At 40.7% G+C, this 261,131-nt stretch overlaps 5 protein-coding genes and 3 non-coding genes across 9 annotated transcripts in view; 1 reads left to right on the top strand and 7 right to left on the bottom strand.

The window, feature by feature from the left end:
- The window catches only part of TOGARAM2 (TOG array regulator of axonemal microtubules 2), a 59,177-nt gene extending 38,972 nt beyond the window's left edge, over positions 1 to 20,205 (bottom strand). Inside the window, exons 1-3 of the mRNA XM_032391678.1 lie at positions 20,008 to 20,205; positions 4,474 to 4,623; positions 1,104 to 1,242 (exon numbers count right to left, since the gene is read on the bottom strand). Of these exons, the coding sequence (XP_032247569.1) occupies positions 1,104 to 1,131 (28 nt within the window). The 5' untranslated portion in view covers positions 1,132 to 1,242; positions 4,474 to 4,623; positions 20,008 to 20,205. The remainder of the gene's footprint in view (positions 1 to 1,103; positions 1,243 to 4,473; positions 4,624 to 20,007) is intronic.
- A 17,854-nt stretch (positions 20,206 to 38,059) lies between these two features.
- Positions 38,060 to 85,117, bottom strand: WDR43 (WD repeat domain 43). The gene is made up of 18 exons (XM_032391530.1): positions 84,870 to 85,117; positions 76,981 to 77,118; positions 72,816 to 72,937; positions 67,566 to 67,686; positions 66,650 to 66,789; positions 60,759 to 60,861; positions 60,163 to 60,227; positions 58,042 to 58,213; positions 56,470 to 56,556; positions 55,449 to 55,580; positions 53,730 to 53,861; positions 46,740 to 46,826; positions 45,924 to 45,955; positions 44,436 to 44,499; positions 41,488 to 41,601; positions 40,892 to 40,961; positions 38,585 to 38,634; positions 38,060 to 38,480 (listed from the first exon to the last, which is right to left on the bottom strand). Exons 1-18 carry the CDS (start codon positions 85,092 to 85,094, stop codon positions 38,289 to 38,291), a joined length of 2,046 nt encoding a protein of 681 aa, XP_032247421.1. The 5' UTR covers positions 85,095 to 85,117; the 3' UTR covers positions 38,060 to 38,288.
- LOC116624063 lies at positions 55,082 to 55,157 on the bottom strand. Its single transcript, XR_004297818.1, has one exon. It is a non-coding gene; the product is annotated as a small nucleolar RNA SNORD53/SNORD92 (small nucleolar RNA).
- Positions 55,915 to 55,994, bottom strand: LOC116624061. Its single transcript, XR_004297817.1, has one exon. It is a non-coding gene; the product is annotated as a small nucleolar RNA SNORD53/SNORD92 (small nucleolar RNA).
- On the bottom strand, positions 67,106 to 67,190 carry LOC116624064. Its single transcript, XR_004297819.1, has one exon. It is a non-coding gene; the product is annotated as a small nucleolar RNA SNORD53/SNORD92 (small nucleolar RNA).
- An 11,488-nt stretch (positions 85,118 to 96,605) lies between the features above and the next one.
- TRMT61B (tRNA methyltransferase 61B) lies at positions 96,606 to 112,070 on the top strand. The gene is made up of 7 exons (XM_032391568.1): positions 96,606 to 97,330; positions 102,013 to 102,115; positions 105,307 to 105,497; positions 109,869 to 109,960; positions 110,424 to 110,650; positions 111,352 to 111,429; positions 111,511 to 112,070. The coding sequence occupies exons 1-7, from the start codon at positions 96,617 to 96,619 to the stop codon at positions 111,552 to 111,554; spliced, it is 1,449 nt and encodes a 482-aa protein (XP_032247459.1). The 5' UTR covers positions 96,606 to 96,616; the 3' UTR covers positions 111,555 to 112,070.
- Positions 112,071 to 119,627: 7,557 nt separating this feature from the next.
- On the bottom strand, positions 119,628 to 141,008 carry SPDYA (speedy/RINGO cell cycle regulator family member A). The gene is made up of 6 exons (XM_032391569.1): positions 140,803 to 141,008; positions 139,676 to 139,928; positions 137,282 to 137,340; positions 135,029 to 135,114; positions 129,824 to 129,995; positions 119,628 to 119,933 (listed from the first exon to the last, which is right to left on the bottom strand). Exons 1-6 carry the CDS (start codon positions 140,818 to 140,820, stop codon positions 119,628 to 119,630), a joined length of 894 nt encoding a protein of 297 aa, XP_032247460.1. The 5' UTR covers positions 140,821 to 141,008.
- Positions 141,009 to 151,730: 10,722 nt separating this feature from the next.
- PPP1CB (protein phosphatase 1 catalytic subunit beta) lies at positions 151,731 to 192,502 on the bottom strand. Of its 2 annotated transcripts, none has more exons than XM_032391487.1 (9): positions 192,415 to 192,502; positions 192,059 to 192,198; positions 171,818 to 171,949; positions 169,400 to 169,630; positions 167,210 to 167,314; positions 164,942 to 165,013; positions 159,823 to 159,974; positions 156,861 to 156,995; positions 151,731 to 153,601 (listed from the first exon to the last, which is right to left on the bottom strand). In XM_032391487.1, exons 2-9 carry the CDS (start codon positions 192,108 to 192,110, stop codon positions 153,497 to 153,499), a joined length of 984 nt encoding a protein of 327 aa, XP_032247378.1. In that variant the 5' UTR covers positions 192,111 to 192,198; positions 192,415 to 192,502; the 3' UTR covers positions 151,731 to 153,496. The 2 variants fall into 2 exon arrangements, with proteins under 2 accessions (XP_032247378.1, XP_032247379.1); XM_032391488.1 differs by having other exon boundaries at positions 192,350 to 192,448.
- Positions 192,503 to 261,131: the final 68,629 nt, after the last annotated feature.

Genomic DNA, 261,131 nt, shown 5'->3' with positions numbered 1-261,131 from the left:
CTTGCCTCTCCCCACCCGCCCCTGCAGCAGCCCAGGCATACCCCATCCTACCCTCCCCTCTCCTTGCCTCTCCCCACCCGCCCTGTCACATCCTGGCACAGGGACCTTATCCTATTTGTCTTTGCAGGACCCAGCTCAGGAGGCACTTGAATGTTAGCAAGCTGAATCGTTGGTCCGACACCCCCGTGGCTCCCCATCCGAGGCCACCTCACGACTATCCATGGGGTCCTAACCCACCACCTGGAGAAGGCTCCACCAAGGGGCAACCCAGCATACCCACTCCCAGGGTGGAAGGCCTCCAGACCAGGAGTCAGGAGTCTATTCTCCTCCTGTTTCTGTCAGCTGTGTGACCTTGGGGAAATAAGTTAGCCTCTCTGAGTCTCGGTCCCCAGATCAGTAAAACAAAGGAGTTGGACAGGATTAGGGGTTCATATGGTCACACCTTCATTCTATTTCTAGATTTCTAGGTTTTTCTTAAGCTTTCAGTACTTCCCACTTCCCTATTAGAATCTAATGTCCAGCAGGATCTGATGTGGCATTAAATTATGCAGTTGTCCTCACATTAATATATCAAAGCCCCAGGGTGCTCTGCCCCTAGGTAATGACCTGTGTCCTGAGCTACTCTGTCATCCCAGGGCCTCGGCTCCAACCCCACCAGGGAAAAGCAGCTCTCCACCATTCAGCACCCCTTCCATCTGTGGCAGGACCTGTGGATCCCCTCACTCTCCAGAGGAAACGGAGGTTCACACAGCTGTCTCCCAGAGGAAGAGCATCAGGCCTGGAAGCCCATCTCCTGACCCTGAGCTGGCCACACTGTTCCCCCCTTCTCCTGCTCTGTCCACTGAAGAGACGGAGACACCCAGCTGTCCCTGAGGGCCAAGCCCCATGTCCTCTGACCACAAAACAGGCCAGCTCCTCAGCCGGCCTAGAGATAAAGCTCAGCCGACTTTCTAGAACACTCTGAGCCTTTCCCTGGGCCCGGGAGCCACCAGACAGCAAGCTGAGCATGGAGGGCCAGCGTCAGCCAGCAGGGAACTGGGCCAGGGCGGAAAGGCATGGCCACCTGCCTGTCTCCATCTCCCAGGCCGAGTGCAGCCCCTTACCTGGGGGGATAGCATCACGGGTGCTCATGCCCTGGGTGGAGAAGGTGCCTGGGAGGTTGTCCAGAGGCAGCAGCTACTTCCGGGCCGTGAGCACAGTCCTTGGGGATCCAGAAGGCGGCAGCCTGTAACATCCAGGGTCCTACGGTAGGGAGCGGCAGAGCGATGTCAGTACAACTAACAAACACTTTTTATTTATTTTTTTTATTTTTTATTTTTTTTAAAGATTTTATTTATTTGACAGAGAGAGAGAGAGAGAGAGACAGCGAGAGGGAACACAAGCAGGGGGAGTGGGAGAGGGAGAAGCAGGCTTCCCGCCGAGCAGGGAGCCCGATGTGGGACTCGATCCCAGGACCCTGAGATCATGACCTGAGCTGAAGGTAGACGCTTAACGACTGAGCCACCCAGGCGCCCTAACAAACACTTTTTAAATGACTTTGCAGGAAGCCCTTCAGGAGCCCAAGTATTCTTGGAGTGAGGAAATCTGCTGCTGGATCAAAGGACACCTCTTTTCTGACACCCTGCCTCTCCGAGACGCTACAAGTTTTGCAGGTGCCAAGGCTGTACCACGTGAGCAGACCTATAGATGAAGAGTGTCACCAAGCCCACTAAGCTGGCTTCACCTGTGGCTTTGACAAGGACACCTTAGGGTCTCCAGGGAAGGTGGAACTGATCAAGGCGGAGTCTGACACCTTCTTTCTCCTTTAGTTTCTATTTTCTTCAAAATCCCATTTCCTCTGCCTGCTGCCCCGGAAGCTCCTGACGAATGTCGAGCTTTGTGACTCTGCTTATCACTCGGGTATGTGGCAGGGTCTCTCCCCAGAAACCAGCTCTCTAGTTTTCTCTCGGATGTGCCAAGCTCTATCTGCATGAAGTTCTTGGCCCACATGCCAACCAAGCCATACACTTCTGACCCTGTCAGAGAGTCATTTCATCATCCTGTGGCCAACTGCTTGATCACGTCAAGCCTCTTCTTGATCCCCCTTAAACCTCTGGAGTCAGTCATCTGCTCTTGCTCGGGACCTAACTTCATTCTCTTTCCATGTGACAAGGGTCTCACCACAGACTCTACAACTTCACACAGTTTTATAGTCTTTGTTGAGACAAAGGTGACCCATTTTCACCCTGACAGATGGGAGGTGGATGGCCAGAGCCAATCAGTGACAAAATCAGGGGTAAAGGCCACATCTCCCAATCTCTACTCTGGAGTAGCTCCCTTGAGATATCATCTGGGGACAGGGCAAGATGCAGTGCCAACTTCCTTTTGCTGAGCAGCAAATCCCAACTCAGAAACTGAGAAAACCTGCCTTCTGTCTGGAAGCCAGCCTGCCACCATCCCCACCCCAGCCCCAGAAGGCAGAGCAGCTCCTAGCAACACTTCTAGCCCCAACAGAGGTTCCAGCACAGCCTTTCCCCGGTCTCTCTACTTATGTCCTCAAGCACTCAGGTTCTCTGTCCGAGGAGAATTTTCCTCACAACTCCCTATGTGCTGACTCCTAGGATAAGTATTTGGCCACAAGGGAATGTCGGTGAGACACAGTACTTCTACCAAGCAAGGTGGAGGAAGACTACTCCCCAGGTCTCAACACCCCGCCCCTCACCCCAGTGAGCTGGCAAAGAGACTCAAGAGATTGGCAAGGCAGCTGCCAGCAAAGCCCAGCAGGAATGTTCCAGGCAGGGACACACCATCCACAGCTGAATTAAAGCAAACAAGCTAGAGTCCAGGCTTTGTGGATAGTGAGAGCTGCAGGCCCCATAGACTCCTGCTACCATATCTAACCAGAGCATTGGCTTTCTATGCGAATTATATGCAGAGAAGTGATACTTAGCTACAGCTCTTGTTCTCAACTGTGGCTGCTGATCAGAATCACCTGGGAACTGATAAAAATGACAGATTCCAAGGCCCCACCTCCGGCCCCTACTGAATCAGAGTCTTCTAGAGAGCAAGCCACGGGGATCTGTTTGGTTTCTTTTTCTTAGCTTGCCAGGGCAACCCAGCAGGCAGACCCCCTCTTGGGCCTGCTCCTGACTGTGTCAACACGTTTGACCCCTCAGGCAGGCCCTCAGGGTCTGTGTGCAGGACCTCCCAGGCACTTGCCCAAGGGGAGGTGGCCACAGCTGCAAATGGACGAACAACCACGTCTTATGTCCTATGTGAGAACAACGGGCGGCACCTCCCCAGGGATATCATGGAGGCCCACGACCTGGTAGGAACTTAAAAATCCATGTACAAACTCTAAAAACCAAGATCAGAAATTCCAGCCCCAGTGTGGATAGAACTTTGGGGTTTAGAATCAGCCGGACTTAGCACCTGACCCCCAAGACACAATCCACTGAGCCCCCATTTGCACCTGGCACTGTTCTGTTCTGGGCACCGAGGAGTGACTGTTCCCTATTGGAACAGCCGACCCCTGACCTAAAGGGCTAATAGCCAGTGGGTTCTGGAGACCAGGATTCTGTCCTCAGTCCCTGAGGCTCTGCCCAAGGTAGCTGGCTCCTCCACCCTTGGCCTCGGTTTTCCAGCTTCGGGAGTGGAGTGGCCCAAGGTAACTGACCGCCGTCCAGTCCTTCCACTAAAGCTGACATGGCGACTGGCACCACGGGAATGAAAAAGGTGACGGAAGGGACTCAGGTTTCAAGTGGAAAGGAAATAAAGCTAGAACTGGCCCAGTAAAGAACGTCAGCCCCAGGGACAAGATCCCAGTCACCCCTGTGGCCGCAGAGAGGTCCTGGAGGGGATGGGCCCCCGATCCCGAGATGCAGCCCCACCTGCCCCCCCTCCCAGGGGCTGCCACACATGTAGCGTCCCTCGTGGGGCCATGACACTACCCACTCCTCCTTTTAGAGGCCTCCGAGGACATGGGTTCCAAAAAGTCAGAGTTTGCGCCTCCTCAGACGAGCTGGGTGGGAACAGTGGTGCCATGTCAAGATGGGTAGAGAAGGGGAATGGGGCAAAGATGGCAGAGTGAACAAACCTAGGTTTTGAGCCCAAAAATGTCCCCCACCAAAACATTCTCTCTCTGAAGAGAGGCCTCAGATGGGCACCCTTCCCACTTGCCCCACTCATATTAACTCTAATTCCTCTGAGCTTTGGTTTCTTCATCTGAAAAAAATGTCCTATCCAAGGGTTTGGTCGGGATTAAGTGAAGTGTGAAAAGAATTCAGCACCTTTGCTGGTAGATAGTAAGATCAGGTGCAGACTCTTCCTCTCCCTGCGCCCGCCCACACGCCATCTTTAAAGTTATGATGGGCCAGCCCTCCGTCCCTATAAGACAGACCGGGTGACATGGGTGCCCCTTATGTAGAGGAGACAGACATGTCCATAGAGTCAGAGGCTCAAACCGGCCGGGCCGGGCCCTCCTGCAGTTCTCACCTGGGATGCTGTGCTGTGAAGTGAACGCCCACTGTGACACCAGGCAGAGCGCAGGGGGTCCTGGGCGGAGACGGGCACAGGGGAGACCCGCAGAGCTGTCTGACTAGGCGGCTGGAGACCCACCACAGGAGAGCATCATCCTCGCTGGGCCTGGAAGGAAGCAGAGTCTAGATGGCGAGGGAAACAGGAAAGGCCTCACAGGCTGAGAAAACAGTCTGAGTAGAGGCATGGAGGAACAAACAGGCTGTGAGGTTGGGGTTTGGCAGAAGGACCTGAGGCTGAGAAGGCGGAGAGCCGGTGTGGGGAGGGAAGGGAACTCTAAAGAGCTTTTGAAGAGAGGAAATGACATTATCTGACTCCTGAGGCTGGTAGTCCCAGGAGCCATCTCCACCAAAACCAGGAGACTGATCCCCACACCCACCAGGCCCCCCAGGAGAGGCACCCAAGGCCCCCTACTCAGGCTCCTGGCTCCAAACAGAGCTTAAATAAAACTTTTTCTCAACCAGAGGCCTTCCCATGTCTTCTAGACCAATGATTCTCATATCAGAATTCCTGGGAGGTGGGGGGCTATTTTGAATGTCACAGCCCTAGACATAGAGGCAGCTCTCTCCTTCCTCCCTCAACACACACACACTGAACTATTGCAAATGGAAGGCCACCTTCCTCAGCTGTGATGGGAATAAAAATGGTCGAGAAGTTTTGCTTTGGGCTTCAAGTGGGGCACACGGGCCGGCAGTGCCAACTTCCTTTTGCTGAGCAGTGACTGGCACACGGGCCGGCAGGAAGACAGTTCACAGATGACATGCCCCCCCCAACCATAAGTGCCCCCTTCCGGAGCCCCTTCACCAGCTCTGGAGCTACACCCACTGACTGCAGATGCCACCTCCCTGCCACAATAGGATCAGGTGGGGTCAATGCTCCTGGAAACTTCTGTGCTCCAGACAGCAGGATGTGCTTCAGCTAGCAGGGCTATGGGACTGTAAAGAAATACAAAGTGCCAAACACAGTACCTGGCACACAGTAAGAGCTCCATGACTGCTTGCAGCACGCATGAATGAAGAAATCAAAATTATAACCCCAAATGTCAAAATTATAGACAGTCTTGTTGAGAAGAAACAAGGGATGGGAACTAACATTTCTTAGTTCCATGCTGCTTTGCACCAGGCATGGTGCTAGGTGCGGCCACATATCATGCCGTTTAGCTTTTGAAATAGAGCAACAAGGCAGATGTTATTGTCCTCATTTTATGCCTAAGAAGACTGGGGCTTAGGGAGGTTAAGTAGCTGGATGGAGGCCACCGAGCTGGCCAGTGGAGGCATCGGGGCTGACGTTCTCTGCTGCTAGAAGCAGAAGAACACAGTACTGCACAGTGGACAACAGCCCTGCATTAAATTCCACCGCCTACCGGCTGCGAGACTTCACACACAACACGTTACTAGACCTGAGCTTCCGTTTAACTGCAAAAGGGAAATAATAATGCCTTTCTCACAAGGTTACTGAGCATATTCAACAAAATACGAAAAGCATCTCAAATCATCTGGTCCCTAAGCAAGAACTCAACAAATGGGGGCTATTAATATTATTAATAACGATCTTAGTGTATGTGTTAAGATGTGCGAGAAGAGGGAAAATATCCTTTTTGAAAGCTTTTGGGGCAAGAAGCTCCAGAGGCCTGGTTGAGGCTGGGTGGCAGAATGAGGTGCCACCTGGCAGATGACCTTCATTGCGGAAGTTTTCCGGGGCAAGCAGGAGGCAGCCGACAGGCTGGGGCAGGACCCTTAGAAGAGCAGCTCAAGTATCACCTTGCTGGGAAATGCTCCAAGAGAGCCCTTCTTACCAGAACAGAGTCTGTTAAGGAGGCAGTTAGCACCTGCATCTTAATGACTTTCCGGGACAGGGTGGATCTCATGGTCAAGAGCCCAAAGCAAAACTTCTCGACCATTTTTATTCCCATCACAGCTGAGGAAGGTGGCCTTCCATTTGCAATAGTTCAGTGTGTGTGTGTTGAGGGAGGAAGGAGAGAGCTGCCTCTATGTCTAGGGCTGTGACATTCAAAATAGCCCCCCACCTCCCAGGAATTCTGATATGAGAATCATTGGTCTAGAAGACATGGGAAGGCCTCTGGTTGAGAAAAAGTTTTATTTAAGCTCTGTTTGGAAAACAATGACAGTAAGTGACCAGCACAGCTGCCTTGTGTGATTGTTCAGGTTGGGCACTGCACAAGGCATCATAATTAAAGAGACATCATTCACACTGCAGACACTACAGATTTTCACATTTACTGCCCTTCTCTGACGAATAGAAGTAAAGTGCCTTGATAAAGAGGTGTCTTTTTCTAACTCACACCAAGGCACTGGATGAGCAGTGGTGGCCATACTGAAAAGGGTATGTGACATATCCATAAATTTCCAAAATTCAAAATCTTCTGAGCCTGCCCCGCTTTTGTGTATCATCTTGATGCAAATATAAATTAGAAATCAGAACATGTGCTAGTAATTCAACAAAGCTTCACATGGTGGGGATAAGAGGAGCCTTCAACTGCTTCCTCTGTCTCTGACTTTTCAGCTGTAAGAGACCCTGAAGGTTAGCTAGTCTTCTGGCTGGTAACTGAGGGGTTAATGTGGGGCCTGGAGAGGCTACAGGACATACCCAGGGCCTTCAAGAGCCAAAGTGTACCGTGGGGGCCATACCCCTGGCCACCGGCTGGCAGGGTCCTCAGCTCCCTCCTCCTCCCCTCCCACCCAGGCCTCCCCCAAATGGGCACCTCAGCAGTGGGCCTGGCAGTGCCTCAGACTGCAGGGCCTGGTCAAAGCCATGACAGTGCGTTCCCGGGGACCACGTTTCCTGGTGGGGCTAGGTGCCATTGTGTCAATCCTGCCTGAAATCACACAGCCACTGGCCGGCCCTTGGAAGTCTTCTGCTGCATCCACCCTGACATTTACACCATCAAGGGCTCAGTTGTCCAAGAGCTTGATCCTAGTCCTGGAGTCTGAGACACAGAGAGGCCCGGTCCACTGTCCCAGGAAGGCTTTCTGCATGGTTTCCCTGCTTGGGGACCCCTGCCCAGGAGCTGGAGCTCTGGTCGTCAAACTGCACTCTGTGAGCACTCTACAGGTGCGAGAGGACCAGAGGGGCTGAGAAGAAAGAAACACCTCTTCCAATCAGCATTTCAGCAAACTTGTGCTGGCCGTGCCTAGCATCTACATGCCTGTCCCATTCCAGGCCAGGAAATGGCTCTTGACAAAGGTCTCCCTGTAAGAAGCTCAGCAGGCTTCAGACCACCAGCTCTGTCCTTTCCCAATGGCCCCAGGAGAAAGCTGACTCTGCCTGACCAAAAGCTAGAATCTTCCATGTGCCTCCCCAGGACATATGCCGGGTTTTGCCTGGAAAACAGAAGGGCTTCTGTGGAGGGCCATTTCTTCTGTCCTTATTTTATTGAAGGGAAAGCCAAGGCCCAGGAAGGGATGCAAGGAGGGCCAAAATCCAGAGGTTCTGAAGCATAGACCCAGTGGAAATCTCAGACCTCCAGACGGGAGCCCGGGACTGCTGCTCCAAGATCAATGGAAAAGGAATAACATAGATGAGTGACTGTCCCCTAAGAAAGAAAATGGGGCCTAGGGACAGAGAGGCCTGGAGGGCAGAGAGGAAAATGGAGGTCGGAAAACAGCACGATGAGGGGGCTGAGCAGGGAGACCAAGGGGAAAAGGGGCCTCCCCAAGAAGGAGGAAAGTCAGGAGGAAGGAAGGCAAGACAGACCCTGACCCCCTGCTGATCAAGGAAATGCAAATTAGTCAGACCGCTGTCGCTGTCGCCAGTCAGCAAAGGAGGAGTCTGCCCTCCTTTGCTGACTGGCGAAGTCTGCAAAGATTGCCAAAAATGAGGACTCTGGACGACACCAAGTGTTGGTGAGACGCAGAGCAGCCGGGCCTTCGACACAGGGCTGGCGAGGGGAACGTGGGCACGGCCACAGGGGAAAGTGGTCTGGCTCATCTACTAAAGTTAAAGACATGCAAGCCCTATGCCCAGCAAGACCGCTCCTAGGCGTCTACCCTCGAGAAAACCTTGCATGCTGTGAACCAAGACAAAAGTACAAGAATGTTCACAGCAGCTCTGTTGGCAATGGCCCAAATCCGGAAATAATCCCAATGCCCAACAGGAAACTGGAGAAAAAGTTATGGGTATTCATGCCATGGAATATTCCACAGCAATGAAAATGAACAAAACCACTCAACACCACTGCACTCAGCACCATGGGTGACTTGGCAGTGCAATGTTTACTGAGAGAAGCCAGGCACAGAAGACTCCAAAGGCCGCCATTCTGTTTGTATGAATTTCAAAGACAAAATTCAACAGCTTAGACATGCACACAAAGATGGTAAAACTTTACGGAAAAGCCAGGGGAAATGAGGAGTGTGGTCAGCCCTGGGGGGCAGGGAGGCGGCTGTGACAAGAAGGGTCCGGGGAGGGAGGCACCTGGGGGCTGCCCTAGAGGGCATCTCTTTCCTGCCCTGGGCAGTGGGGGCTACACATTGACTTTAAAATTCTACTTTGAACAGTTGGTAAGTTTTATACATCTTTCTGTCGGCAAGAGGTTGAGTATAAAACAAGTAATAAACTTCTCATCATGCCGGTGAGCTGAGTCAGGTTCCTTTGAGGTGGCGCTGGGGGCAATGCGTGACCTTGAAGTAGGTCCCTCCTGAGCTCAGCGTGACACCTCCCCATCACTTGCTCCCACAACATTCCCTTTCCTTCAAGTCCACTAGGCCAAGGCTACAGGGGCTGAGCTGGCCAGCCTGGGGTTAGAAAGGACCTGCCCGGCTACACCCCTGCACGGCCCGCCTGGGTGGGGCTGGGCACCACTGTGCTCCAGGACTCTCCGCAGCGATGCCCCCACCCAGCACAGGCCCTAGAGTCCCTTCCAGGGCTCTGGAGGAAACATCAGCCCTTCGAGGTCCCCAACCAATGTGAGCCCTTGTCCTGGAGAGGTGGTTCACAAAACCCTTGTCTCAGGAGGTCAAAATCTGCTCTGGAAAGGAACACGATCATCTCCGCTATAATAATAATGGCACCACCAAAAGTAACTTCCGTTGAGCTCAGGGACCAACACACTCCTCTCTCTCCTTACCATCTCTACCCTTCACGAGCAGCCCCAAGGGAAACGTCACTTAACCCCCACTTCACAGGCAAGGAAACCGAGGCTCAGAATGAAAAGAGACTAAGTCCACACAGCCAGGAAGAGGTGGAGGCTGAATTCAAACCCAGACGCAGGAGTGCAGGGGGTGGGAGCACCCAGGCCTCGCAGCAGGCGGAGCGGCCTTTGAATCCTGCTTCTTCCAGCCTGTCCGAGGCCTGCGCCCCAGCGCCCCTAACACAGAGCCTTCCTCATCCCTCGGCACCCCCAGGGAGTGGAGCTTAGCCCCAAACAGGGAGCTCCGCCGGAGGCCATGGCCAGGAGGAGAGGGCAACCCCCCTCCTCAGCTCGCAGCCTCAGAGAGCAGCAGGCTCCAGAGAGAGGAAGGGGACCGCCCCACAGTCCCACAGCCTCCATCCCTCGGAGCCCTTTGTCCTTGCTTCAGATCAGCTCCTCCATACCCCTCCGAGGACTCCAGGCAGGCTGGCCCTCCTCCCATTCCCTTCCCCCCTGCACATCCCCCTCACCTCTCTGTCCAGAGGCCAACCCCTGTCACTGGAGGAATCCAGGCTCTGGCGTCTCTCTGCGGACCATGCGGCCCATGGGCCCGGATGGGCAAGGACGAGGCGGCCCCGGGCCTGACCAGCCCCAGGCTGTTGAACAGGCCCCTGGCCCTGCTGCGAGTGTGCTGCTGGCCTCTGCCAGGCTCTCCTTGCATAAACAAGGCTGCATAGCAACCACTGCTCGGAAGGAGCCCATAGCTCCTGCAGGAGGGACAGAGGGAGCCAGGAGACATTTCCCCTTGGCCTCACTTCCTCTGGGGCCCCGCCAGGCGCGGGGCACTCCCAAGTGGCCAACCGGTCCTGTGCGGCTGCCGGTGAGAGCCAGCTGGGCCCCACTGCGTGGTGCCCACAGCAAGGGAGTGCGTGGCGAGCTTGGGGCAGGCATGCCGTTGGCCCTGAACCCCTGGCTTTGCTGCAGGGGCCTGTGAGCCCAATTCTGCTTTAGCTCTCCAGCTGTTTCTAGATGCAGAGGGGCAGGGAGTGTGAGCACCCAGGCCTTGGCACTAGGCAGAGCTGGCTTTGAATCCTGATCGAGCTTCTTCCAGCTGTGACCTCTGGCCAGTCCTTAACCTTTCCCAACTTCTGTTTCCTCATCTATAAAATGGGGATAACAACACTGACTTGATAGGGTAGCTGTAAGGATTAAATAGGGCAGGTAATGGGCTTGTGATTACATCCAGCCTGTCATTAGGCCCCGCATCTCTGGTAGTACACATCCCCAGCAGAAACACATGCATAGCGAGAAGCCTGGGGCCTTCTCCCCAGCCCGATTTCACCATCCCAGCTTTTGGAAAATGTGAACACTAATAGCCCACATGTGCTTCCTCGCTGAGCCCAGGCCCTTGGCAGAAACACCAGGCTGACATTGTGATAACTGCTCCCAATCCTCACACCACCCCCTTCTAACCCTTGCCATCCAAGGGGCACAAGGTGGGGGCAGTGGGAGCCAGGGGCCTCACTGATTTTACACAGCCTTGCAAAGAGCCATTCACCCAAAGACACTACGAAGTTTTCTAGGCAGATGCCCCAAGCTGGTTACAGGGGAACAGGCAGGCATACATAATACAGAGCAGGGAAAGCCAGTGGGAGGCTGGCCACACATCCAGGAGGCCTGGCCAACTGAATCACACGTGCCCAGGACTTACTGATTGAACCCTCTCTGGGCCTTTCTAGCACCTTCCTGGGTTCTCTCCTCTTCTCTGAGACATCACTGAGAGCAGGCCCGTGGAGCCTCTCCTGTGGAAGGAGCAGCAACCACGCTCCACGAGGGGACCAGGAGGGCCAGCCCATAAGCACTGAGAAGATCCCCCCCATGGCAGGCACCGGCCCCGGGACCAGAACCCCACAAGCCCACTGGGCTCCACAGGGAGGCTGCCACCCTCCATCGCTCCTCAGGTCGCAAGCCGGCAAGGTGAACTGAGCTCCTGAGCTCCCTTTAACAGAGGCCCCAGGAAGGAGGCACTTCCTCCAAGCCAGGACCAGTGGCAGTAGGAGCAGGAAGAGGCTTCCATGCGTTTTGCACTGGCCTCCCCCAGCGAGGTCGGCACGAAGAAACCTGAGGTTACAAATGGGGAAACTGAGGCCCAGCAAGGTGAGCCCTTGCCCAAGTCTCATAGCTTATCAGTGAGAGTGAATCATCAGTGGCAACGCCAGACAGCGCGGGGACAGGATGAGGCCAGCCTTCGTGTCCCTGAGCTCTGCTGGGAGAGGGCATGCGTGCACCGCCCACCAACCCCATCCTTCCATCACAGCCCGAGTCAGAGCTTCGAAAATACAGATCCGATGATCGCTCCCCAGCCGGACACCCCTCGTGGCTCCCAGTGTCTTCGGGTAAAGGCCACACTTGGCACCACATCCGACAAGTCCCTCCAGCCCGCCCCCCCCCCACCCCACCCCCGTCCTCCTTCAGCCCCATCTCTCCCTGTGCCTCCCTGCTCATGCCCTGACCCTGCTGGACGGTGGAGCGTAATGCATCTCCAGAGGGCCTCCTGCGCCACAGTCTCTGCCAGATGCTAGAAACACAGGAAAGACGACCGTTTGCCCTTAGGAGCCGAGTAATGGAGAGAGACCCCCCCAAACTCCCTGTGCATTCCTGCATTACCTACAATAAGGCAGGGACATTTCGTGCAGCCCTTGAGAGGCGGGGCTCTGGGGGCAGACTGGATCTGATCCCAGCCACTGCACGACCTCGGGCAAGACACAAGCTGTTGGAGGCCTGGTTCCCCCACGTGCCAAGCAGGGAGAAGCTCAGCTCTCCCCACCTCCCCGGGTGTTTGACCCTCGGAAAGCACTCGGAGCTCTGCTGGGCGGGGTAGGGCAGGCATTCGGTGAGTCACATGCTCCCTGCTTGGGGACCACATGACCAGAGTGAGCTTGGGGCCATGAGGTGTGGTATCAGCCTGAAGCCTGAAGGCTAAAGAGCTGGCCAGGTGCCAGCATGGGTGGAAGCCCCGGAAGCTGAAGCTGCTGAACTCCAGCCCGGGGCCCCAGGAGCCGGGAGAGTTGCCCAGATAGGAGAGCGGGGAGCCTAGGGGCAGGCTGCCATCTGGAAGCTTTCTGGTCACTCATCTGAAGAGATCCCAGAAGGGAGGGACTTGAATCTCCTGCCTCACCAATTTGTTGATTTCTTTTGTCATCCTAAATATTTTCAGATCGAATTTTGTCTTCTTTCTTAAAGAAGCCCCCACGTTGTTTAAGCTTCAAGCCCTACAAAGCCTGGATCAGCCCCTGACAGAAGGGTGCCCAGGGCACAGGCAGAGGAATTCCTGGGGATGGCAGCCTGCGGGGCACAGGCGAAGGCAGTGAGGGAGAAGAGACCAGGTTCAACGTCATCCAAGCCACCTGAAAGACCCCAAACATGTGGCTCTCAGGCCCCTGGGTGTCTGCCTAATAGCTCCCCCTGCATAGCACCACACACATGCATGAGCCCACATGCCCACACATGCATGCACCCACACATACACACTTGCATATACACACACGCACTCATACACACGTGCATATACACATGCATAGACCCACACATGCAGACACACGTGCATATACACATGCACTCATACACACATGCATATACACATGCATAGACCCACACATGCAGACACACGTGCATATACACACGCACTCATACACACGTGCATATACACATGCATAGACCCACACATGCAGACACGCGTGCATATACACACGCACTCATACACACATGCATATACACATGTGCACGCACACGCCCCCACACACGTACATGTACACACACATGCATATACACACTCATACACACATTCACATGCACATATACACACATGCACATGCACGCACACACACACATTCACACACCCATGCTTGTGTGCCTGGTGAATCCCTACACATCTTTCAAGACACAGTTTGTTAGGGGCTGAACTGTGTTTCCTAAAAATTCATATGTTGAAGTTTCAGGTCCCGATAACCCAGAATGGGACCTTATTTGGAAATAAGTTCTTGCAGATGTAACTGGCTCCGTTAAGAGGAGGTCCTGCTGGAGTCGGGTGGGCCCCTAATCCAATATGACTGGTGCCCTTATCAAAAGGGGAAATTTTTTTTATTTAAATTTAATTAACATAAAGTGTATTATTAGTTTCAGAGGTAGGGTTCAGTGATTCATCAATCTTATATAACACCCAGTGCTCATTACATCACATACCCTCCTCAATGCCCATCATCCAGTTAGCCCATCCCCCTACCCCTCTCCCCTCCAGCAACCCTCAGTTTGTTTCCTATGATTAAGAGTCTCTTATGGTTTGTTTCCCTCTCTGGTTTCATCTAAACAGGGGAAATTTGAACATGTGAGCGCACACGCACACACATGGAGAATGCTGTGGGAAGACTGGAGTTAGGCTGCCACAGCCAAGCTACCAAAGCTGGGAGCAAGGCCTGGATCATCCTTCCCTAGCACCTTCAGAGGGAGCGTGGCCCTGCCAACAGGGTTGACTTTGGACTTGTGGGCTTCAGCACTATAAGCCAATAAATTTCTGTGGTCCTAAGCCACCCAGTGTGTGGTACATTTTACAGCAGACCTAGGAAACTGATACAGAACTCAAGCATCCTCTCCTGGAGAAGCTCCCTGCTCCTTCCAGTAGGAGTCTGAGTGCAGGCTATTTCCCACTCCCCCCACAACCCAGCCTCTCTCCCTCCCCTTCACTCTGCTCTGTGCCCACCTCTCCAGGCTACATTAACAGGCCCCCTGCCTTCTGGCTCCCTTGGGTTTGGCCAGTGGAAGACAGAGGAGAGAGGCCAGGATTCTATTCCCCTGTGCAGTCCTGCTGGGCTGGCTGCACCCCTCACCTGAAGGTCATGGCTTGTCACACAAAGGTCAAGGTCACGGCTCCTGACAGGCAGCCCTCTGTGTTTCCGAGGTCCTATAACTACTCCCCTTCAAGCCTAGGAGGGATGGTGGGGGTGCCCAGCATGACCAGCCAGCCTCAGTGCTTCCCCCATGATTTCTCCACATCCTGCCCACACCTGGATAAACCCCTCCCATGAAATTTGCCTCCAATCACCCAATGTGAGTATGAGGCTGTCTCCGCCAGTCCCTAAGTTCCCTGTCATCTCACTAATTCTCAGGTGAGCCTGATGACTCCGTGTCTGTGTCCCCCACCGTTCTGTGAATCCCTGAACACAAGGACCATGAGTGATTATTTCTATACACCTGACACAGGGCACGAGGCTCAGCCTGCCCTAGAAGGCACTGAGTAAATACTTGAAATGATGAATTAAATGGACTGACCGTGCAGAATCACAAGCTGGTAGAAGGACTCTTGTACACACCAGGTAAGTAGTCCCCATCACATCCACAGAGGACAGCCCTTGAGCAAGCAGCTCAAGATCTCAAAAACTGATATCCTGAAACTTGAAACGCGTGATCCAGTGAATGGATGATGATTACATTTTGACTCTATTCCCTCAATGAAAATGTCCCTGAGGGTCCTCTTGGCCCTTATTGATTTGTAAAATGAATTAAACTGCTCTATTTCTAGCAATGGAAAAGACTGGATATCCTGAACACACTTCCCATTGCAAAATATCCAGATGTCTAGTTAAAATATGCAAATAAACCTCTAAATACATAACTGAGAAAAAGCCTTTCTCGAACCTCTTCCTCCCCCTATACATATACATATTGCCCCTGGCCAAGTCCCGCTCTCCTCTGGGGAGTCCTTCTTGATTCCACAGGATCTCCTCGGCTTCCCTAGCCCCACATGTCCCCGTCATAACTCCATTCAGCACAGCTGTGAGCTGTGATCGTCCACCTGGGCCACCCCTGCCCCAGCCAGCTGCATACACACACTAGGCCATGAGCTCCCTAGATCCTAGCACCAGCCAGAGTGCACAGTAGACACTCAGTTCATGTGATGGGAGTACCACAAACTCTGATGACATAGAGGACAGGGGACCGTTCCCTGCAACATTCACTGCTTTTCCCAGGAGCGGATATTGGAAATGTTATCTCCAGGCCACAGACCAGAGTCTGAGCACCACGCATTGTATGGAAGATGGGAAGGGGCGTCTGGGGTGACCTCTTGGCCGGCATTGCCCCATTAAAAACCAGCACTGTCTTAGCCACAAAGAGAGGTTAGCTCACATGTAGCAGGTGTGGCAAGGCCCTCCTGGGGGAGGCCCCAGGGAGGCGAATGCCCAGGCTGGGCCTTGGGTTCCCCCCTCTCAGGATAAAGCAAGTCCAGTCTACTGATGATTAGCATATGAACAAACCAAGGGTTTAAGACAAGGAGACAAGGGGGTTGGTCCCAGACCTGACACTGTCATCAACTTTACTGTGTGGCTTCTGGCAAGTCCCCATCCTCCCTGGGCTTCCAAACTGTCATTTGTGAAACAAGGGGATCAGGCACTGGATGACCTCCAGGTCCCTTCACACTGGATTCTATGTATCCTGGGTCCTCCCCCAGGTAGAGGAGAAGAGCTGGAAGTCTCCCCACCTCGCACATGACACACACACCCACACAAGGAAATAGAACAATGGAGGCAAGCTGGTACTGTTTCTGGACTGACACTTGGACTGACTCATCCTCCCAAAATATCACTCATGTTCCTTCTTACCCCAGCCCACCCCTCAGAGCCCAGATCGTGAGAGCCTGGGAGAGGCTGACTGCAGTGCAGGCTGGGTGCAGGTGCTCAGACACTGCCAAGGGCATTGAGAATGCGCCCCACTCAATCCGTATCTCCCTGTGGGCTGGCTCATCCCCTGGGAAGTTCCAGGGAAACTCCAAAATCATATAGGCAACCTGAATCACAGGGTCAAAGAGAGGACCAAGCCAAACCCTTCATATTACAGATGAGGGAAACTGAGGCCCAGAGGGTCTCAAAGGAAATCAGTGGTAGTGACAGGGCATGGACTGAAGCTTTCTGATTATGCTGCTTCTGGCCTAGCTGCCCCTCAGGGACTTCTCCAAGAAAAGCCAGCCCCTTACCCCACATGGGGTGTGCCTCTCCTTCCTTACCCCACAGAAGAGTGTTAGAGAAGTTCGCTGCCCCACAGCCATGGAAGGAACATGAAGGAGGACACATGTTCCTTCAATAATGGATGGATGGGTGGGTGGATGGATGGTTGGATGGATGGATGGGAAGGAGGAGGGAAGGGAGGGAGAAAAACTAGTATGTGAATAAATAAATGAAATGGAAGAATGAATATAAAGAAAGCGAGATGAGGGGTAGAAGGAAAGAAGGAATCAGTAAGTGAATGAATAATTCTGGAGCTAATAGAGAAAATGATTTGATACATTTTTATAAGAACATACAAACAAATCAGAAAATTTTTAAAATGGCCCCATGTTTCCAGTTTGTGAAAATTCATCACACGATATGTGTACATTTCTGTATGTTTGTTTTTCTTTTTAAGGCTCCACCCAGCAGGGTCCAGTGGGGAATGGAATTCCACGCCCCCCCCCCCCCCCGCCGCCTTGCCAATGATGCAAGGCATGGCAGTGTGAGGCAGGGCTCTGCTTTTGCTAGGATGGTGCCATGGGGCTCAGTAGGAAAAATTCATCCCCACCTAGATCTGTGGGCTACACCTAGATAGCCGAAAAGAAGGAGACTAAGTAGGATCTAGAGTCTCACCACCTAACACCCAAACGTCCAAGATACAACTGAAAATTACTCATCATACCAAGAACAAGGAAAATATCAACTTAAATGAGAAAAGCCAATCAGGGATGCAACACCAAAATGATACAGATGTTAGGACTATCTAACAAGGATTTGAGAGCAGCCATCATAAAATGCTTTGATGAACATGCTTGAAACACATGAAAAAGTAGAATGTCTCAGCAAGGAAATAGAAGATATAAAGAAGAACCAACTGGAAATTTTAGAATTGAAAAATACAACTGAAATAAACAACTCAATGTGACTATGACTATGACAGAGGACAGAATCAGTAAACTTGAAGAGAGAACAATAGAAACTACCCAATACATATAGCAGAGAGAAAACAGACTGACAAGAAAGGAACAGAACCTCAGGGACTTGCGAGACTATAACCAAATCTCTAACACTTGTACTATTGGAGTGGAGAGGAGAAAGAGTGTGGGGCTAAAAAAGTATTCAAAGAAATAATGCCTGAAAGCTTTCCAAATATAGTGAAAGACTTTAATCTACAGATTCAAGAATTGAGCAAATTCCAAATGGAATAAACCTAAAGAAATCCACTCCAGGACATATCACTATCAAAGTTCAAAAAACTAAAAACAAAGAAAAAAAAAAAAATCTTGAAAGAAAAAAGCTGTCAGCCCAAAATTCTATACCCAGCAAAAGTATCCTTCAGGAATGACACTGAAATCAAGACATCCTCAGACAAAAGAAACTAAGAGAATTTGTCACCATCAAGCCTACCCTAAAAGAATGGCTAAGGGAAGTTCTTCAAAAAGAATGGAAATAACAAAAGAAAGAAACTGGAGACATCAGGAACTAGGAAAGAACAAGGAAAAATATGGGTAAATGGCTATTCTCCCTGGAGCAGGGCAAACACACAGGGTTCAACAGAGTGTCCCAAAGCCTTAAAAATCCTCACACACAGCTCACACAATTGGACACCATCAAGGGACAAAGTGAAAGGGTATGTTTGAGGCACCTTAAGCCACTGGGTCAAGAAAACCACAAGCCTTACTACCAAATGCCAACTAATGTGTGTGTAAAGTTCTTTCGTTAAGACATTTTGAGGAGGGTTTTCTATTACTTGAAGCTGACAGATTCCTAAATAACAAGGCAACTTGCTTGCTGAGACTTTATATCCAAAGACTCTTGTGCTGAGAACAGAATGACTAAAATGGAAAGCCTTGACAAATCCTCCTCACCTAGGGTGACACCTAATTCAACCCATGTGAATACAAATCACATCTCTGGTGTGGACCTGTGTGGCATGGACAGTCTAATCAAAGAACCTACACCTAAAAGTTGCTGCCCTAGGAGAAAGGCAAGCAGGTGAGAGCTTGATCCCTTCTAGGGGCAGGCGCTGCTCCAGATTCTGAAGGGAAATGTTCAGTCTGCTTTCAGATCTGCTTCTCCTTATACACTGTGGGAAGGATATCAGCAAAACACACTCCATCCACAGGAATGAGAACATGACAGTGAGGCCATGACATCATATAAGGAACTGTGAAGACATAGAAAAAATGAACTCAGGGGGGGAATGTGAGGGCTCCATTGAGCCACTGAGGGGATAACAAGCTACAATAAATTGGGCTCAGCTGCACAGCTCCAGAGGTCAGGGTGCTACTTAACCGGATGTGCAGGAGGTTGCTCTTCCTGATACTCTAACAAATGGCTTCCCAGGAAGCAGTGAACTCTCTATCCTTAGGTATGTGTGAGGAGAAGTGAGACAGCATCCTTCCAGGATGCGTAATAGGGATCCAGCTTCCCCCTATCTGGTCTCCCATTCCCCAACCCCACTAAGAACATTTATAGCTCCGTGACTCCGAATGCAGGGGAAATGGGAGATGCAGCCCCCTGGATTTTGGATGAATTCTGTGTTTCGTTCCAGCTACATTCTGGAATGTAGAATGAATTTGAAATGTATAAGGAATTCCAGCCCAGCCATCCCCCAGTTGTGTTTTGTGGAACAAAGGTGAATACAAAAAAAAGAAAAAAAATTCCAGTAAAGGAAGTTTGGGAAACATGAACTCAAATAATGTTGAACTAGTTTCTTAACTAGACCATGTCTCAGGACCTTTCATATGTTCTATGTATTGTAATGCTCCAATAAGGGTTAGAGTATGAAGTGATTTCCAAATATATATGACCATAGACCCGTATGAAGCAATTTCTATATCTATGTGAACTTATACCTATTTGTTCATGAAATATTTCTTAGGACCAGAGTTTTGAAGAACACATGTTACAAAACAATGTTCTGATCTGTCTCAAAGTTTCCAGGGCAACTAGCCCAGAACTTGAGCCCAACTGAATAACAAATTTATAATTCAATACAAATCATATTTTACCTCTTGGGACCATCAAGACAAACAAGATCTCAAGAAAGTTGTTCAGATCAGTCAAGGTGTGTATCTCCCTTGCCAGCTGGTACCAGAACACCAATACATCCCTCCAGAAAACTCATCAGAAGCAGAAGAGGAGGAAAAACCCTTCAGAGAAAAAATACCTCAGAGCAGATATAAAAGAGAGACAGGACGTGTCTTCCTATCATCATAAAGTTGATCGAGGACCTCCCCCACAAACATCACCACCAATCTTTTCCCTAAAAACTCTAAACTACCACAAATGCAAGCTTTTTTGAGTAATCTCGGCCCCCTCCAGACCACGACTGACAGACACTTCCCCAAGCCTCCCACCCATTACCTGAGGTGCCAGGCTTCGGGGGCATTTTCAAAGGCGAGAAGCCCCAGGCCCTGTTCTGCAGTGTCCAGGCCTTGAGCAGTCAGCCAGGGCGCCCTGGGAGGGACAGAGGAGGAGGAGACACCCACATCCTCTCCGAAGAGACGAGCTCAGCGCCGGCCGGAGGGGGAGTCAGGCCTGCTGGTCTCTGGGCACCGGCTCTGTTTGATGAGGTTGGAAAGAAAAGACTCTTGTTTCTCACTGTTCCCCTGGGTGACAGTTACCATGGATATGAATCAATTTAGGGTGTCTGTCAGTTGCCAGTTGAATATAAAGAGCAAGCTCGCCCTGAACCACAGTCACGCAGGGACATATCCGGTGGACAGCCTGACGCAAGCTCAGGTCCGCTGATGGAGTGGAGGTCAGTGGGCAACTGCTCGGGGACAGCACCCCAGGTCCTGACAGGGCGCCCACACGTGCACACGGGCCCTCACGGAGAAGCACTGTGACATAGATGGGTACTGACTCCTTTTACCCCTCCTTAATAGGCAGGACACCCAGAATTCTAAAGGACACCCTCCCAGAATGCCGAAAGAAAATATCTAAAAACAAGCCCCTGGGAGTAGGCCCTGTAATGAGGCATTTAATAATCAGAGCCACCCTTTAGTTGCCAGTCCAAGCACTTTATAGACACTAGCTCATTTATCCCCACAATAAACCTTGGGGGTAAATACTCTAACCACCTCCACTTTACAGACAAGGAAACTGAGGCACAGAGGCATCACCCAGTGAGCAGCAGTAGGGCCAGGATCAAAAACCAGCTTACCCAGTTCCCTCGCAGTTCCCCTGTACTGTCCAGGACCTCGGTGACTCAGACCCAGCTTGTCCCTGTGGCCTCGTGCAGATCAGTGCATCAGTCTCCGTATCCCATTTTCTCATCTCTAAAATGGGAATAAAGATATTTTCCCTACTTATGTCAAAGCTAATCCAAATTTAGGGAAGAGAAAAAGGAAGGAAATTAGCATTCACTAATCACCTACTATGTGTCAGAGCAGTTACATTGGTTTTCACATAATGGCTTCTCTCTAATTCTGCAAGAAAGATAAGGAACCTAAGCGGAAAGCCATGTGTCGAAGACCTGGTTGCCAGGAAGCCCAAGAGTCTGGATTCAAAAGAGGTCTATCTGGTTCCAAAACTTTTGGTTTTTATGTTTTCTGTTCATTTGTTTTTATATACCAAAATGTTATGGATACAAAAAGAACCCACTAGCATTAATAATCCAAGTCCCCTTGGGACTCTAGTCTTCTAGAATCCTCATCTGCCCCACCAGTGTGAGTATGTCCTGCCTCACTGGCCACAGAAAGGCTGCAGCTTCCAAATTCTGCAGTTGGGAAAGGTGCCCACCCTTGCCCAAGACCCTCTGCCTCTGAGTCATCCGTAGCACCCACTGCTCTGTCCTACATCCTGCCAGGCAATCAGACCCAATCTACTCACCTTTCAATGGGGCTAAGACCAGAATTGAAGGGTACATGGCAAATCTCAAGCCCCGGAGGTAGCACGCCGTGCATTGCAAACCTCCTCAAGCCCGGCTAGAATCCTCCTGAGGCCTCTCTGCGCAAAGAGTATCCCAATGCTTCATAAAACCCAGATGGACACTTGTCATTCTTGCTGCATACAGGAACGGCACATTCCTCTGCTGAGATCAAAGAGCAAGGAGCCTGCGTTTCTCTCGTGCTGGTCTTCTCGGAGCTCACACGACCACTGGGAGATGGCCCCATCCACCCCAGGGGGAGGGTGAGCCTCTGAAATGCTGCCTATGATCACTGCTGAAGCAATAACTCTCCAAGGACCCTGCGGGTCACGGAGCGGGGCGGCTCCCTGGAAACACATCCAGCGTGCACGCTTTCCTTGGGACGTGTGCCAGTTAGAGGAGGGGGCAAAGGTATAAAGGACAAAAATGGCCTCGTCTTCACCAAATAGACACACTAAGAAAAAGGGAAGACTCCCAGAGGGTGGGAGTGGGGGACACAGAGTCAGAGAGCGACAGAGAGAGCCAGAGAGAACGTATGGCAGCACAGTGCACCTCGGAGTATAGATGCCAAGGTGACCGCATAGAGCATTTGCAGCGTTATGGGCAAAAATAACAATTGAACTGTTTAAAAAGAGAGGCCCTAACTGGAAAATAGAGGAAGATGGGGGAACGAATGTACTCCGGGTCGGAAGAAGGGATTTGGTACTTGATGCCCTGCCAGCACTATGGTCTGAAGCTGGTTTTTTCAGCTCTCTGAGGTTTTTACTGAACACGTGGCCACGGGACACATTAGAAACTTAATTTTACTGCATCTTCACTACCACCTTCAGAGCTTCCCTTCCCTTTGTGGATGAGGACACTCATACTCGGGGAAGGTAAGGGCTTGCCAGAGGCCTGGGTCCTCCACACTATTGCAAAGCTTTTGCCGTACTCGATTTCTTTATAGGAAAAGGCACGTCAGGCCAGCCAGTGGCCACCTGGGAGAGGGCCAGCACTGGCCGTGTCACGAGAAGAGCTGCAGAGGTTTAATGTGTACAGTTCTTAAGCAGCGTGGCCTTTTTGCTTTTTTCTTTTTAACTTTAAAAGATTCACATTGAGGGCGCCTGGGTGGCTCAGTTGGTTGGGCGACTGCCTTCGGCTCAGGTCATGGTCCTGGAGTCCCGGGATCGGGTCCCGCATCGGGCTCCCTGCTCGGCGGGGAGTCTGCTTCTCCCTCTGACCTTCCTCCCTCTCATGCTGTCTCTCATTCTCTCTCTCTGAAAAAAAAAAAAAAAAATCTTTAAAAAAAAAAAAAAAAGATTCACATTGAGAAAGGAGCGGAGATGCCCCTCAACAGGCGAATGGATAAAGAAGATGTGGTCCATATATAAAATGGAACATTACTCAGCCATCAGAAAGGATGAATACCCACCATTTGCATCGACATGGATGGAACCGGAGGGGATTATGCTAAGTGAAATAAGTCAAGCAGTGAAAGACAATTATCATATGGTTTCACCCATGTGAAACATAAGGAATAGCACGGAGGACCACAGGGGAAGGGAGGGAAAACCAAATGGGAAGAAATCAGAGAGGGAGACAAACCATGAGAGACTCTAGACTCTGGGAAACAAACTGAGGGTTACAGAAGGGGGGGGATGGGGTAACCAGGTGATAGGTATTAAGAAGGGCACATGTGGTAATGAGCACTGGGTATTATACACAACTAATGAATCGTTGAACACTACATCAAAAACTAATGATGTACTATAATAAATAAATAAGTAAAATAATAGATCCACATTGATAAACAGTCCAGACTTGGACAAATTTCTTGAAATCTGACAATCCCTAAAAAAATGTTCTCTGTCTTTGCCCACTCAAATAATACATTTGAGGACAAGCCCCTTGGGGGCCTAACAATGTAACGTCAAACCTACTGCTTCTCTCCCCCCACCCATTAAATACAATCTTCCTCTTGTAAAATTTTACATTTGCAAACTTGCAGGCTTTAAAAAACAAAAAACAAAGATGGTTTTCTTTTACACATGAAATTTCTCAAGTCCAGAGTCTTGCAAATGCCTCTGAAATGCATTAGGGCTCTCCTGTGAAACTCATGAGCTGACATAACACGGACGAAAAATGGACACCATTTCTCTCGCATTCTTGGGGAGTAGGCAGCCGTTATAAACCATCATTGTGGTGGGGAGAGTATGGTCTTATTTTTATATTTATAAATACATATGCACATAGAAAAGTCTGGAAGGATATATGCTAAAACATTATTTCTGCTTACTCCATGATGGAGGGGATTATGGATGATTTTTACTTCAATTGGTATTTCAAGGTTTTCTACTACGAACATAGATTATTTATATGCATTTTTAAATTACTATAATAAAGACTATGTAGCCACATAAAAAAGATCAATAATCAAAAGTTAAATGAGACTTCTCCTTCTGACATGATGGAATAACATAGACCAGGTTTACCCTTCCACAATAAACAATTAGAAAAACAGACAAATATATGAAACAATTATTTTCAGACACTGGACAACAGGCAGCACTGTGATTTCTTAGGGAAAGGAAACGGAAGTAGTGAGGCCTGAAGGAATCCTAGCTTTCTGCTTGGAAGCACCTTCCAGACCACAGAGCAGGAAGGGGAACCCCAATCCGGCTATGTCGCAGTTATGGAGATGAGGGTTCAGAGAAGCTGAGGCAGCTGGAAGTTGCAAGACAGAGTTCTGGTGGAGAGAGAGGTAGGTAGAAAAGCAGCTCCAAAACTCTCTGCCCAGGCATGCCCTTAAGTCTTTCCTGAATACCAAGAGGCTCATGTGTAGAGTGCAATCCCAGGAGGTCAGACAAAGAGCTACCAACAAACAATGAGCAGAGCTGGTCCCAGAACTTACATAGCATTTAAGCTCCACCTCGCCAGAAAGGAGAGTCCTTGCTGATAACTCGGAGCATTCACTTATAAAGTAATGCATATTGTGATGCATATGGAAACCTAGAGCCATCAGTAAAGAAAACAAAGAAGTAGAGCAGAGAAAGTGGAATTTTTAAAACTATTCAACCAAAAGTCACAAAAAGAGGGGGAAAGAGGGAACAAAGAGCAAAGGAAACAAATAGAAAACTAATAGAAATGGTACACTTAATCCCAGTCATACTGGTTACTATAGTAAATGGGCATAGTCTAAACTATTCAAATCAAAAGGAAGAGAGAGACTGGGCAAAAACAAGACCCAACTACATGCTACTTACAAGATGTACACTTTCAAATTTAAAACACAGATAGGCGCGGGGCACCTGGTTGACTCAGTCAGTTAAGTGGCCAGCTCTCGGTTTCAGCTCAGGTCATGATCTCAGTGTCCTGACATGGAGCACCACGTTGGGCTCCGCACTCAGCAGGGAGTCTGCTTCAGGTGTCTCTCTCTCCCTCTCCCTTTGCCCCTCCCCCTCCTTGCTCTGTCTAAAATAAATAAATAAATCTTTTAGAAAAATACTTTAAAACATAGATAGGTGAAAAGTAAAAGGATGAAAATAGATTTATATCATGCAAATAACAAGCATAAGGAAACTGGAGTGGCTATGTTAATATCAGACGAAGTAGACATTAGGACAAGAAATGTCACCAGGTGTAAAGAGAGACATTTCACAATGACAAAGCGGTCCATTCATCCAGAAGATACAACAATCTTAAATGTGTATGTACCCAATAACAAAGCTTAATATACATGAAGCAAAAACTGGGAGAACAAACTCACATTTATAGTTAAATACTTAGTTGAAAAGACTTCTTTCATAATTGATAGGGTAAGTAGACACAAAAAGTAGAAACCCTGAATACCATCAAACAACTTGACCTAATTGATATATTTTTTAAAGATTTATTTATTTATTTGAGAGAGAGAGAGCATGAGTGGGAGGGGCAGAGGGAGAGGGAGAGAGAGAATCTCAAGCAGACTCTGTGCTGAGTGGGGAGCTTGATGCAGGGTTCAATCTCATGACCTTGAGATCATGACCTGAGCTGAAACCAAGAGTTGGGCGCTTAACCAACTGCACCACTGAGGTGCCCCAGCCTAACTGATATTTATAGAACACTCTACCCAACAATAGCAAACACCCATTCTTTTCGAATGCATAAGAAACATTCACTGAGATAGATAGATTATGTACAGGCCATAAAACAAGCCTCAATAAGTGTTCTCTTACCACAACAAGTTAGAAAGTAAGAGTAGAAAGATCCTCAGGAAATCCCCATATATATGGAAATTAAAAATCACACTTCTAAATAATCCATGAGTCAAAGGAGAATTTACAAGAGAAAAGAAAAATTAGAGAATGTTTTGTGCTGAATAAAAATGAAAACACAGCCTTTCAAAATTTGTGGGTTGCGGCAAAGGGAAAGTTTGGCTTTTAATGCTAAACCAGAAACAACCCAAATCTCTATTAACAGAAGGGATAAACAAATTGTGGCATATCCATGCAATGGAACACCACTCAGCAATAAAGGAAACAAACTATAGATTCATGCAACATCAATGAATCTCAAAAACACTATGTTGAGTATCCTTCATTGGAAACTCAGAACCAAAAGAGTACATTTACATGATTTTATTCACATGAAGCTCTTGGAAAGGTATCTATTCCATAGTGACAGAGAGCCTATCAGTGGTGGCCTCAGACTTACGGGGAGGGAGACATTTGGGATTAACTAGGAAGATGCACCAGGGAAACTTTTGGGTTGATGGAAATTTCCTGTATCTGGATCGTGCCACGGTTACAGAGTTGTAAACATTTGTTGAAACCCATTGACCTATACACTTAAAATGTATGCTTTTATTGATTGTAAATTATACCTCAATAAAAGTTTGGTTTTTCTCTTTTTAGCTAGCATAACTACAAGTGAGACAATGTGTCCTTCATTCTCTCACCTCCTGATGTGTTACAATATGAAGTATAGTGTCATCTTTGATGTCTTATCAAAACTATTAAACCCAAATCTGATTAAGTCTTAAGATCTGTGCTATTCCATACCATAGCCACTAGCCACATGTAGCTATTTTAATGTAAATTAATTAATGAAAATTAAATAAAATTTAAAATTCAGTTACTCAGCCATGCTGGCTACATTCTAAGTGTTCGATGACCATCTGCCTAGTGACTACCATATTGGACATCGCAGAGAACATTTCCATCATCACAGAAAATTCTATTGGATAGTACTGAGATGTAATGTCCAGATTATAGAAAACACAGGGGTTAGAAGAATGAGTTATACCCACAACAGAGAAACGATCAAATCCAGCATGTGGCTCATTCTACAAGACAACTGGCCTGGTCTCTTCAATGTGTTGATGTCATAGAAAAAACTAAAGAGGGAAAGAGGAAGAGACTGTTTTAGAGCAAGAGTAACCAAAGAAGACTTAACCAGATCCAATGAGCTAAACTTGACTAGATCCTGGCTTGAGAAAAGACAGCTATAAAAAAATAAAAGAAAAATAAATAAATAAAAGACACTGGTGGGACAGCTGGAACAAATTGAATATGAACCAGACATCAGACAACATTAGGGAATTACTGTTTGATTTTTTGGGTATAATATTGGTATTGTGATTATGTTGGAGGTCACAATTTTTAGGAACTTCACAATGAAGTATTTAGAAGTGTCGTGACATCTCCAATTTACTTTCTAAAAGATCAGCAAAAATAAACATGCCCAAAATATAGATGACACAAAATATAATAAAATATTAACAATGGTTTAACATAACCGGTGTGCATATAGATAATTACACTATCCTTTTAGCTTTTCTGTATATTTGAAATTTTTATAAGTTGGGAGAAGAAGTGGAAAAAAATTCTACCCCCCTCCCATTACTGCCATAGTGTAAAATCATGGCTTCCATCGGCAAGGTTCTACAGGAGAGACTAATGCCGTTGGTGTATGGTATGTGTGATTTTTCTGATTGTGGCTTTATCATTATTACTTCACTTTTGAGGGAAATGCAGAAAGGGAAACATCCGTTCAAACTTCCTATGCTGAGCAACTCCTACAGACTGCTCCTTCTCCTGTCAGCTGGGCATTTTGTCAGGCAGGTGCTTGTGGTCCAGTGGGGGATGGGGGGGCAGGCAGGTCTGAGAAGAATTGTAGACAGACCAGCTGCGTACTCCATGGCCACTGTCCGAACGGACCAACCACCTGGAGACTCAACCTCCTCTAAATAGGGGTTCACTTCTGGGTCCCTCTCGCAATGCGTGTTGCTGGGCTTGAGACACCTAGGCTCTGTTTCAGGACCTGGACCCCAGAAGAGAGTTGGGAAATTTGCACAAAGCAAGGATGGCACCTAGTGGTTGTTTTTATATTGATGTTGTCCTTCTAAGCTAGAAAGTAACCAGGGCAACTGGACTAGGCCTGGTGAGGATGGGAGAAAATGCAATGCCCTGGTTGTAAGATGTACCCACTAGATTCAGCAAACTCGAGCAAGGGCAATAAACAACACACATGTGCACTCTAAACTGGACCCTGAATGTTGGGTGAGGGAGAAAGGACCATGTGGGACTACCGAGAAAATTTTGCCATAGGCTCTCTGTTCATCAAAACTCATTTTGGTTTCTTAAAAGTAGATAGTCTCCCACACTTCACTGATTAAGGATCTCAGTTCTAAGGTGTTCATGTTGGAAGTTTCTAGAACGCACCTATTAAGCATCTATTTGCTGCTCACTTTCGTTGTTGTTGCTTCCTAAAAGATGCTCCCTCAGGCCTGGGTCAGTGTAGTAAAGTCATTCTGATCCCTGGTTGGGAGAAGTTTGTCTCCCCTTTCTCATGACTTCCACAGTACCTCTCTTGTAAAAGTAAATGACATTTACTTCATTCCACTTGTTTTCTAATTAGTTGTTCCACTGTATCTCCCCACTCATCCCCACCCCTAAATTATAAGTGTGGGAAGTAGCAATCGCAGGGGCCTTCAATGCTGCGTGTCAAATGTAATCAACTGTGTGCAAAGCACTAAGCACCCAGCTGTGGAAGAAGAAAGGCAAAAAAACCCTTCTGTTAAAGATTCTCACCTATGCAGAACCCCAGTCCTCCCCTAGCCTACTGGAGTCCTAAACAAACACACAAAGTCATTCAATCCTGAGGTAACGGCCTGGTAAATATTTTGTGCAAGACTCTATTTACTTTGCCCAAATTGGGATGTTCAGCCACACATACTCCTTAAGGAGCAATTAGATCATTTCTTCCAATGCAATGACCCCAGCCTGAGGAGGGAGAAACAAGAGTGACCACTTCCCAATTTTTAAAAAATAACAATCATCATATGATGTTCCTATCAAACGGGAAAAATAAATTTTAATGTTAGAATATTTCATGATGAAATCAATTCTCTTAACCTATTGGTCCATCCCAAGCCCCACCAGCTGGTCCTGAGGCAGTTTGAAGGAATGAGGTAGTCCTATCTTACTAACTTGGAAAGTCCTCCAAGATATGCTGGGTAATAAAAGTGAGTTCAAGTTGCAGAATACAGTATGATACCATTTATGTGAGAAAAGAAGAAACTACTTATTTTCTAAGAGCACATCTGTATGTACCCAAACGCATAGGAAAAGACTTGAGGTGGGGGACGCCTGGGTGGCTCAGTGGGTTAAACGATGGACTCTTGGTTTCGGCTCAGGTCATGATCACAGGGTCATGTGATCAAGCCCCGTGTGGGGCTCTGTGCTCATTGGGGAGCCTGTTTGAGATTCTCTCCCTCTGCCCCTCCTCCCACTTGTGTGCCCCTCCCCCCCACTTGTGCAAGCTCAGGCTCTCACTTTCTCACTCTAAAATAAATTGTTAAAAAGAAAAAAAAGACTTGGAGGAACCCAGACTCTAAAATAACCATGCTCACCTCTGCACGTAACCATTGCAAGTGGCGAGAAAGGGGATCCAAGGTGGTGGGCAAATTTAGTTTAGCCTTAAACATAATGTTTTCCTCTTTCTTACAAGAATGTATTTGTGTTGTCTAATTAAGATTTCTTTTTTAATGAGGTACCTAGAGTAATCAAATTCAAAGGCAGAAGGGAGAACAGTGGTTGCCAGGGGCTATGGGGAAGGAGAGATGAGGAGTTCATGTTTAATGAGTAAAGAGTGTCAATTTGAGAAGATGAAAAGTTCTGGAGGCGGATGGTGGTGATGGTTGCACAGGTGAATGTACTTAACGCCACTGTACTGTGTACTTAAATGGTTAAAGGGGTAAATTTTATACTATGTATATTTTACCACAACTTTTTAAAAACTTGTTAAATGTATTTTTTAAATGTTTAAACTCTCGTGAGCTAGCCAACGGCTCAGTTCACAACGAGCCTGGCTTTGGGCAGAAGACTGCCCCCTTGACCGAGGTGGGCTCCTGGGAGTCACCACTGCGGTGCTGGGTGGTTGGACGTGGTGGACACCTGAACAAAACGAAGCCAGTCTCTCCCAGGAATTGGCAGTTTGGACCGGCTCAGGCTCCCAGCGGAAAACAGGGGATACACTCTGAGGGTGCCAGACGAGTTTCATCAAGGGGCTACTTACAAAGGCGTGGCCCGAGTTAGGGGAAATTGGCCGGGGAGGGTGAGGCATTCTAAGACAAAGGCAAAGAAGGCAAAGCCAACCAACACTGCAGCCACGGGAGGAGCAAAGAGGGGACTGTGACCAGCCTCCAGCTAGAGCTAAGCCCCTGCCTCCGCAGCCCCAGGCAAATCATCACCGCCCTCCCGGCCTCCCAGCCTCCAGGCCCCGCCAGGGCCGCCCACTGGCTGATCCCAACCCGCGGCCAGCCCAGGAGCCGGTCTGAGGCAGTACAGGAAACTCAGCCTCCTAGCACGCGCAGAGCAGATGGAGAAAGCCGGAGAGTGGATGTGGGGAGGCAGAGAACACGCAGCTCTCCCGAGAGGCAGCACTGGCTGGATTATAAGCTCATAAACGTGGGCACTGCGGAGCAGCCAAGTGACAGGGAGACTTTGGGGCAGCAGAGAGCAGCAGATAAGGGACCTCTTCCTCCTGCCGCCTGCAATCCCTTCCCGAGGCCCAGCTGGCCTGTGTGTGGAGATGCTTGGGAATTAAAATACGTCTGTTTTGCTTAAGCTGCCTCCGGTTAAGTTTTTGTTTCTTACAACCAAAGAATCTTTCCTTAATAATATGGAAGAATGAAAAGGCAAACAGAGATTTAGGAAAATATAGGTATAAAGATACAAAAAATAAAATGGAATTAATTACAAAGCTACAACAGTTCAAACTAATGTAGTACCGGCCCAAGAGAGAGGAGTGGGACAGAATGGACCGCACTGAGACAGACGGACCGTGGGAGCACGGGTCTGCAGGACAGAGAAAGAGTGTTAGTGCGTTCGGGCTGCTGTAGCAAACTACCAGACAAACAGTACTCACAGTTCTGAAGGCTGAGAAGTCCATGATGAAGGTGCTGGCAGACCTGATGCCTGCTGAGGACCTGTTTCCTGGCCTGCAGATGGCCGTCCTCAGTGTACCCTCACATGGCAAGAGCAGAGAAAGCAAGCAAGCTCTCTCAGGTCTTCTCTATAAAGGCACTAATCCCACCACAAAGGCTCCACTCTCCTGACTTGATTACCTCCCAAAAGCCCCATCTCCAAATACCATCACATCGGGGATTAGGGTTTCGACATAGGAATTTCGGGAGGACACAAATTCGGTCCATAGGCGACAGTATTAAACAGTGTACAGAAAACTGATGTGTGCAGGGAGAAAACTAAGAGTCTCATCTCACAGATACCCAGAAAAGAATTCCAAATGGATTACCCACAGAAACACATTTTACATTACAACCTAACATATAGATGCCCCTCAACAATTACTCTCAACTACATGCAACATACTGATAGGTTTTACAGTAATTATTTTTTCTACTTTGAAAAATGGTGGTTACAACCAACTTTATTTCCATATGCATTGATAAATCACAACCAGTGACTAGAGAGGTAAATGTGAAAAAAAAAAAAGATAAAGATATAAAAGGACTAAAACAAAATACGAGGAATATCTTCCTAGGGGAAAGGTTTTTTTAAACTTAAAAATAAGAAAACTATAGGGGCGCCTGGGTGGCTCAGTCGGTTAAGCGGCTGCCTTTGGCTCAGGTCATGATCCCAGGGTCCTGGGATCGAGCCCCACGTCAGGCTCCCTGCTCGGTGGAGAGCCTGCTTCTTCCTCTCCCTCTCCCTGCTGTTCTGCCTACTTGTGCTCTCTCTCTCTGTCAAGTAAATAAAATCTTTAAAAAAAAAAAAATAAGAAAACTATAAAGGAAAATAGTATTGCACAAAAAATGAAAAAGCAAACTGGGGAAAATATTTGTGGCATATGTTTGGCAAGGGTTGAGTATCTTTGATATATAAAAAGGCTTTACGGGTAAATAAGACAAATCTTTTGAGGCAAAGACAAGGACCTGAACTCACAATACTCTATAGAAATACAAGCAGCAATGAACAAAGCAAGTGAACATAGGTTCATAATGAAACAGAAACATTAGCATTGCGTGTGGGGCTAAAAAAAATCAATACAACCTTTCTGGAAAATGATTTAGCAAATTTCTTAAGTCTGAAGAGAATATTCATGTAGTAAGTAACACTACTCCTAAGAATCTCATAAGGATACATTTAAAAAGAAATATAAAATGTGAATAAAAATGTTCACTATAGCATTACTTAAAACAGATTTAGTTCAAGTATAACGGAATATGAAGAACCACAGACAGCATTATTTCAAAGGATAAGTAATGATATTATGTAACAAAGGGTAAAATGAACAGATATTAGGATTCCAATTTCATAAGAAAACTGTGTGTGCACTCAGGCAAAGAGAAAAAGATTAAAAGGAGATAACCAAAACAGTATAAAATGGTTATCTGTTAATATAACTTTATTTTCCTTCTTCATGCTTTTTGGTATTTTCCAAATCTTACTGAATGGATTCATTAGTTTTAAAACAATAGATTTTAAAAATATATTAAAGGAAAGGAAAACGATTTGATTCATTTCACTTTTCACCTGTGGAAGTGGGGGAGGAGTGTCTGTGCTTACCCGTAAGGCTGTGTGGATTTCTTAAAAATGCCAGAGACAAAAAGGGGTTTGCCTGAGAACTTGCACCCCATCCTCCCTTCTCATGTTGGAAAAATGTCTGACCAGTGTTCTGAAAACAGGCTCCTCACCAAGTACTGTGCCTTGGTGTTTGGTGTTCAGTGTCCCAGACACTGTTCCATTTGGTTCTCACGGCATTCTTGTAACAGACAGCACTGTTGTTACTCTCCTGCACAGACCAAAAAAAGAAGAAATTAAGTAGATTTATCATTGCCATGCTGCAGTGTGAGCCCAGAACTGAAGCTTCTGGCCCTAAATTGGGTCCCTCCACAGCACACCAACTGTATTTGTGTTTGCCCTCTTTCATTTCCTGGACCTGATCCTATGATGAATTTCACCAATTGACTTTGCCAGTTGCACAACAATGTAATGTAATGAATGCCACAGAACCGTACACTTAAAAATTGGTTAAAATGGTGCATTTTATGTATATTTTACCACAATCAAAGAAAAGGGGAGGAGCCAGATTTTGCTAGCTTAAATATAATAAACAAGGTCAAAGTTGGGCTGAAAATAGCAAGTTTATTTCTTAGGTGTAACCGTATGGTGACAGTACCCATGGTCAGGAGAAAGCTGTCCCCTCAAATGATTAGAATACCCTAACCAGCTGCCCTAAGTGGGTGTCTGAGGAGACCCCAAACACCAGCATTCCAACCACAGTGACTGTGCTGTTAAAAGGAGAAGGATCAGTATGAAGCGAGAGGACCCAGAGCAACATACAGGGAAGCCAAGATCCCAACCCCTTCGATGCTAGACTACTCACGGCCCATAACACCAGCTAGTAAGACCATCCAATTCATCTCTCTTATTCCAATTCCACACTCTGGTTCAAAGACAGTCTTGCAGCTATAAAGCCAGTTTACTCTGTCGCCTCCCTGTGCAGAAAGAAGACATGTCACCACCCAACATGAACACTCTGCTCCACTTGAGAGGTAGACTTCTCACTGTAAATACCAACCAAATACCAATTTTTCTTAGAAGCCTGCTTAATGATTTCACTCTGTGAAAATGCAGCGACTCTAAGGACAAAGATAGAACTAGGTTTCTGAACCTGCGAAGCTTTGGCCCAGTTTCGGAGCATTGTGACCACACCAGGCCAGCTAAGGCAGTAGCCAAATGGCCTCAGACTTCAGGGATTGCACTGCCAGGCCATCATGCCCCTTCCCCTCTTTCTAACTAGAAAACACACTGTGGTGGGGCCGAGGGTAGAACCGAATGCTTTCATACCTACTTACTTCTTCAGGAAATCCTTTATTTAACTTCAGCAGCCAGTAAGTAGAGTTCTTTCCTCCCCCTTTGAGCCATTATTACCTGCAAACAATATGCCAGGCAATTTTTAAAGTGGTGATTTTCAACTTTTGGGTTTCTTTTTTTTTTTTAAGATTTTGTCAGAGAGAGAGCACAAGCAGGGAGAGGTACGGGCCGAGGGAGGAGCAGACTCCCTGCTGAGCAAGGAGCCCGATGTGGGACTCAATCCCAGGACCCTGGGATCATGACCTGTGCCGAAGGCAGACGCTTAACCGACTGAGCCACCCGGGTACTTCAACTTTTGGGTTTTTCATTTGACATTCCTCACCACCTCAAGTGCATTTATAATTGCCCTGTTCCTCTCAGAATGACCTTCCTATTAAAAATCATCCACATATTTATGACAATCCATCAGAGTACTGCCAAGTACAGCCCATCTGGTTTTCTCACGGCAAGTCAGCCAGCACTGTGCATGAGTGAACCCTACCTATCCGGTGCCTCTGCCAGACTGCATTTCCTGTCTGAATGATGCCTGCTCATCTGTCCACATTCCTGTGACCTCTCGTTCTGCATCTTCCGATCCAGTATACAATTTGGACACATAATGGGTCAGCACAAGGGACAGTGCTGAGGGGCCATAAAGGTGAAGACCACAACATTGGATTAAAAAAACAAATTGTATGCCCGAGTTGCCTTCAAAGAAGGGATCCACAAACGGTCATACAAAGGGCGGACATCATAACCACTGCGGCCTGGGAGGACTCACCAAGAACATCACTTAAGAGTTGAAAGAAATCAGGGCTAAAGGTTGTCATGAATTCAGATTTGAAGAGAATGAAGAGTTAAATAAACGTTAACCCTTCCTACGTTACGGACGCTCTCTTGGATGGGTCCCTTGGGGTTTCTCTTCTCTTACTCTGATGTTGGAGCACCAGGCCTGGGTGCTCTTCCTACGTACCTTCACTCCATGGGAAGCTCATCCAGTCTGTGGCTTTACTGTCACATACATGTCAATACCAAATCTCCGCCTCCCTTTCGACCTTTCCCCAAGTCAGCTGGGTATGTATTCACATTCCTAATTAGGTATCTGTAACTCAACATGTCTAAAACTCAATTCCTGATCTACTTTTCTAAAACCTGCTCCACCCACAGCATCATCCAGGTGCTCTACGGAAAAAACACCTGGGAGTCTTCCCTGACTCCTCTGCCTCCCTCATAAGAAATCCCATTAGCTCTAACTTTAAAACAATCCAGAAACCAACCAAACTCCATGACCACCACCCTAGCCTAAGTCACCATCATCTCTCATTTGGATTACTGCAAAAGTTTCCTACTGGCTTCTGCTAGGATGCAGTCCTTCAATTTCTCAACATAGCACCAGGGTGATACAAAATCCTCAACACAGAAGCCAGAGCAGAGCACCCCTCTGCTCAAACACTGCAAGTGTTTCACTGAGAGCATGACCAGTCCCTACAGTGGCCTGAAAGGCCTTATGCAACCTGACTGCTCATTCTCTCTCCACTAACCTCTTGATGCACTCTCCCTTTCTCCCTCCATTCCAGTCTCACTGACATCTCTCTGTAACACAATCACAAGCATGTGCTAGCCACAGGGCCTTTGCTGTTTCCTCACTCAGAACACTCTTCCCCAGATACCCACTTGCTAACTCCCTCACCCCTCCTAGTCTGCTAAGTCTCGCCTTCTCAATAAACCCTAACCTGGTCGTGTATTTAATTCTGCAACCTACACCCCCCCTGCACCCAGACTCCCCATTTCCTTACTCCACTTTTTCTCCCCAGAAGTTACCACCCTCTAACATACTACATTGAATTTACTTACTCTTGATACAGTATTTTTTGCCTAGATCTCTCTGGTAGAATGTCAGCTCCTCAGGACAGAATCAGTGATGCATACCAAGCAACCACATAATCCCTGGCACAGAGTTGGCAATCAATAAATATTTGTTAAATGAACGAAGGTACAATGCTAAGAGTTAACTTCCACAGGAAACAGCCTTATATAGCATCAATATACCCAGTGTTCTCACTACCAAGATCCTGTTTCTGACCCTCAAACATCCCTCTGCACTAAAACTTCAGAAGTCCCAAACCTAAAAGCTGGACATCTACTTATGTCAAAACATACTTATACTCTATATTCATCTATACCCAAAGAACTACTTTTTACAAATTAATCTCAAATATCAGTTACCTATTTAGTATTCTTGCCAAAAAACATTTAAGCCAGAATCTAAGCATAAGGAAACAGACAAATCCAGGTTATAAAACATTCTCTAACACAGCTTAATTTATGTGGAATCATTTGAGCATCAAAATCATTAAACACACACACACAAGGGAGAATTCTGGATTAATAGAGCAATCACACACACACACACACACACACACACACACAAATAGAGCAATAACAACCAAATACAATGTGTAATCCTTGGTGATGATGGAAGGTTAACTTTTCAAAATCAAAGGTTGGGAAAATTATCTCAGAAAAGATGACCCTACCCACAGAAAATGTTGCCTGGATTAGGAATGGAACAACATAGTGAAAAATACCCTGAAACCAGAAATGTCTTTGGGACAAGCCTAATTAAGCCCTGGATTTGTCTAACCCCCAAAATAATGAGTAAGCAATCACTACACACCGTACTCGACTCCTTCAGGGAGAGTCACGTGCAGGGAAAGGAGACTCATAGACCACAAAGCAGGACCCAGTGGATGAGCACCTCCATCCTGGCGATGCTGCTGCAGCCTCAGGCTATGGAAGCATCACCCAGCCAAGCGGGGCTGCATCTAAATTCAAAGTTCTTGGTTCTTTCATTTCATTACAAATTCTAGGTTTTCCAACAAACCCAGAGAGCGTGCTTACCTTTTAATGCTAGTGGAGTAAGATCACTTTCTTGAAACCTGCACACAAGCCAAACGTGGCTGTGTTCCTCTACATATACCACAAGACAAGCACCGGGTAAAGATGAATATTTATTCACTTTACAAAGAGAATGGTATTAAATTGCCATAAACAGTTCCATTTATAGACAAATATAACTGTACATTACACCAGTAGCGGCTCAAACTTGTTTTCCCAAGATGCTTGTGTGGCTCCAGCTCTATGAGTTGAGCACAGAAATCTCTGTTCTGCCATTAAAGTTAAAAAGTCCCTCAGAGATAATGGTTTTGTGTTCTACATATTCACAGGTGGTAAAAATAAACCCATCTCCCCAGCCCTCCCTTAGAGTTGAGCTTCCATCTGCATTGTTCCCTAGAGAGCACTACACAAATACTGGCTCATTCTTTTAATTTAAAAAAAAAAAATTACTGGTAATTTGAAAAGGCTTTTGTAGCACACCAAAATACTTATTTATACATACATAAAAAATCTTGAGTCAGATTTATTATTTTAAAGGTAAACAGATACCCTAACACTGCCAAGAGTGGGTAATGAAAAGGAAGGAAAACATTAAATTACTGAATTATAAAAATATTTTCTTTGGAAAAAAATTCCAACAAGGTTATCATTAATATCTAAAACCAAAGAGAAAAAATAAACAGTTGTTCTTTGATCCATTAGTAATTTAAATAAAAATGAAAACCTCTTCAAAAGCAGCTATAACTGAATTTTTTAAAAAGTTGCAGATAATGAGTACTTCTAAATCTATACACTGATGATTCTTTATAGGCAACTTGCAGTCAAGAAAAATCCTTAATATGGCTAATTCTTTAGTTTTTTAATTACCATAATTTTTTGTGTTTTAAAAAAATATTCCACATGACAGCTTAAAAAATAAGTGGCTGTTTGGGGGAAGCACTCCAAATACTCAACCTGACTCAAATCAGATCACCACCATTAATAGACAAGCTAGGGATACTGATACTTAAAAGTTTTTAAATCCCAACTGTTTTTGCTCCGAATCTTTAGTTATCCCTTCATATTTTATGAAAATGTACCAAATTAAAAATTGTTTTCACTAGTGCCGCTTTGTATCTGGATCTGATGAAAGATACCAACCTGAGATAAGAGCTGACTCCTTCACAAAAGTCCAGTTTTTAAAACCCTACATGGGAAATGTCTGTGTCTTCACTTATGTCAATTCTTGCTATAACCAACCATACTGGGATATTATATTATAAAAATATACCATATATTGGACACTCATGTCAGTACATTGCAGAAAAGGTGTCTATTTGCTGTGTAAAGTTTATTAACATTTGAAGGAAACACTCTTATATACACAGTGAAGTCTGGGGTGCTCAGGACAGCGAAACGGCATGGGAACCACCATGAGGAATCTGGAAATGTGCAACGGTCCTTGGCGCCTGTCCCAGAGACAACCCTTCCCAGGAGAACTCGGCAGCATTGGGGAAGGTGCACCGGAGGTGACAGCTCCATCGGCTTGTTCTCCATCCTCATTCTTCTTCACTTTCATTTTCAGGATCTAAGTCAGAATCTCCATTTAATTCTTTCTCACTGGCTACATCCCTGTCCTCCTCCCCATTCTCTTCATCTTTTTCTTCAGCATCTTCCTCCTCCTCATCGTTCTCATCAACATCCTCATCTTTTTCACTTTCTTTCTCTTCCTCATCTTCATCCCAGTTATCCTGGTGGAAATAGATGAAGCACAGAAAGCATTCATGAAGGCCTTGTTCATACAGAGCGCAAGGGTGTAAAGGCAGATTTATGCACCAGGAAACAAGGTACTCACATCAGAGTCCTTCTCTGCAATTTCGTCATCTGACTCCTCTTCAGAAGATTCTGCAAGGGGAAAAACGCAGCCTTAAGTTGGTGATCAACAAGCAGAGGGCAGAGCCCTATCAACTAAACAGAGTCCGATTCCTGAATTTACTTTTAGAAATACTACATTCAGCTACCATCCATCTAAGCAGTAACATTAATATTCTTATCTGCATAAAAGTCCATTTATCAAGATCTCACTGAGTAGGACAAGTACCAAAACCCTAACAAAATCCATCTTAAAAAACTAAGCCGTGGATGTGGAGAAAAGGAAACCCTCATGGTACTGTTGGTAGAAATGTAAATTGGTGCCGTCATTATTCAAAACAGTATGGAGGCTCCCTAAGAAATTAAAAACTAAAAATAAAGCTACCAGATGATCCACCAATTCCACTGCTGGGTGTATGTCAAAGGAAACGAAATCAGGATCTAAGAGATACCTGCACCCCCATGTTCACTGCAGCATTATTTACAACAGCCAAGACATGGGAACAACCTGAGAGTCCATCGATGGACTGGATGGATGGTTAAAGAAAATGTGATATACATTCAGCCATTAAATTCCATTTAGCTATTAAAAAAAAGGAAACCCTCCCATTTGTGACAAATGGATGGGCCTGGAGGGCACTGTACCAGGTGCAGTAAGTCTGACAGAGAACGGTAAATACTGTATGATCTTACTTAGATGTGCAATCTAAAACACCAAACCAATAGACACAGAGAAAGACTGGTGGCTGCCAGAGGTGTGGAGGATGGGGGGAATGAGTGAAAATCAAAAGGTACAAACTTCCAATTATAAGAGAAGTCAGTCCTGGGAATATAACGTACAGCATGGTGACCACACTTAACAATATCGTACTGTGTATCTGAAAGCTGTTAAGAGAGTAAAAAGTTCTCAGCATAAGAAAATAAAAACTCCAACTATGTGTGGTGATAGATGTAAATTAAACATATAATGGTGATCATTTCACAATACATACATAGATTATCAAATCATTATGTTGTACACCTAAAAAAAATGTTATATGTAACTGTATCTCAGTAAAACTGGAAAAAAAAAAAAGTCTAAGTAATTAATTCAGGTATGCTTTTATGTCCTTCAGCTATGTTTTATTATTTTCTCTATAAAGGTTTTATTATCTAGGTACTTCATAATTTTGACTGCTGCTGTGAATGCAATCTTTTTTCCTAATACATTTTCTGACTGGGAAATACATTAATAGACATACAATACATTGCTGAGACCATCATGCAATTGATTCCTTTCTGCTGATCTTGGGTGTCCAATAAACTTGCTTACTTCCCTATCTCATTAATGATGGTATAACTGTAAATTCTGCTGCATTTTCTAAGTTGAGAAGGATAACAACTGCCAGCCAAGTCCAATGCTCTAGAATTCACTTCTTTCATACAATACTAGGCAAGATATCCAGAAGAAATAAAAGGTACATTATTGTCTAGTTCCTGACTTTATGGGAATGCTTCTCAACTTTGTCTGATAGAGATTAGGGAAATTCCTTTAAATTCGTAGATTGCTCAGATTATCACTGAGATGAAGACTGAATTTTACTGAATTCTTTTTCTCCATCATTAATACATGTTGTTCCCTGTTATTCTGTTAATGTGGTAACTACGTTAAATAGATCTCGATGCTAAATGGCCTTACAATCTTTAAATAAATTCTACTTGGTAATGACATACTATCTTAAGTACTTCTGTAATCAATTTGCTACTCAAGATATTTAAAGACATTCTAAAATGTTTTAACTCTCCTTACCTGGTTTTGACTCACAAAATGCCTAAATTGTTATATATGACAAAAATGACTTGTTCCTTGGAAAGATTGATAAAATTCACCTATAAAAACTCTGTGCCTGGCATCTTTGAGCAAAAGTTTTGATTAAATCAATTCAAGGCCACTGGCTTAGTCAAGGTCTCTATTTCTATTTTTAAGTCACTTTTGTCATTAATGTTTCCTAAGAAATTACCTCTTATCATCTAGGGTTTTAATGTGCTGGCATAAGTTTATTCAGTGTTCTCCTACACTTAAATTTATCTTCCATACCCAGTGCCCTTTCTCGTTTTACTATACAGTATTTGCACCTTTTCTTTTCTTATTGCATGGTATTTTTGCCACAGGCTTGCCCATTTTATTAGAAAATCTGGTGTGCCATAGTATGATCTTACTCACAGTCATGTTCTACAAAATAAGGTAACAGAACTCAATGTTAAAAAACGAATGTTCCAATTCTAGATCTACAGTACCCTCAAGCCTTACCTTCCTCATACACCAATTTTGCCTTTTGTGCAGGACAAGTCATTCCCTTTGTTTTTTCTGACGCTGTAACCTGAAAGATAATCAAGTACTATTATGAAGTAGAGTACAAGGTTATCACAAGCATAGCAGTCACCACCACACCCCACCTTCCCCAACAGTAAACTTGCCCTCAACCAGTATGACGATGACCTTAATAAATGCAGATCAATACAGGGCAAAAAACAAACTTGTTAAATACAAGAATAAAGAATTACTCTGTAAAAGTTGAATACCTTTTAGGGTGATCAGAACTTACTTCTGTGCCAAAACTGTAACTGTATATAAATACCCTGTAACTTGCTGTTCATAGTAGCATAACCATCCTAACTATATTAACAACTGACATAGGACAGTGAGAACCTTTGAGGAAAAGCTGATTCCAGCACAAGTAAGTTTACCAACTGTCAAATACGTAACATTTCCAAAGTTAAAGACTGGATCCTGATTTATCAATTTCTTGCTGAAACATGGGGCTTTCGATGTTCAGGTAAACGATCCTTTTCCTCTCTATTCCTATCACATCTAAAGTTTAGCACAAAACAATCTGATTTACTCACTTGAGTGATTAGAAGAATAAGCTTTCCATGAAGGTGGGAGAGTTTCTGAAAAGTTTTTACTCTGCTTTCCATTAACTGGTATAGTGTTCCCAGCTGGGGTACCAGATCAGGCAACTAGGGGGAAAAAGACGATCATATTCATACTATCATGACAAAGTATAGATAACAAACATACAGATCATGCTCAGAAACACCCAGTATTCAGCCACTGCACCAGAAGCATCTGCTTACACCTCCTGCGGCAGTGGCTGCTTGGGACACAGCCTGGCAACGTCGCAAATTTTCACAGGCCGGCCTTTAATGTCCTAATGGCAAAACAATAGTGTGTTTTTTAAAATAGTAATACAGGGGGATGCCTGGGTGGCTCAGTCGGTTAAGTGTCTGACTCTTGATCTCAGGTCATGTCTTGATCTCAGGGTGGTGAGTTCAAGGCCCAAGATGGGCTCCACGCTGAGTGTGGAGCCTACTAAAAAAATAAATTAAAAAGTAATTTAAAAAATTGAAAAATAAAATAGAGAGGTCAATATAACTGAAACATTAAATAAAAAATACCCCCACCACGTATCTCCACGCTAAAGAGGGCTTTCCTCTGAAACTTACTCTCTGATTATATCACATTATCTACCTATACCGTAAGCAAGCTAAAGGAAGCTTTTCACAGCTTCCAGAGACAGCACAACAGAGCGATAGAGTACAAAGCTGACCTTACAGTATTTCAAACATACTCCCCGTTAAAGAATCCTCTGAACCATGCTTAAGGAATTAAAGCATGACATCTGTCCCTCCAGGGGAACAAAAAAAAAAGAACCCCACTCTTTGCCATTTAATTAGCCTTTACTTGCCCTCCTCTCACTGACGATTTAGCATAAGAGTTTCATTCAAATGTTAAACTTTATTTTTTTTTTTTTTTTAAAGATTTTATTTATTTATTTGAGAGAGAGAGAATGAGAGAGAGCACATGAGAAGGGGGAGGGTCAGAGGGAGAAGCAGACTCCCTGCCGAGCAGGGAGCCCGATGCGGGACTCGATCCAGGGACTCCAGGATCATGACCTGAGCCGAAGGCAGTCGCTCAACCAACTGAGCCACCCAGGCGCCCTCAAATGTTAAACTTTAAACAGCAAACAGACACAAAAATGAATAAAACAAAGTTTAACGTGATCACATTCCAGTGGCCATCATCTCTTTTTTATCTGTCCCTATGCCCACAACAAGCTCCAGAACAGGGAGATCAGGGTATCTTGTCCATTCCTTAAGCTGCATGCCTAGCACAGTCCCTCAGCTTAGAGAAGATAAGGACATCTGGTAAGGAGGAGGAAGCGAAGGAAAGGTGGAAGGAAAAGCACTGTTCTGTGAGAACAGAATTCCCATAGGCAGGGGAGCCCTCTCCACACCATGCTTCTCTGGTCTGTTTTGCCACGACTGTGACCGTCACAAGACTACTACTCCAGCAGTTCACCCTTGACTCCAGAAGGGATTTCTCTACAAGGCCTCCTAGGGCTCTTCTCACTTCTAAGCAAATGAATGAGGTTATAAAATAAGTGCTGTCCTGTTCACCCCAAGTCCGGATGCTTGTGGGAATCTTCCCGTGCCCATCACCCGCCACTCCACCACTCCACTCACCACTGCCCTCAACTCATCCCAAGATTCCGCAAGCTGGGAAACCCCAAAGCCATTCTCACTGTTCTTATACCTCCCCCCATTCTAACATCCTGGCAGAATTCTCCCCAGACACATAAAGAACAAACTCCTGGCTTCAAAGCAGGTTATCCACTTGTTTTCCCTATTTCAAACTACTGAAGGCAAAAGAGCCTGAGACAGAACAAGGACAGTGACCAGGCGGAGTTGGGTGAAACTGTGTTAAGAAAGAAGAGCAGGGGGTGGGAGGATGGGTTAGCCTGGTGATGGGTATTGAGGAGGGCACGTTCTGCATGGAGCACTGGGTGTTATGCACAAACAATGAATCATGGAACACTATATCTAAAACTAATGATGTAATGTATGGGGATTAACATAACAATAAAAAGATTAAAAAAAAAAGAAAGAAGAGCAATTAAGAACTTTCTTCAACTATCCACTATAACCTATTAAGAAAATCTATTATAAGGTGCTAGATATTAAAATTAAAGAAAAAAGTGAATTGTATAATTTTATTTCCAGAAACTTAAAATATAACTGATTTGGGGCGCCTAGATGGCTTGGTCGGTTAAGCAGCTGCCTTCAGCTCAGGCCATGATCCCAGGGTCCTGGGATCTAGCCCCACATCAGAGCCTGCTTCTCCCTCTCCCTCTGACTGCCGCACTGCCTACTTGTGCTAGCAATCTGTCAAATAAATAAATAAAACCTTGAAAAATATATATACACACACACATATATATAACTGATTTAATAAGCAAAGAACCCAATTCATATTATGAAATGTATGTAAATATGTGTATTATAAAACTGTGTTTTCTGGTATTGATTAAAACTTGTTGTTTCCTCCCTTCCATTTGTGATAGATAACCAAGACCTGACAGCAGCCCCACAAAATGACAGCTATTAAATATTCAACTTCATTTTTACCACAAGCTATCTTCTATTGTCCTGGGACAAGGTAGAACAACGGAGAGATACATATATTGTAAAAATAATTTTGCTAAACAGGTTATATATATACATAAAAAAAACATCTAAAGGCTAATTTATCAGTATGTTACTTTTCTCCTTTCTGTATTTCTCAAAGTTCTCTATAGAATATATATTACTTTTAAAAATCCAGGGCAAAGAAAAGGCCAATTTACAAAAGCCAACAACGATGACATTATTACAATTCACCTGGGGTAAAATAAAATCTTTAAAAGCAGCAGCTGATGGTTGAAGGGCAGGTGGAGGGAGGATGTTTCATTAACATTATCAGTTTATATCCTTATCAAAGCCAAACTATGCAGCAACTATAGCTGAAGACTTACTGTGGATAGGTAAGATGCATGGACCGTTAACACACATTTTAGCCACTGAACCATTAAAACAGCACTGAAAAAAAGAAGAAAAATCCAAGTAAACGAATATTCACGAATTCAAAATTAAATACAATGGAGTTATAATATTAGAAAAACTCAGGCCAAGTAAAGATCTATAAATTGTGCCCTGTGAAAAACAACACTACTAAATAAACCACTGACTTTGATGATGTTCTCATCCCTTCACGAGTCTGAGATCTGTGAAACAGACTTATCTCTTGGGAAGGAGAGGAGAATAACATGGACTGAACAGGACAAAACTCTCTTCCTCTAAAACAATTCAAGAATAAAACCCATGCTTTACTTCGTAATTAACTGATCCCAAGGCAGTAAACTGGGCTCAACTGACTTCGCATTTTTACACCCACCATCTACTCATCATCAGGTACAAACAGCATAAGATTTCTATGCCACATTAAAAGGCAAATATAGACCAAAAATGTGTAAAAGCTGGGCCTAATCAATGAATTATTTTTTCTTTGTGAGCTCCAAACACAAATGGAGTCTATCAGGGGAAAAAACTTAAAAGAAAAAGGGCGCCTGGGTGGCTCACAGTTGGTTAAGCGTCTGCCTTCGGCTCAGGTCATGATCTCAGGGTCCTGGGTTTGAGTCCCACATCGGGCTCCTTGATCAACGGGGAGCCTGCTTCTCCCTCTTCCCCTCCCCACCACTCGTGCTCTCTCTCTCTCAAATGCATAAATAAAATGTTTTAATTTTTTTTTCTTTTTTTTAAGAAAAGACAAATTACAGGGGCGCCTGGGTGGCTCAGTTGGTTAAGCATCTGCCTTTGGCTCAGGTCATGATCCCAGCGTCCTGGGATCGCCCCCACGCTGGGCTCCCTGCTCAGCAGGGGGTCTGCTTCTCCCTCTCCCTGACACCACCCTGCCCTGCTCATGCTCTCTCGCTATCCTCTCAAATAAATAACATCTTTCAAAAAAAACCAAAACTATATACTGTAGCGCTGGTAATACTATACTGTCAGCTTAGGATCTTTGCAATACCAACTCCCTATCTGAATACTTTAATCATCAAATTACTAACAAAAAAGACCCACAAAATTCAGTCCTACAAAATACTTCCTTACAGTGTCTTAGCGACTACCAGAGGTTGGGGGAGTTCTACAAAAGGCAATTTTACATCTGATTAGGACTAAATCGTTACTAATTCATTACATGACCTGATAATGAAGCTGGAAAAACTACACAGGAGTTTCCTAAAAGAAAGGAAAAAACTGTACTAAAATCTTAGGAATCTAAGAGTCACTCAACTTACAGTAAGTGGGAAGAGCAGTATCTGACCCTTACAGACACAGTCTTACCACTTAGAGCGTGGAGCTGCCGACTATGTAATTTCATGCTGTCAGAAACTGCTGTTTTTAAGAATCACCTCTAAAATATTGATAAAATCAAAGCAATTTAAGTCGCCTAAATATCTTACCTATTAGGATGTCCCTGCAATCTCTTTGTAAGCTGAGGGAGAGAAAAACAGTATTAGCAACCACACTTCAGAGGCAGCCCATGTGCACCAATTCCCACGATACAAAGAAAATATAGAAAAGACTATTAAGGGGGCACCTGGGGGGGCTCAGGTGGTTAAGCACCCAACTCTTGATTTCAGCGCAGGTCATAATCTCAGGGTCGTCAAATCAAGCCCCAAATTAGGGCTCCGCGCTGGGTAGGGAAACCTGCTTAAGATTCTCTCTCTGTCCCTCTGCCCCATCCCCAAAAAAGACTTAGGAAATCACTACTCCTAAAGGATTCCTAAATTTCCTAATTCCTGAATGTTCAACCAGTATAACATAATCTAGGAACACACTCCCACAGTAAGAGTAATTACCTGATAAAAATCTAGGCCACAATTTATATGAATGAAAATTCAGAAGAGACAAATCCAGGGACAGAATATAATCTGTGGTTGCCAGAATCTGGGGGTAAGGGAGAATGGGGAATGGCTCAGTGGTACATGATTTATTTACTTATTTATTTTTTTGGCGTGACAACTGCACAGCCTGTGAATATACGAAAAAATACTTAATTATACGTATTAAATAAGAGTGTATTTTATGGTACGTGAATTATCTCAATAAAAAAATACATTAAAAAATGTGGACTAGGTAAATTTTGTTTGAGTAGATCTATTATCTACTCTAAATACCCTGCTTGCTTACATACTGTAATTCCATTTCTCTAAACACTAGATTTTCTCTTTAACTCACAGTGTTAGGACCTTAAAATGAAAAAAATACTCAGTTACCTCTTGCAACAATGGAATAACAGCATGCAGGGGCATCCTTAACACAGTCCTCTTAATTAGGTTTAAATTCCTAGTTTGAAGTACTTTCTGTGAGAAAATAAAAGAAACATGAAGATAAGCATATGCAGAAGCTAAGGACACTACAGGAAAAACAGTAAAAATGATTTTTTTCTTTTTTCTTTAAAATCAATTCAGTCAACATAATACTGTATTAGTTTCAGGGGGAGAATTCAGCGATTCAGCAGCTGCATATAACACCCAGTGCTCATTCCATCAAGTGCCCTCCTTAATGCCCATCACCCGATTACCTCATCCCCCCAACCCACCTCCCCTCCAGAAACCCCAATTTGTTTCCTATAGTTAAGAGTGTCTTATGGTTTGCCTCCCTCTGTTTTTATCTTATTTTATTATCTTTCCCTCCCCCTTAAGTTTTGTTTCTTAAATTCCACATAGGTATTAGTGAAATCATTTGGTATTTGTCTTTCTCTGATTTATTTCACTTAGCATAATACCCTCTAGCTCCATCCACGTCACTGCAAATGGCAAGATTTCATTCTTTTTAACAGTTGAGTAATAGTCCCGTGTGTGTGTGTGTGTGTGTGTGCGCGCGCATCACATCTTCTTTATCCATTCATGTATCAATGGACATTTGGACTCTTTTATATTTTGGCTATTGTGGATATTGCTGCTAAAAACATTGGGGTGCCCCTTCAAATCACTATGTTTGTATCCTCTGGACAAATACCTAGTAGTGCAATTGCTGGGTCATAGGATGGTTCTATTTTTAACCTTTTGAGGAACCTCCATACTGTTTTCCAGAGTGGCTGCACCAGCTTGCATTCCCACCAACAATGTAAGAGGGTTCCCCTTTCTCTGCATCCTCGCCAACATCTGTTGTCTCCTGACTTAATTTTAGCCATTCTGACAGGTGTGAGGTGGTATCTCATTGTGGTTTTGATTTGTATTTCCCTGACGCTGAGTGATGGTGAGCATTTTTTCATGTGTCCGTTTTAAAAACCAAACAATAAACTACCAACTGAATTTTAGTGAATGAAGGTTGGAGGGACTGACTGGAGAATGTTAATGTCTTTGGCTATCAGGAAAGTATAATCTTCACAGGAATTAGGACATTTACTTTGATATATGGGTTTCTTACCTACAGATTCTAAAATTTATGAACAAATTTTTATATAAAGCAGAACACCTCTTACTCACTTAAATGGACATATGCCACTTTAGAGAAGCTGTCAAACCATCATTTTATGAAATCAGAGATATATATACACATAAGGAGCAATACACACTAAAACCACACTAAGCAACAAACCTTTTAAAGTTGTCAACTTTTTGATAAAATTTTAAACCAATCAAAAGATCATATATAATGAGTGCCTGAGTCAAAATCCTGGGAGGGTACATCAACTGGAGAAACCCAGTCTCCACCGCAGGGTACAGAAAAGGAGAGAGAGATTAGTCCTAATCTGGCAGGCCTTTCAATGTCTCCAAATCCCAGAGGCTTCATCCATAGGAAAGGATGGGAAATACAAGGCTTTTCTCCCCTTCCTCTTGAATACTTCTATATATTTATTCTTTCCAAAGGGCTTAACTCCCAGAGGAACTTCCCTGATGACGGGTGCATGCTGTTTTGGTGGTGGTTGGTACTATAAAGGTCATGCTTAAGATATAAAGAGCAGAAGTACCAAAGGGGAAAATATAGAAAATTGGTTTACAACCTATTTTAACAGTATCCTTTCAGAATGCCCTATGAATTTTATTTGCTTATAAAAGTATCTTTACACCAAGCCCTTCTAAAAAAATCCATCAAGAACTGTATAAAAACTACCACGGGCATAACTGCATAGTTTCTCATGCAAAAGAAAACTTTTTATACACTATCACTGAAAAAGTGAGGGGTGGACTGTCCTTATTTAATAGTCCAAATTAACCTAAATTTATATTTTCAAATAATCAGAATATAAGTTTCAAAGCAAAATATGTTGATTAGAACTTCCACAGTAATTCAGAAGGTGTGTGATGATACTGAACATTCCTCAAATCACATTTATTATAACTATCAGTTATCACAAAGTTCCAACAATGTACAGGTTAGAGGGAACAATCTGCCTGAACTAGTCTATAAATTACTGTTTGAGTTAAGACATGCTCTTGTTAAGGTCCTCAATTTTCAAAGGATGTCCACCAAACCATCAGGTTTCACTGTCTTAACTGGCCAAGTACGGTAGTAGCCCCTCAGGTCAAGGAATACTAACTTGAACCTGCTGTTGCACATTATTTATACCAAGCTTAGGAATGAGGGTTTGAAATGCCCCGGTGCTCTAAATGTAAAGTGATCATATAATTTGTTGTCTAAACTGGGACACTTGTAACAACGACAGAGGTCACTATTATTTATTATACAGAGATAAGAGGTATAAACCAGAACTGTCAAAGGCAAACAAGAGTATCTGTGGCCTAGGGCACTTGGGTGGAGTTGGTTAAGGGTCCAACTCTGGATTTTGGCTCAGGTCATGGTCTCACAGGGTTGTGAGATCGAGCCCGGCCAGCGTTGGCTCCGCACTTGATGGGGAGCCTCCTTAAGAAAGTTCTCTCTCTCTCCCTTTCCCTCTGCCCCTCCCCATCTTCCCTCCCTCTCTCTTAAAAAAAAAAGAGAGAGAGAGAGAACCTATGGCCTAGCTATTTAGAAGTTAAATCAAACTGTAGGGCAGAAGAGTTTTTTAACAAGCTCTCAAGTAATTCTTATGCCAACTAACAACAGGCTCTATGGTAATTTTCAAATTTAAAATAAGTAAAAGTAAGTTATCCCAAAACAAAGTGAAGTGTTAATGGATACAGAAGTTAGCATTAACTTCCACTGAAAATATATTTAAAGAAACAACCCTATAAACCACAGTTGTAATTAGCAAGAAGATACTGAAGGTTTTTCTTTTACAAGTCTACTACACTATAAATGAAGCATAATAAACAGTGCACACTTAAAATATACTATTTAATCAGTCTGACATAAACATTTATCCATGAAACAAACACTGTGATAAACACTCCATCACCCTCAAGTCTCCTTGGGTCCCTTAACATTCTATCCCTCCACCCCCATCCTCAGGCAACCATTGAACTACATATTGGTCTGCGTTTCCTAGAATTTTTATGTAAGTAGAATCATATAGAGCATGTACTCTTTGGCTTCTTTCTCACAGCGTTAAGTTTGAGATTCAGCCATGTTGTTGATGTATCAATAATATACTCCTTATACTGATGGATAAAGAATTTGTTTATCCATTCATATGATGAGGAACATATGGGTTCTCTCCAGGGTCCGGCTATTAAAAAAATAAAGTTGCTATGACCATTCATGTACTGGTCTTTTTATGAACATGTTTTTGACTCTCCAGGTAAATACCTAGCAGTAGAATGGCTGGGTCTTCAAGTAGATGAATCCTTAACTTTTAAGAAATTGCCAAGTTGTTTTCCCTTGTACCATTTTATATTCCCACCAGCAAGATACAAGATTCTAACTGCACCCCATTCTCACCAACAGATGGAACTGTCTTTTAAATTTTAATCAATCCATAATGGGTATGTAGTGTTAGCTCACTGTCATTTTAATTTGCATTTGTGATGATCAATGATGTATAATCCCTTACATGCACTTATTGGCCTTTGAATTCTTTTGTGATGTATCTGTTCCCACCTTTACCAATTGCTTTCTGAGTTTCATTCTTAAGAGTTTTTTATATTTTCTGGATACGAATCCTTTGTCTGATGTAGGAATTGCAAATATTCTCCCCCCCTGCAGCTTGCCTTTCCACTCTCTTAACAGTGTCATTTCTTTCTCTTTTTTTTTTAAGTAATAAAAATGTATTGAGAATTCCTGGGACGGTGGTTATCACCTCCCAACCTGGAAGAGGAACCAACACTGTAATAATCACTCAGAAGTCACAAACCCTGTCATTTCAGAAAGAAAAGATTTCAACTTTCATTAAGTCCAAATGACCACTTTTTTCCTGTAGTGTGTAATGCTTTTTGTGATGCCATCTAAGAAGATTTCATCCGCTAACGTTTGCATAGACTTTATCCTGTTTTCTTCTAGAAGTTTTGTAGGTTTGGGTTTTACATTTTTCTATTTTGGGTCAACTTTTGTGAAGTAAGAGTTGAGATGCATTTTTTTCCATATGGATATGTGGTTGGTTCACGACCAACTGCTGGAAAGATTTTACTTTCTCCATTAACTCAACTAAGTACCTTTACTAAAAACCAATTGTGTGTGATCTATTAGTGGACTCTCTATTTTGATTCCTTAATCTATATTTATTTTTCACTAATATCAAACTACTTTGATTACTGTAACTTTACCTTGAAATTGAGTAGGCTAAGTCCTCCAATTTTACCTGGAGATACTACTGAAATTTAATTGGGAATGCGCTGAATACACAGATAAATACGGGGGGAATTCCTCATTTTAACAGTATTGAATCTTTCAACCCATAAAGGTGGTTTACATCACTTTATACTAAGATCTTTGTTAATTTCTCTCAATTTTGGTAATTTTCGATATAGAGGGAGAGACATCTTTTATAAATTTATCCTAACTTTCGGGTACCACTGTCAACGGCACATACAAAAATTATTTAAATAAATATTTAAAAATCTTAAAAATATCCATCTTCTGTGGGTGCCATGAATTACATACATGACTAGGCTTCTCTTCTCTCGTAAGCTGTTTTCTCTAGAGTCAAATTTCCACCTTCCTAAAGCCACAAATTTAATGTCAAGTTTTCTATGGTAGGGATTCTTATCCTCACTTCTAGTTGTATGATGTATCTCTGACACTGCTTCCTTCCTTCCTTCTTTCTTATTGTCCTCCTACTATATTTCATATATCCTCATAAGGTAATTTTTGGGAATGGGGGAGACTATTTTTCGGAGAAAAAAAAATTTTTTTTGTCTCTTTTTTTTTTTGTAAGAGAGTACAGAATGTGAGTGCATCATCTCCCAAGTAATATACTATGGGGAAATCTCCATACTTTTTCTCTTTTTTAGGTTATTTTAAGCCCTTCACTATAACTTTTACAGGTCTTTTCCAGCATACAATTTTCCAGGATTCTAGTTTCCAATTACTTCTACTGAAATAAATGTATCACCTAAAGAACCTTAATAACAAAAAAGTCTTATGTGTACAATCCTTTACAATTTAAGAAGTGCTTCCATAAGGATCATTTCATTTGTTTTTCCAACAACTCTGTGACACCTGATAAAAGAACACACTGTCACCTTTGAAGTGCGAAAAGATTTTAACCTGAAGCTTCTAGATCCAATTACCAGTGTACAGGAAATATGTTAGAGGACCATGTTAAATGATACCATTTTTAGATTAAATGACCCAACAAAATGGGAGTTTTGCGGGAGGCAAAATCCAGAATGTGAGAATCTTTATAGGGCAAATAACTTAGCTTCTCCAAAACATTAACTGCAAGAGACAGAAGATACATCTCTCCCCAGTACTGTGTGGACTTTATGGGGATTCTGTTTTGAAGAAAGCAAACATAAAAACTTAAGTTTATGAAACAATCAGGGAAATGTAAACATGGTAATAGATATTTGATGATTTTGAGGAATTACTCTTTACTTTTTTTAGGTGTGATAATGGATTGTGGTTGTTTTCAAAAGGAGTTGTTATTGTCAGGGTTGAAGAGGGATGTATTTAAGAATAAAATGATGTCTCTATGCTTCACTATAACCCGGGGAGGCATGTGGGCAGACAGATGACACAAGGACAGATAGATCTGGCTAGTGTAGGTAATTTCTGAAACTGAGTGATGAGTTCATGGGGGGGCCACTGTAATAATTTTAAAGGTTTTGAAATGTTTCTTTAAAAAAAAAATGGTAGCTGATTTAGTTGTACTGAGAAAGGTTAAAATGGACAGTTAAGGAGATAATAATGGCAAATAAGTTATATTACATTTTAAAAACATTGTCTATTGTTTTCTATAGCTTATTTTTCACCTAGGTTTCTATGCCATGTTAACTAAAAACTACCTCCCAAATTACATACATTCACAAACTATTTTACAACTAATGTTAAAAGTAATTTTAGGATGTGCTGGTTTCTCCTCTCATTTTGCAAAATCACCTTAGACAAAAATGATATTTCCATTTAGATCAAAATATAAATCAGAAAGACACTATTCATAGGTTACCCAAATAAAGTTAACATATGAATAAAGTCACATCAATACTAAGTGGCACCATATATCATTGAATCACTAAGAATAAATGGACTTAAGAAAATGTAAACTGCTTTAATCTAATCAGACAGTACTTAAAACCAATTTTTACACTTAATTTTTTTCTACAGACCAGTATTAAATTCTGAAATCTAAGAAGACCTAATTAAGTAACTTCATACAAGCAGTCACCAACTTACAAACACAGAAATAATAAATGCCTCCCTTATACAAATTTCTAGTATTTTTACCTCTAAATACTTCACAACATAACCCCCAACCCTCCTGAATTTTTCCCCCAAACCTCCTACCCATTGCCAAGGTTCCACCTCACCGCCCCCTCTCACGGCCAGGGGGACATAAGTTTCTGGAATCCAGAGTAAAAACTCAGGAACGCATTTTCCTACAGAAAAAAATATAAATTGTGATCTAGAATGCTGAGTATTATAGTTCAGCTACACTATGTTTATAAAGGCTTTTGTGAACTAAAGCCTAAGACCTAATAACAATTCAAAACAGTATTTCTATGAGAAAATGCATTCCAGGTTCAAAATAATTTAATACAATGCCTTTGTAGGTTGGTGACTGTCTGTATAGTGCCACCAAGTGATAAATGTTTGACTAGACTCACAAAATATTAAATTCAAAACAGCTACATCACATGACTATCACTGAGTGTGCTATGTCAATCACTTTCTAAGAAAAATTAACTGTGTTAATTCATTTTAAAAACTGCCAGAATACTTACATTTAGCATTTCAAAATCATTACTTTCTAAACCCTGTGTGAGAAGAACTGGAAAGCTATTTGTCTGTGGAAGGTCATCCTTTTCTTTCTTTGTATCTATATCCAGTGCTCCCAGGCGCTCTTCAATGCTAATCTGCAGAACAGAAACGATCATTAACGTTAAACCAGACAAGGCTTAAAGTAGTTTGGTCAAGGGGTGACTGGGTGGTTCCCAGATTGATGATTCCCAATCAAAGTTTCCAGATCCCAGTGAAAAAAAAACAACTGCCCAACAAATCATGATTTAAAAATGTAATTCATAAACACATCTATATAAGTTTCAAAAAAGGCAAGCACCTGGCATCTATTACTAAAACAGAAGAAAAGACCTATTATGGAAGAAGCTTTGTCATCAGCCTCAGATCTGCAAAAAGGAAACAAGTATTATCAAAAAAAATTAAAAATAAAGACAGCTATTTTGTCAAAACAATTTATAAAATGCCTATTTTTGTCTTTATTAGTCAGTTCCAAATGGTGATTTATTTTCTAGAAGATGCTCTACTACAACTAAGTTTCCTTCATAAATATCTAAAATTTAAGCGTAAATAAACATGATTCAATTTGCTACACAAAAACTCAATTCTAGGGGCGCCAGGGTGGCACAGTCCGTTAAGCATCAGACGTTTGGTTTCAGCTCAGGTTGTGATCTCAGGGTATTGAGACTGAGCCCGGCATCAGACTCTGCACTAAGCGCAGTCTGCTTAAGACTCTCCCTCTCTCTCTGCACCGCCCCCTCCCGCCTCCCCATGCGCTCATGCAAGCGCGCACTCTCTAATAAATATTTAAAAAAAAAACAAACCCTCAATTGTAGAGAACTGATCTCTTATTAAAACAAGACAACCATGTTCTGCCAGCCTTTTAGTAACTAAATCAAAATACAAATGTTCTACAACTACCAAAGCAGATAGGCTTTGGCAAAGCCTCCTATTTGGGTTATCTTATCAAAAACAAAAACGGCAGGAGGAAATTAAAGAAATGGATCTAGGCCAAGATAAAGAAAGTTGGCACATTATTTTTAAATACAGATACCATGTTTTTGAGAAATAATTTTTATGAATAGCTTTTTAGCCCCAACCCCCCCACCCAATAAAGACATTTAAAATCAGATAAAGAAACATGACATCTTTTCTCTAAAGATAAAAGTTCGAGCTCTAGATCATTTACAGTGACACACATGAAGAAGGGCTGCAGACAGTAGTACAGTAACCACAGGAAGGAAGGTCTACGGAGTTGAGAAAAAAATCAAATTTCTAAGTACTTTAAGAGGTTATAATGACCACTTCTAAAAACCAACTATCACTAAACTAGCCAGGATTGCTCAGACAGCCAAGAGAAGAGGCATCACTGATAGTCAGCAACAAGCGAAACCCAGTGGAAATCATCACAGCAAGTCCTGGCTTCATGTATTCAATTACGTGATCCAGCTGACCACTAACAATGGCCAAAACAGCACCCTCTATGGTTAGTGCAAGTCTGTCTTCTCCATTAACAGTGGCCAAGTAAATGTCTCACAGACTACAGTCTGGAATTTCGGATCCTATGCTGCTGGGGACGAGGGAGAGGTTAACAGCAGCAATTTCAGTAAGTTCCTGAAGTTCCAAGTTTGGCTCTATCCCAATGTATTCGTTAGAGTCTCACAAGTAATCTTAAATTTCAAACTCAAAAATTGTGAGTGTATTACCTCATTTTCCCCCAGTTTCCTCTTGCTCTCTACTTCCTCAGTTTGTGGAGGAGCAGGCTTGATAGCTGCATGATGACCAGGTACCCCTGGCACCAGAACTTTTGCTTCAGAATTCATCACCGGTGTTCTCACCTGTTGAACGGGAATAGCGGGAACGTGACAAAGGAAATGATGCCTTAGTCCTGGCAAAACTGAGCCCCAGTGAGGAAACTAACAACATCTAAAAGGTTTTTCTACTAGAAAATCTAATATAACTAACTTAATATGACATGAATTAAAGATAAATTTTAAGTGAATGTTGGCAAGTAAGTTTTTAAATTATAATCTGAAAGTTCATAGTTTTAAAGCTTTCAATACCACATAAGAGTAAAAACCAGGAACATTTACAGATTATCAATTACTTAAAAATGTTAGAGTGAAGTTGGTACGCTTTATGACCACCTCCAGGAATCCAGCTTTGCCAGAAACGCTCAGACAGCCAAGAGAAAGGTGTCATCTCTGGAACTCAGCCAGAAGCGAAACCATATATGGATGTCATCATAGCATGTCTTGGCTTTCCTTTACTCATTAAACTGCCAAACATATGAGATCTACATGTAGATGCCATGTTAAATTCAAAATAAAGCATCAAGATGATCATCTTATACAATGTTCAATTCCAGACCCATAATTTTAAGCTTTATTCCACCCTTAAATATAGGATTCCTCAAAGTTATGCTCCTTCAAATACTGACATCAGTAAAATAATTTAATGATAAATGTGATATTTAATGATCATACATGGGGGGAGGGGCTAACTCCCAAGTCTTCAACTTCTAGTTGTCTGTTCACTCATGCATTCAACAAACGAAGAGCATAGAAACAAAAGTGGTTTTATAATCTCGTTACCTGAAACCTAATCCCACAAATTTGTTAGACAAGATCATAAAGAGGATATTAAAGAGTCTAAACATAATAATATATTACAATTAGATTTACCCAAATCTCTTTTTTCTCAACTTCTAATATGAAATGCACTCACCTTTGTTATAGCCGTTTCTACTTTGGGGGCCCAGCAGTTTGAAATATCTCTTACTAAACACACATGAGGTTCTTTGGAATTTAAAGCCTGGGAATATAATTTTAAAGGGGACGGAGTGTGACGGGGGGGGAAAAAAAAAGAGTGTCAAACAAAGCAATTGGGAATAAGAATAACATGAAAAGCAAATTCCTACTTGTGCATTTCTATAAAAATACAAAAAAGTACAGAAAGCTTCCCCACAAAACTGAGCCACTCAGACTGATCACCATTCAGACTGATGGAAGCAGAGAAAAGTGGGTCAACTCTGAAGATATTAAGCATAATGTGTACTTTCTTCAGTTATGAACTGCTCAAATTTTTCACATGTATAGCTTTAAGAGATCAACAGGCTTTTTAAATGTAACACATTTTAAAGAAAACATTCTAGTCTGTCACCCTTGTAAATAGAATAGTCTAGGCTAAAAAAGAATGGTCCTACCCTAAAACTTCCTACTGCTCTACTTTCCACAAGCAGGTCAAAGACAGCACTGCTGATGAACAATAATGCTCTTGGGTGGACCTCTACACCCTGATGTGGTACTAAATAGGGGGGACAATCAGATGTAGCAAAGTACATGTTACCCATAACCATAAGGCTTTAAGGTTATATGTAATTCTCTATAACCATATAATGAATCAATACCCGGAAGGACATAAAACAAGCAGGAAACAATGGCTTTATGGGCAGAGGAGGGTTGGGGGTGGGGGGTCGTCCACTTATGGCAAGAAGACTTAGGTTTACAGCTTAACGCCTTTCTCCTTTTTTTATTAAACCATATCCATGTGTTAAATTTTTAGAAAAAGCAAAGAGTTTAATAAACTCAAGAGCTTAAACTTAAGTTTTAATTAAATGTGAGTTTAAATTAAAATAAACTCAACAGGAATTTGCTTGGGCATGTAATATTCCACTCATCATCTCCCAGAGGGCCTTACTGAATAAAAGCAGTATAAATACAAGCTGAAGAAATCACCTATTGGACATGCTTATAACTCTCCAAAAGTCTCCAAAGAAACTTCTGCCATCAAAAAAGTTAAGTGACTGAACCACCCATTACATTTCCACTGAGAAAATTCAATGGATAATGTTACTAAGGGCTCTTTTATTAAGATTCAGCTTTTGAGTAATTGGGTAAAATTCACTCATACATGTGCTGACCAGAACATTAGCCACTAGGGATGTGGGGCTACTGAGCACTTGAAATGTGGCTATTCCAAACTGAGATGTGCTTGTAAGTGAAAATATAATCAAATATCAAAGACATAATACCAAATAAAGGAGGGGAATAAAATATCTCAAATAATTTTTCATACCAAGGATTAAAATATTCTGGATATGCTGGGTTAAGTAAAATTAAATACATAGCTCTCACAAACTAAAATAAACCACCGAGTGAAAGGTCCTTCAGTTAAGGGAAAATACATGACTTCTTTCTAAGTATTCCAATAAGCAGACCAATGAGTCATTTCGAAATCATTTTTTTCCATGGCCTTGTTGATGATGTATTGTTCTACTCCAGAGTAGCATCTACGTACCACTCGCTCAATGATGGGCTGAAACCAATTGCCATATACAAGCAATAATGACATTTTGTCTGAGCAAAAACCAGCTGCTAGAATAGGGATGGGTTTTGGTGTTGATTTCTTGCCTTTCCCAGGTGTCGCTATCTGAATTGTGCAGTTTGAAGTCAAAGGCTTTTTGCAGTATCTAGAAGTGAAAAAAAATTAATTAGAAAATTCAAAGTAACATCTCATAGGAATGCTTGAAAGTTGGCCTCGAGTCAGGAAATGCAACCCCCCTGTGGCCTCCACACTACGTCCACAGTGACCAGGGTCCCCACAGCACCAGTGCTCATGTCAAGACCTCATCTAGCAAGACCTCACCATCAAAATCTGCCTGGAGACCATGTGCCCTTCTAACCCACTGTCAAGCCCCACAAGAGGCCCACGCTCCAAGTGCTCTCTTGCTGCCTTGAGCTTCAACCCCAGATGACTCTCTACATCTGTTCCAATCAGCACTATCCCCAATTGTTTCCAACCCCCAAAAGCCTCACTATGATCTCTGCAACACAGTTCCAGGAGCAAAATTATTAGCAAAATGTAATCAACAGAATCCCATCCTCAATTTCTCCTCTAAGGGTTTTCTTCACCTTCTTGCTCTACACTGGCTCATCAGGGCAGATCTCCCAAGTTGTAGCTGTTTTCTCTCCACACTCTTTGTGTCAGAAGCCTTGGACATCATTTAAGTGTGCTCTCTGTTCTTCACGAACATTTCAAGACAAGTGTCTCTCCCTCTTTCATCTCTGTAACCTTGGGAAATGCTGTCACCCAATACCAGCTACCTCCCTCTCCTGCTGCCATCCAATGATTTCTGGGTCACTCCCCCTTATTTCTTCAAGATTCTAGTGGCTCCACTGTCATTCTGGCCAACACTGTCTCAAGTGGTCTCTGTATTCACCACACAGGCTGATGATCTTTCTGACACACTGTCCTCCCAGGTCCGAACCCTTCCCACCTCCAACAACCCTGGCCTTTACCGTGTCTCAGCCACTCACACCACAGACATCTTATCACCAAAAAGTGCACCCCACTATCCCTATCTTTCCAGCTCATTCCCCTTAGTTATCTGGACTCCACAACCATCTCTATCCAGGACTTCTGGCCTCTGCTTTGGCCTCTGACCCCTCTGTAATCTATTGTCAACACATCAGACAAAACGACTTAAAGCTTAATGCCTTAACACTTAGGTCAAACCTCATCAGTCTTCTGCAAAAAAGCAAAGGCTTACTACTGACCAAGGAGAGGGGACCAAGTCCTCACTCCAGCCCACTACTTCTGGGCCCTCAAGTTATATATTCCACGTACACATATGACTATGTAAATAAAAGCCTCAAGTGTTACACACAAAATGTTAACAGTAACCTCTAGGGAGTAGAACTCAATGGAGGGAGAATTAGGCTTTATAATCAACTGTCTATGCTTCCTAAATGTTTTAAAATAATGTTTTATACTTTCATAACTATTTTATATTTAAATAAGTTGCTACACTACGATTGTAAAAGGAAGGATACCAACTGACAAAAAGTTGAAACCATTTTAAAGTTTACATGACTTAGTCTTAGACCATGTTTATAGAGTATGACAGAGATTGGCAAACTTTTCTATAAAGAGCAGACAGTATTTTAGTTTTGGGGGACCACATATTGATTTGACCAACAGATCATAATTTAGTGACCCTTAGTCTAGGACTACTACACATCACAACAGCAATACTCCCCTCTATTCACCAAAACACTAGCATTGCCATGCTGCACTGATCCACCACATATGTATTGTCAAAGTTAGAAATTAAGGTTTTACCAAGCTCACAAGCAAAGTTTTCCAACTGAACCACTTTCTTTTAAAATGTATTATTAGAACTGCCAACATTTACTAAGCACATATTGTAAAACTACTTTACTAATAAGCACAAATATGAAAAAATGGTCCATGACTCCAGAAACTTGAGTTCTTACTGGGAATGTATGTAGTCATGTGGATAAAGAATAATGCTTTCAAAATAATCTAACTGAAAAGGAATATAATGCAAAGAATATTGAGGTGGGAATAAAAAAGAGTAACAAATCAGGGAAAGAAAATAAACGAGAAATTTCTTACCCATTTAATATGTGTTCAAAAAGATGAACTTGACCATCTCTGCAAACAACAGCTAACTTGACAGGCTAAGAGAAAAATTTAACTGATTACTCTAATGAGTCAATACCAAACCAACTATTCTCCCCCCTCCCCTGCCCTTGAAATAACCAGAGAAAAAGTTAGAACACCAAGGTTACAAAACTCCTGCATTTAAAAATCCTTACTGTCATCAAAATGACAACTGTAGTGTTTGTTGTGAAGCTTAGAAATAAAAGTGTAGGGGAAGAAGAGAACAGTAAGGAAAATGCAGCCTGCAAGTTAGAGAAGCAAAGTCACTACTACCAAGTGCAGAGACTGACAAAAGGGACCTGGCAGGCCCCGCACGGCAGAGCAGTTGGTTGGGATCGCTGCAAATGCCTCTGCACGCTGACCCCTCCCCTCGAAAGTGCATCACAGTGACTGAACGCTCATCCCGGAGAGCCTAAGATTTTTGTTATATTTTGTTCTCCCTCCCTGGTGTCCCCTTCTTTCCCAAATCATTAAATCATCAAAACACTAATTTTAAAAATACAATTTGTGAAATCCAAAAACAAATTCTCAAAAATCAAGCCATTTACCTCTTCCTTATTTTCTGACAAAGTCAAATCAATATAGACAGGTTCATCTGTGACTGTAAAAGACATCACTGCATTCTTTTCTTTGTTTTCTGACCGGACCTGCCTAGATAACAAAACCAATGATTAGATAAAAAGAAATTAAAAAAAAGAAAAAAAAAGATGAGCACCTATGGGGAGTCACGGCATTAGATTCGCCATAGCTTTTGCATCCTGAAAGCTAAATAAGGGGACTACAGATCAATCTCAGTATTTGTGGAACTTCCATGGTCTTTAACAGCTATGCTCAGAGCAGTGAAATTTAAGAGTTGCCAACAATGTTAAACAAGGCTATATGCTCGGACTTATTTCAGCTCTCATACTATATACTAATAAGTATTATTAGTATTATTTAGAATACTAAAAAGATCTTTGTAGTGCCACTTTTTTTGCTTTTATGCTTTTTGTTGATTTCACTGTTTAAAATGTCCCCTAAGTATAGTGCTGAAGTGCTGTCTAGTGTACCTAAGAGGAAAAAGCTGCTATTCCTTATGGAAAACAAATATTTGTGCTAAGTAAACTCTGTTCTGACATGAATTAATCAACTATATTATACAGCTGATTAATTAATGTCAGAGTGTGTATATAGTTACACACAACTTGATATATATACGTGTGTGTGTGTGTGTATATATATAAAACAAAGTATTTTTAAACAGAAACACATAGGGGCGCCTGGGTGGCTCAGTCGTTAAGCGTCTGCCTTCGGCTCAGGTCATGATCCCGGGGTCCTGGGATCGAGCCCCGCATCAGGCTCCCTAGCTCCGCGGGAAGCCTGCTTCTCCCTCTCCTGCTCCCCCTGCTGTGCTCTCTCTCTCACTGTCAAATAAATGAATAAAATCTTAAAAAAAAAAAAAAAAAACAGAAACACATAAAACAAGTTTATGTATTGATTAGATGACAAAGATGTGACCAACGAGGCTTACAGAAATCTAACCCTGTATTTCCCAGAGGAATAATAGCTCAGTATCACCAACTCAGTGCTCATGAGGACTTTATACAACTATACAACTGCAAATATCGAGAACTGACTGTATGTATATACCCATGTATATATGCAAAACCAGTTCATTGTAAATAGTCTTTTCAACAAACGGTACTGGGACCAGTGGATATTCCCAATACCAAAATATACATTTCCATCCATTCTTTGGGAATGCAAACTTTTGTGCGGCCATCCTGGAAAAAAGCATGCAGGTTCCTCAAAAAGTGATCCAGGAATCGCATACTAGGTATTTACCCAAAGAATACAAAAATACTAATTCAAAGGGATACATGCACCCTGATGTTTCTACAATAATATCTCCAGTAGCCAAATTACAGAAACAGCCCAAGTGTCCACTGATTGATGAATGGATAAAGATGTGACACACACATACACACACAAACACACACACACACACACACACACACACACACACACACTATGGAGTATTACTCAAGCCATAAAAAAGAATGAAATCTTGCCATTTGCAATGACATGGGTAGAGCCTGCTTAAGATTCTCTCTGCCCCGTGCCCCCCCCCCCCCGCCCCCACCACACCCTGCTCTCTCTCAGGAAAAAAAAAAAAAGAGTACACTTGTGATGAGCACCAGGTGCTATATGGAAGTGTGAGTCAGTATATTGTACACCAGAAACTAGTATTACACTTTATATTAACTGGAATTTAAATAAAAACTTAAAAAAAAAAAAATGCCATGCATCTTTGCACCATATACAGAAATTAACTCAAACAGACCACAGAATCAAATGTAAGACTTAAAACTAAAACTTCCAGGAGAAAATCTTTGTGACCTTGGATTAAGCAAAGATCTCTAAACATGATCTGGACTTCATCAAAATTAAAAACATCTCTTCAAAAAGACAAGGCACATAGTAGGAGAAAATATTTGCAAAGCATATACCTGATTAATGGGTTTATATTCAGAATATATACAGAATTCTCAAAACTCAGTAACAAAACAAACCCAATAAAAAATAGGCCAAAATATTTGAATAGACACTCATGAAGAAACATATCCAGATAGCAAACAGGCACATAAAAGATTCTCAACATCAGTGGCGATTAGGGAAATGTAAATTAAAACCACAGTGGGGTACCACTACATACCTATTAAAATGGCTAAAATTAAATGATATATCAAGCACTGGTGAAAATATGAATTCACACTCTTTATACACAGCTAGTTAGAATGTAAAATGGTACAACCACTTTGAAAAAACTTGACAATTTCTTTTTTTTTCTCTTTTCCTCATAGGCTCTAAGCCCAAAGTGGGACTTGAAGTCACAACCCTGAAATCAAGAGTCACATGTTCTGACTGAGCCAGCCAGGCGCCCAAATTTGGCAATTTCTTAAAAAGTTAAATATACACCTATCATTATGATCCCCCCACTACACTCCTAGGTATTTATTTACCCAAGAGAAATGAATCATATGTCCGTAGAAAGATTATACCCAAATGTCCATAATAGCTTTATTTGTAATGTCCCAAATATGTCAACAAGCCTGGTGACTATAGAGTGAGGATGCGGATTATAAAGGGATATGAAGAAACTCTTAGGAGCAATGCACATGGTCACTGTCAATTGTGGTAATTGATTTCATGGATGTATACATATGTTAAAACTTTATCAAATTGTATACTTCGAATATGTGCAATTTATTCATAATATATAAAAACAGGAGAATGGTGGTCCCCAGGTCCTGGAGAGCAGGAGAAATGGAGAGAGGATGTTGGTGAAACGGTACAAACTTTCAACTATAAGATGAATAAGGTCTGGAGATCTAATGTACAACCTGGTGGTTATAGTTAACAATACTGTATTATATACTTCAAACTTACTAAGAAAATAGATCTTAAAACATTCTTGCCACAAAAAAGAAATGGTAATTAGTGAGGTGATGGAGATAGTAACTAACCCTGGTAATCACTTTGCAATATACATGTGTATCAAATCATCACACTGTACACCTGAAACTTACACAATGTTTTATGTCAATTATATCTCAATAAAGCTGGAAAAAAATTAGGATAATACTGTTAAAAAAGAGGAAGAAAACATGCAATTATACATCAATTATACCTCAATAAAGGCATTTTAAAAATTTAAGGCACAGTAACTAAAAAATGACTGAGTAGCAGTAACAAAAATGATTTGCAAACCCAATTCAAAATCAGTTTTTTTATCAACTAGTGAGACTTTATGCATTCACCAGTAAACAATCTTTCAATATTTTTGTGTCTAGAAGAAAATTAAGAGTTTATCTGATCAATTCTAAGTATTTCCATTTATAAATTCTTCATAAAACACTAATTCTAACTCGAAGCCTTTTATACATGTTCAAAATCACTGCCAACAGACTACTTTATACAGAAGAAATTGTTATCTTAGTTCCTCAGTAGGAGATAGTACTGTCCTTACAGTAATATCAAAGTCTTTTTTTGTTGAATTTTTTCATTCAGCAGCAAGAAACCTTAAATGTTATTTCCTAAAAGAAATATGTCTTTCAAAGGTAATTATCAGGCAACCTTAGGCTTGTTCTACCTACCAAAACACAAAGTTTTCCATAAATGGCCCTCTGGGGCAGCCTTTTAATACGGTTTTGTAATTTTTCAAGTTTACTCCTCTGTAACTAGGAAGCCCTCAGGCATACACATACTATTTGAGGGATGTTAAGACAACAGAAATCAACTTTTCTTTTATAGAAAAAATTTTGTAGTTGGAGACCCCTAGGTCTAGGGAGCCAAAGAGTTGAAGCATTTTTAAGACCGAAACACCTGTGGGTGCCTGGGTGGCTCAGTCCGTTAAGTGTCTGCCTTCGGCTCAGGTCATGATCTCAAGGTCCAGGGATCGAGCCCCACAATGCTGCTCACCGGGGAGTTTGCTTCTCCCTCTCCCTTTGCCCCCCCCCCCACTTGTGCACATGCACACACGCACTCTAATAAATGAAAAATAAAATTTAAAAGAAAAACAGAAAAGATTGAAACATCTGAGTAATATCAGGAGGCTCTGGTGGTATATTTTAACTTTCTAGCTTTACTAATACATAGAACTAAAAGGAATTATCCCAATAGGCACACCTCAAAAACCAAACACAGGACAGAAAACCAACACGATGTGATTAGCAGAGGCATAATTAGGAACTATGACTCAGCTGCTAGTTTGAAGGTGAACAGAGGTCCACACTAGGCCTCATGAACCTGTCCCCACCCAACTATGTCAAGATTATGTATTTGATGAGGCCTACTTCTATATGAGTATTATTTGGTGTAAATTCATAATAACCTTATATGGTCAAGAACAAGCTCAACTAATTGATTACTAGGATGGGAAACTACTTGTTTTTTATTTATTTATTTATTTTTTAAAAGATTTTATTTATTTATTTGACAGAGAGAGAGACAGCGAGAGAGGGAACACAAGCAGGGAGAGTGGGAGAGGGAGAAGCCGGCTTCCTGCTGAGCAAGGAGCCATATGTGGGACTCGATCCCAGGACCCCGGGATCATGACCTGAGCCGAAGGCAGACACTTAACCATCTGAGCCACCCAGGCGCCCCACTACTTGTTTTTTAAATCTCCATTTATTCTGTCCATTAATAGCACGTTTAAAAAAAAAAAAAGCTTCACCATCAGATCTCATAAAATCTAAGAAAACTCTTGTTTTCTAAAAATTAAAAACTTTCCAACAGCCATTTAATACCAAATTAATTTTTACTTTTAAAAGTAGGGCCGGGGGCGCCTGGGTGGCTCAGCCGTTAAGTGTCTGCCTTCGGCTCAGGTCATGATCCCAGGGTCCTGGGATAGAGCCCCGTGTCTCGGGGCTCCCTGCTCCAAGGTGAGCGTGCTTCTCCCTCTCCCACTCCCCCTGCTTGTGTTCCCTCTCTCACTGTCTCTTTATCAAATAAATAAAATCTTTAAAAATGATTAATAAATAAATAAATAAATAAATGTAGTGCCAGGTTTCACTCATATGTGGAATATAAGGAATAGTGCAGAGGACATAGGGGAAGGGAGGGAAAACTGAATGGGAAGAAATCAGAGAGGGAGAAAAAACATAAGAGACTCTTGACACCGGGAAACAAACGTTGTGGGGGGGGGGGCCGACTGGGTGATGTGATGAGCACTGGGTGTTAATATGCAACTAATGAATCACTGAACATTACATCAAAACTAATGACGTACTATAGTTGGCTAACTGAATTTAAATAAATAAATAAATAAATAAATGAATAAAGCTAGCAAGCCGGGGCGCCTGGCTGACTCAGTCAACAGAGCATGTGACTCTTGATTTTGGGGTTGTTAAGTTCAAGCCCCACACTGGTTGTCAACTACTTAAAATCTTGGGGGGAAAAAAAAGGGAGTTCCAAGGAAAATTAGTAACAGCAACTATTGCAAAAAGCAGAAGAAAAACAAAACAAAACAAAACAAAAAAATGGGGGGAGTGGGGGTGCCTAATTGGGAATTTTCATACAAAGCCAAGGAATTAAATGTCTTCAGTAAAAGATCGGTAAATAGACATTACTGCACTAACCCAGAAGTCCTATCTATTTCAATAAAATCAGAGATTATTCCAATATTTTTAAGAAGGTTATTTATCATTTGCCCAATCACAAAAATACTCAGACTGCTCTACCTCTGAACAAGCAAAAAGGAGGTTCTATTATATAATGCTCTTAAATTTTTCTCATAAAGATCTGTTTTTTAGGCAGGCTCAATTCTTCATTACAAGTCAAGGTAAATCTAATACTAAATACAATAGTTAAGTCTCACATTCACCATCTATATTAACCATACAAGTTGTGACACATTCTTTCAAGGCAATGCTACCTCCAGATCCAAAAGACTACATACCAGACATTGAGTAACCGGTCATGTACTGCTCCAGACAAGAAATAAAGACCAGTGATTCCATCAAAGGGTTGGCTCTCATTAGGAGGTCTGATAGTAGTGAAGATGAGTGACGAAACTGGCGTTGCATGGCCTGTGAAGTGCTAGAGAAAGTTAAATCTCATTTAGGAGAGGGAACAGAGCAGTAACAAAAATTAAAGAGTCCATCTGGACCATAAGCAATACATATGAGCCACATCTGAAATCAGAACTCCAGACTAAAGGTAACAGCTAAATTTAATTCTAAGCAACTGAGGCTATTTGTGCTATATATATTCCTCTCACTAAAACTCCCATCTGAAAATACTGAAAAATCAGGACGTCCTTCTAACTCCCAGGGCCCTACCCACAATCTTTCTTTCTTCCATTTTTTGCATTAAAGATCCACTTAATTCTATCCGTGTTTAAAGGGGTGCCTGGGTGCTCAGACACAGCCAAGGAATTGTAGGTCCTCATTTTACTCTCAGTGAGTCGAAACCACAATTTTAGGGCATCATCACAGCACCAAAAGTACACCCCTGAGCACACTCAAAACGTAATACTACGTCTCCATAGTCAAATACTGTAAATGTACTAAATGCTGGATATAAGCTAGAAATCAAAACTACTATCATTCCACAGCAGAAAAGATTTTTAATTCAAATTCTACTTATTTGTTCTATTCGTTTTTCAAATGCATGTGAAATGAACACATCTAACCTATTTAATATCAACAAACCAGGTTTGGAGGCTAACTTTTGTCTACTGATTCCACTATTTGATATGCCTGAAAATAACAAATCTGTATTCTTAAAATAATATGCTACAGCTCAGACTTTCTGCCCTTCTCCATACTTACTCTAGATGACTGTTAGGCTTACAACTAATTTGATTCACTCACTCTGTAGATTTCTTTGGTCTCCAAAACCCACAGTTTGATTGTTCGACCAGCTGAAAGCAACATCTTTCCATCTGGGCTGATACACAGGGAGCTGACACTGCTATTGTCGCCTTTCCATTTGCTGTATTGTGAAGAGAAACAAAAATGCCTCAATGAATAGGGAGAAAACTTTACTCAGAGCAAAAAGATAGCAAAAAGCAAATCAGGCATTAAAAATATCACTTAAGGTTCTATGCCACATTACATTCCTTAAAAGCCTGTATCAGGTGACTAACCTTGGACACTAAGGTAAAGCCTGCCTGCCCAATAAAACATTCTCAAGAGGTTCCAGAAAATGGAAGAGTAAGAGTTTTAAGAATGTAAAATGGGGGCGCCTGGGTGGCTCAGTTGGTTAAGCAACTGCCTTCGGCTCAGGTCATGATTCTGGAGTCCCGGGATCGAGTCCCACATCGGGCTCCCTGCTCAGCAGGGGGTCTGCTTCTCCCTCTGACCCTTCCCCTCTCATGCTCTCTGTCTCCCATTCTCTCTCTCAGGTAAATAAATAAAATCTTTAAAAAAAAAAAAAAAAAGAATGTAAAATGGGTAGTTGTGTATCTTGTGATCTATGAAGTAGATTTTGTTAATGCCCAGGAAACTACCAGACTGGATACCAAGACCACCACAAGTCCATTCTATCCCTTTGGAAAGGCCTTCCAAAGCAGTTACAAACCAGAAATCATAACAGCAAAATAACCTGATTTAAATAAATAAAACTTCTGTACCACAAAATAAGTCACAAACTTAAAGGCAAAAGGCTAAGGGCACCTGGGTGGCTCAGTCAGTTAAGCATCTGCCTTCGGCTCAGGTCACGATCTCAGGGTCCTAGGATCAAGCCCCGCATCAGGTTCCCTGCTCAGCGGGGAATATGCTTCTCTCTCTCCCTCTCCCCCTCCTCCTCCACCCCTTCGAGCTCTCTATCTCAAATAAATAAATAAAATCTTTAAAAATAAATAAATAAAAACAAAAAATAAACGCAAAAGGCTAGAAAATACCAAAAATATGTAAGAAAAGGATTAATATTCAGAATACATAAACACTCTATATTCAAGAAATAGCTCAAGTTCAAAAAAAAAATGAACTCTAAATAAAAATACACAAAAGATATAAACAGGCAATTCATACAAGAAATTCAAATTGTCAATAAACATGAAAACGATTACTTGATTCAAGTAATCAAGGAGATGCAACAATAATGTAGGAGACGACCTTTTCCTTTACCCTTTTCAGCTCCTAATACTTCTGACAATTTTTCAAATTGTCCAAGAGCTTTGACATTTTATATTCCTTATTCCACACCTATTCACTTAACATATATAAAAAAGACAGCATCACCACCTGACAAGCTTCCCTGCATCCACCTCGCCACTCAGCAATAACACGCCAGCAGAGAACTAACACCACTACCACAGCTCCCTCCCACCCCCCAGTAAGAGCTGTGCAACTCACACTGTAACCTCCTACACCGGAATCACCTGGAGACTGATTAGACTTTGATTCCCAAACTCCAGCTGGACCTATTAAAACAGCTCTGTCTGCACAAGTAATTCACATGCACATCAGAGCTTGAAAAGCACTAGATTAAAAGATTCCTCTCTAGGAAATGTGACTGGTGCCAAAGTAGTAACCCACACATACTGACATTTGAAGGCTTCCCCATCACTCTACAAATGAAACCCAGCAACTGAGCCACCCACCCACACCGGCCTTCCAATCAGCTTTTTAATGTTTCATTTTCAAATAGTGACAGGCACCCAAGGATCCTCAGTCATTCGAAGAATGCCTTTAACATAAAAGAGGCTAAAATCAAACAAAAATCAAAACACATCCTCAAGAGGGAGATGATGTAAGAAATAAAAGAAAAATACTTTAAATCCTTTAATTATCTTCAGAGAGTTAGAAAATATTATATCCATGAAAGAAACATGGTGCAACAAAAAGAAAATTAAGAGAAAAACAAAGCTCCCAGAAGTTAAAAAAATGGTTAGAGAAATTTAAAAATTCACTAGACGATGTGGAAGATGAAACTGAGACAATCTCCCCAGTAACAAAAGAAAAGGACAAAAGGGAAAATAAGAGAGAATAAATTTAAGGGATTAGTCCACGAGATACAACATCTAAGTAATAATAGGTTGTCCTTAGAGAAAGGTCAAAGACAACAGAGGGATGAAATTGTCAAATACACACTAAAAGAAAAATGAAGAACACAGAACTCCCGGGCTAAATGGTCCCCTGTGCGCCAATGTAATTCACTGACTCAATAAAAAATGCACTGGATATTTTAGAACATAAGGTTAATTAGTACTGAAAGCTAAGAACCAATGAAACAAAAACAAATAAATAAATAAACTAATAAACCAATGCTTCAAAATCTGAGGGAGAATTATTTCCAACCTAAAATTATCTTCAAACTATAAATCAACTGTGAGGATACAATAAAGGTGCTAATAGACAAGCAAAATCTCACTAAATTTACCATCCTCATACTTTTCTTAGGAAGCTACCAATTGGTGTGTTTCACAAAAAAGAAGAGAGTAACCCAACAAAGAGAAAAATGGGATCCAAGACACAGAGGCTCCATCTGACAAGAGAATTTTCAAAATGATAATGAAAGAAAATCCCAGGATCATTGCTGTTCAGCAGATCCTGGAGGAAAGCTCAGAAATCCTCCAATAAATAGACGAAATTGGAGGAAAGCCTTCAAGAAATAAATACAACTGATTAACTGATGTGCCCCAAAATAACATGCTACCATGAGGGTGAAAATGAGCTAATGATAGGTATATACAAAACTAAGCAAATGAACAAAAAGGCAATTACACACCCCAAGAAAATCAGTTTTATGCCAAGAAATAATAAAAACCTGGTAGAGTACAAGGCTCATCTGTAATAATATTTAATGCAAACAATGAATAGTCCTTCATCAAAAACTGTGATGTACCAATATTGGGAGAATGGAGAAGGGAGAGGCTAGAGGCTGAGAGCTAAATCCTCATCTTCCATAGTAGGAAGTCAACACATAGTACCTAAAATGGAGAGGAATGTAGATACTAGACTTTTCAAGGAATTTTTAATCAAATCAGGCATGCAAGATTTTAATACATAAACATTAAATAATGATACAAGAGTAAAATAATTGCACAAGAGATACCATAAGATACCATGCAATTACTGGTCAAATGAGTTGGATAGTGTTGGCAAGGCCTGGCGGAAGAGAAGATTTCAGTTGGGCCTTCTAGGAAAGGTTAGATTTGGACAGAAGAGGGTGGGGGAAGGGAGGTGGGCAGATGACAAGACCAAAGGCTAGGAGAAAGGGCAGTGAAAGATTTAGAGGATTTAACATGCAAGGGAATAATGGCTGATAGAGGATATGGGCCAAAGTATCTTAACAGCAGCATAAGGATGCCAAGAATGAAGTTGGGAACAATATCCTATGGGACTATAGTGTGGATGAGCTCAGGCTCGGATCCAACCTATTTCTCAACTGTAGAGCCTAATTCACATTGTTAAAAAAAAAAAATCCAACACTGTGTAGAATGTGAACAGAGCCTTAAACATTAGTAGCCCCTACATGAAGTACTTGACATTATGAACTCTCATCCAGACAGTATTTTAAAAATAGACTGGCATGGTCCCCACCCCAGACCTAGTGGGTGAGAATCTCCACAGGTGTTTCTGACAGTCATCAGTGGAGAAAACTACTGCCACATGTAAATGAAGACACCTACCGAACCTCTAGCCAGATGACCTATTCATCTATACTTGGTGCCCCAAACCCTCCTTCAAATTCTAAGCCTCTATCACCACCTCATCTGCTGAGTCTTGCCTTTCATGTATTATTTCAAATTCAACTTGTCTGAAAACGCAAAACCATTTCCCTCTTCTGGCCATAATTCCTACGAACTGTACCTCACCTCTACTCACCAGTAAGTTCACAAAGCTGAAAACTGAAGAGTTAACATTTAACTTATTGCTGTTACTTAATACCCCCTTCCATGCTACCCAAATGTTCTTAGTTGGTATCTTTTCCATTCTCACTTCCCACTCTTACCATCCCACACTTGATCTACTACAACCACCTGGAATCTAGCTTCTCTGCCTTGTTCTGTTTTGTTTTGTTTTTTAATGGCTTCTCTGCCTTTGAACCAGCTCCTTTCCATTTACTCTACACAATGCTGGCAGATGACCTTTTCCTAAAGCATTATCTTGGTGACTTTATTCCCAAGACATTACCTTTAGTGGCGCTCTCCTGCTTACGACATAGAATCTAAAACTCCAAGAAAATAGTTTTAATACCGTAGAAAAACACTGTACCAGAGGGCGCCTGGATGGCTCATTTCGTTAAGCGACTGCCTTCAGCTCAGGTCATGATCCTGGAGTCCCAGGATCGAGTCCCGCATCGGGCTCCCTGTTCAGCAGGGAGTCTGCTTCTCCCTCTGACCCTCCCCCCTCTCATGTGCTCTCTCTCTCTCTCATTCTCTCTCAAATAAATAAATCTTAAAAAAAAAAAAAAAAAAACACTGTACCAGAATTCACAACAGTATAAGAACTTCCCTGCCACTCATTAGCTGTAAGACCATGAGCATCATCATCCTTCCTAGGGTCCTCATCTGCCTAAGTTGAATCAATTCAACATTTACTGAACATCTACTACAAAGCTTATCATAGGATTAGGCACTTGAACTAGTAGAGTTGTCTGAGATTTTTATGTATGACAGTTAAGGCCAGACTCTTAAGATACTTTGGCCCATATCCTCTATCAGCCATTATTCCCTAGTATGTAAATCCTCTAAATCTTTCACTGCCCTTTCTCCTAGCCTTTGGTCTTGTCATCTGCCCACCTCCCTTCCCCCACCCTCTTCTGTCCAAATCTAACCTTTCCTAGAAGGCCCAACTGAAATCTCTTCTCTTCCGCCAGGCCTTGCCAACACTATCCAACTCATTTGACCAGTAATTGCATGGTATCTTATGGTATCTCTTGTGCAATTATTTTACTCTTGTATCATTATTTAACGTTTATGTATTAAAATCTTGCATGCCTGATTTGATTAAAAATTCCTTGAAAAGTCTAGTTTAGTATCTACATTCCTCTCTGTGTCCAGTATGAAACTTGACCTACAGCCAAGAACACAGTCTTGATTTGTCCAACTCTAATGCGTTTCCAACAATAACAAGTTACCCCTCCAGTACTATGGAACCATCAACATTACTCACCACTTTACTTTGCATGTCTGTGTATTCCATTCCACAATATGTTTATCATCTGAACAACTATACAAACAGCCATTGTCTTGATGCCACTGTATGCAATTAACCTTGTTGTCATGTCCACCACTCTACAGATTAAAAAAAAAAAAAAGATTAAAAGAAAAAAAACCACGCCTGATATAACATAATTACGCATCCTAGAATCATTACTAACAGTTAACAAAAAAGATAGGCTTTAACCTAACTTAAAACACCCTAACCTATAGCTATCTATTTCCAACATCAAAAATGAGATAAATCATCTATAAACTCATCAAATGTTAACTTTCCCTTCTCTGTTGAAAAAATATACTTCCACATCGTAAGTCAAAGGATGCTAGTTCTAAATGCCACTTGCTTTTGACAGGAATGCCAGCACTGGGGCGCCTGGGTGGCTCAGTCGTTAAGCGTCTGCCTTCCGCTCAGGTCATGGTCCCAGGGTCCTGGGATGGAGCCCCTGCATCGGGCTCCCTGCTCCACGGGAAGCCTGCTTCTCCCTCTCCCACTCCCCCTGCTTGTGTTCCCTCTCTCACTGTGTCTCTCTCTCTGTCAAATAAATAAATAAATAAATAAATAAATAAGGAATGCCAGCACTAAGACAAGACAGAATACTTCATGTACAGTGGCAAAAGCTTATGACACTTGAGTGAACTAATAAAGTCAAATCTTGGAGTTTAAAGTATTAAGATAAAAATCATGTCTAGTCAAAACTATCTTTGAAAATCACAGTCACTTTAAAAAAAAACTACCAAAACTGGGGCACCTGGGTGGCTCAGTCGGTTAAGCATCTGCCTTCGGCTCAGGCCATGATCTCAGGGTCCTGGGATGGAGCCCTGAATCAGGCTCCCTGCTCAGCAGGGAGTCTGCTTTGCCCTCTGCCTCTGCCCCTCCCCCCGTGCATACTCTCTCTCTGTCTCTCTCAAATAAATAAATAAAACCTTTAAAAAACAAACTACCAAAACTATCTCTCAATAAAGAAACCACTGTTTCAGGGTGCCTGGGTGGCTCAGTCGTTAAGCGTCTGCCTTCGGCTCAGGTCATGATCCCAGGGTCCTGGGATCAAGCCCCGCGTCTGGCTCCCTGCTCAGCAGAGAGCCTGCTTCTCCCTCTCCCTCTGCCTGCTGCTTTGCCTGCTTGTGCTCTCTGTCAAATAAATAAATAAAATCTTAAAAAGAAAAAAAAAAAGAAAGAAACCACTATTTCTTCAGGTAAACACTAAGTATTTCCTTGTGTTATGGAAGATACCATATGAACAATACTTTAAACATATTCAACATAGCAAGATGCTTGCTCACTCAGCAGCAAACAGGAATGGAGACATCAACTGGGAAAGGGCAAGTTCAACTCTCCCACCCACCACACACACATTCCGGGACAAACTCATTCAGCAGAATAAGGTCCTAAAATAATTTACACTGTGAGCAATTATGATTTTCACTCTCTCTACTTGAATTCACAGTACAATTAAATGAATACATGAATCACCATCATGTATATATGTAAACTAAGGATAAAACTCAAAATCACTACTCTATTATATAGATTGCTCACTTTTTTTTTAAGATTTTATTTGTCAGAGAGACAGAGAGCGCACAAGCAGGGGGAGTGGCAAAGGGAGAAGCAGGCTTCCCAATGAGCAAGGAGCCCAATGCAGGACTCGATCCCAGGACACTGGGATCATGACCTGAGCCGAAGGAAGACGCTTAACCAACTGAGCCCCCGAGGCATCCCAAGAAAAATACTTCTAAATATTAAGTTCAGCTACTTCCTTTCACTAGTATGAGCTATCCATTCAAAGAACTAAGTCCTATATCATTGACACATACACAAGAACTGAATAAAGGATATAAACATAAATTCCATAGAAAAAATTCAGTAAGAAAATAAAATTTTCAAAGTTAGTAATCCAAGAGATTAAAGCAAAACAAAGTAACATTTTCAGTCTATCCATCTAGCATTTTGCTTATCAGCATTATAATACCCACACTGGGAAGGTTACAGAAAAAAATGGCACTATCATACATTGCTAGGAGCTATTATACCCATTTGAAAAACAATCTACCAACTGTCCATTCACTCATTCACTTACTCAACAAACATCTGCACAATACCAATTACATGTCAGGTACTGCACTAGGCACTTACAATATACTATTACATCTAAATCCCAAAAAAGCATGCAAGGTAGGTTACAGAATACCCATTTAAGAAATGAGAAGTTCAACTACTTACCCATGACCACATAACTAAAAGGACTCAACCTCAGGACAGAATAGTTCCAAAGCCTGATCCCTTTCTACTTCACCAATCATCCCAACACTCCTTACTCTGACCTTCTTAGTTATTCTTTTAATACATTCATTCCCTGTTAAAGATTAATGTATAATCCCATGAAGTACCAAAATTATCTAAAAAGGAGTTCTAGGTTTCATTAGCATTATGTCCACTGCCACAGTAGCTGAATAAAGCAGCTATCACACTGCTTGGATTGTAGGTACTTGCTCATCACAAAAGACTGATCAAATCAAAGGATGGGCTCCCAACCACAGTAGGGTAAAAGCCTACATGAGGACAATACTCGACTTGGAGAGGAGGGAGGAAGTAAGAGAAATTCCCTTCTTACTATCTATACATCTAAATGCTTTAATTTGTTTTACAGTTGTATTTTTATACTCTTTAACAGGAAAATAAGTAACATACTTTGAAATGCAGATTTAAAATCAGAATTTTTCATCTATCAAATCAGCTGAGCTTTTGTTAATGTTTTTGCTGTTTTAATGGGCATATCCAATGGTGGAAATAATGCTATTGGAATACAGGTACTCTTTCCATTGCTGATACAGAAAATCAAGAAAACTCTTCCAGAAACTATTTGTATACTATACATAAAAAGCCTTAACATTAAAACCCTTTCACTCATTAATTACAGGTCAGTAATTCTGGGAATCCATGTAAACAGCAAACAAAATGTGTAACAACAAAAAATTAGAAAGCACCTTAATGGTCAGTAATAGTTAAATCACCAAGGGACTATCCAATTTAGTGGGATTTTAGGGAGTCATTGAAAATGTAACTAGTTCCTGACAAACATGAAAATTGCTCATGTTGTAATGTAATGGAAAATATCAGGATACAAAATAGATGGACAGAACTCAACTGTATTTCTTAAACATGTACATAAAGAAATACACAATCTTATTAAACAGCTCTTGGTGATAGATGTAAGAATAATTTTTTTCCCTTTTCAACATTATGTAGTTCCAAATTATCTATGGAGAATGTTACTTAAAATAGAAAACACTGTTTGATTCATATATACAGAAAGCATTCCTATATAAAGACAGACGTTCAGTGAACACCAAACACATAATGTAATAAACAGTGTCCTAAACAAACTATGCTAAGTTAAATCACTGCCCTGTAGTGCCAAACTCTCACTTTGCTCTGTGATGCCAGGGCTGGGACTCCACAGACCACATCCCTGCTTTGCCAGCCAGATGGCCAGTAGGCTCCACCAAAAAGGGCTGCTAGAGAGAGACAAGGCTGGAAGAGGAATTTGTTCTAGCCTGGCTCCTACTGTGCTCCTTTTGGTAGCAGCTGAACCCAATACGCAATTGTTCCAACACCTGAGGAACTAGGCTCCTCCCCTCCCTTCAAGGACACCAGCAGTCAGTTACGAGCTCTGTCCTCAGAGGTCTGGACCGCAAAGCCCATGGGGCCACTCTTCCACCAGAGACAGCAGCAAAGAGAGCAACACCAGCTCCTCAAAGGTTTGAGTTTCAGCAGTTATCCCAACTGCCTCCTTTGTTCCCTAGCCCTAAAGGTGGTGAGCTCTTTCCTGCAGTCACAATTTGAGGTACCTAGAACTCTTTCTACCTTTTATTTTAAATCTAGTCAACAGTTCTTCATATTCTAACCTACAACAAAGATTACATTACCTATTATAGCTATTAACAATATTACTGTTCCCAATTTTAAATGTGGGGGCAGAAAAATGCCCCTATAATACAGATCCTATAGCATTATTCGGTTTTGTTTTTAATAAATCTCTAATAATCAGTTTCCCATTTCTTTTATATACAATATACATCCATACACACACACACACACACACACACTTATCTGTACTTACTATCAATTTACTGTGTAATTCTCCTTTTACTGTACTGTATAATAAAATACTACCAACTGCTGTACCAAGAGCCAACAAGTCAATCTGGTTACTCGTTCCTATAGCTTCTGATTTCCTTTTTTTCCTCTGGGGACTTTCCTGGGGGGGGAAAAAGAAAAGGTTCATTTTGTATTTCAAACACAAGACATCATTAATGCATAAATGCAAATGCCCACTAACCCACAAATGAAATGTGACCGCTACCAAAAGACACTTAAAGATTGGGGGAGGGAGGGCAGATGACTCACTCTCAAATGCTTTCTTTCTCACTATTTGGGGAAAAAAAAAATCACTCCAATGGAAAGAAGAGCTTATAATTCTCCGTCCCTGTCCCCTACCTCTCTGGAAGGAAGGCGACAAATAGGACATGCTCCCAGTATTCTCTTAAAAGGTCCAAGCAGCCTCACTGCTGCTTCCACTTCTCAGAAATGAACCACTCGTGAAAGGTCCAAGTGAAGCCTCCACTCCCAAGCAGAGACTACAGATCCACAGCCAAGCAACCAACACTTCCCCTTTTTCCCTCTTCATCTTCCCTTGTGCTCTAGCTTCATTCTCAGGAAAGGGGACTCACATGTTTTTATAAACACACATTTATTTCAGTCTCAGTCAAAACATAGTTGTAACTAGTAGAGCATACTAGAAGCTGCTCTAGTGTGTGAGAATTAAGGGTTAGTCTGAAAGTTCCATGCAGTCTTGGTGATCCTCATGACAAGAGGCACAAGTTCCAACCCAGTGTCAAATGCCACAAGACTGCTTTGATTTACTTCAAAAACAGAACTAACAGCTGTTAGTCCAAAGACAATCAATGATGACGACTTCAGAGTATTTCATCAAAGTTTACAATACTGAAAATGTGTAATTTCAGAACTTCTCTTCCATATGATGTTTTTTTTTTTAATTAAAGCGTGCCAGCCTGTGCTTTAGCAGAAAGCTGAGATACCCATTCTTTTAACATAAAACAGACCACTCACTACCACAGGAAAAAGAACAGCTTCCCAATAGTGCAAGACCTTTGCTCTACAGCACAAAGCAGCAGGCCAAGATACATAAAAATGTGCCCAACCCGAAAACCACCAATGAAAACTATGATGTTACAAGTGTATAAAGAATATCAAGGAGTAGGGGCGCCTGGGTGGCTCAGTCGGTTAAGCGTCTGCCTTCGGCTCCGTTCGTGATCCCAGGGTCCTGGGATTAAGCCCCCCACTGGCTGGGCTCCCTGCTCAGTGGGGAGCCTGCTTCTCCCTCTGCCGGCCGCTCCCCCTGCTTGTGCTGTCTCTCTCTGACAAATAAATAAAATCTTAAAAAAAAAAAAAAAACCTATTAAAAAAAAAGAGTATCAAGGAGTAGATTTATAAAGCATTTTCCGTTTTGTTTTCGTTTAGTTAATCTTATGGAGATGTTACATTTGAAGAATTTTATTCACTTGACACACTTAGTTCAACAAAAACTAAAAAGATTTAACAAAAAATAGTATCTTTTTATATAGAGAAAAAAATACACATTTTGTAAGTTCTAAGAAATATATCTACATTAATAAACCCCAAAGAGAAGTTACAATTAAAAGCCAAAGTATAAAAAAATATGATGGTCTTATCAGTAACATTTAATTTGCTTGAAACACTGAAACCTTAGCACAAGCAATGTCCTAGATCCCACCTTCAGTTCAGTGACTATCTAAAGCCACCTCTAAATGATCCCACAAGGCAGATGTGGCTTCAGCACAAGGTTATGAACACAAACACCTATTTCAGGCAAGAGCAGTTGGGGAAAGTATACCAACCCCCTACTACACCTCATCAGAAAACTCTTCTCTCAAAGATCCTAGAAATTATTTCTCCAACTCTTGGTTTTCCCAAATCAAGTTAAAATCATCTCACACTGAGGTTTCTAATGTGTGAAACATAGGCTGGTCCAAATATGTGTATGTTTTTCTGCAGATATGAATTTGCATTAAAAAGCACAAAAAGGGGTGCTTGGCTGGCTGAGTCAGGAAAGCATGCAACTCTTGATCTTGGGTTATGAGTCCAAGACCCACACTGGGTGTAGAAATTTCTTAACAAAATTTAAAAAAATTAAAAAATAAAAAGCACCAAGAAATTTTAGATATTAATCCTTAACATATTCAAACCCTAATTTCCCTATCAACAAAATCTGTGTATTTCGGGAGAAGCAAGCAGAGGCAAGTGGAGGAGCATCCACAGAACTTATGCCCAATTTTGAGGATCAGTGGTCTAAGCCTAAATAATAACACAATTAATGCATCTCAAAGAACTACTGACTCATGCATATTTTCTCAGAGCTGGACGACCTTTTTTAAAAATCACTTCCCAGTTAGCAGGATGAGCATGTCTGAACAGGTCAACCAGATAAGTTTATATAAGCAATGTGCATTTTAGTAAAATCTATTTTAAATATTACCCCGTCACCAAATAGTTCTGAAACCAAGAATTTAGTGCTGATGATTATAGATTTTGACAGACCTTTGTCAGCATTTTCTTTCTGAACCTGTTGCTCCTGTGATCAGAAACTTCAATGACTCCCCAGAGAAGACTAAATCAATACAAGCAACTCTCTGGTATTCAAAAGCATCTGCAATTTGCGTCCAGACCACCCTTTTCCAACCTTATTTCCAATTCCATCTTTATATTACACTCCCTAATCACTAACACTTTCCCATTTTGCTTCTGCTTTTCCCTCAACTTGGAGGGGTCTTTTCCTGCTCACCTCAATTTTCTTTTGGTTAAAAATCTATCCATGCTTCAGGGTCCACCCCAACTCTCATCTCCCAACAAAAACCTCTTCTCTTTTTATTTAAAGACTTTATTTATTTATTTGAGAGACAGCGCATTGGGCGGGGGGGCCGTGTTGGCACAGGGAGAAGCAGACCCCCACTTAGCAGGGAGCCCAGTGCAGGGCTCTATCCCAGGACACTGGGATCATGACCTGAGCTGAAGGCAGACGCTCAACCGACTGAGCCACCCAGGCGCCCCCTCTTCTTTCTCTTAAGGCACACATCATACTGCACTCTGCATTACAGACACGGTATATCTGAATTATCCACTTCTTTTTTTTTATTTATTTATTCATGAGAGTCAGAGAGAGAGAGAGAGAGGCAGAGGCAGAGGGAGAAGCAGGCTCCCCGCCTAGCAGGGAGCCCGATGCGGGACTCGATCCCAGGGCCCTGGGATCATGACCTGAGCTGAAGGCAGACGTTTAACCATCTGAGCCACCCAGGCGCCCCCTGAATTATCCACTTCTTCCTTGATGTGTCTCAGTCATACTCAGTTTTACTTCCTCTGAAGTACCTAGCACAAGATCAAGTGCATACTCACTATACACATAAGTACATAAAATAATGAAAAGGGTAGGCTAAAACTTGAGTTCGTATCTGTGACTGAAAAACTGGAGTTTCTAGAGGTACCAGGAGTGAAGACACAAAAAAAATGTGATTTCTTAAAGAGTCTTTTTCAGTGTGAAAGTCTGACTAGGCTAAGCAATAAAGAGTAGCACCAGTCTGAAAAAGTTTATCAGCATTTGATCCAGAAGGCAATCAGAAGGCTGATTGACAGTCTCAAGGGGCTAAGTGCATGATTTACAAAAGCAAGACACAGGGCAGATGTGGTGAAGAGAGAGAGGAAAAAAAGGGCATCCAAGTGATGAGAAGTCTGAATTTGATCAATTAAGCAATGACTTTTTAGACTGAGATCCCAGAGTAAGGAAAGTTTACATGGAGAGCTAGTACACACAATCATAAAAATATATGTATATGTAATTGAAACAAGCTCCACAAAAAACTTATCCTTTCCCATGCAAAATACACTCATTTTTTTAACTCTATCACAACCCACTAAAGCGGTTTCATAATCCACTAATGGATCAAAACCTACTTTTGAAAAATCCTGACCTCTAGACACTGAAAATTATGCCAAAGTTTCAAGTTTCATTCTGCAATTAGTCTCATATGCCTTTTCTTCGCCTACCTTACTGTCACCTCTTTGGCAAACGTTTAAGTTTCACGGATAACAATGAACAAAATGTGTGCATTTTACATGTCATTTACATATTTATATCAAAAACAATCAAATTTTAATAACCAGGAACTTCTATTCCTGCCAGCAGGATCTAATCTGCAAACTTTTCCTTGTTTTGAAGTTTAAATACTGGAGAGACCCTAAGATACAGCATCATACATTCAGGAACACAACCAGACTGTACCACATCTCCAAGGGATGGGAATGGGGAACTCCACTCAGATTCTTCCTAGAAACATTTTTTTTTTTTTTTTTTTGAGTAAAGTGATAGCAGTTTATTAAGTGAAGACACAGAAAAAGCTCTCAAGAATGAGAGGGGTCCCGACAGGGTCGCCCCTTCCTAGAAACATTCTTAATGCTACTGTGCTTGCCCTGTCTTATGGCTGAAGCACCATGTGCTTCGTTTAACAAGAACTAAGCTGTGTGGTCAGTTTAACTGCAGTAACAGCAAAGCAGCATAAATACATGAACTGTGGTAGCTGATGGTAGACAAGGTCTGTTTCTTCAGGGCTGTACACCAGCTAGGGAAGGAAAAATAGAAAAGTTGGGAGAGATTTTAGGGGGCAATGAAATAGCAGGGTCAGTTACAAGGTGGGGCTCAGGTACTTACTTTGCAGTTTTGGCATATCATTTAACAGCTCAGCCTCAGTTTACACACACAAACATGATGAGCTTTAAAAACAGCATCCACCTATAGTCCATCAATGTGTCTCCTTGCACTTTTCTTATCATTACAGGTCCTCTTGCCCCAGGTTCCATTAACCAACTGAAATGCTCGCTATATAATATATACAAAAACCTTTCAAAAACTACTGTGGCATAAATGTGAAATATTATAATCGTTCTTGACCAAGAACAACAAACAGCAATATGATTTTTCTAAACATTTAGGAACTACTATTTTAACGCTTATTACCCAAGTAACCCAGCACCAACTCATTTTTCTCCACTCACAGGAGTAATATCACCAAACTTTGTCCTTGGGTGGCAAATTGCCAATTACTGAACCAGATACAGGATACTCTTACAAAATGATTTACACTGAGGAATGTAGCAGTAAATGATAAAATGAGCCCACAGAGAATGCTCACTGAATCACTCAATAATAACAACTAATATTTACTGAGCACTTACTACACCAGTCACATACACTGCCTCATTTAATTCTCTGAGGACCCTGAAAGGTGGGTAGCATAAGCTCTACTTCATGTTTGAGTAACAAAAATCTTAAGGTGTTGGGAACACACGCTTCATAATAATATCCTTTCTAAGACTCATACTCTAATCCTCAAAGATGTAAAATAAAAAGGTTTAATAAAATCAGAGCATCTTAAAACTTCAGTGGCAAGGATCCTAACCCAGGGACCTGGGAGCAGAGACTGAGCAGCTACTACATATCACTCTTCATCTTCTAGCTTTAAAAAAATAACATGACTTTATAATTTTATCCCGTAATATATGTGCACATTTAAGAGAACCACTTCTCCCTCTAATCTTCAAGTAAAATTGATGCTCTAGGTGGACACATCGCCAGTATGAGGACCGAATGTCCTCCTTACATTCCTCCCGGCTCTCAATTCTGTGACTCAAGATCTAGGGTTACAGTGTAAGAACAGCGGACCAGGAGTCAGAGGACCTCGATTCTAATGGTCACAGTCTCTTTATTGGTTACTAAAGCTTTGGTGAAGTCACTTGGAACTTCCTTAGTTCTGATTCTCAGTTTTTAAAAAAATTTTATTTCAGGACACTTCATAGAGCTGTGTGGCTAAAATGAAAACACACAGATAAAAAGATACTGAAACCTATACAAACTTTTTTTAAGTAGCCAAACTCTCACTTTTCAATGAGGCCCTCCAAATTAGTGACTTGCTCAATGTGACAAAAGCAATTTGAGTTGAGTCCTGGATATGAAACCAAATCTAGATATTTTTCTACTATTTCAGACTGGTATACATAATCCAAAACTATGATTTTCAACAGGAAATTTAAGATCAGGCCAAAGTTTTATTCTTGAGGCATATAATGTGACTTAAGTCAACAGAAAAGCAAAGGGGGGGGGCAACAAATTTTTGCTAGCCTATTATTAACTATTATTTGTGGTAGATAATGGACAACAAAGCTCTAAATACCTGAGTTCTAGTCCTGGTTCTATTTTTGGTTTTTATGCAAGCTGCCTAATTTTCCAGAGTCTTAGTTTCTTTTTCACAAACAAGGCAAAAAGTTAGTCTTTATCTACCTTCCAGGACTAACCATACAAATCCAAGATATTAATAACAATACTTGCAGCACTTACATACACTAATCTAAATGTTTCTGCATTACTAAACATGTTCACCTTCACAACCACTCTGAGGTGGGTACTATTACCCCTGTTTTACAAACGAGGAACGAGAAGCACAATCACCACTATGAAGCCAAACCTAGATTCAAACGTAAGCAGGAGAGCTTGGATCCATGCATCTAATCATTGCTCCACGTTTTCCCTCAGCATCACTATTATCATCTCTTTACACAACTGTTAAATAGAAACAGAGAACAACTTTAAAAAGGGAAAATATGCAGACTGCTGTAACTTTAACAATGACAACTATGATTTTTTTTAAAGTCCAAGTTCGCCTTGACTTAAGAGCCCGGATAAAGGTTTCTTTTATTTATCAACTAAAGTCACTTCATCTAGAAACTAAGAGACTCTATTTTAAGATCTGAAAAATACCTAAACATACTCCCCCAAAGCATAGTTAGATGTACCCCTACTTTCAACTTAAAAATTTAGCAGAGAGTCCCCCCACGGTAGTCATGATGGAGTTAAAAATCTGTCTTAAATACTAGCTTTTGAAGTTTTACACACAGTGTCATCTAAACACTCACGATACCTGACGCTTCCAAATCCCATTAGACTGATTCGATTTGACTACCGTATACCTGCAGTACCCACACATGCACGTGAGTTGGGGCAGACGTGGTGGGAAGACTCAACAGTGAATGACATCTTACCTGAGATGAGGCCCTAACAGAAAAGCCTTCCCTAACTCGGCAATGTCCCCTCTAAGAAATACTTCACCTGGATTCACATTCATTACATTAAACCGGCTACTTCACTTTACCTCCACAACCTAATGCAGACTTCAGACTTGGTTAAAAGAGGGTGTATAAACGGGAACTGAGCAGATGTTTTAAAAAAGAAAAAAAAAAAAAGGCATGAAGTTTCAAATGACTGAGAATGGAAACGAGCCTGGGAAAGTTAAGAGTTTGAAGAGTGAGAGTACCACACACTGGACGTGGAAGAGAACACGTGGTGAGCCTGCTGCACCCAAGGGTTCGGGGGTGGGGGGGTTGTCCGGAAGCAAGGAAATAGACTTACTCATTCCAATCTCCTAAGGCAAAGCCGATGAGCTAGAGAAATCGGAAAAGAGTACTACAGCCCCAAGGAGGGGCTCTGTCAAAATCCAGGACGTTGAAGAGCACATGTTGCTGCGCGAGGCTTGGCAGAAGGAAGCCGCCCCGGGGAACTGGGGGCCTACGCGAACATGGCGGCCCCGGCGACAGCCGGGCGCGGGGCGCAGACCGCATGGAGCCAGTCGGTAGCGCTCCAGTCTACGGCCCGTCCAATCGGGCCGCGCCCTCTTTCGCTACTCTGCGGGCAGGCCGCACGCGGAACTGGCGAAGTGGACCGAGTCCGCGCCGCCGCCGCACTCCGTGCCTCCTCACCCCGGGCCTCGGAGGGCCGCGCGAGATGCCCGGCCACGCGCCGTCGGACTGCGGGTGCGCTAAGGCCGAGCCCGGGCGGACGCCCGCCCCCCGCCGTCCCGCCTGCTTTACCTTGGCCTGCAGCCGCGCTGGCGCCCAGGCCAGGCAGGTGCAGGTACCGCTGAGGTGCGCGGAAGGCACGTACTCTTGGTGCAGCCTATTGTTGGCTGTCTCCCACACTCGCAACTGACCGTCGGCAGACGCCAAAGCGAAGTATGCCTGGTTCAGCGGAGAGAAGGCGCAAGGAACCCCTGCCGGGGACAGGGGGTCCGCAACACCACCGCCACCCGCCGCCATTGCTGCCCTGGCTCCGCGGCAGCCACGTGTTCGCCTGTGCGCATGCGCACCGGCGTGGGGCGGGGCCTGGAGGGAGGAAGTGGGGCGGAGGGAGAGCAGAGAGCCGAGGGAGTGGCTCGTCGCGTCTCTAGCAAGCGTTGGGCGGGCCCAGCCTGTGGACGGTGGCCCGGAGGGCCCAATGCTAATTTGTACTGGTTGGGGGAGGGGACATGTGGAGTGATGTGACTGCCTACTGGAGAGGAGGCCCGTTCCTTTAAAAAAAAAAAAAAAGGAAGAAAAAGGTTTGGGTTTGTTTTTTTGTTTTTTTTTAATAACATGATTGAACTGAATGTTTAAAAGACATAATCACTTATAACTCCATGACTGTAGTAACTGTTTTCATTTTTTCTTATCCACTTGCAGGCTATAATCACGTATACATATAACAATTTATTCAGTCATAGTGTGAAAGTAACGGTGGGATCTGCTATCCGCTCCCTTATTTCGTCAGGATTAATCCCATGTTACTACATCAAATAGACAATTCGTAATGACGGCATAGTATTTCACCAAATCTATGCATTGTGATTCAAGAAATGCCAGATTAATATTATTCAGCCCACAGTTTATTGCCCAGCAGGAAAGACAAAAAACACCCTCGGGGATATGGGGAGACTGAAGCTTTTACAGCAAGGGGGTGCCACGGTAACATTTGCGTTTTAAATTATTTGTAATGACAACCATCTACATTTTTTAAAGGCCTCCTGGACTCCATGGAGATGGTGGTAAAGGGGCAAGAAGGAAAACCGACACAATATAGGACAGTGCTGGGTCAGACTCAGATGAAAACAGTAAAGGTGGGGAGAAGTGCCCAGATTTCGGATAGAATCTGAAGTTAGAGTCAACAGGGCTTGCTAAATGATTGCAAAGGGTGAGAAAAAAACAAGTGAAGGACCTCCAGGGTCTGAGCAAACTAGTGAATGGTAATTCCATCAACTAGATTGGGTAAATGGGTTTGGTTGGAGTGGAAATCAAGAATTCTGTTTTGGACAGTTAAGTATGATATGTCTACTGTACTTCCAAATAGAGTTGTTCACTGGGAGTTGGCTACAGGAGAAGATCACAGAGATATAAGTTTGGATGCACTAGCATACAGATGCTATTTGAAACTGCGGGACTAGTCAGATCATGTTGGGTGCAAGTATGGATAGAAAAGAAAACTTAGCCCCAAACTGTGCAATCTTTAGAGGTCAGGAGGAGGAGGAAGATCCAGCAAAGAAGATTAAGAATGGGTAAGATGAAAGCCCAGGAGACTGAGATGTCCTTGAAACCAAATCTTTATAAGGATTTAGGAAGCAAGACTTGATCAAAGCCATGTCAAATGCTGGAAGATGAAGACTGAGCATGAACCAGGATTTGGCAAGATCAAGGTCATAGGTGACTCTTGAAAAGCATTTCAGGGGCACCTGACTGGCTCAGAAGATAGAGCATGCAACTCTTGATCCCAGGGTTATGAGTTCAAGTCCCACGCTGGGTATGGAGATTATTTAAAAATAAAATCTTAAAAACACACACGCACACAAAAAGCAAAACAAAAGCATTTGGGGTGGGGGACCTACTATAGAGAGCGAAAGAGAAAAAGGGATGTGAGAAAGTACAGAAAAGGGATTTTCAGAAAAGTTTTCAAGGATTTTTGTTATAAAGGAGCATATATGAGTCTGAAGAAAAGTCTGAGCTAGAGTTATAAATTAGTCATAAATATACAAATAATACAAGCTTATTGTGCACTCACTGTATGTCTGGTACTGTTCTCAGTGTTTTATGTACATTAATCCATTTAGTCCTGTGAAAAGTCACAGCTACCTATTATGACTCTTATCCACTTTAAATTCATGGTCGCAAACTTCACGTGGGAAGTCAATGCTGCCAAGTTATCGGTTGTTCCCTGGTCCATTCATACTTCCATTCTTCTCCTAGATACTGATTCATCTCTTTCTTTTCCTACCACTTCAAACCTATCCCTCCCTACCTGCTCTCAGTGAATGACTTTGCTTCCTATTTCTTGAGAAAATAGAAGGAATCATAAGAGAAGTTCCACAAGCTTCCAGTACCATGAACTCTAACCAACCTGTGCTCCATCACTCCTGGCACTACGGATGGATTGCCCATGCTCCTAGAAGAGGCCACCCCTCCACATAAGTTCTAGATCCCATTATTCAAAAAAGTCTTTCCTCTCTCTACTAGCATCAATTTTACTTCTCAGCTTAATCCTTCTCATCAACACATAAACATACTGTTATTTCTTTCTTCCTAAAAAATAAAATTTCCCTTACCTTACTTCCCCCTACAGTCACTGTCCCAATCTTTTCTTTCCTTAAAAAAAAAAAAGGTAGTCTAATTTTCTTAATCTCTCTCCTCTAATTTCTCTCCTCCAATGGGACTTTCATCCCAATCCACCACTACACCAAAATTCTCAGTAAGGCCACCAGTTACCTCCATATTGCTAAATATGTGTCCATTCTAAATCTGCATCTCATGTGACCTGTCATTAGCATGCTTGTCTTCCATGCCATCACACCCTCCTGGCTTCCCTCTTACTTCTCTGCCTCCTCTTCTCAGTCTTCTCTCTTGGATCTTATCTCTCACTCTCTAACATCAGGGTGCCTTAGGGCACTTCTTTACCTGGGCATGTGACTTTCCAGAATAAAGATTACATTTTCCAGCTTTCTTTGCAAACTGTGAGGCCATATGACTACGAGCCAGTACAAAAATGTCCTTAAAGTGACAGGGTATGCTATTCGTCATTGCTTTTTTCTTCTTAATTCCTGGAACTCAAATGTGATGGCCAAAAGCTAGAACATCCATGACGGACCTTGAGGAGAAAACATGCTGAGAATAGCAGAGCAGCAAGATAGAAGGAACTAGAGACTCTGAAGCATCATATACGTCCTGGACCAACGCCTTGGACCTCTTTTATACAAGAGAAAATAAACTTCCCTCTTGTTTAAACTACAGTATTTTGGGTTATGTTACATGCAGCTAAACCAAACTGTGCTCATTTTTTTATATCCTTTGCCTCAGTTGGTGATACCACCAGCCATCCAGTTAGCCCCTGGAGAAAGCCAGAAATCAGGCCTGTTTATTAACCAATCCCACATCTCACTTCTGCCCAAACATATAGGCACACCTGATCAATCATCAGATTCTGTTTTATCTCTTAAATAATTCTCTATTCAATTTCCTCACCTCCATCCAATTTTACCACCTCTGTTCTTTTTTCTTTGGGGGGGGGTTCCTTTTTTATTTAAATTCAATTAATTAACATATAGTGTATTATTAGTTTCAGAGGTAGAGTTCAGTGATTCATCAGTTGCATACAACACCCAGTGCTCATTCCATCACGTGCCCTCCTTCATGCCCATCACCCAGTTATCCCAGCCCCCACAACTCCCCTCCAACAACCCTCAGTTTCTTTCCTATGCTTAAGAGTCTCTTATTGTTTTTCTCCCTCTCTGATTTCATCTTGTTTTATTCTTCCCAGGTTTGTTTTTTTTTACTAACCAGAATCATGCTGTATGTATTGTTCTTTGATGTGCTTGTTGGAGATGTTCTCAGACTAGCACACTCCTTTTATCCATTCTAAATTCCACAGAAATAGTGTCACTGTTTGGGTTGCTTCGTTCTGCTGTTATAATTATGCCCACTTTTGTGCACAAACTTGAGCACAGGGGCTGGAATTTGAGGGGAAGAGTGCCAGTTTGAGCCCTTGGCAATCTGAGGTGAAGGCATGTTGACTTGGCATTGAGCAGGTGGCAGGCCATGCATGCTGACTCGGGCAGAAGGGTGGCTGGACTGTGAATTTGGGACCCACAGGCTGATGGCATTGTGTGTGATGGGGACGTGGCTGGTTTTGCTTTTAAATTTTGTTTTTCTGGGAAACTCGATCTCTCCTTCTATTCTAAATGAAAGCCTTGCTGGATATTCTTGGCTGTAGATTTTTTTTCCTTTTAGCAGTTGGAATTGATCATGCCAGTTCCTTCTGGCCTGCAGAGTTTCTACTGAAAAACCCACTGATAGCTGTATGGGGTTTCCCTTGTATGTCACTGCTTTCCTTTCTCTTACTGCTTTTAAAAGTCTCTCTTTATCACTACTTTTGGCCATCTTATTTACTTTGTGTCTTGGTGCAGAACTCTTTGGGTTGGTTTTGTTGGGGGCTCTCTGTGCCTCCTGGATCTAGATTTCTCTTTCCTTCCCCAGATTCAGGAAGTTTTTAGCTATTATTTCTTCAGACAAATCTTCAGCCCTCTTTTCTCGCTCTTCTCCTTCTGGGATCCCTGTCGTGCGACTGTTATGCTTGACAATGTTGCTGAGTTCCCTGGGTCTATTCTCATTTTGCGTATTTTTTCCCCTTCTCAACTGCTCAGCTTGATTACTTTCCATGACTCTGTCCTCCAGACAGCAGATCCATTCAACTTCCTCTTGTTTGCTATTTAATCGAGGTGGTCTATTTTTATTTCCATTTAGTGAGTCCAATAGCTCTAGTTGGTTCTTTTTTATGTCTCCTATCTCTTGGTAGAGGGTCTCATGGAGGGCCTGCACTCCTTTCTCAATTCTAGCAAGTCTCTTTATGAGCATTACTTTAAATTCGCTATCAGACATATTACTTATCTCCATTTCGCTTAGGTCTCCTGCTCTGGTTTTGTTCTTTCATTTGGGACATATTCCTCTGTCTCTTCATTCTGTCTACCACCTCTGTTCTTATTTGAGCCTTATCTCTCTCACTGGAACTGCCACCAATACTTGTATTGGATTCCCTTTCTCCATGCTGGTCTGGTGGTATGATCTTTGTAAATTATTAATCTGACCACGCCACTTCTCTACTTAAAATCCTTCACAGGGGCGCCTGGGTGGCACAGTCGGTTAAGTGTATGACTCTTGGCTTTAGCTCAGGTCCTGATTTCAGGGTCCTGAGATCATGTCCCACATTGGACTCCACGCTCAGCGAGGAGTCTGCTTAAGACTCTCTCTCCCTCTGCCCCTCCCCACCATGCTCTCAGTCTCTCTCTAAAATAAATAAAGAAATCTTAAAAAAAAAAAAAAAACAGGGGCGCCTGGGTGGCTCAGTCATTAAGCGTCTGCCTTCGGCTCAGGTCATGATCCCAGGGTCCTGGGATCGAGCCCCGCATCGGGCTCCCTGCTCGGCAGGAAGCCTGCTTCTCCCTCTCCCACTCCCCCTGCTTGTGTTCCCTCTCTCACTATGTCTCTTGCTGTCAAATAAATAAAATCTTTAAAAAAATAAAATAAAATAAAATAAACACCTTCACAAAGCCTGCTAGCACCTATAGAAGAAATGCTATGCTGTTTAATATATTACAAAACAATCTGTAATCTGGTCCCTGTCAGCCTCCCCAGCAACATCACTCATTAGACCCTCATCTGCTTCTGGTTTCCTGCCCTTATCATCCTTGTTATGGGTCCTGCTCTTTTGCTCTGCCTATAATTTAGGCTCATCCAGTCCTCTCTCTGCCCCAATTCCAGCTCTTCATCAAACTTACCAACAATTCGGGGCACCTGGGTGGCTCAGTCGGTTAAGCGGCTGACTTCGGCTCAGGTCATGATCCCAGGGTCCAGGGATCAAGCTCTGCATCGGGCTCCCTGCTCAGTGGAGAGCCTGCTTCTTCCTCTCCCTTTGCCTGCTGCTCTACCTACTTGTGCTCTCTATCTCTCTGTCAAATAAATAAATAAAATCTTTAAAAAAAAAAAAACCTTACTAACAATTCAACTTTTTTTAAAAATTTTATTATGTTATGTTAGTCACCATACAATACATCATTGGTTTTTGATGTGGTGATCCACGATCCATTGTTTTCGTATAACACCCAGTGCTCCATGCAGTACGTGCCCTCCTTAATACCCATCACCGGGCTAACGAATCCCCCCTACTCCCTCCCCTCTAAAACCCTGTTTGTTTCTCAGAGTCCATAGTCTCTCATGGTTCATCTCTCCCTCCAATTCCGCCCCCCATTTTTCCCTTCCTTCTCCTAATGTCCTCCATGCTATTCCTTATGTTCCACAAATAAGTGAAACCATATGATAATTGACTTTCTCTGCTTGACTCATTTCACTTAGCATAATCTCCTCCAGTCCCATTCATGTTGATGTAAAAGTTGGGTAACAATTCAACTTTTAACTAATTCTTTTTATCCTAAAAAGTGATAGATCCTACAATCTTTAATCCTTAACAAAACATTTGCAAATCAAATCAGCAATATATAAAAAAAGATTCAATACCATGATCAAATGGGATTTATCCCAGGAATGCAAGTTTGGTTTAACATTCAAAATTCAAAAATTGTAACATACCATGTTAATGGAATAAAGGACTAAAAATGCATGATAATCTTGAAAGATAAAGAAAAAGATTTTAACAAAATCCAACACCCATTCATAATTAAAAACAAACAAACAAACAAACTTTTGGGGCACCCGGGTGCCTCAGGTCATGATCTCAGTGTCTGAGCTCAAGCCCCATGCCAGGTTCCAGGCTCAGCACAGAGTATGCTTGAGATTCTTTCCCCCCACTCCTCCTCTCCTTCTGCTCCTCCCCCACTCCCACTCTCTCTCTCTCTCAGATAAATAAAACAAACAAACAAACAAACAAACAAACAAACTTTTAACAAAGTAGGGACAGAAGGGAATATCCTCAACCTGATAAAGGGAATCTACAAAAACCCAGAGCTCACTTCATACTTCATGGTGAAAGATTGATGCCTTCCTCCTAAGATTGAAAATAAATTAATGCTGTCCACTCTCATCAATTCTATTCAATATTTTACTGAAGTTTCCAGCTAGTGCAATAAAGTAAATAATGATAATAATAATTATAATAATAGCATCCAAATTGGAGAGAAAGGAATAAAAGTATTTTTATTCACAGATGACTTATAGAAAATTTCAAGAAATTCACAAAAAATTCTAAAACTAATAAATTAATGTACCAAGGTCTCAAGATACAAGATTAATATATAAAACCAACAGTATTTCTTCATTCTATTGGTGGACAATCAAAATTAAATTGAGAATGACTCCATTTACAACAGCACCAGAAAGAATAAAATACTTGGGAAAAAAAATTAACAAATGTTCAAGACTTGTATTCTAAAAAGTATAAAACACTGCTGAGAGAACTTAAAGGAGACCTAAATAAATGAAATGACATTGCATGTTCATGAACTGATAAACTCAATATTGTCAAGACAGCAATTCTACTCAATTTGTTCTATAAATTCAATACAATCCCTATCAGAATCTTAGCAGGACTTTTTGTAGAAATTGGTAAATTAATCCTTATGTGAAGTGAAACAATCATCTAAAAGAAGAACAAAGTTGGTGTCATCATATTACCTGATTTCAAAACTAACAATAAAGCTACAGTATCAAGGCAGTGTAAGAACTTTTAAGATGCACTCTCCTAGCAACTTTCAAATATGCAACACAATATTAATAACTATTGAGGTGCTTGGGTGATTTAGTTGGTTAAGCATCTGCCTTCAGCTCAGGTCATGATCCCCGAGTCCTGGGAATGAGCCGCTTGTCAGGCTCCCTGCTCAGCAGGGAGTCTGCTTCTTCCTCTCCCTCTGCCCCCCCCACCCCTCTCATTCTCTCTCTCTCTCAAATAAATAATCTTTAAAAAAATACTATTAACTAGTGTCACCAGAAATTTGTACCTTTTGACCACCTTCAATAGACTCCTTCAATTTCTAATACATAACAGTAAATCCTGGAGGAATTCTACAGAATCCAGATTCAAGCTCAGCAGCAACTGGGGAAACAAATGACAAAGCAAGAGAAAAGCAATTACATTCTCAGATTTAAATACTTTTTCTTTCACTAAAAGTTTAAAAAAATTATGAACTTCAACAGTTCTATTAAAATCTAAATACATGGGGCACCTGGGTAGCTCAGTTGGTTAAGCATCTGCCTTCGGCTCAGGTCATGATCTCAGGGTCCTGGAACGGAGCCCCGCATCTCATTGGGCTCCCTGCTCATCAGGGAGTCTGCTTCTTCCTCTTTCCTCTGCCCCTCCACCCTGCTTGTGTGTGCTCACTCTCTCTCTCTTTCAAATAAATAAAATCTTTAAAAAAATAAAATAAAGGGCGCCTGGGTGGCTCAGTCATTAAGCATCTGCCTTCGGCTCAGGTCATGGTCCCAGGGTCCTGGGATAGAGCCCTGCATCGGGCTCCCTGCTTGGCGGGGATCCTGCTTCTCCCTCTCCCACTCCCCCTGTTTGTGTTCCCTCTCTCACTGTCTCTCTCTGTCAAATAAATAAATAAAATCTTTAAAAAAGTGAAAAAATAAAATAAAATCTAGATACATGTAAAGATACACAATAAAATACACAAGTATTAAATGTATTTGGACCATATTTGCATGCTGTATCATTTAGTAGTCACCTAGGTATCAGGACTACTGGTTTTCTCATTTCCTACTTTATTCATTCATTTATTAAGCAAATATTTATTGAGGGCACATTTTGTTCCAGGCACTATGACAGGCAATGGAATTATAATGATGAATTAGACACAGCCCTTGGCACAATCTTATCCTCCAAACTGGGAAATGGTAAATAAACTGTGATTTCATTTAACCTGACATGCACTGTGGAGGGTTGGTCTGAAGACAGGATATACAGGAACACAAAGGAGAGGCACTTCTCCCAGTGTTTTGGACTTATTATAAGCCACCATTCTGGTGAGGCTGATACCTGAAGGATGAGGGAAAATTATACAAAACAGAGGAAAGAAGCACACACAAAGAGGTAGAGGAGAACATCTGTGGAATTAGAACTAGTGATCTAATTTGACTGGAGATTTTAAAATGTCAGCCATTAGCCATAGTACTTCTTGACAGCTATTTGGACTTTAAAGTAATTGCTTGACTAAATGCCACTAGAAGACAGTGTCTTTCTGACCTTATACCATAAACATGATGAGTTGATGATGCCTTATATTGTCGGATAATAGTTTCAGAGTGCAGGCTGACAGTTTCATAGGGAAGACAGAAGGAAAAGGGAAAAGTATAGCCAAAAATAGAAAATAGAAAAAAAATAGAAAAGCACACATAGTGATCTTTTTTTAGAGCTTAAATGCTCTGAAAGATCATGAATAAATAAGGAATAATTATATTTTTCAACATATGTTAATGTATTTCATTAGATGTGTATAGGATAAAATATTATGTCTTATTCAAACAATAAAATGGGATGCCATTTACTTTTTATAGTTTATCTTAGAAATCAAAGAGATGTAAATTTATTTCCCATATTCCGTCAATAGATCTTCTTCTTTCCAAGTCCTACTCCTTCTGAAATAACAGCCAAATATCATTTAATCATCTTTAAGAGATAATGAAGTAGGAATGATACATTTTAAAACCATTAGTAAGGCTTAGGATTCAGAAAGTTCAACTCAGGCCCTTATTTGGCAGTAATAATAAAAAGATTGGTCATAAAAACTTTCTTAAAAAAAAACAAATCAAAACCAGAAGTGAGACTTACAGTTGGGGTGGAGGGAGAGCAGTTTCTTTATTCATTTTTAGGCCTGAAAGAGAGAAATCCTGATAATGGAGTTTGTGGTGGCTGACGTTTTAGAAAGCACAGTTTAGAGAGTACTAATTTATGTCTTCAAAAGTAATAACAAGACTTATTTTGTACAATTTAAACTGAATCCATAGCCCTTTGAACATATTTTAATTTAACTCTACATTCAATTGTACTGTTGACTGGCCTTTGAGAAAGGGTGTTACAGTACAAAGAGCATGGCCTGCTGAACCAGACTACCTAGATCAGAAACCCTGTCATGCCGCTTGTCAGCTGTGGGATGTTGCCAGAATCATTTAATCTCCCTGGGTCAGTTTTCTTATGCATAAAGCAGGAATACTTATTTCTAACACAGGGTTGTTGTAAACTTAAATTAAATAAATATCTCCCGTGCTTGGTATTGTCAAACCCTCAATACACTTTTGCCAAGTGAATTAATATTAAACAGGTTAGTGATATTTAATGTCCAATTAGACTTTGGACTCCAAAGATAACCTTTTTCTAGTTTTGTTTTGTTTTTAGGATTAAATAAATTTATTTTTAATTCTTTTGGGGTGTGGTTCGAAATCCCGGAATAAATGACTTTTAAAAAAAAATATTGTATTTATTTATTTTATAAAGAGAGAGAGATAGCTCTTTCCTCTGCCCCTCCACCCTGCTTGTGTGTGCTCACTCTCTCTCTGCCTTCGGCTCAGGTCATGATCTCAGGGTCCTGGAAAGGAGCAGAGGGAGAGGGAAGGGGAGCAGAGGGAGATTGACAAGGGGCTCAATCCCAAGACCCTGAGATCACAACCTAAGTCAAAACCAAGAGTCAGATGCTTTACCCACTGAGCCACCCACGCACCCCTGGAATAAATGATTTTTAAAGAGATCCAATAAAAAAAAAGAATCAGAAAATACAGATAATGCTTTTTTTTTTTCTTTCTTACACAACAAATTTATTTTCTCACAGTTCTGGAGCATATAAGTCCAACATCAAGTTGTCCGCGGGTTTGGTTTCTTCTGAGGCCTCTCTCCTTGGCTTGTAGATGGACACCTGCTGCCTGTCTTTAGCCGGTCTTCCCTGTGTGCCTGTGTTCTATCTCCTTTTCTTATAAGGACACCACTCATAGTCAATTAGGTCCCACATTAATGACTTCATTTTAACTTAATTACCTCTTTAACCCTATTCCCCATAACAGTCATATTCTGAGATACTGGAGTTTGGGACTTCAGTGCATGAATTTTGACGGGATTAAATTCAGCCTGCAATACCCCTCTGCCCTACAACCCTGTGTTAGCAGTGGCCTTTCCCCCTTAAAGATGATTCTATTTAGTTTTAGGGGTAGTAAAATAACTAGCTGCTATATTTTAATTATTAGAAACAATTCTGCTAAATAAGAACACAGGCAGTCAGAGCCCAGTCGAAGGGACTTGATAGGGCTGGCGGGGGAAGAACTTCGCAGTCAGTTGGAAAGGAACGCGGGTCAGCGGGTGACCCATACAAACGGCGACAGTCAAAAGCATCTCTGGGCTTTTTAACTCATACATCTTGGGGGTGACCACGTGACGTTCGTGTTCCTGATGACCAGCGAGCCGACCCTGCTACGGGACTTCAGTTTACACAGCACTTTGACAGGCTTTGTCTCTCTTAAGCCTCCTGTCCCCGGGGGGTGAGGCTGGTGGAGATTTGTCAGCGGCCAATTGTTTACTCTGCCAACATTCCAAAGAGCAAAATGTGCCCCTGTCCGGGAGTGTGACTCGCTCCTGGGACAGTTACTCAGCGACACCCCGTAGCCCTTGCGCCCCCAATTTAGACTACCCCGCCCTCTGGACGCATGCGCAGTTGCGGAGCTCTTCCGGCGAAAGAGCTGCGGATACCCTAGGCAGACTCGTCAGTCCGGCAGCGAGAGGGTCTCGCCCGGCTCTACGTCACTAGTGTGCGACGGCGCCTGCGCCGGACACCATGCTGTCAGCCCAGCGGCGAGGTCTGGTGTTCCTACGGCTGCGGCGCCTCAGGAGGTGGCTAGGGCTCGGAACTTCTTCGTTCCTGCGGGGCCTTGGGCGAGAGCCCTTGGAGACAGCCCGGTCACTGTGTTGCGAATCCTCGCCTAGGGACGCACGAGACGGAGAGGGATGGCGCGAAGCGTCACGGAGCAAAGCCCCCAGCACAGAGTCGCCTCCATCTCTCCCTCTGCGCGTCCGAGGCACTGGGATCGGATGTCTTTCGTCACTGGAAGTCCTCAGACTGCCGACGCCAGAAGAGGAGTCACCCTCTCGAGAGCGCGAGGACTCGAGCGGAGACCAGGACCAGCCCGGTCCCGCCCACCAGGGATCCAGGGGTCCCTTGCCTCCCTCCTTGGCCCAGTCTGTGACCGAGGTAGAAGAGCTTCCTGGCTCCTCTTCCTGGCCAGCTTCCAGGGAGGGGCCCTTTCGCGTTGGGGAGCTGATCTTAGCTGAGACTGGGAAGAGAGAAACACAATTTAAAAAATTATTTAGGTTGAGTAACGCCGGACACTTGAATAGTAGCTGGGGGACTGTCCCGTTCAGCGAGATCGTGGGAAAGTTTCCCGGCCAGATACTGAGGAGTTCTTCTGGTAAGCACCTCATGCTGAGGAGGCCGGCATTGGAAGACTATGTATTACTGATGAAAAGAGGGCCTGCCATAACGTATCCTAAGGTAATGCGGTGGGAGTTGGGTGCGTATTGGTTCCAGAAAGAGCAGAACTACAGTCCTGATTCATGTACTTAAAGCACATCTCAGAACGTGTAAAGTTTTTATGTTCTCGGACTTAAAAAACAAAACAAAAAATAATGGATGTGACTTTTACATATTTTATGATTGCGAATTTTAGGAGGAAACAGCCACCTTTTCATTTTAATTTGGGAGTGTTCATTCATCTGTAAAGTGAAAAGAATATTGACCTACTATGTAGAGTTATGTGAACTAATCAGGCACATAATAAGTACTTATATTTGTTCCCCATAACCCTTAAGTTTGCAAGTTCAGGACTCGAGAATGTTGAACTCTCTTGGTACCATTATGGAGATATTTTAATCATCATTTAATTAAATAAAGCATGTTACTAGGGGTATGTTTTATCAATGATAGATATGTTACTGTGCTTTTCTCTTTAGGGAAAAAATAGTGTTTTGTATTAAAACAGCTAACACTAAACATACGAAAAATATTCTTTATAATAAATTAACTGCTTAGTTTCTTGTTACAACTTTATACTAATCACCCACTGCTAGTGGTTTATTTCAGTTCTTAATCATAGTCACAGTCCTTGAGTAGAATGTTCCTTTGTAACAACTCCTCCTATCCCCAGATGAGGAGTCCTTCGTCATTTATTCAGCAAATAATTGCCTATCTTCTATATTCAGGGCACTATTATAGGCACTATTATAGGTGATGAGCCCCAGTCCTTGCTCTCAACCTAGACGTTACATCCTAGAGGAAGTGACAGAGAACACACAAGTAAATGAAAGGATAGGATAATTTCAGGTAGTGCTAAGTGCCACAAAGACAAATAAATTAACAGTGACATGCTGGGGTGACCTGGGGGAAGAGAATGCTTTATGTCAGATGGTTAAGGAAGGTCTCAAAAGAGGTACGTTTGATAAGAAACCTAATATAAGGAAAAGCCAGCCGTGCAGAGATCTAGGAGCCCAGTGTTCTTGCAAAGGGAAGAGTAGTGCAGAGATGCTATTATGGCTTGAGTGAGTTAGGTGAGGGAGAAAGTGGTATGAGATGTGGTTATTCCATGTACATTGGGTACCACTGGAATGTTCTAAGTAGGAATCCAATTTATGTTTTAAAGGGTCTACCAAGGGACAAAGAAAACCTTTTAGGAGGCTTTAGGCAAGTGGGGTATCATAAACTCTTGACGGAAACTTTGTCTTTTTGTCTTTCCTTTTTTTTTTAAAAAAAGATTTTATTTATTTATTTGACAGAGAGAGACACAGCAAGAGAGGGAACACAAACAGGGGGAGTGGGAGAGGGAGAAGCAGGCTTCCCGCCTAGCAGCAAGCCCGATGTGGGGCTCGATCGGGGGCTGGATCCCAGGACCCTGGGATCATGACCTGAGCCGAAGGCAGACGCTTAACACCTGAGCCACCCAGGTGCCCGATTACTTTGTCTTTCCTCTTTTGACTGTTCCAATCTAGCTACCAAAAAAAGACTTTTGTAATTTCATGTTGCTTCCCCACATCTTTTTTCCTCCCCATTAGACAAAACTGAGAGAATAGTTGTATTTTATACAGTTATAAGAATCTTTAGTGCACTTTCTGCGTTTCCATTTGTAACAGATAAAAGTCACGGTCCTCCACCCTAAGGAGGTATTTACTTATTTATTTATTTATTTATTTATTTATTTATTTAAAAGATTTTATTTATTTATTTGAGAGAGCACAAGTGGGGAGGAGAGGGAGAAGCAGGGAGCCTGATGCGGGGCTCGACCTGAGCTGAAGGCAGATGCTAACCGACAGCCACCCCAGGTGCCCCTCTATCCTAAGGAGGAATTTAAATACTGGATATGCTAGGTGTTGACTTCTCTTTTTATTTCCCAAGAGGTGGCTGCAGGAAATTTGACTTCAACCTTTATAACTTTGAAATGCTTTTTAAGAGAGTATCTCAGTTGTCTTGAAAGCTGGTCTCCGTGTTAGAATTACATAGTTTTGCCTTAATAGTAAAAGTAGGTCTGTGGGAGTAATTTCATTCTTTTTGTGGGAGTAATTTTAAAATAAACTTCCTAACAGATACTTCGGAAATGTCAAAATTTCACATTGGTCAGTATTAAGCACTTTTAGGTTTGGAGTAGAAATATAAATGGAAACACCCCCCAAATTTTATTTTTTATTTTTTTATATTTTAAAAGATGTTTATTTTATTTGAGAGAGAGCACGCGTGTGTGTGGGGAAGGCGGAGGGAGAGGGAGAGACTCTCAAGCAGACTCTGTGCTGAGTGTGGAGCCTGACACGGGCTTGATCTCATGAACCTGAGATCAAGAGTCAGACGCTTAACCGACAGAGCCACCCAGGTGCCCCCACTCCCCACATTTTTAAATTAAACTTTTCTGCTGATGTGCATGATTGTAGCACTTACAGAAGAACAACTGGGGAGTAGAAATTTTTGCAACTTAATGAACCCTAAAGTGCAGCCTACTTATTAAAACTTTAGGCTGGGGCGCCTGGGTGGCTCAGTCAGTTAAGCGACTGCCTTCGGCTCAGGTCATGATCCCAGGGTCCTGGGATCGAGCCCCGCATCGGGCTCCCTGCTCCGCGGGAAGCCTGCTTCTCCCTCTCCCACTCCCCCTGCTTGTGTTCCCTCTCTCGCTGTCTCTCTCTCTCTGTCAATTAAATAAATAAAATCTTTTAAAAAAATAAATAAATAAAACTTTAGGCTGAGGATTAGATTTATATTACTGAATTAATCAGGAGATTGGAATTCATGTTGAGAAAAAAAATGGAAGTTTGAAAGGGTTGTTGTTACCTGAAGTTCTAAAATGTGCAGAAAACTCAATAGAAGAATGATCGTTTGTAACTTTGAAGGACTCTCCCAATAGCTTTAAATCCCTTTTGGGAAGAGGCAGGGAAATTAATAAATGCAAATGTCCCACCCAAGTTTTGAATTGAAATTGCTAGGATGTATATAGTGAAATAAAGTCTAGAAAACTCATCACAGGGTGCCTGGGTGGCTCAGATGCTTAAGCGTCTGCCTTCGGCTTGGGTCATGATCCCAGGGTCCTGGGATTGAGTCCTGCATCGGGCTCCCTGCTCCTTGGGAGCCTGCTTCTCCCTCTGCCTCTCTCTCTCTGTCTCTCATGAATAAATAAATAAAATCTTTAAAAAAAAAAAAAAAAGAAAACTCATCCCATTGATACCATGTAACCTGAATAGCAGGAAGCAAAAGCTAAAGTGTGCTCGTTTTTTATTTCATAATAGTAGGGTTCTTTATCTTATATAAATGATCCAAAAAAATTGAACTGCCTTCTGCAGGACATTCCATTGATACGACTACCTAAACTGCTCCCACTTCTGTGGGTGCCTGGCATGTGGGAGGAGATACGTATGTCTGAAAGACTCAGCATTTGTGAATGAAACTTTTGGACTAATACATCTTAAAAATTACGTGTCTGTATATCATTTGGTCCAAGCCTTAGCCCTGCATTTTAGAAAATACATTTTGGCTTTTAATTAGACAACTGTACCTGTTAAACATTTTCTTATGCAACCAAACATATATTTAATATACAATTTTTTTTTTTACTCAACAGGATCCTAGAAACCTCCTCTTTAAGAATTTTCACAGCAGCTTTTTCCAGAGAAGGAAAAGCTAGTAAAAACTTACCAGATGTGCTGCTTATTTATTAGCAACTTTGAAGGTTCAGATGGGGGAGTGTTGAAATAAATGCTAATGTTTAAAATTTTCTATATAACATGTGGTGTAGTGTAATGATCAACGGCGTGGTCTTTGTGAGTTCAACATCCATTCTACTCCTGACTTCCGCACTTAATTCCTGGCTGTGTGACTTTGGGGAAATTACTTAACGTCATTGATTTGTCTTTGTAATGGGGATGATGATACTTTTCTCATATTATTATCTTGATTAATAAGATTATGAAAGCAGTTTGCATACTTAAAGAAGCCTGGCACATGGTAAAGTTTCAATAAATAGCCCTTATTACTATCATCCATGATATTCCTGTTAACGATTCTTCAATTATAGCGTTTGTGAAATAGGTCCTATCTATTACTGGTATCCTAATGCTAAATGAGAAGTTCATTTCGTTTCATGCAGAGATTATGTAATACTTCCTAACTGGTCTTACTGCTTCTAATTTCTCTCTTCTCTAGTATATTCTGCATTTCCCTGTCAGATTAATCTTCATAAAATGCCATTTATATTACCTTGGTGACATGCCCCAGTTACTGACCAGGTCAAGTTCAAGTGCTTTAGCCTGGCATTCAGTTCTCTCTTTTTCTCTTCTTCTGAGATGAGCAAACTGTGTTTATTCTACCTCTGTTTTCTTTAATACTGTTTCTACTTTGTGATTGTTTCCTTAAACTCTCTGTGTCTTTAAGCTAGGGCCTTCTTCTGATATCTCCGTTCTCTGAGCTCCTATTGCTACTTATTGTCTATAATTTTGGTATTATGCTGAAGTGCTGCTTTATTTGCTAGTTGATTCTTGAATCTCTTATTTCATCAAGTAAAATATCAACTCTTGGTAGGCCGGGCCAGATTTTAATACTCTTTTTTCACTCCTTTCTTTCCAAGTCCAACATAGTGTTTGATAAGAGTCTGTGCTTAGTACATATTTATTGGTCACTGAGTCACCCATACTATGCTTCAATCATAGGATATGAGTATGATACTGTTGATGATGGATATCCACCCAGGTGATACTGTTTTGGAAGCTGGCTCAGGCTCTGGTGGAATGAGCTTATTTTTATCCAAAGCAGGTAAGAGATTGGGAGAAATGAGCTGAATTTAGATGGGCAAAGAAAATATTCAATCTTTCATAATAACAGAAAGTTAAGTGGATAAAGATGTCTTAGAAAATATTCACAGGGTGGCTGGGTGGCTCAGTCGGTTAAGCGGCTGCCTTCGGCTCAGGTTGTGATCCCGGGGTTCTGGGATCAAGTCCCGCATTGGGCTCCTTGCTCTGTGGGGAGCCTCTCTCTCTCTCTCTCTCTCTCTGTCTCTGTCTCTCTGTGTCTCATGAATAAATAAATAAAATCTTAAAAAAAAAAAAGAAAATATTCACATAACTTTGTGATGAAACCAAATGCAAGCAACTATTTTTCTTTCCACCTTGTACATTTATTCTAGTCATTCTCCCTCCAGCCCTCTCTCCATTTTCTGTGCTTTCTCTTGCACCCTCCATGTGTTTTAAGGCTTCTTCCTTTTTTTTAAACTAAACTTTTTATTGGGACATAACATAGCTATAGTGCACAGATCATAAGTGTGTAGACCCTCAAAGAATTTTTATTTATTTATTTATTTATTTATTAAAGATTTATTTATTTATTTGACAGAGAGACACAGCGAGAGAGGGAACACAAGCGGGGGAGTGGGAGAGGGAGAAGCAGGCTCCCCGCGGAGCAGGGAGCCCGATGCGGGCTCGATCCCAGGACCCCGGCATCATGACCTGAGCCGAAGGCAGACGCTTAATGACTGAGCCACCCAGGTGCCCCCCTCAAAGAATTTTTAATACTCAAGTAGTTATCACTCAGATCAAGACGGAATGTTGCTGCATCACAGAAACTTCCTCATGTTTCCTCTTAGTCATAATCGATTCTCCCTAAAGGTAACCACTGTTCTGCCTTTTATCATCATTGATTAGTTTTGCCTGTTTTGAACCTTGTATAAAAGGAATCATACAGAATGTACTCTTGAATGTGGCTCCTTTTCAACATTGTTTGTGAGAGTCAGCCATTGCATGTAGCAGTAGTTCTTCCATTTTAGTGGCTGTATAGTTACTCCATTTTATAAACAAATTACAGCTTATCCATTCTGTCAGTGGGCATTTGAGGTGAATATTATGAATAGTGCTGCTCTGAACATTCTTGTATTTGTCTTTTCGTTCATATGTGTACATGTTTTTTGTTAATAACAATTCCAGATGAATAATCAGTATGAGAGAATATAGAATGTAGAGGGCGGTCAGCTGCAAAGTCTCTAAAAATTGTCAGTTGGTAAAAGTACTGCTTGATGAGGGTAGCACCTGATCAAAAATCAAGAGGTATACAGTAAACATAAATATCTGTTCATGTTCCCATCACTTGATTTCTGGTTACTGTTATTTTAATTGATTATTGCTCCTGTTGACTGTTTAATTCCTCAGAGTGTCAGGGTTGCTTTGGCTCTTCTGGCTGCTTGTGCAGTTGTCCTTCCTCAGTTAATGATAGACTGCTGAACAGCGACTGCAGCCTTTTCATGTTCTTTATTAGTGTATTCTTTTTTCAATAATAAACTTTGTTAGAGCTGTCATAGGTATATGTGGGTAGATTTTATAAAGAAACAGATAAAAATATACTGAATTAAACTTAAACCCTTTGTTCTTTCACCTAATGCCATCACATACAAACATAATCCAGTTTATGCTAGGTCAGGAAATTCATGCTGGCCTCCTCAAATCTTTTTTTGATTCTTTTCTGTACGTAGTTAAAGGCAGTCATTTCTTCGCAATTAGTAACTAAATCCTAAGTGCATTTGACAGAGTGAATTTATAAAAATTTGTGAGAGAGGAGGAGTGCCCATATTTCTAATATCTGTAGTATCAGAGGCATGTATGAATGTATGAATGTATGAATGTATGAATGTATGAATAATCCCAAACTATGAGTGATCAAGAAATTATTGCTATTTACCTTTGTGATGGATTTTTTCTCCATAATTTTACTTTCCAATTGTTTAGCTTATGCTAATGTTAACATTAAATTCTGTCCCTTGAGAACATGATGAACTGCAGCTGGAGTTATATTTCAAAAGACATTCTAGAATTTAAACTTTTCATTAGTAAACTATAGACTTACTGATCTAGGACAACTCCCAAATGATACCAAATCACTTCAAATAGAGGTGGGTGGGAAATTAATTGCCTTTAATTAAAATGCAAATAGTCTTCTGCAGAAGCTGCACTATTACTATGCTAGACAGTTTAAAAGTTCTTCAGACACACATAAAAATACAAATATCTTTTAAATATATGAAATGCCTAACTTCATCCATTACAAAAGAAATGTAAATTACAACTACAATGATAAACTATGTTCAGTTTTTATTTTTTTATTTTTTTTAAAGATTTTATTTATTTATTAGAGAGAGAGAGAGCACAGAGGGAGAGAGAGAGGGAGAAGCAGGCTCCCTGCTGAGCAGGGAGCCCCATGCGGGACGCGATCCCAGGACCCCGGGATCATGACCCGAGCCAAAGACAGACACTCAACCAACTGAGCCACCCAGCTGCCCCTCTATTCAGTTTTTAGATTGACACAGATAAAAATTTGAAAACTCTTTGTTGGAGAAAGTATGGAGAAATAGGCACTCTACTACATTGTTGGTAGAGTGTAAATTGGTATTTTTTTGGAGGATAATTTGGTAATAATTTTCAAAATAAAAAATTCACATACCTCTTGAGCTAGTAATTTCATTTTGAGGACTTTGTCTTTTCATGGATGCAAAGGTTTAGGCAACAATTTTCATTGCAATATTGTTATAGCATAAGACTAGAAATAAGCTAAATGTTCATCAGTAGATGACGATTTAAATAAACTATGGCATAGCCATACAATGGAACATAATAGCTCTTAAAAGGAATATAGTAGATTATTAATCACTGAAATAACATTGGTAAGTAGAAGGAAAGTATAGAACAGTATATATAATACCTGTATGTTTTAGTGTGTGTTAAAAACAGGGAAAGACAGTTGGCACCAGCTATCTTGTGAAGGGTAAATAACTGGTAATATGGTTGCCTCTGGAGAGGAAAATTGATTAAGGATCTGGGATGGGATAGAGAGTTTTCTAACCCTGAACTATTTGAATTATTTTTTCACATCAGTGTAATACCTTTGCAGAATAATTCTTTATATTCTTTTATGAAATGATACAATACAATGAAATATCATAAGTTCTTTTTTTTTTAATTAAGTTGGATCACAAGGACGAGTCATAAGTTTTGAAATACGAAAAGACCACCATGAATTGGCTAAGAAGAATTATAAAAAGTGGTGTGATTCATGGAAAATGAGTCATGTAGAAGAGTGGCCAGACAATGTGAATTTTATTCATAAGGATATTTTAGGAGCAACTGAAGACATAAAAACTTTAACATTTGATGCGGTAAGTTTTCTAAAGCAGGTCCTATGATATTATCTAATACTGACTACATAGAAAACAAGGATCACACTTCTTTTGTATGGAAAAGACTCTTCATTATTTGCCCCATTTCTGTCTGTAGGAGTAGGAGGAATATTTTCCTTTAATATCATGTAGGATTTAGAGCAGAGAGACATACTGAATCAGGTGCCAAAGCTGTTAATGAATGTGGGGTAATGACCAGATAGTAAGAGGAGTAGTTGAGCATCATGAACCTCAGCATTTCTAGGATAGAGGAATAATAATTTAGGAGCAGCTTTGGGAGCATATTGATCCCAGTGCCTGACCTCATGTTGTGAGATTTGGGGGAATAGCCCTCATCTGTCGGGGAACAGGCAAGAGGCATCTTTAGACAGTTAACATGAGGATGTAGATGAGTGTTCATTAAAGATACTGAGTTTGGGGGCATTTATTATGAGCATACCTCCAGAAAGTGGAGTGGATGGATTTGTGAGGAGGAGGAACAGTGAGAGGTTGAGTTAGGGAGAAGAAACAGAGTAGTATGAAGATAAAAGGATAGATGATGAGGGGATATTTTAGGCTGTGACCAGTGATGGTAGAAATGTGGGACATGGAGGTATTAGTCGGCTTCAGAGTTTCAGAATTCTAGTGTAAGTTGCTTATCCTTGATGATTCCATTATCATTTCATAGCTTGGCACTACAGACTGAGGTCTAGGTCATCTTTGCTTTTTTTAATTGGCTGTTGGAAAGTTGGATTATTTTATCATTTTCTGAGGAAAACTAGTTGAAAGATGAAGTTCAAAAAGATTTTTTTATCAGGACTGGTTCCTATCTCTAATGTTAATAAAGTCTGTGGTTTTGGTGACTCAGATTCCTGGACACAAAGACCACAGTTCTTTTTCCTCATCCTTGTTTGGCTTGCATATTACACCTCAGTAAGGGCCAGAAAAAAGGAGTTTCTCTACATAGGCCATCCATAAGAATGTTACAGATACCTGGAAGGTTAATTGGTCATCAGAAGTTTGCTTGATGATCATGAAACAACAAAGGACTTTAATGATATCATTGAAGCTTTGTAGAAACCTGTTGAACCATCCCTGATCTAAATGAAAATATTCTTTACTAGATTTATTCGATGGACTCTCTTGAGTAATAGTGTCAGATGATTGCCAGTATGAGAAAATGTAGGAGGAGGAGCCATACTCCTGCCATCCAAAATGATGGTAAATTGAACAAATAAGGTGTTAAACTACAAAGACAGAGAACAAAAGGAGAAAAAAATGTCTAGTAAAATATTTTTAACAAATTTTAAAAAGCCTAACCATCAGAAGATGAATGGACACAATGGAATACTAAAAATAGTATTATTTAACATAGTGAAATAAATGTACTATATCTACATCAGTAAATCTCAAAGACATGGTGCTTAGTGAAAAAAATCATTATAAAAGAATATGTATGGAATGGCCACACATAGGTAAAATTTAAAACTACACAAAACAGTACCATGTACTGTTTATAGCTATATACATATGTTGTAAAAGTATAAATTATTTGGGAACATTACCAACTTCAGGACAGTGATTACCTGAGGAGAGAAAGGGAGAGGGGAAGAGGGAACTAAGTTTTGGCGTCCATTCAGCCTGGTTCACTCTTGGGCTCCCGTAATAGCCAAGATGATCTTGGATAAGTTACTTAATCTTTCTGTGCCTCAGTTCTCTCACATATTAAACAGGAATGATAATAACAGTTCATATTTCATAGAGTTGTTGAGGATTAAATAAGATACTTCATATAAAGTGCATAGAACAGTACCTGGTGTATAGTAAGCATTAAAGAATTATTAGCTATGACTTTCATCATTATTATTTCTTTCCTTTTCTCTACTTGTTTAAATTCTATTTTCCCCTCAAAGTTTAGATCAAAGGTCACCTCTTTCATGGAATGTACCTTACTCATTAACTGGGGGATTATCATCATCTTCTGAATTATTGAACCACTGTTTCTTGATTCAATAAGCATTTATTAAAGACCTGCTATGTGCCATGTACTATGCTAAGACAAAAGTGAATTACACATTTAAAGGAGCTTTCAGTCCAGAAGATAGACAAATAAACAATTACTGGAAAGACTCAGAAGCATTGAACACCATGGCTGTAGAAATTGGGTATCATGAGGTGAAGCTGCAAATGCAGTCTTAAGGGGCTAGATAATGAAGAACACTTGTATGTATATTAAGCTAGGGCATAGAGACATTTTCATACAGATAATGGGAACTACTGATGAGTTCCTAAGTGGGGAGCGGAATGTCCAGATTCCTATTTTAAAGTAATTCATTTTTTTTAAAATTCCAGTATAGTTAACGTACAGCGATTCATTTCAAGTGTACAATATAGTGATTCAGCAATTCCATGTATTACTCAGTACTCATCAAGATAAGTATACTCTTCCATTTTAGAGTAATTCTGGTGGAAGAATAAGGCTGTGAGTCTATGTAGAGAGCTATTGTAATGTTACAATAAGATACAATAAGGTCCTGATCTAAGGCATTAGCAGCAGGATGAATTTGAGAAATACTTAATAGGTAGGTTTGTGGGGCTGGATAATTTTAATCCAAACGGAAACAACTAAACCCCACAGATTCTCAAAAGAGAATTCAAGGTAAAGAAAATGATGACTCTCAACAAGTTTCTGGTTTGAGTGACTGGATGAATGGAAATGTTAATTGAAAATAGAGTATTCAAGAGGATTGGCAAGTTTCTTGGTTATCTGATTTTTGGTCCTTGTCAGTAACAGACAAACTATAGCCAAAGAAGCCCATTTATATTTATCATGTTGACCCTTTGATTCAGTCATTGAGATCTTTCCTTGAAATCGAATAGGCATTTTAAACTCCTGTCCAAACCTGAATTCTTGATTATTTCTGCCAAGCCTGCCCTTCTCATAGTCTTCACCATTTTCCTTACTAGAAAATGATGTCTCCGTCCTTTCAGTGGCATAGGCTAAAAACACTGGATTCATCCTGACTCCTCTTACTCTCCTATCCTACAACCAATCCTAATTCTAATTGACTCTATCTTTTCAAAATATATACCACTTGTTATCATATCTAGTGCTATTTACTATTGCAAGTCATCGTCATCCTTCCTTGCCTTCTCCCAGTCTTTTCTATGTGTAGATTGAACGAATAAGTCAGAATGTACTTATGCCCCTGAATTGTACACTCACAGTTCGTCTCTTAGCGTTTTCCCCCTTTTGTCTCCACTGCAACAGTGGCCTTCTCACACTCACCAAGTGTCTTACAGTCTCAGAGCATTTGTACTTGCTGTCTGTCCATCTGGAGCACACTTCCACCCTAAATTTCCACAGGGTAAGCTTAATCATTTTCTTCAGGTCTCTCCACTGACCAGCCTGCGTATAAAATAGCACTTCCTTTCCATTACTCTCTGCCCCTTATATTCTGCTTTATAATTCTGAAGTTCGTCATGTCACTTATCCTCCTCTGACTTACATATTTATTGGATTTTTGTTTAATGTCTGTCCCTTTATTAGAATATATGGTCCCTTGAAACAAAATAGAATATAAGCTCCTGTTATATATCCTTACTACTTAGCAAAATGCTTGGCACATGGAAGGTGCTCAATAAATATTTGGTGAATGAATTAATAATGAATGATGACCCATTAATACTATTTAAAAAAACAAATAATGGAATAATTTCTAATTTAGTAAATATGTTGATGTGCCAACTACTCTTAGCTTTCCAGAGTTCTTCATCAATAAAAGCCACTTTGTTTTCTATTTTGACCATATTTGTTTTGTTGTAAATGACTTCGTTTTTTAAATTTCATTTACTCATTGTATTCATTTGACATCTTTTATGAGTACAGTTCTGTATTCTGCAAATGGATGAGGAATAAAGAACTAAGTCAGGATTCTTGCATTTTAGAATCTCTAAAATTAATACTCATAACTTACCTTTTGCACATAGAAATACATATTTGAGATCATGTGAATTTGCTGCCAAAATCTGAAATAAAGCATTAAAACTTTTATATATATGTATGCATTTATATGTATATATGTGTATATGAGATATAGCTGAAGAAAGATTCCTGTATTATTGATATTGTCAATTGCAAGACATGCCATTATGATTTTCATGTAGTCAAGTATTGTGACACATTGTATAATAATAAATATGCCTTTTTGAGAACAGCAAAATGACAGCTAATAGTACTAGAGTTTAAAAAAATGAAGACTTTAACTGGGTAATTGCTTTCCAAAAGTGTATCATTTTACCGCAGTAAGAAAGAAGACCTCTGTGCTTTGTTTAAACAAAACTCAGTCTGATTTGCTTTCCCCCTGACAGGTAGCTTTGGACATGTTGAATCCTCAAGTTGCTTTGCCTGTTTTATATCCAAATCTTAAACAGGGTGGTGTGTGTGCTGTATATCTAGCGAAGTGAGTAATGTGGCTTTTCTTCTTTGTAATGTGATTTTAAACACACTTTTGTTTTGTCTCAAGTAGTTGATTACAATGTTCATTTTGTAACCGAATTAGGTATACATGTCATCTTGTAAAACTGTTATGAAACGAGGTATGTCCCAATTAATTTATATTGCTGTTTAAATCACCCTTTACCTGAATGGTAAAATAAGATGCATATTTCTTACAATTTAGAAGAAAAGTTTTTAAAAGTGTAATGTGAACAATAATGTTAAATCACAGTCTCTGTATATATATATTTTTTTACTTAGTAGTCTATGAAATTGCATGTTATGTGATCTAACTTGCATGTTTATATTTCCCCCTTGGTTTAACTATAGCATTTAAATTTGGGTTAAGAGGTATAGTGAACTTAAAATAAGTATCAAGTTATTATTGTAATAGAAATTTAAAGTACTTTTTTTCACTTTTCTAAAAGTATCACACAGGTTATTGAACTTTTAGATGGAATTCGCATCTGTGAACTTGCTCTCTCATGTGAAAAGATAAGTGAAGTCATTGTCAGAGATTGGTTGGTTTGCCTTGCAAAACAGAAAAATGGAACTTTAGCTCAAAAAATAGAACCTAAAATCAACACAGATTTACAATTACATTCTCAAAAGAAAATTAGAATTGAAGGTGAGATGTTTCAAGAGGATGACCATGGTGAGGTTCGATTTTATTTCATCATGTTTGTAATAATAAATGGAGGATAGGTTCCTGAGTGTACTGACCAATGATTATAAAACTATTTCTGAGGGATTTGTTCTTTTTCCCTAGAGAAATTGAAATGTGGTATTTATTCTGTTAAATTAAAATCTCTAAGGGGCAGAAAAATGACTTTTCTTGCCTTTTATGTAAAATTCTGATACCTCTGAAGAATTGATATTTTTGTATCAAGGAGGTTGGCTTATGAAATACTTTAAATATATTAAAGGATGTTTTTAATTTAGGTCAGTGATTATTACTGAAGGGAAAGAATTTAATAGGACCTGATATGCAAATAGCTAATATTCCAAAAAGCAAATTCCAAGATGCTACTGGAATTCCTCAAAGAGCTAAATTTAGGTCCTTGTTGTATGACCATTATGGTCATTATTTAGGCCATGAACAAGTTTTCAAATATCCATTGATTGATGATATATAGGCTTATCCATTTGGTTATAAAACCATATATAAGTTTATCATTTAATCCTTGACAAATTGTTTCTGTAAGATAACTAGCAGAGTAGCTCCAAAACAAATGCTGAAAAAAAAATGTTTGAGAGAAAAAACTTAAAGGGGCAGTAGTTTGTATTTTAACAGTTTTATGAACAAATTATAAAATATTTTATATAGCTTATAATATATATTTTGTTCTACAACAGAAGAGTCACATTCTGATTTTCCATATGGATCATTTCCCTATATTGCTAGACCTGTACACTGGCAAACTGGTCATACAGGTGAGTGATGTTTTCAGCCATATTAAATGTTGTTTTCTTCTAATTTTGTAATGACCTTACTTTTTTGTCTCCTTAAATTAGCTTTTCTTGTCAAGCTGAGGAAGTTTAAACCACCACATAACTGAGTACCTCAGATGACAGCAACTGATTAGAAGATGGAAAAGTATCAAAATAGAACTTTATATTGTGAATCACTACTTTCATAGGTTGGAATTGTTAGCTATTACTATGAATCGTATAACTTTTACATACAATTTTGAAAAATAACAAAAGCTAAAGGAAGATGTGTAACATTTCAAAACTGTTTAAATGTCCCATTTGACACTTGTCTTGTAGTTAGTTTGACATTTTGTAGTTAATGATTCCAAGTTGGTTTAGTTGAGCCATCTCATTCTTCACTTCCTGTAAACCACTCCATAGATTTGTCTTTCTTCATAAAATTAGTTTTCTTTTCTTTCTTTGATTGATGGTCATTGGCTACCAAAATAAAATATGCATTTTAAGATAAATTTTATGTATCTGTGTATTTTAAGTACATATTTTAATGGCTTGTATCTATCTTAAAAAGTAAAGAAATCTGGGTTATAGTAAATAATAGGAAGAAAACTGATAATGATATAACCATCTTAAAAATTATAACAAAAGGGGGCGCCTGGGTGGCTCAGTTGGCTAAGCGACTGCCTTCAGCTCAGGTCATGATCCTGGAGTCCCAGGATCGAGTCCCACATCGGGCTCCCTGCTCAGCAGGGAGTCTGCTTCTCCCCCCTCTGACCCTCCCCCCTCTCATGTGCTCTCTCTCTCTCTCTCATTCTCTCTCTCAAATAAATAAAATCTTTAAAAAAAAAAATTATAACAAAAGATGTAACAATTCTTGAATCTCTTTTATCCTTCTCAGAATCATTTTAACTCATTTGAAAGAACATCAGAATTAATTAGGGGTTTATTATTCATAGGCATCAGTTATTTAGCATTTACCAGGTGCCCTACATTGTTTTAAGAACTTTATAAAGTTTTTTCATTTATTATGTGTAGCTCATCTTTAAGGTTATCCATATTTTACAGATAAACAAAAACTTAGAGTGGTTAGGTTATTGTTTAAATATAGATGTTTTATAGGTTTTAAAGGGTGGTGCCTGGGAAGATAAATGCTGCTATTCCTGGGTTTATCCCTTAGGCTAGAGCTATTTAAAATAATATATATATTCTAAATAACATTTTATGTATTTTTCATTATGTGGAAAATTTTAACATAAAATCTCTGCTTTTTTAGACTATAGTCTAAAAAAAGTCTAGACATTAAATAATCACACAAATATAAAATTAAAATTGTTATAAATGCTCCAAAGAAGTACAGAGTACTATAATAGGGATTTTGCTCTGGTTAAGTAATTACCTGTGCAAGTGACAATTGAGCTGAGACCCGAATGGTAAGTACAAGTTAATTATAGCAGGGAAAATGAGAACAAAAAGGCCAGCGATGCTGGGGTTGAGTGAAAGAGACTGGAAAAATAGGTAGGGGTCAGGCCATGCAGGATCTTGTATATCTCTTAAGGAGTTTGTCCATGCTAAGAAAAATGGGGTCTCACTGAAGGTGAGTGAGACTTAGTGAAGTGACGGGTAACATGTTTAGATCTGTGTTTTGAAAAAAAATCACTCTGCATTTCAGGAACTGATTGAATCATAAGCAGAGTAGTCTTCTGGTGTCATATTTCTAAATGGTAACTATCCGAACACTCATACAGTAATAATGGCTTTATAGTTTTCATAACATTACCAGATATCTAGAAGCTCTGAAGTACATTTTAAGTTCTGTCAAGAAATACTTCCCTTTTGGGGTGCCTGAGTGGCTTCGTAGGTTAAGTGTCTGCCTTTGGCTCAGGTTGTGATCCCAGGGTCCTGGGATCGAGCCCCGCATTGGGCTCCTTGCTCAGTGGGGAGCTTGCTTCTCCCTTTCATGCTCCCCCTGCTTGTGCTCTCTCTCTCTAATAAAAAAAAAAAAAAACTTCCCTTTCTTCTGCCCTTCTATTTAACCAGTAATAAAATTCTGTCCTTCATGTATTGTTTTGAATGCAAGCTCTAATTGTACTACTTGGAGAAGGGGCTGGCTTAAGAGCAAAGAGAAGTTGTACCTTCTACTCCTATTTCTTTTTTTTTTTTTTTTTTTAAGTAGGCTCCATGCTGGGCATGGGACCCAACGTGAAGCCTGAACTCATGACCCTGAGATCAAGACCTGAGCTGAGATCAAGTCAGACACTTAACCAACTGAGCCACCCAGATGCCCCATTCTACTCCTATTTCATGTAGAATAATTAGTTTCTGTTCAGTACACTGTGCTCAATAGATGTTGAATTGAACAAGACTTCTTTAACAGTGTCCATTCTAATATTAAGCTAAATTGAAAACCAAACTACATAAGCAAATAAGCATTTATTTACATGGTTAAAGTTCAGCTTAAGCCCTTTCTCCATGTCTCCACTAGAACATTAAGCATGTTTACAGTCTTGCTTATGGGACAGATGCGATCTTCTAAAATTAGCTTCCTAAATGCACATCTGGCTTTCATCTACCATACTGTAAACTCCTCCAGATTTGTGACTGACTCAACTGTCTTCCTAGTACCTTCCAGAGGTCCTACCTTTTCCACCCAGTAAATGGTCAGTAAAAGTGTGCTGATGGCTATAAGCCTATACTTGATCATGTATTGTTTTATCTGTTGACTTGGTTCTAGGGAGAAATTTAGGAATATAGCTCATGGACTGTGGGAGAATTGGAGTTTGAACTCCGTACTTCAGAGGCAGTGGGGACGCCTGAAGATTCTATGGTCATGTAAAAGGAGGTATTTTTTAAAAGTTAGTCTATAAGTCTATAGTCTATGAGTATTTAAAGGAAGGAAAAAACAAGTGAATTAGAAATTAGGACACATAGTATACCTTATGAGTTGATTGGTAGTAATCTACAACCATGAGGTGAGGAAAAGGGGCAGATGTAAAAAATATTGTGAAGGAATAACCAGATGAGCTGGTGATTCATTGGATATAGAGAGAATGAAGCTATGTATTTTCAAAGTTTTATCTGTTTATCAGGAGCCCTTTCCCTTCTTTTGCTAGGCAAAGCAGGACTTAGTCAATGCTCAGCTCATATATTACTTCCTCTAAAAAGTCTTCAACAGGTCTCTCACCCTACAAAATTAATTCTGGGATCTTTGTGTTCCTAAATGTTGATCATATAATTAGCATTGCCCTCTTACATCATTAATTTATAAGCCTCATTATGCCTTAAGTATTAGGATTTTAAATCTGCATGACTAGAACAGTTGTAGTGACTGAAATAAGTTCAGAAAGGGATTTTTTTTTTTTTTGAGGAAAAATTATTTGGTTTTAGATTATATAACAGTTGCAGTGTTCCATGCCTGCCTATGTGATCCAGGAATAAGGTTTGGTATATTGCTTTTTTCCTTTGGCTTCACTCTAAAATCTGAGGCGTCCTCTGCATATTCACGTTTCAGATTAATTTAGGTGTCATAAGGCTTAAAACAGCATAAGGTAAAGAGAAAGTGTCATTTAGTATAAAAATAGGCTATATATTCAGATAGAACTGGGTCCTATCTTCCTGTTTTTGTTGTTGCTGTTGTTTTACCTTGAAACTGTGACTTTTCTGAGTTTGTCACTAAAATGTGTGTCATGATGCCACTTAAAGATTTCTTGAGGGGGGTGGTCAGCGTTAAATGAGACTACCTTTGTAATATGCCTGGTACAAGACTGGTGATTGTGAGGTACATAAATTTGTAAAGAATGCCTTATTTAGGGGCGCCTGGGTGGCTTAGTCAGTTAAGCATCTGCCTTTGGCTTGGGTCATGACCCCAGGGTCCTGGGATCGAGCCCCGCATAGGGCTCCCAACTCAGCGGGGAGCCTGCTTCTCCTCTCTCTGCAGCTCCCCCTGCTTGTGCTCTCTCACTCTCTCTCTGTCAAATAAATAAATAAAATCTTAAAAAAAAAAAAAAAGAATGCCTCATTTATCTCCCAACCTTGTCAAAATAACAACTATTTTGTTCCTAATAAATGTCATAAGCGTGTTTATGTAAAACTTGTTTTCTGAACATGTTTTGAGAAGAAATTTTTAAAGGTAGAAAAACAGGTTTTTACCTGAAAAGCAAGAAGTTGCTTGCTTGTGTCTGAAGATAGAAGCATTGATAAGCGTCTACTGCTATATTTTAGCACAGAAGCCTGGAGTACAGTATCAGCTCTTTGTGTCTCTTGTAGAATGATGAATTGAGTTTTCTGCAACCATAAGCCATTAGGTGATTCCAACCACCTTATGTGGACTGAAGGAAGAAAATTTTGCTAGCAGAGGTCACTACTGGCAATCAGCAGCTGCTGAGGCAGTAAGAGACGGACCACTGCTCCTGAATAACATTGTGTTACCCTTAAATGTCCCCACACCCCTAATAAGCTCACTTCCAATTAAGCCTACTGAGGGAAAATGGATGTGTATGTTTACTGGTCAAGTGTATGTATGATCAGTTGTTTTTCTCTATTTTGTCTACCCTCTGTCATCCTGAAACAAAAGGTTTTACATTTAACTTTAATACTCTGAATACAAGAGGACTGAATAAATACTTGTTCCTTCCTGTAGAGGATCTGTGTATATCCTAAACCAGGGATGGGATGAAAGCACAGTTCCATTTACAACTCCCTTAAGTCAAGGGCTCCACTTATCCACAATCCCTCAAAGTCATGCTCATTTTTTCAAAGCAAACTGACTGGCAGAGCCCCTTCCTCCCCGGGTGCACTGTGCTTTCCTGTTGAGATATCAAAGCCTAAAATACAGTGTTACTACTCTTGATATCTACAGGCGCCAGTCTGAGTAAACCATAACTACTTGTGTTCTGCTTTCTATAAATATCTGTTCAAATTGTGGCTAGAATTGTCTCCCAGTTCACTCCATACAATTTTTCATCAGGAACTTGGTTCTTAATACTTTCACCACCTCCTCAGTCCTTAGTAGTCTACCAAAAGACTAATGTGGCAGCTTATTTTCACCACCAAAGGTAGGATTTCATCAAAGGAGGCAGTAGAACATAATAGTTAGGAATTCAGGCTGTAGTCTAGAGTCAGACAGACCTGGGTTCAAATGTCGCTCCGCCACTTTGGGCAAATGATTTAACCTCTCTAAGCCTCAGTCTCCTTATCTGCAAAGTAGAGATAATAGTATTTATCATAGGGTTGGCTGTGAACATTAAGTGAGATTATCAATGTAAAATGTTTAACATACTGCCTGGAACATTTTAAACATCTAGTAAATCTTACAAGAATCAAAGAGTGCAGGTAAAAATTGCTGGGATAGAGGAGAAGGATGCTAAAAGGCAATTTTTATTTTATAATTTAGCCTATGGTAGATCCTACTTACCTTCAGATAAAAGTGAACCAATAAAAATTATGCTTGGAGGTGTTGCAAGGGAAGAGACTAAACTGTCAGTCAAATTTGTTTAGTGATTACTAAGGCCAAGGAATGGAACAATGACTGAGATGTGATTCCTACCTTGAAGAGTCTTAAGAGTTTAGTTTCTCTTTTAATAAAACTTCAGTAGCCACTGTTAATCTCATAAGGATAGAGCAAAAATAAATATGTGATTTCTGAAATAATACAGGTCTCATTATAGAATTTAAGAAGAACCATAAGAAATCTGTCAGTCCTATATCTTACATGGGTGAAAATCTGGAAGAAGGGCTTTATAAGAAGTAAAAAGGATCACTGCTAGTAGAGTGATACCTTTATAAATATAATTTGAATGAAAATTATGGTGTGATTGACAAAGTATTTCCAGTTCATATGATTATTTTCTAATTAAGGTACCATTGTTCGAAGTCATTTAAATCCCAACAAAAATGAAATGTGCAAATAAATTATGATACTTACACCATGTCATGATTAAAAATCAGGTTTCCTAAGACTAATGACATGGGGAAATGCTTTATGATAAAGTGAAAAAAAGTAGGCTTAGATATAGTATACTTCTAATTTTTTTAAAATAGAAGATAGAAAAGTGTATAGTGTTACAGAACTATAATGATCAAAACAGGATGGTATTTGCATAAAACTGACCCATAGAGAAATGGAACAGTATAGAGAGCCCAGAAATAAACTCATATATGGTTAATTAATTTATGACAAAAGAACCAAGAAGTGGGAACAGATAGTCTCTTCAATAAATGGTATTGTAAAAACTGGACAGTCACATGCAAAAGAAATGAAGACCACTATGTTATACTATGCACAAAAAGTCAACTCACGATGGGTTAAAGAGTTGAATGTAAGACCTAAACCATAAAACTAGAACAAAATGGGAGGACATTCATCTTGCCAATGGTTTTTTGGATTTGACACCAAAAGCAAAGGTAACAAAGCAAAAATAAACAGTAGGATTACATCAAATTAAAAAGCTTCTGTACAGCAAAGAAAACCATCAGCAAAATGAAAAGGCAACCTATGGAATGGGAGAAAATATTTACAAATCATGTATCTGATAAGGGGTTCATATCCAAAATATATAAAGAACTCCTACAACTCAAGAGAAAAAAAAATCCAATTAAAAAATGGGCAGAGGAAATGAATTGACATTTTTTCAAAGAAGACATATAAATAGCCAACAGTTCCACAAAAAGGTGTTCAACAGCACCAATTATCAGGGAAATGCAAATCAAAACCACAATGAGATATTTCATACTTATTAGAATGGCTATTATCAAAAAGATAAGAAATAACAAGTGTTGGTGAGGATTTGGAGAAAAGGGAACCCATGTACACTCTTGGTGGTAATGTAAATTGCTACAGCCAATATGGAAAAACAGTATAGAGGTTCCTCAAAAAATTAAAAATAGAACTATATGATCCAGCAATTCCATATCTGGGTATCTATCCTAAGGGAAAAAAATCACTATCTCAAAAAGTTATCTGCACCCCCTTGTTCGCTGTAGCACTTAGCAATAGTCAAAACATGGAACAACCTAAGTGTTCATCCGCTGATGAATGGATAAAGAAAATGTAGGGTGCGTGCGTGCGTGTGTGTGTGTGTGTGTGTGTGTGTGTAGACTAACACTCAGCCATATAATATTGGAATGGAATATCATTCAGCCGCAAAAAATAAGGAAGTCCTGCCAGCTGTGACAACATGGATGACCTTGAGGGCATTATGCTAAGTGAAATACTTTGGACAGAAAAAGAAAAATACTGTGTGATCTCATATGTGGAATCTAAAAACAAAACAAGAAAATGAGGGCGCCTGGGTGGCTCAGTTGGTTAAGCGACTGCCTTCGGCTCAGGTCATGATCCTGGAGTCCCGGGATCGAGTCCTGCATCGGGCTACCTGCTCAGCAGGGAGTCTGCTTCTCCCTCTCCCACTCCCCCCTCTTGTGCTCTCTCTCTCTCTCAAATAAATAAATAAAATCTTTAAAAAATTAAAAAAAAAAAAAAAAACAAGAAAATGAACTCACAGATACAGAGAACAAATTGTTGTTTGCCAGAGGTGGGGATGCACATTGGGCAAAATGGGTGAAGGTGGTCAAAAGATACAAACTTCCAGTTATAAATCAATCTTGGATGCAAAGAGCAACATGGTGACTATAGTCCACAATACTGTATTGCATATTTGAAGGGTACTAAGAGTATATGTTGTAACTTCCCATCACAAAAAAATAAACTATGTGTGGTGATGGACTTACTGTGGTAATCATTTCATAATACATCAAATCATTATGTTGTACACCTAAAACTAATACAATATTATATATCAATTATATCTCAATTTTAAAAAGTGTATAGAAGAAAACCAGTAGTTAATCACTGATAAAGATTACAAATTTATTTTCTTTTTGAAACTTCTATTGAATGAAACATTTCAAAGAAAATGATTCAGGGTCTTCAAATACTTAATACTTTAAAATACTTGAGACCCATGGTGTATTAGGTTTTCAATTTAACATAAGTCACACTAAAAATCTTTTAGTTTAGATAAGCTACCACAAAAACAGATACTGACACAAGACAAAAACTGAAAAGGAGAAAACTTTCAATACTAATTTAACTCATATTGTTCTAGTATATAAAATTATTATGTACCCCTGCCTGTAAGGACTGACCACAGGTCAATAAATAATTTGGATTTGTTAATAACTTGCATAAATCTAATTCTGACATATTACTAAATCATACCTTGAGAATAGCTATAAGCTTGAGAAGGATCGACTACCATGTCCATTGAGAAGGAGTTGTGTGATTCCTGAGAATGTTTCTCCATCACCTCTACTGTATCACTGGATGAAGATGATGAAGACAATCCCAGTCTAACATATCTTCCTTTTTTACCACAGAGTGAACAATCTACTGGTGTGGCACTAGGTCCCCTGGGCAGTTGAACTTCATCTCTGTTGTAGTTTCTAACGGCTCCACTGTGATGCACAGAGCGTTCCCGTTGCCATATATAATGGGTTGGAGCAATAGCCATAACCTATGGGGGAAAGCTTTCTTTTAGAATTTTAATAAGATTTTAAAATTCGGTAAAATTAAGTACAAAAATGATTCACAGCTATCTCTAAAACTAGATCTAAAAACCTAAGTTACTGATGTTAAAAAAAAAAAAAGACATCTCCAGTTAAGACAGTATAGGTGTGTGTGTGTGTGTGTGTGTGTGTAAAGTGATTCACTGCTTGAATCCTTAAGACAATACAAAGTACTTAAGTTATTTCAAATATTTCAACCTTCCAGGTTTTTCAGTTCTGAATATTCTTAAGTTTGGGATAGATAATACAGTTAGTCCAAAACAACACATAATTCTTAACTTTGGAATATATTTGGTTGAAAATAACATTAAGGTTTCTAACTATGTATGTTAGGCTAATCTTAACATGTTTGCACTTATGTCAAGGGAAATGGTGAATAAGAACATGGGTAAGTTACTTAACTTCTCTGTTCCTCAGTTACCTTATCTGTAATATGGAGAGAATAACAGAGTCCCCTTTAGAGGGTTTTTGCAAGAATTAGATGAGGAATTAATTATAAAACACTTAAGATTCATTGCTACATGTTGGGCTAGATAAAATACTGCCTTTTGAGTCAGGATAGCCTTAGTTCCTTAACGTGGCTCTGCCACTTGCTAAGCTGTAGGATATTGGGCAAGTTACTTAGCTTTTCTGAGGCTCAATTTCTTCATATTTAAAATGGGGATACTATCTGCCTCATAGGAGGGTTATGTATGTGTAAAATCCTTATCACATAGTAAGCAGCTGGCAAATGATAGTCATTTAAGAAGTCAAAGTAGGTAAATACACCTACATATGTTGACCCCATGATGTCTAAAATTTCTAAGCAGAGTGTTAGAATGTTATTCTAAGCAAAAATGTTTAGTTGCCGTTATCAATGATCAAAGTAAATGAGAATTGTAGATTGGCAGTGCCTTATTAATGCCTAAACCAGTGATTTTCAACTTGTTTCAAGAGCTCTGAGTTTTCATAGACTATATCAGGTGTCCCAGGATGGACTATGGGAAGACCAATCAAGCAGAGAACCTCAGTTTAGGGGATTGTGTATAAAATTTCGCTTGGAAAGAAAGAAGGCTTTTGTTGTTAAAAATGAAAACCTTAAACCCCCAGATTGAGACCAGCCCACTTAGAAAACAGGGTACCTGTGGCCTCCCCCCAAATGGCATAAAGAATGCTAGCTATGCTAATTTTTTAAAGTATATTTTAGGATTGAATTTATTTTATAATCCACTTCTTAAATCCTTCACAAAAATTTTCAACAAACATGTAAAAAAGTAACATAATTTTTTGAAAGTAGATGTAAAGATATTAATTCTAACAATAAATATTTCCATAATATAAAACTAGGTTCAGAGCTACCTGAAGTGAGGAAGTAGAGTGTCAGAATTTCTTATTCCTTCCATATTTATCTATTTCTTCCTCAACACTTGTACATCTTTATTTCCCATTTCTGGAATGTCCTCTCCCTTTTGTCTTAGTATTGCTTTTCCTTCAATGCCAAGCATAAGTCCCACCTTTCTAAAAACTCCAGTTTTTAGATTGTACTGTTTTATTGTTAATGCTACATTAGGACTTAAGCATGTGTCTAGTACTCGGATATATCTTTTTATGAATGTAACCAATCTACTGAAAGTCCTCTGGGCAGGAATAGTCTTAAACACCTCTCTATCAAATGCCTTCCACACAATGTTATGTAGTCATTGTATATTTCTTATTGATAGATGAAAATAATTAAGAATTAGGGGCCACTGACATAAACTTCCAACAACATGATTTTTTTAAGAATCCTGTAGCAAAGTCTAGAGAAAAATAGGAAGCAAAGGGGACAAAATAGGTTTAGCAAACCGTTCTTTGTATAACAAACTAGGTATCAGTCTCTCTAAATGCTAACCCAGCTAGAAAAATGCATGTACACATACTTGTATACTTTTAAATATATGTTTGCATATATTTTATACATACAAATATTAGAATATTATTGTGATAACAGCAAATTGCAAAGAAAACTGTAAGAGGGTCAAGAAAGTGGGATTTTGGTCTTAATTCTATGAGTTCTATGACCTTGGGCAAATTACATAATCTTCTGGGCTATAGGTATCTTTTGTATAATGAGAAAACAGGTCACTTACAGTCCTCAAATTCTGTGATTTATGAAAGTAACTTCTTTGTTTTGTTTTTTAAAGATTTTATTTATTTATTTGACAAAGAGAGATACTTTGAGAGAGGGAACACAAGCAGGGGGGAGTGGGAGAGGGAGAAGCAGGCTTCCCGCGGAGCAGGGAGCCCGATGTGGGCTCAATCCCAGGACCCTGGGATCATGACCTGAGCTGAAGGCAGACGCTTAACGACTGAGCCACCCAGGGGCCACCGAAAGTAACTTCTTTGAAGCATTAATAGCACTTGATCTACTACAAATGTTAGCCTAGTTTTTATTTTACTCTTCTCTCATTTTTAGTGGTTTATTTTGGTGTCTTGATGGGTGTTCCAAAACTTAATACTTGGCCCTGTATTTCTCTATATATCCTACTTCTCTTTGATCTCAAGAGATAGTATAGTGTGTTAAAAACACTGACTCTTGGGGCGCCTAAGTGGCTCAGTCGGTTAAGCATCTGCCTTCGGCTCAGGTCATGATCCCAGGGTCCTGGGATCGAGTCCCCGCATTGGGCTCCCTGCTCCGTGGGGAGCCTGCTTCTCACTCTCCCTCTGCCTGCCGCTCTCTCTCTCTGTCAAATAAATAAATAAAATCTTTTAAAAAACCCCACAAAACTGACTCTGGAATCAGACTGCCTAGGTGTGAATACTAGTGTGCTGCTTGACTAATTGTGTGACCTTAGAGAAGTCATTTAGCCTCTCTGTGCCTCAGTTTCCTCTTCTGAGATTAGCTAGCTAGCTGTAAGAATTGTTGTGAAAGTTAACACATATGCAGTACCTAGAACAGTACCTGACAAATGCTCCCAAAGTATTAACATTATGTTCACCTTGATCTCTTATTACTCTACCAAGCTTTAAACATCACTTATATGTGATGACTCATACTTAACTCATACATGTTGACTATTCACTTATCCAAATATCACCTTAAATTCATATGTCTGATACCAAATTCCTTATTTTCCCAATAAACCAGTTTGTTTTTTTAGTGATTCCTGTTTCCATTATGGAATCCATCACCCTTTCTGTTCTACAGATTTGAAACTCTGAAAGCTCACTCTCCCATGGGCCCTATATCCAACTGGTCACCAAGTAATGACAAGTATAATTTCATAACATTGATTTTTCTTTGGCATCGCTATCTTCAGCACTAGGTTTATACCTTCCTTCCTGAACTACAGCAAGTTTAACAGTTTCCAGTACCTTCCCCATATTGGGTCTCTGCTGCATACGGTCATTGGATTATTTTGTTCAACACTCTTGTTTATATCACATCTCTGCTTTCTAAATTCTAATGTGGAATCGAATAGTAGCTGACAGACAAATCAGCTTGGATGATACTGTGCCGTCTAGGCCAGAGTACATAATAAGAACAGAGAAAAGCTTCCTCTTGAGAAAATTGCTACCCTCCATCAAGCATAAAAGGACTGGAAGTGGAGTCTAACTCTTTCTCATCAGATTGGCATATTCCATAATCTGTGAACCAATCTAGAAATTAAGCTATCATCAATCTAAATAAATTCCACCTCAGAGGAGCTGATATCCAAAAAGGTAAACTGATTGTAAGAAGGTAATAAGGTCAGAATAAATAGGGAAATTGTCTTTACTCTTTTCTGGAGAAGCCCTACATATATTTTTCAATATAATCATACCTCATCTCTTTCCAAAAAAGGATTTGAGGCAGCTGACAAAAAGTAAAAAAAAAAAAAAAAATTCATTAAACTAGGACCCAAAAGGGAAACTTTGGCTAAAGGGAAAAAGCAGACATGCCGGTAGTAAAGGGTGATAGAATTAATGTAGTTAGGGATAAAACTTGGCTCTTAGCTTCTTTGCAGCAACCAACGTTAAAAAAAAGAGACAAATTTAAAAATTCATACTATCTGAAAGGAGAGAATAAGTTTTTTGATAGTGGTATATAATGGAAAGATTCCCAACTTTAAGTACTAGCTGGCCCTGCCACTTTTTAAATGAATGACAATGGACAAGTTACAACCCTTCTAAGCCCCAGTTTATTCGTCAGAAAAATGGAGAGAATACTTACGCTATTTAAGTCCTTTTTTTAAATGCTATTTAATTCCTGAGAGAAAATAACACAATAGACACAAATGTGTTTTCCAATTAACCAATATAAACAGTGGGAAGCTAGCTGTCAGAGAAAACAGAACACTGGGAAGTCATTAAATGTGAAGTTCTGCGTTTACCACTTAGTTGATGTCTGATCTTGAGTAAACCTCAATCTCCTCAGTCCTCAGTCTCATCAGATGTAAAATGAGAATGCTACAACCCTCACAGGTATTTTTGTGAGGATAAGATAATTTACATGAAAATATTTATGAATTTGTAGAGCATAATGCAAATGTAAAGTAGTAGTATTGTAAGCCAGTTTGTAAATACTATCATAACTTGGGCTTACTTGAGGATGAGACTAAAGAAATGGGTTGGCAGAATGTCAATACCTGGCTCTCAATAACAAATGCATAGAATACTAAACTAAATTTCTAACAATATGTCTTGCCACTTAAATGCATCAAACTTCAGGGCAAAGATGATATAGTACTTCTTTATAACAACCCCCCACAACACTGAACTTAAGTGTCTTACTCCTAAGTTAGCTGTTAAATGAATAGTTAAGAGAACAGGATAAAGTCTAGGTAATTTCCTTTCCTATATACCACCATGATTCAACCGTACCTGGTTGGAACAGCCATAAGAAAGCCTATCTACCTATGTGCCCCTGTTGTAAGAGGCAGTGCTCAGTCTGGTGAAGAAATTTTATAGTTTATTGTTTTTTTACTACACGGATAAAAAGGTATGAAAAAGAATTGCAAACTTTAAATTCCATTCACTCTGTCAGTCAGCAGTATTTACTGACTACCTACTATGTGTGTGGCATATAGTTCTAGGGATTGGGGGGTACAATGAGAAAATAAAGATCATGCCCTCTTGGAATTTATATTTTAGCAGGGGGAAATAGACATTAGCAAGATAGGTGAAACAGAGTATATTATATGATGGTTAAGTGCTATGAAGAAAACTGGGAAAAGGAATACAGAGGAATAGTGGGAGGTACTACTTGTTATTTTAGCAGCTTTATTGAGCTATAACTCAAATACCATACAATTCACCCACTTAAAGAATACAATGGCTTTTAGTATATTCAGAGTTGTACAACCATTACCACAGTCAATTTTAGAATATTTTCATCACTCCATAAAAAAGGAAATCACACCCCATTTCTCCCTCCCCTCAGCCTCTGGCAACCTCTAATCTACTTTCTCTTTGGATTTGTTTATTTTAGACCATTCATTTAAATGGAATCATACAATATGTGGTCCTTCGTGACTGGCTTCTTTCACTTAGCATAATATTTCCAGGGTTCATCCATGTTGTAGCAGGTATCAGTACTTCATTCCTTTTAATTGCCAAATAATGTATCATTGTATAGCTATACAATATTGTTTATCCATTCATTTGTTGATGGACATTTGGGTTTTCACTTTTTGACTATTACAAATAATGCTGCTATGAATATTCACGTACAAGTTTTTGTGTGGACATAACTTTCATTTCTTTTGTGTATATAACGAGGACTGGAAATGCTGGGTTGTATGATAACCCTTTGTTTAGCCTTTTGAGGAACTACCACACTGTTTTCCAAAACAACCACACTATTTTAAATTCCCACCAGAAGTGTATCAAGGTTCCCTTTTCTCCACATCCTTACCAACACTTGTTATATTTGTCTTTTTCATGATAGCCATCCTAGTGGTTGTGAAGTGATATCTCCTTGTGGTTTTGATTTTGCATTTCCCTGATGGTTAATGATGTTGAGCATCTTTCCATGTACTTTTCTGCCCATTTGTTTACCTTCTTTCAAGAAGCCTTTTCGGATCCTTGCCCTTTTAAAAGTTGAGTTGTCTTTTTATTCTTGAGTTGTAAGAGCTCTTTATATATTCTAGATACAATTCCCTTATTGGACAGATAATCGGCAAAAATTTTCTCCCACTTTGTGGTTTGTCTCTTCACTTTCTTTATGGTGTCCTTTGAAGGACAAAAGTTTTCAATTTTGATGATGATCTCATTTTCTTTTGTTACTTGTGCTTTTGGTATCATCTCTAAGAAACCTAATTCAAGATAATGAAGATTTATCCCTATGCTTTCTTTTAAAAGCTTTATAATTTTTAGCTCTTATATTTGGGTCTTTGATCCACTTTGAGTTAGCTTTTATATATGATATGAAATAGGGGTCCAACTGCATTCATTTGCATGTGGATATCCAGTTGTCCCAGCACCATTTGTTGAAGACTATTCTTTCCCCATTGAATTTTCTTGGTACCCTTGTCAAAATTCAATTGAACATAAAAATGAAGGTTTATTTCTGGACTCTTCAATTTTATTCAATTCTGGGAGATACTACTAGATACAGGGTGGTAAGGAAAGGTTTCTCTGAGTTGATATTTAAGTAGAGTCCTGAATGAAGGAGGAAGTGAAGCACACTGATATCTGGGGGAAAAGCATTCCAGTTAAAAAAAATCCTGAGGTGAGAATGTCCTTGTTGTGTTTGAAGAATGGCGAGGAGGCCAGTGTAGTTGGAGGGAAGTGAGATGAAGTAAAAGAGATAAGAGTTGGCGGACCAGGTAGAACCATGATAAGGGTTTTGCCTTTTCCTCTATGTGAGATGGGAAGCCTCTGGAGGCTTTTGAGTAGAGGAGTCATGATTTGACTTATTCTAAAAGATTTTGTCTGGCTGGTGTGTGAAAATAGACTACAGGAGAGAGATTATAAGAGCGACTACTTGGAAGGTTATGGCAATAATTGAGGCAAGAGGGGACAATCAAAGTAGGGCTTAGTGGTAGAGGAGGTGAGAAATGGTAGGATGCTAGATATTTTCTTAAGGTATGGATGTGAGAAGTGAAGGGGAACAGTTTTTTTGGCCTGAACTAGAATGATCAAGTTACGATTTATTAACACGTAGAAGATTATAGGAGGAGTAAGTTTGGAGGTCTATGTGGAGGAATCAGAAACTGGATTTTCAGCATGTTAAGTCTAAGGTATCTACTAGATAATGAAATATGGATAGGAAATTTGATATGCACATCTAGATTTAGGGGAGAGATCTGTTGTCAGTGTTGAAGGCTTGAGAGACTAAACTTTTCTTTCAATCCCATTACACAACTGAGTTTACAGCTATCTAAAACTTTTTAGTCTTTTACACATACACCATTAAGCCATACCATTCCCTGGCTGTTTAATAGTCTGATGCCAGCACTGAAGTAATCCCAGCTCCAATCGTATAAATTAAGTTGCTGCGGTTATAATGCAAGTTGTTCTTAGGAGTGGGTGGGCAATCTGCCGTGAGGTGAACATTACCTATCCCGGCCTCTTGCCTCTGGTACCCGCTCCATGCTTTTAGGTGAGTGTCATGGGGCTTGAAGTGTTTACTTTGAAAAAATCAGAGTGTTCAAATAAGGCCTACTATCATGTCCAAGAATGGCACAGGTGCACAAATTATCCACTGGGGAGGTAGTGATAAGAAATAGCAATACAGGACTCTTTCAGTGCTCTGTAATTGGAATGAGTTGTTCCATTAATTTGGGGAATGTATACACACCCAATTTTTCATATTTTTCTATTGAATTCAATCCTGAAAAAACTTGGCCTATTCAGTCTTCTAAGTTATTTTTGAATCCTTTCATTTCCTCCAACATTCAACAATCCTCTTAATTTAATCCACAATTATGCATGCTTTCCAATATCTTCATCTCATTAATAAATATAATTAAGAAGGTTAATTCTGGGCAGAGTTCTATGACACATCTTCAAAGTATTCCCTGAAGTTTGACACTAATCCATTAATTGGCTCTTTTGGCCTATCATCATTTAACTGGATATGACTTCATTTAATTATAGCATTATCTAATTCACATTTACCAAACTTTACTGAACCAGTACTGGCTTACAATGATCACTGCTTTCCATTAATTTTCTACTCTAGAATATTTCTTTAGTTTGAAACATTAACTCTTTTCTTTATTGAAAACCAGAACATTAGATAAAATAACGCATTTTTGTTTTTTTAATTTATCTTTAAATTTTATTTAAATTCAATTAATTAACATATAGTGTATTATTAGTTTCAGAGGTAGAGTTCAGTGATTCATCAGTCATATAGAACACCCAGGGCTCATTACATCATGTGCCCTCCTTAATGCCCATCCCCCAGTTACGTCTACCTCCTCTCCCCCCTCTGGCAACCCTCAGTTTGGTTCCTATAGTTAAGAGTCTCTTATGGTTTGTCTCCCTCTCTGGTTTCATCTTGTTTCATTTTTCCCTCCCTTCCCCTATGATCCTCTGTTTTGTTTCTTCAATTCCACATATGAATGAAATCATGATAATTGTCTTTCTCTGATTGACCTATTTCACTTAGCATAATACCCTCTAGTTTCATCCATGTCGTTGTAAATGGTAAGATTTCATCTTGTTGATGGCTGAGTAATATTCCATTGTATATATATATCACATCTTCTTTATCCATTCATCTATTGATGGATATCTGGGCTCTTTCCATAGTTTGGCTATTGTAGACATTGCTGCTATAAACATTGGGGTGCAGGTACCCCCTCGGATCACTATGTTTGTATCTTTTGGGTAAATACCTAGTAGTGCAATTGCTGGATGATAGGGTAGCTCTATTTTTAACTTTTTGAGGACATTCTATACTGTTTGCCAGAGTGGCTGCACCAGCTTGTATTCCCACCAGCACTATAAGAGGGCTCCCCTTTTCCTGCATCCTCGCCAACATCTGTTGTTTCCTGACTTGTTAATTTTAGCCATTCTGACTGGTGTGAGGTGGTATCTCATTATAGTTTTGATTTGTATTTCCCTGATGCCGGGTGATGTTGAGAGCATTTTTTCATGTGTCTGTTGGCCATTTATATGTCTTCTTTGGAGAAATGTCTGTTCATGTCTTCTACCCATTTCTTGACTGGATTATTCTTTGGGTGTTGAGTTTGATAAGTTCTTTATAGATTTTTGGATACTAGCCCTTTATCTGATAAGACATTTGCAAATATCTTCTCCCATTCTGTAGGTTGTCTTTTGGTTTTGTTGACTATTTTCTTTGTTGTGCAAAAGCTTTTTATCTTGATGGAGTCCCAACAGTTCATTTTTGCTTTTGTTTCCCAAAATAACCCATCTTTTAATTTTTAGTGTCTGTTTTATCTTAATAGAAACTTACTTTATGTATTATTCTATGTGAAAAAAGGTATGATTTTTAACATATTTAAATTTATTTAAATTTTAGACCATACAGTTTGCATTTCAATCTTGGGAACTTGAAATTTCACAAACTTTATTTAATGGAAGTTATTATTCAGCTCCAAATGTTATTAACATATTTTGGAATGTGCATACTATTCTTTCCCAATATATCTGTGATCTTTTAGACTAGATAAACACAAACAAAAATACTTACTACAGAAGTAGGCTGCTCTGAAAAACAGAAATGACAATTTTTAATTATTGTGGTATAAAATTAAAACATCAGCATTGTATATACAAGTTGTACTCATGGTAACCATTAGGGTTAACAGTCTACCCTTACATATACAAAAAATTAAATATTAGAAGCACATTAAAAAACAAGACAAGGGAAATTACATAAAGAGAAAACAGAGACTACGTATATAAAGTACTTAAAAAATCTTACCTCCTCACAGCATCGCCTGCTTACAATAGCCCTATAGTCAATTCTATCCCAGAGTTGGTCCCTTAACTTTAAGAAATTAGGGAACAATTTTCTCCAGTTTTTCCCTAAAGCCCATGGAAAAATTTCATATTTGGATTCTTCTTCATCTTCTTCAACTGTATTAGCCAGATACCTAACAAAAAAGACCAACAACTCAAAAAAGAAATGGGAAAAGGACAGGAACAGGCAGTTCATACACACACACACACACACACACACACAATCACTTATAAACATATAAAAGACATTCAACCTTACTCATAATTAAAGAAATGTAGGTCAAAAATAAAAATACAATGAATTTTACCTTGTTGAGTTCTGGATAGTTTTGTATTCCTATAAATCTTGAGCTTTGTTCTGGGATGCAGTTAAGTTACTTGGAAACAGTCTGATCCTTTCAGGTCTTGCTTTTATGATTTGTTAGGTGGATCTGGAGCAATGTTCAGACTGGGGCTAATTATTCCCCACTACTGAGGCAAGACATTCCTGAGTACTCAATATCCTGTGAATTGTGAGTTTTTTTCAGTCTGACTGGTGGGAACAGGCACTATTTCTAGCCCTGGGTAAATGTAAGGCACGGTTCCCTCTAATCCTTTCTTATAGTTTTTCCCTACACCCAGGTAGTTTCCTTATATACATATGGGAATCCGTATCCTCTTAAATACTTGAGGGGGATCAGGCATGCACAGAAGCAGGAAAACATGACCCATAATAAAAAGAATCATCAATCAAACTGACACATGTTAGAAATAACAGACATTAAAACAGATATATTAATTCCAGATGTTCAAAAAGATAAGAAGACACATTCAAATTGTACTTCTAGAGATGAAAATTACATATCCAATGAAAAATACACAGAGTGGGATTAAGAGATTAAATATTGCAGAAGAAAAGATTTGGGCACTGAAGACCGCAATATAAACTATCCAAAATGAAACACACACAGAAAAAGAAACAAAAATAACAGAGGTGAAACTGGAGTCCCTAACGGGTGTTGGGTGCCCCCCAAAAAATATTTGAAGAAATAATGGCTGAAAAATTTTGAAATTTGATGAAAACTATAAAAATACTAATAAGCTCAATGAACCCCAAAGCACAAAATTCAAAGAAAATTACACCAATGCACATCATAATCAAATTGTTCAGAACCAGTGATAAAGAGAAAATCTTAAAAGCAGTCAAACAAGCAAACAAACAAAAAAGACATGTTAGATAACACAGAAACAGAGATAAGGACAGAGATTTCCCAATGGAAATAATGAAAACCCCACAAATGACTTTCCAAGAAAAATAGGCAACTTACAATAAAAAAAATTACAAAACACGTAAGAAAACAAGGCACCATAAACAGAAACCGATCCTGAAGTGTGAAGATGCTGAAATAAACAAACACCAAAGGAAAAAAGGTCTCAAAAGCAGTAAGAAAGTAAGGCAAATGATCCCAAGTGGAAGGTTTGAGATGCAAGAAGGAATAGTAAGCAAAGATGTAGGTATGTGGGTTAATCTAAACAAATATTCAGTGTATAAAACGACAATAATAATGTCTCTAAGTTTTTGGAGGGCTTCATGTAGAACTACAGAATTGTAAAACAAGAGAATGTAAGTTGAGAAGGGGGTGACTGGAGTTAAAATGCTTAAGGTTCTTGATTAAAAATAACTGGGAGAGAGCTTCCTGGTGGATGAACATGTGGAGATCAGATGTGCTGAGAGGGTATGGAAGCTCCATGCCCTTTTTCCATATCCTGCCCTATGCATCTCTTCCATCTGGCTTTTCCTGAGTTACATCCTTTTATAATAAACCGGTAATTTGTAAGTTAAAAAAAATAAGTAACTGGGATAACTGCTAAAGGAACAGATATAGACTGCATAATTTTCTAACAAGTAGAGGGAAAAAAAGTATCAAAAAATAAAAATTTTAAAAATTTCGATCAGAAAGAAGATAAAAATGGAGTGGAAAGAAGAAACAGAAAAAGTGGGACATAAAGACAAGATAGTAAAAAAAAAATCAAATATATAAGCAACAATAGAATATTCTGCAGCAAAAATGAACCAGAGATACTCATATCAATATTAATGGATCTTAAAATCATAAAGCAAAACAAGGAAGTTACAGAAGAACAGAGAACATGACTATTTTACATATAGCTTAAAAACAGGAAAAACTAAACAATGTATTATTTAGAGGTGTATACATAGAATAAAGAAAATCAAGAAAATTACTACCTGTGGAAGGAAGGGGGCTCTATCTGGGAAATTGTGTACTGTGAGCTTCTAAGATTCTGGCAATGTTCTCTTCTTGAGTCATGGGTACATGAGTATTTGTTTCGCTTTTTCTTTAATGCACACACATATACACACTCCATACACTCCTTTTGTAGATGTTTCACATTAGAGATTTCAAAAGGCACAGAAGTATATAGTACACTTCTATTCAGGTGATATATACACTGGTTCATGTAGAGAAAATTATTTCTAGACAGATATACATGAAATGTTAGTTGTCCTTGAGAAAGAATGCTAAGATCTTGGGCTATGAGGAAGACTTACTTTTAATTGTATACGCACTTATGTCCTTTAAAAAAAAACTATATGCATATTCAATTTAATTACATTAATATAGAATTAGCACCTACATATTACTTTATCCTCCCTTAAAATAACTGTACATATTTTAATATTACCTTAACATAAAGCACCTCATGGTTAAACCCATTCAGTTATACGAGTCAAATCATGTCCTCTGTGAAATTACATAATTACATACTTTAGTATCCCTGATAGTTCTTAGTAAAGGGTAGATAGAAGCCAGAGGTTGGCCCCTTTCATGCTTGTTGACTAAGTAAAACATAGAAAATCTATAATGTACTATGGTACTATGAAATCAGGACTACATTGTGATTCTATTCTAGATTAACAATTTTTCAGGCTCAATGTGATAAAATATCTGTATTGTACACATGTAAGTTGTTTTCTAATTTGAAATAGATTTTCTAATTTGAAATAGATTTTCTTGGAGCAGAGTCCATTTTTTTGTATAATAGTTAATTATGTTTATCCAAATAAAGAATTAAGAACATCCATATGTTAAAGGATGCAAAATAAAAGTTAAGATACACATTCCTTGCCTTTAAGAAGCCTATAGTCAAGTAGAAGAGGCAATTAAGTATGAGACAAATAACTGTACAAGAGAATATGGAATCATGACAATATAAGTTCAGAGTGTTATAAGAGCATATAGAAGGGAAAAGAACTTGAGTTAGAACTGTGGCTAACTGAGAAAATATTTACTGAGAACTGTTGAGTCAGGCTATATAAAAAGTACGATTAGATATAAAATGGAAATTATAATCCATGTTATTTTTAACATGGAACTTATTATACAACATACAACGCAACTGCACACACTCTACATATTGTACACTGACACAGTGCTTTACTGGTAAGATTACTACAACGTCAAACAAATCCAATTTCAGGAATCTGGTAAGAATTAAAACTAAAGCTTCTTGGTTTGTTTTTAATTTTCAGGTGGGGAAAAACTACAAAATAGATATTGTATCAACATACAGATATAATATAATACTAAAGAGACATGTAAACAGTTGCTAATCACTGAATTTGGCCATTGGCAAGTCACATCTGAATTTGCACCCCAGCTCTGCCACTACTAACTTTTGTGAGATTGGGAAGTACTTATCTTCCTAAGTCTCAATTTCCCCATCTGTAAAATGAAGATAATTAAATAATGTATTTCATAGAGAAGATTCAAGGAGCTTATAAAAAATTTTTTGTGGTATCTTGCATATAACATTCAGTATTAGCTAGTTACTATTATATTCCCACAATTTAGCAATCATCACCAAATGTTATAGAGTTCATTTTTCCTCATGCATGGGGAAATATGTCTTCTGAACACAAGAAGAGATCAGTTTCTTCTAGTCCTATTCCTTGAATCACACTTTGAGTCTGAATTAAAGACTTTGAGTTAAAACTTACTCATCAGTGCTAACAGTTGTGCTATTCACCTTAAGTATTTTTATATGTAGTTCCCTAGTTAAGTCCTTAAAATTATATTCACACATTTCCAACTGCAGTATTATATCTAGGTAGTGGGTAGAAAACGTTTTGAGATTGAGATAGATTTTCTTAAACTACACTGTTTCTAGTAGAATTCTGACCTATCCAGAAAGCCATGTTATTAAAACCATTTAATAGATCACAAGGCCAGTTATGAACTGTCTAATACAAAGTCAATGGAAGAACTGGAAAACAAACTATATTCCTTGGTTAAAGTTCAGTGTGTTAAGTAAAACAGTTAAGTCATTACTAAAGGTATCAGATATGAATAACTTCTATGTTATAGACATAAATCTACAATTAGTTTGTCTACAGCGTTTTCACAAGCTGTTTAATGTAAAAGGGCAATGATGATGATTTTTTTTTAAGATTTTATTTATTTATTTGAGAGCGAGAGCGAGAGAGAGAGAATGAGAGAGAGAACACGAGAGGGGGTAAGGTCAGAGGGAGAAGCAGACTCCCTGCTGAGCAGGGAGCCCGATGTGGGACTCGATCCCGGGACTCCAGGATCATGACCTGAGTCGAAGGCAGTCGCTTAACCAACTGAGCCACCCAGGCGCCCAATGATGATGATTTTAACTATAAATTTACTGGAAATTTCAATGAGAATATTGAGAATATTTTGGCTTTTAAAACATATCTAAGTCCAAAAGAGGAGAATTTGGGATAATTCATATGGAGCACTCTGAAAAATGTAAAATGTATAATACAAACTTAAGTGGGATACTTAATAACAAATCTTCGGCATAGAGCAGGATAAGATCAGTGAAAAGAACATAAAAATATCCTATTAAAGTAAAAAAGTATATCTTCTATCTATAAAGGCCTATTCAAAGATATATATCAGGTTTTAAAAAGCCTCTGTTTTATTTTTTTATGAGTTACAATGTTAATTTTATTTACTTATTTCTTTAAGTAGGCTCTATGCCCAATGTGGTACCCAAACTTAGGACAACCCAGAGATCAAGAGTCGCATGCTCTACCAACCAAGCCAGCCAGGTGCCCTGAAATAGCCTGTTTTAAATAAGGTATCATGTATATTACAAATAAGAACCACAAAAATCACTTAGTAGAAAGCATACTTACAGAGCAATAAAGAAATTTATCCTGGTATGCTCATTTATAGTAAATTTAGCTCTCTTGAAATAAACAAAGGTCATAGCCAAAAGATACTATAGGGAAAAAAGTAAAAGTTAATATTAATGTTTCGCTTTCATAAGTAAAACAGCTTTAAAATAGTTATCTTTGAGATGAATAATAAGCTAAAAACAATAAAGCATTACTTATCTTTATTACAGAATTACCTATTTATTTGGGTCCTTACTTTTTGGCTTCCTGTAATCCATGTGAATGGTGAGAAATAGTTCTGAACCATTTATCATGATTAAGATAAATAATAAAATAAATTTTATTATTGCCAATATATTTTGAACCAAAATCCAATTTTTTTCTACCTTAAATTTCAAATCCATAGAGAAGTTGAAATAATAATAAAACAAATAACCATACATCCTTCACATAGATTCACCAATTGTTAGCATGTTGCCACATTGGCTTGATGCATGTATCTATACAAAAATTTTTTCCTGACTCCTTAATTGCAGACATCCATACTCACTTTTTATTTATTGACTGACTGACTGAATAATCAGTCAGGGTGGCATTACTGATCGAATTTTTAAATTGAGGTATAACTGACAAAGTTGTATATATTTAAAGTTTACAATGTGATGATTTGATGTACATTGTGAAATGAATACCAAAATAGAGTTAATCAACACATCCATCATCTCACATATTATCTTTTTCTTTCCTTTTTGTTAAGAACACTTGGGATCTACTCGCTTAGCAATTTCATATACTTACTTTTTAAAATAACCTTTTAAAAATAACTTCTAACCAGAAATTAGACTATATGACTATTTTCATTGGAAAACAGTGTTTTAAATGTGTTATTAGAAAGAAGTATCTAGCCTGGTATTAGGACACTATGCCAGGTCCTATCTGTCCAAATTAAAAACAACTTATAGTACTGATGTATTAGATTCCCTCTCATAAAATGCCTATTTATCCTATTCTTCATAGGATTGACTACAAAGGTGACTCCAAGTTTTCAAGGTAACTTTCAGTAGAGAACTCTTGAAATAGTGTTAAGATATGGTATGCTGGTTAGTTACTTTAAAAACACTGCCCCCTGCTGTCCAGCAATTTTAATTACTGTAATGCACTTACAAGTTGAAAACTATAACTCCACATGCACCTATCTACATAGATATTTTATATGAAGGCATTACTGTTAATTTTTTAAAATATTAGTGACTTTGTGAATATGTTTAAAAAGATTTCATCTTTTAGAAATACATCATCTTGAAAAATTTATGGATAAAGTATTAGGATGTCTGAGATTTGCTTCAAAATAATCTAGTTTGGGGAAGAAGGATTAGAAGAAACAAGCAGAGCCATGAGTTGATGATTATAGTAGCTACATGATAGGCACATGGAGGGTCTTTGTTCTATTTTCTCTACCTCAAGGTATATATATTTGAAATTTTCCAGAATTAAATTTCCAAAATTAGAAATTAAAAAAACCAAACTCTAACTTTATCTTTGTTACCTTAAGCTTGAAATAAAAAAGTTCATATCAATATTAACAAGTATTTAATCATAAACTAGTCTTCCATTCATCCCTTTCCCATTGGTTGGCACATTAAAATTAAGTGTGATGTGAAGTCTTGCTGAATTTTCTGATATATCTACCTGGTCTAAGATGACATTTACAAAGCTAAAATCATAACTGTTCAGCTAAATCTAAAGAGTATAGAAATATCATGGTCCCTAGTATGTAAGCACCATGATGATCTTTTATGAAACACTGATTCTTAAATAAAGAACATAATAAACTAATTTTACTCTACAAAATTATTGGGATTTGTTTATCTAAGTTACCTACAAAATATTAAAATGTATAACAGACTTCCTTAGTGGAATGAATGTCAGAATATTCAGAATATTCTTTCTCCACAGCCTGATAAAAGGTAATAATTCTGATCAAAACATTAAGTCTATACTGATTCTTGCTTTCAATCAAACAAATATGGACTTAAGGCCATTTAAATCTAATCAATAATATTCTACAATTCCTCAAGTATAAAGTGAATCTCTGACGTATGCTAATTTCAAAAATTAATGTGTAAGGATTTCACTTTGAAGAAGCAATGCAGGCTAGTTCTTTTCCTAACCTTAATTAATATGATTGAAAATTCTTATAAGGTTTTTTAAAGTTCTGATGGTCTAGTAACATAATAATGCAGTTACTGATTACACTGTTACCAAATTTACCTTGTCTGCAATTTTACAGCAGCAGTCCATCCACAAGAAATCTTGAATTAAATCGTCATCTACAACAAAAGATAGCTATGACTTGTCTTTTAAAAACAGAATGTTTCCTTTTGAAGAATTAACTTCTAGATAGAGGATTATAAATGATGCTTAGAAAGCAAACAAAAATGGCTGGACCAGTGTTATCTAAAATGTAGTCTGCATTTCTTTGGTATATTTACCATTGCAAGCACTGTACAAAAAGCTACTGCTTTACTTTGGGTTTCCCATCTGATTTGCTCAGACTGGAGCGCAAGTGTTAGAAGTGTTTGGTTTCTTGACTATCCCAATAGTTCTTTGAGAAAGATGTCTTGGGTAACTCTAGAACAGCTCTTTATTACTTTCCAAAATCAATCTTTACTGGTGGAAATGGAATCTGATAAAGGATAACTCAGTCTTTAGTAAATAATGACTTAATGAATATTACTTGTTTTCTAAATATGTTTTACTCTTTCTACTACTTTCTCCTGTTAGATCCCAGGGTATTTTTAGTTTTGAATTCTTCTTTTCATCTCCTATTTATCTCTGTCCAATTATCTATTATCCAAATACCAATGAAAATGTCTAAATAAAGATTCATAATTTATTAGCTATTTATAATTAATATTTAATTTTGGAAAAACAGTATTATGACAAAAGATCCACAAAAATACTTTTAAAAATATGCAAAAAGTAGGTCAAAAACACTTACTCAATTTTAAAAGGCTAAAATATATAATCCCCAAATATATGAGTAGTTGTCAGAATATACTCTGAGAAAATCTGCTTTTTCCCATTCCCCCCTTCATTTTAAGTTAAATAACAAACAAAACATAACTTCTTTATACTAATTTTTACATCCTAGAAATATCAATATAGTCAAATATATGGAAAGTTCCAAGAGTAAGTACTCATTTTTTCCCATCCAAGTACTAACCAGGCCCGACCCTGCTTAGCTTCCGAGATCAGACAAGATCGGGCGCGTTCAGGGTGGTATGGCCGTAGACAGTAAGTACTCATTTTCTTAGACTAATTAATTTCTGCCTTAATTCCATTTTTGTTAAAGTCAACTCTACACCCAATATGGGGCTCTAACTCGCAACCCCAAGATCAAGAGTGAGTCGCATGCTCTACTGACTGAGCCAGCCAGGCACCCAACTATTTCTTAAATTACTTATGGTAGAGCCAGGTATTTTCTCTTACTTCTCATGATCAGTTACGAATAATAAAAACATTTGTGCGTAATAGTTTTGCACTAGTCTTAAAGAGAAAGGGAAACTTATATTAACAGCATTCTAGATCCTGACAGGGAACATCCTGGTAGTTCAACATTTTTCTACTTACATTACTTACATTTTTTATTCATCTCATCTTCTTTTTTGCTTTTCTTTAAATCTTAACCAGCTTGCCCTCCTTTTTTCTCCCTCCCTCCCTCTCTCTCTCTTTCTTTCTTAAGATTTTTGTCTTCTGAGTAGGGCAAACACTCTTGTCCCCAACTCTCTTATACACGGGACACTTCTGCCTGTCACCTGGATCTAACAGACTATGGTATCTACTTGATTCATTCCTACAGATATTTACCAGATTCATCTATCCTACTCTTTAATCTGTCTACCTTACTACCTTACCTTAAAAAAAAAAAAGAATCTTCCCTTTCTTGGCTAATAGAAGTAATATAAAGAAGTTTCTTTTTTAAGAACTTTGTCAGCAAAGTAGCATTGTCTTGTGATTTGAATAAATTTAAACCCAATTTCATTATATGAGCATGATGATAAACCATAATTTTTAACAATATTCCCCCCTATGTGAAGTGCCTGGCTGGCTCAGTTGGAAGAGCATGCAACTCTTGATCTCAGGGTATGAGTTCGAGCCCCACGTTGGGTGAAGAAATTACTTAAATAAAAATAAAATATTAAAAAAATATATCCCCCATATGTAATACTGAAACTTATCGAGGTTGACCAATCTTCCCACTTTGCTCAGTTTTAGCACTGAAAATCCTGGGAAACACCTCAGGCCTAGTCAAACCGGGTCAATTGGCTCATCTGAGACTTTATGTAGTTATTTTACTTAGGTCACCCAAAACTCATGATATGAACTTGAATTGCCCAGAATTCACATTTGACACTTGGATTTAAGTAGTCCAGAAGCTAGATGAGTCTGAATTTCTAAACCAAAAGCAATCCAAAATAAAAAACCCAACATTAAAACAAAAACAACCTAAGTAAAACAAAAACAAATTTTCTGAGACAGAAAATCTGACATAGAAAATAACAACATCCTCTTTGATTATTATGAAAACAATAAAGTAGATCTTTAGATTCTCTCATTTTTAAGTACTTTAGAATTACTGCTATTAAAATATTTTAAACCTACCAAATAATTTAAAGAAAGCAGTCATTTCCTGACGCTGTATAACTAGACAGGGTCCTTTGGGGCGTTTAGACTTGTTGCTATTATGTGCATTTTTTTCAGATGCTGGCCAATTATCTTTAAAAATAGGACGCTTCAGATTAATGGGTTTTTTAGGCTGATGTGATCTATTTGACCCTGATTTTACATGAACAGTGACAGTAGGTGGTGTCTCACAACACAGCTGATTATGTCTCATTTTGGTTTCCCAAGATTCCTGTAAAAATAAAACATATAATTATTTACCACACTCGTGTTCATTTCTATATAAAAACAACTAATCAGATGACATTACCAGATGCATTCACATAAAATGTTACTGAACTTGCTACTAAAATGTTATTTGTGATAGTGACCCACAGAAGAAATTGCTTTTAGAATTCAGTGCTAAGAAATGCTATGCTTTCTTTGGGTAACTGATATACCTCCTCTTCCCAATAATAAGATCCTGTATACCATTTTGCTTTGATGACTAGGGATCCCAAAACCAAATTTGGAAGTTAATTATAGGAACTATGCTGAGTCTATAATCTATTTGTGGTATTTTTTCCTAGTATTTTAAAATTCTGCTTCTATTGACATAATTTTGTCATATGGTTATTATATGCCACTTCAAATTTTTTATAGAACAAGGCAAACTATTTCCAGAACTAAATTATTATCATACCAAGTCTTATATTGAAAACAGTCCCCCCCCACACACAAAATATTTTCTTACTGGTTAATTCCTTGATATGTTACACAATTCACTTATTCAACAAGCATTTACTGGTATTTACTGAAAAGTTAAAAACATTGAGGGAGTCTCATAAATTTTTCACTCTAATTTTTAATTATTTGAGTGACTGATTATAAGTGTACATGAATGTACAGTGTTATAATCCAATAAAATTAGAAACAAAGTTAATTCATCAATATTTAACAATATGCATAACCACTACTATGTTTGGTGGTAATCAGTTCACATAATTACTACAGTTAGTATTACTTTTGTGGTCAAAGTATTTATAGGATAGGAAATGGAGGTAAGCATAGGCAAAGTAGGAAACTACTCTAAGACCCTAATGAGAACCTCTAAATCCATAACTCACAGTGACCCAGGCGGCCATGCCTCCCTTGGTGTTCAAGGAGTTAGGTACAGATTCTCCTTCCTGACCCACAGAAACTTCCCTGCTGAAGGAAGGAATGGAAAGTAAGATTGGATATAGTAGGGCTAGATCAGCAATGTCCAATATAATGTGAGTCACATATGTAGTTTTATATTTTTAAAGCTGCATTACAGAAGTACAAATAAAAAATGACCTGAATTTTAGTAATATATTTTATGTAATCTAGTATATCTAAAATATCATTTTAACATGTAATCAATATAAAAATGAGATATTTTACATACTTTATTTTTCAGACTAAGTCTTTGAAATCTGGTGTGTGTATTTACACTTACAGTATATCTCAATTCAGTTGCTAAATTTCCAACAGTCAGAGTGAAATGTAGTCCTACCAAAACAATAGTGTGTAAGTAAAAAATATTTTACACTCCTTCAGTACTTAAAGTAAATAAAAGTAAAAACTCTTCAGTTGCACCATCCACATTTTAACTGCTCAACAGCCACATATAGCTAGTAGCTACATATTAGACAGCAGAGGGCTAGATAGTGAAGAACTAGGCAGAGGAAATTATATTCAATTGATTCTATAATTGCTTCTTCTCCCTCTGTTTCACTTTTCTCCCCTCACCTCATCTTTCTTCTTAGATCCTAAGGTCCAACCAAATTGAAGGCAATTATGGAGTTGGGGTTGGGGGTGCTACAAACTCCAAAGAAAAAGGAATGGGTGATAAATTGAACCTTGAGACTTGCCTAAGAACTTTCTGCTCTTTCCTACCCACCTCATCTGGGAGACGGCTGGAGGTCTCATCAGCATTTTTTTTTTTTTTTTTTTTTTTAAGTAAGAGCAGCCTTGCAACTAGATGGAAAAAATTAGTCAGGCTTTTCAAACTGGGGTGAAGGGGCTAGGCAGGCTTGGGGGTGTAATGTACCAGAATATAGAATAACTATGGCATATCTCCCAGGAGGTAAGTTTTACTCAATGTTAAGTAAATAACTTAAAATAGTGTTATTATATTAGGACAACCATGGATATATTGTGAAATAGAATGCAAATACTGTCAACCGAATAAATATGTTCACAGTATAGCTTTACACTATTCCACTAAACCCTTATGTTTGTGTTGGGATACTTCAAATAAAATTTGAGGAAATAAAGAACTGTGAAATTCCCCAAATAGAGATTCATTGAAGTTAATCAGCAAACACTGGCAGGAAAGTTATGGAGGAGCCTAAGGAGAGAAGCTATCAATGGTACATTCTTGGTCAAATTCCACCTTGAGATAGTTTTAAATTTTGCTCTTTATTTAGAAATACTGAGAGAATAGAGTTCTCATGGCAAGCAAGAGGAAAAGAATGCAAGGCAAATAAAAATATGAGCCATTTCAGGGGGCATCTGGGTGGCTCAGTCAGTTAAGTGTCTGCCTTTGGCTCAAGTCATGATCCCAGGGTCCTGGAATCAGGCTGTGTCAGGCTCCTTGCTCAGCGGGGAGCCTGCTTCTCCCTCTCCCTCTGCCACCCCCTCACTTGTGCTCTCTCTCATGTGCTCTCTCAAATAAATAAATAAAATCTTTTTTAAAAATATGAGCCATTTCAGAAAAAGGTAAGAGACAGGAAGAAGGGGGAGCTGGGAGAAACTATGCTCATATGGCAAAACCATTTAATGAGTTTTTACACAGACTCCACCAACATGAAAAAAAATCATACCAGAATTCACACTTGAATAGGATGTCTGGGATTTTTTTTTTTTTAATAGACCACAGCTAATCTATAAGCAACTGAAATAATTTCTTTTCTCTGGGGGTAATATAAGAGTGTTAGGGGTGCTGGTTCACAGAATCATACAACAGAAGTAGGATTTGGGGGTAATATAAAGAGTGTTAGGGGTGGTAGTTCACAGAATCATACAACAGAAGTAGTATTTGGGGACTGGTGTGCCTATATGAAAAATCTAATAGCAATATCCAAAGGCAATTCAGGGCAGGCAGGGAAACCTTAACTTCCCTATAATTACAGTCTCACACTAAGCACTTAATATGTGCCAGACAATGTGCTAAAAGTTTTACATGCATTTTCTCACTTAATCCTCAGAACATTTCTATAAAATGGGCATTATTTTATCCTTATTTTCTAGATGAGAAATTTGAGGCTCAGGGAAGAAGAAATTTGCCCACGGACACATAATTAGTGAGTGATAAAGCTAGGATTTGAATCTGGGGCTGTTTGACACCAAAGTCCCATATACTTTAACCACTAAAACACGGTTCTAAAAATTAAATGAAGTCATGTGTAAAACACTTGACACATGGTAAGTAATATTTTATTCACTGTCATCTTGCCAGGGAAACAAAGCCAGCTTATGAGCTTTCGCTTTATAAAAATTTAAGTCTAGCATTTGCATTGTAAATGTGCACATTACATTGTGACCTAGTGGTTAAATAAGCCATTGCTTTAGGGAAGAAAGATGGGCTTATCGCCTTTTTGCTAAAATAAAATAATTCTTAAAAATAATCCTTATTGAAATGACTGTAACATTTTTCTTTATCATAACCACAAAATTTAAATTGTTAAAAAACAATACAGCAAATTGAGGAAAAATATTCTGGCAAAATTGCTGGAAGCTTTGCTGGGGCTATTATCAAATCTCCATTATTTTGATGTTTTAAATATTTTTTCTAATTTAATTTATCATCTAATGGTTATAGAATACTTTCAGACTCGGCCGAGTGCTAGGTGCTACAGTACTAGTAAAATTACACAGCATAGCTGTTTCAATAAGAAGTTCATATCTGATAAGAAATCCAACCCATTAGTGAATAAACCAAGACCCTTCGATGAAGTGGTGGGAATAAATGGAAACTAGATTGAATAGAATTATAGGAGTGATTACAAAAGGAGTGTTACAAAAGGAAGTGCAGGAGGTGTGAACACACGCCCTCCTTTTTCTAAATGTGGCAATCATGAGAAGGAAGAAAATGAAAAGCAGCTGGAAGGGACAACAGTCAACGGAGAATTTGTTTTTCTTTTTAAAGACAGGATTCTTAAGTTTGCCTGAAGGCAGAAAGGAAGGAGGAGCCAGTTGAGAGTATATGTTAAAATACTGGAGAACAGACCCTTATTAAGACCTGATTCTGTCTAGCTATGTGAACCTTAGGCTATTCAACTCCTGGGAACACCCATTTCCTCACTAATGATATTAAGATAATAGAAACACCGGTTTTCTTAGAACCTGGTACATATTAGTATCCAATAAAAATTAATTATTAGATATTGTTAATAATACATATTTAGTAGGGTTAACGAGCAAAGGAACTATATGCATAATGCCTAGCACAGTGCTGAATCCTTCACAAAAACTCGAAATACAGCAGCACTATTATTATATCTTTTTTACAGGTAAGGGTATCTTTCAAGGAAAGAAGAGTCAGATATGACAGCCACATTTCATCTCCACTAATAAATATAATTTAAATGTTAAAATTTTATTGGTAACAGAGATCATAGGTATTTTAAAATGTGCTTTTGCTAGAGAATAAAATTTGTTAACAGGCAGGATCTCAATTTTAACATAGCATGGGTTTTTCGGTCTTTAAGTGTTCAATTACTTCACAAGTTTCTTTTCTAAAAATTGAAGCTAGCTGGCCTGCAGCCGTGCTGGACATGCAAGGAAAGGGCACCGGGAAACTGTGGGAGAAGGGCTCAGGGCAGAGCACTGAGATGCAGCAGCTCAGATCCGCGACTCTGGTGCCGTCGCGCCTGGGGACGAAGACGTGATGAAGGGGACCCAAGGAGAAGGGGCGGACTCACTCAAAATACCACTGGCCCACCCGGAGGATAACGGCGGGCCGGGGCCGGGGCCGTGCCCCCCCAACCCCCCGGCCTCTCCTCTGGCCGGCGCGCGAGGGGAGCCCGCCAGCGACAAGCCGTCCAGGCCCGCGGCCGGAGGTCACCGCCCGGCACGTGGGAGCGCGTCGTCCCTCCGTGGTCCCTGGTCCACAGTCCGCCCGGCGGGCTAAGGCGCGAGGGCGCCGCGCCCGCGAAGCCCCCACAGAGCGACGGAGGGGGCTGCGCCGGCTCGCCAACACCACCGCGCTTCGCCGCTTCCCCCCGCCGCCGACTCCGACCTCGACAACCCCCGCCCCTCTCCCGAGCCCAGGCCCCGGACGCTGGGAGGGCTTGCTCCCGTCGCGGCGAGGGAGCCACTCACGGGCGGAAGCGTGTAAGAAAGGGGCCGTGACGCCGCCCCATCCTCACACACGGTGGGCGGCGGGGCCCGCTGCGAGAGGTATGGAAGGACCAGGCGCAGCTGCAACTGGAGGGTGGCCGGCGAGGCCCGAAGCCGGGGCACGAGAGGAAGATACCTGCGAAAACCTGGGTATGGGGAGCGGGCGCCAGGCCGCCGGACAGCCGCACCCGAACGCTCCGAGGCCTCAGGCGGTTGCTCACCACTCGCTCCACAGGGGCACTACCCACTCAAGAGACCTCCCGCCAACCGGGAGCGACGCTCGCGCGGGCCAATCAGCGCACAGAGCCGCCGCCGGGGGGGCGGGGCCTGCCCGAGGTTGCGCGCGCCGCGACCCCAGTTCCAGCTCGAGCGCTCCAGCTTCCGCGCGCCGGCTGCGGAACCCCTGAACCTACCTGGGCTTGCGGACCCTCCGGGCCCGGTCCTGGCAGAACGCCACCACCCTCCCAGATCTCTTCTGGCCTCCTAATTTAGCCCCTTCCCCGTGGACGCTTATCAAAGCCAGGCTTGTATTCGAGCCATTTACCTTCCCTCCGGTTAGATGGAGAGGCCCCGCGGGGCTGGGACTTCAGGTCTTCCCTAACTCACTTCTACCTTACAGCACCAAGCAGGACGCCTTGCACACACGCACTAGCAGATACTTGATAAAGACAGGCGTCAATAGTAGGAGGACAGAGAATCAGAAGTGAACTTTGCAGCAGCAATTGTAATGCCCACAGTTTCTGCTATGTTAAATAACTATATAGACAGAGGAAGAGACCACTTAAACTAAAAAAGAAAGGTGTGACTACCGTGGCAGAGGTTATGTTACACTATTCCGTTAAATCTACTGTTCTAAGCTGTAAATTCTTCTACAGGAACCTTTTCATTTTGGTCTCATCGTAGCCCTTGGCCAGGTGCCTGGGATGTAATTGATGCTTAGTAAACGCTTGTTCTCATTCTACTTTCTAAATATATCTCCCCACTATTACCCATTGATTCTTTACTCCAGGCTTACATACTTGCTTTTCGCAGAGAAGGTCTTAAACTTTCTTCTTTGAGCTGGCATATAATGTGCTCTTTCTTTTTCACCTTCATTTAAATTTTCTATCTGATATCCATCCTTTAAGACCCAATTTAAGTCATCAGCCCATCATCTGAGTACTTAGTAAGTGCAAGACTGTGCCATTCTTGAATTCCTGCAGCACTTTCAAAAGTTCTGATTGTTGCAATCTTATTAACCAGCTTTTTGATAAAATTATTTTATTATGTGTACATACAGATACAATTTTACATAAATGGCGTTGCATACGTACTTTAAAAAATGGAATGTTTGAGGGACGCCTGGGTGGCTAAGTCGGTTGAGCATCTGCCTTCGGCTCCGGTTATGATCCCGGGATCCTGGGATCGAGTCCCGTGTCGGGCTCCTTGCTCAGCAGAAAGCCTGCTTCTCCCTCTGCCTGCTACTCCCCCTACTTGTGCTTGCTCTCTCTGACAAATAAATAAAAAAATAAAATCTTAAAAAAAAAATGGAATGTTTGATAGGTACAAAAGAATATATATAGTAACATACATGCAGGCAGCAGAGCATAATAAAACAAAAATTGGAGAAGCTACTACCCACCAAAAAAGGATGAATCTTAACACCCAAGAAATAGAACATAAACAATACTGATAAGATCCTGTATGTTTCTCCTCCTCCCCTTACTTTCCCTGAAGAGGCGACTTTGGTTTTTCCCATTCCCTTAAGATTTACTGTACCTTTAAACACAGATTTTGGGGCGCCTGGGTGGCTCAGTCGTTAAGCATCTGCCTTCGGCTCAGGTCATGATCCCAGGGTCCTGGGATTGAGTCCCACATCGGGCTCCCTCCTTGGGGGGAAGCCTGCTTCTCCCTCTCCTACTCCCACTGCTTGTGTTCCTGCTCTCCCTATCTCTGTCAAATAAAATCTTTAAAAATAAATAAACAACAGATTTTGTTTGTAAATTTAATACTTTGTATTCTTCATAGTTTGAGATTTTAACATGCTAACGCAGAACATTGTAAATCATTTTTATTGTTGTATAGAATTCTGTTCTATATATATACTGTAATTATCACCATGCTCCTGTCAATGGCCATTTGGGTCATTTTTTGCTACTCTGAAAGCTATGAGCCTTCTTGTTACACAGACTTGGTTATCAGTGGCTGTGCTTCTGTAAGACTATATTAGTTAGTTATAGCTGGCACAGATCAGTTGGGTGGTCTGACTGGTTGGTGCCCATGTTAAATATTCAACTACTACTGCTTGTATATGCCCCATGGTGCATGCGTGTAGTTTTCCTATAAATGCTTTAAAGGGAAAATGATGGGTTTTAGGGTATGCAATTTACAAGATTACAAATGCTAATCTCATTTCCCAGGTAGCTGTACACATTTTATTATTTTATTTATAAGTAATCTATATGCCCAATGTAAGGCTCAAACTCCCGACCCCAAGATCAAGAGTCATATGCTCTACCAACTGAGCCAGCAGGAGCCCCTAGTTGTACCAATTTTAAGAGCTCCCATTAGTCTACATCTTGCCAACTTTGTATTTTCAGACTTTTTGTGACTAGATTATCTTTTATTAAAGTATGTCATAGAGAACACCTTTGGATTTTTTTTTTCAGCACCCTTTTTTTTGGAAATATTCTACTCAACCTCCCAAACCACTTGGGTGCAAGGATAGCAGCTATATTCATACAATATCATTTCTCTTCTTCACTTGTTGGGAGTCATAAAGGCCTTTCATCCAAGCTGGGCCAAATTCTCTTCCTGGAATTTTGCACTAGGACCCAGATTTCAGTGTGGCTGACTACTTTTTTATATTGGAAGCAACAAAAACTCCTGAGAAGTATCAGGATGGAACAATAAAACAAAAGGATTGCATTAAATTTCTCTCTAGAATACTTTTCTTCACTGTACCTCGTTTTTTTGTTCCTTACTAAAACTATCTTTTCCCATACTTGCTTCTGCCTATGACATAATCCTTATTTGTTAAATTGAGGCAACAGCTTCTCCACTTTCAAGTTTAGATTCCTAATTTTAAGTGTTCATAAATACTAGGTGACTTTTGAAAGACAAAATGTTACACTATACCACTTTTTAAAAAATATTTGAAGTAGTTCACAACAAAGGTGACTTTAAGGTCAATTAAACAGAGAATCTAAACTACAGAAAGGGGGAGGGGCAAGAAAGGAACCATAAAGATCTTGGCAAGTTTGATTGTGAACAAGAAGCAATTTCCCCCAATATGCCTGTCAGGTGCTAGCTGGGAAATGTTGCTTCAAGTAACTAGACACAACTCATATTTTTAAAATTAATTATTATTATTTTTGAGAGAGAAAGTGAGTTGTGAGGAGGGGAAGAAGGTGAGGGAGAGAGAGAATCTTAAGCAGGCTCCACGTTCAGTGCAGAGCCCGACATGGGGCTCAATCTCACGACCCTGAGATCATGACCTGAGCTGAAATCAAATTGGACACCCAACTAACTGAACCACCCAGGCGCCCCACAACTTCTCATATTTACCAGTATTTTACCAAATGAAGATTATAGTTTTGACAATACACTGAGGATAAATGAAAATTGGAACTGTATTTTTTTGGGCTATGTTCTCCAAAAGGTCAAGGTGTCAAAACAGTTAAGTTTTGAAACTCACTTGCATTCATTAAAAAAAAACACATCTGCATGCCTACTATATGCCAGGCAGCACTCTAGAAGCTAGAGATACACCAGTGGGAAAAAAAAAAGACAAAAATCTTTGCCTATATGAGCTTACATTCTAGTCACAAATAAACTGAGAAGCCCAAAGGCTTCTAAGGGCTAAATACAAAGTCTTGGAGGAATGCCCAACATACTAATCAATCTGTACAATGAATAATTGATTTTCTTTAAATAATGGAATAGACCATAGTTTCTGTTAATCTGTCAATGAGCACACCCAAAGAGTTTAGGGAACTCAGCGAATGAAAGATTTAGGTACCTCATTCAGAACAGGTGTTACAGTACAGTAACAGAAAGCTTTTAACCTAGATCTGTGATATTATCAAATTAACCTCAATGGAGTTATCAGGCCCCAACCAGACATAGGCTATAAAACCTGAGGCAACTATTCTGGGAGATAGGGACTTGTTTTTTTTTTAAGATTTTCTCTCTTTATTTGACAGAGAGACAGGAGAGCACAAGTAGGCAGAGTGGCAGGCAGAGGGAGAGGGAGAAGCAGGCTCTCTGCTGAGCAGGAAGCCCGATGTGGGACTCGATCCCAGGACCCTGGGATCATGACTGGAGCGGAAGGCAGACACTTAACTGACTGAGCCACCCAGGTACCCCGGGACTTGTTTTTAAAACTCCTTTCTTTAGTTAGATACTATACAACAGTTACATGTTGAAAGTTGGGTACTGGGCTTCACACATTTTTTGAGATAATAAAGTAGGTTATTAATTTTAATTTGGCAAATTGAGTAGTTTCATGAGTTCTACCAAAAAATGATTTCTCAAGTGACTCCACCCCTCACAACTGCCTGAGAGCTAGAGAGACCTGAATGAGAAAGTAAATTACAGTGACAAAGAAGTTTATAAGTCAACCAATGTAGGAGGTGGCAGCTGAGGAAGTAAGTTTTAACTTTTATAATTTTCTAATTATGGAATTGTTTAGGAATTCTGGAATTCAAATGTACAGGTAAAATCCAATTTTAACAGATCAAAATTATTACACTGAATCTAAATTTCACTTTTGTTGAACAGTTTAAAGAGAATAAAGATAATAAAGCTCTATGTGTGTACTTACACAGAATCAGTTTATGCCTTATTTAACTCCTGTTCATTTCACAAGGTATGCTGTCACTTTAAAATCCCTTTAACCACTTCTTAGCTGTTTAAGGAAATTATAAAACACTGAAAACTATTAGCAAAAAAGGACATAGTATTTCTAAGTGGATGCCACTGGTATAGTCAGGCTATTTAGTGTCTTCTCAGGCACAGCTTTGATTCAGAGATGGATCATAAGGAAATGAGGAGGTGGATTAGGTCAACGTACATAGAGCAGAGCAAACCTGACCACTTTTCTTCTCTAAACACATTTTTAGTATATAGATGTGAAAGAAAATAATTGTTCTTTTGGTTCAAGAGTTATGGTTGCCAAGGAGACAAAGGAACAAACATACCTGAACTTATAAATGAAGATACTATTTCAGTTCCTTGGCTCAATGAATACACTTTCATGTTCTTAAGGGACACATCTCAAGATGTTCCTGGCTTTCCCTCAGATGAATTTTTTTTGAAAGGCATATATATCCCTTGAACACTCCTAACACTTCCAATTAACTGACCATGTTTTAAAGCTTTAAATTCTTCTTGCTGGTATTCTGACTCAACATTTTGCACAAACCAGTCTTGACGATCATGATTAAATTTGTCCCTAGGCAAAATTAAAATGACGAATGTTAAAGTTTCAAACACAAGGGGTAGCACACATTGTAGTTGTTTTTTTCCATTTAGGAACTAACAAAAATGTAACCTAATAATCTGTGATCCATCACATTAGCATGTTTAATTTTAAATGCCATGACATTTGGATTAAAGATAAATTTGAATATAGAAATTAAAAATCAGAGAGGAAGAATGATATAAATTAGTGACACTAGAATCACAGGATATTTTTCTCCTAAGAAATGAAGTTTTATTTATTTGAAGTAGCAGTGTTACCAACTAAGTAATATTTGTAACACATTATATGATAGAAACTTTTAAAGTGGTTTTAAGACTGCCTGAGTAATTTTTATTTATTATTATTATTTTTAAAGATTTTATTTATTCATTTGAGACACAGAGATAGAGAGCATGAGCCGGGGGAGAGGGAGAGGGAGAGGGAGAAGCAGGCTTCCCGCTGAGCCAGGAGCCCGATGTGGGGCTCGATCCCAGGACCCCGGGATCAGGACCCGAGCCAAAGGCAGAAGGTTAACCATCTGAGCCACCCAGGCGCCCCTATTATTATTTTTTAGTAATCTCTATACCCAATGTGGGGCTCAAACTCACAACCTTGAGGATCGAGAGTCATAATGCTCCTCCGACTGAGCCAGCCAGGAGCCCCGTTGCTTGAATAATTTTTAAACATAAATTTCTATCCTTCAAATTTAGTGACCAATATTAATATGCTTAGTGACTATTTTTTCATATTCAATACTGAGCTCGATGAATTATTATAAAAACACAGTAAGTCACCGGGTGTTATATGCAAACAATGAATCATGGAACACTACATCAAAAACTAATGTAATGTATGGTGATTAACATAATAAAAAAATCTAAAAAAAAAACCAAAGTCAAATCCAAATTAATATGTTTTGACAACACTGAGATTAATAAAAGACTGCCCTGTCTCCTGCCAAAGATTTATTTTTCTAGATCGCTTCACTATGACTACTAAGAGTACATCTAAAATTCTATTAGAAATTGCTCAACTTACACTCCAATTAGGAAGATATTTAAATCACATTACATAAAAGCCTGTGTAACCTAACCTAATACATCATATGTAGTATATGAACACCTCCAGAAAAGAATCAACTCAATATATGTCAAAGATGTTAAAATTTTATGTTTGAACAGAATGTGTGTTTAAATGTCTCATTGTAAAGGGGGGAAAAAAAAGGAATAAAATGACCAGTCAGGCTTCATATCAATTAGACAACTTTTACTAAATGAGAAAACTACATTTAAAATGTGCTTTAAAACAAAATGGAATTAGAAAAAAAGACATATGCATTTGAAAGAACTTTGCACTGTGCTGAAAATCAAATCTCTTGCAGTAATACAATACGCCAATTCATAAAATGTAAGTTAACAGAACTCTCAATTGAACATTTTCAAAGACAATATTAAGGTCAAGAATTTCACATCAATGGTAGCACATACAGAAGAAGGGCTTTATAAATATGATGTCCATCCCTATGAAGCTTACAAATTTGACAATACTCAATAAAAGCTTTTAGAATCACATCCAAAAGGGTCGCATCCAAAGAATCACAAATCTGTGTCCTGTAAGTTCTCCTTCTAAAATCTTTATGTTGACTTTTCTACTCCTTGTCATTTGTTAATACTAACCCTTTAAAAAAAGAGAACAGGAAAAGAAATGCTGCAATAAACCCTTGATCATGTACAGAAATTATTGCTACTATAGTTCACTACAAAGCATGTCTATACAATATTGTATGAACTTTGATCATGAAAAATCAGAATAAAAATCTTTAGTGACATAAGCCTTACAATCGTATACAACATTCACATGGCAATATTAGACAGTTAAGCACCCAATAACCATAGTTGACAAAATGTCCCACTGACCAGCATTCATTTAAATACATCCTTCGTACAGAGGGAGGAAAAAAGAGATAGTGTCAGCTTTCCAAGGCTTGTCAAAAAAGGATTCTCATGTTCTGTGGATCTAAAAACAAATAGCAACAAGAACAACAACAACAAAAAACCCCAAAAAAACCCAAACAAAACAAAACAAAACAAAACAAAACCAATGCAGGTGAGGGTGTTGTTACCAGAAAGTTAAGCATGCCAAAAGGTGTTTCGTGCGAATTAAAACCTAAAGCCAAGGTACCACATAATCACATTACCAACTAGTTGGGTAACACTATATGAGCCTTATCTTAAAGTTAAATGAAATGCTACTGCACAATAGAGCATCAATAAGTTAAAAATTAGAGTGCACAAATCCAAATCAGTGGCAATTTCTGTATAAAGCAAAATATTCACTATCAGCTGTAAAGTTTGCCCAGTCAAACTGTTTGATTCAATCACTGGATTGGATAGTTTGCCTATTTTTAAAAAATATCAATCTCTAAAATTCCTTTTTACTGTAATGAGGCATAAGTTTTCTTAGTAAGATCAAACAGGTACGTAAGTAAATAAGCAAGGGAAAATAATAGTTGGTGAATGTCTTTAAAGCTCTTCCCACATTTCACTTGTAAAAATGTTCAGGGAAAAAAAAATTAAAATATTTGCCATTATTCTAGCAAAAACAGAACAAAACAAAACAAAACAAGCCCAAAATAATTAAACAACCAAGCAACACTAAAACCACATTACACAGATGGATCATCATGCTTTCATCTGGTTTAACTATCACATCTAGTTTAACTGGGATGCTTTTCAACTTTAAAAACTGTGATACGTGAAGATGTAACTTTAATGGGTAATTTTGAATTTGGATTTAACTTTGCTGAATATTATAACAGAGTATACTTATTACAATACAGTGTAGCACATCTTTCTATTAGAAAAAATTTAAGATCCTTTACCCGTCTCCTTAAGTTAAAGGTGTGACATCATAAAGGGTGTCAAATGGCTGGATGGTTTTACAGTGCACACTTATATATTATGAAGTATGTCCTTAACAAATCTGATGGATTCTTTACAGAATTCCTTTCTTCACCTTTTCTTCGGTGGATTAGCTGTTCGAGGTGGAGTGACAGGACGTCCTGAATTCAGTCCACCATACTGGTACTTAGCTTTCTTTTCAGATGGTTTCAATATCTTAAAGTAAATAATTTATTAACAGTGTTATTCTTTCAAGTGCAATAAGTTAAGGAAAACTGTTATAAAAGTGGACTTTTCAAGAAATAACAAATTGTAAATAAAATATTTACATAATTACACAAATTGCAATAAAAATATAGAAAAAACCAGAAAAGTTTCATGAACATTTCTCACATTTAAAGTGTGCATAGATAACTAAATATCTGAATACTGCTATTATTTGTCATTCCGTTAATAATTTAATAACAAAAGCTCAAGCACACAAATCCTATCAACTACCCAATCCTTTACGTAAAAAAAAAAAAAAAAATTTACTTTAATTACTTTCTTTATTTTGAGAGAGAGAAAGAGAAGGTGTGCACATGGGGGAGTTGGGGGAGTGGGTAAAGGGAGAGAGAGAATCTTAAGCAGGCTCCACTCCCAGCGTATCACCATGGAGCCAATGCAGGGCTCAATCTCATGATCCTGAGATCATGAACTGAGGCAAAATCAAGAGTTGGACACTTAAACAACAGCCACCCAGGCACCTCAGGTGAAAAAAAAAGAAAGAAAAGAAAAAGAGAAAGAGAAAGAATTGAATTACCATATCTCTATGGTGAGTGAAGAACACTTAGTTTATGAGTCAAAGATCGAGTTGGCTACACACATGAAAAAATGCTCATCATCAGGGAAATACAAATCAAAACTACACTGTATCACCTCACACCTGTCAGAACGGCTCAATTTAACACAGGAAACAACAGATGTTGGCGAGGATGTGGAGAAAGGGGATCCCTCTTACACTGCTGGTGGAATGCAAACTGGTGCAGCGACTCTGGAGGTTCCTCCAAAAGTTAAAAATAGAACTACCCTACAATTCAGCAATTGCACTACTGAATATTTACCCAAAGGATACAAAAAAATACTGATTCAAAGGGATACATGCATCCTGATATTTAAAGCAGCATTATCAACAATAGCCAAATTATGGAAAGAGACAAATGTCCATCGACTGATGAATGGATAAAGATGTGGTACAGATCTACAATGGAGTATTACTCAGCCATAGAAAAGAATGAAATCTTGCCATTTGCAAAGGCACGGAACTACAGTGCATTATGCCAAGCAAAATAAGTCAGTCTGAGAAAGACCAATACCGTATGACAGAACAGAGGAACAGAGGGGCAAGAAAAAAAAAAAGGGAGACAAGCAAACATTAAACCATAAAATAGACTCTTAACTATAGAGAACAAATTGAGGGTTGACTGGGGGAGGTTTGCAGGGGGATAGGTTAAATGGGTGATGGGTATAAGGAGGGCACTTGTTATGATGAGCACTGGGTGTTATATATAAGTGATGAATCACTAAATTGTACTCCTGAAACTAGTATTATGCTGTATGTTAATGGATCCTACCACTACTTATTTAGACAGTAATTAGTCACAAACTCTTTAATCTTACTTCATGTGTAGATCTTAAAAAATATATATTTATATACTTTACATATCATAAAGTCCAACTGTTTAAAATGTACAAGTTGATGATTTTTAAAATACTTAAGAGTTGTACGACCACTGCTATAATCTAATTTTAGAGTTTTTGTCACCCCAAAAGAAATTCTGCTCCCATAAGCAATCACTCCACATTTCCATTCTCTACTACCCGAGTAACTCCCTTCAACTCCAAGGAAACACTAATCTTTCTCTATTGATTTGTCTTTTCTGGCTATTTCACATAAATGAAGTCATACAATATGTGGTCTTTTGTGACTGGCTCCTCTCACTGAGATAATGTTTTTGAGGTTCATTCATGTTGTAGCACGTATCAGTACTTCATTACTTTTAACTGTCAAACAATATGTCATTTAATGGATATTCCACATTTTGTTTTCATTCTTTAGGTTTCCACGTTTTGGCAATTATAAATAATGCTCCTATGAATATGCATATACCTGTATTTGAGTACCTCCCTTCAATTCTTTTGAGTATACCTATGGGTGGAATTGCTGGGCCATATAGAAACTCTATGTTTAACTTTTTGAGGAAGTGCCAGTTTCCAAAAAGCAGTTGCACCATTTTACATTCCCACCATCAATGTATGAAGGTTCCAACTTCTCCACATCCTCACTAATACTTGTTATTGTCTGACTTTTTAATTGTATTTATTCTAGTGGGTGTAAATAAAGCTTTAACCTACATTATAGACAGAAAATTTCAATATTTACATAAAAAATGTGTAGAAAAGATATATAAAGCATTTCTTAGAACTATTCAAAGTGTCATAGTGTCTCAATGAGAAAGAAATTAATCCAATTCCATTATGCTAAATGTTGAAGGATAAGGTCTAGTTCCTATGCTTAAATTATAAATAAGAAGTCACATAATTTACCATTCAATTGTACTAGCTGATAGAAACAGTAAAATACAATAAAAGGAAAGAAGGATAGGAAAGCCCCTTTACATTTAGAGAAAGAGGAATATAGTACATGCACGAGAGGAACATAAAACCCTTTGCAAAAACAAAGCATTGAAGTTGTTTTGTCTGTGAACAAGAATGATTTTAAAGTAGCACACTATAGACAGACTATGGACTCTGAGAAACAAACTGAGGGTTCTAGAGGAGAGGGGGGTGGGGGGAATGGGTTAGCCTGGTGATGGGTATTAAAGAGGGCATGTACTGCATGGAGCACTGGGTGTTATACGCAAACAATGAATCATGGAACACTACATCAAAAACTAATGATGTAATGTATGGTGATTAACATAACAACAAAAAAAAGTAGCACACTATAAAGCCAGAGTTGGTCTATTTCTTGCAAAAGGAAACAAAAGCTAAGTTATTAAATGAATTCACATTCTTTTAGTAGGTTAAGACCCTATTCCAAGAAATGATACAGGAATTTAACAATTTAAACATCTGCATCAAGAATGATTAACTTAGGTTCTCCAAAACTCTAACATTTGATATATACCAAAAAGTCTGGAACCTTTGTGAATGAAAACAGAAATCTCTAACAAATCTGTGATAATCACTTTTTTTAAAAAAAGGTCTTTATTTATTTGAGAGAGAAAGTGAGAGACAGATCATGAGCAGAGGGGGAGGGGCAGAGAAGAGGGGAAGCAGACTTCCCACAGAGCAGGGAGCCCCACTCGGGGCTTGATCCTAGGACCCCGGGCCATGACCCGAGCTGAAGGCAGACGCCCAACAGACTGAGCCACCCAGGCGTCCCAGATAATCACTTTTGAATAAAACTGATTTATATGTATTTATATCATACCTGAAACGAACACATCAAAGTTTCATCCACACTCATCATTCCTCCAGCATTATCAAACTCGCCACAGTAATTTGGGGCTGAAAACAGGGTGACCAATTGTCGTTTAGCAAAAAATTCATATCCATCTTCTACCACCTGTCAAAGGAAAGGTCAAAAGAAAAAACACACTTACTTATAGCTAATTCTCAACTGTCTATATAATTGAGATTAATGTGACAAAGACCTAAAATTTAACACTATTTTGTTTTGGGAGCTTGATTTTTATTTTTAAGCTTGCCTTAGAATATTAAAATTGGTATGCCTTTTCTATAATGGTAAGGATTTAGCTTAAATGAAATAATACAGTTGTGATAACTAAAATGTTTAAAAATTACACCATTCTAAGGCTCTCCATATGCTAATAAGTACAGTATCTATGGGAACTTTGGACATCAAGTACTTCTTAGATGATGGCATTATATCACAACTATGGAATCCTTAATTCTTTAATGATTTAACATGATTTCTAGAATCTGTTGCCAATTTCTGAATGATTTAAACAACTTAGGTTTCTCAGCTCTACAAATCTGAGAAGTAGAAGCAATGACACGTAAATATTTTATATTTATTTATGGTAGGCAAGAATAATTTTTGAAGTCTTTTAGGCATCCTTTGATTAAGCAAAATTATCCTACAATACTTGCTAATAAGAAAGCACCTCCAAAATAATTTATTTTTTATTTATTTAAAGATTTTATTTACGGGGCGGGGAGGGAGAGAGAGATTAAGCACGCGTGCACAAAGGGGAAGGAGCAGAGCGAGAGGGACAAGCAGACTCTGAGCAGAGCCCAATGTGGGGCTTGATCTCAGGACCCTGAGATCACGACCTGAGCTGAAACCAAGAGTTGGACACTTAACCGACTGAGCCACCCAGGCTCCCCCAAAATAATTTACATTTTAAAATAATTCCTACCTTAGTATCAGGTACATGCTCCTACTGTGATCACATCATGGTAGAATTTAGATATGAATCTTTTCTGTCAAGATCTTGGTCACTGTTATCTACTCCAGCTCAGCCATACATAGTGTTTGGCACTCAGTATATCCTTTTAGTTCTTCTTTTTTTTAAGCTTTGAATCCCACCTTTTTTTTTTTTTTTTTTAAAGATTTTACTTATCTATTTGAGAGAGAGAGAGCACAAGCAGGGGGAGGGGCAGAGGGAGAAGCAAACTCCCCGCTGAGCAGGGAGCCCGACGCGGGGCTCAATCCCAGGACCCTGGGATCATGACCCAAACCAAAGGCAGATGCTCAATGACTGAGGCACCCAGGTGCCCCATATCATTTTAGTTCTTAGTTTGCTTGTTCACTTGTTCATTCACACATTTACTAAATGAACAGGTTTACTGTAAAAGGATGTATTTGTAGTTTGTGGTGTTTCCCAGCATAAGTCTCTTAATTTTAGAGATAATATGTTTGAAAATAAGCAGAATAGGATTTTGGAAGGGTCTGGAAAAAAGACTGTCCAAACCAACGTAGCTCAATAACTTGACTTTTAAAACAAAAACAAAAACATCGTCCATTTTTGAAAAGATCAGTGAATGGAAATCTATACCTGAAAAATTTTATATCAGTGGGCATCTTATTAGGAAACTTAGCAACTCTGCACTGTTTCCTGGTAGTAGGCTTATATTAATTAGTTAAATCATTAATACAATATTTACCAAAACTGCCAAAAGCAAAGGATTTGGGGATGTGACTTCATTTCAATGGAACTAGGAAATTCTGCTAGAAAAAAGGCATGTGACACACAACATGCACAGAAAATGAAAAGCCAGTCATCTTTGCTTATCCACAGGATCACATAAAGTAGTCAAGGGTCATGGGGAGTAAAGCCCCTCCCCCACAAAGGGAAGTATTGTGGAATAGCATATACTTAATAAACTGCTTTAACAAAGAAAAAACAAGGAATCTTTAAAAGTATTATACTTAAAATTTCAAATACTTTTAGTACTTTCAAAAGTAGCAAGAAAAAGTTATAAAAATACCTGTCAGTGAATGTATTTCATACCAGTTACATTTTAGAGAGCATGAAGACTTGATATATTAAATCATTAAAATAAGCTTTTGTTAATTCATTTATTCAAACACTAAATGCATGCAGTATCTAAGTTTACAAGGCATGGATTTTTAAAAGTCAACAAGTCACAATTTCCTCCCTAAAGAGTATACATTATAGTAGTGGGGGTAGACATTAAGAAAAAAACAACCACAAGTAAACCTAAACTGTATATATAAAGTAGAATTCAATAAACTCTCTTTACTCACCACCCTGGTTCAATAATTACCAGGATTCTGCCACATATGTTTCATTTATCCCTTTCCTTTGTTTTTTTTTTTTAGTAATCTCTACACCAAACGTGGGGCTCGAGCTCACCAGGCTGAGATCAAGAGTCGCATGCTCTACTGACTGAGCCAGCCAGGTGCCCTTCTGCTAATATGTTTTAAAGCAAATCCTAGACATGTCATCTTACCTCTATATACTTGAGTATGCATTTCTAAAAGAATGGACATCCTTCTTACATAATAATGCTATTATCACAAAGCTAAAACAATGACTCCTTAATATCTAAGACCCAGTCTATAACTGAATTTTCCCAACTGTCTCAAAAATGTCCTTTAATACTATTGTCATTGGATTCTTATCTAAAATACATAAACATCATATTAAAATGGGATCAAATGTTTCTAGAAAGCTTCAAACACCAAAAAAAAAAAAAATCTATTAGTTTGAAACATTTCCTCCCAAGAGGGTGAAAAAGGGTTAACAATTTATTAGATTGTTAACTATGAGATTAAGCTATAGGCTTCACCTCTCCTACTTTCCTTGTATAATTAACTTTCTTGGATCTCAGTTTCCTCAAAAGTAAAAAAAGCAGATTTGTGTGAAGTTAATATTAAAATATTCAAAAGTTTTATATCATACCTGATGAGCTCGACAAATCAAGTCTAAATCATGACGATTCAGAAATTTACTGACTACATCAGCTCCAAAAGTGAAGGAAACACCACGATCATTTTCTCCCCAGCCTTGCACATCCTTATCTGGGTCAGACCACAGCAAATCACAGAGCAAACCTTTGAAGAATAAAAACATGGCAATGAAAAAACAAAACAAAGTTTATAAAATAAAGTATATCTGTATCACATTTCTTCTCGTGCCCTCTTACCCTTTAATAAATCGTAACAATCACTTGCTCCCTAGTATCCCTGCCTACCAAATTTAGCCACGTTTGCTAGCCCAACCATATAAATGTAATTTTACCTGGCTGAAAGTAGCACTTTTCAACTCTTTCCACATATAGGAAATGTGTGTATGGCACACTCTAAGCACACAATGTATGGAAAAGGCTATTCATCTTTTGTACATAGTTTCTCCATACGGATAAGCAATTGACCCAGCAGCATTTCCTGAATTGAGGATACTTACACTACTTCTGGGTGCCAACCTATTCAATTAATCTATTTTATTTATTCCTAAGCCAATAAGACACTGAAGTTCTTATATACATCTATATATTTGGTAGGGGTAGTATTTCCACTTAGTATTTTTCTTCAGGATTGTCTTGGTTACTTTCAATCCTTTGTTCTTTCACATATATACTTCCAAATCAGATTGTGTAATTCCGTGAATCCAACTGAGATTTCACTGGAATTGTATTTGACCTAATGATCAATTTGAAGGAAGAAAACATTTTCTGTAAAAGTTTGGAGGATTTAAATGAAATATGGATGAACAAAATCAGAACAGATCCCTGGCTTTAGTTCTGGGCGTATAAGAAAAGAGGTCAGAGCTAAAAATACTTATCTGAGTATCTTCGTCATGCTCATTATTGTATAATCTTAGGAGGGACTCAGACTACCTTGGGAATGTCAAGTGAGAAGACCAGTAAATGAACTCTAAGGAAGCAAACACTAAAATGCAGGCAGAGGAAGGAGAAACGGGAATGAGCAAAAAATACTGGGAAGGAATAATCAAAACAAAAGGAAGAGATTAGAACAGTAGAGAGCTCCTGAAAGGGGTAAGAATTATCCAGAAGTAGGAAATGGTTAAGATTCAAGTACAATGAATAAGTGGAACAGGACTAAAAACCAAAAAATGTGCCACTTACAATTCTATCAGCAGACCTTAATGAAAGCAGTTTCTTTCTTTTCTTTTTTTTTTTTTTTTAAAGATTTTATTTATTTATTTGAGAGAGAGAGAATGAGAGACAGAGAGCAGGAGAGGGAGGTGGGTCAGAGGGAGAAGCAGACTCCCTGCTCAGCAGGGAGCCCAATGCGGGACTCGATCCCGGGACTCCAGGATCATGACCTGAGCCGAAGGCAGTCACTTAACCAACTGAGCCACCCAGGCGCCCAACGAAAGCAGTTTCTTGATGGATGAGAAGAAAATGGTTAAAAGTCAAACTATAGTGAGATGAAGAGGGGGTGGATGTTGAGATGGTGATATTAATGTACTTTTGTAAGAGTTATAGTGCTAAGGGAAGGAAAAACCAGTGCTAAGAGATGATTTATTTTTAAAATAAGTCAGTTTCAAGACTTTTTTTTTTTTTTATAATTCATAAACTTCATAATACAGGTTCTATCAGGAAAGGAGAACTTTTTGAGTTATGATATAGTTTGTCTTAATAGGGGAATTATCTAAAAAACCTTGTAAAATTGGTGGCAATGTACTCTTAATTTCTATTACTATTTTCTAAGCTCCTGCTATGATGCTTGAAGAAGTCTATCAGCATACAAAACCCACTGGGATAGTCTCAATTTACAAGCTTTTTCTGATTTTCAAAGAATCACAAACTGATTCTTTAGAACACACAAAAACACCAACCCCAACAACCACCAGTGCTCTATAATACTTTTTCCAGTTTGTTTCCACAGGTGAAGCAATGAGCAGGAGGCCAAGATGTTAATCTTTAATTTTAAGGTGACAATAAAACTAGAATGTAGTTGCTTTCGGAATTATTTGGGAAATATGACTGTCTGGATGCATATAAAATCAAATAATGGTAACAACAATGTGGCATTTTTCAACCTTAATGGAATCAAGACAAGAATCTCAGAGTCAAGGTTCAACATTTTATAATTAAATTCCTAATGAACAAGCATCTTAATCATTTAGCTGTTTTTAAAAATGTATTAATTTATAAATTAAACTTCTGAAGATTACAGAGAACACCCAGGCTTAAAATGTCCATTTTCAGCATTTCAAAAACTTGCTTCACCTTTGAAAGTGACTTACGTCTGAACTATGTTAACAGAATCTGAAGATGTAATGACTTGAAATATGTATTTATATTGTACCTTATTTAAAAAACAGATTTTAAATAAATGGCCCATTATTTATTTTATTTCTAAATTCCATTATAGTTAACTTAAAGCGTTATATTAGTTTCAAGTGTACAATATAGTGATACAACATGCCTTATTATTTAAATACTAGTTTCTATTAGGTTTAGTCAAATATATTCTATAATTATAATCAAAATCTGATTAAATGCATGCTTTTTTACCTTTTGTACTCAACACAAATTGTTACTTGCACAAGTAAGTTATGAGGCAAGTTACTATAATACGCAATGTCAGTGGCTTACTGATAAGAGGATCTATACACCTCTTCATAACGGGTGATGTTTAATCATGAGTAGCATTTTGAGTGATATTATCAGGCCTTCAGTACACTGAGCAAAACGATCCAATCATACTTGAAATCAAATAGCCAAATGCATGTTCTTAACAGTTCAATTTAAAGGTTTAGCCATGTTTTGCTTAGGTCTTGGTTCATGAATATTTTTTAATGACTACTTTTTTATAGACTCTTTGGATCTTATGAGTAGAAAATGGAAAGAAAAAAAAAAAAGAGTAGGAGATGTACTTAGTAACCATCTAGTCCAGCCCTACTTATGAGTAATCAACTCCCCTTTACAAAATTACCAATAAACAATCCTCTTATCAGTAAGTTGTAAGACCTTTGGTTTTTCATTTACATGGTCTTAATATATAAAGGATTTCTAGACCCTATGGCAGTCTAAGCAATCCTCATTTTGAAGATGTTCAAGTTTGTTGAGAACTGATGAGTATGATACATACAGGGTGAGTCTGATTACACAAATAATAATGGGACAATTAATCCAATAACGTAATTTATTAAGAAAAAAAAAGGTCTGGTAGAAACTGAAAGGACAGCTGTGCTTATGTTAATGCCCCCCCCCCCTTTTTAAAGTAGGCTCCATGCCCAGAGTGGAGCCCTACTCGTGGCTTGAACTAGGGTGCTGAGATCAAGAGCTGGCTGCTTAACTGACTGTGCCACCAGGTGCCCCTATTAATGCTTTTAATAGTGAGACAGTGTGATATAATAAAAATACATTTGGTCTTTGTTCCCATTCCTGGCACAGAGCTCCTAAAGCCTTTGGAATTTCCTGAGTGACAGGGATATCTTTTGTTATTTATAAGGAGCCCCTTTCCACCACACCTGAGTTTATGCTAATGAAGTGGTTCAGGAGCCCCTAGAGCCCTTCAGGATGGGGCCAGTCAACAGAAAGACCAAACACATGATTAGAGGGTTGGAACTTTCAGCTGTCCCCTGTCTGGAGAGGAGGGCTGGAAACTGAGCTCTATGAAAACTCTGAACTAGACTTGGGAAGCTTCCAGTTGTTGAACATACTGATGCCAAAGAGTATGGAAGCTATTCACCAACCAATGTCCCCTCCCCATACCTTGCCCCATGAAATCTCTTCCATTTGGCAGGTCCTCAGTTTTACATCCCTTTATGATAAGGTGATAAATATAAGTAAAGCATCTGAGGAGGGAGTTGTGGGAATTCCTGAATTTTGGTGGGGCAGTAGTTTGGGTCTCCAGAGAATACCACTTGAGGCTGACAACCTAAGCGGAGGCAGTCTTGTGGAATGGAGTCCTTACTCTGTGGAGTGCTGGCTAACTCCAGGAGTTAGTGTCAGAACTGAATTAAATTGTTAGAAACTCACTTAAGAGTTGGAGAATGGGGTGTGTTGTGGAAAAACCACATACACTGTCAGAAAATGGCACAAAGAAAGGTACTGATATTTTCAGCAAAAGGTGAAATGAAAAGCAGAACAACCTTACTGCATTCAGTTCATAGGTTATCATAGCACTTTATGATATGAATGCCATGATTAGTACACATCTTAGTACATACACTTGCACTCAACTATGAATAATTACCATTTAAAAGCCGAAAGACAAGTTAGGCAACTGTGCCCAGAATTTATTTATAAAATTACATTAGGCTCATTTGTTAATCAACACAGCAATTTATCCTCAACTGGAACTTATTTGCTTTTGTTCTGACTTGCTTCACTTACCCAAGAGTTATTTTGAATCTCTGAAGAGTTAATTTTCATTATTCTTTCACAAATTTTTCACAAAACTCACCATGTATCTCTACGGCTTTCTGAACTCTACAAATTTGAAATATAAAAGATGCAAAAAATAACAGAAAACTACTAGATAATTTTTAAAAAGGCAACTGTATCTTCAGCTAAGAAAGATTATTTTAATTAAAAACTTATGATTAAATTTTTAAAAAATCCTTAAAAACATTTTTTTTTAAATTTATTCTTTTTAAGTAGGCTCCACACCCAACTTGGGGTTTGAATTCTTGGCCCTGAGATCAAGAGTCGCATGCTCTAACAACTGAGCCAGCCAGGTGTCCTCCTTTTGACTAATTTTTAACAAGTCTTTGAAGGACATAAGCAATGCTGATATGAATGAGGCCATGATAGGAAGGTTAAGGGGAATCAATAACAAGATCTTTTGTGATATATAAGTTTAACAGAACCATACTATGGTTATATATAAAATTTAAAAGTACTGCACCTCAGGAAATAATTAGTGGGAGGTGAAATATATTACTGCAAGTAACCTCTAATTAGCTTATTGATGATTTAAAAAGCTCTATTATTTATTACATAAACCAGTCCTAATTCCACTAAATATATACTATAATTAAGTTCAAATATGTAAACATTTTACGTAAGACAACTAATTAAAGTTCGCTATATACACCCAACCTGTATCAGGGACATCAGTGGGTCTCATAATTCTCCGAATCTGCTCCATAGATTGCAGGTCTGGTGATAGTCCTATAAATAAAAGATGAATCTTACTACTGACATCTAAACAATTTTCACTCAAATAAAGAAGCATTTAATCAAAGTAGATTCACTATGTGAAATTAAACACACTTAAGGTGTTCTTTTTAATGTTATCTTTAATATACTGAGTTATTAAATAGAATCCCACTTTGATGTAATCGAACTTTATGATTAGGTATTCTCCACTTTTCCCTACCAGGGTAATGAAATTCCCTTTCATTACAAAAGATTTCTCAAGGAAAGAAATCTTACCACTCTTCTTTCTTTCCAACCATTCCCTGCCCTTCTACAGGAACATATCCAATTTCAATACTTCCTACCACTTCTGTCACTTCTTACTACCCAGTCCTAAATATATTTACTTCCAAGTTTAAATGCCTCATTCTAGCCCATAAGACCTTCCTACATCCCACTCCAATATGCTCATTATTTTCATAAAAGCATAACTGTTGATCAGAAGGATAAGAAAATACCCTGCAATCTTTATACTAGTACATAAATATAAGCTAGTATTTCTCTTTTATAGATAAATCCAAGTGCCATCACATACTTCTAATTTCTATTTTTAGCCATACCAATGTGCAAGAGCTACAATTTCCTAAATGTTTAGTATCTACTATATGTTTCAACTAATATAGTGATTTATGTTCTATCAGAGAATAAATCATTTTTTACCTCAGGCCTAGACAAGTACATCTACCTTTTCAGCATTTCCCCACTTAATTCTTCCTGCATATTGATAAAAAAATAATTTTCTTACAGTATTTTCATTAAATTATTTCCATGTACAAAAACCCAATATGGTAATTAAACCATTCAACAAACTCCTTTGCTCAGTATTCAAATCTCTATAATCTGATATGTATCATTCCCCAACATGTACTTGACATTCTAGTTAGGCCAGTCCTCACACATTCCTTGAACTAGACAACATAAAAAAGACTCTCTCAAATTCTCTTTGCCTCTCCAAAATCCTCTAAAACCCACATTTCCATAAACATTTGCCCAACAATTCTCTCCCTTTCCAGACTTCACAAAAATTACTATCTCTCCAAGTACTTTGACATAATTAAATTCCTTTCATTACACAGTATGTGTTTTGAAATACATTTTATCTTTTTCTTTCAAAGATTTATTTTACTTATTTCAGAGAGAGAGAGTGCATGGGGGGGGTGGGTGGGGGGTGGGTGGGAGAGGGAGAGAAGCAGATTCCCTGCTGAGCACGGAGCCCCACACAGGGCTAGATCCAATGACCCCGAGATCACAACCCAAGCCGAAACCGAGTCAGACGCTCAACCAACCGAGCCACCCAGGCGCCCCTGAAATATACTTTTGCTTACTTTTTTGGAAATATACATTTTATCAATAGGTTTTTAATTTCCCAAGACAGCCAGATCATACACAATCTATATCTTTTCACGGCACCTAGCCAAGTGCTAGACACTTATGTTAGTTTTTCAAATGAACTTTCATATATGCTTATTTAACAAGGCATACAGAAAAACTTATTCTGGGGCACCTGGGTGGCTCAGTTGGTTAAGCGTCTGCCTTCGGCTCAGGTCATGATTCCAGAGTCCTGGGATCGAGCCTGCATTGGGCTCCCTGCTCCCTGAGCCTGCTTCTCCCTCTCCCTCTGCTCCTCCCCCCCGCCCGTGCTCTCTCTTGCTCTCTCACTCGCTCTATCTCAAATAAATAAAATCTTAAGAAGAAATAACTTATTCTATCAAAAAATTATCTTAAGGATGAAAGTGGACATATTACATAAAGCCCAGAACTCTTGGCATATGGGAATAGTAAACCCAATTACATTTGGATTCTGATGAAAGGTGTTTAATATAGGCAGGAAAATAATCATGATCCTCTCATTTTTACTGATAGTAGAGGTATCTTTCTGTCAAAACTAAGGCAAAGGGAAGATGTTTTTTCAAACAAAACTATAGTTATCCTCCTTGCATGTGAAATTTAAAGACAAGTACTAAACTAAATTTTCATTTTCATTATGTATAAATAATCATAAATTTCTGGTTACTAAAAGAGATTTTAGCCATGTTTAGAACAGCTCTAATGATTTTTCACACAAGCACTGCTTTGTTTTCCCATAGCATGCATCTTAGTTACTATAGGTCTTTTCTAAACAAATAAAGGACAGTAAGAAAAATCCATAAAGCAAATCTATTAGTTTACCTCCATGACAACAAAAAATCTTCTCATCCACAATGGCAGCTATAGGCAGACAATTAAAACAATCGGTGAAGGTCTTCCACAATTTAATATTAAACCTTCGTTTGCCTATGAAAAGAATAAGCAAATAGAATAAATAAATTAAACCTATTTTCATTTGTTATCTCATAGCTACAGGATTATGAATAATTTCAATTTTATTCTTTATACAGCACTTTCTTTTCTCTGTAATAAGTATTTCTTGTACACTTTTAAAAACGTAACATTCAGCACCTTCCCGTAAAAGTTAAAAAAAAAACCCTCAAAGACTGTGCTATGTATTTTATGGAACAACTATATCAAACACTTTTGTCTTTTAAGATCACTATAATAAAGTAATTTTGAAATAGTCTAATAGACTATTAGTTTATCTTTTCCATTTAACATGCACATTAGTTAAATACTAGCCAAATAAGCTGAAGTGAAAGGGGTGCCTCTAGAGACTGTCCATTTTGACTCTAAGGCACTCAGTAACACAGCATAAATTTACTGCCAAGAAAGGACAATTTCCAAGTGCCTGACTGGTATCCACTTCTGAGTGAATTACAACTTGGCACTACAGCAAGTATAGAGACAAAGGCTATAATTTTCCTTAGTCTAGAATAAAGAGCTGCAACAAAGACAATCTCAAGTGTATGTTCACCTTTTTAGAGTTACCTGATTTTCCTGAACTGGGCAATAAGTTGCAACAACTAACCCAGGGGAGGGAGGAAACACACAAGCACTAATTTCCTATGTTTTTATGCCGTAACTTGCCTCTCAATGAAAAAGTATAACTCAAAGCAGTGTTTAAAAGCTGTTCTCACATACATTATTTCATTTGATGTCATTTCTATCCTTGACGATATTCAAGCCCATATTTTATCCTTAAGAATGCACTTCTATTCCTGATACAGCTTTAGAAAAGTGGTTATAGTTAGATGTACTATAATCCACTTCCTGTCTGCTGGTCTGATTTAAACAGGTGAAACCACACACTACACCTTAGAAATAAATATGCAATGTAAAATCAAATGTGGCATCATTCCTATTAGAACACAGCTCCATGAGAACAGAGATTATCTGTCTTCTGCACTGCTACATTCCTAGTGTTTAAAATAGTGCCTGATATATAACTTCCTCAAACATTAGTCAAATAAATGATTATATATAAACCAAGGAGGTAGGGATTTGAATAGGACTCTACTATATTTAAGGATGGAAAAAAGCAAAAACAGATTCTAATGGAGAATTCAGCACCAAAAAACAATAAATTCAATTTGAAAATCACTGTAATTGGTTCTAAATTATAATTAGCCAAACATATATTCTTACCCATGGTCTAACAAGAGCAAATTCGAATGTAGTAATTTAGTAATAATACTTGGAAAACACTACTACAAAACACAAATCAGGGATTTCTTATTGATGAAAAAGAGTACAGTAAGATACACCAGAGTTGTTAGTATCCTTATCTCTGTAGGTTTATAGGCATAGATTAAAATTCTAGGGGCGCCTGGGTGGTTCACTTGGTTAAGCGACTGCTTTCAGCTCAGGTCATGATCCCAGGGTCCTGGGATCGAGCCATGCATCGGGCTCCCTGCTCAGCCGGAAGCCTGCTTCTTCCTCTCCCACTCCCCCTGCTTGTGTTCCCTCTCACGCTGTCTCTCTCTCTCTCTCTCCCTGTCAATTAAATAAATAAATAAAATATTTTAAAATTCTAATACTAAACTTCAACTTTTAAATAATTTCATACAACTTTTCAATATTTCTTATGACATAGGGCCAATGAGAATTTCCATCATATCATTAAGAACGCTGAGAACTAAAATCTTTAAATAGACACTAGAAAACTAGAGGCTATTATCTATAGTGACCTGTTTCATGTGGATATTTTACTCTGTAAACTAATTACAAGAGGGCCTTTCAGTTGAGTAATAAGCTGCAGTCAACCTGAAATAACATGACCAAGGAGATCCCACAGAACCAGTTTAATTAGTAACATGTTTCCCAGTTTCAAGGCCCTCTTCCACGAAAGACTCTTCTTGGTCCAATACTTGATAAATTGTATTTTTTAAAAAACTGAATCAAAGGAACTCTTGAACCGGAAAATTATCTTAGGGAATATTAGGGAATTTTCCCATTAATAAAAAATAAAATTTTATTTTTACTTACATTCATCATAGAACCCATAAATGCGATTGATGCTAGCACACTCATGGTTTCCTCTTAACAGAAAGAAGTTCTCTGGATATTTGATTTTATAAGCCAATAGCAAACAAATGGTTTCCAAAGACTGCTTTCCTCTGTCCACATAATCTCCTAAGAAAAGATAGTTGGCTTCTGGGGGGAAACCTCCATATTCAAATAATCGCAGTAAATCTGTATACTGTCCATGAATATCTCCTGAAAATAGAAAAAGCCAATTTTAGAACACCTGGTTACTGTGGGAAGCAGCTTCAAATGATTCCCAATGTTTACACCCCTGTGCAATCCTCTCCCTTTGAATGTGGGCTGGAGATGCTAACTTGCTTCTAACAAACAGGATACAGCCAAAGAGGGATGGGCTGTCACTTCTGAGATTAGGTTACAAAAGATCATGACTTCCATTCTGCTTGTACTCTCTTGCCTTCTCTCATTCTTGACGCTGAAGCCAGCTGCCTCATGGAGAAGCACACGTGGCAAAGAACTGAAGGAGGCCTCTGGCCAACAGCTCATTAGGAACCAAGCCCTTGGTTCATCGGTCCATAACAAATGGAACCCTTTCACCGTTGAGCCTTGAGATGACTGCAGTTCCAGATGACACCTAGATCACAGCCTCGTGAGACCCAGAACCAGAGGACACAGTAAGCTGTGCCTGAATTCCTGACGCACAGAAACTGTGAGGTGATAAATTCATGCTATTTTAAGGCATAAAGTTACGGAGTAATCTGTTATACAACAGATAACTAATACAGTTACCCTTATTAGCTGGTAGTTTAACAAAGGTTACTCTGTTATACCAAAAAGTGAGACAAATAGCCAGAATTTAGAAATATTTAGCATAACTAACTTCTATTACCCTCAAATTATTTCTATATCAAAGCATTTTAAAGAGTACCTTAGAGAGAATTGGAATCATTTTAAGATGTTATAAATAACTACATTTGCTTCATTTAGATCACAGAAGAGATTATTTCCACAAAATTTCTTTTTTTTTAAAAAGATTTTATTTTTAAGTAACCTCTACACCCAACATGGGACTTGAACTCACAACCCTAGATCAAGAGTCGCGTGCTCTACTGACTGAGCCAGCCAGGCTCCCATCCACAAAATTTCATGCTACCTCTTACTTAAAGGTGATACACTAAGCTAATTAATGTATTCAACAAACATTTCCTTAGCTAGTATCTTTTATTAGCTAGGTACTGTACCAAGGAGCACCAAGCACATGACTTAAACACAAGAAGAAAGAGAAAAAAAGTATTTAAAGAGCACACCAAGCTGCAGTTTACAAGGTATGAATGTGGATCACTAAGAAACATGCAGGACAATGAAAATTTTTACATATAGAAATAATTCTTGATTGAGTAAAGATGACAATTAAGTCCATGGGACGCCTGAGTGGCTCAGTTGGTTAAGTGTCTGCCTTCGGCTCAGGTCATGATCCCGGGGTCCTGGGATCAAGTCCCGCATCGGGCTCCTTGCTTGGCGGGGAGCCTGCTTCTCCCTCTACCTGCTCTGCCTGCCGCTACCCCTGCTTGTGCTTTCTCTCTGACAAAAAATAAATAAATAAAATCTTTAAAAAAAAAAAAAAAAGATGACAATTAAGTCCATAAAAGCTATGTCATAAACACTAATAGCCACTACAAGTTATCAAACCAAAAGCCAGTATGATACAATACTTACCCCACTTCCCACTGCTATGTGAACTATAGAAAAACACTTTCTGTACAACAATTTTTCTGGCTATAACAATGTGATCACTCAACCTATGGTTATAAGTTTTTGTTTTTGGCCAGAAGCCACTATAAGACTTAAAAAAACAAATATAAACTGTAATGTTATATAATCTTCAAAGTAAAATCACAACAAAAGTAGAACACCATGGATACTGCCATAATGACCCCCAAAATCTATTCTTGTTTTTTTGTAACTGGTGTATCAGAATGCCTATTTTTCCACATCCTTGACAACACTGGATTATCAGTTTTTGACATTTTTTTTTCCCAATGTGACTACACTTTGGGATTTGTTTTTAAACTGCATTTCACTGATTACTAGTGAGGCTGAGGATCTCACGTTTATTGGCCTTGTGAATTTCTTCTAAAATCTACCTTTAAAAAAAAAATCTTTCTCTTGTATTGTCTTTCTTATTTGTTTCTAAGAAACAATCTTTCATAGCAATCTTTTTATGTGATGTATATGTAACAATCATTTTCTTGTCTCTAACATCATTTTATGAAAGTTTCAATTTTTATATTTTATGTAATCAAACCTATCAATCTCTCTTAAACACAAATTTTAAATGTTCTCTCTAGATCACCTTCAGTGTAAATAGGGGAGAAAAACTGGTATTCAAAATAGACTTTCCAACTCTACCTATTTACATACCACAAATTTTCAGCGGCGCTTCCAACTCCAAAAGAATAGGCTGGCTGAGAAAGATCTCCCGAGACTTGATACATAAGCCCCGAACTTCTGCTTCAGTCATCTGCACAATCTTTCCTGGACGACATCCTCGTACTGTTAAACAATAAGTAAAATGGTCAGTTTAAAAAAATTTATCTATAAATTTTAAAAAAAGTCATGCCCATATTTTGAAGATCAGGAGAGTCACAGAGGAAGCAAACTACCAGACACCCTGTTGTGTCCTATGGCTAACAGTAAGATCATTCCAGTGATCTCTGGCTCCCATCTCTATTGTTGCTCGTTCCTAATAATGCTCCTCAAGGTTGCTGCCACAGAAACGCAGTCCTCTTTGCTCTCCAGGGGCCAACCTCATAGCCCAAGAGACCCAAACAGTTGCAGGGACAGCACCTCTGAGGACAGCCCACTCTCTCAGCAAAGTCTTACACTTAGGAAAAGGCCAAAATACCATCATTAAGAACCAGTGGTTGGGGTGCCTGGGTGGCTCAGTCATTAAGCATCTGCCTTCCGCTCAGGTCATGATCCCAGGGTCCTGGGATCGAGCCATGCATCGGGCTCTCTGCTCAGCAGGAAGCCTGCTTCTCCCTCTCCCACTCCCCCTGCTTGTGTTCCCTCTCTCGCTGTCTCTCTCTCTGTCAAATAAATAAATAAAATCTTAAAAAAAAAGAACCAGTGGTTATGAAGAAAGGGAAATTAAACAAAAAGTAGCTGTCGGCAGATAAGATTTAGTTTCACACACTTCCTTGGAATATCAGGAGCAGTCCTAAGAATTAACCACCCCCACCTCCATTTGCTGATCAAAACAATTTAAAGTTAAAATTTAAAAGGTACCAGATAGTTATTAAATTTTAATGCATTATTATGTTCACAGTAGGGCATTATATAAAAAACTCTAAAAGCTATTTAGATGGAGGAAAGCCATTTGTCAAAATGAATGAGCAATAAAATCCATGAACTAATAAGTAACTTCCGGAATGGAGTGGGGAGGAATGGTACATGAGAAGTTCCTTATTTGCCCTATTGAACTGAACTTGTAATCATTTCCTCTCATCATTATCTTCTCCATTGGCTCTCTCTAAATAGACTGCTAGCTCCCATTTAATCTTAACTGAAAAAGGCATTTAAAAAAAGGAAGCAGAGACTGTATCTCTATATATCCCTACCACTTCCCACTTCCAATTAAGTCCACACATTTCTTGTTAAAAATTGCTATGATTCTTTTGTCAGGTCAAGAGGTTTTTTTTTTTTTTTTAAAAAAAGGCCCCCACATGCAAAAGCCATCCATGTATCTATTCCATTAATACAGTAATATCTAAGTAACAGAAGAAACAAAGACATTGCTGAAATGTTCTTTAGCAAACAGGACAGTTAATAAGATCATCCCTGAAATTCAAAACATGATCAGCAGAACTGTTTTTATTATAAGAACTTTAGCATAGCTTCTGTATGAGTACTAGCTCTCAAATATCAATTACCTACTTCCCATGGATATTTGGATTTTTCTAAGACCAAAATGGGCACCTTACTTTGTACTTTCCATTAAGTATCTACAATACTAGCTTAGATTCAATTTTCTGTAAAATTTTTAACCTTGGCATTAAGTTTTAAAAGCATGGGAAATGATGGTTACAAAATACAGTCTTACCATCAGTGCATCAAGTACCTATCTACTTTTTGGTATACTAAATAGTATTTTTCTCAAAGGATTAAAGATCTCTTGTTGATCTCAGATGACAAATATTCACCTAAAAATAATTATTTAAAGGTAAGAGCAATGGACAAGACAAACAAAATACTTCTGGCTCCTAGAAAAATTTCCACAATTTCTGTTATGATTCTGTAGTAATAAAACACTGTTTAGGTTACCAACATTTAGCTGTAACTTGATGACAATCATTATTAAAACTAGTGTGGGTCACTTTGATGTGTCAATTTAAAGTGTCTAAATTACGGTGGGGAATATTTTATCTCATTATTTGTTTTATTTTCTCCGTAAATTATGTGTTTGTTTAATTTTGACCTCCCAAGTAATTTACACTAAGGTGTACTTTGACTAACATTCTTACAGAGCTAAAAACAATTCAACTTATAAGTCATGCTAATCCACAGAAACTAAAAATTTACCCAAACAAAAACACGCCCCATGAAATTTCATTGATTTTAAGATGCATGTTTTTCCCTAATTAAGATCTATGAGTTAGGAGATGCTTTACAATCAATAATTTCTTACAATTTTAATTGGCAGTCACTTTTTGCCTCTCAGTGGCATATAAAATAGTAATGCATTTCATAATCAAATCACTTCTAAGAGTTGATGAAATTAGGGGAGCTAAGGGTTTTTCTAAAGGTTAAGCATTTGACAAATGACCGAATTTTAGGAATAAATTAGCTAAATATTTGGGAAAAGATGGTACCCAGCTAAGGGCAATCCCAGCTGTCAATTCAAAAGTCCTGTTCCCTTATGTAGTCCCACCAGTAAGTACACCCAAATTGCCAAGAGCATTTCAAATTTCCCCCAGTCATCTGAAAAAAAGGAATAAATCAAGGCAAGCTGTTACAAAGGGGAACTAGATCATTACAATATCCATGAGATTCCAGAATTTGGGTATATGAGTTTAGATACAAGTATCCAGTTGGATTATGAAGATACTATAAATCTGCATAATTCATTAGGTGCAAAGCAATTTCACATCAATCATCTCATTTAATCTCTTTGATATCCCAAGAATTAGAAAGGGTAGTCATTATTTACACCATACAACAGAGTTAAAAACCTTGCACAAGATCAGGGAGCCCAGGTTTTATAAGACTAGAGGGAGTAAAAAGCAGCAGAGAAAAATTTAGAGTAACTCAAAACTCTGTCTCCTCTACTGCCACAATAATTTTTTTAGTCAAAGGTTTCCAAGAAAAAAATTTCAGCAGGTAATAATTGTAAACCAGGTAAAAACACCATTATAGCATACTGTTTAGAAAATACTGCGAGGTATCACACATATACAGTACAGTACACTAACATTATGGGCATTTACTCAATAAATCCAGGGCAGGGACGCCTGGGTGGCTCAGCTGGGTAAGTGTCTGCCTTCGGCTCAGGTCATGATCCCAGGGTCCTGGGATTGAGTCCCACATGAGGCTCCTCGCTCAGCGGGGACCCTGTTTCTCCCCCTGCTTGTGCACTCCATGACAAATAAAATCTTTAAAAAATATATTTTAAAAAGAAAAAGTAATCACCACCCACAGGCAAGATACAGAATACTTTCAGCAGCCCTGAAGGTTCCCTTATACCCTTGACCATACAATAATAATGCCCAAGGTTAGTATTCTTACCTTCTCAGTATGATTAATCTGATCCATTTTTGAATTCTGGATAAATAGAAATATACAGTATATACTCTTTTGCTCATTGACATCTATCCATTTATTGTGTTCAGCAGCCACCTGAAGTATTGCATTGTATCAAACACCATACTGCATCTACCCATTCTATTGGGTCACTTCCACTTTGGCGCTATTATAAATGCTCATGAATATTTGCATACATTTCTCTTGGGTATATATAAAACAGGAGAATTGCTGGGTCATAGGGAAGGCTCAGCTTAAGAAGCTGATATAGCCAGTTTCCCGAAGTGGTTATACCAATTTATAACCCACCAACAATGTTGCTTTACATCTTTACCAACACTGGGTATTATTAGTCTTAAATTTTAGCCGTTTCATTGGGTGAATGGTAGTATTCAATGAGATTTTAATTTGCTTTACCCTGATAACTAATGTTGAATACCTTTTCATATGCTTAATAGGCCACTTGGAAATCCTTTTTTGTGAAGTTCATTTGGACTGTCTTGTAAAAAACTGATCTGTAGAAATTCTTTATATATATCCCAAATGAATCTTCACGGTGTTTTACATCTTGTTAGAGAAATTTTTGCCTCCTCTAAAGGTATTTCCTTACGTTTCCTTCTAGATTCTTTACTGTTTTCACCCATATTATTTGATAATCCATCTTAATTTTGTGTCTGGTTTGAGGTAAAGGTCAAGTTTCATTTTTACCCACACATATATCCAACTGATTTAGCACCTTTTATTGTAAAGGCCACCTTTTCTCCACAGAATTCCAGGGGTAGTGTTGTAGAAAAATTAGGTGACCATACACAAATGGGTCTATTTCTGGAAATTCCATATAGTCCCATTAACCTGTTTATTTTTACATCAGTGCTACACTGTCTTAATTGCTGTAGCTTTTTATAAAGTCTTGGTATCTGGTAATACAAGCATTCCAACTTTGTTAAGATTGCCTTTGCTAATCTAGGTCCTTTTACATTTTCAAGTATGTTTTAAAATTGGCTTTTCTATTTTCCCACACCCCAACTTGTGAGAGTTTTAATTGGGAATGAGTATAGTCCAGGAAGAATTACCTTAACAATTTTGAGTTTTCCAATCTATAAACATGACCTCTCTCCTTTTATTTAGGTTGTCATTTGTTTCTCTCAGTAATGCTTTGTAGAGTTTATGCGGCACATTTTCATTAAATTGAGGGGGCACTGCTTTGTAAACCTGTTTTCTTATTTCATTTTCCAATTGTTTGATGTTAGTATACAAAAATATCATTGATTTTTGAATACTGACTTTGTTTCCTATTCTAACAGTCTGAAGATCCCTTTGGATTTTCCAAGTATACAATCATATCATCTGTGAAGAGAGTTTTACTTCTTTTCCAATTCTTGTATCTTTTATTTTTCACTGAATTGGTTAGGACCTCCATGACAATGTTGAAAAAACTGTGCTAATGGTCTTCCTTGTTTTGTTCCTGAACTCAGAGAAAAAAGCATTCAATATTTCAGCATTATGATAGCTATAGTTTTGTACATACTCACCTAGTTTGCTAAGAATTTTTTATCATGAAGAGTGCTAAAATTTATCAAATATATATATATCTCATCTATTGAGATAATCATATAATCCCATCTTATTCTGTTAATATGATTTATATTGAGTATTCAGCTTCCCTTGGATTCCAAGAATAAACCCCACCAAATTAGGACATTATCTTTCTTATTGTAAGATTCAATTTGCTAATAATTTGCTCATGATTTCTGTGGCTATATTTATGAGAGATATTGGCTGGTAATTTCCTTTCCTTGCTATCTGTCAGATTTGCATATTAGGGTTGTGCTGACTTCAAAAAAAAAAAGTTGGGTAGTGTTCTGTCTTTTTCTGTTTTCTGTGAGAGACTGTATAAAATTGGCCTAATTTCTTTAAATGTTTAGGTCAGCAGTGAAACCAAATGGGCATGGAATTTTCTTTTTGAGAAGTATTTCAAGTACAAATTAATTTTAACATATATAAGACTATTCAGATTTTCTATTCCTTGTATCAGTTTTGCCAAAATGAAGTTTCTCATCTAAACTATAAAATTAGCATTATTTACAAAATCTTATTGTCCTTTAAAATACATATGTATAGCTTTTCTCTGAACCACTTGAGAATAGACTGTACACATCGTGCTCACTTACCAGTATATTATTTCCTAAGAATATTCTCTTATATATAGCACAGTATAAGTTAACAGATTCAGGGAATTTAACACTGATATAAATCTTTAATGTGAAGAATATACTACAATTTTAATAATTGTCTTTTTTTTTTAAGATTTTATTTCTTTGACAGAGGGAGACACAGCGAGAGAGGGAACACAAGCAGGGGGAGTGGGAGAGGGAGAAGCAGGCTTCCCGCTGAGCAGGGAGCCCGATGCGGGGCTCAATCCCAGGACCCTGGGATCATGACCCGAGCCGAAAGCAGACACTTAAACCACTGAGCCACCCAGGCACCCCTAATAATTGTCTTAATCACGTCCTTTATAGCATTTTCTTCTGCTCTCATACAGAATTCAAGCCAGGATTATATTATTGCTTTTATCTGTTCCACTTCTTTAGTCTCCATTACTAGTCATGTCTCCTGTATCTTTTTTGATGTTGGTAATCTGTTTTCTATTTTGTACATTATTAGTATTTCTAGGGGGTTTTTCATTTTATTAATCTTTTCAACTACTTTATTTTAAAAAATTATACATTTGCTTTTTGATTTCTGTTCTTATCTTTATTATATCTTATATCTTTCCTTCTACTTTTTTGGGGGTTATAATTTGCTTATTCTTCTATTGTCCTGAAATAGAAGTTTAATGTTCAGACTCCCCCCATATATATTTAAAGCTATACATATCCCTCTAAGCATTGCTTTTTGCTGCAATTACACAAACTTGACACGTATTTCGTTATTATTCAGGTCAACATATTTTATAATTTTTACTGCTATTTCCTCGTTAAGCCAATAAGATATATAAAAATACACCGCTTATTTCTAAATATTTGAGAATTTTCCAGTTATCTGCTACTGGTTTCCAGTTTATCATTACTGAAATCAGAGAATCCGAGACCTCGTTTCTTTCAAATTTACTGAGATCTGCTTTATGATACATCATATGGCATATTTTAGTAAATGTTCCATACATATTTGAAAAGTGTATACATCCTGTAGTTGTTGGGTAAAGTGTCCCGTGTGTGTCAGTTAGGTCAAGTTTACTGTGATGTTTAAATCTTCTAGATCCTTGCTGATTTTTTTCTTCTGTTACTAAGAAAGGTGCATTAATTAATCTACATGGTTGTGGTTTTGTCTATTTTAACCTTTTGGTTTTTTCAACTTTTCCTTTTGTTTTAGATCTATATTATTAAATACTTAAAAAATTTAAGATTTGTTATATCTTCCTGTTGAATTCATCCTTTTAACATTAATCCATACCCTTCTTTACCTTTAGTGATACTTCTTGCCTTACCTACTATTTCTTACATATATAGCAATCAGGCTTCTTTTGGTTAATATGTGTATGATGTATTTTTCCCATTCTTGTACTTACTCACCTGTGCCCTTAAATTTAAAGTATGTCCCTTGTAAATAGTAGAGTTAGGTCTTCTGAGCTTTGTCTTGACTGTTTACTCCTTTCTTATTTACTGTAATTACGGACAAAGTTAAGTTCTACCATCCTGTCATTTGCTTTGTTATCACATGTTCTTCATTCCTTTATTTCTCTTTTCTTGCATTTCTTTGGAATAATCAATTATCTTTAATTATGCCATTTTCTCCTCTATTAGCTTTTTAGTAACACATTCTTTTTCTTTTGGCAGTTACTCTAGAGATAACAAATGTTATTTTTGACTGAGTTATCACTTTCTAGCTTTTTGTTCTACAGTTGTCCTATATTGCTTCCATATTTGAAACCCTACAAGCCATAATTATTATTTTAAATAGTATTAACTTATATTTACACATATTTATCCTTATTGTTGTTCATTTATTTCTGCAGTTCTGTTCTGGGATCATTTTCTTTCAACATGAACTTTAATATTTTCTAGTACCGGTCTAAATCAGTAAGTTTTCTCAGCTTTTGTGTCTTTATTTTGCCTTCACTTCTGAAGGACATGCTCACTGGATTTAGAATTCTAGGTTAGCATTCTTTCTTTTCTTTCAGCAGACTAAGAGGCTTTTCTGTTTTCTGGTATCTCTAGTTCCAGGTGATATATCAACCATCACTGTTCTCCTGAAGGTAATGACTTATTTCCTCTGGCAGCTTTTAAGATTTTCTTTTTCTTGATTTTTAGCGGTTAAGTCTATGATGGGTCTCAATATGGTCTTATTTGTATTTTTCCTACCTGGAATCCACTGAGCTTTAATCTGTTTCGGTATCTTTCTCAGTTTTGGCAAATCCTTGGTCAACATTACCTCCAGCCCCTATCTCCTTTCCTTCTGGGACTCCCATTATGTATGTTAAGCCTTTCGACTGTCTCCTGCTTTATTTCCCCTCCATATTTTTCTCAGCACTGCGTAATTTCTAAACAACTTTTTCTTCCCTCTAGCTTACTTCTCTGTTTCTAATGTGCTAGTAAGCCCAACTCTCAAATTCTCATTTTTAGTTAATGTATGGTTTTAGTTGTAAAGTTTTCAGGTCTCTGATAAAATTTTCCATCACTTATCTTGAACATATTAAATCAGTTACAGTCTCTCTGTGTTAATTTGAATATCTGAATTATCTATGGATTTGTTCCCTTTTTTCCTCTTGATTTTTGGTCAGTTAGGCCTACATTGTCCTGTAGCATTTTGCTGAATGAAATATCTGATTATGAATGAAAATTGTGTAAGTTCTAGATGACATCCTTCCTTTTAGGAAGTAGTAGGTAGTAGGCAGACTGACAGTGACTTACATTTTCTTGAGAGCTGTGGTCTACTTCAGTTTTGCTCTCAATCTTAGGGAGTGGCCATGATGGAGTACCAATGGAAAACTCAAGAGTGTAATACAGCCCCTGTAACTTAGCAGTCTTCAACTTTTGCCTCTCTGGCACTAGGGTGATGCTGGAATCTCTGCTCGGAATTTTAGCTTTCCAGGCACTGTTTTCTTCTGGGTTTCTTTGAATCTTCTCTTGCACGTGTGTCCTTAAAAGTTAGTCAATGACTTTAGGGGGACCTGACTACAGATTTTGGGTTTAGAGTCTATGTGGTTCTCTCCTCTTTTGGATTTAAGTTTCAACTGTTTTAATGGCCTCAGATGTCCACCTCTCCTCTGGTCCAGTGAAACTGCCACTTTTTGTTTGGGATCTATTCCCCTATACCTCCAGGAAAAAAGCCAGAGTGATTGGTGAGCTTACTGGTGCTTCCCTTTTCTCAAAGATCAAAACCCTCAAACATTTCCTGTGTTGGTTGCTCAAGTAATTATAGAAAAGGACATAAAATATGATTATTGGCCACACATTAGATTCAGATGATTACATATAAAGAAATTTGAAGAATACCTTGCAAAGGCCTAGACACTATAGGCCCTAACCCCGTATTTTACCAGTCCTGAATGAATGAATCACACAATTTTGGTGGGAGCATCAAAGCCTCCTCCTCCTGATAGGTAATCTTTCTGCACAATCATGTCTACATCAGGAAAGGGGAAAAACATGAAGATCTGAGGATCAAATCTGGCCCAATGCCTGGTTTTGTGAATTGTTATTTTTCTTAAATGGGGGAAAAAAAGACATAAAAATTATATAACATTTCAGTGTCCATATATAGTGTTTTACTGGAACACAACTACTCTTATTTTTTTTTTCTTCCTCCCACCCTCGTTATTATCTATGGGCACTTTCACCATACAGTGGCAGAGTACATTAGTTGCAAGGGAGACAGGGAGCACTCCCCCACTTCACACTGCTTCTTATGGTACTACAAATTGCAGAGATACAGTTATAACTCAACAGTGTCTTGAGTGTCATGCTTGTTGCTGTACTGCAACATTTTACTTTTACTACAGTACATACTCATCATGTCAAAGCAGAAAAACAGAATGCAAATGTTACACTTTTAAAGCACAGTGGAGTGTGGATTATTTTGTTACTGAATTAGATGGCTAGGCATTGTATTTATAACATTACAGCTGTGCTTAAAATATATATATTATATATATATTTTCACATTACCAGACTAAGCACTCATCACAACATTCCCATTTGACCAGAAAGCAAGTCAGAAAAATTTAAAAATTTTAAATGGAGTAGAATTTCTTCACAAAAATAAAAATGAGACTGCAACCAAAGTTAAGTTTCTAAGTGGCTCATGTTTTAGCAAGAGAGAAAAGCCATTTTACTAATGGTGAGTTAATGAGATCATGTTTGATTGGAAAAGCCAAAGAAATATGTCCCAAGACAATAAACTTGTTTAAGATTATCAACCTTTCTGTAAAAACAGTTCTTGAAGTGTTGAGGACAATGAAAGCAACATCAATAATCAGTCAAAAAAAAAAAAAACCAAATGATTTTGAGTGGTTTTCCTTGGCTCCTGGTGAGTTCACAGACATTACCAATACTCAGCTGTTGCTTATTTGGGAGCCAATACTGAATTAAGTGACTGGAGAGTTAGCCTCTATGAATTGTCTATGTGGAACTACAGGCAAAAATTCAGTCGGTTAAGTGTCTGCCTTCGGCTCAGGTCATGATCCCAGGGTCCTGGGATCGAGTCCTACATCAGGCTCCTTGCTCAGTGGAGAGCCTGCTTCTCCCTCTGTCTGCCACTCCCCTCCCCCCGGCTTGTGCTCTCTCTTGCTAACAAATAAATAAAATCTTAAAAAAAAGTTAAAAAAATATTTTCAAGAAGCTGAGAAAAGCAAAACAAAAAGTGATGGTGGCAAAAATACACATGGAACACAACAAAAAACCCAGTTGGACAATTTTATAAAGCTTATGAAATTTTAAGGTGTTTATAGTCTATGAAGCAACTGCTCAGCAGAAAGACATTTTATTTTTTATTTGTTTTTTGGGGGTCGGGAGGGGCAGAGGGCAAAGGAGAGAGAATCTAAAGCAGGCTCCTAGTCTAGCGCAGGGCTGGGATCTCATGACCCTGAGATCATTACCTCAGCCAAAATCGACTTAATTTAATGAGCCACCCAATTTAATGAGCCACCCACATGCCCCAACAGAAAGATATTTTAATCTATGATGTATTGTTGAACCCGTGGTATCACTAGTGAATGTCATTAGTGTTTATGAACTTAACCATTGTCAGTTCCATGGATATTTGTCAGAAATAAAAGCTGAGTATTTTGAATTGCCCTACCACACAGCAGTATGATGGCCAAGTAGTGATAGTTTTATTGTGATTTTTTTGAGCTCAGGGCAAATTTTTCCAAATGACAATAATCACTATCACTACTACGGGGAGTTTTATAAATTAAGATTTTGCTGCAAACCTGATAGTGTTTCCTAATGATTCAATCTAATATTGTAAGGCAAAAAATACTTAACACACGAAAGGTATACTATGGTAAGTCATTCTGATAACTAATGTTGCTTGAATCGCAAGCAAACGTCAAAGCTGCTTTATACATTCCCAGGGCTGTCAAAAGTTAAAACAAGATCTTCATTTCCTCACAGATTTGCATTGGATATATTTTCTAAGCTCAAACCACAGTTCCACAACATTCTTTAGATCTCAGTGCTAGTGCAAAATATATCAAAATCTATTTAACTGTGTAGTTGAGGAGCTTCCACCTAGCCCTCTACTGGAATTGGTTTGTGTGCAATGTGATGACATGCTAAAAGGCAAATATCAAGAAAGGAGTAATAGAATTCTATAAATGCTTTCCAAATGATGACTAAAATCATTAACTAAAATCATATGCTTGTGGATTGATACCAGTATTTGGCAGTACCGATCTGTGTTAAAAGATACCTTCCAAGATGAAATACAGAAGATCTCATTACAGATCAGCATTAACAGATGAACACTTGCAATCGAACCTCAATTAAACAAAATGTTATCTTCTCCCAAAAGAAATCCCCTCCTCCTATCATTAAACAAATTGTACTCACTTGTTATATTTCAAATTTCATATTCACGTAAAAACTTTTTCAATGCAGGTTTGTCTTTTAAGTTACAAATGGTATGTGAAATACAGGTTTTTACGCGTATTTTGTGTATACTAAATTTTGTTTCAATAACCATCTGCTATTTTCTCCAGCAAGTTCTTACTAATAACTGCCTTCTCTAAAGTAGAAAGGATGCCAAGAAAAAAGCAACCCCACTATCTATCATGTATGCCCCATGAAATCTTAGTAATCTTCATGAACCTTTAATATTTTAATTCACACTCTATCGTGCCCCCCAATTCATTCAAGTTTACATATAAATAGCAAAGTTAACTTAAATCCAGACTTCCTAAGTTTCCTAATTTTTTTTCCTGTAGAATGAAATGGCAATTTCTCCATATTTAGCACATAAGTCTCCCTTTAAGCCACAAAAAAAAGGAAAGGTAAAATTTTTACAAGTGGCTAAAATGTGGAATTTGGGTTTTAAGTGAATGAATTAGGCAGCTGTCATAATTTCAATTTATCTTAAGTCTGCTGATAGGAATAATTAATGTGGCCTTCAGGAGCTCTGTGCAATACCTCAAACCGTAATACTGTGTATATACATGAACATATTTTTCTGAGAAGGCCTATGGCTTTCATGAATTCTCAATGGGGCCTGTGAATAACTGTAAGTTAAAAAGGGATTCCAGATACACTGGTAAACAAATAATGAGAAAAGAGGAAAGAAGAAAAGTAACAGATACAGGTGAGAGCCAGATGTTTCAGGAACAGAGGAAGCGTGCCCTAGCTCTATGGGACCAAAGTGTGATCCCCTTTCCACTATGTTGACATCTGCACGGTACAAAAGCAATGGTGGGCAAAACTGCTAGCACCTTAGCACAAACCAAAGCAGTGGCACGGAACTGTACTGGTAGTCACTGACGGCGTTCGCTGCCGTGCACTTACAGAGAAACACAAAAAAGTCCAGTTTCACTTAAGAATGCCCTTGAGTAGTAAAAACAATCAATTTTATTAAATCTCCACCACTGAGTATGTCTTTTTAATATTTTGTATAATGAAATGGGAAGTATCCATGAAGCATTTCTGCTGCATACCGAAGTGCAATGGCTGTCTTCAAGAAAAGCACTCATGTGACTGTTTTAAACAGTTTCAAGCCGATCTAGCCACACTTTTCACAGAACATCTTTTTTATTGTAAAGCACAACTGACAAACTATTTACACTTAGGTATTTAACAGATACTCTTGAAAATGAACAAAGTGAGTCTGTCATTTCAAGGAAAACAAGTGACAGCATTTGTGCTAATGATAAAACCCAAGCTTTCAAGTGAAAATTAAAATTCTGGAAACCTTGTATTTAACACCATGAATTTGACAGGTTCTGATATCTTGTTGTAGAATTAACAAATATGATTTTTTAATATTGTGTAAGACGTGTCAACATTTGAACATCGGCATGACTTGGTTTAGCTGATGTTTTCCAAATGACCAGTGCATGTTACAGAGAATGTGTAAGATACATTTAAAGTGCAAGATCAATGGATTTTCATGTAAAGTAACAAAAAAAACCTCACTGATATTTCAGCTTCCACATTACAACTAAGTTTAAGAAATTACTTGTTGATTTCTGATATAACATTAAAGAATATCCACAATGATCTAAAAAGACTATTAAAATACTCCTTCATTTTCCAGTTACGTATCTGTATGATTAACTTCTATAAAACCAGACGTTAGATTTACTTATCACTATTTTTGTTGTTTTACAAAGCATTATTTATGCTAACATGTAATGGGTTCTCTTCAAATGAATTAAAAATAGATATTTTAAAATTGTTTTATTTTTAATACAGTACTAATAACTCACATAAACAAAAGCTCTTGTCCTCCATTCTTATTTTATTTATTTATTTAAGATTTTATTTATTTACTGACAGAGAGACACAGCGAGAGAGGGAACACAAGCAGGGGGGAGAGGGAGAAGCAGGCTTCCTGCGGAGCAGGGAGCCCGATATGGGGCTCGATCCCAGGACCCTGGGATCATGACCTGAGCTGAAAGCAGACGCTTAACCGACTGAGCCACCCAGGCACCCCATTCTTTTTAGTAGTATAAAGTGGTCCCAGGACTCAAAAAGTTTGAAACCCACTGCTCTAGTCCCTAGCCAAAAGAAGGCATACAACAAATCTCCTTAAATTACCTTTCACCATGTTCTGCCTAGAAATATCTCTGTCCCTCAACACCAACACTAGTATGCCAAACCAGATTACAAACTCTGGATGATGGAAATAGGAAAGAAATGTTTTGTTTTTTTTTTTTTAGTTTTAGATATAGTGTTCCATGATTCATTGTTTGTGCAGGAAAGAAATGTTTTACACATACATACACATATATGAGGAAAGTGGTTGTATGCAATTAACACAATGTAGAGGTCCCAATATATGTTAGATCCTCACAAGGAATGGCCTTCTCAAAAATTACTATGGGGAGTGTTCAGGGCTCAGCAGCATAAAAAGTCCTCTATTTTCTCAGTTCAGGTTTATACTAAACAGTAACAGCAGCTAACATTTTCTTTTCTTATGTATCAAGAATTGTTCAAAGTGTTTTATCTGTTGCATCTCTACAGATACATTATGAAGTAGATACTTAGTACCATCCCCAATATGCAGAAGAAACTAGGCCAGGGCTGAAATTAAAATACATGCAGAACCTGTACCCTAAACCAGTATAAATACGGCCTCCCACTTTATCAATACTGATGTATCTTGAGCAAATACGTAACAGTAAACATCTGATTATCATTCAGGATTAGCTACTGCAGTTAAGGCTTATATTCATAAAATACATTCCTTACTGTCACTATATAATTTAGATCTTCCTCACTCAGAAGCCTAGTCATTTTCTCTGATTACTTTGGCTCAATTATTTGATAAATATTCAAATAACATAGTTGAAACCTGCTAATACCTATTAAGTTTCCTTCTCAATTTACTAACTGAAATAAAAGTCATTATAACCGTGAAATATAGCATTAAAGAAAGTTATATAATAGATGTCCTTAAACTTATTTTATTATGAAAATTAACTTTTGATTTTTCTCAATCTTGAAAATAGGAGGTAAAACTAGGGGAAAAGTTAAAGTGGTGTTAGACAAATACTCAAAGCAAGAAAATGCTTTGGTCAACCTCTGATTGACTAGAAGGGAACTTCGGGATATTCTGATGAACATTCTGGGGATGAAATTCCTTTACAGTGAGGGGCGCCTGGGTGGCTCAGTTGGTTAAGTGTCTGCCTTCGGCTCAGGTCATGATTCCCAGGGTCCTGGGATCGAGCCCCGCATCGGGCTCTGCATTCAGCGGAGAGCCTGCTTCTGCCTGCTGCTTTGTCTACTTGTGCTCTCTGTCTCTCTGTCAAATAAATAAATAAAATCTTGAAAAAAAAAAAAAAGAAATTCCTTTACAGTGAAATAAACTGTGTCAAAACCTCTAAATTACACAGTGTTGGCACATACCAGGATCCAAAGGCAATGTTGCCACTATTACATAAAGACCTCTTACTTGTCCTTGCACAGATGCAGGTAAATGTGGGAAGGCAGAAAGAGCCCTGAGGCCAGGGATTTTCAGGAAACATATATATACCCTCATAAATCACTCTGCTACACATGTGAATAGAAGCAGAATAAAGGACAACTGCCACTGTCCTTTTACTAATTTTTCTACTGCATTACAAAAGTACCCACCTAGACCAGGGACTGAATTCCTCCATTACTGGGAAAAGACTGGCTACTGGTTAGTTATACTTGCTTAACTTCAGAATGAGTTTCTGCATTTTTAGTCTTCTACCTCTAATTGAAGAATAAAGACTATTTCCACTAAAGCATTTTTAATTTTATCTAACAGATGGAAAGTCTCTGTCGTATGGTGTATTTCAGAGAATGAGGTGTAAAAAAAAATTGCATTCCACCTACTAATAACCAAGACTTCAAAGGTAATCCAATTCAATCCTGGAGAAAGGTAGAGGTTGTACAAGAAAAGAGATGTGACTCTGATCACTTTCTACTTCCTATATTCACTGATCCTCTATTTTTCCAGGAAAAATAAGCCTTGAAATGGCTATTTACAGCTGCTAGAAGGGCAGTGACTGCTGTGTGAGGGTATAAATTTGTATCCACTCAAAATTAAATTCTAGAAAATTCAACTGGGAATTCCCATCACCCACACCACACGACTGTTAAACCTACTGCATTTACAGACCATTTCTTCTCTTTGCATCCCTATATCCCAAGACTTCCAGGATAACCTTTGTTTCAGAAATACTTAATGATTTCAGTTATTATTTCTAGATATCTCGACATATATACCAATATTATTTTACCTCTGGTAAAACTGAGAACACATGCCCCCGGAATGAACACCGTTAAATAGTAAACATGGTAAATAAGATAATAGAGGGAAAACAGCCTACTAGATACAATTTGCAATCTTCCCCATTAATCCTAAATCTTAATATATAACCCTGTCTCTGGATTCAGATGTAAACAGATTTCTAAATCCCAATGAATTCTAATCTTGGATTTAAATATTTACCAAAAAAGCTCCAGCTCTGCATTCATATAACAAAACAGAAACACTTCTGGACTGCTTCAAACTTTTCTCTCACTTACTGGAATGAATTAACAGGAAAACAAACCTAATTTCTGAGTCAGTTAAAAAATGTACCACCTTTATATATCCTCTACCTTCTCCTCCAGGAAGAGGCAAGAGAAGAGAGAAAGCATCCCTCAGATGATCTTCCCTACTCCTCAACCTGCTCTTTTCTAACAGACCTGGCCTTGGATCTATACACAACACCTTCCCTGTGGAAGCTGAGGTTGCCAGGAGCAGCTAGACTAGCACTTCCTTTAAACTGCCTCAACTTTAGACTTCTGGTCATAATTAAACAGTTTAAATTGGGGGGGAAAAGGCTTTGAACAGTCTGGCAGTTCCTCAAAAGGTAAACATATAGACTTACTGTATGACCCAACAATTCCATTCCTAGCTGTATACCCAGAGAAGTGCCCACACAAAAACTTGTACATGAATCGGTTTATAGCGGTATTATTCACAATAGTCAAAAAGGGGAAACAACTCTAATATCCACCAAGTGATGAATAAATAAAATGTGGTATATTCATACAGTGGAATATCATTCATCCACAAAAGGAATGAAATACTGAGACATGACACAATATGGATGAATTTTTAAAACATCAGAAGAAGCCAATCACAAGAGACCACATATTACATGTTTTCATTTATACGAAATGTCTAGAACAGGCAGAATCCATAGAGACACAGAAACAATAGTGGTTGCCTAGTGCTGGGAGAGGGCTGAAAGAAAAAAGGAGTGTTGGCTAATGGCAACAGGATTGTTTGAGGGTGGTGGTGGTGAAAATGTTCTAAAATTGATTGTGGTGATGGCCGCACAACTGTGAATATACTAAAAACCATTTAATTATACACTTCAAATAGGTGAATTACACATATCTCAATAAAACTTTTATTTAAAGAGAGCTTTAATGTGGTTTTATTAATCTATTTCATTTTTCAAATCCATTCCTTTTTTAACCTTCAAAAGGACGTATAAGAAAGCTTCCTATTTGCTTAGTCTGTCTCAGCCTAACTGAATTTTTAGAGTACATGATCCACAAGAAAGGAAATGATCACAGTTCCACAAATTCAGACATAATACACACACAGTATATATACACATATAATATACATAATAAAATACACAATACATATAATAGGCATGTGTTAATTATCAACTGGTAAAGCTGAGTTTTTAAACACCTGGATCAAGTCTGGTTGGGAACAGAGCTAGTGGGAAGCAGTTTCTCATCCTATCCTCTTCCCAAACACATCAATCTTCATTCCATTTCACCTCCTCCCAAAATAAACACATTTATAATTTGAATAAAGTTTGCAAGGTGATTATGCTGTACTCCCACTGCCATCCTAACTCCTTTTGGAACTAGTGATCAAAGTAAAAAGCTTTCACTGGGTTTTCCAGAACACCCATAGGAACTAGATTTAATTTATACAATCAGTCAAGAGCACTATTATAAGCCACAAGAATGTGGTAACAGGGTCACTACAGGGGATAGCATGGCAGGCGTCTTTGGCTTTTAGTTCCAAGTAAAACTTAACCCAATATACTGGAGGAATATGCATTATTCACACAATAAATCAGTATAGTGTTTTGCATTAAATAACAAATTTTTTTAAATGTTCTAAAGGCACTTTGAAATTATCATCAACCACATGCCCACTCAAAAAAGAAAAAACACAAAGCAACTCATAAAATACAGTTACTAAAAGTGTTACAGCTGATTGGCAATTTGATATAATAAAAAAAAAGTCAAGAGCATGTTTTGGAATTACAATTAACATTTTAAAATGAGATGAAGTCCTGCTGATGTTTTCCCCTAATGTGGAGACATTCTGACCAAATTTTAACTTTTATGTTCATTTAATACTTTAAAAAAAAATCTAACTGTAGCTATTCTGCTAGGCAGCTTTTACAAAATACCATCATTTGAATCTGAGTTAAATTTAATGAGCAAGTAACATCACTGAAAACCAAGGCAGACAAAACAATTTTTATTTGAAGACTAAAAATAATTACTTTTTAGAAAATCCAAGTCTGTTCTGGATGTCTTTGAATAGGTCTAGATTTTGGAAGGGGAAAAGAAAAGGAGCCTGCAGATCCAAGGAGGTGCTGTCAAACTAAATATACTTCTGGGATTAAGAAGCAAGTAATGAAACTCTACTGATGGGAGTGTGTTGAATATATGAACCAAGAGGAGGCTGGAAAAGCCCAGAAATCACTTTAGACTGGCAGCTCCTTTTGTTTTCTTTTTGGATTCCTGGTGACTAGCATAAAGCAGGTCAATAAATGCTTGCTAATCTAAAAGGGGAAAATGTCTAAACTAGGTTTCTTACCAAAAAAAAAAAAAAAAAAAAAGGGTGGGAGGAGAAACATTATCCAAAGCCAGAACCAAACATTTAATCTGAATTCACAAAACTAATAGAATCACTCAGCCTATCTTTCTCCCTCCATACCTTCCTTCCAATAAACTTAACAAGCCACTAGTGAAGTTTCTGTCATTAAAAAAAAAGTACATCTAACTTAAAAAATTCAAGATCAAACATTTAAAAACACATAAATCTACTGTTTTATGCCTATAAAGTATTCATATATGTTAATTGTATGAAAAATAGAAGGGAAGAAGTTGAGATACAAACATCAGGTTTTTAAAATAGTTAAATTTACAAACCAAGCCTGGATTTCCCCCAAAAGTTAATGAGACATTAAAATTCTTAAGTAGTTTTATTTCCCTCTTGAAACAATGCACAATTACAAAATACAGTATTTTTTCAAAGTAAATATCTCATAGACCCAGCAAGATGTTCACATCTGTTAAAGTCTACCAAGTCTTAAGCAGTGAACACTGACTACAGGCACCAGGGGGCCTCCCAGGAATAACTTGATATTAGTAAAGGAAAAGGTAAGTAAGAGTTTCTGGTAAAACTTTGCTTCTTATTCAGTCTTAAGACTGCTGGGAGGCTTTCACATCTGGAGCAAATAAACTGTAGTTTGTTACACAACGGGGACACACAGAACTGATGAGATACCGACACATCGGCTGAAAAAAGGAACTAGCCCGCCACCCCCCCAATACAATCTTCTTTGATTATTTCCCAAATATAAGTATATACTGCGCTTCATTGTTGTAAACAGTTACCTTCAGGTAATCTGAAAGCAAATAATAAGTTAGTGCATATGCACTCCGACGTTTCCAACAGAGAAGACTAAATTTTCTTAAGGGCTTATTTTCTCTTCTACACATTCACAAAGCAGTTAGTGGTGACGCAAATTTTAGGGTAAAGGGATTCACTGGCCGAAGACTACGATTAACTTTGAGTATTATCCTGGCCTCTCTCTCTCTTCCCTTTCCCTCAATCCCCCAACCCAACCTAAAACTGTTCAATAAAAACAGAAGGACTCGGAAACTTCAAAAGCCGCAAAGACTTGTAAATGCCTTTTAAACACAAGAGAGGCTTCACAACAGACCTTATTCTAAGTTTGTGCAGAAATTAAATCCTTCTCAAACCTGTTAAACTCTAACCCGAAAGCTAATCCCGTCAGCAAACGCGTCTACATATTTCTTTCTTGAGTGCATCTTCAGGTCGATCAAAGACCTCTGTTTTACTCTTTTTTTACCCAAATTTATTTCCAATAAATTGGAGGTTCTTAACTCCCGCTAATGTTAACCTCTCCTTAAACAGAGTTCGTCCCATAGCATCATGTAAAAATGCAGAAGAGATCCAACAACTGTCTCAACGGGAAGGTTTTTATAAAATTCACTCCCGGAACAAGAATCGGAGGCAGCCAAGGGCAATGCACAAAGAGAACAGAGAAGAAATACACGTTCCACGGACATACAATGCACAGAAGCTCGCATCCTCGCACCCTCCTTGGGAAGGGTCACCCAGCACCCTTGGGCTCCTCGCAGCCCCCGGCCGGCGCGACGCCGTGACGGTCCCCGAGGGTCCGCGGGGACCCTGCCCGCCGAGGACGGCCCCTCTCGCATTGCCTCCCACCGACCGTGTTCCCGGAGGCCGCTCCCCCCGGCCAAGCAGCCTCTTCGCTCCCTCCTCCGCGGCCGCCGCGGGGCGGGAACGGGGGTCCCCTCGGGTTTCGGCGGCGGAGGGGGAAGAAGGGCTGAAGGGGGCGCCCCCTCCCCGCGGCCGGCCGGGCCCCGCACTCACCCTCCAGCAGTCGGGTGATGAGACTGTCCACGTTCAGCTCCCCGTCCGCCATCTTGTCGGCACCAGACGCTCCTTCCCGGCAGCGGGAACAAGGGCTTCACGGCGGCGGAGGCTGCGGCGACCGCTCGGCGCTCCCTCACCTACAAGTCACGCGGCGTTTCGACCCCGGTTCCAACTCCCCCTTTTCCCCGGGCCCTCCCCCCACCCCCTCCCCACCAAGTAGTGGAGCGCGCGTACACTCGGAGGCACACACGATAAATAAATAAATAAACAAGTGGGGCCCCCACGAACCGGGCCGCGTCAGACCCAGCCGCCACCTCCTCCTCCTCGGCACCGCCCAACTCCGCAAAGCTCACCAGCGCCGCCGACGGCCCCACCCGCAGCGCCACTCACTGCACACCGCCCTTCCCCGCCACCGCGCCACGCAGCCCTCCGCGCAGGCGCACGGCGCTCGCCTCCGCGGCCCACCCCCCCCGCCACGGCCCTGGCCTTCCGCGCAATCGCACTGGGCTCGGTTCTCCCGCCGCTGCCGCCGTCGCTGCCTTCGCGCAGGTGCGTCGCCCTCCCTCGCCACTTCCACTGCGCCGAATCGCCGCGGCGGCGCAGGCGCCCCGAGGCTGGCGGGGTTCGCTGGGCTGGGGAAATTCCCATTAGGCGGAGCGCGCGTGGGCAGCGCTGACCTTCCAGCTACCCAGCTGCCCGGGTCGGGGCTCTCTGCCGGCAGCGTTGTTGGGCACTTCCCGCCTCGTTTTTCTTTTCTTGGCTTCCTTCCCTAGTTTTGCAAGCAATTCTTCATGTTTCCGTTAACCGGGAAACGTGGACTACATTACCTATGTTGGAAACCCAAGTTTACGTGTTTGGGAAGCCAGAAGGGGTTACTATGCTGGAAAAGTTTGACATTGCAAATAAGGGTTTTATACCCTATTGTTCCACAAGGCTAGTTGCCCAAGTGTCTGGATGAAATACGTTAAAGTGGGCTCTGGAACGGTCAGCAATAATATTTTACGTGGGTACTGCTGTATCCTGCTTCCACACATCTTACATCTCCGTCCACTCTGTGCATACTATTTTCCCCCAGTGCTTTTTTGTTCATACCTCCATTATATTGCTTAATCATCCTGCCTTGTAATTGTTTATGCGTTTATCTCCTACACTGGACTGTAAGCTTCTACAAGGTAGACCCACCAATTATCTGGCACATGGAAGAGGAGGACAAAGAAACATGGAGGTTCAGAAAGGTTGGTTGCCCAGCTGTTCTTTCCACCACATAATTCTGCCTCTAGAAAGGCAGGAGGAAGAGTAGCCACGCGAACGATCTAGGGAAGTCAGAGTTTTTGGCCTGTTCTAAGAAGGTGGTCAGATCAAAGGTCTTTACTCATTTCTCAGGTATTTGTCCAGAAACTCCGACAAGGTGCGTTCCCAAGCTCAAGGCAGTGCTTTTCCCACTCACACGTCACGAATACTAGGTAACATTGAGATTCTTGTATATGTTCTGGCACTGTTTTAAATGTTCTACATTATCCTATTTAATCCTTAAACCAGCCCTATGAGGTAAGTACCATTCTCTCTACTTTGTAGACGTGATTAATTGAGGTACAGAATGATTAGATACGTAGCCCCAAATTACACAAGTAAGAAACAGATCTGGGATTCAAACCCAGGCATCTAGTGCCAGAGTTTGCACTCTTAACAATTGTGATATACTCCCTCTCAGTATATGTAAACTGAGATGCTTAAATATGCATGTGCTGTCTCACAAACTTGGAAAGTAGAAACCATAGGGTTTTTTTGTTCGTTTTTGTTTTTTGTTTGGTTTTTTTGTTTGTTTGTTTGTTTGTTTGGAGGGCCAGGGAGGAAGCATTGTCCAATCAAGTGCTTTGTAATGGTCCAGATGACTTACAGAGCTAGGGTTTCCTTTTTTTTTTTTTTTTTAAGATTTTATTTATTTATTTCACAGAGAGAGAGACAGCGAGAAAGGGAACACAAGGGGGGGTGGGGGGGGGGGAGAGGGAAAAGCAGGCTTCCCGCAGAGCAGAGAGCCCGATGCGGGGCTCGATCCCAGGACTCTGGGACCATGACCCCAGCCGAAGGCAGACGCCCAACGACTGAGCCACCCAGGTGCCCCCAGAGTTAGGATTTCCTAATGCCTTTTTTTTTCTTCTAACTTTTTCTCCATTTGGGATTTAGCTTGTACATTGATGGTGAGCATAGAACAGGTGACAACTATAATGGTGATCCTGTCTGGAGTAGTTTTCACAGACTCTTATTGCCAGTTCATTTGGGGGCTTTTGGGGGTGAAGAAATGGTTCATCACATTCTTGTTCTATTAAAGAACATTTTTTTATTCCCTGTTTTATTCCAAAAGAAGGGATTTAGGGTAGCTTATGAAAATACATGCAGTAGAATAAATTAAAAATAAGTACAGAGAAAAATAGGACAAAAGAAAACAAAGTAGGAAAGATAAAATAAAGCCAGCAGTTTTGTATGCAAAGTGCATGGCGTAAGGTACTGTTGGTTTGCTAGGAATGGGCCACAGATATAATTCTAAGCTTTTTAGCAACCAGAGAAAAGATCAGTTGCAAGTGGAGTAAGTATTCTAGCTGAGCTGGAACTGGGACTTGAATACACCAGCTGTGGAGTTGGATGCCACTTTCCCAGATCTCTTCCATGAACCTCTTAAAGAGTAACAGGATGCTTGGGAACAATTAAATAAGTGATTGCTTATCTTCCAATTTTCACAGAGCCCATGGACCCCATGAAAAAGAACTTTGAACCCTGTCCACAATTAGGGTTTAAATACACACAGACAGATTTAATGGACAAGGGCACCCAAAGGAAACTGTATTGCACAAGGAGAAAGTAAGCATCTGAAGAGAAATCACCACAAGTGGGGCAAAGAGAGGCCAGTCTCAGCAGAGCTGTGGGAGTGAGAGGGATTGAAGAGTGGTCCTGAGTACTGCCTGCAGACATCCGCTTCTCCAGGTTTTCTAGTGCTTTGGAATCCTGGGAAGGAAAGGGCGAGTATAAAAATGAAAGAGCTATATCCCTAGAGGCCCAGCCAAATTTTCTGTGGGATCTCCTTCCAAAAGAATTATATAAGAATTCAGATTCAGAATTCCTCGGATTTTGAAGTTTAACTGGTGCATATACTATATATTGCTTAACACCCCAGCAGCTTCTGGGGCAGCTCACTATAATCTGAAACATTATTTTTTTTAAAGAAAATCATATGAATATTCACATCATATAAGATAAATAAAACTACATTATGTCTCATATCAGTCTAGGTCAGATTTGCCATTAAAGTAGCTCCCCCCCTCCGAATAAAATGTATTTAATGAAGGAAATTTGGAAGACAAAGATAAAATATAAAAATCACCTATAATTTCACAAGCTATAGATAACCACTTCCCTGTCTTATACTTGAATATAATCCTATTTTATAAAATTGGAAAAATAAAATAAAATTGGGATCATGCCTCACTTCCATTTTATCCTACTTTGTTAAATGAGGTTTGGTCCCACATTTATGTGGAACTCAGTTTTCAAAGTTTATTTGGATTTTTTTTCCTACCCTGTTTGCATTTTCTTTTTTTAAACATAGATTTTTTAAAATTATTACTAACATATAATGTATTATTTGTTTCAGGGGTACAGGTCTGTGATTCATCAGTCTTACACAATACACAGCGCTCACCGCAACATATACCCTCCCCAATGTCCATCACCCAGCCATCCCATCCCTCTCACCCCCTTCCACTCCAGCAACCCTCAGTTTGTTTCCTGAGATTAAAAGTCTTTTATGGTTTGTCTCCCTCTCTGGTTTTGTCTTGTTTCATTGTTTCTTCTCTTCCCCTGTGATCCTCTGCCTTGTTTCTCAAATTCCACATATCAGTGAGATCATATGATAATTGTCATTCTCTGATTGACTTATTTAGTTTATTTGGATTTTAAAATGTGGATAAGAGTGGCTTCTAGGTGGTTGGTTAAGCGTCTGACTCTTGATTTCGGCTCAGGTCATGATCTTGGGGTCATGGGATAGAGCCCCAAGTAGGACTCTGCGTTCAGTGGGGAGTCTGCTTGAGATTCTTTGTCTCTCTCTCCCTCTGCCCCTCCCTCCATTTGCTCGCTCTCTCTCTTTCAAATAAATAAATCTTTAAAAAATGTGAAGAAGAGATTGAAGACAGAGGAAGAGGTAAGAGGTGGAGATCTGGAGGCTGGAGGAGACAATGCTACAGGCAGTAGCCACAGAGGCTGTTGGAGCCACCATGAGGTTCAAGGGGAGGTGGGTACCAAGTAGAGAGAAACCCCACTTGGCAGATACTGACACTAAGGAGATTCTTGGCCTGAATATGAGCAGTATCCTGTTGGCAGAATGGAGATCATCAGTTAGGGAATTCAGCAACGTGGAAGCAGAGACATGAGAAGGCTGCCAATGGTGTAGCAGACATTGGTTGGACCAGGCACTGTGGTGGGCAGCAGCCCTGTAGAGCACCCACACCTGGAAATCAGAAGACTTGAGAGCACGGGACTGACAGTTGGTGGTTCTGATTGCCTGTAGGAAACTGCCTCTCAGTCTTTTTGAACATGTGGCAAGACTCAGGAAAGGGATCACAGTAAGGTCCTGCTCCTTGTTAGATCAGGATTGTTAATCTCACAGACCAAAGGGCAAACTGTGAGCTGGGACTCCCAACCTAGTGGGGCTTTAGATAGCGGTATGCTGGAGCCTGCTTACACTGGCTCATGAGAGTCAATTGTTAAACTTCCAGGAATTCTGCAAGCCAGTTGTTAAACAGAGCCATTATTTAAAAATTAAATTATATGGACTTACAAATAAATTATACTAAAAACAAAGGTAACGATTACTCAAAACTCATAATGTCCTATTTTGCTACATTTTACTATTATGTATAGTCTAGTGGTTGTTTGAATTTATTGTATCTGTATGGGGGAAATACTAAACAGTGATATGCTACTGTGTATCTCTTTTCCAACTCCATGTTCAGTGACATCACATTGGCCATGGTAGGAATATTTACACCAAGGAAATTAGCAAATGCTGTGAATCTATAACTATTTCTGCCACATAGCTTGCTGTTAAACATTTGCCAGTACACCACTGGGCTTAGAGAGACATTTGGGTTACACATGCCAATATTCTTGGGTAATTACAGGAATGTCTGTGGAGGGTTATTAGACTTTGTGATATCAAGGGATTGGGGAATCATAATTTGGGGTATTAACAACATCATGATCTTATATGTACTTACTAACAGAAAATGCCTGGGACCCATCAGTGCCCATTAGACAACGGCAGACCAGTGCTCAGAGGACCCCAACTGTCACTATGTTGAGACCAGAGAGATGTCCCTGTGGATTGTCCTCAAAGAAGAACATGGTGAACAGCAGCCTCATTATTTCTTTTAGTAAACACAGCACAGACTTTCATAAGGATGTTTTATATGCCTTTCAAAATTGGCCAATAGCCAATATGGTGTGAAAGTAAGTAGGTTTCAGTAGCAAAATGTGGAGTGATAGAGATGTACAGCTCTTTGCTGCACTGACTAATCCAAAACAGCTTTATAAATGAATGAATTGACATTCATTGGGCTGTCCTTCCATAAATATGATTCCTCTTAATCAAGTCTTTATTAAGTCTGAAGTGACAGCAAGTTCTAAATTTTACTAGATATAGCTTGAGGGCAACCATTCTGTCTATCAAATATTATAGGCTTTGGTAGTCAGCTCAATTCAAGGATATTGAGAAACCATACAAAGACACATGCATCAGAGAGGAGCCACCCCTCGCAATACAGAGCCAGGCTGAGGTGGTACACCAGGTCAGGGCTGAAATTTTTTCTTAAGATTTAGTTTTGGTTTCATTTCTTTTTTTTTTTTTTTTTAAGATTTTATTTATTTATTTGACAGAGAGAGAGACAGAGAGAAAACGCACAAGCAGGGTGAGTGGGAGGGGGAGAAGCAGGCTTCCCACTGAGCAGGGAGCCCGATGCGGGGCTCGATCCCAGGACCTTGGGATCATGACCTGAGCCGAAGGCAGACGCTTAACGACTGAGCCACCCAGGTGCCCCAGTTTTGGTTTTATTTCAATACACATATGAGAGAATAACCAAGTACCAAAGTTATCAGCCAAGTCATAAGGCATGTCCTCAGGCATTTTAGCCCCTCAAATTATAAAGCCAGATATAACCAAGTGCCTCTTCCCCTGTCCTTGGCCAATAACTGCCACCCTCCCAATTCAGACCTCCAAAACACAAACAAACTCTCAATGGAGCATTGTCTCTCTCTTTTTTTTTTTTTTACTTTTTTAAGTTGTTATGTTAATCACCATACATTATATCATTAGTTTTTGATGTAGTGTTCCATGATTCATTGTTTGTGCATAACACCCAGTGCTCCATGCAGAACGTGCCCTCTTTAATACCCATCACCAGGCTAACCCATCCTCCCACCCCCCTCCCCTCTAGAACCCTCAGTTTGTTTTTCAGAGTCCATCGTCTCTCATGGTTCGTCTCCCCCTCTGATTCCCCCCCTTCATTCTTCCCCTCCTACTATCATCTTTTTTTTTTTTCCTTAACATATATTGCATTATTTGTTTCAGGGGTACAGATCTGTGATTCAACAGTCTTGCACAATTCACAGCTGGAGCATTGTCTCTTAAGCTAAGTTTCTGGTATAACATTCATGATAAAATGATTGAAAATAAATGCCTAGTAATTGAAGGAGTTAACTGGCTATATAGAACCGTTAAGAGTGAGAGTTGAATGGGCAGCTACCACAAAAGAAGACTATTTAATTTTTGAAGAGTTTATCTGTGGTCCTTATTTTTCTCTTGTAATTAGATTACAGGGCCAGCTGTCTATTTAGGTCACTCCTACTTTGTTACAATAAAACCATGTCATCTGCATGTATGAAATTGTTTCTTTTTAGGTGCTCTCCCATCCTGCTCATTCAAGATACCAGGAAATAACTAAATGTGTTTGTAGGTGAAGAAAAATATACAAAACATGAAAGTTTGTTTCAAGTGAAACAATTTAAATGTTTTGTTTCTAATGATGGCTGCTCTCCTCATACAGCAAATCCAAATTACGTGAGTCACCTTTTCAGTTGAAGAAGGTTTACTTCTGAATGGTTTCACAAGTCTGTTTCAGTTGGTTTTGGTAAATAAGACAAAGCATTTTTAAGTTTTCTAATGTATTATAAAGTGAGTAGCTCTCCCCTAGAACCATGTTAAAATTAATGGCATGTATCTCTTAAAACTAAACCCAAATATGTCTGTGAGCTATAAAAAATATTTATTGATCCAACACTGATAGGTCCTGTTATGTAGGAAACACTGGATAAATAAAATGTTTATGAATTATTATTCAAATCTCGATTGAAACCAAATCTGGTCTCTTATAAATACTGTAAATTCTTAATCAAAATGTTCTAATGGTAGTTGTTATTTAAGGAAATCTTATAGTGAGTGGACCTCTAAAGCAAAGTGAATAATGAACCAATTAAGTATTTATGAAACATTTAGTATATTTGATTCTCTGCTGAAGACATGATCCCCCCAACTATGAAGTAGTTTACTATGTGGGGAAATGACCACAAAATGATTTGGATAGTGGGAAAAGCATTGGCTCAGAGGTAGGAGACCAAAGTAGCTGAATAACCTGAGACAAATCTTTCTCTTTCTGAATCTTGGCTTTATTACCTACAAAATTAGTTCATTAATAAATGATCAACAATGTTTCTTCCAGCTCTAACAAGTCTTTGATTCTAAGACACACAAGTGAAACCGAAAATGTAACATAATACTGTACAGGCCGTCCCCAACTTAGGAACTGGATCAACTCCAAAAGGTCAATTGTTTGGAACACAGAATATATTTTCCCACAGAGACTGTGGTACAAATGGCGGTTAAATTCCCAGATCAGTCTGCAAAATCAATTTAATCCTTAATGTAACTGTAGGAAAGTATCCATGGTAATACAGACTCTAACCACCGATTATAACAAAGTTTATGGGGAAAAGCCATTGAGAATTCTAATTTGGAATGGCAGAAAACATCTATCAGTGTTTCCCCCTACCCTGTGCAATAGGCATAAAGACAGTTCCAATTGTAATTCACAGGCTGATCTGGGCCTTAAATGTGAGACTGGCAGTGTGGATAGTGAAGGAACCTGAGATACCTCTGATCCCATAAGGGGGGTGGACTGAGGACAGTTCATGGTGTCTAGGGGCTTGGTTGCCAGGAAGGAGTTGGTTCCAAACCAAAGGACAGGGACTGTAAGGGAAAAAGGGAGTGAACATATGTGCTGGGAACTTTTTAAAAAAGAATATTACTTTTGATCTCACTCACTTTGTAGGTGAGGAAGTTGAGATCTGGGAAGGTTAAATTGCATTGTCTTAATAATGAAACTAAAACTTGAATCTGAAACTTATGATTCTTAGCCCAGATAGCTATCTACCTCTCACTCCCTTCCTTCCTTTCTCCCTCTCCCCACCTCCCTTCTCTCTCTCTTTTTCTCTACCCCCCTCCCCCCGATTTTTACTTGAAAGCAATGGCATTGTACAGGGACCTACTCTTTTCATCCCCTCTTTCCTGTGCAGGAATCGCCTAGAACCCTGCACCTTCATGCCCATTCTCATTTAAGTGTTCATCCCCTGGCAGCCTGGCCAACAATCAGCACAACAGTTTTCTGTTTTGCCCAAATGTGTTTTAAACAGTGCCACCAGCTCAAAGAATGACTTTCTAGTTGCTAAAAAAAAAAATGTTGCTCTGACCCCTAATATTCCAGTCTAGAGAATGTGATTGAGTAAACCTAAATCCTAAATTCTGGTAACATTAGGATACTTCTAATAGTGATGCTTCTGTTAAGACAGAACCCAGCCTGGCTGGGAGAGCCAGGGTCCCAATGCCCAGGTGACAGGCATGGCTCCTTTGTCAGAAAGAAGGCTTCTGGCTGGCAGTTCCTAAGTGTACCATGTGCTGGGAATTTTTACTGGCATTATCATATTTAGTCCCCCTGAAAATCCTGTGAAATAAGCATTTTCCTTTATAGATGTGGGGATGAAGGCTCAGAGGCTTTGAACAACCAGATAGCGGGACTTAGAGGTTGGGCTAGGTAGGGACCAGCTCTGGGACACTGTTGTGACAGGAAGTGGGAAGACATGAATGGAGGGGTGGGCTGGGTCCAGTGGATGCCGTCTGCTCTGATGGCAGGGTGAGTTAGCTCATGGCAGGCTAGGAGTGAGCAGAAGGTGGGTGATTTCACAATGGGTGGTTGTCTTCGCGGATGAGAAGGAAGGAGGGGTCATTCTCAGCCAGAGCCAGGGGAAGGTTGGAGTGCCTGCCCCACACACCTGAGAGTGCTCCCATAAACAACCCTTATGTGTCCATATTCTTATGCCAGGCCTGCAGGCCTAGGGCTCAGGAGTGTGGTCCAGATCCTAAGCCTTTTAGAATTCCGAAGAGGGAGAGGGCAATGAAGTCAGGTAAGGCCTTTATAGAAGTGATGCAACCGAAGGACATGAATAGGGTATGAAGTATTATGGGGTTAACTTCAGTGTCTTTCAAATGAAGTGGCTATGTGCTTATTGTCAGGATCATCTGGGAAGCTTTTTCAAAACACCACTACTGTTTGATTCCCCTCTTCCCACCAAGGAAGTCCTATTTCATTCTCACCAATGGGAGCAGAGGGGTACATATTTTGAAACAATTCTGATAGGAACCCATGCATACCTCATTCCACTTTTCATTTGTATAGATCTCCAAAAAAAAAAAAATTATATATATATATATATATATATATATATATATATATATATATATATATATCAAAGAGACTGACTCAGAAGAACCAGGGGAGGGCTCTTCAGGCAAAGGGATCATTTCTGGTGAAGTTTGTGAAAGTGGAGGGAGTGGGGCAGAGAGGTACACCAAGGTGGTGGTAGGACACAGCGTGGGGTAAAATCTTAATAAGATGGCCCAGCAAGAAGGAACTGGAATGCTGGGCCAGAGAGTTTAAACCTGAAGCTGTTTGTAAAAGGAAATGATTAATGTATTCACTTGTTCAATAAATATCTATTGAGCACCTACTCAGTGCCAGGCACTGTTATGTGCTAGCTATATAACAGAGAACAAAATAGTCTTTTCCTCATCAAGTTTATATTCTGGTAGGGGTGGTATAGGGTGACCAATCCATCCCAGTTTGCCTGAGACTTCTGGGATTTTAGCACTGAAAGTCCCTTGGCCCAGGAATCCCCTGGGCAAACCAGGATGGTTGGTTCCCTAGGAGATGGACGGTGTGTGCGCGTGGTGGTGAGGGTCAGGATGAACAACAAAGCAGGGGAAGAGACTGGGGATAAAGAAGAATGTACTTTAGATAAGGCAGTCAGGGAGGATCTCTGTAAATGTGACAAATGAGCAGCGATCTGAACAGAATGAGAGAGAGAACCATGTACACATCTCAGGGTGGGTTGTAGAGGGGTGATTATTTCTAGCAGAAGGATGCTCCTTGTAAGGGCCCTGCGGTGGAGACATGCTTGGCACAGATGAACAGCAATTTTGGCAGAGGGGTTGAGAAGAAGAGTCAGATGCAGAGAAGGGCCAGATAGAGTAAGCCATGTTAAGGACCTAAGATTATATTCTGAATGTATTGGGAGCCACTGGAGGGTTGAGAGCAGAGGCATGACCTAATCACTCAGAAGGTGGGGATACAAGAGCGGAAACAGGAGGAGCATTTAGGAAGCAACTTCATTCAGAAGTCTTGAAGAGTTCCTTCTCAAAATGTTTGATCAGAGAACGAGCAGGATATAATGCCATTCAAGTAAATTAGCCTGCTATCATAAGACCAGCCTGGGCAGGATTGGGCTGACCCTAGCTACCCTACAGTGATGGCACTGGGAATGAGGAGGAGGAAGCATCTGGAGTTACCTTGGAGATGGGTTTAGCAGAAGTTGGTGGTGCAGGATTTACAGGGGGATGAAGGAGAGTGGTGGATCAAAGATGATTCCTAGCTACTCTTTCCCATGCTAGTTTTCCAGGTTTGAATTTCTCCCTCAGTTGTTCAGATCCAAACTTCATGGAAGAAAAGAACGTGTTATACTCTTTTCTTCCAGAATGAGGAAGATTCCATGATAGAGTAGCAAGAGCAGGAACTTGGGATCATACAGACCAGGGTTCACACCCCAGCTCCACCACAGACAAGCTCACCCCTCAGGCATCTCTTCTACGTTCTGGGGACCTCAGTGTCCCCACCAGTAAAATAGGAATAATGATGCCTCCCTGGCGGAACTAGTTGGGAGCACTGAATGAGCTCACACTCATAAAGAACCTAGTTCAGGACATGGCGAGCCCTCAATCTGGGTTCGTTCTCTCCCCTTGTTTGCACCCTTGGAGTTGAGTATGTATGCCTACCCACTTTCAGAAGTGATCAGTATTTTATAAGCCATTTTGTGCTCTTTGCCCCCTTCTCCTCTCCCCAGCCCACTTATTCCATAAACACATTTCTGTGTATTGGCGGGGCTCAGCCTGTCATCATTTGGTCCCTCTTCTTCATCCTCACTGATACTGCCTCTGTGCAAATGTGCCTCTCTTTTCACTTGGGCAACTGCAGAAACCTCCCTGGTCTTACCCCCCCACCCACACTCTCACATCTTTCAGGCCCTGCACATCATCTTCAAGGTGAAAGCTAAACACTGAGCAGCACCTTGCACAATCCACTTGCCTCTGCCCACTTTGCCATATTCTGTCCTCCCTGAGTTGCCCCCGCCTTTGGCCTGCCCTCCACCCTCCACCCCTGCCAAGTGCACAAGTTCATTCTCAGTGCTCTCATGGTACTTTGCACCTACTGCTACTTATCTCTCCATTATTTCTGCATAAAAGGGCAATGGTATTTTGTGCAGGGGTCAGAGTTCATGCTCTGCAGCCACCCAATCTCCATTTCATTCCCAGCCCTGTTACTTATCAGCTGGGCCTAATGAGTAGGGATTAATTTAAAAGATGATGATATTTCTCTATACTGGAATACTTGAGCAAGTTATTTCATCATTGTGCTCCAGGGATAATGATAATACCCACCTCACAGGTTGTTGTGAATTGTAAGAGTTAATACATCTAAAGCACTTAAATAGTACCTCCTACTTAGTAAGCCCTCAAGACACATTGCCTATAATTATTACATCTATCTCCCTGAGTTTGAGTTCCATGAAGGATGAGACTAGATGTCATTCTCTTTTTAAAAAATCTTCTATCTCCTCTTAATAGTCCTTCAAATATTTGTTGAACGAAGAACTAAGCAAATCTTCTTTGAAAGACTTTGTTCCCCCCTTTACTTAGCTGTTTCTTGACTGCAACATTTGGGCTATGTCCAAACCTTTGTTAATAAAAAATGCAGTTATTAGTATTTTTGTGAACTTTTAATTTTCATTTCCATTATTTCCCTGTAGTATGTTTCCCAAAGTGGAATTATCAGTTAATGAAAGGAACAATTTTATAGCTCTTATATGTATTTACAGAGTGTTCTTTGGCAAGACTTGTTCAGTGACAACTGAAATAGGAAACTCGTGAAGCAATGGTTTTATTTTTCTGTACAGAATATTATGTAGCCATTAAATAATACGTTTCTCCACAATTTGACCTCACTGGGTTTTTATCATTTCTATTTATTTTTGCTAGTTTAATAGGTGGGTAGTAGTACATTAATGTCATTTTAATTTGCATTTTTAATGAGCCTCTTCATTTTTCCAGATGATGATTTACTACAATTGTAATCAAATGTGCAAATTTTTGATTCACTCCCCTAGATTATTTATGGAATATAATTAGATACGGGTCATACATATTTGAATCTATATATTTGTATCAATTACTATTAATATATTTTGGATGGGCAGATCATATCTTTTATATTTAGCATAGGTATTTTTCTTCATTCTGTGTTTTCCTTTAAATATATATTTTATGATTTGATGTATTTTGTTTGTTTAACTTCATCTAGTTTGTCTCTATCAATGGCATCCATTAAGTAAAAGAGTAGAACGTTAGGGCTTGGAGGAACTTTACTGTCATTGTTCTTATTCTTTTTATGGATGAGGGTTCTGAGGGCCCAAGAATCTGATTTACTTAATGCCACAGAGTTGTCATTTTTTTAGTAGCTGAAACCAAATTTTCTCCAGTAGCTGGGGTGAGTAGAATGTTTTCTAGTTTTAAATAAAATCCCAGATACTCCTGTGTAGAATGGGATTTGCTTGAGCCATGAGAAACGTAAATGTAATGTTTAAACTACTCAGAGCATGAGAAGAAACATTTAACACCTTCTGTCAATTATGTATTGTACTGTGTGTGTGTGTGTGTGTGCGCGTGCGCACGCACACACATGTTGATGGCTATCTGCAAGTGATAAGGAAAAAAGCAAAAGAGAGAAGGAGAGAACCTTTGACTCCTCTCAAAAGTCCTTCTAAACAGTGGTCCATTTGCTCTGATGTCTACAATGATGATTATCACAGGGTTTTTCATACCATAAAAAATTAGAAATAACTTAATGCCTAATGGTTAAGAGTTTAACTATGGTGCTTTCATAGAGTAAAATACTATGGAGCATTACAAATCATATTGTAAAAGAATATTTAGTGACAGTCTTAGATATACTTAATCTATTGTTAAGTTTTTAGAAAGTGAACAATAATTAAAGAAGTTAAATGAAGTCATATATCATGTTCATGAATTGGAAAATTCTGTATTAAGATGTTGATCTTCTGGGGCGCCTGGGTGGCTCAGTCGTTAAGTGGCTGCCTTCGGCTCAGGTCATGGTCCCAGGGTCCTGGTATTGAGCCCCGCATCAGGCTCCCTGCTCCGCGGGAAGCCTGCTTCTCCCTCCCCCACTCTCCCTGCTTGTGTTCCCTGTCTCACTATGTCTCTCTCTGTCAAATAAATAAATAAAATCTTAAAAAAAAAAAAAGATATCCATCTTCTCCAAATTAACCTATAGATTCAATGGACTCCTAATAAATATCTCAACTACCTTTTTCTTGGTGGGGGTCATCATGGTGGTCACAGTTGACAAGCTGTCCCTAAAATGTATATGGAAATGCAAAGAATTCAAAATAGACAAGAAAATCTTGAAGAGAAGAACAAATTTGGTGGGTTTTACTATCAGATTAAAAGATGTAACATAAAATTATAGTAATTAAGATACTGTGATATTGGTGCAAAAATGGACAAACTAGTAGAAGAGAATATAGAGCCCAGGAACAGACTCACACATATGTGGCAGAGGAAAATGGTCTTTTCAATAAATGATTATGGAGCAATTAGGTATTTCAATGAAAAAAAATGAGCTTTGACCTCTACTTCACACCATACACAAATGGCTAACTGGAGATGGATCGAGACCTAAATGGTAAGACAATAAAGCTTCTGAAGAAAGCATAGGAGACTATTTTCATGACCTTAGGGCAGTCAAAGACTTCTTAAACAGGATACAAAAAACAAAGGAAAGATCAATTAAGTTGGACTTCATTAAAATTAAAAAGTTTTGTGAAAGGGTAAGTCACAGACTGAGAGAAGATATATATAGATATATATATATGTATGTGTGTATATAACATATAAATATATATGTATCCAACAAAGAACTTGAATTCTATAAACCAATAAGAAAAAGACAAACAAGCCAATTTAAAAATGGGCAAAAGACTTGGACAGGCATTTCATGGAAGAAGATGTCCCCTAATGTCTGAAAAAGTGTTTAACATCATTAGTCACCAGAGAAATGCAAATGAAAACCACAATAAGATATCAACTTGTACTCTTCAGAATGGCTAAAATTGAAAAGACTAAGAATATCAAGGGTTGGGGAGGGTATATATTGGAACTCTCACACATTGCTGATGGGGACTATAAAATGGTACATCCAGTTTGGAAAACTGGCCCATCTACAAAAGCCAGATCTGACTACCCTATGACTTAGCAATTCCACTCCTAGGTGTATACCCAACAGAAGTGAGTGCACAGGATCACTAAAATACATGGACAAAATGATCATGGCAGCCTTATTTTTAATAATCAAAATTTGGGAACAAGTTAGTATTAACTTTGTGGAATTTTAGACAGCAAAAACAAACAAAAGTCAATCCACTGCTACACGTAACAATATGGATGAACCTCACAGACATCATGAGTGAAAAAAGGAAGACATGAAAAGTGTTTACTGTATGATTCCTTTTATATGAAATTCAAAAACAGATAAAACTAATTAAAAGTAGTACAAGTCAATATAAAATTTACCTACGGGGTACAGGGATACTGACCAGGAAGTGGCAAGTAAGAATTTTCTGGAGTGCTGGAGTGTCCTTTATGATGTTGAGGTGGTGGTTAAACAAGAATATACTTAAATAAAAGTGTATCAGTATGTATATATAAGATTAATACACCTCATTCTCTCTCTCTATATATATATATTACACTTTAATAAAGAGTATTACAGGTCATTTTAACTTTCTTCTTTTTGCTATGTGTTCTAAATGTTATCACCTTTTTCTCAGCTATATTTTCCAAAAAAATCGAAAATGAAGACATGATGAATTGTAACAAGAGAAAAAAGAAGTTATTTTTAAAAGCTAGAACTCAATCTCAGCTACCTATCCAGATTTAGTGCCTTGAGCCCTGGACCCAGCTAAAAATAGCACAGGGCCTTTCCAGCCTGTGACCTGGGAGCTGGGCTACGTTTATCAGACTCAGCAGGCCAGTGAAATGGGGTGGGGCCAGGCGGAGCCTTGTGGGTCTGGTAGGCGTGGCTCTCAGCAGGCTGTTTAGGTCATACCCGCCATCAGTAAGTGGCTGTTTCTTCCCACTGCAGACCGAGAACGTAGGCTTCCAGCTTACTGCGAAGTGGAAATGAGAGGGAGGAACAAGAATCCATACTGATTAGAGGGGGAGAGATCCAGCGCTGTAAGCAGATTGGACATAAAGGAAGTCAGAGTAGCTAACCCAGTAGCTAATCCTTTGCTCTTCACCAGGTTAGACTTCTAATTTTTGTTTGGGCAAACCTGTGTTCATTTTCCTACGACTCAGTTTTAAATGTTATGCTTGAGTTTGAGGAAATTAGTTGCAGAACTATTTAGATTGCAATGATGAGAAAAGCTCCCTGAGTGGTTTTGCTGCTGAATCAGCTTAACCTGAAGAATTGACTTCATTTAACCTCTTCCTTTAATGTGCCCATCTCAAATGCAGGAACAACTAGTAATTATCCGTGTCACAGGGATGTTTTGAGGCTTAATTAATGTTTATAACCCGCTCTAAAGTATTCAGATGAAGAGAGAGTTGATAGGAATGTTGCTGTTCTAAGTTCCATTTACAAACTGACAAGTTGCAAAAATGGGGTGTGGTACTGTGCTTCCAAGTGAGCCAGCATGGTGTCTCCAAGATTCCACCTTGTTTAATTAGAATCACTATCACTTGGCCCATATGACTCAGGAGGACTCTATTTCTACATTTTGTTCATTTGTTAAAGGAGAGTGTAAATATGAGGGTAATTCATAACAAGTGACGACATTCAGGGAGGTGACTTTAAACAAGTTCGTATGTTGCTGTTGTCAGTAGACAGAGAAATTTTAGCCCCGACCTGAAGTAAGAAGCAAATTTACTTTCTTTTTTCCTTTCTTTTCTTTCTCTCTCTCTTTTTTTTTTCACAATTGAACTTTCAAGACAGGGCTAGGATGTGTCAAACTCTGAGATCACATAAAAGCTTTAAGTCAGATATTGTAGATGCCATTAGAAGCCTTTCCCAAAATAAATCCATCCTGCTGCATGATTTGAAATGGCTTAGGATACTATCTTTTTCATCCTTAAGAAGCAGACACCCTGAAATCTCATCTATGAAAAACAATCCGAGAGAGGCTAGTAAGACTCTGTCAAGAGCACACTTTTCCTTATTACAGTAGCCAATAAACTTGGCTTTGCTTGATAAAAAATTTTAAATCTGTGATCAAACAGGAATGTAGTGGGCTGAATAATGACAGTGAAGATGGGAACAATAACGTTGGTGGGAATAATAATAGCAAGCATGTATTTTGGGCTTACCAGGTGCCAGACACTGTTCTAAGAGCTTTGCATGTCTTGACTCAATTGATCCCAGCAATAACCCTAGAAGATAAGACCTATTATCATCTCTATTTTACAGACAAGTAAACTGAGCCTTGGAGAAGTTAAGTAACTAACTTGCCTGAATTATATAGCTTAGCAGCTGGCAGTGTTTTCAAAACATCAGTGTGCTTACAGTTCCCCAGAAAACTAGTTAAAATTGATGTTCCCAGCCCAAGACCAGAGATTTTGCTTCAGAAGTGTGGGATGGGGCCTAGAAAAATGCATTTCTAATGAACACCAAAGGCAAATTTACTGTAGGTGGCCTTTTGACCACCCTTTGGGAAACAGTGGCCCAGACTTAGAGAAATGAGAGTCTGGGAGTCAGACTTTGCCAGTGTTTCTCCAGCACTAGCCTTCCCTGTCCAGCTGAAGAGTAGATCATTTGCCCAGCTGGGACTGTATGTCCTCATAGTGAAAAAAAAAGGCTGTATCAGGCTGACATTGGTTAATGAAAATAGCCCTTTGACACATCGAAATTGATTTGTTCAGGTTCCATATTTAACATTTAACCTTCTGACTTTAATTTGATTTCTTAACAGATTTTCCTACCAGGAAGAGTGTGTGCCATGAGACATGAATTTCAGCCGGTAGTTATAGCTCTCACAGGTAATGAATAAATGGCGTTGTGATTTATTAATCAATCTATTATAACTCTGGTTAATGTGAATCAATTCTCTCCTGAATGAACTGAGAACAATGAGTTTAGGAGCCTGCAAACCTCAGAGCCAACATACATTTTGAGGCCTGATTTATCCTTTCCTTAGCACACACACATCACTGAGCTGGAAGATACATTTTGAGACTGAGAATGTTGATACCCACATCTCTCCAAAAGGGTAAGTTTATCAGGTTTAATAAAATGATTCACAAAAAGTCATTCACGTGGCTTTCATCTTGCAATTCATCAAAAAACATTCACGTATCCTTCTATCCTTGGCTTTTAAACATCTGACCACTGAGATGTTGAAGGGCGTGATGATGAATTTTCTACATCCTTGCCCTTTTGTTCTTCTCAAATGCCATTTGTCTGATTTGGAACATGTATCACTTGGTAAATCTGGAAAAGACACAAAATGGGCTTGGCCACAGCCAATGCTGTGGAGACTGAACCAACCCATATTATACACCCACTTTTCCTTAGAGCAAAAACATGAGGCAGTGTAAAGCAGTTGTAGTTTCCATGGTCCCTCTCCATGAGGAAATATCAAGGTATTTGCCTCTCCATACATTCCACATCCTATGCTCTGGATAAGACATATTGCCACCCTCCTCCTTGCTGGCCACACTCCAGCTGCACTACCCTTCTCTTCCCGTACTCACCAAACCTGCTCCACCCCTTTGTCCCAGGGCCTCTTCTACCTGTAATGTTCTTTACCCACATCTTGCTGTGATTGGCTCCTCTGTGTTTCAGGTCTCAGCTTAAATGTTGCCCTTCAGAGAGGGCTTCACTGACACCCGTCTAAAGCAGTCACTATTGCATTATTCAGTCTTATTCTCTGTATGGCACTTAGCAGTTGCTAATATTTTTCTTGTTTATTTATTTGGTTTTTTTAATAGTCTGTCTCCCTCAACTATAATGTAAACCCCATTGAGTCTAGAATCTTCTATTGGGGGCACCTGGGTGGTTCGTCGGTTAAGCATCCTACTCTTGATTTTGGCTCAGGTCATGATCTCAGGGTTATGGGATCGAGCCCCGCATCAGGCTCTGGGCTCAGTGCAGAGTCTGCTTGTCCCTCTCCATCTGCTTCTTTCCCTACTCTCTGTCCCTCTCTCTCAAATAAACAAATAAGTAAAATCTCTTTAAAAAAAAGAATCTTCTATTAGATTGTATTTTCACTCTTGTATCTACAGTGCACAAAACTATGCTTAACACAGGAGAGATGTTTGGGGAGGAAAAAAAGGAAGAGAGTGGGGAAAGCCATTTCTGATCTGAGGCTGATTCCAGTTGTCAGAGGCATCCAATTGGCTATTTCTTTGCTTAAGAGTAAAATATTTTTATCCACCTCCTTTGGAAACAAATCCGAGATCTTAAAGATGTGTTGACTTTATTGCATACGACTATTTAACAGAGGTTAAAAAAACATGAGTTACACTGAGAGTCTTTGCTAGATATTTGTCATCATTAGCTCTGTCTCAGTAGTTATTGCAATATGAGATCAGGTGCTTGAATTAGCATCAAAGTAAAATAAAAACTGTTATACTAAAAGGCTTTCTTCCCAAAGAGCTCAAAGATACCTTGTTGGCAACCAATGGGGTAATAGTAAAGTATCTTCCCATAGAAATAGAAAATGAGGTTGCCTTCTAAGAGTTCAATCAGTAAGACACACACACACACACACACACACACTCTCACACAGATTATAAGTTGACTGAAGGGGTAAACTGATAGGTAACCCATGTGTAACTGAAGACTTTGGAAACACCCATAACTTCAGCCAAGGTGACCTGGGGGTGATTTTAGAATGGCAAGCACCAGAATGTGACTGTTAATTTAAAAAGTGTAAAGCTAGTCAATTGTTTGGAGAAAACCTGGATGAATAGAGGTGGTGAGCCGAGGTTCTGTCAGTGTATAGCATGGAAGACCTAAGCCTAAGAAGCCAGAAGTTGAGAGCACCTTCCCAAATACTGTTCAGGGGAGAAGGGGCCTTGGCTCAGGGACTTGAGCTCTCAGGTCTCTGTGGCAAAGGATTAGCCATCTACCTACCTCTCCTTACTCAGATTTCATGCTCTAAGTACAGAATTGAAATCCTTTTGTTCCCTGTCTACAGGGAGAAAATGCCCCCCAGTCTGCTGATATGAGGGTCCATCTGCTAGCTGGTTGCATTTATCATTAAAATGGGATACACTCTATTTATTTATTATTATCATTTTTAAGTGAGCGCTAGGCCCAATGTGGGGCTGGAACTCACAACCTTGAGATCAACAGTCCCATACTCTAGTGACTGAGCTAGCCAGGCACCCCAAAAATGGAATACACTTTAATTTTGGCTATACAGCATTCTCTGTGAGCTTGGGTTAGTGTGAAGCTACCCCTGAGATAGAGTTTGAGAGCAGAGTGACTTGTGTTGGCTCCATACTGCATGACAGAGAATGGACCAGAATTTATATTGCCCGTGACAGGCTGGCTCTGAGAAGATGAGGGCTGACCTAAGCTGGGTTCCTTCTCTCAAGTTCACCAATCCTATACCTCATGTGACTTCCTGAGGAGATACTGAGAAGCCAGGAATGTATTCCAGCTGGACGCGTCCTCAAGAACTGCCAAGTTCTCAATGGAGGAACCACAAGTACTCTAGTCCATGGGGTGACAAACTTTTTCTGTAAAGGACCAGATCATGAACACATTAGGCTTTGCTCCTTGAGGAGACAGGTGAGCCCAGAAAAGGGAACACAGATTGCAGGGCCAGACAAGAGCTATCGCCTCCTAGAACCCTTGGGAGAACTAGGGTTATCAGAACTAAAGTTGGGGGTGGGGCAGGGCAAGATGAGGCTTTCTAGAGAACGCTAAAGAGGAAATACCACTTGGCCAGGAATGAGATGAGCTCAGGTAATTAATTGGTGGAAAGTACCAAATCCAAGGGGTCTCTGAGATGTCTCATAAAGGTCTTCAAGCTACACACTCACCCCTCTATGGGTTTGTAACTGACTGGTTCTGTTGGGTTCTGTCAGTACTCTACCATTTATCTGGGCAAAGGGATCTTCCTCAAAAGCTTGGATAACACACCTAAATTGCACCCCAGTGAATGAATGGATATCATTTTGAAACAGGATCCTCCAGCTACGAATGACTATCTGTTTACTTGAGGGGGGACCAAGACTTAATTAACCAGCTTTGCTGTTTGGGGTAAGTTTAGAGACAGTCTAAATATATTTTTTTCCATGATAGCTTTTTTATTATATGTTTTATTCTTTGGAATTTAAATCACTTTTTTTTTTTTAAATTCTCTATGCTGTACTTTTTATCCCTGTGACTTATTCATTCCATAACTGGAAGCCTGTACCTCCCACTCCCCTTCACCCATTTTGCCCATTTCCCTACCCACCTCCCCTCTGGAATCTATAAATAAATTCTGCATTTAGAGCATAAAATCTGAGTAAGAAGAGGTAGGTAGATGATTTATCAAATTCAAAATATGCAGATGAACATGTAAGTGTAATTGACCAGAGGGGAAACCAGGATCCCAGAGCAATTAAGGAGTTGGTGGAGGAAATGTAAATAGAGCCTGGGTTCCAGGTTCTAATCTTCTATCATCACTCTACTGCAGTGATTCTCAAATACTGCAATGGACAAGATGGGTGGCAGCATCTTTTCAAGCTGTGTAGTTTGAAAAAGCTCTTATCCCTCCTTACCCCCAGTTGACATTCGCTGATCTACAATTCATCTTATGTTGCTTTGGATCTTCTTGAAACCCCTTCAAATAAAATTTAAAAAGCCAAACCAAAACAAAACAAACATGAGTTTTATAATGCAAGCTGGAGAATGGTTCTCCTTATTTAGAAGCAGCCAACAGAAGAGCTATAAAGAACAGAATGATTCCTAAATCAGCAAACCCCACAAGTTTGGATGATGCAAAACCAAGAGACTGTGGCTGGGATCAGTCTCATTCACTGGCAAGAAGCCGCCCAATAAATCACAAGATAGAACCATTTTAAGGCCTCTCTTCTAAAATAGAAGAGGGGAGTGTGTCAGACTTGTATTTATTCTGAAAGGAATAAAGACAAGTAAATTCTTTTAGAATTTCAATCTGTGGCAAGCAAGTAACTTGAGTAAAGTGACGAAACCATTCTCCACAAAATGAGGGTGAATTGAAGGTATGCTGCACTTGCAAAACACACCCGTATTAACACCCCTCCCACCAAGTGTAAGAGGTAGCTGCCGGGATTTAGGTAGGGTAAGAACATCAGGAAAACATTAAGAGAAGCCTGGAGTAGATGAAGGCTGATCCTGACGTCAGCATTGAAGTACTGTGGCTGCACCAGTCTAGATATTAAACACCTTATCTGAAATAATATGAAACCTAGAGTCATCAGGTAGAATCATGTACATTTTGAGTTTGAATGGACCCTAGAGAAGTTATCCAGATGGAAAAACTGAGTCCCTCCTCCGAACTCAAAGTCTTCTCCTTGAATAGCCCCATTGTCTGAATCCTCTAGACTGGGCTCCTTGACTGCAGGGACTATATTTTTTTATCTTTGAATTCCTAACACCTAGCACAGTGTCTAGCGCTTCGTAAGTGTCCAATAATATTTGTCAAACCAATCAGAAGAAGCAAAAGTGTAAATCCTAGGGCAATAGGAAACAAAAATGTAGAAGAAAAATCCTTCTCTGTTCTCCTAGGGCATGGCAGGGCAAAATCACCCCAAAAAGCAAAAGTGAGTTTGACCTCAGTGTATCTTATTTTAGGTGAACATCGCAAGTCACATGAGCATTTGCTAGACTGCCCAGAGCTATCACCTCTATCATTGCTACTAACAACAGGGCTTGCTTATTTTGTCTTATTTGAGTATCAGAATGAGTTCATTCACAATAAAGTGCCCTGCTTTAATTACGGCAGAAACAAAAATTGGGCAGACAAGTGATTTCCATTCAAGGATCTCAGAAATGTTTCCCTCTTGAAACCTGAAGTATTAAGGGAACATCAAAACAACATTGTTTGAAGTTAAAAGTACAGGTTACCTCCTCATGGAAAAAGATTAAACGTAATTCTATCCACCTTATGATTATAATCATTCGTCAGATTTAGTAACTGTTGGGAAACAATCCTATCTTTTTTGCATCTAAATTATTTGGTTCTTTTCTCTGAAAAGACTGAAAATACTATGAGCCCTTAATTTCAATAGCACAAAGAATTGTGCATTGCATATTTATAAGTCAGCCACAGGACAAAGGGAAGCCATAAAGAATTAAACATTACATTCTCTTAAGAAATAGTTTTTTTCGGTATTACATAAATATCTTTGCGCTTTTCCATTTTCTCTTTGAAACCAAGTAACCCTATGACATTTCAAACTGAAATAACTACACATGCAATTTTTATATCGAGGCTAGGATGACTTTTTTTTAGAACCAAGTAAAATTAACAACACACGGCATATTATTCATTGTCCTATGACCTTTGCTATTTAATTTCATATTCTGAAAATGTTTGTTTCTAAATTTAGTCAGGAAAATGAGGGAATGTCATGGTTGCTTTGTTGGCTTTACATTACAGGGATTATACATAGAATTTTCAAACGTGGATGTTTAGAAAATATATATTGTTTGCCCGTTTGGCATGTGAAAGGTTTAATAAAGCCTGGTAATTTGGATTTACAGAGGGACTCCCCATCCAAGGTCCACAAAAATTCTAAGTAACTGTAAAGGGCAGTGCCTGGTAAGGTCAAGGACAGGAGGGGCACGTCTATTGCCATAGGGGCCAAGAACCAGTGGCTGTTGATGTCCCCCAAAAGCACCACTGCACCCCCTCACTATCCTCTCTCTCCCATTTTCACCAGAGACTATGATGTGGCTGGTCCAGATCTGGAGTTCAAAAAAAAATTTTTTTTTAAGTTGTACGATCCCTTCTTTCAAACAAAAGCAAAACCAAGAACACAGTCTACACTACGCACGAGGTGACAGGGATCTGCTGTGGCTGATGTGTGGTTTGGGACTGGGGGTCAGACACACTTCAGTGGAACCTAGGGGCGCATGGAACGGGATCTCGGAATCATTGCTCCAATGTGCCACCACCAGAAGTCAGCTCACCGTCCCTGCTTAGAGTGGTTGCCGCTGCCCAGGCCAGAACCTTGTGAGCGGTGGGACAAGTTGTGCCCTCTGCTTGGTGCCCAGACAAGGGGGCTGCTGAGGGCTGCAAGCCAGCCCCGGCTCCTCCTGCCACATCCAGTGCCTTGGTTCAGGGCAGCTTCGACAAGGAGGAAAGGGTACCTTTCGTGTGTCATTTGCCTGAAGAGGATATGATTTGCTTCCTAGCACAGAAGTCTTAGGAGCTGGAAGGGCCCAGGCCCAAGGCAGTGGATGTTCTTGAGAGAGTTTCTGACCCCACTCCTGTCCTGATATCTCTGGCCTGCCTGTCCTTGGGGTTGTAGTGCTCCCGCTAGGGTGAGGAGCCCCCAGATCAGTACCAAAGAGCAGTATCTGCTTGGCTGTCAAGTCCTGAGTGGGAGGCTGTCTCTCAGCCCAGCAGCTTGGCCTCTGGGCCCACCCCCCGCCTCACTGTGAAGTGGGATGGGAAGCTCCGAATGGGCCCTGCCACCAGCATTGGGAAATGTGAGTGCCCGGGGCCCTTTTCTGCTTTGAGCTCATTCCTGCTTCTCCTCTCCCTCTTCCTCCCTTCTCTCTACTCCTTCGCTCCAAAGGAAAAGACTCTTAAACCTTTCCCATCTCCAAGGGTGTGGGGGCATGGTTCATTCCCTTTTAGGTGAATTTTAAACGTACTCAGAAAATTATGACCACACAAAGGACTTCCTGAAATTTTTATTTTTATTTTTGGAGAGAAAGGCATAGATTTGGGCCATTCCTCAAACTCCCCAACTCATCCCTTATATTTACCTGGATAACCTGGACCACTCAGGAAGCAGGCCAGACAAGGGCACAGACAGAGGCCCACATACGCTACATCTACACATTGATAATTTGTAAAGAAAGCTAAAAGATGTTAGCTAAAATGTGTCATATCTTTCTGTCTTGACAAATCAATGACGAAATCCGAAAGCATTTACAAAGCTATGGTCTTTATATGATGAAAGTTGGCAATATACCAAAGATGAGTACATTTAGTTATTTTGCACATGTTTGGATGAGCTAGCAATGTTTTGTATGAGTAACGAAAGACATAAATAATTCACAAATCATTCATTTATTCTGCAACATCTATTTTATTTTCTTCATTTCAGCAAAACCACTAAATGTGTTGTTACGTAAAGATTTTCATGTCATTTGTGTTCAACTGATAGTAATAACAGGTTAAAAATAAAGTGTAATTGTTTTCAAAATGTTGAAAAATTGAGTATATTTTTATCAAAATGTCAAAGCAAATGGCCATTTTGAAGCTATAATTACTTTGTATGTTTTCAGAAGTTATTATTTGAAAATATTTATATTATCTATTGAAATTAAAAGGCAAACTAAAAAAAGATTATATGTATACACCAACGTTTTAAGTGAAAATTATTTAAATATGGCTGAACTTTTAAATTTAACTCTGTGAATATTTGGTGGACTCTTATTGAATACATTTATATACAAATTACATTATCGCCATCCTAGTGTTTAATATCCATCTGGTTGTCAATATAAAGAATCAGCCTTATGTTTCATGCGTGCTACAGCTACATTTATATATTTATATTCGAAGAGTAATATAAATTGTTTGCTGTTGCAAAATATCCTCTGTCACTGTGTCCTGTTGCGAATACCATCTCATTGTCCAGTACCTGCAGGATTGTGAGATAGAACACAAAAAGAAGCAAGAACAGGGATGCTCAGCACTGCTGGGTAATGATACCTCGTTATGCAAGAGTGTATCGCATTCACACTCTTTGAGAGAAAGGATTTGACAACTTAATTAATTTGTCTTCTCTTACCTAGGAGCTTCCGCCATTCAAATCTTTCCAAAGCAGTTTTTATTTCTAATATCACCAGCAACACAACCCATGAACCTTCTTTTGTTTTGAAGACGTAGGGCAAGAGAGAGGTCCAGCAGTGTTTCTGTGAGTCCTGGATGGTGTTATCTCAAGAAGATGTGTTTAGGGTCATGGGGCGCACTGGGCCAGCATGGCGTGATGGATCCCAAGGGCCAGAGGCACCCATATGTCCCTCTATCACTAGTGTATGTGTGGTAAACATGCGGTGCAGGGGTCTCTGTGGTCTGGTATCAGGGTGGTACTATCTGGAGTTTTGGGAGAAATCATCCTAAAAAAATCCTCCAGTGTCAGAATTCAGAAGGAGATATACTTCCATGGTAGAGATTCTGCTATAACAAGCAAATTGTGGGGGTCCCTGCGTGGCTCAGTCAGTTAGACATTTGACTCTTGATTTTGGCTCAGGCCATGATCTCAGGGTCGTGAGATCGGGCTCCGGGCTGGGCATGGAGCCTGCTTAAAATTCTCTCTCTCCCTCTTCCTCTGCCCCTCTTCCCACCCCAGTTGTGCACGTGTGTGCGCACACTCATGCTTTCTCTATCTCTTGAAAGAAAAAAAAAAGCAAATTACACATAACAGTTATGCTAAAATTTCACTTCCCATTTTGCTGTAAGAGTAGTTCTTTTTTTTTTCTTTTTCCTTTTCTTCCCTTCCTTTCCCTTTTGTTCTTTCTCTCTCTCTCTACCCTCAACTCCCCTCCACCCCCAACACATATTGCCAGCACAAATCTAAACTGCTCTGGGATCTACCAGTCAATCTGCATTCTGACCTTGTTACCAGATTCCTTCCTTCCTTCCTTTCTTTTTTCTTTTTGGTTAACAGCCTTATTGAGATATAATTCACATACTATACACTGTATCCATTTCAAGTATACACATCAATTTTTTTTGTATGTTCACCGGGTTGTTCTACCATCTTCACAATCAACTTTAGAACATTTTCATCATCCCAAAAGGATGATAGTCATAGTTATTAGTAGACACTCTCTATTTCCCCTTGAACACCTCCCTGCTCTTTCCCCTCCCTTCCTTGACCCCAGGCAATCACTAATCTACTTTTGTCTTTATAGATTTGCCTATTATGGACATTTCATATAATTGGCATCCTACAATATGTGATCTTTTGTGACTGGCTTCTTTCACTTACAATGTTTTCAAGGTATACCCATATTATAGCAGGTGTCAGGACTTCATTCATTTTCGTTGCTGAATAATAATCCACTGTGTGGGTAGACCACATTTTATTTATCCATTCGTCAGTTGATGGACATCTGAATCGTTTCCACTTTTTGGCTATTATGAACAATGCTGCTATGAACATTAGTGTGCAAGTTTTGTGTGGACATGTGTTTTCGTTTCTCTTGGATGTATACCTAGGAGTAGAATTGCTGGGTCATATACTAACTTTTTTATGGGTAACTTTTGAGGAATTGCCAGACTGTTTTCCAAAGAGGCTGCACCATTTTACATTCCCACCGGCAATGCACGAAAGTTCCAATTTCTCTATATCCTTGCTAACAATTGTTATTGTCTGTCTTTTTTATTTTAGCCATTCTAGTCGGATGGAAAGTGGTTTCTCACTGTGAGTTTGATTTATATTTCTCTAATGACTAATGAGCTGATAGTTTTTTTAAGTGACTATTCTTGATGAGAAAGAACAAAAGTCTTTGTGAATGCCCTCACTCAGTGCCTTGCTTACGGTATTTAGAAATAAATCAGCTCATAAGACAAACATTGGAAGGGACCTGGGACCCAGGGCAGGCTCCTGCTTTGCCACAACTCACCTACGGTGCTGGGTGTTCATTGCTTCCACTGTTAGAAAGTCCTGATCTTTAGTGAGAACTTTTTTTTTTTTAATCTGAAACATTTGGTCACTGGGTCTAGCTTTGCTCTTTCAAGCAAGGCAAGCTTTCTCTTCACCCTAGCACTCTTCTCCTTCACTTGACTAAATCCGTCCACGTAGTTGTAAAGACAAGTGTTGGCCGTCCACTAAGTTGTTACCTTTTTCCTTCCCCTTTTCAGTTACTGAACACAGCCAGAGGCCGGTGCGCGGAGCTGGCTGCCTTACCCGGCTGTGGCAGCTCGGCAGGGCTCCTCAAGGGAAGCCCTGCAAGTCAGAGGGTGCCGACCAAAGGGGAAGGGCGAGTGGAAGTAAGTTGAAGAAACATTCTGAAATCACCTTGCTTTGTTTTTCGTGACTATATTGATTTTGAAATTCCAAAGAACTTTATAAGAGAGTACGTGAATTTTATGTTTACTGAAAGGGAACACATGTTAAGAAGGTGTTAGAATGCAGTCTATAAAAACAGAGGGTTGGCCATTCTGTTTCCTGCATGAAAAAAGACACAGCTCATTTCCCTCAACCTGGCACACGGAAAAGGCAGCTGCCGTGGCTGTGTGTGTGTGTGTGTGTGTGTGTGTGCGTGTGTGTTAGAGAGCGCCAGTCCACCCATCTCCCCCACCCCTCCATGAACCTGATGTTCCCACTCTGCTTCCTGTACAGTTCTGTGTTCTCCCTCCTCAGGCCTCTGATGAGGATTCTCTCTCCTGCTTCTCCTCAAACTCTGGAACTCGGTGGGCAAAATGCCCTAATTTCTCCTATTTCCCATTTCCGAGCCCCCATACTTCCTCATCTAAACTGATGATTTTCTCCTGAAGGCACCGTGTCCCATTCCCCCTCTCTCAGAGACCCCATTCTCCTCTTGCTCTCTGCCACCACCTTCGGAGTCTGGACTGCTGTGTGGGCCTCTCTTCTCATCTCCTCAAGCTCCAGTCTCTTTCTACTCTGTGCCATGGCTGCCACGTTGATTTTCTGGAATCACAGACCCTCCCTCCCTATGGAATTAGAAGGCTTTTTGTAATCTGAACCTCTTGCCTTTGGCAGAGGGCACTTCTTGGCATGGTTCTAGCCCAGTTACCCAGCAGCTACAAGGGGCTTTGTGTGTGAGTGACTAGACCCTAGGAATGGCTCACTAAATTCCCTCCTTTTCCCTGGAATGCACAGAGCCAATGCTCCTCTCATAGCCTTTGCACTGGCTGTTCCCTCTGGCTGGAGCACCCTTCCAGGTGTTTTCCCCCGGGGCTCACTCCTTCCATGACTCAGATCTCAGTTCAGATAGCAATTCCTCTGAGCCCCTTCCCTGACAGCCCTCACGTGTAGCTCAGTGACAGAGGGATTTCTGTCTGCTTTGCTCACTGCTGTATTCCTAGCACCTAGAACAGTGCTGGCACATGGTAGGCACTTGATAAATACCTGCTGAGTTATTAGAACAAAGCAGCTTCTACAGAAAGTACTGGGCTGCCTAAGTTCTGCCATTCTGTGGGCAAGACAAGAACTGAGGAATGAACAAAGAAGGGAGGAGCAAAGAAGAGGAGAGAGGCTATGAGCTCTTGCAGGGTGGAGACAAACGTGGATAGCTGGAGACAAAATAAGGCACAGGGTTTGGGACCCTGTCTCCACCTTCTCCGATGTGGAAAATAATCTCTGTTGTGATTAAAGCCAAATGCAGGTTTCACTTACAGACAAGGACATTGTTGAAGACATCAGAAAAGGAGACAATGTCTCCACCATCCCTCCAGCCTCTCTTCCTCCGTTTCCAGGTTTGATCACCAAAATAAGAAATGGGCAGGTAAGTGTTGATTCCCACAGCATTTTAGGTGATTCCCTCTCTAAAAATATCAGCAAAAATGGGATCCAAATTCAAAGAACACACATTGTCTAAATGGTCTGAAATTTTAAAAAGCAGTTTCCTCTAAAGTGCACATATTTCCTAAGACTCTTTGGCTACTCACTAAAGTGTTTTTGTTCGTGACTGAGCAAATCACCTGTCATGGTAGAAACTGACAATATATAAAGGACGCTCCCAACTCAGAACCCCATTGTGCAATCATGCTTGATCTCTTTTGTCAAACTGGATCTTCTGCTTCCTTTGCCAGCTGAAATCAAATGGATGCATTAGGTCATGGCATTAATATGAAAATTTTCACACTTGTTTTTCTTTCTCCTTTCTTACCCCCTTTTTATTACATGGCACAAGTCAGATCCTAATTATGAAAGTGAGGAACTCCAGCAGCTTGTTAGCACACTGAGACTGAGCAATGTGGCCCATCTTGTTTCGGCCTCTCTTGGTGAGAGCCCAGGGGTATTAGTCACATGATTGTTTAGGATGTGCAACCAACCAAGGCTCAAATGACATCACCAGAGTGAATTACTCTGGGACTTTGCAAATCTACAATGCAGGATTTGCCAGGGAAAATTAAACCATCAGCTTTTTTTTACTGCTCCCATCCCCACCACCCCCACCCTCCAGGCATGTAGTCTTCTTTTTCTAGTTGCTTTGCTTTTATGCCGAAGAGGAACTTGGTCTAGTTTTTCTTTCTGGTACATGAACGTGTCATAGAAACTAAAGCTTCATAGATGTGCTATCATTGCCACTTCAAGTGTTTTAATTTTTTTTCTCAATATAATTATCCAGTGCTTTAGACATGTGTATGTGCTGTTTTCCCATGTCTCTGGATTTTGGTGTGTGATGTTTCCTCTGTCTGTCATGACCTTTCCCCTGGCTTTCATTTCAAATGACTCTTGATATGTGAATTTTATTTACTTATTTATTTATTTATTTATTTATATTTTATTTTTAAGTAATCTCTACACCAAACGTGGGACTCAAACTCACAACCCTGAGATCAAGAGTCCCATGCTCCCCCAACTGAGCCAGCCAGGTGCCCCTCCTCCTATGTGAATTTTATTTCATTTTATTATTTATTTATTTATTTATTTATTTATTTATTTATTTTAAAGGTTTTGTATATTTATTTGAGAGAGAGAGAGAGACATTGATAGGGAGAGAGAGCCTGAGCAGGAAGGAGAGGGAGAAGCAGGCTCCTTGCCAAGCAGGGAGCCCAATGTGGGGCTTGATCCCAAGACCCTGGGATCATGACCTGAGCCGAAGGCAGCTGTTAACTGACTGAGCCATGCAGGCGCCCCTTCTATGTAAATCTTAAATACATATGTTTAGAGTTGTTGCATACCCCTGATGCATTAAAACCTTTATCAAAATGTAGTGACTCACTTTATCTCTAATAGTGCTTTTTTTTGTCTTAAGCTCATTTGTTTGATACTAATAATAGCCACATTAGCTTTTTTTTTTTTGGTGTTTGCCAGCTCTGTCTTTTTACAGTACTTCTATTTTCTGTCCTTTTGCATCCTTAGAGTCCAGCAAGTCTCTTATAAAAAGGATATCTGGATTTATAATGTTTTTCAATCTAACATTTTCTGTATTTTTTAACAGGCCAGTTTTGTCCATTTACATTTATTGTGATTACTGATAATTGATTATTTGAATTTATTGCTATAATCTCATATTTTGTGCTTTCTATTTGTACTGCTTTTTCTCTGCTTCCTGCTGTCCCACTTTTTCTAATGTGATAACCTTCAACTTTGTGATTCTTTCATTTTCATAAACAAGTTGGATGTGCTACTCATATGGGAGGATTGAACTAGCAGGTTTCTGTCTTCTTGTTTCTTAGAATTTCTCCTTTTAACTAGGCCAATGAGGAAATTCTAGAGGATATGTATGACTATTCATTGTATTATCAAGAAAGAAGAATAGCTAAGAGAAGACCTGGAGAAAAACTATTTCTTAACAGTTCTCACTGGGGTCTAGAGCAGTTTTAACAGCCAGGTAGCTGGTTCTCAAAATGATGAGTCAACATGGTGTGTAATGCTGGATACAGAAAGATGGGATCTGTGTAGTATATCTGCTTCCAATATGAGGACGGTAGCTAAGTGCAATCCTTGAGAGTTTGCCATGCCTGTACTATCTGCTGTATGACTGCATGAAGAAGCAATTCTCCCATGATTTGTCTCTGTTGAATCTACTGCAAAACCCTCATTCATTCAGTGTGCCATAATGGTATTTGGCCTTCTCTTGGCTAGAAATCCATCATAAACAAACAGAAAAGGGAGCCATTAAGTTGTGACAGGACTCAGTTATAATTGGATGCTCAATGATCCAGAATATGCTTACATCACTTTTTAAGATTATCATTTAAATATAAATATTTATTTTTAACATACTTATGTTAAGCTTTGCTTTGTGGTATCTTTTTTTTTTTTTTCTTTTGGATTTTTTTTTCCTGGAAAAACAAGTATATCATAGCATTTTAATAGCCTAGAGTTTAGTATTTGAATCCTGATTCTTCCACAGACTAGCCATGTGATCTAAGGCAAGTGACTTGATCATGCTAAACCTCAGTGTCCTCATATTCCCTGTGAAACTATTGATAAATCTACATACAGGGTTGTTAGGAGAATTTGATAAATTAAAACATAATAAATTATGAGGGTTTTGGCATAAAGTTAGTACTAAAAATAGTAGCTATTATTATGATTTTTTTTTAATAAATAAGGAACTTCTTGGAGTCACTCCTTCTTCAACCCCCTATTCCTTAGCATGGAATAATACATCTTGAGTTGGAGCTGGAACTAGGGGATGATTGATCTCTTTCCTTCAGGGATTTACTAGGCTGAGTATGGTAGAAATCCCTTTGAAGTTTAAGATGCTCTGAAGGAGGTCAGGAGTGTGACTTATACCCTCACGTGTGCTATCCTGAGCCAACAGATATCAAGGGTGTTGGCAAACTCTGTTTCAGCAGATGTGTTCTCCTTGATAAGGCTGGCATGACCTTATGCCCTCAAATCTTGATTTCCTCTCCAAACCCACTTGGAAAGCTATCAGGTACCATATTGCCACCAACCTTCTCATTCTCAGGAATCCCTATTTCAAGGGCTAGAGGGAGTCCTGTCCTAGCATGCTGAGTTAGAATTGGGAGTTCATCTTCCCAATGTGATGTGTACTATCAGACTCAGTACCATTAATAATGGGTAGAAAAAGACCTTTAGGACCCACCTGAGATTCTAACATCTTTAAATAACATGTTTCCCTATAGAAAATGTGTTTTCAGTTCCAAATAACTGATTTACAAATAAAATATTGAAACATAAGCCATTAGGAAAATGGGGCTGCAATCCTGCATCTCTCTCTCTCTTTTTTAAAGATTTTATTTATTTGAGAGAGAGAGAGAGAGCGAGAGAGCACACAAGCGGAGAGAGGGGCAGAGGGAGAGGGAGAAGCAGACTCCTTTGCTGAGCAGGGAGCCCGATGTAGGGCTCCATCCCAGGACGCTGGGATCATGAATTGAGCCAAAGGTAGATGCTTAACCAACTGAGCCACCCAGGTGCCCCAATCCTACGCTTCTTTAGGGCAGGAAAAGGAAGGAAAATTCTGCCAATCACCTGAAGTGTAAGAACAGTTGAGCACTGTGCATTTTTCTAAACTGGAATTTAGACAGGACAGCAGATGAGCAGTTTCTTGCAAAGAGTAACACTGGCTCCTTAGTGACCACCAATGATGGGGACATTGAGTTAGGTTTGAGCCCATAGCCATCCTTGTGCTCTTGCTTTATCTGGATGCCTCATTATTCCTTAGAGAGTCTTCCTCACAGGAAAGAAGGCCCCCTTCCCTCCCAAGGCTTTCTGGAAATTTCTGAGTATTGCCTAGAGGGGTCCTCTGTGTCTATACGCCTTTACCCAAAATTGCCCTGGCTCTAAGCAGCTCCCTAAACTCTCTTTCCAAGATCATTTTTTTGTCCTTTGGTCACTCTTATCTCTGGTGTTTGACTGCCCTGGGCATGGATCTCTCACCAATCAGTCAGTTAGCAGGTAGATGCCAAGAGTCCACTATTGCTCAGGATTCCTCTAAACTCTGTGAGAGTACAGAAAAGAAAAAGACAGGATCTCTGCTCTTAAGGAACTCACAAATGAATTCAGGAAGCAGAATATCCTAGATCTTAAAACACAAGATTCAAATCAGGCAGCCCTGATCTGAGTCCTGGGCCCACCATTTCTTAGCTGTGTACTTAGGGTCTCAGTTTTTTCACCTGTACAATGAGGATGATAAAAGTAGCTATCCAGTAGTGTTGTCATGAGGACTGTGCTGCAAGATAAAGCACTTAGCAATGCCTGCATAAACTAAGTACTCAATGAATGTCAGCTCTCATCATTGTTATCATTATTCAGAAAGTCTGAGATAGGGTACAGACTAGTCTGAGCTACATAGGAACATAATAGCACTTTCCTCAATGCCCTCCTTAGTCTTCCCAGACTTGGGGGAGGAAGTGCTTTCTTGTGCCTCACAGAAGTGGATGGGGATGGACTAATGGGAGACGGGCCTTGGGGGCACAGCGAGGAGCTGCTGTCGACTTCCTGGCGAAGGCAGGCTTCCTGTCTTGGCTCAGTTCTGCACCGGGCATCTTGTTGGGCTTGGAAACCAAACAGGTGGCACTTCCTCTGTCTTTGAAGAATTTGCCAGCCAGGTGGAGGTTCAAGATGTACATGCAAGATGCAGATTTAACATAATAATGAAGCAGCATCTTAATTAACAAGATATGGTAACTGTGATAAATGTTTAAGGCAAGAAATGCTAATTGGTGAGTCTAAATTCTGGACTTCCGGGTAAAATTTTCTGAACACGTTAATAGCACCTATAACTCTGTGGCAAGCACCGCAGAGACATCCTTTTCTTCCTGTTCTCTCCCACCAGAACCTTGCCTCTTTGTCCCCTGGGTGTGTTGGTGTTTCTCTCCCCAGACTGTGGTCTGGACCAGCCATGAAACACAATTCTGAATCTTGCGCACAGCTTTGGTGATTTTGGATGAAAGGCTGGAGTGATCTGCTAGGGGACCCCCGTGTCTGTTTTCATTTTGAAAGCAGGGAAGGGCAGAGTGATGAACGATGAAAGCTCTCCCTTTCAAGGAGTCCCATTGACTTTAGGTGACTGCTAACTCCAGCCTTTGCAGAGGAGAATGTTTACTTTGCAGGCTTAAGGACAGGGCTGGCTTTCTGGGAGTGTTGCAACAAAGAGATTCAGTTAGAGGCCTCCGCGGACCTCCTCCCTAGCAGAGCTGCTCCAGCCGGCACCGTGAGGATAGTTCCATGGAGTTTAGGATTTGGGTGTGAGACAGAGCTCTTGTCTGAAGGTTTTTAGCCAAATGTCTGTGTGGTTTTGCCTTCTGGAGAAATGGGTGTGTTCAGCAGCAACCCTATCTCCTGGACTCATTCTCTTAGTTGGTTAAGAGACTGTGAGAAGAAAAGCAAAACCAAATTAAAAACACGGTCATGATTCTATAGTAGTTAAAAATGTCCTTATGGAATTTGAAGGCACCACAGAAATCATCTGCAGATAGGAAAGACTAAAGCCCAGAGAAGGGAAGTGTCTTCTTCAAAGTCACACAGCAAATGAGTCAAGTGCAAACCCTGAAACCCAGGTTTTCGGCCACTGGTCCTGTTCTCTTGTCATTATTCTACTTCCGTTGACAACCATGGAGAGTTCTTTCTTCCTTTCATTGGACGCTTCTTCCTTCCCAAACCCCCCAAAGAGCCAAGATGATCCAGGAAATCCTAACTCACTTCCAAAGGCACTTTGTTGTCTGTTGGCCATGCTGTATGGCTTGCTGTTTCAATTAAGTTTTTCGACATTTCATAGGAAATATGCAAATTGCCACTGACTCTAAATAAATCAGAGTTTATTCAGGGTTTATAAATAGGGACAATCTCACTTTCCTCTCATTCTCTCTTTTTCCTTGGCTTTATTCCTTCCACTCGCCTCCGTGAAGATAATTTCTTTTTTTAAGGCTCTACTTGGGATACATATTTTATTGTAATCCTTAATATTTTCCTTCCATCCTGTCTTTATATTACCATCATTAATAATGACCAATGCTATCACAATTTATATTTTGCAGAATTTCTTAGTATATTAATTTTGTGGTGTTAACTCTCAACTTTTCTAATGAGGAGGAAGGAGCAGATAGGACTGGGTAGAGAGACTTTTGAAAATGTGGGCAGGGTGTTTGTGAATGTCTGGGCAGTGGAATATTTTTGCGGCATGGTGGGTGTTTTGAACTCTCTGGAAACTAACAAGCAAGCTCCACACATACGCTTGATGGAAGTCCTCCAGGCTTTGGATAACACAGGAGCCTTTCAGAAGTCTGAACTGAGTCCAAGTCAAATTACAGCCCAGTGTGCTTGTGCGAATGGCAGGCAGAGCAGATCAGAGGGAATGACAGTGATCCGGGACCCCCAGGAGCCCAGTGCTGGGTCTACCACTAGCAGTAGCTTCCCCGTCTACACAAAGGGATAATAATAGCTCTTTCCTCATGGAGTTCCTTTGACAATAAAAATATAATAATGTCTGTAAAGTGCTGAGCACAATACCTGGCACATAATAAGCATTTGTTATTTGTACGAGGTGCCAATAGGCCTCTGGGGGGACTGAGAGTCAACTAGAGAAGGCCTCCATTTGGGCAGTGAGGCACCAGGGCTCCGGCCGTAGGCTTTGAAATTAGATAGGTGGGTGTACATCTCAGCTCCAGCCTTTTCCAGCTGTGTTACCCTGGACAAGTTACCTAACTTCTTTGGGCCTCACTACCCATCTCTGAGTGTTATTGCATGGATTAGCGATACAGCCCATGTGAAGCTCTTGGCTTAGTGCCTGCCACGTAGTAGATGCTGAATAATTGTTGGTTATTGTTCCAGGTCCTTCGAGAAAGGGGCCACGAGAGACCAAAGGCATGAGGCAAATAAAACAGTTGTTAAACTGGGAGAGTAGAGGGGTTAAAAGAAACTAGGAGAGCAAGATCAACCTCTTTGGGGGCCTATATTAGTCTCCTGTGGCTGTTGTAACAAATTACCACAAACCTGGTGCCTTAAAACAATGGAAGTGTGTTCTCTCCCGGCTCTGGAGGCCAGAAGTCCGAGATCAGTCTCCCTGGGCTGAGACCAAGGTGTTGGCTACAGAGGCTCTAGGGGAGAATCCTTCCTTGCCTCTCCAGCTCCTGGTGCCTCTTGACATTCCCTCCTTTGTGGCTGCATCACTCCAATCTTTGCCTCTGGCTTCACATGGAGCGTGCTCTCTCTCTCTCTCTCTCTCTCTCTCTCTCTCAGGCACTCTCTCTCACGCTCTCTCTCTCTCTTCTGTGAAATCTCCCCCTGCCTCTCTCTTACAGGGGCACTACAGTGGCATTTAGGGCCCACCTGCAGAATCCAGGATAATCTCTCCATCACCAGATCCTTAATTTAATCACACCTGCAAAGACCCTATTTTTTCTTCGAAGGCAACATTAAGTTCTAGGGATTAGGACCTGATCTCTCTGGGGAGCCACTATTCTGCCTCCACAGAGTCTAAAGCCCCCGGGGCTGGGCGAGGATTCCAGCTTGCCTTCCCCTGGAGTGATGTAGCAGGGACTGGAGTGTGATGAGGAAGGGAGGAGAGCTGTCACCAGGGCAGAGGCAAGACGAAACAGGGCAGAGCAGGGACAGGCTGGCAGGGGTCACATGGCCCCAGGCAGGCTGACGTCAGCGAAGCCATGGGCAGAGTGGAGCTCAGCACCAGCATCTGGGCAGGGGCATGTTCATAGCCTCCAGGAAAAGGCATGAGTCACTTGGACACCCGGCCAAGGGCAGGAGGAGGCCAAGGCCTGCCTGATTGCACTGGTGGGTTCAGAGCCATGGTGGATGGCACTGGGAGCCGAGGGCCGAGGGCCCTTGTCCAACCTCCCTCAACTGGGCCCAGCTGGGCCGTGCTGACCGGGATGCAGTCCCTGTCCTTGACCAGCTCACATCCTGCTGGGGGAGGCAGGCATATTAGAAGTGCCCTATTAGTAATGCACACATATCTAAATGGGTCTGAGGGAATGTATATAAAAAGAAGAGCTATTCTACTTGGGGCCAAAGAGTGGTAGATCCAAAAAGTTTCCAAGAGATGAGACTTTAGGTGGGTCTTAAAGTTCCAGAAGGAGTCTTCTCGGCAGAGGTGGACAAAGTCCGGAGGGGGATAAGGAGGCACATGGCGGTTGGGGAAACCAGTCATGACTTTGCATGTTTCCTGATTTCACCTTACTATAAGACAAGTGGCTCTTTCCTCACATCTAAACAGGCAACTGAGCATCGCCAGGGTTTTAAAATCACCGTAGAGCCGCAATATAAAACAGAACTCTGAAACTGGAGTGAGAAGACATAAGCTCAAATCATGGTTTTGCCATTGACTCATCCAGTGACCTTGGGCAAACCACAAATGCCCTCTGAGGCCCATTGCATTATCTGTTAGATGAGGGCAGGAACATCTTCCTCAGGGGATCATTTCAGGATTCAGTAAAATAACGTAAGGGAAATAGTCTGAAAATCCAATAAATGTTGGTTTCCTTCCCTCCTGGGAGGTAAGACAGTTAAGCCCAACAGACCATCACCGGGGCAAATGTTCTTCCTGCTTGGCCTAGGACAATGGGGTTACTTAATACCTTTATGGGCATCAAAAGCATCCCACCTTACCATAAACTCGGACTTGTTTTCTCAATGGTATTTTCTTCCTTGTTCTTGCCTTTACCCAGGCTCACAGGAAAACACTGGGGAGGATTCTGCTCGGTCCTTTTGCACATTCGTCCCTCTCAATTTTGCTGATTTGGGACTGCTCACTCCTAAAAAGAAGGGAGTCTCTCAGTCACAGTGGCATTAATAAATAAACACGCACACTTTTGACCTCAAGGATCAACTATCACACTCCGTCACGTCATCCTGACTTTCTGGAAACAGGGCCAGTGCCCTCCATCATGGCCCCCTTAACCACCTCCATCATGCTTCCGACAGCCCAGTTCCAAGAGCAACACCATTAAAAGATCTGCAGGAGCTTCCTCAGGGGAGTAGCTAAGAGCATGGATTTGGAGTAAGAGAGAGCCTGGCTTTAAGTCTTGGCTCAGCCATTGAACCTCGAAGTCTCAGTGTCTTCTTCCATAAAATGCAATACTGATACTCATAGGAACACTCAAAGGAATTTTTTAAGGAGTAAATAAGATACTTATAAATTGGGGTGCCTGGATGGCTCAGTCGGTTAAGCGTCTGAGTCTTGATTTCAGCTCAGGTCATGATCTCAGAGTCGTGAGACTGAGCCCTGCGTCGGACTCCATGCTGAGCGTAGACCCTGCTTAAGATTCTCTCTCTCCCTCTGCCCCTGCCCTACCCACCACGCCCTCCCACCCCCCGGCTTGTGCTTGCCTGCACACTCTCTCATAAATAAATGAATAGGGGCACATGGGTGGCTCAGTCATTAAGCGCCTGCCTTTGGCTCAGGTCATGATCCCAGGGTCCTGGAATCGAGCCCCGCTTCGGGCTCCCTGCTCTGCGGGAAGCCTGCTTCTCCCTCTCCCACTCCCTCTGCTTCTGTTCCCTCTCTCGCTGTGTCTCTCTCTGTCAAATAAATAAATAAAAAATTTAAAAAATAAATAAATAAATAAATAAATAAATACCCCAAAAAAGATACTTGTAAATTACTCAGCACAGTGCAGGGCTACTATTACTGGACTGGAAGGGAAGGGTTAGGAACAGAAAGAAGCAAATGTTATTTAGAAAGCCAAGAGGAGATGGGATGGTGAAACCGTGCTTCCCTCTCTGCCATGATTTCCTGTAATTGGGGCACAGGGGCAAATCCAGTGAGTTGTGGTCTCCTGGGAAGGCAAGTGGTACAAGAGGCTTTTCCCAGAGCCATGTGGAACCTGATATTCCAGCTCCTAGAAAGCCATTCTCTTGACAAAGGTGTTAAATCTCTAGGAGTTCTCTGATAGAGCAGAGAGGTAACAAATGAAGTCATTAACATTGTTGTTCAAAATATTTAACATCTCTCTGGAACCTGAAGGAATGAATCAGAGGGCAGGTAAATTTTGACAGGGGAAGTGTAGTGGATCGAATGACAAGCTCCAAAAGATATGTGCATATCTGGAACCTGTGACTATGACTTCTTTGGAAAAAGAGTCACCTGCAAATGTAATCAACTCAAGGATCCAAAGATGAGATCATCCTGGATTATTCGAGTGGACTCTAAATCCGAGAAGTGTCCATATAAGAGATACACATGGAAGAAGAGAGAGAAAATACAGAGGGAAGACTGGTGAAGCTCTGTGAAAAGTGAGATGTGCCTGCCTCCCCCAGCAGGATGTGAGCTGGTCAAGGACAGGGACTGCATCCCGGTCAGCACGGCCCAGCTGGGCCCAGTTGAGGGAGGTTGGACAAGGGCCCTCGGCCCTCGGCTCCCAGTGCCATCCACCATGGCTCTGAACCCACCAGTGCAATCAGGCAGGCCTTGGCCTCCTCCTGCCCTTGGCCGGGTGTCCAAGTGACTCATGCCTTTTCCTGGAGGCTATGAACATGCCCCTGCCCAGATGCTGGTGCTGAGCTCCACTCTGCCCATGGCTTCGCTGACGTCAGCCTGCCTGGAGCCATGTGACCCCTGCCAGCCTGTCCCTGCTCCGCCCTGTTTCGTCTTGCCTCTGCCCTGGTGACAGCTCTCCTCCCCTCCTCATCACACTCCAGTCCCTGCTACATCACTCCAGGGGAAGGCAAGCTGGAATCCTCGCCCAGCCCCGGGGGCTTTAGACTCTGTGGAGGCAGAATAGTGGCTCCCCAGAGAGATCAGGTCCTAATCCCTAGAACTTAATGTTGCCTTCGAAGAAAAAATAGGGTCTTTGCAGGTGTGATTAAATTAAGGATCTGGTGATGGAGAGATTATCCTGGATTCTGCAGGTGGGCCCTAAATGCCACTGTAGTGCCCCTGTAAGAGAGAGGCAGGGGGAGATTTCACAGAAGAGAGAGAGAGAGCATGAGAGAGAGTGCCTGACAGAGAGAGAGAGAGAGAGAGAGCACGCTCCATGTGAAGCCAGAGGCAAAGATTGGAGTGATGCAGCCACAAAGGAGGGAATGTCAAGAGGCACCAGGAGCTGGAGAGGCAAGGAAGGATTCTCCCCTAGAGCCTCTGTAGCCAACACCTTGGTCTCAGCCCAGGGAGACTGATCTCGGACTTCTGGCCTCCAGAGCTGGGAAAGAACAAATTTCAATGGTTTAAGCCTCCAAATATGTCGAAATTCGTTATGACAATGGCAGGAAACTAAGCGATACGTGGAAAACACAGGGCAGCACAGAGGGAAGGTCTGAGGTGTGTCTGGCTGCAGGTGTTGAGCACCAGCACCTGGAGATGGAGAGAGGCGCTCCTGGAAAAAGGCCCACCTTCAGATTCTCTGGCCTCAATTTATTCCATCTCTGGGCTCTCTCACCTCGTTCATTCAGGAGCTTCTGCGAGTTTTGGCAATGGCAAGGAGAACTTGTATTTATGTAGCTCTTCCTGTGGGCCTGCCAAAGGCTCTGCGCTCCAGGCCATGCACCAGGCTGGCGGGACCCCTGCTCTTGCAGCGTTCCCAGTCTGGTGGAAGTGCACCGGGCCTGGGCCCGAGTCTTGGCCTCTGTTCTTGCTGTGGCTCACACTTGGATTTGGCAGTGGGGTTGGAGACATGGAGTTCTGACCCCAACCTGTTGCTCTACTTGTTTTCAGCTTCTGCTATTTCCTGGTCCCTGCCCCTCTTCCATCGGCTCCTTTCCCTTTCCAGGGTCGGCACTGGGCTCCCACTGTATGCCGGGCCCGGCCTGGCACTTCCGGATCAGATGATGCTGACCGCTCTATCCAGCCAGCACCCCATCGTGGACCCATCCACAGTCTGTGAGTCTATTCTCTGGCCCAGTCTCCTAACTTCCTCCTTCGCCTCCTGTATGTAACTTCACATTGGGTCTTCAGATTAAGTCACTGCTCTGGCTCTCCTGATTTCTGACCCTGAAATCAAAAGGGTGTTAGTAATTTGTACTTATTGGCCTGCCCCACCTACCTGGATCTAGGATGCTGGAGCATCCAGAGCAGGTTAAAGAAGGTCAAACTGAACCGAACAAGATTTCTATGTTGTTGTGATCTTGAGATGAATGCCAACTGCACCAACGGACATTTAAATTGTCACAGTGCCTCCCAAGGAGGGAACACTTGGCTGTTTCTTCCTTATGCATTACAGCTTAGCTCAGGTTAATAGCTCCACTTTGTAGACAGTAAATAATCTCTTTGTTCAAGGCAATCTGTTTATTTTGGTGTGTCTAACACAATGACCAGCACATACAGCTCTCCCCAGCTTTCTCTTCAGTTCATGCTTTACTCTTTCTTCTCTCTCTCGATCTTTTGTAAAAAGATTTATTTAGGGGCGCTTGGGTGGCTCAGTCGGTTAAGTGTCTGCCTTCGGCTCAGGTCATGATCCTGGGGTCCTGGGGTCAAGCCCTGCATCAGGCTACTTACTCAGTGGGAGCCTGCTTCTCCTTCTCTCTCTGCCTGCCGCTCCCCCTGCTTGTGCTCTCTCTGTCAAAGAAATAAATTAAAAATCTTAAAAAAAGATTTATTTAGAGAGAAAGAGAGCAGGAGGGAGGGGCCGAGGGAGAGAGTGAGAGAGAGAATCTTAAGCAGACTCTTCACACTGAGCACGAAGCCCAGTGCGGGTCTCGATCTCACCACCCTGAGATCACAACTCTGAGATCATGACCTGAGCCACAACCAAGAGTTGGAGGCTTAACCGACTGTGCCACCCAGGCACCCCTCCTTCTTCTCTTTCTTAGCAAAGGGCAAGAAAGGGTGAAGGTGAACATTTGAAGTCTTTAAAAAAAAGGAGTGTGTGTCTGAAGTTTTTAATAATTAAACTGTACCTCTTTTTAGAACACATGGTTCTGAATGTGTCTTTCTGTTTATTTTCCTGCAGCTAATGTGACAAGGGGGTGGGGATGTGGGGAGGGAGGGGGACGAGAACTGACTTTTACCGGGTGCCTCTAAGTACCAGGCAGCTAGATAGGTACTTTGCAGATATTATCTGACCCAAGGCTCACAACAATCTCCAGAGATAGGCACTACGATCTCATTTTATAGAGAAGGGAATTGAGGCAGACAGCTCACAAGACTTACCCAAGGTCATGCAGTTGGAATTGGGAGCTGGAACTTGAACCCATGTACGGATATATGTGCCCAAACACAAAAGGAGTCATAATAACAAGATGCTTTTTAGAAATCAGCTGGGAACATAACTCAAACTGTAGTCCAAAACACTCGGGGGCCTGTTATCTCTTTGCTGGAAGGAGGGCTGACAAGGGTTTTTGAAACCTTGAATTTCTTTCTTAATGGAGGCTTGTAGGTATAAAAGGAACTGCAGTTGTAGCCGGAGGTTGCCGCCTGCAAGTCTGCTTTTTTAGACTGTGTCTTGCATTAATTAACATTCCCAGAGCTCTTTAAGATACAAGGATAAGAGATGTCACAGACATGACAAGTATGACTACAGTACTGCCCTCAAAGCGAGGAAACATTCCGGAGACGTAGCCAGGCTGATGTGTGGGTGGGTCCCGATGGCCTGCATGAGAGGGGAAGGCCCCGTGCTTGGAATCAAACATCTTCTCTTTGGAGAGGCACGAAAATAAAATTCTGCAGGGAGAATTTCAGTGCTTGGGCAGAGGGTTCTGACCCTCCTTAACATATAAATGCTCTTTGGGACGTATTAGTGCTTATCTGTTACTTTCACCTGAGTGGGAAGGAATTTCAGATTCGGTCCAGACATCAGATTAGGTTAGAAGCAGAGAAGAGCCAAGGACCCCATGCCAGGGGCTGGGAGGAGGAAAGCTGCTGGAGGCTGATCGGACAAAAACGAAGTCGAAGACCAGCTCTACCCAATCCCGCGTTTTCTTTCGGGTTGGTCCTTCGAAGGAGGCAGTTAAGGGCCTGGGTATTGGCCCACATTAACGCACCAACTGCACACAAAGATTAGAACCTCAGAAGTAGTTGGAAACTTCGAGAGAAAGAAAATAAAAGCACAAAGAGTGAGTCAAGGGCAGAAAGGTATTTCAGAAATTGAGGTCGAAATGATTTTCCCGGGGCAGGGGGTGAAGACAGGAACCCAGACAAAGCAACGAGAGACCCACATGTGGTGGGAAGAAGATTTAGAACCATCTAACGTGTCTTGATTATCTTTGACAAGACACAGAAAATGCTCTGTGTTGCTGTGTTCGCCGTGATAGCTTTACCCTCCTGACAACACCCCTCAGAGATAGTACTGTTATCCATTTTACCTGGGGAAGACGAGGTCCAGAGAGGAGAAGTAAAGTGTCCCAGGTCACTCAGTTAGCAGGTAGGACCCTGGATCCTGGTGTTCTGTCTCCTTGGCTGTGCTCTTCCCACCAGGCTGCTTCTCCCCACTGCTTCCCACAAAGGTCATTAACAAGGACGCGAGGAACCAAGAGACATGAATGGACACGGCCGGGAAGAACCTAAGCTGTGGGGCCAGCACATCTGAGTTTGCACCTTGGCTCCAACACTCACTTGTGTGGATTTAGCAAGCATTGACCTCTGTCTTATTTTCCCTAGTTATTGAATGGGCTGGGAGCTCCTGCCTCTTAGATTTTTAGAGCCCTATTCACTTCACACTGAAAATAAAATGCAGGTGATGATGAAAACATCATAGGCCACCCACATCGAGTAATTACTATGTGCCAGCCACTGTGTAAGCATGATCCGTATATTAACTGCTTTAACCCTTCCCACAACTCTGTGAGGTGGAGATTACCTTGGTCCCCATTTTGCAGATGAGGACACCGACACACACAGAGGTTACGTTGCAGAAGGCCCCTTGGGAGTACGTGCAGAAGTCGTCAGAAAGGCACAGATAAACCGCTGGGACCGGGGCTAAGGAGATCTGTGGGGACCGGGAAAGTGGCAGCCTTGTGCCTGCTCTGTGCCCCGCTCTGTGTCCCTCACAGGCTTTGCTCAAGTGGGAGCAAATCAGCGGGTAATGCCCTCAGGGATCCGTTTCTTCTTCCAGGTGCTCCCTGCCCACGTCATTTCCCCCAGCGGTGCCTCTATCTCCAGCCTATTTCCTCCATGCCATCTGTCAGCTGCAGACCTTGTGACTCAGTTTACCTCTCCTGTTCGGCTTTGTCTCCTGCATCAGGTCTTGACTCCATCATCCTTCACAATCCCCACCCCTCCGGGACTCCCAGTTTCCTGTCTTTTGCTCCTCTGGTTTCTCTAGTTCTAGGCCACCCATCACTTCCCTACTCTCGCTTCTCAGAGTCTGATCCTGGGAGGCAGCTTACACTGGCTTCAGCTCGCGAAACGTTTACCTCCAGGAGCACCACCTTCCCACCACCCCCGCCCCTCCCCCGCCAGCAGAGGCTCTAGGGAGTCTGCATGCCAGGGTAGAAGAGTGAGGTTGGATGTGATTGACCCAGTACTCTGCCTCCAGGCAACTATTATTATAAAGGAGCCCAGAGGTGGCACATGTTGAGCCGGGCCCAGGGAAGCAGAGTCCAAGGGATGCGCACCTAGAGCTCCTGGTCACACGCTGCTCCCAGACCCAATAAGGCATGTGGCTTCAAGGTTGCATTCCAGGGGCAGAGCCGTCAATCCAAGGCCTTGCAAAGTAAACTGAGCCCTCATTGCTGGCCTTCTCTTTCCAGTGCAGCTCTCTCCACTCCACCCCTACCCCCGGCTCAGAATGTGTTTAAGAAGCTGCAGGTGGTGGTAGTCAAGTCATTGAATGATGGAGTTAAAAAAAAGAAAAAGCCACTTCGGTTACGCGGGGCAAACCTGGAAGGGCAGAGATCCAGAAAGCCCACAAGCCACGCCCTTAGGACAGGTGAAAGAGTGACTGGAGCTCGGGACACGGGACACGGCACCGCCAAACAGCGCGACGCTTCCTGGCCTCGGAGCGCGGGCACAGACACCCTGCGCGCAGCCGGGTGAGTAACGACAGGTGCGCTCCCGGTTCCGTCTCGGAAGAGGCCGAGGCCCTGAAGCTTCCCACCCCTTCCTGATTCGCCGCTGCCCTGGGACCCCCCGGGGGCCTTCCTGGAGGCGGAGCAGCGCGCCTCCCCGCTCCTCCCCGCAGCGGCCAGGCCGGGCGGGCAAGGCTCCGCGTTCCGGGCGGGAGGAGGGAGCGACCTGCCCCATCACACCCACCTCCCCCAAAGCTCCTTTTAGCGCGGGCTGTTCCACTTTCCCTGTAGCTTAGCAACCTGAGCCCCTGACAACTGATTTACTGAAAAACAGCTTGACTTTCTTGGAGCAGGTTTTCTCTTTTCTTTTCTCTTCCTCTCTTCTCCCGTCTCCTCTCCTTTCCTCCCTCCCTCTTCCTTCCTTCCTTGGTTCTTTTTTTCAAATCATCAAAACCTTGACTATAACAAGGTCCTTGGGAATTCCTCTCAGGGATGCTGGTTTCACCTTTTTTTTTTTTTTTGCATGCACGGACTCCTGCACGGACACCAGCTTTCTCCCTGGACTTCCAACCTCACATCTCACCCCAGTCCTTTCTCCACACTGCAGCCAGATTGATCTTTCTAAAGCTCAGTTCTGACAAGCTTCCTCTCTTACTTAAAAGCTTTCGATAACTCCCAGGAGAAATATTCTCACATGGTGTCCAGCAGCCAGCCCTGTCTATCTATTTGATGTCACCCCATCACCTCACTGTCACACCCTGTCTGCCCCACCAGATTATAATTCTCTTTCTTGCCTCCATGTCTTTGCATATGCTGTTCCCTCTGCCTGGAAAGCCCTATGTGGGCTTACTTAGCTGTGAGATGTTCTTTAAGATTCAGCTTAAACATGGGCTCCTCTGTGAGCCTTTCCTGACCATCCCCCAGGCAGCACTGACCATCCCTTCCCCTACTTTAATGGGTTGTATATGGACCTGCACTAAAAATGTCATTTTTTTTGGTGGAATTGTCACTAGACTGTGGGCTCCTGGATGGTAGGGAGTATTTCTCATCATCCAACATGTCCCCAGGGCCCAGCACAGGGCCTGATATATAGCCAGTTAGCCATACGTGATCAGGTGAGTGAGTGAGGAAGGAAGGAGGGAGGAAGCGTGGAGGGAAGAAAGGAAGGAAGCAAGGAGGGAAGGAAGGAAGGAGGGAGAGTAGGATGGAGGGAGGAAGGACTATATGTTATAAACAAATGACTGAGAATCCAGAAGCACCGTCCAAGGGCACGGAGAATGAAGATCAGGTTGGCATCTGGCCACTAGGATGAAGAAGCCACTACGTGACTTCTCTTTGATTCCCAGGCTCCAGCCTTGTGGATCAAAGGCAAAGCAAAGTGGGCTTCTGGAGGCCTGGCTCAGGTACACGGTAGGAAAAAATGAAAAGCCAAACCAGCCCGTTTGCTCCTGGATCTATTCCTTGCCTGTCTCTTGCTCTATTCTGAATCACAGGGAGCCTGACCACGGAGGCTTCATGTCAGCGGCTTCTGGCTGGGCTTGGCCACTGGACATGTTGGTGGAAAACTGGAGGCTGAGAGGAGGGGAAGTGACAGTATCTCTCTTAGCCTCGTGGTGTTTCTTGCCGTGACTTTTTGAGTCTCTGGTTCCTGCCAGATAGGCCTGCTACTATTCCAGCTTTGGGCAGGTGACCCTGGCCCCTGGGCTCAGGTAACTCTGCCTCTCCCTCTTTTTGTCCCTCTGGTCCTCAGGGATGATAGTCGCTCCCAGCTGCTGGAGGATGCTTCATCAACCTTTGGCAGATCCTCAGCTCCTCTGTCATTCATGTAACTCCCCGCATTATACCCCTTGTAAATATTCAGAGTGGGTTCTCTTGTTTGGACCCTAATATACCAGTTTTGTTTAGTGACCACGATAGGGGGTAAGGTCACCGATACTGTGTTGGAGGAGGTGGTGTATTTATTTTTGTCCTTTTCTAGTTGATTATGGGGTTAAGGTTGTATGGTGTATATGTTTAAAACAGATGGGGAGAGTTGAGTACATTTGTTTGGTCGGCCAGACTGCATTGCTGCTCAGTGTGAGCTCTGAGGGCCCTCTGTGTAAGTTCTGGATAGGTAACAGGCCTTTGGACTTCAGTGACTCTGCGGGAGCCCTGTCCCCAGCCCCCTGCCCCTGGGGAGAATATGGGGGTGGGGCCTCAGCTCCTGAGTTCCCTTTGGAAAAGTGTCACAAACGGGGATGTCAGGGAAGCAAGGAGCTGGTGAAGGAATGAGGGGTTTGGAGAAGGCAGGAAAGGGCAAGATGGGGAAGAGAGAGTAGAACAGGTGTATTTGTGTTTAGCACAGTGTCTTATGTAGTAGGGCTCAACTGATGTTTGTTGAATGAATGAAAGAATAGGGGAGGAGGAAGAACAGGTGGAGAGTATGTGGGTAGCACTGGCAAACGTCTTTGGACCTCTGTCCCCATTCCCGCTGCTGTCACCTTGCTTCAGGGCTTCCAAATAGCTCCCCTCTGACAACAGCCTCTCAACTGGTTTCCTGGCCTCCAGTCTTCCTGACCACTGCTTCAGGGGACTTGTCCAAAATCACAATCTCAGTTGCTTGAGCCAAATGCTTTAGTGGCTCTTAGGTAGGGATGAAATTCTGTCGAATACTTCCAAGCCTCACCTTCTAGTACCTACTTTCAGTCTGGACTCTTCATAACATTCCTTGCTCCTAGAACATGTGTGTGGGGGGATGGTTTACCTATAAGGGATGGTCTTTACCCTCAGTCCTGTTCCCTAAACCTGCTTCCTTGGTTTCTATTTTTGTCCTTTTTTTTTTTTTTTTTTAAAGATTTATTTATTCATTTGAGAGAGAGAGAGGGAGAGAGGGAGAGAGGAGTCCAATGCGGGACTCAGTCTCGTGACCCATGAGACCATGACCTGAGCCAAAACCAAGAGTTGGATGCTTAACTGACTGAGCCACCCAGGTGCCCCATTATCTTTGTCCTTTTAAGGCCTGGGATCCAACTGTGATTTGAAACAGGGTTGGAGAAAGGCAAGTTGGGTAACTGAGCTCAGATCTGGCCCTTGACCCCACCGTCTGTTCTTCTTCCTCCTATAAACTCTTTTTGGCTCTTGAAAAGTCTGGAATGGTGGCCCCAAGCCAGCAGCCTGGAGGTCACTCACAGTGGTTCCTACTCTGGGCTCCTGAGAGAGAGTGCATAGGGAACCAGGCTCTTAGTGCACAAAAGAGCCAAATCCCCCCCCCCCCCCCCCCCCCCGCGCCCTGGGCAGGCTTTGTTCATGTTCAGAGCAGTCTCAGGATGCCTGCTGCCGAGCTGTGTGCCAGAGCTGACGTGAGGTCTGGCTCTGGGCAAGGGAGGAGGAGACAAATGAGCTCCATGTGCTTCCCCGCTCCCAGGTGGGGTAGCTTGTGACTGCACGGGAAGCCACATTGGGACTTGAAGATCCTTTTGCTGGCTTTGCTGGGAGAGCTAGAAGATACCTAATTCAACCATACCACTCAAATTCAGTCCAGTTAACGTTTTCAAGTGCACGTGGTGTGGCATGGGGGTTTTGCCTTGCACAGACCTGGGTGTGAATCCCTGCTCTCCTACTTACCAGCTATGCAGACAAATTACTTAATCCCTCATTTTCTTCATCTGTGAAGTAGAATGATAAATACCCACCTTATACAGTTCTGAGTATTTTACATGTAATAGGACTTCAATAAAAGGACACTGTTATTATAACTGCTATTTATTAGTTTATTAATTATTTGGGACCTCTTGGGTCTAGACTCTGAGCTTGGCCTCAAGGCCACAAGTGAAGACTCAGGGATAAATAGGATCTTGTCAGTACTTTAGGAAGCTGACGGTATAGAGCAGGAATGGGCAAACTGTGGCCTGTGGGTCAATTCTGGCCTAGGGTCTGTTTTTGTAAATAAAGTTTTATTAGAACACAGCCATGTCCATTGAGTTGCATATTGTCTGTGACTGCTTTCATGCTACAAGAGCAGAATCAAGTAGTTGCAACAGAGACCATATGGCCCACAAAGTCCAAAATAGTTATTTTTAAAAATATTTATTTGAGAGAGAGAAAGTGCATGTGCATGAGTGGGGGGAGGGACTGAGGGAAAGGGAGAGAGAGAATCCCAAGCTGACTCAGCACTGAGTATGGAGCCCAATGCAGGGCTCGATCTCACGACCCTGAGATCGGAACCTGAGCCCATACCAAGAGTCAGTCGCTTGACAGACTGAGCCACCCAGGCACCCCCAAAATCGTTATTATCTGGACCTTTTTAGAAAAAGGTTGCTGACCCTTGGTCTGGAGGAGAAGACAGATATATAATCAGGACAAAGCCTGTTGCAGAAAAAGTGTGAATCATCTAAACTGATGGCCCAGATAAAGAAAGAATCCATTCTGACTTGGGTAGGCATCAGGATTCTTAAGCCAGGCTTTGAAGGCTGAGAAGGAAGTTGATCCTCAGAGCCTTGGAGCGGGGAGGAGTAGGAAAGCATGTCAAGTTGGACCACAGAAATTTTACAGGAAGTTCATGCATAAGAGGATGGAAGAGGCTAGAGATTAAATGGCTAGCCCAAAGCCATACAACTTTGGAGTCAGAACTTGAACCTGGTTCAGTGCCTTGTAGAGTTTACATTACCTTGTATTTAGATAGCATTTCCTAAAATACAAAATGCATTTACACATATTGTCTTATTAATTCTCACCCATTAAGAGTAGGTATTACTAGTTGGATTTTACAGATGAGGGACACTTAAAGGGATTAAGAGTCACTCAGCCAAGAAGTGACATTGCTCGGCCTTGAATCCAGGGAAGGCGTCTATGACCGTGGCAATGGTACAAAGCTCATGCAGGTTGGAACTCTGTCACAGGAATATGTCCTGGTTAGCTGGTGTATGATATAAATGACAGACCTAAAAATACAGACAAGGTAACCTTAGTCCTGCACACCCCGTAGGTTATTCAGAATTCAGTGTCTTTAGTAAAGATCTCTTGTATCCAGGTACAGAGCTAGATGCTGAGAGAGAAACCCAGAGAGGTACGAGGAAGGACCGTATTGGCCTCCAGGGGCTGTGGGTTTAGTTGAGGACACACCCTCAAAATGCCACAATATTATGAGGCCGTGTATGCCAGGTGACCAATGTGTGGTGCAAACAAGGGCACGGGAGTTAGAGGCTGTATCAGGAAGGCTCCGTAAAGGGTGTGGGGCTGGAGCTGGGGTTTGGCTGATCCTACTCCATCTTCTCACATCGCAGAATCCTCATAAAACCATAGAACTTCAGAGCTGGAAGGGACCCCACTTCTATCAATTTACAGATGGGAAAACTGAGTCCCCAAGAAAGGATTGAGTTACCTGAATCAGTACTGAGATAGAATTCAAACCCGGGTTTCCCTTGGAAGTCCTGGACTCCTTCTCAGCATTGTTCCACCCTTTGTTTCTGAATTAATGCCATAGACTTCGAGCTTCCTTTTCAAATCTATACTATAGAGCGCTGGTAGAGGAATACTCCAAACCACCGATGGGTATGTGATGCCCCTTTTTCTCTCCTCTTCCTGCCCGTCCATTTTTAATATCTCCATGCTTCCGTCAGGATAAAGACCAAGTCTTATCATCCTGAGAGGCTGTTGAGGATAAGAGATAAGAGAGTGAGATCTGGCCTCAAACTCTCTGGGTTTGAACTCCTGCTCTACCACTTAATCACTGTGTGACCCTGGCAAGTAATACGACCATTCTGTGCCTTTGTTTCCTCATCAATATAATGGGTATCATCACAGAAGTTACCTCAGAAGGCTGTAAGGCATAGATGAGATAATTCATGAACAAAACAGGGATTAGTATCTAGTATCTAGTAAGTACTCAATAAAAGTTAGCTAAGTTATTGTTATCGGCCTGGTATTTATCTGTCCCTGCAGCTGGACTCCAGCCCATTTCTCCATCCTGGCCTCCCCAAACAGGTCTACTTACTGTCTTTTATTAGCCTTGTGCCATTTTGCCTCCTGAACTCTCCTCTCTGTTCCCCTTCTCTTCTCTGCGTTAACCTCACCCTCTTTCTACTTACCCGTTTTACTGGATGCCTTTGAAGCCCCAGCTTCTGGTCCCCTCTTCTTTCTTAGAAGTCCTATAGCGCTCAGTCTGAAGCCGTCCCGTGGTGTCCTGCCGCTGTTACCCATCTTGTGGGTCCATATTCAGCCATCCCAAGAAGCCAGGCATTCTGGGTTCACCTGGTATTTCACATCCAACTTTGCACATGGCAGGGGGGCAGGCAGTCATTCACTATGTCTTCATTAATTGAGCACCTGTGATATGAAGAGACCTTTACCGAACACTCGGGACACAGGATTGATGAGCGCCCTCTCCAGCCTCACGGTGTGGAGGGAGACGCAGACTCACAGCCAAGTGCTCTGCCCTGGAACGGAAATGGGACCACAGCTCAGGGGAGTCTGTGGAGGGAGGAAGTAGTGATGGGATGGATGTTTGAGGGTGATGATGAACAAGGGTGGTAGAATCGAAGAGGGAGATGCCAGAGTCATTATACCAGAAGGGAGCGTGGATCTGGGCACCGGAGGACAGGGAGGGGTTAAAGCTGGTTCTGGGCTTTCTAGCCTAGAACACCGATGGTGTCTGTCTGAGATGTACCAGAGCTTGGCCAGGGCCTCCGTGAGTAGGGAACAGTGTGAGGACCCAGGACCCAGCTGAAGGGAGGTCTGTTACTCCATCTTCAGCCTGCGATCATACCTGCGCGGGAGGCTGGGACACAGCAAGCAGACCGACGGCCAGGGAAGAGGGGCTCCTGTGCATGGTGCTGAGGACGTGGCCCGGAAAAGAGGGATGGGTGGAAGCAGCCAGGCCAGAGGGGACACAGGCACTTAGGGGGAAAGGGTGGCTCAGGAATGGATTCTGAGAGTGCCCACTTCTGAGAGCGCTCTGGGCACCTGAGGACAGGGGTGGGGTTTTGAAGGCCCCGCTCGCACTGGGCGGTTTTATTGGCAGAAACAGGGAAATACAGGAGGAGCAGAAGGGGTTCACTTTTGGATCGGGGTGTTTTGGGGCAATAGCGACCTGAGTCTGAGATGCTGTCTGCAGGTACAAGCACTAGTGTCCAGAGGCTGCTGGGAGAGAGGAACTTGAGTTTTGGAGGTTTGGGGGTCAACAACTTTGAAGAGGTGGCTGGCGCTGAGGGAGTGAGTCCATCCTCTGAGGCAGAGGCCATCAGGGAGCGAAGAGGGCTGAGGACCAAAGGGACTTGGGGGCTGGAGGAAGAGGCCCCCAGGGAGAAGTCAGAGTAGTAGGATGAGAACCAGAGGAGGTGTCTTGGAAGAAAAGCTGGAGTTAGACAAAGCTTCCTTGATTCAGGAGTGGGCCTATTTCCTGTGGCAGTTCTGAGCAAAAAGTCCATATTGGAGGAATGCCCACGCAGGGTCCCCAGTCCATTCACTTTATACAAAATGATAAACCGAACTATTCAAGGTGAAGAGAGGTGGGAGGGGCCCGCTAGGACTTCATAGCAATTTAATTCTATGCGAATGTCAGGGCCGACGAACAACAACATCACCAAGAAAGAATCTCCCCAGTGTCTTCCAGTGGCCCTGACCCCTTGCCTTGTGACAGGGAGCAGATACGGATCGTGGAGGGGAACACAGACAGTGAGAGACTCTGAGGGAATAACAGCACGTGAGCACCTTTAATGCATGGTGGTCTGGGGACAGGAGATAGAGAGAGACTGGCCTCAGGGAGCGTCCAAGAGAATGCAGCGAGTGAGGGAGGCCCAACACCACCTGGAATGGGACAGGTGACACCGGACAGGTATAAAATATCGGGTCGTTTCAGGAGGCAGGGTCGGGTGGGAGGTTATGGGTGGGCCAGGGAAGCCCCTCAGAGGGCAGGATTTCAACAGGTGCAGCCAGGGGAGGGTGTAGAAGGTGGGGGACCAGCGTGAGTATCGGGTGACGCCAGAAAGGTAAACTGCACTCAAACGGTAAAGGGTACTGGATGCGGGGCTGAGGAATTCAGACCGGAGCGTGGCAGTGGGAAGCAGCCACTGAAAGTTTAGGGCAGGAGACACACTGACAAGGACATGATTCAGACTGGCTTTTAGAGCTCAGAATGGAAGTCCTACCTGCGGTGGATTGAGGTAGGGAGCGCCTGGCGCCAGGGAGGCCTTCTAGAAGGTTGTCGCTACAGTCTAGTGATAGCCTGAGCTTAATCATTTTCCTGTAAAGGACCTGGAGCCACCTTGCCACCCTCCTTGCTGTGCTGACCCTCACTTGCTGTGGCAGACAGGGCTCCTGATAAGGTGGCCAGGTTACATAGGCTGGTCGGGCAGCAGCTGCGGCGGGGTGGACGTGTCACAGATAAGCAGGATCTTCTCTCGAGCCCTGACCTTATCCAGTCACTTCACGGGGCCGGGGGGGGGGGGGGGGGGGGGGGGGGGGGGGCGGAATGAGAGGGGGCCTGTGGATCGAATAGCTGCACCTGGCTTGTCCCCTTTCCAGTTAGCTCTCAAAACTGCTTCAAAACTGGGGCGTTTTATGAGTGCCTGATGGTCAAGGGGGTCACCTTCCTTGCAGGTGACTTGTTTCTTTTTTCTAAAGCCCATGATGTTTACCAGGGGACTTGTTCCTTTTTATTCACCAGTATTTGTTTATTCTCTTGTGTGAGGAACTACCTGGAAGTCAAGAATTTCGCCTTTTCCACAACCTTGTATACCTCCCACCATGGTTTTTACGTAGGAGGCATGCAGCATTCTTGCCAACACAAGCCCAACAACCTCTCCTTAAGTCCCCCCGCATTCTCCAGTCCTGTCCCCAGGTGCTCAGACAGATCCCCGCCCTGGGTAACTGGTGCTACAGGGTCTCGGCAAGAGGAGACAGGATACTCATCAAATAAAAACATTTTCTTGGCATCAGCATTTTCTGAGGATAGTGGAGCAGTTGTTCTCCCTTATGGGGTTTTGTAAAGGTACGTAAAGAGTTAATTAAGCCTCTGCCCACGGGACCTGGCCATATAAAGGCATTCCACCCAGAAGGAATGTGGGAATGTGCTGGGAAGCGGGTTTCTCTCTAGGCTCTGGGGCCTGGAGTGCTAGAGCCAAGGTTAAGATCTGGGGCCCTGGGCCTGCGGCTCATCTTCTGTGTCAGTGTTGTTCTCAGCTGAATCCCCGGGACCAGGCACATAGTAGGTACTCAGGAATGACTAATGTTGGGGTCTTATCTTTGCCCCAGTTTGAACCTGCAGGACACAACCCCTTAACTTCTCTGGCCCTGCGAGGACTGGTATCCCTTGGCTTGCCAGGGAGAAATATTTATCTTTCTTCTCCTCTCCGTTGATGGATGCTTAATTGCTTTAAGACCACCCTCAAAAACATTTATTCTGTGAGGTCTTCCTAAATTCACTCTCTCAGATCTCCTTCAATATGTATTTTTTTGTATGACTCAGAGTTTTTTGTTTTTGTTTTTCTCCTCTCCAACTATTTCCCTCTCCTGCTATAATCCCTATTCCCCGCCAAGCAGCCTGGCGTTTCGGAACCTGTCACCTCAGGGAGGGATGTGGCAGGACAAAGGAAGAAACAAAGGCATCTTCTTGTTTTGCGGATACCATAAACTTTAGGATCCCCGAGTGGACTCTGGGCACAGACAGAGGGTTTGGGGGAAACACCTGTGTAAGTGGAAGAGAACTGAGCTTGGGGGTGAGAGAGGGGAGCCCTGGGCAGGTGGCAAGGCCTCCTAAGGGGATGGCCTCATGGTGAACCTTGGCCAGTGAGGCCTCAAATGGCCTCACAGAACTTCCTAGGCCCAGCGTGGTACAGAATAGGGGAATGAGAGGAAGGACAGGAGCAGAGAACAGTTAGGGCAACCTGCGTGGGGCATGTCGAATGAGGTCTAGGTGTGTCAATGAACCCCAGACCAACCTGTGGATGAGATGTCCCTTGGCACTTTGCAAGCCCCTCAGAACTTCTGGATACCTCAGAGAAAGGCAAGAGGAATCACGAAGCAACAGAACTTAGGTTTCTGCTTCCCCAGGGAGGGGGACTTGGTGTAGAAAATAAGTTCTTACGGGGGAAGAGAATAGTGGTTAAGCGCTGAGCCTCTGGAACCACACTGTGTGGGTTCAAACCACAGCGAGCTGTGTGACCTCGGGCAAGCCATTCCACATCATTTCTCTGTGCCTCGGTGTTTTGTTTTTATTTTTTAATCTCTCACATGGCTGGCTCTAAAATGGTGCTTCCTATATTTGTGAGACAGACATGAGTTCGCACCCTGACTCAGCCGCTAACTAGCTGTGGGACTCGGGGACAGTCACTTAACTACTCTGTGAACACGTTTACTCATTGTAATCCCTATTGAACTCACAGTCTTGTCGCAAAGATCATACGAGATGTATGATATTCCTTTGCTGGTGCTCTGTTGTGGAGTTAATGTCTAAACTCGAATGCATTTTATAAATGCCGATTATTATGATGATTCTTGTGACTTGTAAGTGGATTATGAATAACTTGAGGGCAATACTGATTTTCAGCTGTGCTAAGAAGTGGATGGGCCACTCCTATGTCCCGTCCTGCCCCAGCCTAGCTCAGGGTCCCATCACAGGGCAGTTCAGTAAACGTCTGTTATTAATGAGGATTCTTAAGAAATAGATGTCATTTTGTTTACAAAGAAGCCAAACACAAGGTTTGGTTCTAAGGGTCCAAAGAGGGGATCTGGGCAGGGATTGCTTGGCGGGGGCCAATAGAACTTAACAGTTTTGACTCTGCTCAGTGCTGTGGCTAGTCTTCTAAGTGGGCCTGACCCCAGGTAGGGGTCCCAGGAACCCGCTGGGGTTGTGGGGATTTCTGCCCTTTCTTAGCTCCCATATCCTGAGTGGTGTCGGCAGAAGCACGTGGATTTTAGATGCAGATCTAAATCTCAACTCCACCCTGGACAAATGTTGTGATCTTGCCGGGGCTGCCGACTTCATCCCCTCGTGCCTCAGAGCCTCCATCTATAAACGAGAGTCAGCACCGCCCACTTGGTGTGGTTCCTGTGCGGATGGAATCTGAGCACGCATCCCTGGCCCTTTGCTTGGTGCTGGGCATGGAGGAGGTGCTCCCAACACTCCTTTTCATCTCTTCTTCCCTTCTTGGGGAGCTGGGTTAGCAGGAGAAACCTAAAAGCAGGCAGTGGGGTTTTCATCCTGCCACAAAAGGGATGGCGCCCATGACGTTGGCCCCTGACGATTTCCTAGATGCGCAGCCACTTATGGGATGTACAAAGCCCTCACCCTCCTCTGGGGTCGGAGGAGGTCAGGCTCCTGTTTGTGAAGCGGCGTATCATGTTCGGAGGACATTATACACTGTGTCAATATTTGATGAGGCCTCAGACCCCACCGTGCGCTTGGCTGGCTGATTGCTGTGTGGCTACAAAATGTCCTGTACCCGACGTGACAAGCCCAAGACCTCTGTCCTATGGGGACGAGTGGCCATTTGTCCTTCAGGGAAGACAGCAGGGCCGATCTGGCTCCCTATTGGCTGCTCTCATCTTCTTGCTCTCATTTGAGAAGAAAAGAATAGTAATACCTACCAATTACTGACTGCTTATGTCAGGCACTGAGAGGTCTTCTCTCCTTTAGTCCTCAGAAGGGCTCACTTTACGGTTGAGAAAACCAAGGCCTGGACAAGTAAGAAACTTGCTCAAGGTCAAGTAGTGAGCTGTGATCCGAGAAGGGCCAGCTAACCAAGGAGAAGTGGTATATGGGTCAACTCGCCCTCAAGAACAGGGGCCTTCCGAAGAGCTGGGGCTACGAGGCACTAGGGAAGCTGAGGGAAACAAAAAAGGATTGAGAAGCCTTGTTCCCAGACACCTGCAGGCCTGCGTCAGTCTTCCCACAAGGGTCATGGGATCGACCTTTATGCCTTCTTCCGTTTTAGCTTCCCTTTCCCCACTACTGCTCTTGGCCTGGTCCAGATCTTTCCCTTCAGGAGCAAATACGACCCAGGAATTTTCAATCGCTTTTTGTGAACTTGGAATAGTGTCTGAACTGCAGCCCTGAACAGCTCCTCCCCACCTGTAGCCTAGGCTGGAGGCACCCGTTGTCGCCTGGGTCCCTTACGAAGTGTCTGCCACTCTGCCTTGCCCCTCAGGACTGTTGCTGCAGGTGGACTGTGTGTCTCCTCAGATGGTGGATGCGCCCTCTCGGATGCCCACACACTTAGCCCTGCATCACGTTCAGTCTGGCCATCGTTGGGACCTCCAGCCTGGGCATAGCCCTTGTCTGGCTGGGAAGGGGGTGTGCAGTGTTGGAATCATGGATTAAACAAGATCACGGGTGCAGAAGCACTCGCCACAGTGCCTGGCCTACGGTAGGTACTCTGTCCGTGTTATTAGAATTCACTTTAGAAGGGAAGCCCAGGATTTTCGTTCTGTAAAGGAACTTAACACGTCTTGACTCAAACCCCACGTTTTACAGATGAAGAAATTGGGCCCTAGAGGGTTGAAGCAGCCTGCCCAGAGTCATATGGGGAGTGACCTGGGTGAGTACCTTGAGTTCCTGGATTAAGGCTTTACACAACATAACAATAATGCCCTCCTTTTTAAACTGAGGTATAATCGACGTACACTGTTTTCATTTCAGGTGTATAACATAATGATGAGCTATTTGCCTATATTCCTAATGATCACCACGATAACTCTAGTTACATCATCTGTCGCCATATGTAATTATAGAATTTTTTCCTTATGATGAGAACTTTTAAGATGTATTCTCTTAACAACTTTCAGATATGCAATACGGTGTTATTTATGATAGCCACCATGCTGTATGTTCCGTCCCCATGACTTATTTATTTTATGACTGGAAGTTTGCAATCTTCTGACTCCCTTCACACATTTCACCCACCTTGTTCCCCACCATCAACCTGTTCTCTGTGTCCATGAGCTCGTTTGCATTGTTGTCTCTTTTTAGATCCCACATATATGTGAGATCATGGGGTATTTGTCTTTCTCTGTCTGACTTATCTCACTTAGCATAAGGCCCTCAAAGCCCATCCATGTTGTCACAAATGGCAAGATTTCCTTCTTTATCATTGCTGAGTAATATACCAGTGTGTGTGTGTGTGTGTGTGTGTGTGTGAGACATCTTTTTCCTTTCCTCTGTTGATAGACACTGAAGTTGTTTCCATATCTTGGCTACTGTAAATAATGCTGCAATGAACATGGGGGTGCAGATATCTTTTTGAGCTAATGTTTTCACTTTCTTCAGATACATACTCAGAAGTGGGATTGCTGGATCATATGGTAGTTCTATTTTTAATTTCTTGAGGAAACTCCCTACTGTTTTCTGTAGTGGCTGTACCAATTTACCTTCCCATCAAGAGTGCACAAGGGTTCTCTTTCCTCCACATTCTTGCCAATGCTTATTATTTCTTGTTCATTTGTTAATAGCTATTCTAACAGGTGTGAGGTGATATCTCATTGGGTTTTGATTTGCATTTTTCTGATGCTTAGTGATGGTTTCCTGTCCCTGTTGTCCATCTGTGTATCTTCTTTGGAAAAAGATCTATTCAGATCCTCTACCCATTTTTCAATTGGATTTTTTTTGCTATTACTTTCATGAGTTCTTTATATATTTTGAACATTAAGCCCTTATCTGATATATAATTTACAAATATTCTCCCAATCAGCAGGTTGCCTTTTCATTTTCTTGATGGTTTCTTTTGCTGTGCAGAATCTTTTTAGTTTGATGTGGTCCCACTTGTTGATTTTTGCTTTTGTTGCCTTTGCTTCTGGTGTCAAATCCAAAAAATCATCACCAAGACTGATGTCACGGAGCTTACTGCCTATGTTTTCTTCTAAGAGTTTTATGGTTTCAGGTCTTACGTTCAAGTCTTTAATCCATTTTGAGTTAATTTTTATGTATAGTGTAAGAAAGTGGTCCAGTTTCATTCTTTTGCATGTAGTTGTCCAGTTTTCCCAATACCATTTATTGAAGAGACTGTCCTTTCCCCATTGTGTATTCTTGGTTCCTTTGTTATAAAATAATTGACCATATATGGTGGGTTTACTTCTGGGCTCTCTACTCTGTTCCAGTTCTCTATGTGTCTGTTTTTATGCCAATATCATACTTTTTTTTTTTTTTTTTTGAGGGAGAGAGGGAGGAGGGAGAGAGCATGAGTGGGGTGGGGGTGGGACATTTTTCACAGAAATAGAAAAACCGATTCTAAAATTTGTATGGAACCACAAAAAAAAAAAAAACCAAACAAACAACCAAAGCAATCTTGAGAGAGAACAAAGCTGGAGGTACCATGCTCCCTGATTTCAAACTATATTATGAAGCAATAGTAATTAAAACAGTATGGTATTGGGGCACCTGGATGATTCAGTAGGTTAAGCATCCGACTCTTGATTTTGGCTCAGGTCACTATCTCAGGGGCATGAGAGGTAGCCCTGTGTCAGGGTCTTCATCCAGACCAACAAGGCCTTTTATAATAAACAGCCCTTTATTCCCCATTCCTCAAAACCAGGGGTTCAGGGAGGGTGTGCAAGTTGCCCTATACCTGTCTCCTTCCTTTACCTTCTCTCCATGGATAAGTTTCTCAGACTCCAAAGGTGTGGGGATGAATACCACAGGGCAATGTGAGGTTAGAGCCTTCATTCAACCAAAAGAAAGCCCTTTCCTGTGTCCTGTCACCTTGTCTAGAAAGCTGGAGAAGCTGCCTGGCCGCAGACCCACCCTCTTGCTGTGAGGTGAGCGTGCCCTTGTCTGTGAGGCCGCCCAGCCAAGGTTTATAGGAAGCTACGCCCTGGGCTATTGTGCTGCCTCCCTGAAGGAAAACCTCCTTCCCTCCCCTGCTGGCATGTTCGCTGTCTCTATTTATTGCCCAGCGTCCAGTTCCCAGGACTCCCTGGAGGATTCACAAGCCTCAGACAATGAGGTGTCTCATCTGGAGAGAAAGGAGGAGCATGGGAGTCACCAGAGTCCACGTTGACACTTTGACCTTGGAGTGGCTGTAGCTGCTTATTCCTGTTGACTGAAGTTACCCAGCAGTGCTCAGGGTCTGACCACGTTGCCAAAATGGAGGGGGGGGGGGGCAGGAAGTACTCTAACAAGCAATTTGGGGGAAAGCTGATGGCTCATCTCAGAGGTCAGAGGTGGAGCCCTGTGACCCTTCATGTAATATCACACACTGGACTTATTCCCCGCTAGCCTGAGCCAGAAGGACTGACCTTCAGCACGAGTATGAGGTCAGGCAAGTTTGTGTTGGTCCAGCTACCCTTCACTGCCTCTTCCCCCTAGAACCCGGATGAGCACTTGCTGCTCTGGTCTCTCATCCAGCATCTGCCCGTGCCTCTCAGCTCCCAGGGCTAATGCTGGGCTTCCTGCCTGGGTCCCATTGTGCTACCTCCTCCTGGATGACGGTTTCTACCCTTGAGGACTAAGGTTTGCACATACACACAAAATTCCCTGGTTGGCATTTTCTCTTCCCAGAGCTCTAGATACTAATGGGAGGCAGCAGAGTTACCCTCCCATTCCAGGGAACAGTTATTCATTTAAACCCTGATCTCAGGGGCGCCTGGGTGGCTCAGTTGTTTAAGTGTCTGCCTTCAGCTCAGGTCATGATCCCAGGGTCCTGGGATCGAGCCCCACATTGGGCTCCCTGCTCTGCAGGGAGCCTGCTTCTCCCTCTCCCTCTGCCTGCCGCTCTGCCTACTTGTGCACTCTCTGTCAAATAAATAAATAAAATCTTTATTAAAAAAATAAACCCGATCTCTTGTTTCCTAACCTCCAGGTGAGGTATGCGCTGGTCCATATGGCAGGCTGTCCGTGAGAATTCATGAGAATTCAAGAATACTGCAGGCAGCCCCAGGCCCTGCTGGGTGGAGTTGATGAGGGATTCCAGCCCTTCCTTGCCCCTTGCCTGGACATCTTTGTGCTCTGAGCTATCTCTTAACTGAATGCAACCCACAGGAATGATTCTAATGGGAAAGGTTCCAGACCCGGGAGGAGAGGAAAGTTTTCGGCACAGATGAGGTCTTAGAGTTGTCCACAGATGCTCTCATGAAGGTGTCTATTTCACCTACTCTGGTGCTGAAGGCTGGATGTGTCTCACTGGCTCAGCCTCTGCTAAGTATCCAACACTCACAGAAGCATGGACGCCCAGTTGTGTGTGTGTGTGCCTTTACAGTGGGCCACATTTTTAGGAACATGACCTTATCTGATCTAGTGACAACTTTGGGCAGTAGGAAGTATAAGAATATTACACCCATTTTATAGATGGGAAAACTGAGACTGAAGTGATATGTGCAGAGTCACTTGGCTAGTAAATGGCCAGTTTGGAACTGCAATCCTCCAGTTTCACCGGTTCAACAACCGCATCATGTTGTCTCTTACCAGACAGACTCACAAAGACCAGCTTTCTTCCTAATTTTCTAGAAGGTACAAATGTTTTAGAAGTTCTTCGTGTGTCTCCAGACTAGGGCCCATTTGCCCCCACATTTTCTCATGTCCTAACGGCCCTTTTGACTGGAGTGTCCTAACAGCGTTATACACCTGTTTAGCCCTTAATGTCTTAGAGAGGCTTTTTCCCAACCATCTCGGGAGGTGGGCAGGACGGGTTCTCTGTGCAGGACAGATGAGCAAATGGAGATGCCACACTCACATGCCCAACATGGCACCAACATCCAGGTCTTTTCATTTTCAAGCCCAGTGAGCTTCCGGCTTCGTCATGCTGCCTCTTCTCCAGAGGGCCAAGGAAGCATAAGCAACTGCCTACAGGAAATATGCTTCCCTTCCTCCACAGACACAGCGTTCCAGGAGAACCAGACTCCATGGAAACAGAAGAGAGGGTGTGTATATGGCATTTCTTCTAGGCCCACTCTACTCCTCAGAAGCTGGTGAGCCACTGCCTATATTCCTGGTGGGTCAGTCCTCCTCTGTAGCCTCCTTCACAACAGACCGGAATCATTGAATCACAGAATATCAGGAAAGAAAGAGAACCATGGAGTCTTCTTTCTGGTCTACTGCCTTCCTTCTACAGAAGAGGAAATTGTTTTGTAGTTTTGTTTTTCAGCTTTCCTGACAATACAAAAATTATAAAATATCTGAAGTTACAGTGTGGTGATTTGATATACGGACACACTGTGAAAGGCTTTTCCCCGTTGAGTTAATTAACATATTCTTCATCTCATGTATTTATTTATTTATTTTTGTGAGAACATTGAAGTTCTCTCTCAGCAAATTTCGGTCATACAGTACAATGTTATCAACTATAGTCACCGTGTTATGCATTAGATCCTCAAACCTTATTCATCTGATAACTGAAAATTCTTACCCTTTTACCAACTTCTCCTTATCTCTCCCACCGCCAATCCCTGCCAACTATTTTTCTACCCTCCCTTTCTGGGAGTTCAACCTTAAAAAAATTTTTTTTAGGTCCCACGTAGAAGTGGTACCATGCAGTATTTGTCTTTCTCTGTCTGCTTTATTTCACTTAGCATGATTCCCTCGAGGTTCATCCATGTTGTTGCAAATGACAGAATTTCCTTTTATTTTTTTTAAGGCTGAATGATATTCTACTGTAGATATAAACCACATTTCCTTGATCCATTTATCCACTGACAGACACTTAGGTTGTTTCCATAACTTGACTATTGTGAATAATGCTGCAGTGAGCATGAGAGTGCAGACATCTCTTCGAGATAATGGTTTCATTTCCTTTAGATATACACCCAGAAGTGGGAATCATATGGTAGTCCTATTTTTAATTTCTTGAGGAACCTCCATACTGTTTTCCATAGTGGTTGCACCCGTGTACGTTCCCACCAACAGTGGACAAGGGTTCCCTTTTCTCCACATCCCTCCTAGCATTTGTTATCTGTTTGTTTTTGAGACTAGCCATTCTGACTGGTGTGAGATGTTATTTCACTGTGGTTTTGATTTATTTGCATTTCCCTGATGAGGAATGATGTCAAGCACCTTTTCATGCACCTGTTGGCCATTTCTATGTCTTCTTGGGAAAACTGTCTATTCAGATCCTTCCCTCATTTTTTAAAAAAAGATTTTACTTATTTATTTGACAGAGCAAGAGAGAGCACAAATAGGAGGAGGCGCAGAGGGAGAAGCAGATTCCCTGCTGAACAGAGAGCCTGATGCGGAGCTCGATCCCAGGACCCTGGGATCATGACCTGAGCTGAAGGCAGACGCTTAACGACTGAGCCACCCAGGCGCCCCCTCATTTTTAAATTGGGTTGGTTTTTTGCTTTTGAGCTGTGTGAGTTGCTTGTATACTTTGGATCTGAACCCCTTATTGGATATATGGTTTGCAAATATTTTCTCCTATGCTACAGGTTGCCTTTTCATATTGTTGATGGTTTTCTTTAGATATTCTGTGTTCATGGACAGGAAGAATTAATAGTGTTAAAACGTCCATGTGACCCAAAACAATCTACAGAGTCAATGCAACCTTTATCAAAATTCTGATGGCATTTTTCACGGAAATAGAAAAAGCAATCCTAAGATTTGTATGAAACCACAAAATACCCAAAGCGATCTTGAGGAAGAAGAACAAAGTTGGAGGCGTCACACTTCCTGATTTCAAACTACATTTCAAATCCATAGCAATTAAAACCATGCAGTACTGGTATAAAAACAGGCACATAGACTGGTGGAATAGACCAGAGCTCAGAAATAAACCTATGCATATATGGTCAATTAATTTTCAACAAAGGAGCCAAGAATATACAATGGGGAAAGGATAGTTTCTTCAGGAAATGGTGTTGGGAAAACTGGACAGCCACATGCAAAAGAATGAAACTGGATCCATATCTTATGCTATACACAAAACCCAACTCGGAATGGATTAAAACTTGAATGTAAGACTGAAACACCCCTGGAAGAAAACATCGGGGGTAATAAGCTCCTTGACATCGGTCTTGGCAATGACTTTTTGGGTTTGACACCAAAAGCAAAGGCAACAAAGGCAAAAGTCAACAAGTGGAACTACATCAAACTAAAAAGCTTCTGCCCAGTACAGATGAGGAAACAATGTGAGGCTATAAGAGAGACAGGTTAAGTGACTTGCTCAAGGCCACCCACCTAGCTGTGGGTAGAGGAAATATTTCACAGTCTCATGCTGAATTTGCTAGCTTGGGTTCTGCCTACACATATCCACAATCTGAAGATCAGTGCTGGGAAAGGTGCACGGCTGCTGTCATCTGAAGAAGACCCAGGAGAGTCAGGGTGAGGAACGTGGAATAGAAGGTTGGCATCTTATTGCTTGCCTTCAATCTGAGGTCCGGGCCCAGTTGGCTTGCCCTGACTCCCTTCCACCTGGAAGAAAAATATTTCTACTTTTATATTGAGCCATGCCTTTTGGGTCCTATACCTGTGCTCTACCCCTTCAGATTCCCACTTTTTTTCTGGGAAAAGTGTTTTCCTCAACACACATTTACAGAGCACTTATTTCATATAAGGCCTTGTGCTAGAACAGGGGGTACCCAATAAGCAAGACAAGCCTGGATCCAGTCCTCAGTCTAGCAGAAGCAGAAAAGCTGCTTAAAGTGATTAATCCTAGAATTACTTAATTCTATAATTAATCCTGAGAATGCCCTGGAAATCAGCATTCACAACTTGGTCGGGCATTGTTAGGTGGCCCCAACCACCTATTCTGGATCCTGAGCTGCTTTTCCCAGCCTCTGGATCTGTACTATTCCCTGCTAGCTTCCTTATGCCTATCTCAGGCCCCAGACCGTGATGTATGGGTTTCTACATGGATGACCCACACAACTGTGTTCTCCTGCTTGGCCCGAGCACCTGAATTTATCCCTGTGCTAGTTATTGAGGATAGGATGATGAACAAATCAGACATGGCTCCTGTTTTTAGGAATGCCTGCTGGTTCGTGGCCTCTACTCTCTGGCTAGGGCTATTAATGTTTTCCCTGTTCACTTGGAGCTGTTGAGCATTAGCCTTGACTCTATTACACAGACTCTAGCTTATGTGTGTCTTCCCTTTGGTCTCACGACCATCTCCGCCCTAAACGTTGATGTTTGGGTTCACGGTAACTGTACATCTCCTTCCCTGATGAATGGGCCCCCAGCTGTAATCTCACGAAAGACAACTTCCTGCCACCACGCCCACCAGCTTGGTCTACTTTCTAGTTCTGTCCCTTCTTGGCCCACTTCATCTGAGGGCAATCCTGGAGCTGACCCATCATAACAGACCCTTGATATAGATTTATGAATTGAATCAACTCCAGAGTGGTTCAGAAATTTCAGGAGCCTCTAGAAGAATTTAGAAGAGTTGGCTATAGTCTGATAGTATGTTCCGAGTTGAGAATACCACTTTTATTCCTGTGCTTCTCTGTGCTCCAGAAGTTTAAAAGGAAGCAAAGAGAGTCTCGTGGTGGGTGTGAGTCAGGGGGAGATGAGAAACTCTTCATACAGAACTTGTGTCTCTAGGGAAAGCTGGAAGCCTCAAGCCCAGCCACCGGGGCGGGGGGGCCATGACAGCTCTAGGTAGTGGGGGTGTGGAACACAGGTGCTGCCTGTTACTGGCTTTTCGGGGGAGTATTTTTTTCCCTCCACGCTTCCTCAGAACAGGTCTGCCCACACAGAAAGCAGAAACAAAGCTGACCTGTGAGCTGCTTTGTTTTCTTTGAATACCTTTTTAATTTTTGCATGGGCTGTTCCTCTGGATTAGAAACCTTTGTTGGCATTCATGAACTTTCTTCATACCCACACAAGGTAGATGCAGACAACTCGCGTGGGCACCAAAGCTAAGGCCCTCTGAAGCAGATGACCAGGCCCCTGCGGAGGGGCAGCCATTGACAATTTTTTCTGTCATCTGGCTCAAGTCAGTCACTGGGTCACTCACGAGCCTATTCTCGTCCCTGCTTAAAGTGAGCTTGGAACTTTTCTCAAACTCTGTTTGTCTTTTATTGATTTCGCCCCCAGCGTGAAAGAAAGATTTTTCCCTTCTTTCTGAAAGAGTGGTTGAGCCCTTATATACTGATACGCAGCCTCCAAGATGGCCTCCAATGAGCCCCATCTCCAAGTATTCATATTTTTATGTAGTCCCCTCCCTTTGAATGAGGACCGGACTTACTGACCTATTCGAAGAATCAGATTTTCCCCTCTGTCACTTCTGTCTTTTTTCTCCTCTCTCTCTCTCGGGTCATTTACATTGGGGGAAACAAACTGCCATGTTGTGAGCAACTCTATGGAAAAGCCCACGTGGTCTGGCGAAGACCTGAGACCCTCAGCCGGGCAGCCTGTGAGGCACTGAACCCTGCCATCTTCCCATGAATGAGCTCAGAAGTGGGTCCTTCAGCCCAGTTGACAGCTTTACTGCAGCATATGAGAGAGCCTGAGCCAGAATCACTCAGCTAAACTGCTCCTGGATTCCTGATTCACAGAACTGTGAGCTGAGTTCTGTGACCTTAAGCAGCTAGGGTTTGGAGTCATTTGTTCTGCAGCAATAGATAGATAATACGCATCCCTATATAGGAGCTCCAAATACATGGCTTTCATTCCTTCACTAGCAACTCCTTCATAACCTTCTTGCCATCGGCCTCTGTCCCCACCAAGCTTGCTGCTAGCCCATCAGCCACTTAAGAAGAGGGACCCATTCCTCAAGACACTTTTCTCCCTTTGGCTGGAAGGTTGTCATGAACGTCCATGCTGTGATGCCTGGGAAGGGAGTGGTGCCCCGCGGATGGGCGGCCTTCGTGCAGGTACGCACTCTGCATCATTACCCGTAGTGACCTGGCCTTTCCCCCGCTATGAATCCTCTTTCCAATGTCATCAGTCACTTGCCGTTTTGCAAATCTGATGACATTTCCTGAGTTCTCCTTTTCTTTGATCTCTCAGTTTTACGTGACATGGTGAGCCAGTCCCTCATCCTAGCAACTTGTTAAGTAGGATTGGAGGAGACAGGACCGGACAGAATAAGGATACAAGTGGTTGATTGCCAAAGAGATTGATTGGCTACTACATCAAACCCAAGCCCCACCACAGCTGTTCCCGGAGCCAATCCTCTCTGGTAATTCACCCCAGATGTTGCCTGGGGTCTTCCTGCTCTCATCCTCATGGTCACCTCCGGTTCCAACTTCCTGTCTCCAGTGAGTTCTCATTCTCTGCTCGGGCTTTGGGCCTCTCCCTTTATTGCTACTCTGGTGTGCCAACATGGAATTCATCCTCCGTTCCTCACATCTTACTCAAACCTCCCTACTTTAGGAATGTTTGAGGAGACAGAAGGAGTGCGTCTTCCTTATAAAGTTGCAAACAATGGACTGGCAAAACCCTCTATTCTTAGGAGTTCTTTGGTGATTCTGCAGTCCTACTGGTCCTCCAGCTCTGTCCTCTCCCCGGACGCTGATGTATCTCTACTTACCTTTCTCTTTTGTTCGCTTGTCTTCCGCTAACCTGTGCCTCCCGTCATACCTGCCACCTGAAGTTTTATAGATGTACTTTCCTATGGAAAATGGATCACCCCCACCTGTGAGGAATTTTGTTCCCAGAAATAAAGCTAAGGGGTTTTGTTTGTTTTGTTTTTCTTCATGTGCACAGTGACTGCAGATGAATCAAGTGTTAAAGGTCACCTCCCCAGACCGACTCAAAGTTGAGTGAGCGGTTTTGAGACAGTGAAGATCCTTTTCTAGAATTTCCTTCCCTCTGGGACCATTTAGCCCCCTCTTCCTCGGCATCCCCCACCCCACAGCATGCTGCAGGCACTTTTTACTCTGCATTTCTGAGTTTCCACAGTAGCCCAGGAACTGCCTTCTGATTTGATGTATTCTCCATTGTACTTCACGCAGGCAGCCTTCTACTTGGAAAATTATTACAGTGGGACAGGGGCCTGGGTTCTTCATGCAGGCCGGGTCTTGCTGGACATGACACTTGCTTTGACCAGCTTTGAAATATCCAGTTTAGATGGTCACCACCTGCAGTTTCAGGCTTGCGCTCTGCTAACTCAGAGACTCCTTTGTTATCAAAACAATAGGGTTAGACTTTGTTGAACAATCTCTCTCTGGCATTGCCACTCTCCAGAAGTCCCGATCGTGTTGCAAATTCTCTGCCTCTTTCCTTTTTGTGACATCAAGTCTTTCCTTCTTCTCTTCCTACCTCTCAAGCCAACAGTCTCTCTTTCTTTAGACCAGCTTCCTTCTTCTGTTCCTCAAAGGTAAGCCCTTCTGGCATACTTTTTCCTCTTTCTTGGGAAAGCTCACCTACTCTTGGAGTTTCAACTATTGCTCTTTTTTAATTTTTATTTTATTATGTTATGTTAATCACCATACATTACATCATTAGTTTTTGATGTAGCGTTCCATGATTCATAGTTTGTGTATAACACCCAGTGCTCCATTCAGTATGTGCCCTCCTTAATATCCATCACCGGGTTAACCCCTCCCCCTACCCCCCTCTACTCTAGAACCCTCAGTTTGTTTCTCAGAGTCCATAGTTACCATAGTTCATCTCCCACTCCGATTTCCCCCCTTCATTTTTCCCTTCCTATCTTCTTCTTTTTTTTTTAACATATAATGTATTATTTGTTTCAGAGGTATAGGTCTGTGATTCATCAGTCCTACACAATTCACAGTGCTCACCATAGCACATACCCTCCCCAGTGTCTATCATCCAGCCACCCC

Source organism: Phoca vitulina, unplaced genomic scaffold (assembly GCF_004348235.1).
Source record: "Phoca vitulina isolate PV1807 unplaced genomic scaffold, GSC_HSeal_1.0 scaffold63, whole genome shotgun sequence".
NCBI classification, from domain to species: domain Eukaryota; kingdom Metazoa; phylum Chordata; class Mammalia; order Carnivora; family Phocidae; genus Phoca; species Phoca vitulina.
Note: the sequence above shows the minus strand (reverse complement) of the source record. Positions and strands in the feature narration are given on the sequence as shown.

Coding starts and splice junctions, on each gene's coding strand:
- WDR43 (XM_032391530.1), bottom strand. CDS start 85,094: ATGGCGGCGGGTGGCGGTGGTGTTGCGGACCCCCTGTCCCCGGCAGGG. Junction 58,214..60,162: donor TTTGAACACATATTAAATGG/GTAAGAAATTTC, acceptor TTTCACTTCTAG/ATACTGCAAAAAGCCTTTGA. Junction 55,581..56,469: donor TAGAAACGGCTATAACAAAG/GTGAGTGCATTT, acceptor CCCGTTCAACAG/GTGAGAACACCGGTGATGAA.
- TRMT61B (XM_032391568.1), top strand. CDS start 96,617: ATGCTGTCAGCCCAGCGGCGAGGTCTGGTGTTCCTACGGCTGCGGCGC. Junction 97,331..102,012: donor CTGCCATAACGTATCCTAAG/GTAATGCGGTGG, acceptor CTTCAATCATAG/GATATGAGTATGATACTGTT. Junction 109,961..110,423: donor TGTGCTGTATATCTAGCGAA/GTGAGTAATGTG, acceptor CTTTTCTAAAAG/TATCACACAGGTTATTGAAC.
- SPDYA (XM_032391569.1), bottom strand. Junction 135,115..137,281: donor GCTGTAAAATTGCAGACAAG/GTAAATTTGGTA, acceptor TTTTCCCTATAG/TATCTTTTGGCTATGACCTT. Junction 129,996..135,028: donor ATAAATTTCTTTATTGCTCT/GTAAGTATGCTT, acceptor CTTTTTTGTTAG/GTATCTGGCTAATACAGTTG.
- PPP1CB (XM_032391487.1), bottom strand. CDS start 192,110: ATGGCGGACGGGGAGCTGAACGTGGACAGTCTCATCACCCGACTGCTG. Junction 165,014..167,209: donor GATTTTTTGTTGTCATGGAG/GTAAACTAATAG, acceptor TTTTATTTATAG/GACTATCACCAGACCTGCAA. Junction 153,602..156,860: donor CTTTGATGTGTTCGTTTCAG/GTATGATATAAA, acceptor ATTTACTTTAAG/ATATTGAAACCATCTGAAAA.